The sequence below is a fragment of the Molothrus ater genome, chromosome 2 (assembly GCF_012460135.2).
Source record: "Molothrus ater isolate BHLD 08-10-18 breed brown headed cowbird chromosome 2, BPBGC_Mater_1.1, whole genome shotgun sequence".
Classification (NCBI taxonomy): Eukaryota; Metazoa; Chordata; class Aves; order Passeriformes; family Icteridae; genus Molothrus; species Molothrus ater.
In genome coordinates, this window is record NC_050479.2 from 60,125,295 (window position 1) to 60,413,652 (window position 288,358).

The 288,358-nt window shown below is 38.6% G+C and overlaps 2 protein-coding genes across 2 annotated transcripts; both read left to right on the forward strand.

Moving 5' to 3' along the window:
* Window positions 1-20,537: 20,537 nt before the first annotated feature.
* Window positions 20,538-174,534, forward strand: DGKH (diacylglycerol kinase eta). The gene is made up of 31 exons (XM_036382627.2): window positions 20,538-20,673; window positions 26,966-27,151; window positions 101,280-101,390; window positions 103,587-103,667; window positions 119,723-119,827; window positions 120,135-120,267; window positions 127,163-127,269; window positions 128,370-128,495; window positions 129,634-129,736; window positions 131,436-131,598; window positions 134,014-134,122; window positions 134,427-134,566; window positions 136,116-136,200; window positions 138,575-138,660; window positions 140,073-140,172; window positions 141,410-141,683; window positions 142,248-142,376; window positions 145,779-145,913; window positions 147,707-147,824; window positions 148,258-148,368; window positions 148,516-148,612; window positions 151,097-151,204; window positions 154,104-154,217; window positions 154,506-154,640; window positions 155,729-155,895; window positions 157,010-157,115; window positions 157,940-158,032; window positions 162,190-162,309; window positions 162,712-162,820; window positions 164,208-164,338; window positions 170,092-174,534. The coding sequence occupies exons 1-31, from the start codon at window positions 20,617-20,619 to the stop codon at window positions 170,179-170,181; spliced, it is 3,729 nt and encodes a 1,242-aa protein (XP_036238520.1). The 5' UTR covers window positions 20,538-20,616; the 3' UTR covers window positions 170,182-174,534.
* Window positions 174,535-196,359: 21,825 nt separating this feature from the next.
* AKAP11 (A-kinase anchoring protein 11) lies at window positions 196,360-240,519 on the forward strand. Its single transcript, XM_054518262.1, is given in 13 exon segments — window positions 196,360-196,423; window positions 205,111-205,218; window positions 210,620-210,736; window positions 214,225-214,272; window positions 215,696-215,830; window positions 216,677-216,941; window positions 217,387-221,262; window positions 221,265-222,042; window positions 224,201-224,356; window positions 228,171-228,254; window positions 228,961-229,007; window positions 231,434-231,594; window positions 236,135-240,519. Coding segments are annotated over 12 exon segments (5,874 nt in total). The 5' UTR covers window positions 196,360-196,423; window positions 205,111-205,158; the 3' UTR covers window positions 236,282-240,519.
* The last annotated feature ends 47,839 nt before the right edge of the window (window positions 240,520-288,358 follow it).

Sequence of the window (288,358 nt, forward strand, 5' to 3'; positions counted from 1 at the left end):
TCTTACTGAAAACAGCAGACTACCTGCCTAAGACAATCTAACCCTAACCCACATTTGAGACTCACATTAGAGCACCGCAGTAGGTTCTGCAACTTTTAACCTGAAAGGCAGGAAGTTACTGGAAAACAAGCTCCTGTTTTGCAGTCCCAGTGGATAACACCCACTTGGATGAAATTGCCATCTGTTGTTTTCTTGGGTTATGTCAGAATATGTGAAATAATCTGGAAGATAGAGAAGCAAAATGACAGAAAAATGCAAGATGGAAATAATGTCTGGAAAATTACTGCTGGGGTTCTATAAAACGAGACAGGGACACAAAATATTCTGGTTTAGATGTGGAAAATACCTGCTGGAGCAGTAAATGTGATTGCACCAATCATCAAACTGTGGCTGGAGTATAAATAAAGCTCCCTGGATGCCGTAGATCCAACATTGTTATTCTTTATTTCTTTTTTGTATAAATTTCCTAGGCAAAAATGGACTGAATACTGTCAGTGGAAAATGGGACCACAATCATCAAGAAGGACAAGTAAAGAAGCAGCTAGAGTGAGCAGAATGTGGACCTAATGATGGGAACTAAAACTGTGACATTCCCATTAGCCTCTTCCTTCCAGCAAAACTGAATTGTAATAAAGAATCCAGCCTGCACCTTATAGCCTGTCTCTAGTAACAAGCCAGGAAAAGGGGACAATTTGAGGTATAGGGGTACTATCAGAAGTTTCATCAGTTTGGTGATACCACATGTATTTTCAGTTTAAATAAAATAAAATTTTAAATAAAGTGGTTTAGGATCTAAAACCAAATAACATGATCTCTGCTGGTGAAAATTAAATAATGCTGTTTATCCTCAGAAGGCTTGTTTTTCCTCCCCCCTGCTATCAAGGAATACACACCCATAATATATAAAGAACATACAGATACATTTTATGTGCAGTATTGCACAAGACCCAAAACTGCTGTATTGTACAGAACATACATGTCCTGAAAATATTTTCAGAAATGTTTAACAGCAAATGTTTCATCAAACTGTTACATCATGTTGTATATGGAAAGAAAAAGACTCACACAGAGATAGTTAATCTGCTAGCTTCTGAATTTAAGCGAACACTTAATGTACAACTAATATTTATTGTTTTTATAAATGTTAGGCATGTCTCTAAGTGGTATTTAAATCTGATTCTCTTAAGCTGAAACAGTTTTACTGACTCAATGATACAAGCATTTCCTGAAAAAGGAGGACATATTTCCTGTATATTGTTAATATTTGACAGCACTGATCCTAAACGAGTAGAAACATGACAGTGATTTGCAAGACAGCCTTTAAAGTACAGTTGAAATTCTGTATTATTGTATCCCACGTAAACTCATTAACTGAGCAACAATTACATAATAAATTACATTTAAACCCAAAAATAGACCCTGTTGTCCTTATTTCAGTGATAGAATTAAGCAGAGTTAAAAAGGAGAGACAATCCTGCAAATGAGCTCTCAGCTGACAATACTTTGTGTCCGTGCACTGAGGTTTCCTCAGTTTCAGAGCAGACCATCTGCAGAAGTCAGGTCCATGCTTTGGGTTCCGCAAAAGAGGAGAGTTTTGTCCTCAGTGCTTAGTTTAAAAATAAAACCCCCACAAAACCCCAAGAAAACTTCTGAACTAATCTTCACAGAAGGGACAAGGCTAACTTTGAGGTATTGTAAGCTTTTTAATGTTAATACCAGTATTTGCAACAGCATTCTAGGTTCTACAAAGAGACAATGGGAAGTCTTGGATCGAGGAACTGACAACTGGTTGGTGATACTCAGCAGGAAACTCTTGTCTCTGAATTTGCAGTGCATCAGATAAAATTTGTGCCAAAACCTTCACACGACAATCCTTAGTCTGAGGTTAGGTGTCTGCGAGTACACACACTAAAATAATTGGATTAATGAAAGTGGAAAGAAACACATAAATACTATTTTCAGGAACAAGCCCCAACTTTTTGTCACAGCTTTCGTCCTCACTGGGGACACAAGGAAATCCTTTTGCATTAACTGTAACCAAAATGCAAATATCAGAAAAGAGCCCCTTGGGCTTCTACCTCGCAGAAGAAAAAAAAAGCATATAGCAGGAACCTATATTGATCAAGAGAGAAAAAAACAGGCATTACTGTAAAATAATAACAACACAGCACGCTCAATCTTCTTAAAGTGTTGCCTAACAAAAAGTTTGATGTATCTTGATCCCAATTTCTAATTATCAGTACATGGAATAGTACTTGACATAATAGATTTAGTTGGAGAGGAGTCTTTCTTCTTACCAGAAATGTGCCAGGAATTCCAATGATCAGAAATTAAGGCTAACTTTGATGGTGGAACAAATAATTCCAATTGTTTTGTAACCTTTTGATTCTTTTTTTGTGAGTCTAGTGGACATTCAGTGTTCTGGCCAGTGTCAATGCTGGCTGCTATATTATAGTGATTGTTGCACCAATGTCAGAGATGATACAGCTTCCTATTTTACAGCAAAGATTGTGTCCACCCTTACTAAGAGGATCAGGCTGAGAGCATATGTTCAGTCTCTAGCTTCCATGACCTCAGATGCTTTGTGTCTCTCTTCAAAAGTACTGTTTAGCACATGACTGCCCTAAAACTTTCATAGTTAGCTTATCAAATAGCTGAGAGGGCTCACTCACCTGTATTCTGTAGTATTTGCTATTCCTGCAAAATTTATGTCATCTGAAAACAGTTATAACACATGCTTGCTTCCTTTGGAATTAGTGATGGTAGTTGAGAATAACAGCAAATCCCTTTAGGACCTGAAGCAATCTTTTAACAATATGGCATCTTTCAATCAGTGGAGTTTCAAACCACTGATTATTATCTTAATTTTTTATTGTTCTAAATTCTCAGTTACCTTGCCAAGAGGTACCAGATCAGATGCCTTATAGAATATGCACACATATCCACACTTGCTCTGTGAGCTTTTAGTTTAAAAATTTCATCCCACTATTTGCAGTTCACAGAATTCACAGAATTCATAGAAATCACAGAATGACTAGGTTAGAAGGGACCTTAAAGATCATTGAGTCCAACCTATGCCCTAACACCTCAACTAAACCATGGCACCAAGTGCCATATTCAGGCTTTTTTTAAATACATCCAAGGATGGTGACTCCATCACCTCTCTGGGCAGGCCATTCCAGAACTTTATGACTCTTTCCGTGATAATACCCAACCTATATTTCCCTTGACACAGCTTGAGACTGTGACCTCTCATTCTGTCATTTGCTGCCTTGAAAAAGAGACCAACCCCCACCTGGCTACAACCACCTTGCAGGGAGTTGTAGAGACTGATAACAGTCACCTCTGAGTCTCATTTTCTCCAGGCTAAACAACCCCAGCACCCTCAGTCATTCCTCAGAGGGCTTGTGTTCCAAGCCCCTCATCAGCACAAGAAACACACCTACCTGCTCAGTTATTGTCTTGTTTCCCATTCTAGTCTCCTTAGAGTGCTGGAGAGTTGGATTCATTCTGACCTTGTTCTTCCTAGGATCACACCTCTCAGCCCTAGGGGTGAGAGGATCTCTACTGCGGAAAGTAAAAACCAGTTTCCCATGACTCTACTGCTACAAAAGGGTTTTGAAAAAATCAATCCAGACTTTGTGCCCTGGAAACAAAATAGAATGTAAAACAAGAATAGAATTGTATCCCTAATCTTTGTAACTTTGACAACATTCAAGTAAATATATTGTGTATATCCAGTCTCTTTGAATCAGAGATTCACTATTATAAGGTTAAAAAGCCCCTACGTTTTACTCCAGTGCTATCCAGTAGTGTTAAAATAAATACTATATATTTTCACAGTAGTATGCTGTGTGTGCCCCAGATAACCAGTCTAGACTTTCTCAGGTTAAAAGCTTCCCTACTGCCAGAAGAGGATAATGTCTGCACATTTTGTTTTGTATAAAATATTCCCTTTATCCTCTATATAACTTGAACTTGCCATTTTCAGCAAGGCTCAATAGGTAAGGGCTTTGAAACTCTCTTGGCACCTCTTTAAATGCCACTTTATACTGTCATGTTGTAAGAATCCAGTCCTTTTTCTTGTACTGACAAAAAACTAAAACTACTTGCCTGCTCATGATCCTGGGCATTATTTTTTTTCTATTCAAATTTTCTCCCTGCTTCCTGTTTCCTTTTTTTAATCTCTTCCCAACATTTCATTTACAGCCAAGGTGAAGTTGTTGATCAGTTTCTTGGGTAACCAGAGCCCATATTGCTACACCAGTCGTGGAAGGACAAAGTTCCATGAGAGCTCTTTGCCTACTATTTTCTGGAGTAGATTGTAAAATGGCCAGTTCTGTGAATAATCTAATTTAAACCTCCAAATTCAGTTCTGTATTACTGCATGGGTTTTCTTTAAATCCTTGTTGCAAAGATTTGCAAACTCATTCTTTAGGATGTTAAAATAGAAACTTCTCTTTCTATCAGTGCCTATGAAACAAAACCTTGGAAATCCCATTTTATATACTTACATATACGTAAGTATATACATACACATATATGTAAGTATACAAATTTTGTAAAGATTAGTTAGTCCTATCCTCCTGCTGCTTCTATTGTTTTGAAATCTGGATTTGTTTTGCAGGAAAGTAAAAAGTGAAATCACCTTGTGTGTGAACACCATGCCAAGGACAGGGATAGTTTTTAAAAGTGTGGTGATAGACGAGTAGTGATGCAAGATAATGCCAAATTGCACCACCTACACTGAACCACTTGACACATGAAAGTTATTTTTGTAACATCCTGGTGAATAGTAGCTTGCAGTCTCTTCCCTTCTCTTCTCCCTTGAGATCCACAATTTCTTGTGGAAGATATTTCAGTTCTCACCAAAAATGCAAACAAAGAGACGAAACTTCAGTCATGCAGCACAAGTCTACCCAGACTGCCCTTTTACTTCAGATTGAGAAGACCACTTTTTCTCTTAAAAATATTCTCTCCACAGTCTGCTTCTGTGCCAAACAATCTGATATAAAACATAAGTTAGAAATTCAGCAAGTCAGGAGGGGAGTTGTGTGGGTGTCTTAGCAATAGCATTATTCTGAAAAAGAAATCATGCCCACTTCAAGTGATGAAAAGCAACCCTACTACATGTGGGAGCAATATTAAAGACCACTAATTCTGTTTAATTTTGGTCTTTAATGAGATGGGATGCTCTTTATTGACAACTGGTTGGCTTGAATTTCTTCAAAATTGGAATGAAATTCAAGTTTCTCTGAGAAAAAAAGGGAGAAAATATGATTTGTATCAAAAGAAAAATGCAAACAGGTAAGAATAAAAAATTGTTTAGTATGTTAAGACTGATTCAATGGAAGAGGTTTCTTCAGAATTTTTCCAAACAATATGTCAATTAATATCTCATAGTCATTGTTTTTAAAGGGAAAATTTGACAAGGCAAAGCAACAAAACGTACAAAATAGTTTATATGGAATTTTTCTTCTAGGTGAGCTGGGTGAAAACACAGTACTGTGTTACATCAAGGAGTGTTTTATTGTGTAGTGTGATGATGTTGAGTTTTAAAAAGTTAACATATTATGATGAAATGAAGGTGTTGCATTAATTTAATGGAAGGAGATGTATGTTGTTCTCCATATTTCCCTCAGTCTACAGAGGTGCTACCAAGAACTCTGAGAGAAGGCATCACAAAAAAGAATTTAAAATAGACTGCTCTTGTTGAAATTACCTGTTGTCTTTATTTATCATTTGTCAAATATTTTAAAATTGGATTTGACAACCTATAATGGCAAGAGAAGCACCTTAGGACTACTGCTGTTTGTGCTTCCCTTTCCTCCTGTACCTGGGAGAGACTGCAATATGCATACTTAAATTAATGGCTGAAATTCAAGGATATGAATTTGTTGTGCAGGTCATTTATTTATAGCAAGATGGCCAACAAACATGGCTCGAAGGGGAGGAAAATGCATTCTACATGCGTGAAAGGCAGCAGATGGATTTATTGACTTCAGATGCAGTCAGAGGACACAAAGTGACATTTATTCCTTAAGAACCAGGCAGCACAGAATTTATCAGTCTGTGTATCTACACGAACGCAACAGATTGTGACTGAAAGGTTTAGCCTCCTTACGCACTTGTGTTTAATTTAAATATGTTATTATTGTGTTCAATGTTTATGTTTCTATCCTGATAATCCGATGTTTTGCAATTTTTTTTTGTTTTGATTACTTTGTAAGAAACAACCTGAATGTGAAGCCTGTTCCATATTAAAGATTACTGACTTCCATTCGTCCTCCACCCCAGTGAACTTTTTTTATTCCTTCAGGAAGAAAATGTAAGAACTGAGTCCACGTAGGTGTGATGTACAGCAAAACCTAGCAGATGGATGTCAGACATAAGCTAAGAAAGAGCACAAGATAGCAAGTTTGGATTGCCCATTATCTATCAGAAAGTTGTCTGGCATGATGTCTCTTCTGCCTTTCATGTCTCTCTGATTTTCTCCTGTCTTGAAAAAATAAAAATGGGTATAATAACTTCTTTTGTTCTTCCTGTACTGCCTGGGCTTGCACAATTCTATGTATTTCTATACAATTTTTCCCATTTTCTTCAAATGGAGGTACTTTTAAACTTTCATTTTATCACTCTGCAAATATTTTCCACTTTTTTTTTTCAAAATAATTCCCTTATTTGTACTAAAATTTTCAATATGATATTTCCTTGAGTTTTCAGAATAGAAGTAAACAAACAAAGCACCTCACCCTTAGGACTGAGCATAAACTATTTACACTGCATTTTATGGATGCCGAAAAATCACTACGCAATACTGTAATCCATGCATGAAAAAGTAATTTCAGCTTCATTGCCTTCTATGGAGCTGCAGAAATGATACATTTAGTCTGATGATCCTAAGACTGTGAAAAAGTGTTTCTTTCTTATTTTCTCATTTATTTTGGTCTTCTTGTACTCTCTTGCTTACTTGAGGTGGAAAGGAATGGTATGGCTGAGTGAATTAGAAAGTTGTATGTGAAAAAGAAACCTACATACTGTTTTCAATTCTTTGTTGATGGGAAAGCTATGCAGAAGCACAGAGCACAGCACCACAGTACTCTCTCTGCTGGATACATACACTCCTTTTCTGTTCAGTCTTCCCTTCCCTTCCCTTCCCTTCCCTTCCCTTCCCTTCCCTTCCCTTCCCTTCCCTTCCCTTCCCTTCCCTTCCCTTCCCTTCCCTTCCCTTTAACTAGCCTTCAGTAAATTCTCATTTGCATTTTCCCTCCTTTGAAATGTCATGTCCTTCCTGCTGCTCAGTTCTGCCAACATACCTCTCCTCATTGCTCCTACTTCCCTTCCATCCAGATAAATATAGCTGAATAACTGCATGCCTCGGCCACTTCTACACTGCAGTACCAGTCCCCTGTGATAACGCTCAGCAGCTCAGTCATACGCTGTGCTCTGGAGAATTCAAAAGCACCAGCTACATGGAAGCAGGAGGAAGTGTGAAAGGAGATGCCACTCTCCCTGAGTACAGAAGGGGAAGAGTGCTGAAATCTTGCCTTTTTATGGCAAAACAAGGGTCAGAGTGATGGGACTGATCTTCCCATGCACACCTATGGTGTGAACCAGATTTGAATGGGTGATTGAGGTCTTGCACCTCTCCCCCTTCCACACCCAGCAGGAGAGTAGATTAGAAAATAAAAAAGGAGCCTGATGCACCCTTGAGGGAAAGTTAGCTGCTAAAATCAGTGATGAAGTACCTCTCTTGCTATTTGTCCTTATTTCATTTGCTAAGTGAGAATTTTCCTGGTTCTGTGTGGTGTCTTAATTTAAAAATGTTCCCTTTTTTTTGGCAGCTGCAGCTTCCTCAGCTTCAACGATTCAACGTGTAAAATTGCTATCAGCACTAGGCAGGCTCTGCATGCTTTTACCCTGTCTTTTTGGAGGGAGAATTATCAGGTGTCTTTTCCCTGTAACTGCAGATTACTCAGGCTCCTGAAGAAAGTGTAGGCTACAGGCTACTGTGGATAACCTTTGTAAACTGCTTCACTCCAGAGGAGTCGTAGCTGAGATAGTGTGACACAAACAACCAACATTTTTGATCTCATAGTAAACAACCAGCTTATGAAAATAGTGGTGGGGAGGGAAAACACCTTACAGCTTCTGCTGTAAGAAGACCCATTCAATATCATTAGGTAGAAAACATCAGCTCAGCGCAAAGCCTGCAGGTCTCCTTCCAAACTCCATAAAGTCTCCTCTCTCTCAAAGACACAGGACTTAAAATAGGCTGGTAGGGCTCGTCTTCTTCACACTCCCACAGAAGACGTGTGAAAGGGCTGCTTCACTCCTTCAAAGGCCAAAGAGAAAGATTGCAACAACCAGAGCAGAGTGTCTGACGCTTCTTGAAGCTATGGTGCTACTTTTTTTTTGCCATTAGCCTAGCAGGTTTGGGAGAGGGGGGAGGGGGAGGGTTGTTTTGCCTATTTTAATGCTAAGGAAGGTTCTGCAAAGTTCTGCATGTCAGTGCCTTGTTTGTCCCTGAATCTGTTGTAACCAAATGCAAAATAGGCTATTTGTGTGGCTTAGGAAGAAGTCAAATCATACAAGTTCTATTTATATGCCTAGATGAGTCTATGAAAAGGGTTAAGTGTATCCCAAATACTTGGAATCATTAATCATTGCATCGTTAATAGCAGCAGCACCGCTTTGCACCCATTTAGGCATCTGTTTTTCCATTGATTTCTCAAACAGAATGTCTTTTATGCCCTGTTCAAAGGGTTTGGGTGTTGGGATGTTTTTCTGCAGCCTGGTACTGATAGTTGCTGGCTCACAGAAAAAAACACAGACCTGGTATTTAGATGAAAGTCTGCTTCTCCCTAGGACCCGTACTATAGGATTCGGCTGTCTGAAGCCAAGAAGGATGATGGAAGGAGAGATATTCACTGAAGAGCTTTGGTGCATTGAGAAGCAGGATTTTGTGCTTCACCCAAGAAAATAACTCCACCTGGTAGTTTAAGCCATTCAGCTCTAGAACAGATACTGCTGATGTAAGGATCAAGTTTTCCTTCCTATGGCAGTTGTGAAGGGCATCTATGTGAGGCAGAAAAACAGCTGGTAGCATCTGTAGCTCGGGTTACATAGTGCTTTCCACTGTTAGGGATACCAGGAGCGTTTTTGAAGGGAGGTATTTAAAAACACAGCAGGGGAATTCCTTAAAGTGTAGATGATTGGAACACAACTTTGCCACACCAGTGAGGGAAAGTGTGCAGAGAAGACCAGAGCAAATTTTGTTTGTCAAGTGAGCCATGTTCATGCTGACTGACTTTCTTTTTTTTTTTGGATGGCAACTATAAGTTAATAAGCCACTAAGAAGAATGATGAAAATTATGAATATCAAGAAATACCAAGTGGTTTCTCATCCACTGAATAGCTGGATGTATCTGTAGCTGGAATGAATCAGGAGATAAAAACATGGGATGAGACACTGGCTCTGACTAGGCTTTTGCACAACAGGACCATATTGAGTTTGCAGACTGCCTTAATTTTGGCATTGCCTACCTCTATGACTGCTTCGTTTTGTAGCCTCAACATTCTTTTAAGGCAATTATTCTACTGTATGCAGTGCACAGCTCATACTAGGAACTTGTGCAGCTTATTTGTGGAGGCACAGTCTGTCACAGGAAATGTTGAATACCATGTGGGTTAAGGAACATTAAAGAAGAGTCTCTTGAGGGACACATGGGTGGTATTCCCTGGAAAGCATCCCGAAGTATTTTTAGCCATGTATTTTCTCAATGTAGGATGAAAATAAGCCAAAAAAAAATAGGCAAGATTTATCCTATGTACGAGTGTATGAGAGACTGCATTCAAAACTAAAAGAGAATGGAGCTCTTTAATCTCCAAGTAAAAGAAGAAAAAGGCCATCAAACTTCCTGCATATTTTTGTTAGGTGGTGCTTTCAATGGTCTTCAAAGATTATCTAGTAGCACTGAATTTTGTGCTTTGAGGAATTGGCATGCTACTCTTCTAACTACCTGGAGGTTAATGACTCTTCATAAAGACATCAACATTTGTTGATTCACATAATAAAAGATGTGTGAAATTCATCAGATCAGAGGTGAAGCTCCCCTTTCTGGGCTATTTCATGCCCTGAAACAGGTTTTTAAAATTAATTTTCAAAATGTAGAGCAATGACATAGAACCTGATCTGCCTATCATGGAGATATGTTCATCTGCCTCCATGAAGGTAAGTGGTCTCATTCCAGAATTACACCACAAAGACTCTGCTCATTATCTGTTCCAGTCTTTTTTAAGTCCTTGTTTCTCATGTTTCCTACATCATACATTCTGATACTGTAATGCCAGACTGGCCAAGGCATTCTTCCTTAAAAATCAGTCCACCAACATCCACTCCTACACTGACCACACTGATGTTTGTATTGCCTGGGTGTTATGGAACACTCCCTCCCAAGCTAATTTCAAAGCAGGTCTTTGTCACCACAGCTTCTTTTGGCTTTTAATAATAGCATAAACATTGTGACCCAACATCCAACCAACTCACCTTTATGGTTTCGGAAATTTTTCAGCCAGTTGACAAAGAAGATATTAATTCTTTTACATCATTGATTTACTAAGACTACTACCGTCCTTTAAATTAATTGGTGTGCCCAGCTCATACAGCACCCTCCCAAACCACAGAACTCAATGTAGGTCAAACTGGAGGGAATTTAACCTCTTCCAAATAATGCTCTACATCTAAAGACACCCAACTTTGAAAGAAAAAGTTCAAAGTAAACCATTCTTACTTCCAGCTCTTTTCCTGAAAGTGTTCCTGTTATGGCTGAAGAATTTCCTTTCTTTTTTTTTCTTTTCAGAAATCACTGGCAAATTCAAAGGTATCCCAGGGGTTGGCATTTGTTGTTGGAGAGAACGCACAATGAGATTGCTCTTTGGTATCTCTGTTTATACTCTCAGTTCAACTTAGCTCTCAAGATGTGGTTTAACAACACAGTGAATCCATTTTTTGAGAACCTAGTGTCAAATCTCAAAGCCACTGTAATCATAGGAATGCATTATGTGGATGCAGAGTCATTCCACTCATTTGTTAACAAAAAATTGAAGAGAGAATTTTGTCCTAGCAGATTAATGTAGATTTAATGTGGAGAAAGTAATTCTCTGTCTAGGCAACTTTAACTTCAGACTGTCTTCCTGAAGCCAGCATAAAATAAACATAAAATTGTAAAGTGGATGTAAACACTGTGCTGTGTGCTCTGGCTAAACCAATTGAAATGTAATCATATGCTCTTGCCTAATTTTTATCAAATTTGTACTGCCAAATGATGTACAACTGTGTAGAGCTGGTATTTAATGATCACAGAACCACTGTCTGAGTTGTCTACCAAAAAACACAACTCTGCAGTTAGAGAACTGAAGATATTTCATCTTAACATCTGCTCTTCACTGAGAATTACAAACACCCTCATCAGCGGAAGCTGTCATATCTAATAAAAAGACAGCTTCAATCATTGCTATCTAGGAGATCATCAGGAGAATAAGATGGAAGATGCAGAAAAAGTGCATCAGCTGTAGAATTCTTAGTACTCTGGTATTTATTGTGACCCAGACCTCCTTTAATGATAAAATGTATTGCTTTTGTGACAGGATAAGGATATTTGTACGCCCTTATTTGCTCTAATAAAATAGACTTTTTTCCTCTAACCTAGAGAAAATATATCATATTTCTGTGATTATAAACTCAAAAGATTCCCTGATGATTAGCTGGTCAGAAAAGATTATACACCATATATGCTACAGGACATTTTACTTGCTATGGTGAGTTGACCCTGGCTGGATGCCAGACACTCACCAATGCCACTCTGTCACTCTCCTCTGCAGTTTGGCAAGGGAGAGGAAATATAATGAAGGGTTCATGGTTTGATATAAGGATAGGGAGAGATTGCTCACCAAATACCATCATGGGCAAAACCAGACTTGAATTGAGAATATTAATTTAATTTATTACTAGCAAAATAAGAGCAAGATGATAAGAAGTAAAATAAACCTTAGAAACACCTTACCCCCACCCCTCCCTCTTTTCCAGCTCTATCTCCTCTCCCAATGGCTCATAGAGACAGGGAGAGGGGATTAGGGTCAGTTTATCACATGTTGCTCCGGCCACTGCTCAGGGAGAGGAGTCCTTCCCCTGCTCCAGTGTGAGGTCCCCTCCCCAGGAGACAGTTGTCCACAGACTTCTCCAACGTGAGTCCATCCATGGGCAACAGCTCTCTACAAACTGCTGAAATGTGGGTCACTCTTCCACAGAGAAAGATATATATTTTCTACAAAATTTTTATTTCAGTACAAAGTTTTGCATTTTTCTGTTTAGAAATTGCTTATGTTCACTTCACCAGCCAATCCAAATAATTTGTTTCAATGATTTGCCATTTTCATGGTTTGTTGTCCCTTTGGTCTTCATGACATCTACAAATATTATCATTTAAAGCCTGCCTGTCTCTAACTCCTCTGCTTGTTTCCATGGGATTCAGATGCTTTCATCTTAGAAACTGTTGCCTAATAAATCTGGTTGACCAGGAGCTGCTCAGTCTCTTCTAGGTTAATCAGATTGGTACTTTTCCATCCAAACTACAAACATTCCCACCTGGCATCGTTTCACCCACCGGGTCGCAAATATGAAACCCTCTCTAAGTTCCACAAGCCTCACACAGGAAGAAAAGTTGCTTGTAAATCATATCACTGTTCTGACATTGTAGTAGTACAGAAAAACATAAAGCATAAAGCATCTTAAAACTTAGTCCTTAATTTACCTTTTGCTATTCACCTGGTCAAAATGTATCTGCTAGTCCCCATTGCCTCACTCCACCATTCCTTACAGGGGAAGATTTAGCCCCTCAGATGTTTCACAGCCTGGTGGATCTGTTCACAGTGACATGAGCAAACAGATCTGTCTCCCAAGCCGCACAGCATCCCAGCAGGATGGACAAACCTGCCTTTCCCAGTACTCCACACCTCTGTGGACTGGGCTGGCAGAACCCAGCAGCAGTCACAATTCTTCCATCCAGTGACGAGAGATTTCCATGACTGTCAGAAAAATCTCACTGGTCTCATTTCACCACACTGTGAAGTAAGATTTTAGGACAAACAAGTTCTAGGGAATATGGTTGGTCCTAAAATATCAAGGAGGGAGTAGAAGTTTACATGCCTGAATATGCTTTTATTTGGCAGTAATGGAGATTGGTAAATTCTATTAATAAACTCCTTAGAGCTGCAAGTCCCTAATAGTAGCACATACTTGCTCATGACACCTCACTGTAGTACTAAGAATATAAAAATTTTACCTGTGCAAATTTTCACTAAGACAATAAAATATTTTTCCCTAAAAGCAAACATTATTCATATACAAAGTCTGTGGTAAGTGGCACAATGATGTCCATGTTCAGGACCCATTAACACCAGTCTTCTCCCCTGCACATTTCAGCTTTTCTAACCTAAAACATAAAGAAATGCCCTTTTTGGTTAGTTTTTCATTTATCTAAACTAGGCTTGGTTATATCTAACCCATGTTAATTTGCAGTTCTCCCATTCCCTATGGCTACTTTGTGGATTAAGTCTGTTTCTTTAAATTAGAAATATAAGTTATAAATAAGGCTAAAGTAACAAAAATTTGTTTTCTTTTCTGGTAGGTCATGTTACACCCTCTCTTTATTAGAAAGCAAAAATAGCTATACAAACTCTCTGATGGGATCCCTTGAAAGTAATGTGGGAAGACTATTAGAGCAATGCCAGAATTTCAAATCCACATTAAGTTAATAGAGTCTATGAAAAACTTTGTGGAGTGATTTGTCCCTGAGATAATTGAATTTAAATTACAGGATTTATAGTAAGAATTTCTTTAATCTTGTTATACTTGATTCAATTGCTAAAAGCATCTGTTTTACTTAATATTGGTCTTTGTGGAGTTACTAACATATTTTATTTGTTACTGTCAGAAAAATGTATCATTTTAGAAAAGTAAACAGGCACATCCTTCATTCTCTACTGTTTCTCATAGTCATCTTCCTTCCTTCCTTTCATACCTCCTTTATAGAGCAGATATTTCTCCTCTGAAATCTGTCAATTTGCAAGGCTCCCCACTGAGACTCTGTTCTTTCAGCATGTGCTAGAAGTGAAGGGACAAACTGCATCCTTAAAAGTAAACATGTACCTCACTGGCTTGGCCACAGAAATACTCTGGTTTCCAGCACTACATCCACCAACTCTTGGGGAAACTAGTTTTGTAGGTTTTTTCTTTTCTGCTAGGACAACAATATTTGTCTCAGTATCCCCTAGCTCATTTCCAAAGAAGACCAGGACCATGGATGTGAGTCCATCATGTTACTTATTCAGATGGGCCACATGAATTCATTCATACTCACCCACCACATTCACACATCTAGTTGCCTCTTCCTTTCATTTGTGCAAGCAATAAAACTCCTTTGGGAAAATTCTGTCTCTTTCCTTGATTAAGCAGAGGAGTTGGAGAAAAAAAAGATCTGTTTTAATTTTTATTTGTATACCTTGATACACTTAGAAAAGAAAAATTACCAAAGTAGGAATATTACATACTGATTTGCTGTAATTGGAAAGCAATACTGTGCTTATTAGAACACAATAAAATAAATGGCTCTATCTAAGTGCCAGCCCATTGGGTGAGATAAATTCATTCCTTTTTCCAAACAAATAATTTTGCCATCTCTTTTCTCCTTTTTCAGTGTTAGGAGCCAAACTCTTTTCTCCCATTCCTGCTTTTCTTTAGTTTTTCAGAGATTGTTTAACTAAAACCTCTACTTTAGTTCTGAGCATTTCAGAAGTACTATATTTATTAATTTTTCTGTGATTTTAAAGTATCACATCAGTAACCTTCATGACTTACTAGTAATTTCTTTTTCTCTTTTAGAATAAATGTTTGTCAAAAAGTTGTATCTGCAAGGTCTGAATGAGTTCAAAGTAACGGATACAAAAGTTTGTGCCAGGCATCCCAAAGTGGGCAACCACAAATGCAAAGTTCCATCAGAGGGGTTTGGCTCATATATAAAAACAAGGTTAGAACACATCCTGTGTTTAATCATTTCAGGTCTTGTATTAGGAAGTGAAACTTTAAAAAAGGATCAAAAGAAGGAACTTGGGAATTACTGATCCATCACATAAACTTATATTCTCCACAAAATAAAAATAAAATGTTTCTAATTACAAGATAACAGGGAGGGGTGTAACTAATACAGGCTTTTCAAGGAAAACTAATGTCAAACAAATCAGGACTGTGAATGGGATAGACTCATTGAAGCTTTTGAAACTGATGTGATATTTTCCTAGGAAACGCTGTTTCACCTGAAATATTCCCTGGTGCTCACAGATCTAAAAGGATGCCACCAGGAGGAAGTCCTGCTTTACACCCAAACAGGAAGGATGTCTGAATACAATCATATATGGTCAGGATGATAAATCAAGGAGTATGTCCATCACACCTGGGCAAACCCAGACTGACGTTATCTAAGGCGAGGCCTCAGCTGGAGCATGGTGTCCAATGGGCACTGCATTTCAAGCAAGCCACAAGCAACATCTCTGAAGCGGGAGCTGAGAGGTCAATGATGAGAATGAAACTAGGTTGGTTGCGAGTAGAAGTGTGTGAAAACTACCTTTAAACCCACCAAAAGTTATTAGTGAAGACCCATGGAATGGTTTCCACATGTTTATGGGGAATGAGATACAACCTTGCAGGCAGCAGGTTTAGGTCATTTACTAACTACATCCTCTAGGAAGGATCTAAAATCCTGGTTATCAGGGGTCTAAGAGATTGGAGTGAATTACTCTTTCCAAAGGTGTTTTTATGAAATGAAGCTATTGGTTCACCAGTATCCTTAAATAAATGAGTTAGTACATGGACACAGCCAGGAGCACTGGCAGAGGTGGTTAGTGAAGGTTAGCAGCAGTATGAGCAAGCACTACCTACAGCCATCTGTGCTTTCATGTCATTTTCCTTCTGACTTTCAGGGTATCTGTTGACTTCAGCAGAAAGTCAGAGCAGTCAGAGGGGTGGGGTGACAAAAACGCCCTCCCCGCTGCCCACCAGATGTCTCAGAATAAAGTCCATAAGGAAAATACCATTCCACGACGTTAGTCCCTGATGTTGGCACTCAGAAGGAGGTGTTGAGGTAGTTCTCCATGCCAGCAGAACAAGCAGGAGGTGCTGACACTGGTGGGGGGTGGGGAACTTAGAAGGGGAAATAAAAATGCTGCGAGGAAAATGAAGTGGACAGTGGATTGCCCTCCCACGGCTCTGCTGCTGCTCCAGTAAAACACTTTTTCCCAAGGCTTTTTTCTCAGTGACTTCTTTCTTTCTAAAGCACTTCATTTAGAAAGTAATTCTTCCAGCTGCATAAATAATTTCCCACTTGTAAAACCCAAAAATCGATGGAATTGTTTAAAACCATCCTGTTGATTAAAGGTAGTTATGTGCTGAAGCAGTTGTTAGATTAATGAGAGGACTAATAATAATGAAGAAGAATGCACACATTGTAGGAAGTCCTTGAAAGAAAACTGTAGGCTGAAAACATTTCTCAGGTGCCAATGTGAGTTCCAGGCAGTAGGCCCTGTAAACTGGGAGAAATGCAGAATTTGTTCAATAGTTTAGATGCTCTTACAAACAGAAAGTAGTGGATTTCAAGGCAACTATCAGGATGTTATTGAAAAAATGTACCTTTATTTTTTAAATGACCCATTTTGTAACTTCAGTTCTATCTGAAGGATTACCAGAGAGGTATGTACATTTTGCTCTGCTTTTAATACATTTTTCATTTTAATGACCCAGTGCAGGTTGTTACTACCTGTCTGGCTGGCAGGAACTACCCAACTACCATGTTGAGGAAATCATACCTTCAAATGTTATGCAAATTTATTTTTAAAAAAGGCCAACTGGCATGTTTACAGTGAAGAGAATGAAGAATACAATTTCCTTGAAGAATTTACTCAAACTAGGTTTGATACTATATGCCAAGTTAAGATGAAAGTTTCATGTTAGCATAAATTGATGAGAATTAGTGTATATTTGTTATGTTGTATATGCTAAATGCAATGCTGTGAAAAATACAGAAAAATATTAAAAAGCTCACTCTTTTAGTGTCTTTCTACCTCAACTTAGGAAAAAAAATTGAAAGCTCCTTTTTCCACCCCCAAAGAAAGAAAATACTTGAAGTGGTGGGGACCTTCTTGCGAATGTCCAACCACAGCACTGGAATCAAAGTTCTTATATTAAGGTGTGTCCAATATATCCAAAATATTTTGCTTAGAAAATGCAGGCTATTTTCAATTCACTTAATGTAAAAAAAAAGTCAATAATGAAACATTCGATTTGTTGCTCAAGTTTTCACTGAGTCATTGAGGGCAGGGAGGGAGATGAGGCAACTTCAAACATGGTAGATAGAGTAGGCTATTACCAAGAAACCTCTAATGTCTAGACTGAGTTGAAAAAATTGGAAAAGATTTTTAAAAAACCCCAAAATAATCCAAATAAACAACATGACTTGGAACAAGATAAAAAAATCAGAAGGAAATGAAATTCACCCTCAGGCTATGTTGGAGATGTTTTGATGCAGTTTGGTAGACCTGATAGGAGAGCCATTGCTCCTGCTCCAACTGCCTCAAATGGGTTCTTCTCCCAGTCCAAGGAGAAGGAAAGGAAATAGTTGGTCACTCCTTGTTCTAGCAGGCAGCTCCTCTACCCCTCACTAACATATCTTAGGTGTTTTATTCCCCATAAGGATTAGTTGTCACATCCTTGCCTTGGACCCGACTTCAGTTCCCTTGGCCCTCTGTAAATGCAGCAGTGTGCCCCCAAACAAAAATACCCCAATAATCCTGTGATTCTGACACCTGTCTTTAAATTCTTTGCTAGCTTTGACAGAATTACATTTTCCAACAAAATCCTTGGCCTGTGATTTTCAACCAGTTCAGTCAAGCAGCAGAGAGACCTCGGTCTCATCAGGAACTGTGCTCTTCGACTCAGTGAGCAAAGGGAAATCACGCAGGGCAGGGCTCCTTAGCAAAGACAGCAATCTGTCACCCTGACAGAAAGAACTGAAAAATCAGATTTGGCATTCAGGAGCCCAAAAGGGCAGGGCTGAGCTGAATTGCATCGCATAGGTTGCTCTTAGACCCAGCAGGATCTGTGCAGCAACTGATGCCTGTCTGTATTCAACAAGACCTTGAAATACACCCCCAACCTAAGTAGGTTGTTATAATCTTCTGGGGCCCATACTAGCTTTCCACTTATGGAAACCAAGGTCTGAACTCCAGGGAATGAAATGAGGTGAGCACAATTGCATATCTAGTCACAGATATAAGATTCAGGGCAGAAGAAACAGAAAAGGGGACTGGAGGCAAAGTGAGAATCTGAATTTCAGGGCAAAAGGGGATGTACAATATGTGAACTGAAGAAGTAACTTCAAGACTCGTAGAGTTTTAAGAGACTCAATTTTTTTGTGGTTCAGTAAGCAAGGGAATGTGAGAGACTATATATGATATATATTTCATGGCAGGTGACTTTGGCCACAAAGCTCCAGCATGACCAAGGCTAAAGAGGCCAGATGTGTAGAGGTATAAAAAACCATCATGTGAGATCCTCCGGTGCATCATGAGGAAAGGAGGGGAGCTGACTAATCTTACTCTGACACTCCTTCTTAGTGTAAAGCCCTTTATAACATGACATTCCTCAGCAGTCTCTCACACTCAGGGAACAAACATCCTTGGGCAACTGTTGTTGCTACATTAGCTACAGAAAGCTGCCTTCCAAAAACCAAAATGCTCTAAGTCGTCTTGTTTTCTTCCTTTTGAGGTTACACTCTTACCATCAAGGCAGTTCATCAACTCACTACTGATAAACTTATTATCAACAAAAATAGTTCCTTTTTCTGCATCTGGAAGAAGTGCAGCAGTTTTGGTTCCTCAAATGAGGTGAGCTGCTGTGGCAACTCTTTGGGCCCGGCTTAGTGGCACTATCTCAACTTCATGGGAGTACTTTATAGCCTCAGTTAAATGAGTAGATAAGCAGATGAGTAGATTCATCTTTTTGCACCAATAGTACTCCTACATCTTTGTAAATAGACGGATTTTGCAAAAGCTAAAGCTCAGATGTCAGTGTGCTTTTCTTTGTATGAAAAAGCTTTAAAACACAAAGAAAATGTAAATACATTAAAAAAATATTACAAATTTCTTTTTTTTTTTTTGTGAAATACAATTTCTTGTCCATGTTTACACTTACCAAGTAGATGATCTGAAGATAACTTGTTGTAATCAAGTAATCAAACATGATAGCTGCAAATTCAAAAGGGCAGGCTGAAAGTAGAGTGAAGAACACCATTATTTTGGATGGTGATTAAGCTTAATTTTTTTCTCTCTCCTCCAGTTCTACTTTTTCACATATCCCACTATTCCACAACAACAGGGAGGAAAACAAAAGAGTGAAAGTGTTGAGTTCAAAGGAGATACAACATCCACTTGAAGGGCTGTAATGCTTTGGCTGGTTTTCAAGGGGATGCTGGTATCTAGTAAACCAAGAAGGCTGAAGTAAACACACTGTGTATTAATAAAAGGTGTAATGGAGGGCAGAGAAATACTTCTGCTCCATCAGGTTGGCACGGTGGCCCTGGAAATAAGCACCCCACTGTGTCAGACATGGCCTACACATCCGTGCTGTCTGTTCCACAGTGGCTATGCCGTGTCCCAGCTCCTGGGAGTTTGTTTTAACGTGCCCGTGGGACCACCCGCAGCCACTGAGGAGGAACGAGGTGCCGTTTCACCCTCAATTTAACATCCAAAGGGTGTCAAAAGCCCAGTACTGCGCTCTCGGAGCCTTTGCGGAGGAGTGGGGCCAGAGGGCTGTCCCAGCACCCGGGCCTTGCCCCTGGTCCCCTCCTGTCTCGGCTCGGGGCAGGGTGATGCGGGAACAGCGATGCTCCCTCCGGGGCGCCCCCCAACACGCAGCCGGGCCCGTCGGGGCCGCAGACCCCGCGCCCCAGGCCCGCACCGAGGCCAGCGGGGCCGGCCCGGGGGCCGGGGAGGCGGCGTGTCCCGCGGGGCAGGAGCGGCTCCCGGCGCACCGAGGAGCTTTCTGCCCTCGCCGCGGGGCGCAGCCTCGCCCGCCGGCCCCGCCGCGACGCCGGCAGCGGGAGCGGCCCTAAACCGGCTTACGCCCAAGGCGATTTGCCCGTGATCCGCCGGGCTTCCCGGGCGGGAGGGGGCCGGGCGTGCGGGCGGCTGGGACAGCGCGGCGGGCGGGCGGGGGGCGGCGATGATGTGAGCGGCGCGGCAGCTGCAGGCCGGCTCCCCCGGGAGCCGGGGCTGAGCCCGGTGGCCGTGGGAGGGAAAGGAGCCGGGCGGGGAGGGAGGAGGGGGCCTGGACATAGCCGGGGGAGAAAAGGGAGGAGCGGGGCCGGGGTGGGGGGAGGACGAGCGGCGCCGGGGAAGCGCTGCCAGCCGGAGCAGCGGCAGCGGCGTGAGGGAGGCGAAGCCCGGCGGACCCAGCTCCGCTGCCCGTCGGCGCTCTCCCCGCGGAGGTTGGGGACCTGCTGCGGGGTGATGGAGGAGCATGAGTACCCTTCCTATAGCGCCCGCAGCCCCGCCTGGGAGGAGCTGGTAGGTACATGCGTGCCATGCCGTTGCACAGGCGTTTCCTACCCTTTTTCCTGCCTGTATTGTTCAGCCGGGGGGTCGGGCTATCATCCTTATCTGTGCCCTCCAGCCCCCCCCTTCCCTTCTTCCGACCCCGCTCCACGCCAGAGCCCTGCCGCCGGCGCTCGTCCCCTCCCCGCGGGGAGCGGGGGGGTGGGAGCCTTTCGCCCCCGCCGTGTCTGGCCATTTGCTGACGAGCTCGTCCCTCTGGGAGACGGGGAGTTCGTTGCCCTTTCTGAGTTTCACTGCCCGGGTGGAAAGCCTGGGATTAGCACCGAGAGCCTTGCCTTCAACTTTGCCGGGGGGGGTGGGTTGGATGTTGACACCGTTAAACTCCTCTTAGCACAGCAAAAGCAGCGTTGGGAGGCAGCTTTCAGAAAGAGACGCACACTTTCCCTCCCTTCTTCTACTGGAGCTAGGCTGGGAATTGTTCCCATCGCAGCGGCAAGCGGGACGGGGCTGGGGGTACCCTGCTGTCACCCCGCTGTGTGGGGAAAGTGCGTGCCTTTGGGCAGCTAGGAAGGCAGGGGAGTGCTCAAACTGGCCAGGAGGAAAGCTGCTGTGAGGTGCCTTTGCGGTTTGTTTAAGGAACTGGAAGACCCTCCTTCCAACCAAAGGAAATCATGTCACCGGCATCCTCAGCAGGCGATAAAATCAGATTTCCCTTTTCAGGGCAGTCTCGTCCCGCTCCTGGGCTTTTCTCCATTGTGCAAGCACACACACATCAGGCAGGGAGGGCCAAAAATAGGCTTTGGGTAGTTGCTTGGGAGATTTCAGGCTATCTAAGAGGTCAAGGCTAGGCTGCCTCTGGCCCTGAACTTGGTGAGGCAACATGAAGAATGGACCTGTGCCACTGCCAAGCTCCCCTTTAGATGGCTGTACCATGTTTTGCTAACTCGTTTTGTTGGTCCAGTTTTTACTCGTAAACCCAGTTTTAAAGAGAAAATGGGGGAGACCCATTCTCTGCGTGGCTTGGTGTGTGCACCCTCAGGAAAGCAGCAGCGGAACCCTGGAGATACCCACAATGAACTAAGTTCACTCCCTTCCTTGTTAGGATTTGCAGCCCTTACAAATATATTTTTACTGTCCTAGTATTTGTTATTAAGTTGAACATCCCCCTTCGCTGCCCTCTGCAGTCCTCAAGCCCTGAAACTGTTGCCGGAGATGCAGCTGTGATAGGGAAAACAGCTGTATGTGTGTTCCGGTAACATGGGGCTGACATTGAAAGGATCAGGCAAGGGAAACCCGAGATTTTTGCCTGGAGAGATGAAGACATCGTGGGAGGAAGGCAGCGAAGTCAATTCCTGCGAATGCGTTATCCTATTAAACAGTGACATTTAAATTGCTGCCGTCATCCAAAACTCAGCTGAAACTCGGGAGGCAGATGGATTGCAGCCCCTCTCCGCTTGGAAATGCAGAGTCCTGGCTGAAGCATCCAAGCCCGTTTCCTTCTGTGCGCATGGCTTAGATAAACAAGGAGCACATCTTTTTTTTTCTCCATTTCCCCCTCCCCCAGTAAGGGCCAGGATTTGGGTCATGTTTATCTTTTCATTGCTGCATTTGTTAGAGAGTACATCCATAAATGCAGTTTTAAGGTTAACCACTGCACTGATTTCCGTTACAAGACTCTAATTTCAGCTAATCCACTCAATCCTTTACCTGGTAACCTGCTGGTAAAATACATGGTCTTTGTGGCAAGAGCCACATTGTTCTTTCCATCTGCTCATAAGCAGGCTTTTTATGATAATGGGGGCAAAGGGAGATTCAGGTGAAGACCTGAATGATGAAAGGGAAAACATAGTATACTCTCTCCCCTGCTCTTAAAACATGAAACAAAGAGTAGTAAGATAGGGAAAACTATTTTTTGCAGGTTTTGAATCTGTGCAAGTTAATAACCTATGCAAATTTCTGATTATTGGGAAATGCTCTTCCTGTAGCTATTCTGAGAAATAAGTTATAGACATTAAATGAAGCGAGAAGTCCTTTTACCAGTCAGGGTTGGACTTGTCTGTGTACTACTTCAAATTTCTATAAAGACCTTTTCTTAACTCGCACCTACACTTTTTAATTGAAAAGCTCTTCCTGAATCCAGTAAGAGTTGTAAGACCCCATGATGGAGCTAAGCAGACGTGACTTAAAATGTAAGGCGCACCCTGCATTCTTGCAAGGGAGGTTTGGTGGCTTTGTAGTTAAAATGTGCGTAACACATGACTCACAAAGCTCTGGACACAATTTTCATATGTTATATGAGACCTGAGTCTTGGCTTTACCTTACTTTTGAAATGCATATATAAGTCCTAACACATTCAAAAAGCATCTGTTTACTTTTATTACCTGCCCTGGTTTGGACCTTTTTATTTTGAAGCATACAACACAGTTTAGTAGTTTCCTTAATTTTGTAACCTACAGGTTACGGAATTCCCTTGTCTAATCCCAAACCAGCCACAAGTGATGCAGTTACTTTCTTTAACAGTGGTATGGATACATGTTGTTATATTTTGGCTTCCTCTTTTCTAAGTAAGGAAGTCAAGAAAGAATAGTATCACTAATTTGATCTGCAGAGGGAGTTCAGACAGGCAGGTCTGAAATAAACTTGTTCAGAGTGGGAAGCCCAGTTAAAAACCGTGGCTACCACTAACCACCAAAATTAGGAAAGATTCAATAAAATCTTTTCAACATGGTGAATAATGAATTGTTAACCTGACACACTATTGATTCAAATTCCCTCAGAAAAACTTTCTGAGATGAAGAATAGAAAAGCATTACCCTTTAGTTTATAGATGCCAAAGTGACTTGGAAAAAAAGAATGTGAAAATGCTTGTTACAAAGGGGGTTTAGGGCTGAAATCAAATAGTGCAGTAATCTGTATTATAAACTATAATCTTCAGTGCAGCTAGAATGCAATGTGTATTTAGATTTTTTCTATATTGCATATGCATTTTATGACACACGTCCTATTAGGACTCAATGTGGTTGAGTCAAAATGTTCTCACAGTGTATATATGTATATTAAATGTATACAATATCACAGTGTAAATATGTATGTATTACATAAAGGGCAGTTTATCAGCTGATATTAATTGCTGTAGCACAAATGATGTCAGCAGAGCTATTTTTTGTTGTTTGAGTATCTTCCTTTAAACACCAACCTTTATGCTTTTTACTCCCTTGCTTCAGTTAGGAAATTTAAAGTCATTGCTAAGAAGTGTGAAACTGTTAAGTGAAAGACAGAGCATGTGCAAATACTGTATGTGTTTTTAATGGCTGCATAGAGTCCCACATTGTTCAAGAGCCCAACTTGCAGAAGTCCAGTGGTACCATTTGTGCCAGAGTATTTGTAGTTGTGGTCACGGGGCTGAAAGGTGCTATCCAATATTTCACATATTGAGTCTGACATGGACCACCTGGGAGAAAGCCAGCTGTGACATGAAGGAAAAGAAGTCAAATTGCAAGTCCTTTTTGAGGCGAACTTCATTGCCACCTTAGGCAGCTTTATCTGGATAAAGGCTGGAACTGGACCCTGATTATCTATTAACACCTTTGAAAAGAAGAACAAGCAGAAATAGTGATATCTTTAAAACTGTCTTTGTGCCTCAGCAACGTGTATATTTGTAGAAAAAAACCTCTATGCTAATGTGAGTAACTTTTATATTTTCAACAATGCTTAACACTTGGTTTCTCATTTTGGAGAACTCTGTACGCATTAAACAACTGGAGACGTTAGAGCCTGTAACTTCACAGAATCCACTATGTGCTTCACAGAAACCATGTTCTCATATTCTTGTTGAAGTGTTCTCGTGGGACATTTCCTATCATTTGCAGACTTAGGTTATTGCTACTAAAGTCTTCACATTAAGTAACCTGAGAGAACATTCCTAGTACTTTTTGTTTCTTTCATAGCACTCTGAAGTTTACCAAGACATGATGAAAGAGACTTGCTTGGAAGTGAAAGGCTAAATGCTTTCTTTCCTGGTAACCACACTTCTCTGTTTGGATAGTCAGGAGTGAGGAAGAGCACACTGAGGTAGCCCAGGTGAAGATGCATGGTGCCCTCTGCATGGTGCAGCTACTAGTGCTCATAGTTAAGCTCTAAAAATGAACAGAAGTTGAAGACATGTATTTATTCTTACAGTAACTACTATTGTTCAGCCAGCACTATTTAATTCAGTTGAATTAAATGTAGCCAGTCTTGCTTGTATTCTGTCAGCACCAAATGTTTCTCAAATCACAGTTACTATTATGTGCAATATGTTAGGAAACTATATCTTGTTGTCCCCTTGCAATATTCAAGTGACATTTACCTTCAAAAGAATTAAGGAATTGCAGTGAGACATGTTCTGGCATAATCTGCTATTCCCAAAATTCAGATGGTGAAGAGGAAGAAAGGACGGTGGAAAGACACAGTGTCCATAAACATTGCTTTTACTATCTTTCTTCCTAGCTGTGCCCTAAACTTATCTACTGAGAGCAATGCATACTTGCATCTGGTCAAGTTTGATCCCATGTTTTGAAAAAATGGAGAACTCCTTCTCCGGTGAAGAGTGAGATAAGACAGAATTAATCCTTATTTTCACAATCATTTTGAGATGAGGTATTAATGATAGGATTTAGGCCTTATTAATACTTTGATAGGGCATGTAGGTAAATTGATCAAAATGCCTTTAAAATAGAACTTCTGAATCCTTAAAATAGATATTTTGAATTTTTAAATGTTACTTTTGTTATTTTTTAAAATATAACCTCCACAATTGGTCCTATGTGGAGGTGGGTAGTAGAATTGCATTTGAAGTACCTGCTGCCAGTAACACAGAACTAAGCCACAAGAACTCCAAGGCTTCATGGAAATATTGCTTTCCCCTACACTACTAGAAATAAAAACCCCAATAAAAGAAATGGGCTGGACTATAAAAACTCTGGACTCTTTGAAATTCAGACTGTGGCAAGGTGTCTGCAGTGTAGAATAGGTTGTACAGTTGTTTACTTTTCCTCATTAAATGCTTTGTATTTAGGTACTGCGGCATTATATTAGCATGTTAAGAGATGTTAGTTCCCTTTCTGGAAATATAAATAGAATTGTGGGAATATAGAAACCACAAACATTGATTGCTTTCTTATGCTTAATCCGGCCCATGCAGCTAGGATTTGTGTGTTTTATTTAGTATTGCTGTGATTTAAACACTTATTTTGAACACTGACTACATACAAGCCACAATAATTTCAAAGTCCCACAATTCAGAACATGTGGTGACATTTCGAGATTGTGCGAGCTGCCAGATCTGAGATGAAAAAGGAAAACTGACCCTTTCTTTCCCCAGAAGTAAGGGCTGCTCTTTCACAAAGACAAAAATGAACAGAATAACAAGAAAATTAAGCTATTATGAGAAAATCACTGGAAAGCAATAGATGCATTTACTAAAACTGTCCAAGGCTTTGGCGCTGATGGATAGTTACCACGGGGTTGACTGGCTGGAGGAATAGCATACAGATAAGGAGCCCATCGCATCAGATGCCGTCCGTCCAAGTCCCGAAGAGACATCCTGCGCTCCCAAGGGAGAGCGGCACAGCCTTCGGCCGGGACGGGGCAAGGGCTTGGCACGGCACCCGCCCGCTTTCGCCCTCATTGCGCTCGGAACTCGGCACTGCCGCCCTCCGAGTGTCACCGGGCGGCACAGAGCGCACGGGGGTGCCCGGCGGGGCGGGCGGTGCTCGCTCCGGTGCCGGCCCCACCTCCCGGGCAGCCGGGACACTCCAGGAAACCCGGGCAGGTGCGGGAGCGCCGGGCGCCCTTCCCGCTCTCCGTCGCTTGTTTCTCCGGCCGGATTGGCCCCGGCTCTCACCTGCGGGCGGGCACCGTCCTGCCGGGAGCGGCCCGCCCGGCACCGGCACCGGCGCCCCCTGCAGCCGGCGGCCGCCCCGGGCCGCTCCCGGTCGGCAGGGGCGCAGGGGGCCGGGCCCGTCCTCCCAGCTCCGCCCGCCGGCGGGTGGCCGTGCCCCGGTCGCTAGGAGCGGGAGGGGGCGGGCGGCGCGGCCCGCGGCCCCTGCCTGTGGGAGGGGGCGGCGGAAGATGGCGGCCGGGCGGGCGGCCCCGCTCCGCTCCGCTCCGCCAGAGCCGCGGCCGCCACCTCCCCTGTCCCGCCCCCCCGCACCGCCTCTTTCCCCACCCTCCCGCGCCGCCTCCTCCTCCTCCTCCTCCCCGGGGAGGGGAGCGGCAGCGGCTGCCCTGGCTGAGCCGGGCTCGTGTGCTTTCTCTCGGTAGGAGTCCGGGAAGATGGCCGGGGCCGAGTCGGGGATGAGCGGCGCCGGGATCCCGCTGCAGCCCCAGCCCCAAGCCCCGGCGGCGGCGGCGGGGCCGGCGGACGAGTCGTCGGACAGCGAAGGGGAGCACGAGGGCCCCCAGAAACTCATCCGGAAAGTGTCCACCTCGGGCCAGATCCGCAGCAAGGTAAGGGGGGCAGGAGCCGGCCAGCCCCGCCGCTTTCACGGCCGGTTCGTCCATCCCTATCGCCAAGCGGGGCTAACCCGGAGCTGGGGACGGCCGCTGCATCCCGCCCGCATCCCCAGGAGCGGCGGCGGGGGCTTGGCGGGGGGGGAGGTTTGTGAGACAACCGTGCCTCTTCCTTCCTTTCCTCTCCCCTCCTCCCCGTCCAGCTGTTGCGTCCACATCTGTCCCCGGCTGGCAGGAAGAGCCCCCCGGGGCTGCGGCGCTCCGCTTGGCCGGAGGGGAAGCTGCCTGCCCCGGCAGCCGCCCTGCCCTGCCGGGCGTCCTGGGTGTGGGGGAAGCGGCGGGCTGCCTCCCTCCTTCCCTCCCTCCCTCCTTCCCTCCGGCTCCTCTTCCTCGGCGGCGGGCACCGCTGCCGCGGGGATCCCGCCCTGCCACCCTGCGGCGCGGGTGGGCTGGCTCAGCGAGCCCTTCCCCGCCACTTTCCATACCCGCCGCCCACCCTTTTTAGTTCACCGCCGGTCCCGGGGACCGCTGCCGTGCGCCCCGCCAGAGCGGCAGGCACCGAGCCCGCGGTGGCACGTCGGGCTCCTCTTCGGGAGTGCCGCCAAGGAGGGAAAGGCGGCTTCCACTTTGAAAGGCACCTCGCGGAAAGAGAAGTAAACTTCTATACATCCTCGCTCGTGACACTGGATGCGTATAGCGGCTGTCAAAATTTTAGGTTAATGCAGTTTTTTTGGCTGTCTCGGGCTGCCGAAGTTGTCCCAGTGGAATTAACTTTTTTCATGGATGGTGTGTTTATTTAGTTTTTTCCCCCCTTGTAAAATCAACAAGCAGGCATTTGAAAGCATAAACATCATGAAACAGACTTGCTGTGTAGAAGGATCCCATGACTTTCTACAAAGCGTGGTCCACAGTCAGTGATGGGATCTGCACAAAACCCACCTTGGGGAGAGCTTATTGATGCAATAACATGAAGATCAGGGCTTTTCTGGGAAGTGTCTGTTTTGAGGGGCAAAGTGACTCCATGCAGGCCTGAACTGATCACACTTAGGGTTTGATTTCTACACAATAGGTCACGTGGTGTTGTTTCCTCTACAGAGCACCCATTAAAGTTAGTAGTTAGTGAAGTCCGGTCCGGTTGGCGCTGTTCTTCCCTTGGGCTTTTGCTCCATGCACTATGTGCAAAAGGCAGCCACCTTTAAACAGTGATTGTTAAACAGTAATGTTGCTCTGTTATGTGAGGTGGAAGGCAGTTTTTTCCTGAAACCTCCTAAACAAGATGTGTCGTTCCATTTTGTTGCTAAATGTTAATTTTGCATTTACAGATGTTAGGCCTGGCTGAAAGGTTACTATAGTAAATAATATGCAACTGTTGCATTGTGTTGGAAACGTAGTTCTACACAAACTTTCAGCTTTAACACCCTTTTGTGTCTTCAGAACATTTTAAAAGTTACAGAGTACGATGCCTTTATTACCTGTAGTGGTATTAAATGCATTTGAGTGTTTGCTCTCAAAGAGGTTGATACTTGCATAAGGAAAACGTGCCTATTATGAATGTTGTCAACACAGATTGGTGAGATTGAGATCCCAGCCAATTCTTGCCAACTGTTACAGATGGGTGGGATATTCTGTGTCTGAAGGTTGTGAATGAATGCTGAGCTGAGATCGTCTGAAGATCTAAGACAGCTCTGCAAGTCTTGCCTTTGCTTATCTTAGCTTGAGTCCCAGTTCTATTTCTGTGAATCAGATATATATAGGAAAAACTGACTGCTGACATAATTGGAGTTAAAACGTTGCTTTACTGGTTGCAATTTACAATAATATGCAACTCCACATATAAACATCTTCCTTTCAATTTAATTAAAAGTGATATGTCATTGTTAAAGATGAGACCCATGTTAAATAATTCAGTAGCACTTTATTTTATAACTCACAATGCATTATTTAAAAGTAGCTATATTTAGACAGACAACTCCCATTTAGTTTAAGGGTGTTGTATGTTTGCTGTTGTAGTAGTTGGTGATCAGTGGTTACATGAAACCACTAGAGCAAGGAACATCAGGGAGCTGCTCTTTTACCCAGCTAGTCCCTTTCATTCAAATTAGATTTGTTAAGCTTCACTTACTTGGTGAATGTGTTTGTAAGCTAAGGTTTTAATTAAATGGATTGGGTTTGTCTTACATCTAAGAATAGACTTTTGAAAGAACCCAAAGCATGTATATTACATTTATCATTGATGCTTGTGGGCCATTTAGGACTGTGCTATTTTTCTCCAGAGGTTGCTTATTTACTTACTTGAAGCATTTCAGTGATGTGGTATCGATTCCTTAGCTCAGAACTATACCCAAAAGTCTCCACTGGTAATTGTTTTTGTTTTACTTAAGGAAGATGTTATTTTTAGATGTTTTGGTACAGTTGATCATTTGTGAAAGCTACCATATGGTGATACTTTGCAGACAGAATCACTCAGGAGTGGATTTTTTTAATGTGTGTATAACAAGATTTAGGAAATATACGTACAAGAACAAACCCCTTTCACTAGCACAAACAGAAGCCTAAAAACTTCTAACATCTGTAGTTCTCAAAGACAATTTTTACTCTTTGCTCTTTTCTTCCTAAATAAAACCAATTAATTATTTAACTGAGGGCAGAGGGTGTATAAGAGAATGAGAAGATGAAAAGCAGGAGTACTGTATTGGCAGATGTAATTACACCAAAGTTTATTGCTTGGTTGTGATACGCTAATGATTGGTTCACAGTCCTATTTAGAAGACTGTTGTCCAGTTTTGCCATAGCTTACCTGCACTGGAGAGCAACTTCCTTGGCAAGCTGTTAGCTTGATTTCAGTGGAACTACTTTTACAGTCAGTTGCTAAGAAAAACAGTTTGGTGATGCGGCTGGACATCATTGTAACTTCTGCTATGGGTGCAATTTTAGTTTATGCATATCTATCTCTTAAATTTTTACAAAACTTTAAAGCATATCTGTGTCAAAATGTGGCCATTATTAATTACCCCAAACAGAAAACTTGAAGATCAACATGTGTTTGTGTCTGCCAACTTGAGGAGGAGGGAACAAGTAGTGGTGTAAAGGACTAAAGGACTATTCTTTAGGCCAACATGTTGTTTGTCACTAGGAGCTGTTTGCTAAAGCCCCATACTTGGCTGTAGAGTGACACTGTAGCAGTAGGTACCTTTAGGGAAATCAGGACCAAAACTGATTAGGACTTCTGTGAGATTAAAGCCAGTATCTTTAAATGTCATCCTGGAACCTTTTGCATCTGTGGAGTTTGTATGTGTTCCATGGAGGAAGCACTAGTTAATAATAAGTGACAGGTACATTGTGAAGTTTGAGCACTTTTGAGCCAAAATCCCTAATGGAAACAGGTTTTGGTTTTGTAATGTCTACTTATCCCTCCCCCCCATTTTGAATGACTTGAATATTTAGCTCATAAAACATGTCTTGGTAAAAAAAAACAACAAAACCAACAAACATTTTAAGAATATACATTTTGGATTTTTGGTAACTTTGGAAAACTGTAGTCAGACAGTTTGGAAGTAGTATATATGATGATGCTGGGTTACAAGCAGGGGTTACATTGGAGATTGAAGTAATGGAAAGTTCTCCATGTGTGTGTTAAATTTGGCTTCTTCATTTTAAGATGTTGGTTAAGACAGGCAGAGTCAGTGCCTTCCTTAAACAGATGACTTCAGTTCTTGGGGCTACAGCCTGAAAACTGCCTGTCATCAGCTGGCTTCTAGTTGCTTTAAAGTTAATTGCTGTAGTGCAAAGCACATTCCTTAAAAAGATGGCCTTTCTTCTGTTCTTTATAGCAGAAATGTGTTGAGAAGGGGAAGTTCAAATTAGAGCTCACACTTTTTCTCTTTGAATTCTCCTCACCTTGAGGATCAGCAGAAGATTAATAAATGAAACGATCCCTGGGTACTTGGAAGTATAGTTGTTAGATGAGCACAGTTACAGCTCCCACTCTTGTCTTGAGTACTCTATAAAAAACTGCATATGAAGAGTAGCACTTTTATCACTGACCTAGCTTTCTATTTTAATGGCTCCACATCCAGTTAATGCAAAACCTCTGTTGGATATGTGGTTTGCTCTCAAATCTGCATTAAGTTTCTGGCCTGTGTTTATTTTTGTGTGAAGCAGACATTCTGGAGCAGAAAGTACAATTTAGGAAATGCAAGAAAATGTGGTGTATTGAGTAAGATAAATACACTTGTAAGGTATGTGGGATAAAGCTTTCTTCCTCTCCTTCACCCCCAGTGGTTTTTGTTAGTAATGAAATTGCTCTAACATGGCAGATATTGTGAAGCAAGACTGCGTTATAATTAGTGGAGATAATACAGTGTTGTTTAGTTAAATGGCAAGAGTTATTACTTGAATTTTCTTATCTGAGTTATTAACATATATTTTTTGAGATCTTAAATCATTATGGAGTAATAAAAGTAAATTAATTAAATTCTCCAATGTGGTTTTATTTGCCTTCACACCATCCATTTAGGAACTGAGCCTTCAAAAAGTTTCTAACCTTTTCCATATGGTGACATTTGACAGTGCCAAGTCCCAGCAGTCACTTCCTGTTTGTTTCTGGTATACATTTCTCTCAGTTTGCGATAGCTTGTTAATTCACCTAAATGTAAAGTGCTGTGAGTGATACCAGTGTTGAAATGCATGAGCATCATTCTTTGCAATGTGATCTGTTTTTCCTTGTTTCAATGGTTCCCAATTTACTCAACTAAGTAGTAGTTCATTCCTTTCTGGTTAAGGAAACATGATTTTTTTAATGCACCAGAAGTTCTCAGGAAAATGCCATGGTAGCAAAGTTTAGCCCAGTGGAGATCCTTTATATACATTAGGATTGTGTGACTCTGCACAGCTTCAAAATGCGCTGTAGTTTGTAATGTAGTCTGCAACTGCAGTGATATGAATAGTGTCACTAGCGAGGAAGTGCACAGCAATCGTCCTCAAGTTCTTGGCACCTGGTAGTGTTCACAGAACAGACTGAAGGGTGCTACAGGATATCTGTCTTCAGTATTCGTGTTTTCCATTATTTTCATTCTGCAATTAAATTTATGTACTGTATGTCCATCTTTAGTAAAATATCTCAGCAATTTTTTTTTCCCGCAACTGTTGTAAAATCTGGCAAATTTGTTTCTCTCACCACATCCTGGGGACTTAAACCTATTTTTAAAGTGAACTATTCATTAATGTATATTCCTGATATGTGCAACACACATATGTATGCACAGGGCAATATATTTAAGTTTTGATATGGATATCAATATAAATATATTATTCTGTTTTAGAGTATGCCTGGACAAAGCAAACCAGTTTCTATCATTAAATGTGTGCAATATTTGTTGCTTCTCATAATTGCTGTGTGTCTACATAAGCTTTCAAAATAGAGTCCATTAAAGGAAATTTTCAGGCAAAGACATGATAGTTTGGGGAAGTTAAAAATGACTGAACACACTATGTAGAAGTAAGCAGGGTTAGAATGGAAAGAGTTACACTATTTAGGGCACAGTGGTCATTACCACTCCAAATTCTGACACATGTTTGTATAAAACTGAAATGAAATCTGCTAAGGCATTTTAGTGATGCATGCATTGGCAAAGCTTAAATTGCTAGCTAAGTACAAGAAACGAGGAGCTTGTAACATTTTACTGTAGGTATTTGCAAGCAGGTCTTCAAAGAATGTTGCTTTTGTGGGTTTTTTTGGTGTTTGTTTCTGTAGTGTGTTTTGTTTTGTGTTTTTTTTTTTTTTCTGGAATCTTTAAAGTATTAATGTTATTTTGTACTGTGAGATAACATGAATTACCCTTTTTTTCCTCCCAGCCAGCTGGGTGAGCTGTGAAGGTGGAAAAAAGATAATCACACTTTCATCTTTAATACAAGATTTTGATTATTTTCTGCTTTGTTCTAAGGAGCTGGAGAATGCTTTTCTGTGAAAAAGATTGGGTGAAACACTTTGAGTTTATTTTGTACTTTAAGGAGAATTTCTGTTTTTTAAGAAGTAAAAAAAAGAGACTTATTCAAGAATAAATGATAACTGGCAATCCCTTTCAGAGATGCCTTATCTTGTGGACTTCATGTGCAGAGTCCTGGAGACACAGAGCAGCCATGCCAGAGCTCAAGAAAGGACTATTCTATAGCTGGGTCTTTATCCATGTAAGGCTATATAGATCATTTGCAAACATCTTGAATTGTTTCCAGCAGCAACGTCAGAATGCAGGATGCAACACTGTTGTATGACTGCTGTATGACTACTGGATGACTAGCTGGACTAGCCAAATTACTTTGGATATCTAAAGCAGAATACCTAGAATTACAGTGGTTTTGTATTTGAAGTAGTGATTAAAAGAGAAGTCTGTTTGGCTATCACAAAGCCTTTTTCTGGAGGGAACTGTTGAAATTCTCTTGACTAGCTGAAGACAATAAAAGGCAGCTTAGACCAATGTTCTTGCTCTGGAACACTCCAAAAGACTATATATATATATTTCTTTTAAAACAATGTTCCTCTCATTTTCTTTGAACTCTGACCAGCCATGCTTCTGGTAAGGGATCTACAGAAGAACATACATCTATTTTGTAGACCTCAAAATCTTAGCAAAGCAATAAGGTAATGTGTGGATTCATTGATGCTTAGAATATGGAGTTTTGGGTATAAAAGAATGCTCTGTAGTCATGCTGTTTTGGCTGTTTTCCTCTGACGGGATAATTAAGACATAGTTTGATGTCTTGTGAGAGCACTTTGGTAGCTTACTTGAAAGGGAACCGCAAGGCCAGTATTTTGTTCTGGTCGGCCATTACATTTTTGAGATTTTTTTATTATTTGTAAAGTAGGGGGAAATGATGTCAACAATTGCTTGAAGTTGTTGACAGCATGGCTAGTTTTGTTTGGTGTTTTTGTTTGGTCTGATACTTTGGTATCTGAACTTTGCCTTTATTAAGTGAGAGAGCTCTTTCTTTCACCTTTGCATTTGCTACCTTTTACATTGCTGTTCTATCCTTTCCCCTCTGGCCTTGAAAAAATCAGTTGCATTTTCCAAAATCTTCTTTTAAAAACCTAAGAACAGGGTACTAAATACATGCAGTGACCATAGCTGTATAATACTAAATTCAAGACATGATTCTCAATTTGCTAGCAATGGCACAAAAAAAAAACCAAAAGAAAAAAAAAGTCTGGCTTGGGGACATCCATGAATTATATTCTTTATATCATACTGAAAAGAAGCTTCTTTCTTTCTTAATGTAAACACTGCATTTATCACTGCAAACAAGCTTAATGGTGACCCAAAATAAATATTGCATTGATATGCTAAAAATAAGATAACCACATTAGATGCTATTTAAAATGAATTAAGAGATTTATTCTAGTACAGAATTTGTGCACATACTGAAACACTTCAGTCACCCTGTACAATTCTATGTGACTAATTACTTCTTAAAGTTAATCTGGTGCTTAAGTGCTCGTCAGATGTGGGTCATAAAAATTTTGTATATAAAGTCAGATCACAGTTGACTTTAAAAACTTTTACCATGTAGGAATTATCATGATATATTGCACAATTAAGAAGAAAGAGTAAAAAAAATATTTTTCTAGCTAAGTTTTTTGTTTGAATAGTATCCCTGTTTAGGAATATTTCACCACTTAGATACTGAAAGCACATTAACAAAACCTGAGCTTGTACTCTTGGGAGAGTTAGCATTATTGTAATGAATTCAGCAAGCTTTTACATTTGATGAGAATTTACTTGTTTATTAGATGGGCAGCATGAGATTTATGATGATCTGGACAATTCATTTCCTTGCCTTTAAGCGCTTGGGGTTTGCAAATTGTGTGAGATTGCACTATTTTATTGTCACTTAGCAACCTGAATAGGGTTTTAAAAGTGAGTAGTAGCTTGTGGGTGGCAAATCTCCCTATATATTTCCCAGGTGGCAAGCAAGAGGAGCCCCTCTGTGGGCAGCAGGAGGATGTGTGTCCTGCTCTTGCCAGGGTCTTTCTAGACGTGCTCGCCGAGGAGAGCTGGCTGTGCCCTCAGTGTCATTTTGCACTTCTGGCATAGTTCCATGCTGGGAAGATCTGCTGAGGTTTTTCATGCCTGCAGAGATTTAAGTGGTTCTAAAGGACTGTCATGCTGCTCTGGTCAGTTATGTCCTGTTGTGTGGTTGCTTAAATTTAGTAACTGAGCTTGAATGACTTCAGTTTGACTGCTGGTAGTCCTTACTGTTGCTGTGATCCTCTGGAGTGAGAGGAAGGTCAGTGGTGTCTCTGCTTGTAAGAAGGGTGGCTTGCTCTGGTTCAGCTAAGGATGTTGGAGAGGACCAGCATGGCTATCCAGCCAGCCCAGCTGCCCATCAGGCAGAGACTTCTTTCCTCCCTGTGCATACTCTCTGTTGACCATGAGGACAGGCACATACTTCTGTGTTTGTTTTAACGCTCCCATAGAGACATCTTGCTTTGTGTTCTCTCCCTCCTTTCTTGCCTGCTGCTGTCATGGTTTCTTCAGGAATTTGAACAGAGAAGGAGTGACATCCCTTTTCCTTTTAGTCTATGCCTCTGCAAGATTTCTCCCAGTAGTTCCCATAAGGGGAGTAACTGCCAAAGACCATAAAGTTTGTTGGGTGTGGAGTCTTGCAGAGGCAGATATATGAGTTTGCTTCTTTTAATAGTTTCACCCTTCACTGCCTCCTCCTTCAGTGGCACTGATCAATCCTGGGAGCAGATGGTTCACTGTGGAGCTATTGACTTGAAAATTAATGCAGCCCTTTTTGCTGATTTTTCAGCTATTGTCATTTTTTGCCTGAAGCGTCAGGGAGCTTCACATGAGTTACTCTCTAGACAAACATTGATTGGCCTCAGTCTCAGAGATCTATTAAAGTGAATAAAAGAGAGCACAAAGGGTAAAAGGGGGTTTGTGAGTCAAGAATCTGAAAGGATATAGTGGTGTTCATGGTGTAAACAGTATTTTTTTTATTATTGTATATAATGATGCATTTATAATACGTGGATTCTGCCTGGGATGAATGCAGAGAGGATATAGATCTGTCATGGGGAGCTAGTGTGATTTACTTGGGTGTGAGATGAAGAACCAATGTTTCTGATTAAATCTGAACTTTCAAGGAAGTAAAAAATATTTTCCCCATTTGCACAGCTTCTCATTACAGACAAAACCAGGAATAACATTCAGAACCATCTATCTGATATTAAACTTGATTTTCTTTCCCCTGAGTGAAGTTGTTCAAGCAAACCTTCATATAACCTAGAAGTTTGCATTATGAGGGTTTTATAGGGGGAAACCAGAATTTAGGAAAACCTCTTCGTGTGGTTCAGTGGACTCCTGGATTTTTTTGTAGGTTTGTTTGTTTGTTTTTTAAAATTTGGTTATAAATCAATGTTGGGCTAATAAACATGATTCTGTGGTGCTTCTGGAAGCAAAGAAAGAACTTTTACCTGTACAGAGTCCACTGGTTAACATTTTGTAGAGAGAACATTGACCAAAATGTGCCTCAAAACTATGTGCAGGTAAGATAAAATTTATACCTGAGATGGTTTGCTGCTTAGGCTGGTCGTCTCCCCGATCCACTGGCAAATAATCTTTCAGAAATTTAAAAGCAGGTTGCACAAGTTAGGGTCTGTGTGTGTATCCTGTCTACTAGATGACAAGTTTTTCCCTTGCCCAGCTTGGTAATTCTATAAAAGGCATTAAAAAAATCCTTCAGGCTTCAGAGGGTTGTCAGCTTTCTATCTGTGCTGCTCATGCTGCATTGCAAGACTCTGTTCTGCTGCTTCTTCAGCATTTGAAAGGAACTGAAGATACTACTAAAGTACAGAACTTCTGACGAGCTCCTGTCAAAAGCAAGCTATTAAATGTGCTGGAAATGTCAAGCTGTATGTTTAAAGACCTGTCTTTAAAAGTGCTTTTGTATATTATCTCATGTTACCTGCTGTTGCCAGGTAAATGCAACTGCCGTGAATAGCTTTTTTGTAAAAAAAAAAATACATAATTTTTATTCTAGCTTCCTAAGCTTTGCATTTTTCCACAGTTGTGATCATGTGTGTGCTTCAGATGATCTTACTTCTTGCATAGAGAACTGTATTTAGAGCCCAGTAGTTACTGTGTGTATGTGTGCATGCAAACCAATTCTTTATATTTTTGTTTGCTTACACTGTTTAGGGTAAAAAAAGATTTTTTTTTCCATATTTGAAATATTTGGTTGCTGTGTGCACCACTGGGGAGGAGATAAAAAGAGTTAACATCATGGGTTCTACTCCTTCATCAACCAGGGATCTGCTGCCAACAGGTTTACAAAGGGCTCATATTTCAAATTACCCTTTGAAATTTTGATAAATCTGTGTCCCTGAGAGGTTGTCTCACAGTGAGGTGTTGGAAATGACAGGGCAATCTTGTATTTTTCTATTTGAGTAAAAAGAAATAAACATAAATCATAGCCAGGGCAAGAGGCATATGAGCTTCTGCTGAATTTTCTTAAAAAGGATTATACCTTTTCTTTGAAGTATATCCCAAGGTTATTTGTAGCTGATCTACAGTTTAAATTACTGTGTGTAGTGTGAGAGGTTATAGAGAGGGACTTCTTATAGAAAAAAGTTTACGAATGTTACAGGATCACAAAGGTAATCTGGGTTGGAGGACACTTTGAGAGGTCATCTGTCCCACCCCCATGCTCAGAGCAGGGAGGTGTTCAAGGCAACATTTGGTTGCCCAGAGCTGTGTCTCTCTGAATGTCTTACAGATCAATATTCTGTGGTTCCTGATTTATTACAAATTAGGTATTCTCTCTTCCTTTTACACAATTGATGAGGATAACCTGTGTCTGCTGGGGAAGATTTGTCAGTATTTAAAGGCCTGATTAAATACCTTGAGGAGCAAAAAAAACCCCAAAACCCAACAAACACCCCTCTCCCGCCAAAAAACCCCACCACTAAAACAAATTTAAGAAAGGTCTTATACAAGGAAAGTACCTTTCTTTTTCCCTCCTATACCTCATAACATGTGGCAGGAGTGAGATGATGTGGCTGCTGTCTATTTATAGATTCAGTAATGTGCCAGTGTACACTTATTACACCTAATTAAGAGCATTCTAAATTACTTGTTGTTTGCATTACAGATACAGCTATATGATTGCAGATCAATGGCATGGAATTATGTCATGCCTTATCGAGGTCTAAAGTCTTTCTCCTCTCTCTAAATTAAACCTCCCAGTCCTGATTGCTTTTTTTGAAACGTCTCCCTACTATGGCTGTGATTTATTTGCTGTGAGACTGTTTGTACGCTGATTTAGTTAATATTTGAAAGCTAGATTTTGAAGAGGGACTCAGGGCTTGGGAAAGCTGGGATATGCTGTAAGAGGAAATCGTAAGAATTTAAAGAATTGCCCCCTTTTATTTTTTTATTTGTTTGTTTCTGGTTTAATTCTGTATCACATTTGATGACCTAGGATTTGACAAAGGTACAGTTGAGGGAGCCTGGACAGTCCTACATCATTTTCACCATTCTTCCAACATCACTGTGTCTGGCCATGGAGGTTGATATTCACCTCTTAGAGGTGGTGACAAATGACTCAGAAGTCGAGTATGGCACAGAAAAAGACCCAAATAAATGCAGCAACAAAATGCATGGCACTAGGACTTGATAAAATGTAGACTTCTTGGTCATTCATGTTCTGGTTACACTTTAATGCTTTCCCTCTGGTAAGTTTTTTATCATGGAAATGGTTATCAAGCTTTTCAAGCTGTGCAGTTTTAGTTGATAGACTGTCTTTTGCTTGACCCCAAGCTTCATCTTTCATTTTATTTGACCTTCACTGCATAAACTTTGTCGGTTGTTGCTAATACCACTCATCAGTTTTACCACAGCATATGATGATGGAGAAATAGTGATTTCAGCTCTTCTCCCCAAGGAGTTAAGCAATACTAAACCTCTGATTCTTGGTGTGTGCAGAATTTTGTCATGTATGGAAAAGCACTTCAGTGTTTTTCTTTCATTGGAGAGATATGCAGTGTAATTTAAACAAAAATAAATTTATAGTAATATGACAAAAAATATGCAGTATCCACAGGGACAAAAAGGTTAGCTGGTAGCACTGAATTTTCCTTGAAAAATTTGATCAATGATTAGGGCCTAAGAATTTATGCAATGTTGTATTAGAAACACATCTAAAAGAGCTTTTGTTCTTTAAGTAGTACACAGTGTATAAAATTATTATTCATCTTGATAGTTGCAAATAAGGAAAAATGTTCTGACACCTAAGGTTTAATGGTGGCTTTTGTTTTAATTTCTAATTGCCCTATTCTTTGATGGAAAGGTTGACAATGACTAGCAGTATCTTATAATAGACTTAGTTTTTCTGTTCTTTAGAGCCTCCTAAATTTCATTGAATCTGCGCTTAATTTTTACTCTAGGGAACAGCTTTCAGGGGGGATTTCTATACATGCTATCTGAAAATTGCTTATTCTCAGTTTTAACAGAGATACTATGATGTTCCTAATTGATAAAAATAAAATTGTCCTTTTATATATTGGCAATAAAAAGAATTCTAAACTGAAACAAGAATGTGGTCTTGCATGTTTTATTGCTCAGAGATGATATATACTGAAAGTTTATTTGAGAGTATTCAGGAAAAAACACTGCTCATCATTGCAGTCTCTTGGCAACCTGTACTGGGTTCATTGCATATAGGCAAGCAGCTGCCTGAGCATTGGTGGGAGGTTATCTTTGTTATTTTCACAAGTTGCATAGAGGAAAGTTTGATTTGAAATGTCAGCATCCTGGGTTTGAACAATGGGGAAAGATCTGCTTAACGTTCCTAAAAGCTTCAATGTAAAAGAGTGCAGGATGCGAGGGGCACTCTGCACATTTCATCAGTGCAGGTGAAATGGAATTTAATGTGTGGAACAGCTTCATTTTGAAGGTAGATCAAAGCAGAGGCAGAGGATTGTTTGCAAACAAGAAAGTAATTTAAGAACACATTTTTTGGGGCAATGTTTTGGAGTCCTGGAAGTACACATCCCAATGAATGCTCAACCTAACTGTCTGTCTCAGTGACCTCTAAGTCTTTTGGGCATAATGTTGCCAATGAACAGGACTGCTCTTACAGCTTCTAAGGGTGTCTTCATGTGTCATCACAGCCAACAGAAGCTTAAGTGTAGGCTTAGTGAAAGAGAGGGTGTTCAGTGCGTCAGCAAGGAGAGATGTAGTACTTGCATCACTCATATGTAAGCCCCTGCTTCAGACAGACAACCAGACACACAGAAATAAAAAGTATCTCTGGTGTAGAAATAAGGGGTGAGAAGTGTGATTTTTGTGCTTTGTGCAGAGTTCTTGGTATGCACCTAGCCTGCGCTCAAAATTTTATAGCAAATTAAAAATTTGCAAATTTTTATTTGCTATAAAAATTTCGCAAAATTTTATAGCAAATAAGCAGCAGGATTTACGTGCCTGTAGATTTTTCTGGCCACTGCACATGTGTACCCAGAAATACCATGGGGCAGCTTGCTCAGGAAAATGACCTGTGGGAGTTCCATGTACAGCTCCATATCAGGTATTGCCTGTTGTAATGGCTTTGTGACAGCTTTTCTCCAGGAAGAGAGGTGTTTACAGGAAAGGCTTTATTCTGTGGGTGGGTCTTAAAAGGGACATTATTGCCTTGAGGGCAGTGTTTGTTCTCTGAAATTTTTCATTCTTTTTCTGCAATCTATAGCTTCTGAGACACTCCTTGTTTGTTTTCCTTGTTTTCTTCAGGTAGGTCACTTCCATTAATTTAGTGTATTTCTAATTACTACTGTTGGAGGACAAATAGAAAAACATGACTGCTTATCTTAAAAATCCAGCTACCCCTTTCCATCTTTCAGGAGTGAAATGATGATGTCCTAAGCTTTATATGTTTTTGAGGATAAGAACATGTTTTGATTTTAAAACATTTATTACCCTAATCATTTGCTACGCAAACAGGGAAGGAGTAGTAGTCTCGTGGGACCTGCCATGAGTGGGCTGTTTGAAGTTGTTTTCTGTTCTTGTGGCTTTTCTTTTCTGAAAAAACTGGATAGCTTCAAAGGGCCTGTGTTGCAATGAACACCAGGTTAGGGTGCTGGGCCACAGTGATGATTTTCAGATATGGCAGAACACTGATCAACAGCTACTTTCTTGGCTGGGATGAATGTCATGATCTCTGGTGAAAGGAGCAGTGTAGGAATCTGTGCTCGGGCAGGATCTGTGCTCTGCCTGCTCATCAAAAGGAGGCACTCCAACTTTGGTGAAACAACCAGCCTTTCTGGGGTGTAAGTGGATGCTCTCACCTTTCTTTTTACAGCATGTACTTCGCAACTACTTTTCCAGTAAAACTGTGCCTCTACGTGTGGTGGTGGGGATGATGATGATGATGATTTTTATTGCATCATGCTTTACCACTTCAGCTGATAATGTCTAGTAGGTGTCTCTGAGGAGGAGAGCAGTGCCACAGTGAGGTGCCCTTGGTAGCCCTAAATGAACCGCTTGCCTTCTGGATCCAGCGCAGCCCTCCTGGGCTCTGTTCCTAACAGAGCTAATTAGTTGGGGTATTACGTCATGCTAAAGCAGTTATCTTGCTTCCAGTTCCAACGTGCTTCATTTAGCAATAGCTCACATATCTCTTCAAAATACAGCATTGTATTGTTTAGGCCAGTCCCAAAATACTTAATAGGAGAGATTTATAACAGGGTGGTCAGTTCTGCTTCCTTATTTCTTTGGCCTTTGCACAGTGCTGAATTAGCTCCTCATTTTGAGGGGACTTCTATACTGCTTGCAGGCCTGTTTTCTACTCCTCCTCTTTTTTTTGCTTGTCTTTGTTTGTGTCATAACCAAACTCACCTTTCTTCATCCTAACCAGCCCTTGGTGTTTTGCTCCCTCACTCAAAGTTATGATTGCTGGAAGGGAAGGGATTGCCTTCCCTTCTCTCTGTACTTATTTAGGAGTGTGTTAACTGAAAGATTACATGAGGAGGGATTTGTGTACCTCCACTTTACCAGGAGAGGAGAATCCAAAGCTTAATGTATTCTGTTTAGGAATAGTATTTGCCTTTTACTGCCTGCATGGTACAATGAAATACCACTAAGCATTGTGCAGCAACACTCCAGAAGCACCTTACTTCATTCAGGATCTGAGATCACTGGAAGTGGAAAATGGCAGGGGGGTTGGACCTAGATAATCCGTAAGGTCTCTTCCAACCCAAGCTGTTCTAGGAGTCTACAATTCAATGAAGAACTCCTGTTTTCAACCTCTTCATGTTTTTGTAACCTATGTCCCCATAATGATTTAGTGTAAAGCTCAAGCAGAAGTAGATTCAAAGTGCCCTAGTCCAAGTAGAAATGCTGACACTTTGAGGTGGTCTAATCAGAATCAGAACTTCCTTGATACAGAATTTTCCAATGTGTGTTTGTTGCCTTTTTAATTTGTTTGTTTTGTTTTTAATTGTCCCTTGACCTAAGAAATACAGTTATTGTCGCTAACAACACTGTTATAACACACAGTGACAAAATCCAGATAACCCGAAATTGGGCTGACACTTGATCCTTTACTCATACTATTGTTCCGTAATATTTTTTCCTCCATGACATCATGAACTATGAAAGTGCCAACATTTTTTTTAACTGCTTAGCCTTTTCTTCCTTCATGCTATAACCTTCATGTTTAAAAATAAACTTTTTTTCCTTTTTTCTTTAATTTTTAAAAAAAAAATCAGTGTACATTTCAAGAGGAGTCTGGTGGCCATGTGAGAATGTTTAACATCTTTGATGCTTTACCACCAAATATTCCAAGCAGTTGTCACATACATTTATCTGCAGGGGTACAATGACATTTTTCTCAGCAGCTGTATCCATGACAACAACTGGGAAGGTCCATGTCTCCTCTTTAGTTTTCAGAAGAAAGTGAATTCTTACCTTCCTAATGAAAGGCCCAGAAGCAAAAGATGTGCTATTTTAATTGTAGCATATTCTCTTCAGTCATTCAATAATGACCACTCCCAAGTGTTTTAGTATCAAAAGTACAGAGAGAAGAACAAGTGTCTGTTTCATGACCTGCTATAACCAAGGAAGAATTGTGGAAGTATTTGAAAAATGAGGGTACTCAGGAAGTTTATTTTATTTTCAGTATGGAAGTCTGCACAAGGTATGTAACACTTATGATCAGAGATATGCAGAAGAGTGTATAATTTCAAAAGGCATTTTTGTACCACAACAGAACCACTCTCCCTGTGTACCTAACAATCAAAGTTGCTTCCGAGTTGTGCACAATCTTTAAATCCAGTGAACAGTATGTCAAGTGGTACAGAAGCAGTAGTTGGGTCAGCTCTTCAAGATCTCTCAGCATCCAGCACATCCAAAGTGACTTATTTGCATGCCTTAATGGGACTTGTTTGTGCTGAATGCTCTTGAAAATTTGAGTGTTTAAAGCAGTTTGTTATCATGAACAGAGCAGAAGATGGAGAATAAAACAAGTAACTTAATTTTGCCTTTAACAGAAATTTGAGTTCAAGGACAAGGCTAATATTCACATCCTGCTAATCTATGGGCTGCCAAAAAGCAGTAATTTCTTCAGAGATGAGATTTTTGATTGCTATGAAAATGAAGGTATGAGACTTATTGCTTTGGGAGACTTAACATCCATTTTGACACCTCTTCATGGTGTCAAATAACAGCATACTTTGTAGGCTGTTCTCACAAGTAGTTTCTGGACCTCCAAGAAGAGCCAACTTACATCAGATTTTCAGATCACTTATTGCTTTAGGAAACAAGAAACACTATGACAGATGGTAGAAGTATTTAAATTGATTTATTCATAGTTACCTGTACAAATACTGCCTATTTTTTCCTCAGATGAATGAGAATGTGGGAAACAGGAGAGGAGACAGTTTGCTTACTGTTTTCTGTGTCTTGCTTCCTGGTGAGGAGTGGGGAGGAGAAGGGCAATTGGTACCTTTAGTTTTTGTTATATTGCAGGAGAACAGGGAGGCCGCAGAAATGATGGAAGGAGATAGAAGGGCTTCTGAAGAACATGTTCAGTAGAGGAAAGCCCTAAGCATTGCCAAACTACAAAGAGATTTACCCTTACCTCTTTTTAGGTGGCTAGGGAGAGGTTTGCATTTTAAATGTTTTACTTGGTAGTTCTGAATTTTCACTATTTAAAGTTTTTTTATACATTATAGTGAAGTATTATTTCCAGGGTTCAGAGTTGTTTTTTGCCTTTTGCTATGCTCACCTGGAGGAAAAGGAGGTGGAGGCTGGCTGGCTAATGGTTCTGTTATGCTACCAAACATCAGTTTGTGACTGTTTAGGCTAAGATCAAAAGCTTTTCCGTTCCCAGGCAAGAAGGAGGAGAGGCAGCTATGACAAACTTAGGAATCCCAAAGGACAACCTGGATCCTCCTCCTGAGAGAAATCATTCCCCAAAAGAGAGAACAGCATGTCTGGAGAGTCTGTTGCAAAGTCATCACATGGAAAATCTCTCTGTTTACCCACCAGGGCATACACAACCCTGGCTTATCTGATGATTTGTGAGAGAAGTTGGAGGCAAGATAGAAGCCCTTGGGAAGGGGAGAGAGAGCCAGATTTATATAGGTTTTGGAGTGGAATAAAGAGAGGTCTTTTCTACATCATTATGAAGCTTCTGAACTGTTCCATGACAGGAAGATCAAAAGACTTCTTGCTGGAAAGGATGTTGGGATGATGTCTGTTTTGTTTTGAGCTCCCAGACTACCAGCAAAAGACCGCTGTAGATCTGTCCCAGTGATTCAGACCCCAAACCTTTAATCTTTCCTTGTGAACAGCTTCTTGTGAATTTTAGTGAATGAAGTAAATGGAAGTTCTTAATCTTGGCAAATTCATGGGTATGATAGAGAGTATGACCCTCTTATCCTTGCAGAAAATGAAGAAAACCAATTAATTGGAAAAGCAATTAAAAAGAGATCAGTTCGGTTGCATGAGCATAGTTGCCTTTAAGAAAACTTTGATTTTGATTTTGCAAACAAAAGGGGCAGGGTAAGAACTGGCTGCCCTTTTTGAAATCTCAGTTTCTTGAGGGACTTGTGAAATGTCCTTAGTCCTGGTTTTGTGTCCGCAAACACCTTCTATTGGAATTGTTTAACCAGAAGAAATGTATGTACAGTAAGTGTCCATGAGTTTTCAATAAGATGACTCCAGAGAATGACCTTTGGATGCAGCACGTTGGCTGGGCATCTGCCAGGCATTTAAGGTTCCTCTCTGTTTCTCAGCTATGAGTGGCATGGTTGGAGAGGTCAGCTTCCCTTTTCTGGGGGAACTGATGGGCAGCACCTGTCACAGTGAGTCAGCAGGGCTGGACTGGCATTGGCTGTGGCATTCCTGCACCTGTCAGGAGCGGGTGCCAGCCAACCTTTGACAGTGTCAAAGGAAGTAATGATTCAAGAACAGTGGCGCACTCGGCACTCGGTATTTTACTGCTGTGTCCTGAGTTAGTGCCCTAGGAATCTCCTCCCATCCCTGTTATTGGGAGCGCTGTGCTTGCTTCTGTTCCACAGCTTGGTTTTCTTTTAGCTTCTACATTTGTTACATCATTTCATTGCGAATGATGTTTGGTTTATGCTGAATGCATACCTGATGGAACTACTCATTTGAGTTCTTGGTCTCTGTGCCAATAAACAATATACCTTGGCAGCACCCAGCATTTTTTCCCAGTGAACATGTCAATGGCTTCAGGGACTGGATGGCAGTAAAAACTCACGGATGACCTTGAAATAGGTGTATTTTTAATAATCGCTCCACTTGGTTGGGATTTTTTTTTTCACTTTGTAGCTTTTTGTCCAACAAGTTTATCAAAGCCAGAAACATAAGTTTTCTGAGAAAAAGCTGTATGGAGCCATAATTCAGCAGTTCAATGGACTCCTTAGTTTCAAACCTTAATATTACTTCAGTGAATCAATTTATCAAGAGAACAGGCTATTTCACTAGAAAGATCTGAAAGAGGGATAATTAACTCTATAGCTGGTTCTGTCTGTCTGTCTTTTGTACAATGGAGTCTGGAAGCAACTTAATAGAATATAAAGTATTTAAAATTTCATTATCTAAAATTGCTTTCCTTAATTCCATTCACTTTACATGTTGTAACACTGAATTAGTATATATTCTGTTCAGAACTGCTAATGAACTGCATTCTCTTTACCTGGTTACTCCTAGGCTTCTCTAATAAAGTAATGAACTAATAACCTTCAGAGTTGAGGTACAGCAGATGTATCTGGAAAGGTGTCTGGTAATAATGGTGATAATAAACAAAACAGATCGTCATCTGTTTTGTTACAGATAGCAAACAGTGTAACAGTGGAAAAAAGTCTAAATTATGGGGTTTTTTAGGGGGTTTTCTTTGAGACAAAGGAGTCTATTTTTTGATATATATAATTTTCCAGCTAAACCTTCTGCCACTTAGGTTCACATTGTACACATATCATGTCCATGAAACATTTATTAAGAAGGTTTTTTTGAATAATTGCTTCATAAATGCAAATATTAATACATTTTTCATTATCTTTTATAATGCTTTGCCTTCAAGAAATTGCTTTATGATGCAAATAAATATAGATAATATCTGTCACCTGAAATGCTTTTAACCATCTGTCTGAATATAAAACCATAGTGCTTTTTGAGGTGAAAATAGATTGTCAGAAAAGCTATATGAAAGATTAATTAAAAAGCTATTTTGCTAAACCAAATAGTTTTATGTAAAAGTAGTGCAATACATACAGCTAACATAAAGTAATACAGGCAAATGCAGCTTTTGTGTTGCGAATGGGATTATCTCTTCTTTGATGTCTAGGAAGAGTGGTTAAGATGGGATTCATGTCTCTTCATTTCACTGATACCAGGTTAGTCTTCTACCTTGTTACCCACACTCCCTCTGTAGCTAGTGGAAAAACAAAGGTGCTTCTCCAAAGCAATTACTCTCATTTGCAGGCCCCATATTTTGGGCTTCCCTTTTATTTTTCATCACTTCCTATTACCTGGCCAGATTTTACTTTTTTTAGTCAGCAATGGGTCTTGATAACATGGAGCCTGATGGATGTCGGGGATTTCTGTAGGATATATCTCCTTCCCTCATCCCTCTTCATAGTAACTTAGTTTGGGTGTGTAACAGCCATTCATTCTCTTCTGCTGTAATCTACATATCTGCTCCAAGTAGTTGGAGATATCTATTCCACTTCCAAAAAGGTGACAGGTTTGGTGCTCAGTAGGAAGGGAGTTACCAAATCCCACCTAGCATTTAGGTCACCTCCTAAAATGCTGTATTAATTACCTTAGAAGAGCTGGTTAAATAAGAACCTACACAAGGTAGTTGTGTATTTGGATAGCAAGAGCAATTCAATCACAAATAACTTTCTGAATGCTCACAGTCAGGTTTTCACTCCCTGTTCAAGGCAAATCTCACAGATCTAATCTTTTTCGTGCCCTTTCCCACTACATGAAAATGACTTCTAGTTGGGTAGTTCTACCAGTTTAAGACTGATGTGTAGAAGTACAGTGTCAAGTGTTTTGTGATTTATTTTGTTAATATCTTCATGGAAGGTATGAATCAAAATAACATGGGAAAGGCAATTGCATTTTCATTTACTAAGTATATCAATTAATTGAATTTACACAAGACTTCGGAGCTCAGAGGACTTCTGCAGAGGCAAGCACTGTATATTAGGCTTTAAAATTGTTATTTGCAAAACAGGGAAAATATATCTTGTAAGGAACACCTGAGGAATTTTACTTTCCTTATGTATAAGCAAATAGGTAATATGTGTAGAAGAGGCACATTTAATGAGAACAAAGGCAAGTGCCATTACTTGGTGCTGGAATATAAATAATTGTTTTTTCTTTATTAGAAGGTTGCTTTAATCAACTCCTGGTTTAGATGAGAAAAGATATTTTTTTTCTTAATACAGGCACTAGTTAAAGATGTTAACAGAAGCTTTTAGGATGTGTAGACAAGTTGAGGTGTTGTGTCAAGTGGTTGAGGTGACCTGGGAAGGCAGAGGGCTTTTGTTCAGTAAATATTACAGTATTTTCACTTCTTCATATTGCTTCTATGCTTTTTCATACCCATCCTTCACGCCAGTGCATTTGGACTTCAGTCACTTGTGTCATTGCATCCACCCTCCTTTTTTCTTCCTGTGTGTCATTATCCTCCCTTTTCTATATTTTGGATTCCTACCTGTGTCACTTGTGCTTTTCATATTTCAGTCCTTAAATTACCCATGGGATAGAGGTCATTGCAAGGAGGCTTTTGTGGGAACCTGAAAGCTGCTGGGAGATGAGCAGAAATGCTTTATTTTCTGTGTTTCATTTATTTTCTTCATGACCCCCCTAATCTCTTAACCTGACCCCCTGGGCAGGCAGTGAGGATGAGCAGGAGTGGCTGCTCCCTCCTTCAAACTCCTGGATGGCTCTATCTCATGTTTCCCTCCAGTCTGAGCCATGCCAATGCTGATAAGAAATGCAGATGTTTTAAAATATCTCAAATAGCTGAAAATATTTGGAGTGTAGCTTTTTATTTACTTGTAGATGGAAATTCTCTTTTCCTTCAAAGTGTTGTGCTCATGGAACATCCCAAACTGGAAGCTCAAAATATTGCTTTATATAGCAGCATTTTGCTCTGCAGTTTAACCAATCGGGTGAATTCTTTCTATATTAGATTATGTGGCGAGTAATAGAGCTGACTGAGGGCAGTGGCATATAAAAACCTTGAGAGGCAGAATAGCCACAGTACATACTTGAAATCTTCTATTTTGCAGATTTGTGGGAAAACTCCTGGGAAATAATGTTAGACTAGACTTTTAGTTTTGTCGAAGACATAGCTCTAGAGAATCGGGGAAGCAGTAAGTATCGTAAGAATATTTAGCTTGTTAACTCTTAGGTGTGTATCTGTAAAATCAGACTTTTCTATAAAGGCAAATGTGTCGTAGAATGATGGATTTTAACTGAGCTAATATGAGCAGTAAAATAAATTCAGTAAACTTGTGCAGTGAGCATAATTTATTTTAAAACAGATGTGGTTTATAATCAGATGTGTTTTATATGTTGGAAGAAATCACACTGGTTTCAGTATTTCTCAGCTCTTCTGGTTTTATGTCTATTAATGCTTTATGTTTTGTTTCATTGTCATTTTTATTATATTTTTCTATTAATCTACAGCTGTCTGTCTTTCTCTGTGTAATGTATGCCATTATCTGTACCTTATTTACCTTAGTAATATGAAGTGGATATTTTGTTATTTGTGTAGCATCTGTCTTCTTATATTTTCTTTAATTGGAGGTATATAAATGTCACTTACCTGAAACTATTTTAATCTCTTGCTCATACTGTTTTCTTCTCAAAATTTTCATACTCACCAATAATAGCAAAGATCCAGAATATTGCTGTGCAGGAATCAAACTTACATCTTTGTGTTGCTGCTGGAGGTACAAAAATATTATCCTAGTTTTATTTTGATCCCAATTTTTATGACGATGAAAATGATTAGTGATGAATGTTTAGTGTAAAACATTGCATAATGAGTTATTACAAGAGAAATGCTCCATGGTTTGTGGCTGCCTTCATACTAATTTTCTTAATTATTATGTCAATTAAAAAATACGTTTTGGCAACAGCTAGATCATCAGCTTTCTCTTGAATCTTTTTGCACAAAAGTCAGATACTTTAAATCTTATGTTACTGAAATAGCTATTGACGTTGTTGGAACAGATATTTAGAACCTGTCAAGGAGAGTATTATACTCTGTTGCTGAATACTTACTGATGTGTGCTAGTAGATAAATTGGTAGTTTAAAATACTTTATTTTCAAAGCACAAAGAAGCAAGATAAGTTGCCTGTTGAACACACAGCTGCATTCTTCTTTTACCTTCGTTACTCTTAAATGTGACTATTAAATGTCAACTCTTAGTATTATATAGTATTAAACAATTAAATAGGTTTGGTTTATTGATGTCTATTATTATGCAGATTCTGTTTGCATTGCTATGAAGCAGGCATGTCCTCTCAATATCATCATCGTCATCATCAAAAACATCTTCTTTAAATTGTTAATTTCATTAAAGATTTCTAGTAAAAAAACTGTAAAATACTAAACATAAAATTAAATCAAAGAAAAAAATTCCCATCTCAGTCTTGACTAAGTTTCCCATATGAGTACTACAAGAAATACTGTAAAAATGGGAAATCCATTTGGAATCAATGAAGTATCCCCACAGGAGGAGGGGAAGGTTTATATTATCATAGCTTATGTACTATCATATAGATGAAGAGACAGACTTCCCAAAGATTAAGGCAGATTAAGCACATGGGTTGTCTCTGTGATGCTTATGTGGTTATGGAAGATCCGCTTGCTAGGATGTAGAGTGAAAATGCTGGATAAGGAAACAAAGGGAAAACCTGAAATAAATCCATCAAAAAAGTGCACAAGTAAATGCATTGCATTGTTTGCAGGAGATTTTGGTTAGTTCAAACTTGTATCAAAGCCACGAAGACTAATAAGTCCATTATACAATGGAGCTTTTCCTGGTCCTGTGTTTGATATGTCTGCCTTGCTGAAGAAGTTACTCCAGTCTACTTAACTAATGAGGTTGCATGACTTGCTAATATGTTTGAAAATTCCATCTGTTTTTTCCTCATCTCAGCTTCACTGAAGAGCATATTTTATCAGACAGCTTACCATTTTTCCATGGTTTGGGCAGAGTTTTGCAAAGCCATTAGGAATTGCACTTTCCTCTGATTTCAAGTGAGGTTTTGCAAGTTCTTTTTCTTTTCTTTTCTTTCAATTCCTTCATTGCAATGTTTTTCACTCAAATTACTGGGGTGGTGAAACCATACTGATTCTATTAATTATTGGTATCTGCATTCAGAGATGAATCATAGAATCATACAATATTCTGAGTGGGAAGGGACTTACAAATTAATGCCTCCCATGGTGCTTTGCTTTGAGGTTTTTTGGTTTGTTTTCTTTAAATTCTATTTTATTTTGGTGTTGCCATTTGCTTCTCTTAATTATGCTGGTGCAGTTTTATGCTCTTCTCTGTAAATGAGATCTTTGATATGATCTGGGATGAAAATAACTTAAAATTTATTATTTTTTTTTAAACTCAGTTATTTCATTGATCCAGGCTGAATCATCATAGCTGACAGAGGGGTGGAATACAGGTCAGTGTATGGGTGATGGAAAATAGGAAGGAGAGGGTGAACATCTTTAGGCTGATGAGTTTGCATGCAGAAGCCCACCTGTTGTGCAACCAAGTTCCCTACCTTGTCAAGAGAGAGAGGGACATGCCTCTGAAGGCCTCCAGAGGGAGATCCTGTCCACCTCAGCTGAAGTGCCTCAAGTTTAAAGGGGATTCAGAGTAAAGCTTATAGTATAATTAGGATTACAAATAAATTCCATACCAGCTGCTGCAGCTCTATCATTAAAAATGTCTAAAATTAAGTGGATTCATTTCCCATGAAAAAAATCTATTTAAATTTCCAAGTTAAAAAAATTTTATTTTAACGTTATGATGCTAAATTTCACTCCTTATATTCAGATATTCCTATTTATAAACATAAAACTGCCTGTCCCTAAATATATGTGAAACAGGGAATATGCTTTATTTTTCATCTGTGCTCTATGTTGATATCCAGATTGCTATTTAAGGAGATACACTGTAAAGTAAGGCAAAACAGCTAAAAATAGGACCCACTAACTAATACACACTCATCCAAATAGAACATGTGGAAAACTTCCGTTGAGCATGCTGGAGATTAATTTTACCAAAAAAAAAAAAAGTTAAACTGGGGATAAACAAAGCCTTTTAACAGAGGAGGGGAGCTATGCCGGTCTATTAGTTTAAAACTAGCAAGGAAATGGGGAAAGGAAGAGAGAGGTTTATGCAGCCTGTGTGGTGAACTTGGTCTGGCTCATAAATAATTGGGGAAAAAAATTGGGAAGCAGAACCAAGTGGGAGGAAAGCTGGGATGTTCTCTTAGGGTGTGTCTGTATATCTGTTGTTTTCATGTCATATCAGTCCAGTGGTGAACTTAGAGAATCTCCAGTTGAGTGATTGGAATTTAGGAAATAAATTAGAGATTTCATGATGCCTTCAACTGCACTATCAGAACAAATACTTTATTTCTGATTTTTATATTTTTTTTTAATCCTTTTTTTTTTCCTGTCAAAGCAAATGTTTTCATTTAGGTAGAGCATTTTCTGCTCACTGGTGTTAAGTATTTTATTGGATTATTAAGTCTAATTAAAAAGGTCAGATAAAGAAGAAACAATCTGTTTTGAAATGAGACGGGAAAAAAGATATTAGCAAAAAAAGTAAATACATTTTGTTGAAAAGGCGGAAGATTAGAAGGAATGAGTAAGAGAGAAAGGCATGATCTGTGCTACCAGTGTTGGTTGCTATAACCGAGCAAGTTGGAACAGACTTGCAGTGTACCAGGAAGTGAAGACCAATTATTTGTAGAGCATGAATTATGTGGGAAGGAGAATAAAGTCCAATCTTTCTGCTTCATTTAACCCAAGTGCTGAAATTGGTACAAAGGCCTAGTTACACTGCCATTTTGGTCTATCACTAGAATAAGGATGAGGTTAAAATATCCATCAAAATAAGGTAGTATTTTGGCAATAGGTAGGTTCCATTCTTTTGGATTGTGTTGTTAATTTAAATCACAGTTTAAAGCATACCTCCTTATTTTGGGCCTCTTGGTAGTGTAATGTGTCTCCATCACTAGGGTCAGTTCTGCTTTTAGGAATATGAACACTTTCTGCGATACAGAAGCACAGAATGGTTTGAATCAAAGGCACATTAAAGATCATACAGTCCCAACCCCCCCACTGGATTCAATAGACCAGGTTGGCCAGAGCTCCATCCAGCCTTGCCTTGGCACTTCCAGGGATGGGGCATCCACAGCTGCTCTGGGCAGAGGTATGAGTCCAGAGGACGGCCAGCAGGTTGATGTGTGTCCTGTATTGGGGAGCCCAGAGCTGGATGCAGTATGAACAAAGGGAAGAATTTTTTTTCCAGAAAACTACTTTTGAAGAAGCTTTCATTTATACATTTTTATAGGATATTCAAGGGAACAATTTTAGCTTGTATGGAACATAAAACAGAAAATAAATTCTCCAACTGAGAAAAAAAATGGCAGATTAGATGACTGTTGCACATTGAGTAGATGATGTTTGGGGACTGGGATGTTTTATTTCCTATGAGATTTTTTTTTTTAATTTAAAGCCTGTCCTAACCAGATTACCAAGCAATGTTTCCTTATTCATCCAAAGGAGAACAACTGCATGCATGGGACTATATATAAGTAACAGTACCTTCATATTGCACTGAGACATTTTATGGTGTATGAAATTCTGATGTGCAGAGCTGAGCCAGTTGACTGTGCTGATCAATAAAAAGATGAAACATGAATTGCTTGAGAAATAATTGAGTGTTTACAATTTGTAGAAAAGAAAGTGATGAATGCAAGCAAAAAGCATTAACTTGTAGGAAATAGAGTCGATCACTCTGGAGACAGGCAGCTCTTGCTATTTGTTGTGAATACTCTGGTTTAATAGTTATAACTCATGTTAATTCAGAAAACAGGTGTTAAGCTGATGAGAACAAATCCATTGTCGTGTTTTGCCAGTTCTGTTGTGAATTTTTAGTTCAACTTCAGTAAATAAAGTCCCAGTACAGTTAGTGGAAACCCTGGTGTAAGAGTCAAATGAAGCCCCCAGACTCTGCTCAACCTCCCTTTGTGTGTTACACAGCTGATGAAACTCTGCATCAGTGAAATGGTGGTGTTAACCCTTCCAGGTCCCCACAGAATAGGAGCACAGCTCGAGTACATCAGATAGGATGGTCCAGTGAATTGGAGATAAATTGATACTGCTCCCAAATCTACTGCTTGGTTTCAATTTTTAAAAATTGTTTATTTATACTGTTCTTTGACTCATCTGCTTCACCTACTGTCAGTAGTGGATGATGAAAAGTAGGGGGTCAGCACCTGACATATGGAGTAAAAAGCCTGTGTTGTCAAGGAAAAGGAAATTTAGAAATATGGGGTGAGGAGTGACATGTAAGGGTAGAATATGAGAGCTTAATTATTTGAGGTGTAAGTAACAGTTAAAACTGATGTTCCTTATTTTGAAAGCACTTTCATTTTTGACATTTTTCTTATATGTTTTGATAGCTTTAAAAAATTTAAGCATTGAATCAAATAATAAAGCAGTTGAGTTAGAGATGTAAAGAGGCCAGTGAGTAATCCCTGTAAGTAAAAAAGGGTAGAGTTTTTTCTTTGCTTCAATTGACTTGCAGATATTCACTTTCATAAATTTCTAAGCTATGGCCTATGAGTTAATTAGTGCTTTTGGGGACTTTGGAGACAGGAATACAGCGTAGTAGCTCTCCTAATTTCCATGCTTGTCAGTATTGAACAGCAGTGTGAAAAAGAGGACTAGAAAGAAGAGTGGTTAATGTGCTCTGCTGTGGAAGCAGGCCACAGTCCAAATTAAATTAATCACATTTTGTTTATCTATGTATGTTTGTATTTATTTATTTATTTATCTGGTTCTGTTCATCCAAAATTTGCCTTATTCTTGGGATGCAAATTTTGAGAAAGAGATGTAACTGAGATTTTGTCTGTGTGTGCGTGTATGTAAATGCATTTATATGCATATTCACATATACAGAAGTATATACCAAACAAGCATAGCTGTGCTGCTTTTGGCTGGGATAGAGTGTTTTTTGGTGCTGTGTGGAGCTTGAAGGGTTGGAGATGACAACAGATTTGATAGGAGAGTGCTACATTGAATTTATAGCTGTTATTACTGTTGAGCTATTAATTGGTTTCTATGTTTGCTATGGGGCTTGCTGGCCTGTTGAGAGTCTAGTGCTCCTTAGGGGCTGCTTTTTGCAGTGACTGTCATGGTTTACCCCCAGCCAACAACTGAGCACCATGCAGCCACCAGCTCACTCCTCTTCAATGTTTAAAAAAAACTGGATGTGGCACTCGGTGCCGTGGTCTAGTTGAGGTGTTAGGGCATGGGTTGGACTCTGATCTTGAAGGTCTCTTCCAACCTAGTGATTCTGTGAGAAAACCCATGGGTTGAGACAAAAACAGTTTAATAGGTAAAGCAAAAGGCACACACAAACAAAACAGAACAAGGAATTCATTCACCACTTCCCATGGGCAGGCAGATTTTCAGCCATCTCCAGGAAAGTGGTGTTCCATGACATGTAAAGGTCACTTAACACCATCATTCTGAATTTCTGCCCCTTCCTCCTTCTTCCCCAGGTTTCTGTGCAGAGGGTGACACTGTAGAGAGCATCCAAAGGATGGCAACAAAGATGGTGGAGGGCCTTGAGGAGTGGCTCAGGTCACTTCATCTGTTCAGCCTGGAGAAGAGGAGACTGAGGGGAGACCTCATTGCAGTTACAACTTCCTCGGGAGGGGCAGGCACTGGAACAGCCTCCCCAGGGAAGTGGTCATAGCCCCAAGATTGACAGAGCTCAGGAAGTGTTTGGACACTGCTCTCAGGCACATGGTGTGATTCTTGGAGATGGTCCTGTGCAGGGCTGGGAGTTGGACTTGGTGATTCTTGAGGGTCTCTTCCAGCTCAGCATATTTCTGTGATTTTGTTACGTGTTATGGGATATTCCTTTGGCTGGCACGGCTCAGCTGTCCAGGCTGTGTCCCCTCCCAGCTCCTCGTGTGCCCTCAGCTCACTCATTCTTGGGGTGGCATGAGCAGCAGAAAAGGCCTTTATGCCGTGTCAGCACTGCTCAACTGTAACAAAAACATACCTGTGGTAATACTCTTTTCAGCAAAAAACTAAGGCTTAGCACCTTCCTAGCTACTGTGAAGAACATAAACTTTATCTCAGCCCAAACCAGCACATTAGTTTTTATAGATATTATATTTTGTGATTTTTTTTGGTATTATATGTGTACATGGAGCCTTCTATACCCATATAGACTGTATACCAACATACATACATGTGTCTGTGTGTAAATATATCTGTGCATGCTAAATGTGTACATTAGACATGCATGGAAATTTTTAGGGAATTTAGGTGTGTTAGGGGTTTTTGACATATTTTGCCAGGAGAGGAGCATGTGAGGATTTTTTTGTTCTTTGTTTTCACCCCAAAAAAAGTCATTGAGATGAATCAACATGTAGTGGCATCCCTGCTTTATCTCAAATAGGAGAAGATTGTTTGGACATGATTGTTGGTTAGAAAGGCCATGTCTTCATTACAGCTTTTAAACAGATGTGTAATTGGTAGATGGGGTTGACTGCTTTCTGTCAGTATTCTGTGAGTCACTACAGATGAAAGTTGACAGCATCTTCTGGATCATGGTTGTTTTCTAATTATCCATTTCCAGTGTCTTGCCTTTAATTTCATTAGCCTTTTTTTTTTTTTTTTGGTATGTGTATGTGTGTTTAAGACTGAGTTATTAGAAGTATAACTGTCCCCTTAGTTACTGAATTTTCCTTGTAGATGTTTGTGTGTGTGTGTGTCTATATATATAAGAATCTGCTTGAATCTGCTTAGCTACTATTCAGTAATAAACAATTTTCCATCTGTGTTGGAGGCTGAATAGCTAGTTAGACATGAGAACTGAGGCTAACTTTTCCTTTGAGTCTGGAAGGGAGAGAGTAAACAGAGTCATGGCTTTAAGTGATCTTACTGCATTAACTGTGATCCTGTCAGTTCACTGTAAGAAAATATTAAAACTATTAAAGTGGGTCTGAGGGCAAATGCATTTTCTTAAACAAACTGCTGATGAATACTGATATGAGATCCAGTGATGGAGTCAGCTAAGTAGGATAATCAGACTGATAAATGGAAATTTCCTTTTCATGTATCAACTTGATTGGTTAGCTCAAATAATTTTAAGACATATGTTTTAGAGACAAATCTTTACTGGAGGATTTTTGTGACGTCATTAGTGCAATGCTCCTCACAGTCCAAGATTAGTCCATACTAATCTTCGTAGTTCAGCATTGTGCCTGCTTTCCATCTAAAACACCTTTACCTCCATCCAGCCCACAATCCTTTTCAAAGCCAGTTGTATGCTGAATTAAAAGATATATAAACCATGGTCGGATCTCTGGTTCAGATTTAATCTTAAATTCATTGTGCAGTATATTCTGGGTGGTGTGAGAAGTTAATTGGTTTTGCATATTGTTGATCATCTCCATTTTATTTTGCTCATAGTCTACTGAATGATACTATTCATATTCTACTTTGACTTTGCTTCTTTATTTTGCTCCTAATCTACTTTGGTAACTATTATAGGGGAAAAACCCCAAACCTTTAAAAACTTGATTTTATCTTTGCCTGTTTTAGTTTGCTGAGTTAAGAACTGTAAGGCAGTATGTACACTTCAAGCATTGGTCAGAGATATCAAACACAAGTTTCATAAGCGATCTGTTTCTCTGTAACCTGCTTTATTAATTTTGTCTTCCGTGTTACATTTGTATGTATACAGCAGCAGACACTTTCACCTAACAACTGGTAGCATCTGGAGGAGTCATCTGTGTAATATTAATGTTTCTTTTTTTTTCTAAGAAAAAATACCTGTTTAAATAGCTAGAATATTCAAACAGACTTATTTTTAAAATTGATTTCTGCTCACTGCTGCCCAGTGATCATTCTGTACATCATTCCTTTGATCTGAATGTTTTTTTAATGTCAAATTGATGTTTTGGTAGAAAAGCTGCATGTAAATACAGAATGACATAAAAATGTAAATTCTTGAATGTTAGCAAAAGCTATTTTTAAAACTCTGCTTTAATGTTCCAGTGGTTTACTCTAAGGAACAAACAGTTCATTTTTAAACATCCTGCTAGATGCAACTGGGATTTTTTTTACATGTGTCTCTTCATTGCTCTCATGCTGGATGTCCTCATACCTTCCCTTTTGGGCATACAACTGTATTTCCAGCCTGTGAGGCTGTGTGAAGGCTGACAGATTTCTTAAGCTTGCCTGAAGTGATCTGGAGCATGAGATTAAAGGTTGGCTGTCCCCAGCAGAAGGAGTACTTGACATTCTTGGCTTTATTAGACATATGACTGTATGTTTTGAAAAGAGTTTAAAATCACATAGATTTAAATAGTCAATCCATCAGTGCATTTGCTTGGCCCAGGTAATCTTTCTAATGATGAGAGAGTGCAAAAAATCAGGGAATTTATTTTCAGCCAAGTTAATCTTAGATTTCCAGCTCTTCAGAATTATTGTTATTGAGATTCTTAGAGCAGGTATTTTTTTTTCCCTGAAAAATAAAAATTTTTCAGAAAAAAAATTAATAAAATAAAGTTTTATATAATTTATATAATTTATATAAATTATATATATATAAATTTTATATATTTTAATATAATTTATATAATAAAATTAATAAAAATAAATTTTTTATTTTATGAAAAATAAAAATCTAAAAAACCTGAAAAATTCAGATCTATTTGTGTTGGAGTTTTAGGGGTTGTCTTTTTTTTAACATATTTGTAAAGAACTATTATTCCTATTCTTATATCTTTGCCTGAGAGCTCCTTAATTTCAAAATTATGATAACTCAAAGGGAAGGGGTTTACATATTCCATTCCAAGGGAGGCTCCTGCCTTCCTTAGCAGACACCTGTCTTTCAAACCAAGACATTTGATTTAATCATTGAAGCATTTAATCACTGAAGCATATATAAAACACCATAAAGTAATTTTTTCTTCAGGGAGGTCTAATGTAGTTCTGTTAATTCTGTGTATGTATTTTTGTGGATGACCATTATATTCTCCCCTTCCTGTTTTCACTTTAACCATCAAATGTGGGAATTGGTAAAGTCACTCCCTTCTGAAAGTGTAGAGACCTCAGATAAAAACAACTTACAGTGGTTGTTAGCAATCTGCTGAGGCATGACCACTAAGATACCTACAAATGCTATTTTCAGCTGCTTCAATCCCAGTCTTAATATACTTTATTGAAGAGGAAGAATGTAAGAAATAAGTGGTTTGAGTCTGATATTTCCTATGGGCCATTTCCCTTATTCATCTTCAAAGGGAGGAAGTAGCCAGGCAATGTAGGAGAAAAGCAGAAATGAACACGTAAAATGTATATGCAAAAATCCCAGGAGTTGGAAATGTAATGATGAATACCTACAGTGGGAGTAATAAATAAAGCCTAGATATTTTTATTTATCACTGTTGTGCAGTGACTCTAATCCCTGCACTGGGTGCATCATCAATCTTTCTGGCAATTTGTATGCAGACAGAATTCTGCAAAAACAAGTGATCTGCTTGGATTTTCACTGTCAGGACTGACTTTCACTTGCCTTGATCAAAATAAATCTTGAAGTTTACTGTAACCTAACCTCTTGATCTAAATGTTACATTTATAATTAGCTTTGTGAGTTGGTTTGGAGGTGGTGATGAGGGTGGCTTGTGTTTGGTTGTTTATTGTTTGCTTGTTTTATTTAATTTAACTAAGATATGGTATTTTTCATGTAGAGAATCCCACTAGCATTTAAGCACGAATATCAGATATTGGAGTTTGTAACTCAGAGAGAGAATTGGCAAAGTAAAGCAAACAATAAAAAAGGCAAAGCAGAAATGAGTCTAGACCAGCAAAAATGACAGTCACAGCTAATATTCATCTTTCCTAATATTGAGCCAGTCACTTCCACTTTATAATCAGCAGAGAGAAATGGGCATCACTAGGGTGATGTCTGGTCTGGTTTAGGCACTTCAGGATAAAGCACATCAGGTATTTCTATGATATAAATATATCAAAGAGTAGATATATTTTATATATATATGTGAGATATATAAACATATTAAAAAAAAAGAGTTTTCTAACCTTTTCTCCACTGTCTGCTGAGGCAGGCTAGGGGGAGTGGTTGGGACAGATCCAATGGTGCTGCCTCCTACCTGCATCAGCTTTTGCAGAGAGAACAAAAGGGTATGAAGAAAGGTGCTTTGTCCACCCAGTCCAAGTGCAAGGTCCTGCACCTGTGCTGGGGCAACCCCAGATACTAGTGAAGACTGGGAGAAGAAGCCACTGGGAGGGGCCCTGCAGAGAAGGACTTGGAGATTCCTGTGGGTGAAAAACTGGACATGAGATGCTGGACATGAGCTAACAGTGTGCACTTGCAGCCCAGAAGGCCAACCACATCCTGGCCAGCATCAAAAGCAGTGTGGCCAGCAGTTTGAGAGAGGTGCTTCTCCTTCTCTCTGCCCTTATGAGACCGTACCTGGAAAGCTGCATCCACCTCTGGGGTCCTCAGCACAAAGTTGTGCACCTTGTAGAGTGGGTCCAGAAGAGGGCCATGAAGATGGAAAACCTCCCTTACAACAGAGCAGGCTGTGAGAGCTGAGGTTGTTCAGCCTGGAGAAGACGCCAGGGAGACTTTATTGCAGCTTTACAGTACCTTAAGGGGGCTTATAAAATGGAGAGAGAGGGACTTTTTATAGAGGCAGAGAGTGACAGGACAAGATGCAATGGTTTTAAATGGTAGGAGGGCAGGTTTGGATTAGATGTTAGAAAGAAAAGTGGGTGGTGAAGCATTGGTGCAGGTTGTCTAGAAAAATTGTGGATGCTCCATCACTGTAAGTATTCAAGGCCAGATAGGATGGGACTTGGAACAACCTGATCTAGTGGAAGGTGTTCCTGCCCATAGCAGTGGGATTATAACTTTAAATGGTCTTTCAAGTCCCCTCTAACCCACTCCAGTCTATGATCTTTATCATATTCCTTCAAGTCAGGCCTGTGGTACAACTAGTAGGTAGGATTCTGAGTTGCAAAGGAAGCAGCCCCATGACTCACAAAATAAAACTCATTAGAGGAAAAAGTTTTATATCTTTCAACAATAGGGAGAAATCTAATGAAGTGATGACAGTGGGTGAAATAACATTTTCCATCTTTGTTGTGCTAGTAGAGTTCATCCCATCCTTCCAAAAGAGGATTCAGCTGTACTCTTCAGTATATGTTGAAAGCACAGTTAAATATCAGCTACTTTTTTTTCTTGGGTGTATTAGTCTAGAGAAAGAGACCGTGTCTTTTGTGACTGAATATTATATTGACTAAAATATTTCTGTGCTTGGTGTGAAAAATGAGAGGTGATTTCCTCTTGCATAGTGTTTGATAGATTTTCTTTGCCATACCACTGCTGGAGAATATTTATGAGAGAGATAATGGACATACTAGTCCCCTTTTATTGTCCCTGTCATTACATGTGGGCCACTGATTGCCACAGGGGGAACAGCTATGTAGCATTTCTCCATATCCACATTGTGTCTGTGTCCAGCTGTGTCACTTCTGTGCTCTCCAATTCCTGTTGCATGGAATCATAGAATGGTGTGTGTTCAAAGGGACATTAGAGATCATCTGATTCCAACCCTCCTGCTATGGGCAGGGACCTCTTTCACTAGACCAGGTTGTCTAAGGCCCCATCCAGCTTCCAGGAATGGGATATCAGCAGCTTCTCTGAGCAACCTGTTCCAGTGCTCACCACCATCCCAGTAAAGAATATCTTCCTCATATCTAATCTCAACCTATTCTCTTCCTTTTTAAAGCCATTCTCCCTTGTCCTATTCAATTGGATAGTCAACATCCCAAACTTAATTTTAGGGACAGCTGAGACCTTGGATTGTAGTTCTCAAAGACTTTAATAGACCAAATCATGGCTATATCAGAGACTGCTTTCTGTCTATGCTTAGCAAAATAAGTTTAATTCTAGTAGCTGATCTGACATTGGGGGGAAAGTGCTTGAATTTCAAGAGTAGTTTCTAGGCTAAAGATGTGCATTTTGTCCCTGCCCCATGATATGACTAGATGTGCAGAGGAACACAAATCCCTCTTGAGTTATCAGAGTTGACAGCAACAGTGCTGTCTCTTAGGACAGTCTAATGGTATATTGACATTTCAGAGTCATGAATTCCCTACGATTCAGAGCCAAATCAAACCTGTTGAAAACATTTAAATAATGAAAGTTTTGAAGAAAGATGGCTCTGTGTGGATGTTTTGTAATGTTAAGAGGATGATTTGATAGGATTACTGAAAAGTCAGTCATAAGCATTTTTGAAACAATTAATCATCATCTTCTATAGTCCACATTTTCTGGTGAAGAAAGGGTGCTGCTTTCTCACTGTGTTTAATATTTTGGGCACAAGAACAAGAAGATTTCAGTGTCACATGTTACATAAAGTTTGGAGTCTTTGACTGTGTGACACCTCCCTGCCTTCCCCCTCTCCCTCCCTCTGCTCCCCCTGCCAAGCTGTTTGAAGCTGCATTGTAGAATATTTTCCATAGAAGCCTCCATGGAGATGTCTTTGTGCAGTTTTCTTTGCAGTTCAACACTTGGGATCAACATTTTGCTGATTCTTGGTGGCAGTGTGTGCACTTTCCGCTACCAGTGCCGAGATTGTCTCTCTCTCGTAGCTGGCTCCCTCTGCTTTCCCTGCCGTATCTTTGGGCACACAGGAAAAATCAACCATGTACAAGAAATTATACAGCCTCAGACAACTTTATTTTAATTGCATGTGCTTGATAGACCAGGAACAGTATGAGATGGGAAAGGAAGAAATGAGGTCAACATCGCTCAGGTGTGGAAGTATCATTTCACTGAGGTGAATTTGGGATTTGTACATTATCTGGCCCACAGCTACTGCTTGAATTCAGACTGCTGCTGTCTGATGAACTACACTTTTAATTATTTTTTAAGGGCATCAAAAGTCTGCAGTTCATGTCCTTTTATTCTTGTGTAGGTTGTCTAACACTTTTCATTAAAGAAGATTTTTGTACCTCTATTAAGTCTATTATTTACTGCAAGCCTTTGGAAATCAGCAGAGATAATTGCAAAGCCAAAAAAGTGCTTTTTCTTTGTTGCTTGAAATCCTAGAGTGTTTTTTAAGGTAAGTTACAAAAGATTGAAAACGGATACTCTTTTTCTCTTGTTGCTTTTGTTGTCTGCAGAATTTTGGCAGCTTGTCAAAACACTGCTTGAGCACAAATATTCTTATCAAAATCTGGTCCCACACCTTCTGTCAGCAGTGTACGGTGCTTCACTGGGAAGGAGGGAGGAAATGGTATCACTTGGAAAAAGAAAGTTGTATCACTTCTTCGAGAAGGGCAGGGCTTTTTATTTATTTTATTTTACAATACATGGTTAACAGATAGACAGGACTCCAAAGGTTTGGTAAGAGTGAAAGCAAGGTGCTGGGGCTGTAGTCTGAAAATGCCATGTCTCACCATGTGTGTAGGGAAGCCAGAGATTACAAGGATAGGAAAGCTGATCTTGTGAATGAGATGAGTGATATACAAAGGAAGCTGTGATGAGCCTCGCTTCCTCTTTAGAGGATTAATTTAAACAGCTTCAGCATGGATGGCCACTAAAATTGCAAGTTGTCTGCATTTTATTTATGTTATTTATGGCAAAATTGGACTCTCACCATTTCTCCTGAGGTACATGGGAACTTTACATGATAAGTCCATCTGTGAACTACAGGAATGAGTAGTCTGTAAAATTGTGACTGGAGACAAGTTTTGAAGTTCTGTCCCCAGCTTCATCAGTGATTCACTGCCCTTACTTATATGAGGGGGAAATTACGTTCTTATTCCACAGGGCAGATAAGAAGATAATATGCACTGATGCTTGAATGATGTGATGATGAAAACTGTCTTCTTAAAAGGAAATTAACAGTTCTGAAGCCAATAGGAAGACTGGGTAGTGTAGCATCCCCAAATGATCAGGATAAAAATAAATAATAATTTTCTTGCTCTTTGAGCAACTTATATTCTTCTCACTGTCTCACCTGCCAGGACCTGAGGCTTCAGTGGAAAGAAATAGTGTATCATTTTGTAATTGCAGATCTGTAAAAATACTTTTGGCATTTACAGAGCTAAGTAACAACTGCTCAGAAAAACTCTTCTGGTTTAGTTAATTTCTTAGTGCTTGACTTTGTCACTTAAAAAATTGTTCAGAGATTGTAATGTGATAATACTTTTGAAATAAAGATAGAGCCAGTATAGGTACTTGTTTCTTTGCTTCTCTTTCCCTTATAATTGCAAAATGCTTCTCATGGTCCAAATAGTAACATTTGTGTTGCTACTGCTGATTGTATAATCGGGGCTTTTAATTTCCTGTAAGAAAAGTGGGAGTGGATTTTTTTAAAATTGTTTTGTGTAAATAGTAACGTGCTACAGAGTATAATTAAATGTCTCTGCTGGCCTGTCTTACTTCAGGAGATAGCTTCTCTATTTGTTTTTGGTGCTGTGGATAGAAGTAGATATTTTGCAGGCTGCAAGGGGATTGTATCAAAATTTCTCTCAGGATTCTTTCAGCTAAAGCTCTTTACCAAGAAATTCTAGTAATGATTTTAGTAGGAAAAAATTCTATTTATAGATCAAGTCTCTCCACTCACATGTTTTGGTTTTTTTTTTTTTTTTTTTTTTTTTTTTTTTTTTTTTTGTTGTTGTTGTTGTTAAGTTCCTAGAGAGCTCTAGGAATGAAGGGAAAGTACATCTACCAAAGTCTTCCTCAAACAGACTTTTTATCTTCTGCTTATTCTGCAAAGAGCGCATTACCTGTTTTTAGGCAGTCTTCTCCTAATAGGGATAAGCAGCTTCTTGTTATAAACTCATGACCTCACTCTGTTTCATGGAGAATGAGGCTGGTAATCAGGATTTTCCAGAGTGTACACTGTATTGTAGAATTGATCCTCCTCTTCTCTGTATTTAGTTAACTCTTAGAAAAGAAGTCTTTTGCTTAGCGAAAGAAAATTTCTGTGGAAGAGAGAAGATAATAAATTATTTGATTCAATCACTTTCTGGTCTCCCAGTGAAATGTCTGTGCTTGGGACAATGCACTCTGAAGAATTGTTTTGTGAGGCAGTTCTCCAAGCTGCACATGACCTGTTCAGTTGCTGAACCACCATTTATTGTTTGACTAGACTAAATTTGTTTATAAACCTCTTGAATTTGGTTACTTACTGTATAATAAGAATTACCCTATGCCTGAAGATGCAGAGGGGGGAGAACATTAACTTCATGTCTCTTTATTTCCTTGGTGAATTTTCTTTTTCTTTTTCTTTTTCTTTTTCTTTTTCTTTTTCTTTTTCTTTTTCTTTTTCTTTTTCTTTTTCTTTTTCTTTTTCTTTTTCTTTTTCTTTTTCTTTTTCTTTTTCTTTTTCTTTTTCTTTTTCTTTTTCTTTTTCTTTTTCTTTTTTTCTTTTTTTTTTGGAAAGGGTAAATAAACTTTAATCTGAATTAAAACAGAATTTGATTCTTTAGATATGTCCTTGTCTGTGGCACCCCAACTGAACATTAGAAGACATGTTCATTATAAAAGGAAGTGAAAGAGCAATTAATGTCTCTCCCTTTAATGGTTGTCATATAATGACCTCTGAGGCATTCAAATTCGTTCAGTTTTTGGCTGAGTTAGAACTTTCTTTCAGTAGAAATTTGGGCACTGAAGGGTAGTAGGGTACTTGACAAACTACAGAGTGTGGATATGGGAAAGGAAAATGAAAGATGGGATAGAAAAGTTTTAATTTTGTTGTTTGGTAACCAAGGGAAATAGCCCTTTGGAATGAAACCTTTGATAGAATCACTGAGCCACAGAAAAAAACCTAAAAGTGTACTAATGATACATGTTTGTGATTAGGATGATATCTTAAAGCCTAATTTTGTTTAGCAATATTGTGCATTTTCTTCCTTTCCTTAAACACTTGACCCCCTTGTGCAGATGTCTTAATCAGCAAAATTTAAGTACTGTAATCTATTGGGTAGACTTTATTCTAATTTCTCAGGTCTTTCAGAAGAAAATTATTTGGTTTTCTGACCAAAGAGGTCAGGAAGATCTGCTTCATGAGAACAGAAGATTCTTTTGGTACGTAATGTGATCTAGGGTACAGGCTTTAGACTTCTTTAGATCTCAGTCACGTGTGTTAAATTGGTTATACATGACATACATACGTGAAACTTTGTCAATAAACTGAAGCACAACTTTCCAAAGATGTACCCTACTCTGGCAAAATTGTAGGACCAGGCACTAAGTGCAAAGTGACACTACTTCTATTTCTGACTTGAGTAACTACTCGAACTATAATTCATTTTAAAATCTTGCTGCATTGTGGCTTTGCTTGTTATCTGCCAATAGGAGGACTCCAAGGAAAATCATTTAGATCACAGGTGAGATACCAAATTTTGCTGATGTAATGCAATAAGTTTCTGGCTCTTAACAATCAGTTGTACATAGGAGGTAAAGAGGATCATGCCAGCTCTTCAGTTCCTTCTTTTAGTGCTTAAAATCCTTAAAATTTTTTGCAGTCTCTGCAGGCACAGCTTATACCTTGTGTTCTTAGGCAAACACCCTATAGTGCATTTTGCTTATATGTGCTGCTGACATTTCAAAATTTAATTGAAATATCTGTTCAGATACCTGCTGATACTGGCTATTGTGAGAGCCCATTTTTCAGTTATGACCTTCAAATTCTTAGAATCTGTAAGTAGCCCATATTGCTTTTTTAAAAGTCACGTTTCCATTTATATTTTTCCCAAGCAAAGTTTCCCAGACACTTTTACAACCATGTAAGACAAACTTCTTGTCTTGTGATGAGCATGTCATGAGAGATTGTCAAAATGTTTTAGAACATGTTGCTTTTCTGTACTCATGGGTATTATATTTTTCTGTATTTTAGTAAGAAAAATAATTTGACTATTATTCTTTGGCTCTTTCTTTACCCCTCTTTTTAACAACGAGGATGATGTTTTTCTCCTTGGTCTCCCTGAGAAGCATTTCCCTGACTTTTCAAGGTTATTGCTGATGTTCTGTCATGAATTGTGTCATATTGCAAGCAAACATGAAGAACTGATGTCTTTAGCCACTTACTTTTGGGAAGGTGAGTGAAGTGGTTTGGAGTCTTCTGCAGCCACTGCTTGGCAGCTTTAATTTTCCCTTCTCTCCCTTCTCTAGCATGAGAAATCTTTATCTCCCTGAAGCAAAATAAGTTCTACAGGGTTGGGGCTTTTTTTTTCCTTCACTGCAGTTTTTTTTACCATGTATTAATTTTGTTTTAATGACTTGCTGCAAATAGGGAAAAAAAAATCCAGTGGAAAAGCTTTACATTTGAAGCAGAGTCTTGGTTAGAATTAGATTAAATGATGAAATGATTGTTGTTTAATGGCCAAACAATTTCAGGAATAAATGTCATGCTGCAAAAAATAACCTCTTTGGTGTCCTTTGGTTATGTTAAGGTTATAAGCTCATTTGCCTATGTCTCTGTAGTCTGCAAGTCAGTGTCAGCAGAGACAGCAAGTACAGGCCGTAATTACTGGTTCGTGGCAGGATGTTGAGTGTGAAAATAACTGGGTGTCATTGAAGAGGTTAGATTAACTGTTAGAGCTGACAAGATATAATTGCTTATGAACCACTTTCTTTAACAATGAACATTGTGTTACTTGAGGCTGTTTCTTCTCAGAATAGTGCCTGTGTCTGGCTGTGGAACTGGTTTTAATTAGAGCTTGAAACAGCTGAGAATTAAGTGCTCATTTATTTTTAGCCAGGATAAATATTAACTATAAGAGATTTTTCCTCAGAATAATATGAATAAAGGGCAATGTCAGACAAATATTTGAAAAGGGAGATACTGGTAGCTTAATTGAGTTTGAAACAAAGGACTTAAAGCTCATAGTGTGTGTATATATATATATATATATATATATATGGTCTTAATTGATTTCACCTTGATAGTGCTGACCACAGAAATTATCACAGTTCAACATGATTTTCTTGATTGCATCAGTGTGTGGACTCTCAGTAGGCCGTTTCAGTTGTCTACCCTTGCATGGCAAGGTGGAGCTGTTAGTAGTAAAGTTTAGGCCTCACTTTGTCATAGCTGCCTTACGAAGTGCAGGTTTGGGAATGAAGGTTTGTTATATCAGGGATGCTGGTGGATTCTAACAAAGTTTTGAGATTTTAAAGTTTTGACAAATCACATACGAAAGGGGCCCCAGTTAATTTCTTATATTATTCTGGACTAGATTTTATATTTAACTAGTAATGCCAATTTCTTCTTTGTTTTTCCCTTTTGTGGGTCAGTACTCAACTTGCTGCACTTCATAGGAGCTTGATTTCTTCTGAGACATCAGTCTCTGTGATGGTTCTCTTTGGGCATCCAGAATCTGTGATGGTTTTGTGACCATCTTGTACTTGTGTCTTTGTATCAAAACTTGTGCAATGGGAAAGAACCGCTGAAAGACTGTAAAAGCCCTTCCCATATTAAGAGTGGTGACCAGCAATGGCTCACAACATAGAATTGATCTGGGTGCTATGTGAATTCTTCTGGAAGGTTGTTATGCCTTTTTCGTAGACCTGGGATGACTATGCCTGGTCTACAACATGAAAGCTTCACCACATAGCCACATCCTATTTTGTATTCAGCATTAATGTGGTGGTTGTACAATGCTTGAAACATTTCATGTGACAGTCTGTAGTATGTAAGAAATGTGGTGATGTCCAGTCCATACTCCATGTTCCAAATGCAAATAAGCTTTGTGTTTTGATTAAAATGTAGTATGGAAAGAAGTTTTGTCACTCCTTGAGTTGATAGATTTTTTATATGATATTTTACAGATTGGTCAGCTAATGGTAAATATTCTTATGTTGTTTGCATTAATGTTTTATTCTATGGAATCCATTTATTTTGTTGAAAAGTAGCTCAACTTTCTACTTGAAGAAATTTGTCAATGCTTTTAAGAGGAAAACATAAATTTTTGACTTATTCCTCTTTTCCTCAGTCTTTGAAGCAACCAGTGAATGCAGAAACATTTTACAAAAAAATTTTTGGGGACCTTTGGAATGGGTTTTCAAATGCAATCATTTTACCTCTTCTTTCTCACTCTGATTGATGTCTTCATCTCTCTCTATGTAGTCTGTACCTTCCATTGTATGTGTCAAGTTAGTTAGGTCTTGAACCAGTTTTAGGAGAATTGTATAGCCACAGAGTTTGGTTTGAATTGGAAGGGACCTTCTAAAGATCACCTAGTTCCAACCCCCTTGCAAAAAGCAGGGACACCTCTCACTAGAGCAGGTTGCTAAAGTCCCATCCAACCTGACCTCAAGTGCTTACAGGGATGGGGCATCCACAGCTCCTCTGGGAAACCTGTGGCAGTGTCTCATTGCCCTCATTGTAAAAAATACCTTCTTTATGTCTAATCTAAATCTATCCTTTTGTAATTTAAAATCATTATCCCATGACTCATAATTTTTTTCCATATAGCTTCAGTGAAGCTAAATCTGATCCCAAATTTTTTTTAGCTTTTGGGCTCGAATTAAAAAAAAATAAAAATAAAAGAAATCACAAAAGTCTAAAGTCCCAATGTCTGGACTTGTAGACAACTTGTACAGATTAATACAAAGCAGCATTTCAAAACAGTATAGTTGAACTTGAGTAATCCTGTGTTAAATTAAGTTTAAATTTGGTTAATTTCAGTATATTTTATCTTAGTAAAAATACTGGTCTGAACAGAATATCTGCATTTGAAACTAGCACGCATCCTTGGCAAGATCCAGATTAGGGTTTACTTTGCACTTTAAATGAGACTTCACCATTTAAAAATTTCAATCTATGCTCAAGACATCATAGGTTGGCTGGTAGAGGAAGACCCTAGAGTGGGTAAAAAGCCATCAGGGCTGAAAAGTTGCCAGAAGTCTCCTCAGTCCTGATTTTAACTGGGCTGCTGTGAGATTTGTGCAGTCAGAACCAGAGCAGCAGGGGACTGGCAGAAAATTTGCAGTTCATCAGTGGATGCTGCTTTGGAGTTCTACTCTTAGTGAGTAGGTAGTCCTGAAAATGTGAGATGACTTTCTCAGATACAAGAAACGCTTTCCCAGAAACCTGATCGTCCTTAGAAATACAGGAACAGGCTACCCATTAGTGCTTTGAGGCACAAGGAGCATGAAACTTTTCACCTTGACATGTCTAATTTACTTTCCGTGTGCTTCTGATGAATAGCTGACCTGAATTTCCACCTAATGTTGATAGGTGGAAATTCAGAGCTACTGTATTGAGGAAGTCTGCATTGTTATCAAAGGATACTTTTCTTTCCTGGTCACAAGCTGGAGTACCACATGGAAAGTTTAACTGTTAGGATATTAAAGCTGAGCTTTCCAATTCTGTTGGCACCATCAGCATGTCTTCCTGGGAGGGAATCTCATGGTGAAATTTTTGAATGGTTTGTATTTCCTTTGAAATGACAAAACTGTACTTCTGTAGCCTTTTGGTGAGGACACATGGGTGAGAGAAAGGTGCTGCAGCTTTGTTGAGGAATAGGAATGTGCATCTGCAAAACTGAAAAGTGAATTAAGGTTATTTGATGGCCACACCCTAATCTGCCTTTCCCTGTATGCATTCTGTTTTTTGTTTTTTCTTTTGTTCTTTTTGTTAAGATTTTTCTGAGAGCAAGGAATCCAAGGCTGAAAGATGGGTAGCATAATAAGCTGTTTAATGAACATTTTGAGAGTGAAAGGGACTCTTTCTTAGGATCCTTTGCCAGGAAATATCTTGCTTTGCTTGTGTGTGAAGCCTTATGGCAACACTGCCTACACTGGTGTGTGCATTGTGCAATGCTAGAAAGCTTGATATGAATTTACCGAGTTCCTCAGAACTTCTCCAGCTTGGGTGGCTTGCACAGGAGACAGTCCTTTAGGAAGAGAGTGCTCCAGCATAGGTCTTCCATGGGGTCACAAGTGTTGCCAGGAAACCTGCTCCACCATAGGCTCCTCTCTCCATGAGGCCACAGGTCCTGCCTGGAGCCTGCACCAGGGTGGGTTTCTCACTGAATCACAGGGCATCCACCTGCTCTGGTGTGGGGTCCTCTGCGGGCTGCAGGTGGATCTGTGCTCCCCCTGGGACCCCCATGGGCTGCAGGGGCACCGCTGCCTCACCATGGGCTGCACCAGGGGCTCAGGGGAATCTCTGCTCTGGTGCCTGGGGCACCTCCTCCTTCTGCTTCTTCACTGAGCTGGGTGTGTTTGCAGGACTGTTTCCCCCACATTATCAGTCCTCTCTTCTGGAGAATTCTAGCTGATGTTGGGTTCATGGTGACCTAATACAGTGCATAAACTCTCTAGCTTTTATAATACTCATATTCAGTTAAAAAGCTGGGCTGTCCAGCTAGTGAGAAAAACATCAAACCTAATAGTTGGAGGACTTGACAAATAACCAATCATTTCTTGAGGACAGGTAGACGTAAATACTTGCTTTACTGAAGTTGTTGGTGAAGGTGCTTCTGTGCAAAAATACACTCTCAAAATCATTATAATAACATGTAAAAATACAAGTATTTAATAGTAAAACCCCTGTAAATTCAGATGACTGCATTGTAAGTTAACTTGAGTGATTGCACTTTTGAAGTGTAGGCAGCCCTTTAATTTAAGATGTAGGTACTACTGGGAACATCCCTAAATCAGGTACTGGATTTGATGCTTTGCTTTGGATTAAAACTCTGAGATTCTGTGTATCTGAGCTTTGTTCCATATGTTACCTATGTTAGATTGTCTATCCTTTTTATAATTTTTAATTTCTATTTAGATTTGAACAACTTTGCAGGTATTAATCTAAACAGTCTTAAAACATTCTTTCTGGGGGTCCTGCAGCTAAAATTGTACTCTTCATCTAAACAGTTCAGGTGAAAATTGTCTGCTTTGTGTAAAATTTTTTAAACACAAACAGAAAGGTTCTGTATTTAGAAAGAAACTGTGTTTTGTACTCTTGAAAGTCTCTCTTTACAGTTATACTTTCTCCCTTGTGTGAAGCAAAGCAATGCTCCCACATGGGTAGGCTATGTAGTAAATTAAGAAGCTGTTGTCATATGTGCAGGCTGAACTGATTTCCAGAACACAGAAGTATAAAACAACCTTCTTAAATGATTTAGGAAGATATATTAAAAACATTTAATAGGACAAGATACTATTTAACGCTGTGTTAAATTCATCATGCTATGCAGTCTTTTCACTTCTCATCTGGTGTGAATGCTCTTAAAAAAATAGATGGTTCCCTTCTAAATGTGCAATAGACTGCAGTATATATTTGTAATGCATAAAAATTATTTGAAGCTTCTGCCAATAACAGCTGCCTGTCTTAAATTCTGGATATCAGAATGTTTCTCATGGCTACTGTATCTGAATGAATCATCAAAATAACTAAATTTATCTTTTCCGTGTTCTATGAATAAAAAAGTATTTTTGTTATTTTTAACTCTGAATTGAAGGTATAAAAGAGAAGTGAGAAGTTACTTAAGGCAATCATCAAGAAGCCTATTGCAGATGGGACCTGAGTTCCTGTTCCTGAATCACAAGTCATGCCTTTGCCACCCTGGTTTTTCCAGGCTCCTTACACAGTTTTGTAAAATTCTTAATTTTCAGTACTATTTATACTCCATAAGAAGGCTGTAGTCACTAATTTACTTTCAGTTTTGACATAAAATTGGGCAGTGTATAAATGGTTTCCATCCACTCTTTGTTTCAGGTTCCTCGTTTGTGAGGTGACATTATCAAAGAGCCAGTGAAGCCTCTAAATTGACTCAAACACAGTTGTACATGTGAGCATTCGGAAGAAATGCGAGGTGTTATTTTTAGAAATATTGTGACAAAGGCAAGCTAAGAAAAACAGGTGCAGAATAAAGGCATCATTTGCAGTCTCTTTTTGAAATTTTTTTTCCTTAAGACCAAATGCCACAGAATAACAACTTTTGACATTATGTTCTTGGATCAGACCTGATTCTACTGAGAATAACTTTTAATAAATATATGAGCATTTTATTATCTACAACACAAGTGAAAGCCAAGATGTCACAGTCCTAAATGGTATCACTGACAGAAATGTTAATGAAATAAAAATATAACAGTAATTTTGTTTCCTAATTATTTATCATTGACATTTTGTCCTTGATTGCTTGTCATTTGGAAGAAAGTTTGAAAAACATATTTAAGAAGATAGATATTATTTTAAGAGTTTATACATGTAAGCTGCTATTAAATATGCAGTGTACTAGGTCTATTGTCTCCATCTCTATTTAAAGAAAGAATTATAAAAGAAGGGATTTTTTGAAATACAATTACTTTTATGTTTATTTATTTGTCTAGTGTGTAAAACTTCCTTTTTATTTGATTCTTTCAGACTACAAACAATTTAACAAACACTATTTGCCAACCAGTAACTTGCCAAAGAAAATCTGTTTGCAGCATTGTCTGAAACAGCTGTTCCTAACACAGAAAACCATATGATTTTAGTCTGTTGCATTGTTTTTTGTAAGCAAAAACCCCAACATTTTGAGTTTAGGTCACAAGAAAGTGAGATGTGATAAGCTGTTCTGGACTAGTCTAAAGTACAGTCTGCAACAGATGGAGTAACACAGATGGTTAATTCTTCATGTGTGTCTGAGTTAACATGAGGTTCTGGAGTGCTCCCAGATTTGCATCTAAGTGGGTAATGCAGAAATGGAGATTTTTCTGTTCATACACTTGAGCTCAGAGTAGGAATGTGGGAAGATGAAATAGGATGTTGTGAATAGCTATGTATGTCCTGGGATAAAAAGGTACTTAAAAGGGAAGCTGAACTGTGAATTCTTTGGGAACCCAGCCTTCCTCCTCCCATTAAAAACAAAGGAATTTTTGCTGTTAACTTGGAGAGGACCTTGAATAAAATCTGGGCATAACAGATTGCTCTGTCTGCCTTTGGGAGTGCTGTGTCAATGCAGAAAAGGAAGAAGTTGTGTTTCCAGTTAGGAGTTCCTGCTGGAAAAAAGAGGAGTTTGGCAGCTATACTTAGAATTGCTTCCCTGTTCATGACAGTAGTATCCGGATGCATAACACAGGGTGTCATGTGCTTTTGTTGTGCCTTAAGCAGATGTAATCCTCTCATTGGCATTAAATAGCTCAGTTACTCAGGGCAGCATCTATTTGGGATTGTCTGCAGCCTAGACATTGGAGTGTTAAACTGGTAAAAGGGGGTTACGGAGTTTTTTTGCCATAGTTCATTTTAAATAAAGAAAGATTTCAGCACCCAAAGTAGAGATTAAAAGAGACTTGAGGAGTCATAAACTCATGTGCTAAAACCAGATTATTAATTGACGAATGAGTGTCAAATATAGCATTACACATTCAAAACTAAGTTATTTTTGGGTACTGGTGGTTATTTTAAGGTAAGTGGCATGTTGACAGTGTAAGAACAATAGCGACAGGAAACTCAAAATGTACAGATGTAAAGCTGGTATGGTAATTCACAAGGTTTTGTGGTTTCAATACATCTATAAAACTATATTTTTTATTTAATTCTGGAAGTAAAACTGTGGGGTTTGGTTTTTTTTTTTTTTGATAGATTCCTTTCTGGGAAAGTGTTGATTCATGGAGTCATGCTGATTTTTCACAAGCCCTTTGGACATTGCTAAGTATTTTATGCTAATTGGTGCACCTTCAGCTTTGCTGTAGGCAGCTGCTTCATGACTAAACAGTTTCTAGTGAAGTTCCTCCCTTCAAAAGGGACATGCAGCTGAAGGATGGAGTGCAATCACGGGTTTCTTGCATCATGGGACACATTAAACTGTGACCTATTAGACCATCAGTGCTTCTATATGTCCCTCAATGTAAGTGATTGTGATGGCTCTTCTGTGCTTTCCTGGGGGTATGGTTGTAGGTTTTGTGCATGTTCATGCTGACAACACCTGCCAGATCCGACACTTCTGGGATATTTTGGGAATCCCAAGCCTGTTTTTATGTGTGTATCTGGACCAGGCAGATGTGGCCCAGTGTGGGCACTTGTAGAATCAGAGCTTTAGCCTCCTATACAGTACTTTACTATTTGGAAGCTGGGTAGTCTGAAGAACCAGGTGGTGAGGGGTTTTATTCAGTCATGTTTTGGGACCTTAAATAGAACTTATTTTGTCCCAAGCCAGAAAAATTGGCTTTTTATTCCACTAGGTGAAATGTCTATGGAGGATATTTGTCAGCTATCAGGATCATGCTCTTGTTTGGTTTTGGTTTCCTTGAGAGAAAATCTTTCACTTTTTGAGTACTTTTTCACCCAAAGGCACAGTATATGTAAGAAAGTTTGTTTCTCTATGTCCCCCTTCATGCTTGGTGGACATGAGGAGAGCAGACTCTTAAACTTCTTAAAACTTGTGTTGGACAATGTGTTTTCATGAACATAGATTTTAGAAGTGTTTGGTACACAGGATAAGAAGATTTGAAAGCTATAAGGGTGTGCTCCTTGTTTATCTTCAGTGCTGATTGGTGTGGTTGTACTTTCAAAAGTGCAAAACCAGTACCTGCATCAATTGTGGTACTTAGAGATATTTTAAAGTAGCAGGTATACTTTCAATTACTGTAGAAGTCTATTCTTTTTACCTCTTTTGCTTCTGTAGAAGCATAAAGCATTGTAGAAAAGCACAATAAACAAATAACTTTGGAACATAGCCTCCACTGTGATTCCCTGATTTGTTAGGTAGCCCTTAATTTCACTTGTCCCCATTAATTGCTGTTGTGCTGTGATGAACAATCAGACATCATTTGGATGGGTGGCAGTGCAAACATTTGCATCCTTCTGTATTATTTATTTTAATTTTGATAACATATTTGAGGCTGTGTAGGGTGAAATCTTGTATAAAATTCAGCTTCTCTTGCTTATATTTTCTGTGGTTTTACTACATAGAAAATTATTACAAGGATGTCTCAAAGTTATGTTCATGGCTGAAAGTCAGCAGTTTTACTCAAATGTTTCATATTTAGGAAGCATATGTACATGAGGTTTGTCTTACTGTGTGTTCTAGCCTTGGACTGTCAGTAGTGTTATTGTATGAACATTGCTTTAGGGCCTTTTTTGGAGAGTTTATTAATTTTCCTTCTTTCTCTATGTCCCCATGTTTTTTAGTTGTTCACTTACCTTCCAGACCTATGATGAAATCCACTATCATGCCTGTTGCTATTTTCCTCCCCCTTAGAGAGATTTATGCATGTAAGGTATGTAACCTGAATACTGCTGCTAATATGTAGTTTCTAATGAACAAAAGCTAGCTTTTCTTATGATTATTTTTGACATTTATCCCCATCTTCGAACTTTGCTGAATGGGATTGTGCTTCTTGCAAAATGCTGCGGCTGTTCACTGCATTAATATTTCCAGATATTTCTGTATGGGACAACTAGAATGTCTGGAAGAAGTGTCCTCAGTGATGTGCTTGATTGTTAAGCTCTGTTTTTAAATATGACTTTTATATGTATATGTTTTTATTGAAGAAATTTGTGTAAAAAATTCAACTCCTTTTTTGCTGCTTTCATTTTTATTGAAGAATAAAAAGTCCATATTAAACACTGAATTTTTTACAATAGATCCTGTTGTACCTTTTTTCATGCTTGAATTTTCCAGGACAGCGTAAGAGGGACCAATAACTTCTCTAGTTTATCACTTGAGAATGGAAACCTTAGCACATCAGTGTAATCAGAAACGTGACTATGTGAATCATGAGCATTAAATAGACTTGAGATGTGCTTAGGCATTTGAGAGTGAGATCAATTTTTTTAAAATTTTGCCTTTTTTCGCTTTACCTTTGGCATTTTGCCCGTTTGACTCTTAGCAGTGTCAGAATTTTGCCCACTAGGAAACCTCTCTATAACACTAGTGACAGATAGGTTTTGTTTTGGAGTATTTACACATGCTGTGCATTCTTTGGGAGCACAGTATTTATGATTCACTTTACAGAGCCGCGTTCTGTTCGTGCTTACCCGCCCGTGCACCTTCGGTTAACAGGGAGGTGGGAGTGGCACAGCTGCAGAGAGGGAATGGTTTTTGTAAAGTGGAGAAGTGGAGGTTTTGGCAGCTGCCTTGGTTCTTGCCTGTCAGCCTTCATCTTTAACTCTACGCTAGGCATGAGCTCTGCTCTTTCTCCTACCTGTGCACGGGGGTTCTTACTCTCTGTGTCCTGTGTTAATTGAATTTGTAAATGCGTATAAGCAAACAACACTTCCGGGTCCTCTATTGAAAAGCTTGCTATTATGCTTTAAGCATTACTAATGCAGCTGTTAAAATGCTAGCTGTCCATCAGCAGTGGGTGTTTTCATGGGAATGAAAGAATCCTTCTTCTAAGAGATGTACAGTAGAGTCTTTACAATTCGACTGTGTTTTTTGGTGATGTTTGCTCCTCTTGAGTAATGAAGTTTAAGGCTTTGTCTCACTTCCGACTGATCACTTGAGGGAATATATGCATGAGACATGCACATTGTCCCCCTTGTGGAAATGTGACAGAGATTAGGAGTGGCTATTTTATGGATACTAAACAAATGTAGTATGACCTGTGCACTTCACTACTGGTGTTTTGTTTTGTTTTGGGGTTTTTTGGAGAAAGAAATTGCTCCACTTAAACTCAGAGCTTAACTAAATCCTCCCACAACGGGTCACATTTTAGCCTTGGCCTCTGTTTCCTGTGACCATGATGCTTAGAGATGTAAGGTTGAGTTATTCCATCATCTTGACATAGCCCTGTGCTGCTGGCTATTATCCAGAAACCTTAAAGAAATATTTTTTCCCCTAAAAATAACAGCTTTTGATATTTTCATTTTTTTTTTCCATGCAGAGATGTGATAATACAATCTGGTTGAGGCTGGATTGCATGTTGCCTGAATAAATTAGGTCTGGTATAGCACTGCTTAGCCCCATTTTTCTTATACTGTGAGCTAATACTTCTTTGTTGTATATGTCAGAGGTTCACTTACTAAACACTCCTGAAAGTACTCCTTCTAACTTAGCGTTTTATGCCGTGAAAGAAATTGGAATTTTACTTTTGATTGCAATTTTAATTGTGTTCAACATTTATAGCAGCTATTGAATGTGTTGGCTGGCCAATTAGAAGTGTTCTGAGGTGCCTGTTCTCTCTACAAATGCTCACCTCCCACCACCGAACCGAGTAGGTTATGGAATCTTGCCAGCGGGAAATCTTAAGGGAAAAACACTGTGTTCAGAAAATGCTGCTGTATTCGGAATCCTAGGACTCGTTCTAAAAATAAACTTAATTGAAAAGATTTGTTTTCTTTTCTAATGTGGTTTGCATCACTGTTTTATTAATATTTAAATAACAGAATGTCGTAACCCGGAGTACAGAAATACTTCTGTACAGAGCTCCCACCAGAATCTTGGAAACCTTACATGAAGCATTATGATGTTTATTTTGCCACTGGCAATTTTCTTGGTTTAATGTTGCACTACAAAGGAAGATGAAACTCTGGGCTTTCTCCAGAATGAAAACCAGATGATTAATGGGTTAAAAAGGAAAGTAATTAATTTTGCTAGGTCAATGTGCATAGTCCTGAGGAAGGCTTTATTTGCCAGGGTAAACTTGTGCGAATCTTTGGAAATTACTTGGAAATTTTTTTTTGCTTGAACCACACCTTACAACCTGACAAGAAGCTGAATATAGATCATGTAAATTTTGATAAATTACTTTTTTTTATTTGCAATTATTTTACTATATTAGACAAAAATTGCCTAGCTTCCTATCTATTTCCAAATAATTATTGTTTTTCAGTATTTTGAAGAGAAATAATTGGATTGATGCAAAGCTCAATGACTGGCTTGTAAATGAAAATCAATTTTTCCAAAGGAAAATATTATTTTTAGTAACTTTGAAGTTGCAGCTTCAACTGAAAGCTCTGAGCAGGCTGGCCTCTCTGCCAGTGGCTACCTATATTAATGTCTATCTGTTTAGTGTATTGATTTATTTTTCCTTTTTCCCCTCCTGTATTATCCTCCCATAACCTGCTATGCTTATTATAAATGTAGTCATGATAAAAATAGGTGCTTGATAAATTCAGATGCAATGAATCTAAGGTCAGTTTGACATTATCAGGAGCTTGCTTATGAACAGGTTTATGACAGAGGTTTTATCTTAGAAAGCTTGAGTGGGAGTAAAGAGCAATTTGGGGACCAGCCAGGGATTTCTATTTGTCTCTTGAGTACTAAAGTAACAGTAAAGCGGTGAGCAATGGTGCTTTATAGTCATTCTTCAAACAGTTATTTTGTATGTGTGTATAGAAGTTTCAGTTTTGTTATTATTTGGTAATTCAGTGTATAAACTTGAGGATTTTCTCTGAATCATTTTTAGCTATATGAGAAAATAAGAGCAGACCAAAAATGATGGCAAAAGTGAAAGCTTTTCTTAAGGTCAAAAAAATAATGTTAATTACTCTTCCTAAAGTAAATCATTACTTGAATGTGATAAAAATGAGCCATTTGGAGACTGTGTATTTTTTTCAGCTCCAGGCATCCACCAATTACTGTTCTATTTGAAGCAATGTTGGATGAAGTTGAAGGCACAAAACTTCTAATGGGCTTTTCCCCCCCCTAAACTTTCAGCTGTAATCTGCTGATTTTAATGTAAGTTATATCACCTTTTTATATTCTAAAGACGTTTTATCAGTGTTTTAAAATACTGAATTGTGTTACTTGGCAGCATGACTTACCAGCAGATGGAGACAGAAAGTAAACCAGACTGCAGTCACCTCCACTTAAAAGAACAGTATATTTTCATTTTCAGTTGTTCAGTGCTTCAGATCAGCTGCTATTTTTAGCAAAATGTAGTAAAATTTAGCTGTTTGCCAGAGATCCTATCTCTTCCTGTGCAAGATCACTTAGGTGAAATCAATGAGATGATGTCCTTTCTTTTTCTTTTTATGTTCCCTGTCTTATGCTGTGCAGAAAATTCCCTGTCCTCTCCTGTTCATCTGCCTATTTTGAAGAGAGATCAATATGTATAATATATAATGAGGAATGTTCTTGCTCTGATTTTTCCTCTCATCCCCTCCCAAAACCAGAGTTTCCTTGCTTTTTACAGCAGTAGGATGTATGTGGTGTGCAGTTCCTTAACCTTGCCATGAAATTGTCCATGACTTTTCAAATTTCTGGGAGGTTCCTCAAGCTTCCCTTGAAGTTGTCTACAGGTGGTGATTTTTGTCCCAGTTGCGACGTAGGATTTTTTGTTGAGTGGTTTGAACCTACTGATTCCAGATGAAGACAGGTGCCACAAGGGGAAGATATCCCTTTGTTGTTGGAAAAAAACCCTGTCTTATCTCCCAGTGTCACTTACAGACGAGATGTGGTTTTGCTGTGTGCAGATACACACTTGCAGCATAGAGGATTTTTGTAAGAATTAAACATTATTACCTGTGATCACCAGCTCACACTCACGTGTCCATATGAAAACTTCTTTTTCCATAGTTCAGCAACATTGTAAATGACTTGCCATGTTTACCATATATGAATTTTACTTTAAGTCTGGATGTAAATGTTCGAAAAGTCTCTATTTCCTTAGGAAGCTATTATTACATGAATTTTTAAATGGTCTTCTGATGAAGGATATAGTTGAGTTGAAGTAAAAATAATTAAATACAATTTCTGAAGATCTATTGAAGTAATAATCTGTCATAAAGCATCCGATTACTGCAAGCATGAGGTGAAAGTTTAATTTGAAGTTGTGACAGAAATGCACACATTGCATCCAAACTTTTCCATTTTTTAAAAGGTTATAATGTGCTCTAATCCAAGGCAAAGGTTCTAATATGCTCTAATTCACAATTGGAAAGGAGCAATTAACTGAATTGAAACACTTTTGTGTATTTGAATGAAAAACAGAAGGAAGTGTGAGACCCTTCAGAATTTTCAGTGTGTTTTGTACTCATTTTCTAAATAACTTTTTCTTGCTGATTCTAAATTAGGGGTCGGTTATTTGTTTTTAATTTAAAATGGCCTGATGGGCTGAAATTAGCCAAGTTACACAGAGTTGCTATTGGTTTCCTGGTTGCATAAGCCTACCAGGAAGGTTGTAAGAGGTCATGCTGCTGGGGAGAGCGTGGCTGCAGTTTGGGTGTGCTCTGGCTGAACTAATCAGAAAAAAAATGTTTGTAAAGCAGGGAGTGGTTCTGTGTTAGTTTTTGCATGAGGAGAGGAACTACTTGCATCTATATTTCTGTTTTCTAAGGCAATGAGAGAAGGCTGAGTGAATCAGGTTATTTAGTGCCTTTTGCATTGCAATATGACTTTCATGTATAGGGACCTCTTATATCAGTCTTTAGGTTCCTGTAGTCCCATAGGCACAGAGTTTTATGAAATTTGCAGAAGCAGTTTTAGGTACCTGCTGTTCCACATATTTTGTTATAAGTAACGTAGCAATTTGAGGAAGTGATAATTCTTCAAATGTAGTTAAATCCTATTCTTGTCTTTGCTGTAATACTTTCAGCAAACTTCATGCAAGTCCTCTGCAAGAGGGGATGTACTTGGAGTTGTCTTCTGCCTTTCCCCTGGAATCAGCATTCCTTTTGAAGAGTGGGAAGATGGATAACTTATATATTCTTTCAGCTCTGAAAGGTGGATCTAGCTCTCTTGTGGATCAAACAGAAATGGAGGAAGTGATTTAGCAAAGCAGCTATCAAACCCCTAGTTTTACTGTGTAGATAGAGATGCAAATTTCTGATGACAATAAATAGAATATACTGATTTTTTTATTCCACACTTAGGCACATGACAGATCAGTGGAAAAAAAACCCTGTTCTCTACATGTTTGAAGGCTTTTATTAACTACTGCAGGAGTCTATGTTATTGGGGTAACTAAGAAAAAAGAAGCAGAAAAATTGCACAAACCCCTGTTTCGTTAGATGCCCCAGAATATGGAAACTATGCACAAACAAGAACTGAAATTACACATTGATGGCTTTATCACACCTCTACTTCCTCTTGAAATTATGATGTTTCTGTTACAAACCTCACACACTTCTCATGTTTTCAGATATTTTTTGGTAACAAAATTTATCTTCCATTTAGTTTGTCAAACACGATTGTCTTGTGATATGAATAGTCCCTTTTTTAGAACAATTGATCATAAAATATTTTGAACCAGCAATGAAAAATAATTTATTTTGGTAAACTGTGGGTCTTTAAACTTTCCTTTTTAAATACATGGTAGTGTTCTGTGTTAAAAAAACACGGAGGGGTAAGAATAATACATCTGCTGGAAATCATGACTATGAAGCTGTGTCTTCTAATAAGCAAAAAGTAGTGCTTTCTCTATGAGTTATGATAATTTGGTTTATATCCATTACAGGATGCATTGAAAATAACCTGGCACACTGTAAAGCACAAGGAGATCAAAGGCTGTGTACAAAGGCTAAATAATGACTTCCTTGCCTTCTCTGATGGTGGAGGCATTGTCTTCTCCTCAACGTCTACAATACAAGTCATGGGAAACGGGTGCTGGAAGATGTTAAAGACATTCCAGGATTACTAAATGAATCTGTTGGGAGGATTTTTGATTTTGGAAAGTTGATCCCAGTAGCTGTTTTCTAAAGAAAATCCCCAACATTTCTATACACTGAGATACATGATTGCAAATGCCTAAGTTTTTTAGACTTGTTTCAAAATCACGACTGCCCAAGCAGTGAATAGTATCAAACATGTAGAGAACAGGATTTTTTTCCACTGATGTGTCATATGTCTAAGTGTGAAATAAAAAACCCAGTATATTCTATTTACTGCCATTAGAAATTTGCATTTCTATCTACACAGTAAAATTAGAGGTTTGATAGCTGCTTTGCTAAATCACATCCTCCATTTCTGTTTGATCCACAAGAGAGACAGATCTACCTTTCACAGCTGAAGGAATATATTCCTAGGTTATCCATCAGTGCTCAATTTGCTGGTCTAGGGTACTCTGTGCTCTGAGTCAGTTTATTTTTTAAAATAGGTATATTATTTCTGAGCAAAAGGATTGCTTTTACTGCTATATTTAATAATGTAGTCTTTAATTCAGAAATATATTTTGTGGAAGAGTACAGTCAGCACTAGCATTTTATGGGGCTTATTTCAGTGTTCTCACATTCAATGCATTGCATTTCTTAAAGATTCGTGGACAGTTGATATTGGAGTTTTTCTCCCGGAAATGGAACATGAAGGTCTTTAAATTGGATACTGGCTCAAACTAATTGAAAGCATTTCAGGCTATTTATAACTGAAACCATTTATAATTATCAAGTGCATGGAGTATACAGTCTCATAATTCTTTGCCATTGATTTGACTTTAATTTGTCAAATTTGACTGTTCAAAAAGCCATTTTGGACTTGATTCCTTCAAGGGAAAGATTAGAATTAGACAAGTGCTCTTAGGGAAATCTTCAGCTAGTGTCTGTACATCTGCATAGATGTTTGGGGTCCGTGAAACCCATGAGAAACTTCTTGTTTGTGAGGAAGGAGTCAGAGTGTGATTAATGTTTTCATCAGGAACCTAAACAAACTATCAACTATCACCAAAAGCTTTCTAGTACAGTTTGTTAAAATTATTTCCTAGTACGGTTTATAATTCTTCAGACAACTGATGTAGCTTACACTGGCAAAAATTCAGTTTGCTAGTATATGTGTGAATTTCACAGCATCTGTGAAAGTCTGTTGTCATACAGACACATGTCATTACAGCTCTACCTCTTTCCAGTGCAACTAAAGTTGAGTGGTTTTAAAAGTGCTATTTAAAAAACTTTGGGGGAAGCTGTCAGTAGATTTTTCTTCTGTCTCTTTTCTTTCTTCTGGGTTTTGAACGTTTCCTGCTGTAGCACCTACGAGTTCACAGCCCTCATATGCTCCCAACTGGCAGCTAATTTTCAGCTCTTGAGCAATTGGTAACACAAAGTTTCAGACCGGTATCTTTAGAAGAGTGAAGAGGTGATGTGGCCCCATAACCACTGCCTGTTCTCTTCTGTTCTGAATTTTGTTATCTTTATCTTTCCTTGGTTTTATAAATATTTATTTCCTCACACACTAGGTTTTTAAAAAATATTTTAAAATATGTAAATATATCTATTAATTATTTCATTATAGTCTTTCAGGTACTTTAACAGGGCTTCAAATTCATGAGGATGTTGTTTGAACAGTACAGTAACCATTTAATAGTCTCCAGAGTGCTTAGCACAACCAGTTGTATCCTGCTTCTGATTTTTGCTCTAGCAATGTAACATACAGCTTAAGAAGCCTTTGTGTGATGACTATGTTCAGCAGAATTTCACTTCTTTCCTACTTCTCATAATGTGGCTGATAGTCTATGCTGCTGTAGCCTTGGAGGTACGAGGAAATTGCAACAGAAAGATAAGAAATTCAACTGTTCCCCACATGCAGCAGTTAAATATTTTAACAAGGGAGTATGTTGTCCCTTCCATTTGGTTCATTTGTGAATGAACCAATGGAAGAGAATTTGGTAATTGGAGCAAGGCTGGTAAACACCTGCATTTAAGGCAATGCCAGAAAAGGTTGTGATTCCCTAGTGCCCTTAAGAGTCAAATTGAGTTCTTTCTTGATCTGGCTGGGCATGTCCTTGGTTATTTACCAACCAAACAGAATTGCCTTCTCCCAGCCTAGTCGCTTCTGCTGCGCAGGGATGGCTTTGCTGCATTTATGCAGGGAAGCAACTCTTACCACTCTCAGTGAGGTTTGAAGAGTGAAGATTGACAGATTTAGAGATAGCGTAGAAGGGGAGCCCTTGGCATTTATGTAATCTCTTGATCTGAGTTGTCTATAACAGTTGGAGGCAGAGTACGACACTATCCTACTTTCAGCAGATAACACTGGAACTTCCAGTGATCAGATTCAGGCTAGGATAGTTATTTGTTCCAAACTTAAGTGTTTGTTTTTGGTTTTTTTTGCAAGAGACCTCTCATGAAGTTGGGAGAATGAACAGGATCTGTGGCATGATTTATTGGGATATTTTGGGATTTGAAATGATCATTTTGCATGAAGAAAACAAGATACCTTATTGTTTTTCCCTGAGCCAGAACAGATGATACCTGAACAATATCGTGTATTGATTTACAGATGTAATGGTACCTCTGTTTTAGCGTATGTATTTTGTGATCTGGGTCTTTTCTGTAGAAATAGATTCCAAAGAATATGCATTAAAACGATTTCATATCAGTCATCAGGAATGCCCAACCTGACTCATTGATCTAGCATTAAGCAAGGATATCCAATATGACATGGGAAGTGAGATCACAGAAGTTCATTAAAAAGTAATGAAATATCTCCTTGGTTGATTTACACAAGTGGGCTGTAACATGAAAAATTCCACTTACAAAAGCAGCTTCGTGATTTGAGTGGATTATTGCATAAAATACCAGCAGAGTAACTGGTTGTGGGAAGTGAGTCAATTGAGTAGTTTGAGAATGGGATTTGGATTTTGATCGACTGTTCTGTTGGTGCTGACTCACTGTGACCTTACGCAAGTCAGTGAAGTTTTCTACATATCAGCAACTCAGCCTAAAAATATGCTATTCCTCTCACCTTTGCCTGCAGGCTTTCACCGTTGCAAGTAAAAGGGCAGAAGTACCTAAAATTATAAGACATTTTAGAATCTTGTTCTTAAAACATTCTCTAGTTTCTCTAAGCTGCATTTTCCTATTTTATTACTGTTTTGCAATATCTTTCTGTGCTGCACTGTGGAGAGTTTTCTAAGGGAAGGAATTGTCTCTTTGCCTTATTTTGCAATTAAAGCAACTGTTTTGTAAAATAATTAGCAAACACACAAACTAAAAACATTAATAGCTTTTCTAATCCCCTTTAATAATGTTTAACAGTGGCATTTTAGTTACTATGTTATTTGTGCCAGAACAAACTGCTCAGCCTCCACTGGCTTAAATGGAGGTTATTAACAACAAATTAGCTCCTAAGTGATAATATGATATTATTTAATATTAATTAATATTTTATTATTAAAACAAGTAAAGTCATTCAGATAAAGTGAGATAACATTGTATTGATTAACCAGGCAGTTGAAATTCTTGATTAAAAATCTCTCCTTTTTCAGAGAGGTTAATGTGGCAAAAAAGTTTTGTGCTGTTGAATTTTGTTGGTAACTGCTGCTACCCTCACTTGTCTGCTCCATCATTTTTTGTCATGAGATACCTTGCCTCATTCTGAGCTTTTTTATTTCTTCCAATGTTGATTTAATGAGTCATCCTGACAGCAAAAAAGTTTTTTAGCTGGGGATTAAGGCAAACAGGAAGGTGATGCTTTCGCTTGAGGGTAAGAGTGACTGCACATTGGGTTACTGCTCGGCTGTTATGCTTTTGTGTCAAACACTCCCATCATGTGCACCAACTTTCAAGCCTGGGCAAGCCCTTAACAATACTTCTTTTGGTTTTAGTACTGTTCCCAGATTGTAGGAAGGCAGGAGTTTGACTTGGTAACGTATTACTTGCGAAAGCACTGAGGGGAAAAAGGGTTGGAGAGGAACAAGTCAGTGGGTTAGAGTTCAGCTTGGCTTGGCAACTTCAAGACTCCTTTCTTTTCCTGGCTGTATTCTCTTGGCAAGCTCTGACTGCATAACAGTGCTATCAAATACCTTTGGGATCACTATATGTGTAAAAATAATTCATATTTGCAATGTATTCTATTATATATCAAAAATAGAATATATCAGAGTAAAACAATAGAAAGTCTGTGAATCAATGTAGCTGAATAACAACAAAAGATATGGCACAATCAGTTTGTTATAATGCTTAGCTGAGCTGTATCTTCTATGTACTTAGAGCTATTTATACAGCAAGGAACTACTTTCACCTTTTTTTCTCCTCTATTATGTTGTGTACAGTACAAATCTAATAAATATTTATATACTTATCCTAAAAAAGGCAAGTGACTTTCATAAGACCAACTTTTTTGAGTTATGATACTGGCTGATGTAACTAAGGGAAAAAAAGATTGACCATAATTTGCACTAAAAAAAAAGGACTTATCTTACTCACTTTAATAACAGTAAAGCCTGAGCATCCTCTTTCACGTAGAGAAAATTCAAAAATGTATGTACGAGCAGAAGCTATTAATCATATATAACTTAGCAACTTGCCTGAGCAAAAATCTTTACACTTCTGTAATTTAGCAATTGAAAATGTCAACTTTCAGTAAATGACTGCCAAAGCTCTTCTATGTATGTTCTCACTAAACATTAATTTGAGGCTATTCTGATTTTCTATAACAAAATCTGTGTAGAATGAAAGGATAACTTATCACTTCCTTGAGTCTCAAAAATGTCAGATTTTGATACTGCAGTTGTCCACGTGTATGTATGTTCTATAGTTAAAGTATTTATGCTATAAAGACTCATAAACCTACTGCAGAAATGCACTTACTTCTCACAGCCTGAGTGCTTGCACTGCTGTGTGCTGCTGAGCTGCATTTGAGCATTGCATCACACTACTACCCCCACGTGGTCATTTGCTATAGAACAATTTTTATGAAAAATGAAAGTTCTTGTCAATTACTTTAACTTAAAAGGTGGGGCTAATTTTTAGAGGAACACTACGTTTGTGTTTTATCTTAATATTTGTTTAAGACATTAGATGGAGAGTGTTGGGAAACTGCAAAACTCAGCATGTGTTCTCCTTGTCACATAATAGTGTGACAAAATATTGCTTAGGAAGTTGCTGGAAGAACTGCCTTTTACAACAGGTTTTATGGCTTCATTAGAGAAACAACACCTAGAAATTTCTGGCATAGATTCTAAAGCAATTTTAATAAGTTATAAAATATAAACCAGAATGTATTCAAATAACATATACATGAGATTTTCATTGGTATCAGCCATTCTGTATTATACTATTCCTATAATACTAGGCACAATATTTATTCTCAAAGTAGTTTTTATGTGCAGAAACAGTGTATGCATTGGAAATGTCCATGACATTTTGCTATGTAAGAGAGTGGAGTAAAAAACAAGAGTACTCAAAAAAGAAACTTCAAAAATGTTAATTGTTTCTTAGTAATTTCTTAGTGCGATAATAGAAGGTACTTTCTAGGATTAATTATAGTATTTGACAACCATTGAGACCTGGACTGAACCTGATGCATTTTTCATGTAGAAATTAGCATTGTGTACTATGCCAGGGCAGTTTGTGGAGAGGGATTTTTTCTTCTGTCAGTTTCAAAATCCTGTCTCAATCTTCATTAAATACAAAAAGATGGTTAGTGGTCATAATTTCTTATTTAAATCGTGATTTTTAGATAAGAATGCATGAATCATTCGTAAGAAGTATGAAAAAACAAGTCTGTACTAATATTATCCAACAATTGTTCTGAAATAAACACTGCATTTTGCTTTTTCATTTTTGCCCCCAGGTTTTACTGTTCATGTATCCCATTTATACTCTAATTGGTCTCAGTTCTCACATTCTTATTTTTCATACTAGAGGAATGTTGGTGGAATTTTAAAATTGGTTGTATTTTTACTTCTTTGTGGAACTTCTTCAGACAACTGCTTACAACCAGCTTCCAGCTACCCTTAGAACTGGAATGTTCTACTTTGGTATAAATTGTATCTCCTCATTACTGGTAAGCAGTCTCTTGTTTAATAATGGTGAGGTTTGCGTATCCAGAAAGATGTCCCTACTCTTGATAGTGCACCTTCTCTCTGTGGTTCAATACTGGTCCTGTTTGCTTATTGAAAATGTTTCTAGGTGGGTGAGTTAAACAGCTCAACTGGATTGTATGGTATCAGGGACACCATGTGTCCAATAATAAATTCATGCAGAGACTCCAAAGTATAGTTTTTCTCAATGATTGATTATTCATAATGAACACTGTTGTTCACATGAATAGCTGTTGATTGTTCATAGCATATCTGAATGGCTGCTGTAAATTGGAGGATGTAGTCTCACACTGCAAGAGACCCTTTTTGATCTGTGTGTGACTTTTCCCATCATTATCAATGATGTTCAACTTAATAATCTTTTTATTCCTTGCCCTTCTTTTGTGCCAGTTCTGCCTCAACAATCCTCTTTCTCATTTCACACATATCACACCACCTTTCTGTCTCCTCTTAACTGTCTATGTCTACTTTTGGCCTACAGATGGTAATATAACTTTCTTTGGGCCCTAGGTTAAAACTGACAAATTCCTTCCTCAGGGTGTTTTACTAAATCTTTTTCATATCTGGATTATTTAAAGCTGCTCTTTGGGGGGATGGTAATTCCTTGTTTCGTGCCCTGGACCAGAGTCAGCCCATTTTTGGGCTAAATATAAATGTCATCAAAAGGATGCTCCAAGTCACAGCAGGAGCATCTTGCCTTCATCTTTGGTGTTTAAGGCAGCAGAAAGTAAAACTACTATGTTCTTTTAAAAAACCTACTAACATGCAAAGAAACAGTTCCCTGCCTTCAGTCACTATGCTTTATGCATCAGAATATTAAGTTTTAGATATGTTTTTCATTAACCTGTTAAAATTGAGTCTTTAGTAGAGGATTATAAGTAATAACTATTTAAAAAATTATCTATATTGGAACTGTAAAAATTACAACAATAACTAGCCTAACTAGAAAGTTACAAAGTGTACAGATGGCTTAATTGTTTGAGAAGCATCTCTGGTGAGATGAATAAAAAAAGGGGGAAAGGAAAAAAAAAAGTAGTATTAATCACATTTATTCCCAGACTTCTTGCTGGTATAAGATCATATCAGAAATCTGGTTGGAAGAATTGAGTAATAAGTTCAGGTGATTACTCAGATGACTCAGAAATTGATTCTTGATACGGGTGCTTTGACTTTGTTGTCACAGTCTCTTTCATCCAGGTCTCTGTGATCAGCACCTCTGTCTACTGTCTGAAACCAATTAATAAACTCACAGTACCTCTGTCAAAGGGCATTTTCAACTAGTCTTTTTGTCTTAAAATATTCCACTTCAAGGGGTTTTCTAACAAGAAAAGTGCTATAAAAAGTAGCTTGAATTACTTTTCTTGCAATTAAGATAGTATAAGACCACAATTACCTAGCCTCGTCTTTGGAACCTGTCTAATTTACAGGAGAGTGAGGATCATCCTGCAGTTTTAAAATTTTTGTCATACAGCTTCGATCTGATTAATATATTTTTGATTATTTTTTAGCTGGTTTTCTGTGGCTTTCTCTGCATGTGGAGAAAGTTCTAATGAATCTCAGCCTCCAGTGCAAAGATAATGGGATGCTCTGGCTCAGAAGTTTTAGTGGGTTTAGTGCTCAGACCTGGCCTGCCTTTCTGCTCCAAATTACTGGTCCCAAGGCATGCATGCTGTGCATCAGTCATTGCAGCATCTAAGGGTATTGTCACAGCTCAGACTTAACTATTGGCTGCTTGACCTGAAACACTTCACAGTGGCTGCACCCTCCCTTCCATGACTGTAACAGCATAGGAGAAAGCAAATTTTTCTAGGGTGTATCTTGCAAAGCCCTTCAGCTCTTGTTGAAGGGAAATGATAACAATCCCAGATGTCCCTTAAGTACTTAATGCTTAGAAATGGGATGAATCAGAACTTTTTTGTACCTGTCTTAAACACAAGTAAGCAATTACGAGGATGAAAGTATTTTAAGCAGAATAGAGTAGATACCAAAGAAACATGATCAGAAATTCTTAGAGGAAATCTGATTAACCATATATATTTAAAAAAAATATTTTCCATGCTTTTCACATTTATAATAAATAGGACACTTGATCTGCATTCCAGAAGAGAGTAGAGCTTCTCACTCATAAATGCTGTTAAAGATGGTGTGAGAAACTTCATTGAGAAGTTTCAGAGCATAATCATGTTTACCTCTAGAGCTGTATATTCAGCTTAATCTTAGTACATAACAGGATAGAAGACTTCCATAACATATATCCACTGTGGAAAACAATTTTCCATCTTTGTTCTGTTTAAAAATACTTGTAGATGTAAATTTGGTTTGGGCATTGACGGGTTGATTGTGAATTACTTTGGTCAAAAAGTAATAACCTTATTACTCATTTAAAAGCTGTGTGTTCGTATTATTTTCTCCTGCTGAAAAGTTAGTGTGATTTAACAAAAGAAAAGAAAGTTGGAGTGTACCAAGTAAAGAACCGTAACCGGTGTCCCATCGAGTGCTTTGTCATTAAAAAGTACTGTGAGTTAGTAACAACCTTTGAGTTAATTTGGTGATGTTTTACATCTGCATCATTGTCCTACCGAAGCACTTTATGAGTTAAAGGGCAACAAGAAAAGTTTACACAAGGGAATCAGTTTTAGTGGTAAAGAATTGCTGTAACTGAAAGCTTTGGTATCATCTTAGGAAAAGGTCTTCTGGGAATAGTTCAAGGATGGATGACAAAGACAGATGAAGACTTCATTCAAATAGAAAGAAAAGAAGGGTGGTGTGTTTTTGTAATGACAGATCATGTGAAAACTCAGATTTTAAAACCCCCATTATTCTGTCTAGGGATTCTATGATTGGAGACTGAACATGTGAAGATTATCTTTCACAGTGAATGCAGAAAGTGAATGCAGGCTTATGAGATGCTGTGTCCAGCTGTGTCACTTCTGTGCTCTCTAATTCCTGTTGCATGAAATGGTGGGGTGTGTTCTAAGGGACCTTAAAGATCTTCTGGTTCCAACCCCCATGCCATGGGCAGGGACACCTTTCACTAGACCAGGTTGCTCAAAGCCCCATCCAACCTGGCCTTCAACACTGCCAGGGTTTGGAATCTACAACTTCTTTGGGCAACCTGTTCCAGTGTCTCAGGACCCTCACAGTAAAGAATTTCTTCCTTCTATCTAATCTAAATCTACCCTGTTTCAGTTTCATTCCCCCTTGTCTGCCGTGTCCTGACACTACATGCCCTTGTAAAAGATCCCTCTTTCATAAGCTTTCTTTAATGACTGAAACTCATCAGCACAGGTAATAAGTTGTTTCCTAAATTTATAATGGTTCAGTAAGTACACGTGTAATATTTATATGTAGCTGCATAAACAAGTGAATGTACCAGCATGATGTCTCTGATTACAGAAGGCTGTTAGTGGCCTGGAAGTAAACTTCAGATCTGTTTGGCACTTACTCAGTACTACATCACGAACTTTAATTTTCTCCAGAATATACCAAGCTATAAAATACTCACCTACTAAATTTAATAACTCTGAAATAATTAAAATACAGCAACTGGGACTGGAATTTCTGGTGCCAATTTGGCCTCCAGACATTGTCTAGAACTTGTAGATTTTCATAGAAGAAAATCTGCATTGGGAAAAAATTGTGCAAGATGTAGGTTCCTCAGTAATATGTGTAAGGAATTCTAGGAAAAGAAATCTTTGAAAAAAAGTGCAGTTTTGCTCCAAGGGCTTTCACATTTAGAACTGACAGAAATTAAAGACAGAGAGAATGAGTTTGTCATTGTCCCAGTCTTAAGAGCCGCGTACTGCATGGGTGAACAGGACACTTATGAAAAAACTTACATTAAAAGGAAGCGTACAAAAACTGGAAGCAATGACAAGTGATCCAGAAGGAATTTAGAGAAGCAGTCATGCGTGGGTGGGATTAGGAATGCCAAAGCCCATCTGCACTAGAGTCTAGCAAGGGATGTGAAGGCCAACAAGCAGGTCTTCTACAGGTACATTGGTAGAAGTAGGAAGAGTGGGGCAAACTCATGGCTGCTGCTAAATGAGGCATGGGACCAGGTAACAAAGACATGAAAGAAGCCAAGTTACTCAATGCCTACTTTACCTTGTTCACAGTAGCCCTCTGAAATCCCAGGTGCCCGTGACCAGTTGGAAAGTGGTGGAAGGGGAAGGAACATCAAGTTTGGGAACACTTAAACTTCATGAACACAAGTCCAGTGGTCCTTCTGGGATACACATCTCAGTGCTGAGGGAGCTGCTTGATGACATTGCAAGGCCATTCTCCATTACCTTTCCAAGGTTGTAGCCACTAAGGGAAGTTCCTGAGCACTGGAAAAAAGCAAATGTCACTCATATTCAAGAAAAGGAAGAAGGAGGATCTGGGGAAGTACAAACCAGCTGCCCCATCTCTATTCCTTGGAAGGTGATGGAGCAAATGTGTGGTGATTAGTGACACAAAGTCCATTTAGAGATCAGTCACTACTGGTTTACCCCTTGGGCTGTTACTGGGGTCAGTGCTGTGCAACAGTCATCCATTAAGGCCTGGATGATAATGCAGGGTGTATCTGCAGAGTGTATGGACAATACAAAATGAGGAGAAATGTCTGATGTGCCAGATGTGCTCCCATTCAGAGAGGGACAGACGGCAGGAATGGGCCAAAAGAAACCCCATGAAGTTCAACAGAGGCAATGTCTTACATTTGAGGAGGATGAATAGTATCCCACTGTAGCAGTGGACAGGCTAGGGCCTGACTGATTGGAAAGCAGAGTGGCAGAGGAAGGTCATGGGACAATGAAGACCCAGCAGGATGCTGGGCTGTGCTTGGGAGAATTGCCAGCAGGTCAAGGAAGATGATCTTGTACTTGTCCCTGGTGAGAACACATCCAGAGTGCTGTGCCCAGTTCTGGGCTGCTCAGTGCAAGTCAGACATGGCCATGCTGGAGAGAGTCCAGTGGCAGGCCACAACAATGGTTAAGAGGCTGGAGCATCTTTGATATGACAAGAGATCTGTGACTGTTTATCTTGAAGAAGAGAAGGCTGAAAGGGATCATATGAATAAATACAAATATCTGAGGAGTGTAAGGAAAACAGTCAGGCTCAGTGGTACCCAGTGGCAGGACAAGAGGCATTGGGCACAGATTGAAATACAGAAACCACAACATTTAAACAGAAGAAAAAAAACTATTTTTGACTTTTTGTTTTACCCTCCCTCTTTTGAGGGACACTTAATTGAACACTAAGACAGGTTAAACATTTGCCTGGGAAAGTTGTGGAATCTCTGTCCTTGTAGAGACTCAGATATGTGTATGGAGATACATAGATATCCTTGGGTGAACTGCTCCAAGTGACTGCTTTGTGACGTGGGCTGGACTATATAGAGCTCCAAAGATCCTCTCCAACCTCAACTGTTCTGTGATTCTGCAACAGCCATGCTCCTTAATTGTAAATATATTGAACCTGAACCTAAGTACCAGAATTAGTTAGAGAACAAGTAATTAGAAAGTCTGTGCTACGTCATGTCTCAAAATGCAGGTTTTTGTCCTGCAGCTTTGTTTACAAGTCTGTGTTTTTCAACATTCTTTCCTATAATTCTCATCTGTAAGAATAGAAATTGTTAATGACTTTATAGTTTCGCTTTTATTACTTCTGAAGTCCCAATCTTCAAAAAAGCCATTTATGAAGCTTTTTGATTAAAATGAAATGCCACCTCTGCAGTTGAGAGTCTAGATTATTCTGTAAAGGAAGAAAATATCTTCAGCTGAATGCTTTGATTCTTTGAGTTTTATGTTTTATATTTTTTATTCGTGAAATATGTACCATCTAAATTCTTCTGTCTCAAAACCAGTTAGACTTAGTTGGTTTAAATCTCTCTGCTCAGAGCATGTGCAATTTAAAAGGATCAACTACATATACTCCAAATGGTAGCTGTGAAATACTGCTCAAAGTTAACTGAGTTGTGTTCCACCACCAAAACTCTTAAATCTTTGGCACCAAGTTGCTGTCCTATGAAGTGTTTTATCCTTTTTCAGTGGATTGCAGCTGTTTCATGCCCTGATTAATGAGAACAGAGAGTGAGAGCAACATGCTGTACGTGAGTTGAAATTAGGAGTTTAAATACTTGAGCTGCAGATAAAGTTTCTTCTCCATTCTCAATCTAGTATCAACTTTATATCTAAAATAGGGTATTCATTTCTTTTCTATTTTTTTTAAATTCCAAGTGTAACGTTTTATCCTAATATGGCAATATCTTACTCATATTTGTTACGTGCTACAACCTCTATTTTTAAATCAGTCTGCTAATTGCATTTCACATTGCTACTAAGATATTTTTATTATGGCAATTTCTCTGTAATTTCATATTTAATTCATGTCTTACTGCATTACCATGTGTTCCAATTAGAGGAAGTTGAAAGCTATTTAAAATTATTATTTATTTTAACAATAGTAGTGCAAAAATCTATTTCCTTAGCATAGACTGGAAGGGATCATGAAGGGAAAAGAAGGTTGAGGAAGAAGGACACTGCACAGCTGTATAATGGCATTTATTTGTATTAGAGTTTTACTTAGGCTAGAGTCCATCCACATAAATGACCCCAAAATATGGAGTATAAGAATAACTTTGAAGAAACAGTGTTTATTGTTATACAGAAATGGTGGTGCTTAATGACAAGTTAGTGTTTTTGGTGGGGTGTGTGGCTGGCTTTCATTCTGAGATTTTGGAAAGCTGTTTTCTCACAGCTAGCTGGTCTGGTTTTTTCCTTTATAGGACAGGGATAACTGTCATCAACAGTGACAGACCGAGCACGTGCAACTTGCTGCAATTTGTGATTTCTGCCACTGATGTAACCTGGAGGATGTGTTAGCAGCAACAGCCTGGGGCATCTCAGTTGAGGCAGATGTTGTGCTTTAGGCACCCCATGATACAGCTCCATTTGCTCCACTGAGCTACCAGTTCTTGGTGGTACTTGTTTTATTAAGATTTTCTTGATATTAAAACAATGTTAGTTCATAAACATACTGATTTTCAAATTTATTTTGATGCTTTTTAGCTGTATAAATTCATAGATTCATTGTTTGGTTTTAATTTTCGAATGTTAGGCTCCTTTCACTGTGAACAGGAATCTTCAATAAAAATGTAACCTTGCAGTAAGCTGCTGCTGAAGTTTTTATTCTTGGTAGATAAAATCTATTTTTATTTTGACATAACTAATGAAAAACCTGTCAGCCTAAGTGACAGTAATGGAAGCTGCTATAAAGAGATTGTCAAGAAAATCACAGGCTTGGAGTTCCCGAGTCATAATTTTAATATAAATCAAGTATTTGATTGTCACATTTTTAATAATAAAAATAATTTTCAATCCAATGAACACATGGAATATTTTAAGGGGCTCTGAGTTACTATGAGCTGTGAGATTTTACCTTGTAAAGTAATGAAGGCACTGTCTGCCTAAAGCCTTATCTATGCAGATGGTAAAAATGTTCCAATACTGAAAAGAAGGGGGTTGGTTTTATCCTGGTACTCAACTTGGAAAAATCACAGGAATAGGAAGTATTACAGGAGAGAGTTAATATCAAAGAGTATCATCATATCATCTCTTCCTCTTTTTTTTTTTCCTTTAATTGCCTGTCTGTCAAGAATCCAAATATTCATTGTTATAGTAAATGAAGGCCTAGGCCCAGTTGCAAATACAAACATCAGACTTGAAAGCAAAAGAGATGCTGTCTACATAGCAGTAGAAACTCAACCTGTGACATTTTTTGCTTGGTTGCACAATGATCCACTTTCAGCAGTGGAATAGAAAAGACTGTTCAGGAGCAGCATGTGAGTCTGGTGGCTGTGCATTCCCATGGTACTTCCTCATGGCAAATTAAAGGGACTACTTACAGATACACTGTCCTAGAATTTGTCTATTCTCTTCTTTTTTGTGCTTCTGATGCTGTCTGCCTGTACAATCTCTTGTGACAGCAAGCTTCATAAAATCACTACCTGCTATGTAGAGATGTGCTACTTTTTATCTTTGCTAAGCTGATCTCAATGTAGTTTTGTCACATTCTCCTTGTTATAATGTTGTGGGCTTTGGTGAGCTATAGTTCTGCAGTCACCTTACTTTTCCTTAATGCTTTTTTAAACATTCTTCGTATCACCCCCTTGGTCTTCTGCTCTTCAATCTGTTGTTGTGAGGCAGCTACTGTTCTGTGAATCGTTTGTGTTGTCCTTCTCTGTACCTTCTCTTAACCCCATTTCATGAGTTAGAGAGAGCAGAACTGTCTGACACAACAGTGTTATAGAGCAGCAAAATTATATTCTGTCTTGGGTTTGTTGCTTTTCTTAGTGATAGGCAAAATTGCATGGCATTTCTGGCTGTGGTTTAGCTTAGAGAACTGTGAACTGTGACTCACAGATCTCTTCTTTACTTTTATGTGAGAATGTTAATGAGGTTTAGCTTTTTCCTTGAAACAGCTTTCAGTTCACATCCTGCTCCTTTTCCTAGTTTAGCTCTAATCACATTTCTTCCATATTCTTTGGTGGGAAGCCTTGTCAAAGGCTTTCTAAAAATCCAGGTCTACATTTATCTGCTTGCTTTCCTCTACACCTCCTAAACACATGGTAGGTAGCAGGGCAGTATTTTCCTTCACAAAACCTCTGTTGACTGTTTCCAATTGGATAAGTATGGGCTCAGCAATATTCTTTTGTATGGACTCTACTGTCCTACCAGGAGTGAATGTTAGTATCAGTGGCCCTTTTGGGACCTTCGAGGCTCCCAGGTCAATGCCACCTGGCCCACATGACTTAGTGATTTTTCTGGTCTTGTACTTCCCTACATGCCCTCCACGTCGATGCAGCTGTTCTAATATTTGAAGAACATGGTGTGTGAGATACCACCTCATCATCTTCATTGGTAAAGACAGATGCTGAGGATTTGGTGAGCTTCTTTCTTGTGGCCTTCTTATCCTTGGGTATCCTTTTCACACTTCTGTTGGAAAATGATCCTGCCAACCTGCTAGGTGTGTTTCATCTTTCAAAGTTTTATGAACATTTTAGTCTCAGCATGAGCATCTGTTGCAAGGTTATCTTAAAATTCTTCTTCACACTCCTAATTTCCTATTTGCATCTGACTTCCCTGTTCCATGGCCTTTCATGTTCTCATTTTCATCCTCCTCACTTTCAGAAATTTCCTCATGTTCTCTTATTCACTCTCCTGACACATTTTGAGCAGCATGTCCACTTATTTACCTGAAAAGAAGTAGAGGGTAGACTTTAATCATTTAGTGGTTTGGTTTGTAGTTGCCAATAATGGGTTCACAATTAGTTTATTATTTTCTAAATTCAGAATATTTTCTCCTTTCTTTCTGTCTTTCTGGCAGCAGTGGAAGTAAAAAATTTACCTTTGCAGAAATGTGGGGCTTTACAAACATGAGTGAATGAGGAGTAAGGCAATGTGGTTGGTTTTCTATTCTTTTAAATAAAAGAATATTTTTTCTATTCTAAAAAGAATTCTTTTTCTATTCTTTTAAATAAAAACTGTTGGCTTGACTTTTCAGGTGTTATATCCTGGACATTTAAAAATCTGCTGATACAAAACAGGATGTTTCTCATTTTTAGTGACCCGAATACCCACAAATACAGTTTGGTTTTTGTCATTTTTTTGGAGATTTTGGAGATGCAGAGTTGCGTTTGACATTCTTGGATAATTGGACATATGTATTCCTTAATTTTATGAAATATGGCTGTGATTTTTATAATTAGATTTCTTCTGGAAGATATACCACAGTGGAACACTGTGATGTTGTAATTGTAATATTTTCAATAATTTTCTTTACTAATGGCTAAAATAGTAAAGATTGTTAGGTATTCTATTCTATTCTGTTCTAATTATAGTCCTATTCTTCTGGAGGGACATTGTATTACTAGATGACACAAGATGCAGGATGGGGAGGTTTTGGCAAGTTCAGAGGTTTTGGCAAGCTGATGAGATCTAGTTCTGTAAAAGGGAGAAGTAGTGTGGGATTGTGGGACCTGTACTTCTTGTTTCTCCTAAATTACAGTAGGAAAGAAGTTAATGTAATTGGAGTGATTATTGCTTATGCTTCAGATTTAATGTCCAGCTGGGATTAATTATAAAAAGGCTTCTCAGAACAGTGAGATCTTGGAGCACTGTCTTAATTGCCATGGGGAGAAGAAAAAGAATTACTTTCTTAAGGTGTAGTTATAGCCTGATCATTGCTTTTGAAAAACTTAACATGACCTGTGCATAGGAAATAATGAGGACCCAAATTCAACAACCTGGGAGGTCCCTTCCAATCTGAAATTACTGGAAATGCTCTTACTTGGTATAGACTCAGGAAAGCATTATTAGCGGATTACTTAATGACTCATTGGCAGATGGAATTTTAAACATTTTAGAGTCTAAATAAAGTTAATTAAGGGTATTGGGCTAAAGCTTTGTGCTCAGTTTTGATGCCTGCAGCCATGAATTTTTCTATTTAAGATGGTCAGACCTCAGCTCAAATAGTTATTTGTGGTAAAATGTAAATTTCATGTGTGTACTTCATTAAGTACTTCTACTTCTTGGGTAAATGTTTACCAGATTTAAAAAAAAAAATTATGCAAAAATAAATTATGTAGACCTTGCAAGGTTATTTACTGCCAGCTTTAGGAAGCTATTCAAATGGCTGACTTGCAAAATAAATTTAATTTTGAAGGTTTGTTATTAGGGATACTGGTGTTTAAGGAGTAAGTAGAAATAGGAGACAATGGTTTAGTAGGGATAAAAATGACAAGATAGAGTTAACTAATTCTTTAGTGAGTAATACATCAAGGTTTAAGGAATTTTATGGGTTTTTTTTTAACACAGTTTAAAAGTCCCAAAAGTATTAAGCATAATGTATGTTCTGTGTCTCCTAGTAAAACTAGTGCACTTTAGGAAGTGTGGATTTCCTTCCATTTTGGAAATTTTCCCAGAAAGTCAGTGTCTGTCATTAATGTGGAGTACCTTGGAACTTCTCTAATCTTAACATCCTCTGACCTTTGAGAAACACACAAGTCATCTGCTCCCGTCCTTGTGATGAGCTTCCAAAATCTCAGAGTGTGATATGAAGCACAGGTGCTGCATGGCTACAACAGACAGCTTTGAAGAAGTGCTTGTATTTGCTAACTGATTAAATCTATTTATATAATGGAAAGCTAGCTTATCTTGGGGTCTGATCAGAAAATTGCAAAGTGTTTTAAAATAGTGTGTGGTGAGCAGACCCTTTCCACTGGGAATTGCTATCCCTTTGCTAGAACTGGAGGGCTGAGACTGAATCCACTCGTCCAGGCTGTTGGCATGTGAAGCAAACTGTGACAAATCTAGACTTTCAGCTACAATGTTTGATTGGAGAAGGTTGCTTTTCTGAGGGCATTAATTCAATTGCTTTGTGATCATTGGAGCGCATTTTTGGTTTGTGACATTAGGACTATCTAAATGAAGGGTGGGATCTCTGTATGTAGCAGCAATGATTCTCATTTCGAGGAAATGGTAGGAACAGTAAAGTGCTTTCTGCTTTTTCTGTGTTTTTATTACTTGCATTAAAGTTCAAGAGAATTTCACATCTGATAATAGAAGATGTTTATAAACTTTAGGTCAGGTCTTGGTTAATTTTCCAGAAGCTCTAGAATAACTTTGAATGATGTTTGTCCCACATTATCTAGAAATTGTATTATAAGATTCTTATCACATTATTATGTTACAAATGGGAAATAATTTAGAAATAGTAATTTTGCAATATAATATCCAGACATACTCCCTTTTTCTCCTACCTCTTGTGTGCTTCACCACTGAAGAAAATATGAGATTCATGCAATTATTATTCGGTGTTCATGTCGTTTTGTCTGATTAAGTGGAGAATTTCTCTAATTGAATGAATCCCATACACACTGGTGCAAACGGCATACACCTTTAAAATATACTAGTTTGCCTCTTAGTCATTTCAAAAAATGGTATTTATATAGACAGGATTCAGTATGCAGTGGAAAGGTTTGGATCAGTGAGTCATATTTTGCCTAAAAAGATTTGCATGGTAAAAATATCCCTATCTTTTACTGTTCTCACACTTTCCAGATAATAATTATCTCTAATGGTTAGCTGATTTCATGCTGAAGGCTTCAGTTCAGCAACACACTCAAAGTCTTGCATGACTTGCATCAAACTAGATTATTCCCTCTATTTTAAAGTAATTCTTGTGCTTGAATCAGATACATTTAAGTACCCTGTTGAATTAGTATCTGTGTGGAAATTGTTTTTCTTCTCAACATAATCAGTTTTGGAACTGGAAATTATCTTCTGTTGATGGTTTTAGTATTTTTTTCCCATGTTGTGCCACCATCAGTTGTTGTTCAGTTTAATATTTGTGGCTTTGCAGCTATCCAGACAATTGAATTATTTGCAGTTTAAATGTAAAATTAGCATTTTGCAACATTGTCATTCTTTAAAAAGTAGCAATGCAAAATCTGGTAGTCCAAATAATTAGTCTCTATTTAATGTGAATAAATAAAGTTTCAATTTACAGTTATATTGAGGTGTAACATAAATTTTAAAAAGTGTAACTTTAATCGATATGTGCAGCTGTTTCTACATGTTTCTATATTTTAATATTTTTCAGACAAGCATAAAAGAAGGATTACTACTGAAGCAAACCAGCTCTTTTCAGAGGTGGAAAAAGCGTTATTTCAAACTTCGAGGTCGTACCCTTTACTATGCTAAGGATTCAAAGGTAATTCTGTGCTATTAGTGTCTAATGCCTTTTACTTGTGACTTCAGTTTTGTTTAGTTTTATAAGTTTAATACACTTAATAAGTTTAATAATAATAATTTAATGATTTGTTTACAGTTGTATTATGTAAAAACTGCTGTATATAGATGTAATGGGTTAGATTAGCTTCAAGAAAGATTGGTAATTTGTCTTGATTTTTTTCATATGGAGTTTATCACAGTTATTTGAACCTTTTTGTCTATTCAGACAAATAATAAAGTCATTTTAAGGGGTTGTGGGTTTTTTTGTGGCTCTCAGACAGTCAAAAAAAGTAATAAATGGATAATGCTTAAAAGTTATCACTAAGGCTGCATTCGATTAAAACTCTTCTGCTCTGATGCCCATAGAAATAGTTATGTGAAATCAAGATAGGCTGATTTTCTGCCAAAACTGATATATAAGGGAAAAAGCTGTTTCCCATCTATTGAATTTTTTTGGTGGGAGAATTGGGGGTGGGCAGAGGGGAATACTTATCTTCTCTTTGAAAGGCATTTCCTTCCTCCCTCCCAAGGCTGGGGCCAAGAGCATTTTGGCTGACTCAGATTGTGCTGTTTTATAGCTGTGAGTGTTACTCTCCTTTACCCTGTGGGGTTGCAGCATCTCATGGGATCTGTAGGTGAGGTTCCTCAGGTCTCCATCATCTTCTATAGCCTTGTTTTCTCCACAAAACTCTTAGTAAAGGCACAGAGATTTCTCCTTGTGGGACTGTAGGACTGCAGCTGGATGGTGCACTGTTGTGTGGCTATAATGAATCAAAGAAAGCACCATTGCTTCAGGGAGCCCAGCACTGCAGGACCTCTGTTGTCAAACCTCTCAGCAATTGGTGAGACCATGAGCAGTTTATATAAAACATAAGCATGGCAGATAAGAGCTCTGAGATGGGCAACCTCAAATCACAGCATAATGCTGAGATATTTTGAAAATGTGAGCCTGCCATGTTAGCTGAGGAATATGGAATATTTTGGGTCTCTGTTGGTCTCACTCCAGGAGGTCTGTGCCCTTGCTATCTTGGGAACCATGGAACTGTTGTAGTGTGTCCAGAGAAGAGATCCAAAGATGAGCAGAGGGCTGGAGCACCTCCCTTATGAAGACAGGCTGTCAGATCTGGGACCTTGTAGCAGCCTTCTAGTACCTAGGAGGGGTACAAGGGAGCTGGAGAGGAGCTTTTTACAAGGACATGTGGTCATAGGACAAGGGGGAATGACTTTAAACTGAAAGGGGATCCATAATATCCATATGTGGATATTGGGTAGGAAGATGCTTTTTACTGTGGGGGTGGTGAGACAGGCTGCTCAGAACAGCTGTGGATGCCCCGTCCCTGGAAGTGTTCAAGGCCAGGCTGAATGGGGCTTTGAGCAACCTGGACCATGGCAGGGGGTTTGATCTTTAAGGTCCCTTCCAACTAAAACCATTCTGTGATAAAGATGAGAAAAGAAGGTCTTACGAGTAGGCAGCTGTGCCATTACTCAAAGGCATGCTGAATCCAGACATGCTGAAATTCCCCCAATATTGATTCTCTTCCCTGTGGCACGTAAGAGGAAAAACATGCTAGGGCTAAAAAAATAGGCATTTTTGTTGGTCTGCTCTTCTGTGCTACAAAACCCATCATGAGCATAACAGAACCTAATTGATCCTTTGCCAGAGGCTGGAGTGTTTAGAGTAGACATAAATTTCTCTTGTTTGAACAGACAAAGGAGTGGAGGGGATCAGTTCAGCACTTTGAGATGCATCTTTTCATATGGATACTATATCATAGCTTCCTACATGACTTTAGAGTTCCATCCTAAAACGAAATACATTTTACTGTGTGGGAATCTCTTGCCTCTGACACCACATTTATGCTGCACAGTAGACACTCTAAAGCTTCATCCGTGTAAGAAACCCCCCTTCTTTTAAAAGAGATTTTAAAGCAATATAATTATTGAGCCCTTTTTTTATGCTCTCATGTACCATTCAGAATAGCAAGTAGGACTGTGTTTAGGGCCAGTTATGAAATTTTGTCACATCATCAGTGTGTTTATTTTTTTCACTACTTTTATTTTCCAGTTTTATTTTCTAATTTGAATAGACACAATAAAATTAAAACACATTTTGTAAGCATAGTTGAAAGTGGACTCAGACTTAATTTAATGCTTCTATGTTCTTTTCCCTTCACAGTCTCTAATATTTGATGAAGTTGACCTGTCAGATGCCAGTGTAGCTGAATCAAGCACAAAAAATGTCAACAACAGCTTCACGGTATGGAACAATTTTAACACTGTTTTTGAAAGCTGTGGATAGACTGTTACTAAGAAAATTGAGGATCCTCTCAATTGCTCATTTTCCTCTGTTTGGAAATAAAATTTCTTTTTTTGGAAATGGTTTAATGTATGAGAACAATATCACGTCAGCTACAGGGCATTTTATTTCAGTGAGCAGAAATGTGAGAATAGATGATGATAGAAGGCCTTAAAAATACAAGATATTCAGTACTTAGTGCTTATTATGGGTTTGTGCTATAATTTCTCTTAGAGGTGACATGCTGAATTAAATCAAATGTAATTGTGTTTTTGCTTTAATTTTCTTAACATTTTTGGTTTTTTCCTATATTGAAATGTATTTTATTTTTTTCACTGCCAATCATAGCTGTATATGTTCTGTCACATGGAAAAGCTGTCCCTACAGTCTCACCTTGATTCTGATACTGCTGTAAGAACATATAGTATAGATAAATCCCTATTTCTGTAAGTTCACATGTGTTATTTACACAAATGATTTGTCATTTATTGTTCAACTGTCTGTTAGAACTAAGTGCTAATGTCTGACACAATTCCTCTGCTGATTCTTAACCTCTGGAGAAAAAGATTTTGAACATGAGCTACTTATGAGGAATACCATTGGTGAAGTTGTCCTTTTGAAGGACATTTTGAGATGTCCCACTGACTGTAATGGCTTCATTTTCCTTAACTACATGTCTCTATTAAAAGGTTAATTTTTAATTTTCCTGACATTTTTAATTCCCCAGGTGACCCATATTCGTTCATATTACCAGTCTTGGTTTTTCTTCTCGAAAGCAGTCAAATGCAAGCCTCATGAGAGTTCATAGTTTCTTCTTGCTGTGGGATCTCCCAGGCAGCTGCTGAAGCAGTCAGAGCACGTCAAAGACATGCTCGTGTTGGCCTTGACAGCCCAGTGTGTTGTGTCAGTCTAAGCTGCTTTACTGACTAGGAATGCAATTAAAAAGACTACTTTGACAGAAGGTCTCAGGTGAGGTGGTGCCTGTGTAAGGTACTAGCCTGTCTTTTGGAAAGGTTCTTTCTGTTGCCTGAAAGTTCTACTTCTTCAGAAAAGTGGGATGCTTGGGCTTTTTACTTGGTGTTTTGGTATCCTTTGTAATCTTTTAGGCCCATTCAGCATCTCATTCTTCACCAAAAGCATGTTTTCCTTCTAGTATCATGACTTTTGGGGAAGGCAGTAGTGAAAAAAGAAATCTCTGGCTACAGCTTTAACAGCTTCAGAGACACTGTTTATTTTCATGTCCTGGGTACTTTAGGGCAAACAGTCCTCAAATTAATTTTGAAAAATTATCTGGATGTAAAGCTCTCCTGGATTGAAGAATTGTCTGATTTGACTGTGAAATATGGTAATAGTCGTCATCTTGCTTAATCTTTTGGCTTCTTTCTTTGTGTTTGCCTAACCCAGTCTCCCAGCAACACAGCTCCGTGAGTGAGACATCTCTGACCTCGCCTGCACTGGGCTGGACTCAGGGGCTAGGGGTGGAGTGGGTGGTTAGCTATCCAGCAATACTCCTTATAAATAAAAAGAAACTTTTCTTTTTTGCCTTTTTATTTTCTTCCATCTTAAAAAGGTAATTCTGTCTTTCTTAAAATTATGGGTCTTTTTATTTATGTTCTAAGGGATCTGTTAGCATTCTATTTGTTAAAAAAACGCCAAAAATTAAATCATTAACATTAGCATTCTCCATTTAATGCACTCTTGTTTCTTTGTCCCAATAGATAATATTTTTAACACAAACTGATGTAGATGGAATATACACCAAGGGACAGATTTTCCAGGAAAACACACCTCTACAAATTTATATTAACAAAAAAGATTTTAATTTTTTGTTTAAAAAACATTTTGTCATTTCACTTACATTCCCCCCTCTCCCCTCAATTTCCCACCCCCAGCTTGTAGAAATTACTGTTTTGCCTTCTTTTCCCTTGTCTAGTTTGTCTGTTTGAAGGCAGAGGTGTGTGTCAAGTTTTTCCATGCTCTTATTTTGGATAAAACTCAAGTCCTAAAATTAGTCATAACACACAGATTTAAGGTTGAGTTTATTTGTAATGCACAAGCTTGCAGAATATTTTATGTAACTAAATACCAGTGTTTGTTCACCAGAATTACTTTTGCTATCTCTCTGCAAACAAGTTGAGCTTAAAGGGAAATTTGAGGTACATAATATCTGCTAATTAAAATACAGGGCTGATAAACTTTAATCAGCTAATTTGTTTCATTATTTTCCTTACTGCTGATGATATTACCTTTCAGTGAATGATCAACTCACTTCTAGCAATAAGTTTCTAGTGTACAACCTTGCTTTTTAAGAGTTTATAAGTGCTTTGTAGTTCTAAACATCCTTACCTAGAGGTTAATAGGTAACCTAGAAGGAAGGGTGTCCCTTGACTTCAGAACCTTTACCTAAGACACTCAAGGCTGGATTCTTCTTATGCCCTTGTTAGGTACCAGTGTCCCAGGTCTATGGGAAGAGGGTGAAGAGGTTCCAGCATCCAGTGAGAAATTTGGATCACCCTCTCCGTCAGCCTCATCAGGAACCCAGGGGGGATTTTGCTCAGCCCATGGCCAGTTCAGTGGCGTGCTGAGTCCTCATAGTGATATTGAGCACTCTGCAGAACATGTTTTGATCCAGAACTCTGCTTCTGCCTCGGGGAGTGGTTTGTGTTGTCTCAGCACAGCCAGAGGAGTGTAGTTGCTCAGCATGTTACTCCTCTGGGGAGGCTCCTGGGATGAATCAGTCTCCCAACCTTATTGCACAGAAGCAGATGGGGGAGTGAGCAATTCTGCTGAGAGCTGAAATTCCTTCTGCATTTTGGTTTGCAGGGATGGAGTTTGGCTTGTTGGTACCTTGAGTGCATTTAGAAAAACCCTCTGTATTGTTCTCAAAATGAGATTCGAGACCAAATGGGGCTGAAGAGTGTTCTCTGGTGTGTAAGTGTGGGCTTGTAGAGCAGTGGTGGCGTGCTTTTGTTCTAACAGGTATAAGGGATGGGATTTTAAAATGCTAAAAGGATTCTTGAACAAGCATATTCAGACAATGAAGTTCCTCAAGGCAACAAAGGTGACTATGGATTGTGATTTAAAAGGAAATTATCTTAGCTGAAATTTGGGCTTAAGTTTCTACCTCTGCCTTGCTTTTGATGCTGAAGAACTGATGAACATTGCTGAGGAAAAAAATCTGTAGATGTTATGCATGCTGCCCCTCAGTAGTTGAGCCACATGGTTGTATAAAATACTCTGGGTACTCTAAATCTGTGTTAGAGTCTCATATAATGCACAGGCTTCATGTGGCAGCATCTGTATTTTAATCCATCCAAACTTCTATTTGAAACTCTTAAATCAGTTATGGGTTTTTTGATGACAAATGTGATGGAAAATAATAATATGGAAAAATACTGGTTTTGAGGCACTACTTTGTATAGCTGGCTCAATCTAATTGCATCTAAGAGTGACAGAGGAAATAATTTCACTGTCATTCTGGAAAGTTCTCTCCAGGAATATGAGAGTTAACAAACAATGTGATACTCAGGATGGGGATTCAGCTTGTCCTAACTTCTGGGTGGGACTTGATGATGGGTTTATAGGCCCCTAAATTTAGGTATCTAAAATAAAATTAATAGGTCTTTAAAGCAATTTCTGTAATTGCTCAGTTCAGTTTAGACTCCAGTGATTTATTACCTGACTCTCCCTTAGCTACAATAGCAGCTTTGTCATCCAGGGCACCTAAAATGTAGGCGCTTGCTTTCAGCTTTCTGAATCAGGTGCTGAATCAAGTGCTTTTTGTTGAATATGCATCTTCTGAAAGTTGTCATCTTCAGCAGGAGGAAGCTGCAGTAGGCAGATCTGCTATCCTGGAAAGCCTACTGTGATTTTTAGTAATTAGAGACTGGCTGGAAAGGAGACTATATGTTCCAGCTAATAATGCTGATTACTAGGATTCTGGATATGCTTGCAGAAATGTCTAGAATAGTATATTTTTGCTGATGTATTGGTTTTAGCAATACTTTAGACCATATAGACCATAGAGTCCTGATTATTTATTCTATGAAAAAAATTCTTCTTTGGAGAACTTCTAAAGTGCTGGGCTTTAATAAATTTTCTCACCTGGTGTTATGATGCAAAGGCAGTAGAAACTTATAAACTATTTCAGTTTTATATTTTAAATTTTTATATTACCTCCATTTGATTTAACTATTTTCCAAGATAAATAATATTTGTCAACATTCTTCTATACTCTTACTTATTCTTGCTGTTCTCCTGATTGTTACTCTGCAGCATTATCTTGTAAGTGATGTTACATGCTTGACACTCAAGGAAGCCCAAGTCACAGACATCTGGGATTATTTTATAAATTAATTTACATTCCTTATGGATTCCAAGTTTTGTCTGTTTTCTGCAGTGGCATAGTGTGAATTTTTTTGTCCCCTATTTTGGTACTAACATCCTTCCTCTGTTAATTTGGAGCTGTAACTCATATATATTTAATCTGTGCTTCTGTGGTGTGTATTTCTTTGTTTTTACTAACGCTGAAATTTTTCAGGTCACTGTACTCTCTACTTAATACATTGCTTGGCTCACTTTGAAGTGCCTTGGAGATCAAGAGGGTGAACTTAGTAATCAAAATTTTGTGCTGTCTGCAAATATTCCTGTATTGCTACTTTACACTTCTTCCAGTTTAAGAATCATGCCACAAAATTTTGTTGGAGAATAACAAGCTGCTTATTATCTATTAATCTTTTTTCTTATTAAAAATTCTTTTTATTCCTTCTTACTTTTTTTTATCCCCTAGCTTTTCATCTCATTGCATGATGGTCTTTTTAGTTTTATAATTGGTCTTTTCAGTTCAATGATTGATTAAACATGATTATAGATCAGCCTGATTTAACTTTTCTGAACAGTACTTAATGTTTTTCAATTTAATTGCTTTAATTAATTAATTCCTTTATGGGTTAATTTTTAAAATGTATTTTTTCTTATTATATTTAAAAAGACCCAAACAAAACATGAATGGCATTTCATTAAACTTAGTCCCTGAATGTAACTTTGTTACAAAATTTTTTTTTTTCTCCGATTTCCGCTTTTTTTGGTCAGACATATGAGTTCACTTGGACTGAAAAGTAGGGAATGCGGCTTAATATGTTTTAAACAACAACAACAACAAAATCTTTTTGCAGCTGTCTATGGTTTTCTTGGTACTCTGTAAATTTGGATAGATTTTGAAAAATCTAAATATTTATATATGCTGATTATCCTTGGATATATTATTTTTAGAAGATTAGGGTTTTTCTGTAAGTTAGTGAAACCAAATATTCTATTGGAGCAACTGCACTTCAAGTGTGGTTAAAATTTATATTGTCTTCTTCTAGTTTCTATTGTTTTCTTACAGACCTCTGATTACCTTATTTCTTATCTATATTTCTGAATGTAGCATATCCTCTGTCTTGGTTGGGGATGTAAAGTTTATTGGCATATGACTTATGTGGAACCAGCTTAAAGGATAAAGTAATTCTTTTAATCTTTGTGCAGTTGCTATTTTCAATGGGAGGTGACCCAGTTGTACTGGGATCTCAATTCTTGGGATTTGTCATGATTTCAAGTTGAATATTGCAACTAGTCCCGAAAGGCAGATTGCTTTTAGCACTTTATTTATTTATATCCTGTTGCTTCTGACATCAGTCAGCTCTGTTTGCATCATGGAGATTAGCTACTTCTAATTGATTTTAGAGAAGTAGCTTATAATATTCACTCTGGGCTTGGGAGGCAGAACGTGTTGCCAAAGTTTTGCAGCATGTTTCAGAGATAGTGTTAATTTCTCTGGACTTGGACATATTTTGCTTCTTTCTTGCCACTGAGATCTTTTCAGAGTTGTTGTTGAGATTTTTCTTCACGGACTACAAAAACTTCAGGGAATGTGAGAATTGCTTAACCTCCCCCAACCACATCAGAAAGAAATAAGACAAGCCTTTTCTCAAGAAGTTTAAAACTTTTCATCTTTGGGTTTGGACACTCCTTCTGCCTTTTTAAATATTAAGAGACAAACAGAGATATTCCTAAAGTTGGGAAAAATTATCCTAAAACTTTTTTTTTCTTTTTTTTAAATTTAAATAAGCTGACATCAGTTCAGTTTTATACTGACTCTTGATTTGCCCAGAGTTCAGGCTCTTAAGCTTTATTTAAGTGCAGAAAGCTTATGGATTCTAGTGGAGGTATTCCTCTGCCGCTGTTCTGCCTGTTTACAAAATCCAGTTTACTGCAGCTGTATCTAAGTAACATCAGGAGATGATTTCTTTACTGATAGCCTCAAGCCTATTTCAGATGCTCTTCTATCTCAGTCTAGTTTGGTTTTTTTCAAAGGGCTGCTCACCTGAAGGTTACACAGGTCTTTCTCTTCTCTGGCCTTTCTGCTGCTTTTCTTTCACTGTCTTTCTTACTTCTTTAATTTGGTGAAATCATCTTGCTACTCCTGTGTTGGCAGGCTCATAAGATCCTGGGGTCAGCAACTATCCTTGAAGTTCCAAACGTGATGTGGACTCCCTTGATTTCAGCTATTGCTAAGCAAACATTACCTTGTTTGTATCCTGGATTGATTAATCTTTCTGGTTTGCTCTGTAAGAATGCTCTGTAAGAATATGCTGAAGCACAGCTGTCCATATTCTTTTTTTCTTTGTAAAAATCTATTTTGAGTAAATGTCTATATATAGTCTGTGTTGACGTTCCCTTGAAGGGAGACGCTCTTGCTTGACTTCTCCCTTTAATAAACCACAGGGACATGCAAGGAATGGATTTGTGTTTGGAAACATGTTTCTGGTTTTTATCCTTTAGATCAGCAATAATCTCCTGGATTTGGGAATGTTTTGAAATTTCCTGTGCATTCCAGTTGTGTGTTGATGTTAGCAGTGTATACTGATAATGCTGGGAGTTCAAACCCATTTGCAGAAGTCTGCTTTAAGTACTGTCCTCTGGTGAGCTGAATCCTAGTCTCAGAGGCACTGTATTTTAAATTTTGCCCCTGGGATTATCAGAGGGGTAAGTGCATGGCGCTGTGTGTAGAGGGGGTAATGGCATATCCAGATGTTCCCCATGCCCTGTTGGTAGTGTAGAGCAGGGCTGACAGGTCCTGCAGTGACATCTGCAAAGGTGCTGGGGCCTCTTCTTGTCTCCAGGAGGTGGAACATGGCTGGAAAAGGCTCAAGTTCCTCTGCTGGCTTCACCAGCATGACTCAGCTTTGTGCCAGTAGCTGACTCTTGGATGGATTTAGCTTTTCCCTGGTTGTGAACTATCTGCTGTTTCATACAGATGGTGATTATCTTCTAAGTGATGAAGGCTTTTTGATGTTCCCAGCCTGAGCAACACCCAAACCACAGAAAGAGAGGGGAAGTGCTTTGGATTCCATTTTGTTCCATTTTCTACTCAGGGTTGGGATTTTTCTTTTCTATATTCAGGCAGTTTAGAAGTAAGACAAAAACTGAAATAGCAAATTAATATGCTTAGGAAAAGAAAAATTAGACAAAAGCCATTAGTGTGCACTTGTGATGCATTTAGGGTTTTTTCTTCCATTTAGCACTTGCTCATTTTCCCCTCCCCTCCCATCCTCTGACAGTGACAAAAAAATGTAATGAAGCTGAGAGCTCTTTCAAGTTCTAAGCTCCTTATCTCCGACTTGATGCACTGTCCTTTTCCCTAGAGTGTCTGGAGATGTTGAAGCTTTAAGTTTCGTTATGAAAAAGCAATAAAGCATTTTAGCTGCGGTGCTAAAAGTCCATAGATGAGTTGCTTGAGACTGATCTGTTACAAGGAAGCTGAACACTTTTCAGAGGGAAAAAAGGAGATACTTAAAAATGTGACCATTCTGGTCTGTATTGTACATTTTGATTTAAGTTGCATTTGCCTGGAGCCTGTTTTCCAAACATTTCATGCTTGACAGAAATTTTTCAAACATAGCTTGCAGAAAATTTCCCTATTTCCCTTTTTTACTGGTGAAGCATTTGGGATGTGTGAAGAATTAAGCCAGATTTCATTCTTCCTGCACTTTTACACATAACCCATTCTCTGATGTTTCTTTCTATTCATGCTTTAAAAGTGGTTAAAATACCTGGATAAACCTCAGAAAGTATCCCTCACTGCAGTTCCTGTTTACCAGATAATTTTATAAATTAAGTCACTGGTGTAAACTTTGAAAAAATGTCCTGTTTCTTGTGAACAAGGATCCCTGGCTTTAGGCAGCTGAACGATGTTTAAACAGGAATCTGTTATTACAGCCAGGAAAAAAATAGTCCTTTGCTGGTTTATTTTATATAAATTTGCACCTAGTGCCATTAAATATATAACTACATGTTTTCCCTAAAGCTGAGAAGCCATCCCATCTCATAGATGTGTAGTGAGCTGGTGAAACCAAAGCTGAGGGCACAGTAGTGTGCAACTAATCTGCTGAATAAAACTTTATGTAAGGACTTTAAAGAAACATGCAGGCCTTGAACTAACTATATATAGAAGATTCCAGTTTACATTTACAAGAATGGTTTATTGGTTTTGCTGTATTTAAATGCTGATTTAAAATAAATTTCTAATTCCAAATCCATGGAACTTTCCTACTCTGCTTCTTGTAACTGTCTCTTTATAAAGTTATACTTCTGCCGGAAAAGGTTCTTCTGTTAGCAGTTGGTTGAAGTTGAATACATGAGGTTGATTTGGGGATCTGGATTTCTGACAAAGTGATCTTTGCTGGATACTTTTGCAGTTCATGGCTGGACACATAACTGGATGACTTGATTTACCTGGATTCTGTTTTCACAGAATCATGGGGTGACTTGTGGGTTGGAAGTGGCCTCTGAAGGCCATCTGGTCCACCCCCTTTGCTGAAGCAGGGCTACTTAGTCCGGGCTGTGTCTAGGTGGCTTTTTAGTATCTCCAAGGGTCGAGACTTCACAACTACCTTGAGCAACCAGTGCCAGTGCTCAGTCACCCTCACTGTAAAACATTGTTTCCTGATATTCACAGAGAGCCTCTCATGTCTCAGTTTGTGCCTATAACCCCTATCTTTTCACTGGGCACCACTGGAAAGAGCCTAGCTCTGTCCTCTTTGCATCTTCCTTTCAGGGATTTACATATGTAAGATGCCTCTGAACCTTCTCCAGGCTGAACAGTTGTAGGTCCCCCAGGCTCTCCTCACATATCCCATGCTCCAGCCCCTTCACTGGAATGTCTGCAGTATGTCCATGTCTCTCTTGTACTGAGCAGCCCAGAACTGGACACAGTGCTCCAGGTGAGGCCTCACCAGGGCTGAGGAGAGGGGCAGGTTCACTCCCTGGACCAGCATCTTAGCATACCCCTGGCCTATTTTGCAGCAAGGGCATGTAACTGCTTTATGCTCCATTTGTTGTGCAAGAGTACTCTAGGTCCTTTTCTGCCAAGTTGCTTTCCAGCTGGGCGGCCCCCAGGGTACATTGATGCCTGGGGTTGTTCCTTCCCAGGTGCAGGACTTGGGACATCTCATTGAACCTAATGAGTTACTGCCAGCTCATTTCTCTAGCCTGTTGAAGTCCCTCTGGATGGCAGTGTGACCCTTGGGGTATCAGCTACTCCTTCCCAGTTTTCTGTCATCAGTAAACCTGCAGAGGATACAGTCTACCACATCATCCAGATCGTTAATGAAGATGTTAAACAGGCCTGGACCCAGTATTGTCCCATGAGGTACACTGCTAATTATTGGCCTCCCTCCAGCCATACTCTGTGCTGCTGATCACCACCCTTTGGGCCTGGCCATGCAGCCAGTTTTCAACACACCTCAGTCTGCTCATCCAGCCTATCCTTCATCAGCTTCTCTAGGAGGGTCTTAGGGGATAGTGCTGAAAGCTTTACTGAAGGCAAGGTGAACAATATCCACCTTTGTCTCCTTATCTACCAGGCCAGTTGTTTCATCACAGGTTACAAAAACATGACTTCCCCTTGGTGAATGAATCCATGCTGACTATTCCCAACTGCTTTCTTGTCCATGTGCCTGATTGTATTCTGGGTGATGCTCCTTCATTTTTGCTCAGTGTTGTCTAAGATAAGCCACCTATGTTACCCAGGCTGGATTCTATTGCAGAATGAAGTCCCTTTACTTTTTTCAATGATGTAACCATTTTTGTCCTGTCTTTTAGCTAAGCTTGCTTGTTCTGGTGTTGTGTTGGTGTAAGACATGCTGTGTGGGACTAAGCCTTTTCTTTTTACTCCTAAGACTTTTTACTGTGGGAGCCAAAACCATACATTACATCAATATTTGTGAGCTTGGGAACAGTGAAATAGGAGAAGGCCAGGAAAAAGAGGGAAGCAACATTTTAGTGGAGAAGACTGAGATAATTGTTCTGATTATAAATTCTGTATTGTAGTCAGGCAAATGTAATAACCATTTATTACCCACCTTGCTTTTAACTCCTCCCCTGTCTTTGTAATTTATACTTTTGCCTGGCTTGACTCATCCTGAAAAATAACAGTGACAATTCACCATAAAGCACCAACTAACTACACCTTTGACAGTGACAGTACTGTTATAATTTATTTAGTATCCAGAAACCAAGAAATTATGAGTACTCTAGAAGGATGTCCAACTGTTATCACTGTGATTTTTGCAGACAAGTTCTGGAAGGTGTGGGAGCATCAATGACCCCAGCAGTCAACTTCTGCCATTGGTAGAAGTGCCTTCACCTGCCACACTCATACAGACCCACCTGCACAAGAACAGGGGAATGGAAAAGCAAGAGAGGCAGAGCATGTTGCCCTAGTATTTGCCTGTACTGACTCGCCAACATCTGTAAGCACAGAGAAGTTAGGAAGCGTTTAATGTTACACTCCTGCCCCAGGCATTGAATATAGACCCTAAGAAGAGAGTTGGGGCGCTTTCTCTGTATCATCCTCTCTTCATTATTTCCAAAAGAGATTTTAAAAGTATCTGTCCAGAGAACAGGAAAACCATTTCCCCACCCCTTTCAGATTCGATGTGACATTTCTACATTAGTAATTTAATTCAAGATCAGCCATACAAAGTGCTATTAGTGTAATGTCTGATAATAGTTCAGAGTGGCAGAAGGTGCCTTAATGCAAATATCATGTTGCAGGAAGCAGAATGCTTTACAGGAGCTGCTTTGTAGCTACTTAGGTATAGAGCACTGTTCTCTTGATTAGCAAACACTGTGTCTTCATTTTGAATTAGTAAAAGAAGCCAGAACTGGAGCCAACAAGCTTTGGGAACTCTATTTTCTTATATATTGCTGATAGTAAAAAAAAATAGAATAAAAATTAGGCAATAGGCTTTAATTAAACTCTCTGTGATTTTATTTTATAGATTGTAAGTCTAAACCCACTGGGCTGAAGGCCTGTACAATGTTACTGGTTAGGTTATGCCTACTGAAAGAAGAAAGGACTTTCAAATTTGCTCTGAATTTGATGACAATTTTATTTCCTTTCAAGATGTTAAACTTGTTGCTAATAAGTGGTGTCTGAAAGAAAAGTTGTAGGAGTGGTCCCAAACCTGACTGTAGAAATGTCATCCAAGTAATTTCAAGATGTGTATGTACATATATATGAGTATGTGTATATTTTTAGAAGCCAAATTATGGTAGTGTTTGTGTGAAAATCCCAACTTAAGGCAAGACTTCTGCAGCAGCAGAGTGAACAGTGATCTCTTTTTCTCTCCCTCATTTCCCATTCAAAAAAATCCCCCTACTTTTCTGAACAGAACAAGAACATTATTGCAGTAATGGGTAGTTTTACTTCCCATTCAGACATTGTTTATTTCCTGGGATTTTTTAGGGTTTGTGTTGATTGTCTTCAACTTTTAAGACTGTATATGCTCACTCTTCTCAATGCCTACTGCATTAAAAGTGTTTTTTATTCCAACTACCTCTATTTTATTACTTGCCAATATACTGCAGTATCTGCTCTTGGTAATTGTCTTTTCCAAAATCAGCAGTGACTTCTTGGCTACTTGACAATGGTGAAAAGTTTCAAAGGAAGGTAATCTTATTTATTTTTTAAGACCTTTTGACTGTCTTCATCTTTTGTGATTTGTCTCCTGCTTTGTCAGCAGGTGAACTGTTGGCACCTTATTCTTATGTTACCTCAGTGGTCTCCCGGTGGTTCCTGTAACACTTCCTTTGCATTGTGTTATAGAGCTCTTTCTTTTCTCTTTCTTTCTTTCTTTCTTTCTTTCTTTCTTTCTTTCTTTCTTTCTTTCTTTCTTTCTTTCTTTCTTTCTTTCTTTCTTTCTTTCTTTCTTTCTTTCTTTCTTTCTTTCTTTCTTTCTTTCTTTCTTTCTTTCTTTCTTTCTTTCTTTCTTTCTCTTTCTTTCTTTCTTTCTTTCTTTCTTTCTTTCTTTCTTTCTTTCTTTCTTTCTTTCTTTCTTTCTTTCTTTCTTTCTTTCTTTTCTTTCTTTCTTTCTTTCTTTCTTTCTTTCTTTCTTTCTTTCTTTCTTTCTTTCTTTCTTTCTTTCTTTCTTTCTTTCTTTCTTTCTTTCTTTCTTTCTTTCTTTCTTTCTTTCTTTCTTTCTTTCTTTCTCTCTCTCTCTCTTCTCTCTCTCTTCTCTCTCTTCTCCCTCTCTCTCTTCTTCCTTCCTTCCTTCCTTCCTTCCTTCCTTCCTTCCTTCCTTCCTTCCTCTCTTCCTTCTCTCCTCTCTTTCTTTCTGTTAAGAGTTCAGCATATTCAGAGCTATATACAAATAGTAATATTTGGAGCAGTGAAGATCAAAAAGATAGTATGTAATTGAAGAAAAGGTGCTGACTTAGGTCAGTAGAAGAGAATATACAGGACTCTGAATATGAATACAGGCAATGAGATAAAATTACTAGTTAAATTCAAATATACAAAGCAGGAAAATTGTTTTGAGCTCAGTTACGTCCATTTAATTTTGATTATGTCTTTATACAGGTTCAGTTGTTTTTAGTGAATGAACTTCAAACATCCCACTTAGTTAATCATTGCATTGTGTAAGCATTCAGAAGAAAGCATGCCATCTGTATAAATGCAAATAAGAAGGTTTAGGAAGTCAATCTCAATTTAGGATAAACAAGAAAAGCTATACTGAGTTAGTGTAAAGTTCATAAAACGAAGTAGAATTAAAGTATAATAATAATAGTAGCAGATACTAAAGAATGAAGTAGAAACAGCAGAGCACATACAGTGATTCTTACCCTTGAGTCACTTCCCAACATTGACTCATGGCTGGACTTTTGAAGACCTGATAAGTTGAAGATTTCAGATATTGTCCTTTATAGTATATGATGTGTTTATTTGTGATGAATTTTTCAAATGCCTTTTTGGGCATTTTTACTTTTTGTCTCCTCAGCATCCTTTAGAAATACTTTTCAAGTCTAAAGAATGCTTTGCATTTAGGGAAAAACACTTGTTGCTTGCTAACAGTTTCCTTGACTCCCTGAGTTCCTATGTTACATGAAATATCTAAAAAATAATGAGAGTACATTTTCTCCATGATTTTGTAGACTGAAATAGATGAGAAGCTAAGCGGGCTTCTTAGTTCCTATTTTATTTTGTTTTATTTTATTTTATTTTATTTTATTTGAAAAATTTCAAGCACTGTTGTTACTTCTTGCATATAGTGCATTTTGTCTTTTTTCATGTTACTATCTACCTTCTTAGAGTTTGTTGTTTGATATGTAAATCAAAGAGAATATGTAGTTTATTGTATTTAAAAATATGTACATCTTCCCACAAATATGTAAACTTCCCACTTCATTTTTGTAGCAATAATAATTGATGCTATATTCATGCTATTGACAGTATCCTATTGAGCTGTTAGACTGCTGAAATGCTGTGAACTTCATTAAGTTTTTCCTACTCTGATTTTAGTAAGAAGCTGGAATATATGAATTTCTGATGTGTTTACATGCATTGGTTAGCAGTGTTTGGTGATGTGGTTTGATTGCCAATAAATGGCTGTGCAGGGCATTTTGAGAGGAAGTTTGGTGTCCCACCTCGGTGATTTATAGCTACTGTTCTGGTCCTCTATCATACTTACCCCTCCCCTGCCAAAGCCTTTGGTACCAAAGGGTGTCTTCATTGGCACTGGGTAACTAGGTGTGAACAACTGAACCAGGGCCTTAATTTCAGAGTGGGGGAAGGGTGGAGGGATGCACAGTGGATTGTGACCAGTACTATTGAAGATAGGAGTGATATATATCTAAGTATTATTTGAAAAGACCAAGATTAGTCAGGGGTTTTCAGCAATAAATGCAGCTGTTGTTGCTTGATGGCATTTCACGTCTGGTTACCGGCTAGAATCAGTAATAACTGTGGCAGCAGGGTGGACATAATGTGCTGAGTCTTGGGTGGATTTATCATTATTTAATCTGTGTTATAATCTCATGCCATATAATAGGAAATAATCTGTGGCTTGTATTTGCCCAAATAAGATTTCTGTGTCCACTGAAACCTGGAAATTTCAGCAGAATGCTGATTGTTGTTGGAGCCAGGGTTATATTATGATTTAATGACTTTTCTTGGCTTCATTGGATGACCTGGCCTAGAAAAACATTTTGAAGCAATAAAGCGTCTGTTTGGCTCCAAACTAATGAGAGAAGCATTGCTCTTTGCATAAACTGTTCTTTAGGAAAAGCCATGGAGACCTACTAATAAACCTTATTAAATAGCTTAAGCAAGATTGAAGGAAACAGAAAACAAAGAAACTATTCCATTCCATGTGAAGTGAGTACATTAAAAAAAAAAAAAAAAAAAGGCAAGCCCAAAGTGGTTTTGCCTCCCCTCCATGTGACTTGCAGCCTGCTGCACTTCAGTTACGTCGCCTCTGAGAGATGTTAAAGTGCAGCTCAGTTTAATGAAGGAGTGGATAGGACAAATCAAGGCTAGAGACAATTTACGGCAGGGACTGGGTAAGTAACTGCAGCTGCAGATTAATGCTTACTGATATTGTGCAAATGTTGTCATGTCTAGTTTGTAGCATTTAAAAGAATACTCAGAATTCCCATTTTTTGTGGTTCCTTCTCTGTTTTATTTAATTTGCAAGTGTTGGTGGTACATACTATGAAATAGATTAATGCATAATACTGATAAAGAATTTAATTTTATTTTTCAGACTTTCTACAACAAAACAAATAACTTTCCTTATTTTCTTGTACTTGTTTTAAATTCTTTGCCATGTAAGTAACTGCTTTGTCTATTTTAATGCAGTGCTCAAAATAATTTCAGTGGGAGTTAGCTGATAGTTTCTGCTGCCTTCCTATTATTTTGATTACTTTTTCTACTGTTTAGGGAGAGGGGAGAGCAGCTTGTACTCTGAACCTCCTTGGTACAGTATTTTCAGATTTCCAGAATCCAACTCTGAAAAATTCCCAGCATCAACTTGTTCCAGGAATTCATTCAATTGTCCTAGTAGGATATGATTTCAACTGTTTGCTTTTGTTCTTTGTGCCTTTTTATAAAGATTTGTATGTTTTCTTATACTGAGTTGATATAGTTGGATATAAAAAGTGCTGTTTTAAATTTTTGTATGTATAAATTTGTGTAAATATATTGTCAATATACAAGATAGTGAAATATGATGACAGCTTTTGTGGTTGTTTAAGACTTCCAGGCATTTGATTTTGATATGTTTTTGTCTCTAGCAATTGGAATGGACCTTGCAGTTGCTATGATGCAGTTATGAAATAGGATTGCAGTCTTAGTCAAATGGTAATTTACAGAATGGCTGTTTTAGCATTTCAGTGCCTGCCATTTGGGCATTTGAAACTCAGTGCATAGACAAAGAGCTGAGAATGGGTAATGATCAATGTAGATTACAGAGACCTGTACCAAAGCCCGATTTGAAACTTGGGAACTGTACAAGGAAAAGCAAACTCTTTTGTTGCTGGTAGTGCATTAAAGAAAATATTTTTAAGTGTTTAGGATCTTGCCTTGTAGGGCGTGTCATCCTTTTGCATCATCTCACGGGGAAGAGTACTTTAGATATCATAGCCTGTCATGATATTTACTACCTGGATTAATCAGGATGTGTTATCTTTTGCAGATAATCACTCCATTTAGGAGGCTAATATTGTGTGCTGAGAACAGAAAAGAAATGGAGGACTGGATAAGCTCTCTGAAGTCCGTTCAGTCCAGAGAACACTATGAGGTAAGCTGACATCCCTCTTGTTGCAACCTGTTCTGGCTCAACAGATCAAGCAGGATACAGAACTGGAGTAGTGTGAAAAGCGTGTCTAATGTCAGAGTGAAGCTTCACCTTAAGAACTTCACAAAATGAGAGCTTATTATCACACTTGGATTTAGAATTTTGGAGGGAGAGCAGGCTAAATACCCTTTGGAAAATCCTTTTGGGGAGCATTTCACTGTCGTCCCCTATAATGTGGAACCGTGCGTAATGTCAGTCACCGTAGCTGTGTTCTGTACTTGCAAATTTGTCTTAACTTCTCCTTTACTAGACCGCACAGTTTAATGTGGAACATTTCTCAGGGATGCATAACTGGTACGCCTGCTCCCACGCCCGACCCACCTTCTGTAACGTGTGCAGAGAGAGCCTCTCTGGAGTCACTTCTCACGGCCTGTCTTGTGAAGGTAAAATAATGATTGCTTCCCTTGGTTATCATGCTATGTGTGTAGACAGATGGCTGCAAGTTCAGCATGAGTAATGATCCTGAAAATGAGTAACAAAAGAGCCTGAAGGGAGAAAACTCTACATGAGAGTGACCCTCTTCTAGGTAGAGGGACTGCTAATGATCTGCCTCACCTTCCTGTTGCTCCAGGTGCCTTTTTCAGTGTTCAGAATAGAACACTTCTCTCTGTTGCAGCAACTGGAGTGTACAGGGTGGAGGATTCACAAGAAAAGATAGGATTTATTTGATTTGCGCATCAAAAATGTGGAGCCAAATACTCTTACTGGTTTGCAGAATCAGCATTTCTCTGGGAAAAAGAAAAATTGTGATGGTATTTTCTGCCCCAAGTCTAAAAGCATTCTTAACACTGAACGAAGTGTTATGACCCTTTGCCCTCCAGTTCTTGTTTTCTCTGTTGCTGCTGCCTGATCCTGCAGTACACACTGATTTACTGCTTTAAAAATTCTCTCATGCTGTGAGGGGGTAGAGATGTAGATGACTGCATTTGATGGTTCAACAGGGGAAATCCAGCATAAAGAAAAAGGAAGTGTGGCTAAAACTTCAGCATTTACCTAGAAATTATATTTAATTAACAAATGATTACAATATGCCTGAAACAGCTTATTTTTTAATTCGTGCAAGTTCTGTGGAAAAGTGTAACAAGTCTGCTTGTGTAGGAGACAGGAGAAAATAAAGCATCTGTGTGACCCTATGAGATATATGAGATGTAGAGATATTTAATTACTAAAATAGCTGACTACCCAGAAAAGAGTTATAGTTACACCATTCATAATTTGATTTCTTTGGATGTATGTAACCCAACAGCAAGTGCATTTCTGTTATTGATGCTGTTATAATACTTGAGGATAATAATATGTATTAAGGAAACCTTACAAAGGAAACATTAACCCATTGTCCTAAATTGTCCATGCTTTTAATGTAACTAATGGTGCAGTTGCCAAGGAACAGGACAAACGCGTTTGTAGAAATTAGAAGTATCATGGTTACTTCCAGCCTCTCTGGTGTATGTTTTCCACTGTGAATAAGTCCTTTGGACAGTTTAAAGGCAATTATGGTATTCTCAATGTCTGATATTGACAGATGGAAGTATCATGTGCTTAACTAAAATGCAGTTGTATTGCCTCTGTGTAGAAATGCAGTTATGTTTGCTCAGGCAAAGGAAAGGAATGACTTTCATAAAGAATTTATCCATTCCTAAGTTAATATTATAGGTACTTTAAAAGGGTAATTTATTGAAAATTGTCAATGTTAATGTATGTAGTTCACCATTTTATGTTTTTTCAGTGTCTAATTTTGCATCTAAATATGTTTTTAATATACAGGGTGTTGGCATTAACTTTACATTAGGGAAGTTCCCATAATTTCCAGATTTGGAGCTTGCCACCTTTCTGTATAACTAATGACAAACTAATGCTACATTTATCCACATTTATGATGCCAGTTTTTAAAAGTAGCTTGTGAAAGTGACTTGGATTTCCTTTCACTGTTCCACAGTTTCATAATCAAGTATGATCTGGAATGTGTTATATGTAGATACTGTGATATTCTTTTGTCTATTAATAAGTTTACCTCCTCTAACTTCTTAGCTTTTATTTTATATCTATTTTCTTCTTTTTTACATAAAATAAGATCTTTAGTTATATATCTAATCTAAATCATTTGACATTTGAGTCTTTTACTGCAATACTTTATACTTTCTCTGCAATTATATATACATGTTAAAACCCATCATCCTTAATTTCTTCATCTGAAAATGTATTTTTGTTTGATACTTGCTTCTGCTGTGTGCACTTCTAATGCATTTAATCATCTACTTTTTTCTGTATCTTACCTGTATTAGCAGTCTATAGTTTGAGAGGACAATCTGGAAAGTTTGGAGTCTTAACATTCCCCAGACTTGTTCTGTGCTGCTTTTCCCCATTACATAATTTAAAAAAACCTGTTTAAATATTCATGCCCTGCTTTTCAAACCTTCAGCACTGCTTTATACTGGGAATCCATTTATATCTGTACAAAATTCAATTATTTGTGTGGTCATTGATCCCAGGCTACTCTATTATGCCTTGTATTGAAAAGCATGAGAGGCCTTTCAAGAGATAATTGAGCTCTTCCTCCTGTTAGTGGGTTGGGTTACTGGCACACCAAGTTGTCTTGAAAGTAGCTTAGAGTCTTTCGGGTCTGATTCTTAACTATAGGTAAAAATAAACCCCATTGGTGATATCTTGCAGCTTTTGATAGTTTATTTGTCCTGTAATATTTTATTCTCTTAAAATTGCTGTTTTCCTGCACAACTGCTTTTTTTAAAGTCTGACCACAAATCAAGCTGCATTTCTTTTGGAGGTGATGGGTGACTTTTTCTTCCAGCTCACTTTCCATCCCAGCAGCAAAGGTTGGCCAAATTAGTTGCAGGCCACCCCAAAAACGCTCTAAGACTTGTGGAAACCAGTGTAGAAAAAGATGGTAGGTTAATACCTTTGCTAGGTAAAAGACTAGTGTGAATTTGCACCTTTTTAGAAGTCAAAGAATGGACATGTATATCAATCTGAAGATGTCAGTTATAACAAACCAGGCTTCATTCTTGCTACTGCTCAACAAGCAATTGACTTCTAAAAAAATTAATTAGACTCTCCTTTGAGATGCAATGCTGTTCTTCCAACACGTTCTTTCTTTTGTCTTCTCGAAAGATAATCTACTTTTCCAATGTTGTCTCTGTGTTGTGTTGCTCTGGCTAAAGGACTGATCTCTGCAATGTTCATCCAGTCTTTACTAGGACACAGTAATTACGGTCTCTATGCCGTACTTTAGGAATTATTCCAAATCAGCTGAATCAAGAAAGGGTTTTGGTTTTTATACTCCTCAGAGTTTAGCTTCAATATGGAATGTTTAGGCAAAGAAGCTTAAAGGATGATATATCATTATCTACAGAAACTCTTCCAGAGCTCTGTAACCTCAGTTACTCTGCATCAGTACTGCATTTCTATCTAAGTCATTGCCAGTGGAATACTGCATTTATGATTGTTCTCAGAAATTTATTTTTTCATGTAGCATTTTGTTTATCATGACAGGATCTTGATTGTTGAATATCAAGTATAGCTAATAAGTGGGAGAAACCTCTCTCTTAAACTGCATTCTTCTGTGATGAATCGCAAAATGTTGTAAGAACACTTTAGGATGATGAAGTCAATCAGTAAGAAAATACTGGGATTAAATTACCTCTGCAAATGCACTTTGTGCACTTTGTCTCTTTCCATTATGATTGTGGGGTTTTACCCACAAAACCCTGTTGTTCTTACCCATTGCCCAGGGAATTGTTTGGGCACTACTTGCACAGTCATTGCCTCTGATACTTTTACTGTATTTTCTGCACAGTCTGGAGAGTGAATAGTGAATGAAGTGGCAAGAAAGGGAAGGGATGTTTGTTGTTAAAGAATGAAGGAGTAGTAGAAAACAGTTCTGTGACTTTATATCACATGTATATATGTGATCTGTGATGCCAGAGAAAACATTTAAATAAGATTTTTGATCAAATCAGTAGTTGTGCATTCTTTATAACCAGCAACCTGTATCAGGAAATGCTGTTTTCTATCGCTGCAAAAATCAGTTGAAGCTGTTCTGAAGTCCCTGATGCTTTGAAGATATACAATGTTGAAAAAAGGTGTTAACTGTAGTAGTAGTAGTACTGGGCACAACAACAGCAGCATCAACCACAACAACAACAACAACACCAACTTCTTCTTCTTCTTCTTCTTCTTCTTCTTCTTCTTCTTCTTCTTCTTCTTCTTCTGCTTCTTCTGCTTCTTCTGCTTCTTCAGCTTCTTCAGCTTCTGCTTCTTCTTCTTCTTCTGCTTCTTCTTCTTCTTCTGCTTCTTCTTCTTCTTCTTCTTCTGCTTCTTCTTCTGCTTCTTCTTCTTCTTCTTCTTCTGCTTCTTCTTCTGCTTCTTCCTCTGCTTCTTCTGCTTCTTCTTCTGCTTCTGCTTCTTCTGCTGCTTCTTCTGCTTCTTCTGCTTCTGCTTCTTCTGCTTCTTCTTCTTCTTCTTCTTTATTATTATTATTATTATTATTACTATTTTTTTTAATTTTTTTTTTAAGGCCAGGAAGAAATTAATATTGATGGCTGAAAAGCAGTATTGCATTAGCTTTCGGTCAGTAAGGCAAGTACCTGTTGAAAATTATGAAGCAGAGTATGGCACAACTCTATACCTATTGAGAACCATCCATTGCATGCAGTGACTGAAGGTCCTGTTCTCTAAAAGTGTGTGGTCGTACAACCAACAACTGCACACCTGCATTCAGAAACTATATTGCAATGCTAAGCTTCCTGAGTAACTTAACTTTTCTTGTATTTTAGCTTTCATTGGCAAAATATTGGCAGTTGATGTCTAGCCATATGTCTGCATATTTTCCAAAAGATTTCAGGTATCAGACTGATTCATGAATGGGATTCAGTGTAATCTGAGACAAAAGAAGTTAGGTCATAGCGGTAACTAATATTGAGGTTGGATTCAAAGTTTTCCTTTCTTTGCTTGCAAGTTGCATCTGTGTCTTAAGTTTATTGTTGTTGGTAATATTTAATGTTTAGACTAACATAAATTGTTTTTCATGATACTGAGGTTGCAGGGGGTGTGACCTAAAGAGTCTGATCTGAAATTTGGTTGGTAGGTTATTTGTAGTACTTACAAAGCAAGCATAACCTGTCACTTGCCATGTATAGGGTGGCTTGCTGCAGCTCTTCAGAGCCTGGGATTGATTTTGGCCTTGCCTTGTTGAGAAAGAAGCTGAATTCCTATGATCAAGTTCAATCATAGCTCAGTAGGGTTTGAACATTCTATTACTTTGTAATTTGTAATTTTCTATTCCCCCTCATCCCTGATTTGTTATATTTTGATCTGTGTGACACAGCAAGTGCTTATCATTTATGAGTAGGGAGCTGAATTCAGTGGCATACCTTCTCTGAAACATGCAAATGGTGAAAACTGCTCATGGTCCATCACTTCAAAATACAGCCTTTATATCTGTTCTTCTGTGGGAGCTGGCTTAATTAGATGTTTGGAACCAGCTCAGGTTGGCAAACACACAATGTGATGCTGAGCTGTTTAGAAAAAGTGAGTCAACCCTGTTAGTTAACAGTTATGGGGTACTTGCATGCTTTGAGTCTGTGTTGGTCTTGCTCCAACAAATCCATACCTTTCTTAGGTTGGGGACCATTGAACTATTTGAGTGAGTCCATAGGAGTACCGTGGAGATGATCAGAGGGCTGGAGTACCTCTCCAGTGAGGAAAGGCTGAGAGAGTTGGGATTGTTCAGCCTGGAAAAAAGAAGGCTTTAGAGTGATGTAATTGTAGCCTTCCAGTACTTGGAGGGAGCCTGCAAGAAAGATGGAGAGAGACTTTCTACAATGACATGTAGGGACAGGACAAGGGGAAATGGCTTCAAACTGAGAGTAGGTTGAGATTAGATAGTAGGAAAAATTCTTTACTGTGATGATGGTGAGACACTGATTGTCCAGAGAAGTCATGAGCACTCTATCCCTGGAAATGTTCAAGACCAGGCTGGATGGAGCTCTGAGCAACCTGGTCTAGTAAAAGATGTCACAGTCTACAGCAGGAACTAACTGATCTTTAAATGTCTCTTTCAACCCAAATATTTCTATGACTATATGAATGCTGCTTTTTGAAATGACTGGGAGAGTTACTATACAAGCAATGAAACTTCTTTGTTTTCTTTCCTTCTTTTTCTTTCTAGAAAGTAAGAAAGTGAGAGCTGAGCACTTACTTTCACACATCTCCCAGAACAGTGAGGATTGCTGTCATACTCAGATGTTGCTTACATAGTCTCAATTCACTTTTTAAATTGATCTGGCAATGGATCAGTGGAATTAAAATGGAAAATTTATTATTCACAAGACATTTTGTAACATGGCTTAATGTTTTTTAATGGTAGATAAGCGATGGGCCAAAGCCTTGATAATTTCCTGTCAAATATTTGTTTGAAAAGAGACTACTACTTCTGATCTACTGGCTAGTTCTCATAAACCTTTAATGGTCTTTGCCAAAATAATTTATATAATGCACTCTAAATAGAATTACATCATGCACTTCCAGTAGAAGAAATACCAATGGTTTGGGTGCGTCAGTCTGTTTGGTCTAATATGGTGTCATTAGCTAGGCATATTAATTGAGTTGAACAAAATTCAAATAGTTGTTAGGGTGTCAGAATGTCTGCCTAACTACACACTTGTGCTGGATATTCCAATTAGCAGACTTTTAATAAAGAATGTAGTAAAAAGTAAGGTTCTTCCTGATGTGATACAAGCTCTTGGAAAATTTTGTAATCCCCAGTATCCTGAATAAAAATATCACCACATAAACCCTTCATTTTCTCATGTTCTGAGAAAAATAGGCCCAGCATGGTGCCCCAAATGCATCTTTTGAGCAAAGAAACAGAGCTCCTGATTCAAAATACTTTTGTAAAACAGTCTCCCATGACTTCCTGCAAATTTAAGTCAGATATCTGAGTCATGTTGCTGGAGAAATGAAAAAGGCAAACCCATCGTTAAAGATATATTGTACCTTGTACCTGAAAAGATGGGGACCAATGTGGGCTTCAGGGCACATTTAGCATGGGCTACAGCTAAGCAGTTAAGCCCGGTTTAGAGAGTTAAAGCTGGAGTGATTATGAACTGAATTTTCTTTGAGTTGTTTTGTGTCATGTGTGCAATGCTGAGTGATACGTACTTGGCTATTTTATCAGATATCCATGTTTAATTTTTTAAAAGGTGTGTATCACAGAAATACAGCAAATAACACAGGATATATATGTTTATCTGTGTCTTGCAGTGTGTAAGTTTAAAGCACATAAAAGATGTGCTGTCCGAGCAACAAATAACTGCAAATGGACTACATTAGCCTCAATTGGAAAAGACATCATTGAAGATGAAGATGGTGTAAGTACTATTCATATTTATAGTATTTTCCAAAGCTGTTTCTTCTTTAGGAAAAACAAAAAAAGCCCAGCCACAGAAATACTCCCATGTGACCCATTTAAGTAAATGGTAGGTGGCTATTTTCCTGAACACTGTTCAAAGATTAACATGGTATTTGGAGCAAAAGTTGCATTCCTATCTCACAAGACAAGTCTAGCAACTGTGGGCACTAGATTGCAGATGTATTGCAAGGTTTTAAAGGCCACATGTGGAGAAACTCTGCAGCTGGAGAATTGCTCCCAGAAGTTCCTACTGTTCTTAAGCAAAAGGTGGTATTTTGCACTGTTACCATGCTGTTTTGGCAATGTATTTTTTGTCCTCTTTCCCTGGAGCAGTTCCCCAGGAGACCCATTTGGAATTCACTGAATTGGGAGGGGATTTTGGTGATGAAAGCAGGAATTTTAAAATTAGCAGGAGAAACAACAAAAGCCTTTAAGAGGTTGATTGTGATAAATGGACTATTTTTACAAACACAGCTGTGTATGGACCACTGGTGTGAAGCTTCTTCTTAGAAGGCTGATACTAAGTTGAACACCTGAGTGTCCTGAGTTACCCATGGTATTAATGGGACAAAGAGTGCACTGAGTAAAGCTTTGCACTGCATTTGGGACTGCTTTAGAGAGCCGTGACTTACCAGCCATGGTGAGTGGGTAAGTGAAGCGACAGAAGAATTCTGCTGTCCTGCCTATTTTTATGAATTTTAGGTACTTTAATTGGTTTGTGTCATGTAGTCAACATAACCGAGTGGGAACTTGTTTGTATGACAGAGTCTCTGGACTTAACTGCCCCGTTGTGTTATGCTTTATTGCTACCATGAGTGAGACAGGTCTCCCTTCTTCAGGTGTCATGTTTTCTGCCTAGCATGTGGAACACCAGAGTGGTCCATTCATTGCAGTTGCCTTCTGAACATCAGTGTCCCTTATCCTGGCTGACCAGCATACCTGCTTCTTTGATGAAAGGATACAGCTTTGAGAAGTAGTTTAAATCCACCTGTATTTGAGAGACAAAAGCCTTTAATTTCTCTTTCTGGGTCCTTAACTCTAATGCCTCCTTCTCCACAGATAGCAATGCCTCACCAGTGGTTAGAAGGAAACCTGCCCGTCAGTGCCAAATGCGCCGTCTGTGACAAGACTTGTGGCAGTGTTCTACGCCTGCAGGATTGGAAGTGCCTTTGGTGTAAAGCTATGGTAGGTGTGCTGAGCCACATCCAAGCATCTCACCGTTCGACAGCTTTACTGCTTGCCATTATTTTTGTTCTGTCATTCCACAACCTGCTTTTGGATTAAGTAGTAACAGGAAGCTTCTGCAAATTCAGATCTCTGTAGCATTCAGAATTTCTGATGACTGTCCTACTTGCACAATCAATTTTAAATACACCCACAGATGCATCTTTTCTTTAATAGGTGTTGTCATCTCCAATGTGTTTGCTTTCTTCTAGCTGCTAACTGAATGTTCAGGTGCCTGTTCCTTATGGCTAATATTATATGTTACTTCCTTGTATTTTTTATTGTAGATATTGCTCTATTTGTATTTTAATAATATGTTATATTAATATTTATTAATGTAGTAACGTATTTATTAGTGCAAAATCTTGATTTTCTCTTCTTTAGGGCAATCTGTAGGTTGCTGATTGAAATTCTCTAACTCACTACTGCTGTTTCCCTAATATATAGTTTTCTCTTAATTGTATCAACTTGTCTAAAATGATGGGTTTCTTATGCAAGTTAGCAGTTTATTTATTGATGAGGCTTCTGGCATATAGTTATCCAAGGCTCTGTGAATGAGCCATAGAAAATGATTGGCATCTCCAGAGGCGACTTGATATTTAGGTGAAATGCAGCCGCCTCTGCATGTGCCTCTCTTTCCAGTATCTGTGGAAAAGACCTTTGCAATATGGAGTTTATGCAACCCAGCTTTGGGAGATGGGTGTGGCTTGGTAGGTGTGCTAGCTTTAATGCAGATATGTCTTCCAGAACGGCCCCAATGGACCAGGCAGGTTCAGAGCTATTGTTTAGCCTGCAGCCATCAGCACAGATGCTGGGAGCTTGCTTCTTCCTTCCTTGTGGATGGGGGCAAATGATTCCTTAGAAAGGATGATTCTTATCTCCTATAGGGGTAGCTGAAGATGAAATTCTCCAAAATAATGTTTTGTTGAATTAGTAACAAGGCTCTGTGGTTGAACATTGGGATTTTTTTCCTAGTCTCACTCCTTTTCCCTCTACACCTAAATGTTAAATATGAGTCCATTTTTGTTACATAGATAACATAGTAGCAGTTAGTATCAAAATTATACTGCAGGAAAATAATTTTTTGTTTCTTCTGTAGGTTCACACGGCCTGTAAAGATCTGTACCCTCGTAAATGTCCACTTGGCCAATGTAAGGTATCGATCATCCCTCCAACAGCACTAAACAGTATAGACTCTGATGGTACGTACTACTGTGGTGTGTTCAGTGGTACCTGTGGAATTCCAGTGCCTGTTGAGATCCATGCAAATATTCAAGGCTAAAATCCTTCTGCTGAGCAGGTGAATGCAGTCTGCAAATTTAGAGAGAAGTATAATTTTCTGTGTAGGTTTTAGAGAGTTATTAAACTGGCATGTTTTTAAAGCTGCCCCAGCAGAAATTTTCTTCCATTTTATTTACGACCCTTAGAGACATTTCAAGTGAATGATCAGAATCCTCAGATGAAGTGGGCTGGTGCCAGCCTAGCATACACCGCTCCTTCTGTGAGTTCTCAAATTTTGGATAATTTTGCATTATGCAGAGATAAGTTAGCTGAACAGCTCAACAACTACTTTACCAGGCTTCAGAGAGGAATTGCTTCCATAGCTTCTCTGATTTTCAATTTTTTTTAAAGATAAGCAGTGCAAAAATCCTGCAACACACAGATAAAACCTAGCAAATGCTCAAAACTCAGAGCTGCTTTTTGGTGGTCCAGGATACAGACACATCAACAGTGGGAGACTGCACTTCAAGGCAGAGAGTGGATTTTTAAAAAAAGTGTCACAAAATCTTAAATACTTTAATTTTATAGTTTGTGTCAATGGTAAAGTAGACCAACCCCCTGAATGCAATTAAATGAATTTTGCTACATGAAGTTAGTAAAAGTGATTGTATATGCTGCATATATTCACTCTATTTATTTGCTTTGTGGTGTCTTAGACATCATGCTGTCATTTATTGCTCATGCTAGGAAGATCGTTCAATATGTGAAATTAATTTTCTTGGCATTTAAATTAATTAATCAAACCTTATTTGAAATTAGACATTATAATAATGTGGAATTAAATTACCATCCCTTAATGAAATTTTTTAATTTGTAGCTTTAGTATTTTTTTAGTAATTCAAAACAACATAATCATTTTAATAATGCTGGAGACAAATGTCAAAACCTATACATGTGATGTCTGATTTTGGAGTGTTGCTGGGAAACCATTACCTCCATGGACTGGTCATGTTAGTGACAACAGTGTCCATTAGTCCTTCTGACTGACTAAGGGCCTTGTAGAGAGCCTGCTGTAATTAGTTTAGATACACTGGCTTTAATAAGCTTTGTATCACAGCTGAAGGTCTTCTGTTGTTCAGTGATTCTGTTATACTGAATAGTATAACCTCAGTCTGAAAAAAAGGCTCTTAGGTGAAGTCTCACCTGGGAGGAACTGAGTACAAGTAACTTTTAAAAATCTGTGAGTACTCTTAAAAAGCTCATACAGACATGAATGATCCTATTCAACCCAGCAAAGCTAAAGCAAAATAAGATTGAAAACCAAACACTTGTAACTGAAACATATATTCAATTATGTGATAATAATCTGTGAAGATGAGACTTAAGAAGTATTCTAAAAGGTTAATGGCAGTTGAAAAACAGTAAAGCTATTGTCTTCAGGATTTTACTAAATCTAGGCACTGAAAATACCAGAAACAAATAAACAGAAAAAGAACTGGTAAATCTTGCGTAATTATGTTTTCCTTGCAGGACTAATACTCAGTTTAGCATTTACATTATGCATGAAAAAATGTACTCCTTTTGTCCTTCATCCTTATCTTCCTCTTTCCCGTGATTTGTTTTTGTGTTGTTCATATTAGGAAACCTTACTTATTTCATTCTTTCTAACTATGTTTACAGGTTTCTGGAAAGCCACATGCCCGCCATCCTGTGCCAGTCCTCTTTTAGTTTTTGTTAACTCAAAGAGTGGAGACAATCAGGGAGTAAAGTTTCTTCGTCGATTCAAACAGTCGTTAAATCCAGCTCAGGTCTTCGATTTAATGAATGGAGGACCTCACTTAGGGTAATGACCTTGGAAACCTTGAGCAAGCCTTTCCACAAGGGAATTAGGTGCAAAGTATGGCGTTGTGTTCCCCTTGCTTTATAGTGTTATATCCCCTTGTTGCTGTAATTCCAGCACCAATATCTACTCTGACTTCCTAATTAAAATCTAAGAGGCAACAGAATTTCAAGATAAATTCCATTGTGTTTATAGGATAACATTTTCTTTCTAGAAAAGCTTGAAAATTCAAAACCAAAAGCTCTTGGCTAGCTTTGGCTTCTGTTAACTGGTAAGGCTCAAAACTGATATAAATGTGCGGATGTTTTCCTGTATCACAGGAACTTTGATTTTGCCTTTATGCACAGTTGCCCAGGTGCTTATCTTCCATTTCACATGCATAATTCTGATATTCCTCTGACCTTTTTGTGTGTAGCTATGGAATAAGACTATCATCTAAATGTGCTCTGTACCTTTTAAAATTCTGAACACAAATGTCAGCGGGGGGGTCTGCGCTTAATGGTTAATGGCCAAGTACGTGAAAAATTTTTCACCTGAGAAGTATGTCCAAAATATGGTTTATGCAACATATGGAAATAGTCACGAAAATGACCATCCCAAAGAATTTGGAGCAAGAACACAATTAAAACCACCAGGTATTTCTCCCCAGAATCTAAGTGTTGATTGTTGGAGAGATAGTGACGAAATTTGCATAGTGGTGACCACAACGCAATCATCTTTGCACATTAATGAAGATTAAATTCATGCCCATATTTCTGTTGCCTAACTCAATTCCACTCAGATGTAGTGATATGGTTAAATGGCCTAATGCTATCAGTTATAGCAACTAGAAGCACTAATTTTTGTATCTTAAATATCTTAAATGTGCACAACTATACTTAATGATAAAAGGTAGATGGAGCAAATCCACAAAAATTCAGTTCAAGCAGTGTGTAAATAATACAATTGATTACATCTGTGGATTATAATAATTAGTACTGTGTTATGGACACATCATAATAACTCTGAGTTGTAATATTCTTTTCATTATAACCCTGATAATCTGAGCTGAATCCAAGTCACTTTTAGCTAGAATTTTGTACATGTAATTATAATGACATATGACATTGGTCTTAATTGATTAGACAGTGTTTGAAAGGAGGCAGTATGAAAAATATGTTTGCAAGTTCTCTTCCTTCATATAGTTCTGCCATGGCTGAGGTGGCTCACTTTGATTTTGCACAGAAACTGCAGTTCATGTCAGGTGCTTTTAAGTACTTCTCCTAAACAGTTTCCAAGGAGAGATCCTTAGCAGGTATTCCATCAGGTTGCACTGATGTCTTCTTTTTTCTAGTTGATCTAAAAAGCAGAGGTGCATGCTATGAGACAGTGTATTGCTAGGGGTTTTCTCCTTTTTCTCAGGATAGGATAAATTGCTCTGGCATCAATATTTTTCCCTCTTAAATATCTGCTTCTTTTGTTCTGACTAGGTATGTGCCCATGGTATTCAAGTGACATTATTTTCTCTAGAAAAAATATAAATGCTTCAAAAATTTGTGATCTTGATATGTTACTTTTTAAAAATGGTTCAGAAATTATACATATTCTGGAAAATAACATGCATTAAAAACAAATATCTTTGTTGTTAGTATTTTAAGAGTTTATACTTTCCAATTTTTTTCTCTTTTTCTTTTTTTTTTCAGTTTAAGTCTCTGTTATTTTTTACCTTTTGCCTGCTTCTTCACATCTCATTCCCTTTTCCTCTGTTTTACCTTTCTGCATTTTCTGTCTCTCTTGTCCTCCTTTTCTATACTGTCCGAGTGTTGTATTATGTAGGTGTTAAAAGTCAGAAAACAGGAGGAAGAGCAATAGGAAGTGAAAGCAGTATATGGCTTTAAGGATATAGTATTAAATACTTGTATTATTTGTCTTATATTGTTGTGATTACCTTCTGTTTAAGAATTGCTTAAATGTTCCTTACATTTAGTTAGCCCTGTGCCCACAAAAGCCCACTCATATTGTGGAGCACATCCTGTCATTGTGTCTTACCCTCTTCTTGTGAAAAATCCCCAGTGGTGCATTATGCTTCTGGCTGAAGTGAGAAGCATGGAGCAATTGTGATTTTATCACTTAAATTTGTTTTTTAAAAATATTAATAAAATCAATAAAATCAGACTTATAAAATCCTGAAAACAATATCAAGGGATTTTTTCAAAGAATAACTTGGCATGTTATTTATCAGAAATGTCAGTATAAGGGGAATATACAGCGACAGATGGGCTGCAGATAGGTTAATTAAATAGATGGTTGTATCCCCATGCCTCACAACAATAAAAGGAATATAAAGATGCTGTGCACAATATTTTCTTGTAACAATTGCTAATGAATGTCACTGCTGTCTTGCTAATGGATGTAACTAGCTCTGCATTTTCTCTACAGTTTGCGGTTATTTCAGAAGTTTGACAACTTCAGGATTCTTGTGTGTGGTGGCGATGGAAGTGTGGGTTGGGTCTTGTCAGAAATTGATAAGCTCAGCTTGCACAAGCAGGCAAGTGTGCATATTTACTTTCCTTGCCTAGACTGACTAGGCTTAATTTTGTGTGCTTACCTTTTCCTTGACTTGGTTCTTTGCTGTATTTCTGTGTATGGCGCAAACTCAATAGTTACTGTTTAATGAAAGTTTTCACTGTTATAAACAGGATGAGTTGTAGCAGAGTAGTACAACTTGACTTACAGGCTTTAGACATCAGCTATGAAATTAACATTTGTTCATTGAGATAACATGCATTTGTAACCACTTATATTTTCTTTCTAGTTTTCAATAGTAGATTTGTTCCTGTATTGTGTTTCAGTGTCAGTTAGGAGTGTTACCCCTTGGTACTGGAAATGACCTTGCTCGTGTCCTTGGCTGGGGAGGATCCTGTGATGATGATACGCAACTTCCTCAGATTTTGGAAAAACTAGAACGAGCCAGCACGAAAATGTTAGACAGGTAAACCTAAATGTGCATATGCATCACTTACTGTGAGATTTAAATTGTATTTTTTTGGGGTTTCTGATGGCCTAAAATCCATCTTAGAGACTTGGTGTTCAATGGATTTGTTTTTTGAGTGCAGGCCTTAATCATGAAGGAAGCTGCAGTTGTGATGGGGACAGCTCTTTGGCCTGCTTTTTAAACTAAAGAGTCAGAGGGATGAGTGGTTGATGGAACTGGGAAGTGTGCTGTCCAAACATGTTCAAAAGTTGACAGCTTCTTGCCTGGCTGAAGGACCTGCATAACTGCCTGTTACAAGAAGTTGTGAGCATTAAGAAATTGTATAGATTGAAAACTGATTTGAGCAATTTTATGGACTCCATACATGCTCATTAAACACCATTAATTGTAGCTTCTTTATTTAGAAAACACCTGAGCTCTCTGTCCTTGGATGCGGGGAAAACTCACCTTGTGTACTTTCACTCTTTCCTGAGGCATCAGCTGTTGGCAAGATGCTGGGCTAATTGGATCCATGACTAATATTTCAGTTCGAGGCAGTTTCTTAGTAAAAAAAATGAGCTCTTCCCACTCCTTGTTTCATGTAGTTTTCATCCATAAAGGAAGGCAGCAACCCCTTTAAAACAAAAAAAATCAGAGATGATGGTGATCATGTTGTTCCAATGGAAGTCTAGCACTGCTTTTGAGAGGAGTATTTCTTATGTTATTCCCATCTCTCATGAGTGTTTCTTTTCTTGTTCGTGTTACAAACACTTGAATGTCATCATAAGGGATTTTACTATAAGTTATTTTTATGAAATAGAGAAAAAAGCCTTTTTTTATTTTAAGCTTTTCTGCAGACTACTTGATTGCTTTAGAGCAAAATATGTAGAGAAATGCTTGTTACTGATCCTCAGATTCTGAAAAACTTGTAGATTAAATCATATTTCCCCTTTTCTGTTGTGAAAACATACTCTGTTTCATTTTTTGGTCTAATTTCAGTAGACTTGCTCCCAAGACCCATCTGCAGTGATTACTTGCTCTTTTCAGCAGGCTTTGAAGGATGTTGTTGCTATCAGTGCTTTCATACTATCTGTGCTGTCAAGTGCTGTCCTGCTCCAAACATAAAAATATATATACATCAAGGAAGACACTTCATCCTTTGCTTTGTTGTCATGCCTGCCTCCTCTAGTTGGGATGGAAAGCTAATGTCAACTTAAAGATTTTTCTTTAGGAAGATGTTTAGTTTCCTTTGACTTCTGCAGTATGTTTGCACAAATTCTTTTATAATCTGAATGTTTTCTTCCAGAAAATCTTTATGCCCTATATTGAATGTCCCATGAGTTTTTCACAGATGAGACTGATAATCAAATCACTACAAAATAATCTGAATAATAAAACAAATTATTACCTTTAATCTCTCTAATTATTTTACCCATATAGTTTACAGCTACAAATTAAGCTGCTTTTTTATACATAGATATTCTGTGGTGTGACAGTGAACTTTCTTTTTGTTAATATAGTGGAGAGAGTGTAAAACTAACAGTCTGGAAACTTATGTTTCTTTCAGGTGGAGTATAATGTCATATGAACTGAAATTACCAGCAAAGCCTTCTATTCTTCCTGTGACTGCAGAAGAGTCAGAGGAGTGCCAGGTGCACTTTAACTTTTGTTTTGTTGTTTCTTGTACTTAACTTGGAGCTTCTGGGGTGACAATAGCCATAATTGAAGCATTTGTGTGAAAAATTGATGTTTTATGATCTGCTAACTGAACTGAATTAAGGCTTTTCCTTGCTGTGTATCTCAAGTAAGTAAGGTTTCCAGTTCTATATTATTTACCTAGAAAGAATGAAAGTAAGGAGTTTCCAGCAAAGCTGTCTGAAAAATTTCTTCCTGAATATATATGTATATTTTAATATGTATTAGAAAATGTATTTATATAGCATGTTAAACAAGAATGTAATCTAGTGTAATATTATTATGTAACATAATATAACTATGTATTTTACATAACTCTTATAAATGACTATAGTTTTTATATAATTTTGTATATAGTAGCATAATTTAGTGCTATGTTATGGTATAACATTCTATATACTATGATAATATACACAAATATTTAAAATACATTTTTTTAATATATAAAAGCAAATGTCTGTGAGTTTGGATTAAGCATTGAGAAAAAGCCCCCAGCATTTTGGAGGCAAGAGTTGTATTTCTAAAGAGAGACGGAAGTGTTTTGCAGCTTGAGTTTGATCAGGTGATATCACGACTTTCTCTTTGTTCATTGGGAGAGCTCAAAATCCTAAGTATCATCAAAGAAAAACTCAGCCTGTCTTCCAGACTAGATTTGTGCTTGTACTAGCTGATGAGGTTTCAATTTTGAGAGAGGGAGATGCTTTAATCAAATTAATTGGCATGAAAAGTCTGGCTGAAAATGAGAAAATAATATATTCCCAAGAAAGTTAATGCATATCAACTGTAGCTCAAAAGTACTTGAGAAGCCATAATTAATCAGCAGTCTCTTGAACAATTTAATAATTCAGGCTCTTTTAATTGGCAAGGAGGTTATAACCTTTGATGGATTGCTGGATATAGAGATGCAAAAAGGCTGGGATTTCAAGGGGGTTGCTTTGCACACAGTTCTGTTTTTGGTGTCAGCAATGCAGATCAAGGCTTTATCGCCTCTAATTTTTCAAGAGAGTTAAAATTTTCAAGTGTGTCTTCATCATAATTTTGTTCTAGTTATTTCTGGCTTTGAAACTTTTTTTTAGCCCCTTCTGAAAATGGAAGGAACTGCTTGCTCATATAAAACTTCTTTTTTAGCAAATGTATTCTGTAGGCTATATTACCTGTCATTACTTGACTTGGACAAAACCGTTTGCTTTTGAGTACCCCGTTCAATCTCTATTTTAATGGGATTTTTTACATTGCTTACTGAGTTAGGCTATTTCATAAAAAATAATAATTACCCTTACAGTAGGGTGTTGAATTATGACACTGTTTGAAAAGCAAATGGAAGTACATATTTGATTATTTTCTTTTTCCCTTTCATTCTTCCTGCAGTTTCAGGAGACTAATTCCACTTGGTTTCAAGAAATCTTGTACTGATGTTTGAAAAGCAGTAGTTCATTCTTACAGATTAGATGTTTATGTTTTGTTTTCTCCTTTGAAATGAAAACTGATTCAATGTCAGAGGAGTCCTATGATGAAGGGTGGGTTTTAGGAGAAAAAACTGAAGTGGTATATCTGCCTGCTCAAAATCAAAGACAAAAGCATGCTGAGGGATTTCAAGAGATTCTTAAATGGAGCTGTCAGAACTGTATTTGGTTTTAGCTTTGGATTTGGAATTTTGTTAAAATTTTCTTTTAAAATTGAAGTCTGGATCCAGAGCCATTTTGAGATAGGATACAGTGTGTGAGGATACATTTTTGATCCTGTCCAAATATTTTCCTGAGTATTTTGTAATTTGTAATTTTTAATGTTCTTGTAAAGACTAAGCCCTGAATAGTTTGCTCCTTGAAGATTGGTTTTGATAACATTCTACCATTTTGGCAGTCTTTGTCAGTTGTGGCTCTTGGGAAGTGAGAACCCACCTGACAGTAAAGTGAGAATTCCAGATAACAGCTGCAAACCTTAGACTTGTCCTTATTGAGAAATTTGTTTGAGGAAGGCATTGTTTATTTTAGAATTAAAAGATATTGGATCATAATAATGTAGGTTTTTATAAATCTGAGAAGGTAGATTCTTTTCTGCCTCACAGACTGATTTTAGCCTAGAAATAACTTACTGTTTTCTCTACAAGAGGAAAAGAACTGTGGATCAAGTTCCCAGATGCAGTTTAACTTTGCATATTAAACATCTGATACATAAAATACAGTATGCACGTAGAATCTTCATTACCAGACACTTGGCCTTGTATTAGATCTGAAATGGAAATCCTGCTATTTTGTGGTGTTTAAACTCGCTACATGGTGTTAAACTGCTGGAATGTGTGGAAATTGAAGTCTCCTTACTCTCTATTTTCAGATATCTGCTTATGAGGATTCAGTTGCTGCTCATCTTGCAAAAATTCTCAATTCTGATCAGCATTCAGTTGTCATATCATCTGCCAAGTGAGTCAATCAGTTTTATGTACAATGTGGGGGATAAATTTCTTGTGTAACATCATCACCATAATAGCATTCTGTCTAAGCCTGATTTTCTTATGGATGGCCAACTGGCTTGGCTTAATATATCTTGATTTATATATTTTAGAGTGGATGTTCTTTTCTGTGAAATTTTTAGATGGTACAGTTGTAATGGATGGCTTAATACTAAATTTAAAAAATAATCACACATTATCTATATAAAATCATGTTAAATCATTCCAAATCAGTGCGTGGCTTAAATACAAAACTTACTGTTACTAATGCATAGATGTGGTCTCTTTCACACTGCATTTCTTCTGGCTATTTTTTGTAATGTGCATGTTTAGAGGAGAAACAATTTCACCAGCGTGAAGCAGAACTTTAGCTTAGGTAGCTTTGTTGTAGCCCTGTCTATATCAGTTCAATCAATACTGATCTAGGACATTAATGAGATTTTTTTCCCCAAACTGAAACATTTTGAAATGAGAGAAATTTGGCAAATCATGGACATATCTGAAATCAGAACTGTTCTGTATATACCTTCTCTATGAAAAAAATCCTATGTTTTGCAATATGCAAAAGATCAGTCATAGAATTTTTTTTAAAATGCATCTGAATATCATCACATCTTTTTTTACCTCGTAAAAGCAAGTTAACAAAATTTCATTTTTCAACTATACATAGCACACATAGAAGATTAAACTGCAGGATATTATTAACTCCAGATTCTAAATTGGTTCTGTACCTTGTTAAATTTGTTTAATTTGTCAGAAAAATGTCAACCAAATGAACAGTACTAAGCAATTATCCCCACTTCATTAGTAAGTTTGCTGTCTCTCTGCAGTGCAGGAACCAAGTAATTTTCTGATTTACACACTGAAAATTCATTGCAGCCACTGTAGTTTGCACAGATATGCTTCAAAAGCACGAGCTGTGCAATGGGATGTGTGTGGCCATATGCTTTCATCTAAGAAGTGCTTCCTTAAAGTCAGTACATTTTCTCCATGGTTTTTAAGCTCCAACTTTGCATGTGAATTTGCATGACTGTGTTTGAAGTTACTAAAGGGAATGCAAGTTTGCAAAGTCCTCTCCTAAGGAAGGTGTACAAGCAAGGGAGTGGATAAAATCAGTCATGTTTATTTCATGTAAGAATCTGAGATACAAAGTATGCCAAGGCTTAAATGAAAGAGTTTTTATTTTAAAACTTATCAGTTCAGTTTTGGAAGCTATGGAAAAGAGTGTCATCTGGTTTGCAAGTATGAGCATGGAGTTCAGTTTCCAATAAGAATGATTCATAGCAGTGTACATAAAAATAAATTGCCGTAAGAATTTAATATTCAAAACATATCTATTTAATTTCATTTGATTTCTTCCCTCTCCTTTTTTTTTACCTGAAGAATATTATGTGAAACTGTAAAGGACTTTGTTGCCAAAATAGGGAAGACTTACGAAAAACCAATGGAAAATGCAGAGGAAGCGGATGCCATGGCCATTAAAGTAAGATTATGACTACGTTCAGGTTTAAAGTCGTTGGGTTCTTAAAGTTTATAGCTCATGGATGTTTAATTTTCACATTGCTCTAGAATGCCCAGCTTGGCTTTCATTTCAACCAGTGAGTTCAAAATTCTTCTCTTCCTATTGCATAGAGTTAATTATTTCCAAACTGTCTTTAAAGTCTGAGATCTCGTTAAACTGTTTACACTTTCTTTCTTCATAAAGGATAAAGTTCATGGTAGCATACATAGAGATAAAAGGATTTCTTTTTGCATTAGTTATACTTCTAGGGATTAAGTTAGCTACAGGAAAACAATGGGGTAATGAAGAGTATGCTGTGAGAATGAAGGGGAGACAGACCACAATGTTAAAAATAGTAGTGTAAGCTGCAAAATACAGAGATCATGTTGCAAAAACATTGGGAAAGAAAACAACAGAAGGATTTGGTACGAGACACAAAATTTACATGAGCTGAAAAGAAAAGAAGAAAACAAAATCTTTGGCAATCCCAGAGTCAGAAAATGTACTTGCTAAGTGGCAATTTGTGGTTCACGTTTCCATCCGGTGCACGTTTTAGAAAATTAGTTTTTCTTTTTAACTGTTCCAAGGCTAGAGAGTGTTTTCTTTCTCTTAGGTGCAGAAAATCCTTTCTTTTCCTGTGTACCTAGAGACAGCAATTACTTAGTGTTGGGGAGAGGCATTTGACAGTGTCTGATTCTGGCATTTCACAGTGTCTGATCTGGCTTGAGCCACTTGCTCTGTGACAACTCACTTGCTATACAGTATACAACTGTATTGCAGAAAAACCCCCATGCGTCTCAGTCTAACAGCTGATAGATACCTCTCAAAACTGAGGTACTGAAAAACCATGTATGGGCAAACTTCTGGTGGTTTTCTGTGCTGCAAGTCATTGGGAGGGGGTAGGATGCAATCCATACAATTATGGGGCAGGCTGAGTTTATCATGGAGTATTATTTGAATCTAAGTGTAGAGGTTTTGCATTATAATTGATCTAATCTGGTTTACTGTCACAGAGTCTGCAAAAAGCCCTTGCAGGCCTACTCATAATCTGATATTCTGAAACACTGAACCTCTTTTTGGATTTCACCTAAGAAATTACATAGACACTAAAGACACCTGCAGTTTCATATATAATCTGGTACCATATTTCCTGAAAATATTCACATGTTCACTGTTGAATTTTTTTTAACATGTGTGTGTCTTTTCCACTTTGTCTTAGTGCTCAGAGTTAAATGAAAAGCTGGACCTATTGCTCCAGGCTCTTCACACAGAAGCCCAGGCTGCTCCCATTCTCCCAGGCATTGCTCCCCCCATCGTGGAAGAAGAACCAGAGGAGTTCTCAAGTGAAGAATCCTTGTCTGAAAGTAAAGAGCAGTTAGCAGAGTGTGTCTCAAAGTCTTCCCAGAAGCTCTTCAAACCAAGGCAACAGTTAATGCTCCGAGCAAACAGCTTGAAGAAGGCTGTGAGGCAGATCATTGAACAAGCAGAAAAAGGTGCACATCAGCAATATTTTGATCCAGACTGGTAGAATAGGATAGGATAATTGTTGCGGGGTGATGTAATAGCCTGTCTCAATATCCTGGTCCTTTCCCCAGGTGTGCCAATAACCTCTCCCTTCCCCTCCCATGCTCCCAGCAATATTGGTATGTTTGCTTGTTTGTTTGTCTAACTGGAATAAGTTTTCATTATAAAATTTGATTTCTATATTCTTACACAGATAAAATTATGTGATGCATAATTTTATCTGTGTAAGCTGCAAGGAAAAGAAATGCAGCTTGTTTGAATGTTGATGACTCTGCAGGTGTAACTACTTATGTACATATGTGTGTGCACATATAAAAGTGCATTTCTTTTAACTATTAGCCTCCACTAAATGAAAATTTTTGACAGCAAATCTTTATCAGCTGGTAAAGAATTGACTGACTCTTTCACTGAATTGATGATGGAACTCTTTTGTTGATATTTTAAAGCTAAAAGCTACCAAAGAAAGTGCTTATTTCAATATATGCAGTTTTTCTTTAGAATCCTTGAGACTTTGTCTTTTCTCTTAATAACAGTTGTGGATGAGCAGAATGCTCATAGTGAAGAACAAGTGAACCAGTCTCCAGTGGAATACAGCAAAGAATTGGATGAATCCAAAGAAGAGGAAAAAGAGGAAGATACAAAGGAACTTGAGTCTCCATCAAGTGAGTAAATTAGGAATAAAATAGAAATATTCCATCTCCTTATAGTTGTGTTTGGAGCATGATTGGTTCCATAATTAAAAATACTAGCATTCTGTTTAACTGGAAGCTACTCACAAATTCTAATAGATTTGAATAAATAGAAGGTAAGTGAAAAGTGTGGGAAATAATAGATGAACAGTCTTTTGGAATGTATTTACAAAGCTGAGGAGGCACTTGTTGGGGAGAGGAGTGCCTGAATTTAATCCCTGTTTAATCAGTGTTTACACTCATCTTTCTACATGAACCTGAGCAAAGCCTAGAGCCTAGGTGATGGTGGCAATAGCATGTCTCAGTTGTAGACTGAGATTCTCAAGCTACATAGAAATTTTAGGAAAGCTGCGTCTTAGCAGTGGAAATTTCAGTCTTTTCCATGTTATCAAAATGGACAGTGATGTCCTGCTGGTGAGGCCACAAAATGATCTGTGAGTCATAGAGAAACAGTGGTAGCTGGTGGAATCAAAGCCCATCCTCTAGATACTTGGTGAGCAACTTTTTGGGGCAAAATGAGAAAAGTATTTTGTGATTTGCATCTCCTTTTTTCACCCTAACCCACACTAAAATCCTCAAAAGTTGTCCTCACAGGCACCAGCTTCAGAGCAGAGCCTGTGTCTGTAGCTTCTACTTTGGAAATGAGACACTGGGCTGTTGGGGCTTCTCTTGATCCAGGATCTCATGTTTTCTGCAGAAACATGTCAGGCTTTCTCCAGTGATTGTCTCTTCACTGGTCTCTTCATTTTCTCTTGGTTATGGGAATCAATGCCTGTTGGTTGCCCCTTTTCAATAGTAGCTGAGAGAGGATGCTGGCCCTACAGATGACCCAGTCCTACTGCCATAACTGTATAATAAAGATATTCAGGTCTAGAAATTTACTGAATTCCTTATTTCTTGATGGTATAATTTCTGCATCTAATGGGGAGCTGTATTATTCTTCTGTGTGTGGAATAGAGTGCATATTAATGCTGTCACTGGACGATAGATGTTTAGGGACAAAGCATGGAACATGAATTCAGTTATCTGCACTGAAACATCAGTTTTACTCATTAGGGCTCTGTTGTTTTTATCAGAGCATTCACAGAAAAAGTTTATCTTTATTGCAGTTATTCCCATGAGTCTCATCTGTCAAATAAAGAGCAGCTGCTCTGCTGATTTTCCTATTTAATACAACTGCCTTGTTTGCAAGTGCAGAGAGAACAGACTGTGTGAACAGTGTTGTGAATTTTTCAGTAGTATTATGAAAAATGAATGCTAATTTGTTCTGAGTATTATATTTTACCCTCCAAGGATCTTCCTGGTCATTTGATGATGTTTTTCCGTGTGTTAATAACTTCATCTAAATATTTAATGACTTTTGCTAGCTATTACTTGCCATTTTTATTTCTTTTTATTTTTTGACATTATTCCAGTGTTTTGTCATGCATCAATACAAATCAATGTGTTGTATTGCTACCATGCACTGTTGTAGCATTTTGTGATAACTGCTATGGCTGTTATGCAGGTGTTAAAGTCAGACGGTGATGACTTTTAGTCCACTTGGTCAGTCCTTTCATATAAAACAATCCAGAAAAATTTACCCACTTTTCCTTGTCCTGTGTATAATAATTTCTGTTTGACTTCAGCAAGTCATTCAGAAAGGTGTGTCATCTAACTCATGGATACAAGAAAGTGAAGAGTTTGCCATTCCACTTACAGTTCTATGTAGATTATCATCACTTAAAAAAATCCCCATGAATGGGCAAAGCCTGACCTGAAGTGATGTGAACACAATGTCTAAACCCTTGTTCTACTTAATCCTTTTGTCTTTAGATTTTCCCACTCAACATTTTCTTTCCATAAGTGTCTTCATACAGTACACCCATTACTCTCTGGCTAAGTTATGATTGACATGACCTGATTTGTCTCACTCCTGCCATTGAAAAGGATGCATTGCATGCTTCCCACCACATTCCTGGTGCTGTTTCCCTGCTGTTGTCTTGGTGCTAGTCCTACTAATTCTATTTTTGACAGATTAGTTTTCATCTTTTGAGAGGAAAAATCACATTATCTTGAAATGATTTCATTTTTTTGTTCTGAGCTTCTTCAGATGGTAAAGTTTGGTGTTGCCCTAAGCTGAAGTTTTAACATGTGAGATAATTTGGAGCAGAGATAGCCAAGAAGTGTCTGTCTGTGACCATCTGTTGTGCGAGAGTTTTCTACATGCACATGGAAATGCTATAACAAAGCATTTGGTAATACCCAAACTTTTTTCCTTGGGGCACTGGTTTCTGGGTATGTCTGACAGGGCTGAATTGCACAAAGATTGACTTTCCCAGGCTGAAGCAGGCACTGGCATATTCTCTGAGGCTGCATGAAACCAGTCCTGCCAGGAAAGTAAATTACAGCACCCAAGGTCAGCCCTCTGCAAAGCCAATCCTTCTTCATTGCCTCCAGAGGCAGCCAGAGGATAACTGGCCTCACGGAGCTTCCAGTTACTCTTTGTGAATATCTTCTCTTTCCCCTTGATTTTCTTCCCTTTCCTTTTCCTGAGCCTTTGTCAATAACAGCTACTAAACATTGATATCTGTCAAGGTTTCACTGATCCAACTTGCGAAGAAATTTAATAAATAAGTTTATTATTTGGGAAATTGCTGGTTTGTTGTTTCTGAGTTTTTCTGTGGAAAAAGATGATGGAAAACTGATGCCTCCCACAATCTCTCTAAATGCAGAAGGCAAAGATGGACATGGCTTTTTCCCTTCCCTTGCAGTTTTCAGTTTGGCTGTAAATAAAGATGTTTTCTCTGATTTTTTCAGCATCTGATGCAGGCATGGGCCCATTTTAGCTGCTTGAAGAAAATCTTGTAGGTGTTGATAAGACAGATATTCTAACCTACAGGCCATGGAACTACCTATATTAAAATTGTTATAAATGACAATATATTGTATGATATGTGTATATTTATAAATAAACATAGATGAAATTTAAGTTTAAATTTAATTATTTCAGTAGTATGTTTATCAGAAGCCTACTGCAGTGTTAAATACTGCAGTTGCATTTAAGGTGAATATAATACCTTTTATGAACATATTTCCATTTAATACATATAATACTTTTGCTGGTAGCTTGAAGTATAAGCTGGGAATTTGTCATGTGGACTGCCATGCACACTTGCTCATTCTAATTTGTGTTTGTCCCTTGATATATTTCTGAGTTTTCTTACTGTATTTAGAAGAAAAACTGTGGTATGAGGGGGAAGGACTTTTGTCATGGAGTGAGTGGTAACAGAATAAATTAATGCTTCTGATATATTTTCAGGGCTGTAAAAATTATGTATTGATAATGTCATAATAGGTCTAATTAGTGTTCTTACTTCTGTTTTTTCTGTACAGCTAAAACGGCACCAAGATCTCCTGATAGACGTACAAGCCGAGGTATCCATTCTCAGACAGGTTCTTTCTCTGCTCCAGCTTTGGCAGCAAGCAAGGAAAACCTCCCAGTACTTAACACGAGGATTATCTGTCCAGGTAAGCTTGCTGTCAAATAATGACTTTTACTTTATGCATGAATGCGTTTGATCTGACATACACATACACCATACATTGTGTGGTACTGTATAGGAGAAAATGCATAATAATGTAGCATATTTCTGATCCTTTGGCACAACACCAGAAGTAGCAGAAGTGCCTTATTTGATCCTGGAGGATGAAAAGTAAAATTCAGGATCATAGAAATGCCGAGTCGTTTGGGTTGGAAGACACCTCTAAAGATGCTCTAGTACAGCCTTCTGTCCTGGGCATTGACATCTTTCACTAGATCAGGTTTCTCAGAAAATCATCCAGCCTGACCTTGGTCACTTCAGTGGTGGGGCTTGTACAGCTTCTCTTTACAGGGCAACCTCTTCCCATGTCTCACTACCCTCATCCCAAACATTTTTCTCCTTTTGTCCCATCTAAACCTACCCAATTTGAATTTAAAACCACTGCCCTTTCTCCTGTCACTTCAGGCCCTGGTGAAAAGTCTCTCAATCATTCTTATAAATCTGCTCTGTATTTTGAAAGGGCACAATAAATTCTCCCTGGAGCCTTCTCCTCTCCAGGCTGAATAACCCTACCTTTCTCGGCCTGTCTTCACAGGAGAGGTGCTCCAGCCCTTTCATCATCTTTAGGGCCCTCTGTGGACTTGTTCCAGCAGGTCCATGTCCTTCTTATATTGGGGACCCCAGAGCTGGATGCAGCACTGCAGGTGGGGTCTCCCCAGAGCAGAGCAGAGGGGCAGAATCCCCTCCCTCACCCTGCTGTCCACACTGCTTTGGATGCAGCCCAGGACACGTTTGGTTTCCTGGGCCACAAGCTCACATTGCCAGGTCACATCCAATTTTTCATCCACAGGTACCCCCAAATCCTTCTATCATTTATCCTAATCAATGGATTAGGATGAAGAGGCTGAGGGACAAAGCTATGTAAAGTTCAACCCTCTGAGTAAGAACTGTCTGTGGATATCTCTCTGGAAGTGGATAACTGAAACCACACAAAGCTGCTCTGTAAAATAGTTGGAAAAAAAAATCTGTTCTTACCTAAATTCAATTGATAAATGAAAAACTATCTGTTCTGCTCCAAATGGAATTAATACTAGAGAGCACTAGTAAAACTCTGTTTTAATTAACTTAATTAACAGTATAGCTAAAACACAGTGGAACCAAGCTTATGTTTTTTTCTTTAGGCAAATTTAAGTGAAAGCTGTTAGTATTTTGCTTTGTTTACATGCATTACAGAGTATTTTGTGGAATGAAGTTGATATTAGTCGAAGCAGGCATGTTGAACCCATGAGCTTTCACAAATTACGTTAAATGATGGCTCTGCCAGTTGTAAAAATGGTGAGAATATTCCTTATGTATGCTTCCCAAGGATAGGACAAAAGAAAAATCATGGACATTTAGGAGATGAAGAGAAAACTGAATGAAAAGCTCTAGCAGTCTTTTTGGATGTTAGGTCACCCATCTGGTTGGTATACCAGGCAGTGAGTGTGGGCCTGAAACCCTAAATTTTCTTTGTTTTTTTCTTTCTCCATGGTGTTACCTGTGAGAGCCACCCCAATGCAGCATAGCTGCCTTTCTGCTTAAGAGAGCCAGAGACCTGAAAAGATAACCAGTAAAAATTGAGATAGAATCACAACCTTTCCCTGTACAGATTTAATGAATTTTGTTTCTCAGTATGTGGCTTATATTATATGTTTGTCTATTTATCAAATACAATTTTTTTTTTATTATTTTCTTTCTGTTTTGTTCTGTTGTTTTTTTATTTTTTTCTTTTTTAATCAGGTTTAAGGGCTGGTCTAGCTGCTTCCATTGCAGGAAGTTCAATTATTAGCAAAATGTTGCTAGCAAACATCGACCCATTTGGTGCTACGCCGTTTATTGACCCGGATCCAGATTCCTTGTAAGAAATATTTTTTTTCTAAATGTACTATTTTGTTTTCCCTAAGGGCATCCTTCTCACATTTTTGTAGTCTCTTATTTTTTGCATTATGAAGTTCTTGTTTGCCATCATTTGGCAGTAGACTTCAATGTCTGAAAACAAGCTGGATTGTACTGGGTTAGTTATGAGCATTGCAAATTCTTTTGCAGCAGCTGAAAATAAGGGGAGACATTTGCTTACTTATACCTTGCTCAGGTGGAGGAGGAGGACAGTAATCTTTCAGAGCTGGGTTTTTCAGCCCAAACCAGTTTACTTAGGAAGATTCAGAGGAAAGATCTCTTGAAGTATCTTAGTTCATATTCTGTTCTGTGACCAATCACAGTTTTGGTCAAAGATGTTTGCGTGTCCAGGTTCTGTACTAATGTAAACCCGATTTTCTCTTTTCCTCTAACAGGGAGGGATATTCAGAAAAATGTGTCATGAACAACTACTTTGGAATTGGGTTAGATGCAAAAATTTCCCTAGAATTTAATAACAAGCGAGAAGAGCACCCTGAAAAATGCAGGTAATATATACTCTGCCAGTAACTGAGCCAAGATGTTTCCATTCTTTTCTTTTCCTTATCTCTTTATATGAATTTCTTAATTTTACAAATGCAAGACACAATAATGTGTGTATGTCAATATGTGAATCTTGTTTTGCCTGCTTTCAGAAGTCGGACGAAAAACATGATGTGGTATGGAGTTCTTGGCACAAAAGAGCTATTGCAGAGAACTTACAAGAACTTAGAACAAAAAGTTCAACTTGAGGTAAATTTTATTTATGGAGAAAGTTGCTGGCACAATGTGTAGTGAAGAATTAGTGCTTATTTTTGAAACCTGTTATTGTACTTACATCAACCCAAGCTGACCTCAAAGGCCCTGTGTAAAGATGTGCTGTGTAAAAGTTGGTCCTCCAAGTCATGTTTTTGAGTAAAATGTCAGTATTTTAAGATCAAAAAATGCCCAGTATTATTTAAGATCAAAAACTACTCAGTTTGTTGTAATTACTGGGTTGAAAAAAGAGAATAAATTGTGTAGGTAGGATATATTTCTTAATGTTCACTGTATAAAAAGACAGACCAGGTTTTAATGGCAACCACAGAAATGACCATAAAATTAAGAGAAGAAAAGAGACAAGTAGTCTTAATCCTTCAGGTTCAATTGAAAGTATATGAAAGCTACACATATAGGAAGAGCATGTAAATAGTAGAACATTCCTGACAAAAGGGAGGAGATTCTGAATATGCATTGCAAGAAGCCCAGCTATAGCAGTAGAGACTTTCTCTAATATTCACATGAAAAAGCAAGATATTATCAAAGCAACAACAAATTCCATGTCTAAACATAGTTCTCATTTGGCTTTTAAGTTCTAACATAAAATCTAAGTCTTCCACATGGTACTGGGAACTTAAAGGAGATATAAATGATTCCCAAATGCAGAAAAAGACTATAGGATGGTTATTGTTCTTTTCACCCAAAGAATATCTACGGTGGACTTTGACAAAATTATATATAACATATATAATTTCTCTTTGTATTTCATACTAACTATTTCATATGGAAGTTTATGATATTTATATGAGGTTAACTTTTTAAGTTGAAAGAATAATTTTAGGTTACTGGAGCTCTTTCTCACTCTGAGATTTAGGAGGATTTTGTCTGGTAGCAGCAGATTGCTGTTAGCTAAGGATTGAGTAATTATCAAGGAATTATGCAGTAGTTAGCAAAAATAAAGCCAGGAGAGAACGTTATGTATACTGGAGATAGAAGTCTAATTTAAAGATCTTTTGAATTGGATTCAAATAAGATTCAATAATACTGTTGACCTTTCCATATTTTTTCCTAATATTCCTGTAAGTAAGTCAGCAAGTAAAAATTGCACATTTACTGTTGTCTTGCATATTATTGGATATATTATGCCTGCATATTCAGGCACTAGAAGCAGACTTCTACTGTAATACAAATGGCTGTGCAGCATCTATTAATATCACACCATATTTTGGATACTGACACATCTTGATTAAAATGTTACATTCTGTCTTGCTGCTAAGATTAAATCACAAAAAGGGAGCACTAAGCACATTCTGGAAATAATTTGCATCTCTTTCTCCTCCTGATAAAGATGCTACAGATTTTGTCCTTATTTCTTTAGATTTTTTTTTCATTTGTATAATTTTAAGATCCTTCTGAGGACTGGTAACATGCAGTCATCTAGCAATCTTCATTAAAGGCAGCTTGACTGGCAACTTCATGATCCATAAAGTGACACCTGTGTATAACTTGCTTCAATTGCATGCCTGTGGCACTGCTGCAGGACTGCACTTTTGACTCCCAGTGGAATGGTTTGAGATCATTGGGCTTCCCCCTGCAGGCAGTTGTACTGCTGTAAGTCAACAGTGGTTTCACTGGTGCCTGTAAACTTACTCTTGGCCCAAAGTGAGATTGATGCCCTCCCATGATCATGTTGAGCAGGACATGGAGTTGCTTTTGTGTTTTGGGGGATAAAGCAGTAAGAAGGAAGGACTAGATGGTTGGAAATAAGGGCGACCTCTTACCTGCAAAATCAACAACTCCCATCTACAGCCAGTGTGACACCTATGGGGTCAGTCCTAGATTTATCTTTGCATTTCTGGGAGGAGAGTGAAGTTATTTTTGCAGGAAGTCAACAATACATGTAAACACTGACAGCTAACCACATGTTTGTGGTTATGCCAGAAATATTATTGGATATTCTTGACACCCACCCTCCAGCCCCTGGTTTAAATGGATTTGACTAAATAACAAGTTGCAATTGCAATTTTGGGAATGCTGGTATAGGATGGAAGACTAGTTCCTAAATGTATAAATGAATCTTTTTGTAATGTCCTTGGCAATCTTACTGTGCGCACTCAGGGAGATTGATTTTCTTACTGCAAAAGATTTTTAATCCTTGATGGACAGACCATGGTCAAAGTGCATGAGAAATTTCATAACAAGGGATGTGAAAATGTTTCTTTCAAGATTCATGGAGCACCACTACTGTAGATACTACAGCATGTAGATCTACATATTTTTCCCCTCTGCTAAGATTGGAAAGAAGAGGTTTGTTTTAGAGGTGCTGCATTGCATGGAGGGACTAGTCTTGTACCAGACCTCTTAAAGACTCTGTTGTCCCCTGCCAGCTGTGTTGAAACTTCATGTGCTAAAACTTACTCTTTACTGATTTCTTTTATCATATTATTTATGTACTGAAGGAGCATTTATCCCTTACAGTGTGATGGACAATACATCCCCCTTCCAAGCCTGCAGGGCATAGCTGTGCTAAACATTCCCAGCTATGCTGGTGGGACTAATTTCTGGGGTGGAACCAAAGAAGATGATGTAAGTAGCATTAAAGAGACTTAACCTTCTGGGCAAAACCAGCAATAAATATAATGAACTGCTCTTCTCACTTGATTTTAAAAGTAGTAGCATGTAGTTTGGATAACAACTCTTATTTCAGGAGGATGTTTCAGTTCTTGTATTGTCTTGCTGGTTTTTTAAACTGAAAATATGTTCCATGATTTTTTACTGTCCATTTTCTTCTGTCATGTCCATTCCAGCAAAATATTCATAATAAAGCATAATGATTTTGTTTTTTAAATGGCTCTATGAGTATTTTTAGAAATTAATTTTATAAACAGAGGCACAAGTAATTTTTCTCTATATTGTTTTACAGATGCCTGTAAATAAGGTTTCTCAAAGCATAGATTCTTCTGTTTGATATAGTCTAACAACAAGCAAGGTAGACAGGATAATTAGTCAAAGTTTATACCTTAATTTTCCTCCTGTTCTTCAAACAGCTTTGCTGTGAGGGATGGTGATTCAGAAAATGAAGACTGATGCATTTAGTGTCCGATAATTTAGTCAGGGTTGTAAACTGGTTTTTGAAAATTATTTTAAATGAGCCTTTAAAATACTTTAAGGTACCTTTTCCCCCTTCTTTCTTTCAACTCCTAAGAAACATTTCATCACATGGATCCCTACATGCCTTACAACCTGGAACAGTGTTACTGCCCCTACCCACTTCACTCACAGCTCACCAACTGTAATTACTAGCAGATTGTCCTAATCTGCATGTCCTGATTTAATGTGTGATGCCTGAATCACCTAAAATTGTAGTTGCAAGCTGGCTTGTGATTTTGATGTAGACAATCCAGGACTCTTTTGCCAAAACATTTTATGTTTCTTGTGAGTTTTTATCCTTTCATTTTTAATGCATACGTAAAAACATATCTACATATAACATGTAATTGAATATCATATCTATTGTATGTAATTGCATGTTTATATTATATAATACATATAGAATTGCATATGAATATATATGTTTTATATATGTGTATATATATATACACATATGTAAAAGTGAAAAAAGAAATTTAGACAGGTTTTAGTTCCTTTTCTTATTTTTGGTATATGCGAGAGGATGTAAATTCTATTTATATTTGGCAATGGATATCTAAAGCTTTTATATATAGTCCATGTTCATAGTCAGAACTTGAAAGCTGCTCTAACATCTGCTCAGCCCCTGTTCAGGAGGGTTTTTTTCTCCCTGGACTGCTTCAGTGAGAGAGAAGATTTGCCTCAGCTTTCATACTGGTATACAGCAAATGTGTGTGTCCTGGAGCAGTTTTACTGATATTATTAGTCTTCTAGTGAGCAGATGTGCCAGCAGAGTGACATGTTTGTTCTGGCCAAAGTTAGGAGCATAATTCACTGCTTTAGTGCAGTCTTGAATGACTCTACATCAAGAGGTAATGGTGGTCTGAAGTGCTGCTGGTTCTGCTTGTCTGGACAAATGAAAGATGTTACCTTGACAGCTCTGATGATTGCTGAAACATTAACAGTGAGCAAAGCAGGGCATCTGCACCCTGACTGGCCTGAGCACGGCATGTAATTTTGGTGTCCAGAAGACAGGCTGGAAACTTGACCTGCAACAGGAAAGGAGTCAATTTGAATGTTGATCCACAGAGATTGGTTTGCCTTTAAAAGGAAAAAAAGGAGAAAAAAGAGATTGGTTTTCGGTACAGATATTGCTGGTGGAGAGACACAGCAGAAGACTTAGTTGAGTGTTTCCTGTCCTTTTGCTGAAATGGCAACACAAAATAAATGAAATTTTACAGCTGTTTTTTCTTAACACGTGTCAGAGCTAGCCCTGTAAACATCAGTTACTGGATCAAGAACTCTCCACACTTTTTCTCGTAGAACTGCAGAATCATGATCTTGGTTCTTTTCAAGATGTTAATACATTCCTGTGAAAAATAGAAAAAATCCATGGAAACTGGAAAAAAGAAATCAGAGGGATTTCAGAGAAATCTGAAAAACAGAGAACTGTTTTTCTTCAGTCTGGTCTCAGGTGATACTGATGCAGCTTACTCTCCCTAAGTTGCCAACTAAGGGAGTCCAAGTACTGCTCAGAGAGGTGATCTCCCTACCCACTAAACTCTTACTGGAGTGATGTCTCCTGCTGATTTTTCTCCCTCATTGCTCCTTATTGCATATCAAGATGAAATAGCCAAGCTTCAAGTGACCTTAGCGTGCTATCACCCACCAGACCCAGCTGAAGTGCAGCCTGAGATCTGCCCTGAGGCTGAATTCCCCAGCAGCACACCAGGTGGCCAGAGTTCCTGTGCTTTGTGTGAGCCTGAGGAAATTCTGCACCTTGGCTGCACAGAGGACATCTGTTCCATACAGAAGTGGTTTTCTTGTTTACAGTGGATAATTATAGACAGCACAAACAAGATTGTCTTCAGTATCAAAGCCCTGTTAAGCCAAGCAGAGCATGGACTCGGATGTTGGTTTCCAGAGAATTCAGAATATAAACAGATAAGCACTTCTGAGAAGAAAAGGAAAGCATTTATTTCTCTTACCTTCTCCTACCTTCAAGAACCTCTTAGATATTAAGTACATTACCCAAGCAGAGATTTTAATTGGCCTTTCATCTTGCCTTGAAAAACAATTTTAATCTGCATTCTGAAGCATGCCATCTTTTCTATATAAGGATATGCTTTGTCATCCAGATATTTCAAATGGTATCAGCATTGCTTTTTTAAACGATATTTGCCTGTTGTCTGTGGTATCTTACTCCTATGACTTTGGAGAAACAGTGTAGTTATTCTACAGTAAAGAATTTAGAGCATTTAAATGTTGAAAACAAATCTGTAAATGAATCTGTGTTTCATAGTAATCTAAGCACTGGATTTGCAATCAAAAATGGAATACTTTCTTTTCCTCACAGATATTTGGAGCTCCATCATTTGATGATAAAATCTTAGAAGTTGTTGCTGTATTTGGCAGCATGCAGATGGCAGTGTCCAGAGTCATCAAACTGCAGCACCACAGGATAGCTCAGGTTTGTTGCTTACTTGCAAGCATGCAAGATGGTTGGCAGCAGTTTGGGATTCTGGCAATAGCAGGACTCTCAATGACCACCACCCTATACATTAATAAAGCACTGACATTGTTTTGCTTTTAGCGGGTAACAAATTGTCTTCAATGATGAATGATGTATAGGAGAGCTTAATTCCTGAGACAGTTCTGGAGAGAAGCCACAGCTCCTCGTAATCAACAGATTACAGGTGGCCTGTCAGTCTCAGCAGTGTTTATTGCCCTGTAAAATAATGTGTTTGTTCTTTTCCAGTGTCGGTCAGTAAAGATCACCATACTTGGTGATGAAGGGGTTCCAGTGCAAGTCGATGGAGAGGCATGGATCCAGCCCCCGGGAGTTATTAAGATCATACATAAAAACAGAGCTCAGATGCTAACACGAGACAGAGTATGTTGCAGAAAGAGCTACCATTGCTAACATTGGTTTCTGTAATAATTTGTTTCAGTTATAACGTGAACAAAACAGTACTTACAAAAATGTTTTATAACTATTTATATAATTCATAGACTTACTTACAGTGATATAATTTCTATAATGAGCTAGATAGAGAACTGTTATTTTGTATAAGTGGCAAAATTTTGTTAACTTTTGTTTGTTTCATTAGTGCTAATCCTATATTCTTATTAATATATAGTAAGAATGGTCAACATTTTATCTATTCCTCCCTCCCTCCCCTTTTACTGCTTCTTTCTTTTTCTCTAGGTGTGTTATACCAGTCACAAACTGGAAATTTTAGCACACTTGCATAAATAGCAGAGCTCTATACTGTCCATTTTCCAGAATAGCTTTCTGCAGGTTTCTCTCTGTGTCCTACAATCCTCCCTCTCCCCCATGAGCCAGTCTCAGACAGAAGAGACACAAGTACAACCTAGTCACAAAGCCACTGGAGAGCTGATGCTTGTTTAGGATTATTGTGTGAAAGGTACAAGTGCCCCTCAGTTCTCCATCCACTAGCTGGATCCTGAATTTGGGGTGGAGTTCAGGTGGAATTTGAACTCTATTTTAGTAAATTTGGTTTTTTTCTCCACCATTTTTAATATTTGAATTCTGTATCAGAATAATATTTGAATTTCTATCTTGATATCCACACAAAATGTGCTTGCGTTAGAGAATCACAGAATTGTAAAATTATTTAGGTTGAAAAATACCTCTGAGATCATTGAGTCCAACCATTATTACTGTCTTTGTGTTCTTATTGGTTTGGAAGACACAGTTTGAAGACTATGGGGAGGAGACAGAAGCAAGCTTTCAGAAGTGGCTTACTCACTATACTAAGTTTTAAAAACTTTAGGTGTAAAATTATTATTTAATTGGGTAGTATTTTTTATATAAAATTAAATCAAGCACCTGTTTATTTGTTAATTTTAACTAAAATAATATATAATTTAAATTATGTAAAATGTAAAATTAAGTTTTTTAATGAGAAAGAATACTCCCAAGTGCTGTCAATTGAATGTATAATTCATTTTGATTAGGCCTTTGAAAACACCCTGAAGTCTTGGGAGGACAAACAGAAGTATGATTCCTGCAAGCCTGTCATTCGATCTCCCTTGTACCCTCAGCAAGCTGTTGAGTTGGCTACAGAAGAAGAAGTTGCACAGATCCAGTTGTGCTCACAAGCTGCAGAAGAACTTATTACCAGGTAAAGTAAAATTAATAAGTTGGATTGACAACCTAGACATCAAGACTGAATTATTAATGCAAATTCATCCAGAGACTTAGACATGTACATTTTCCCTTTTTTAAAGTTTTGTTGCCACTATATCAGTTGTTTTTTTCTAATTTAAAAATGTTATTTTATTTTTGAGGCTCAACTTCTTTTTGTGTCCTTTTCCTATGTATTTTTAAAAATTTTATTTATTTGTTTTTGTGTTGGTTTCTTTTCCTTGTAAAAACCAACTTTCTGAAGTAGCAACTGAAATGGAAAACTGTAAAGCTTCTTTGCAAAAATTGAAGCTTCTCTTTTTATGACAAAGCAAAAATATAATTGGGAATTATTGGAAAAACCCTTTAGAAGTCAACTCTAGAAGTCAGCAGGATGGAAACTTCAGCCATTCATATAGGCTGAGATAAATAAAAACTTTTTTTTTTAAATCAGAACATTTTATAAAGCTGCTATTCATTTTATCATAGCAACTAATTATCTTTAGCATCAAAATCACCAGTAATATAAGAAAGGAAGGGCTACATACTCTCTTTACACTGCAGTCATAGACAAATAATTTAGTTTATCAATTACCCAAAGTGAAGTTTAGCCAAGACATCTTAAAAACTTCACCATTCTAGAGATGGTCTGGAGGTTGTAGTTATAGTTGGACCTCCCATAATCTTAAATGACTGCAGCCAATTTTCACGTCACATCTGTAGGATATGCCTTGTGAAATAGGTGTAAGGGTTTTTAAGATAATTTCAAGTAAGTTATTGCAATGTGCTAGAGTCTTCCTCTGTAGTTTACTTGAATTAATAGGACCAACATTTTTTGTTCCATTTTTTGTATAGCATTAGTGTTCTAAGACAAATAAATGCATCTCAGTATTTTGTAGCATCATAAATAATCTGTGTGATGGATATAATTTCTGTGAGGTGCTATATTGCTTGAAGAAATACTTGCCTTTCAACTTTTGTTATAAAGGACTATAATTTTATGAGTGTTTTTTGAAACATGTTCTTGTGCATTTTCTCGTTGTTGTGTACTCAAGAATTATTCTTTAAAGCAATTAAGAAACATTATTCTCCTTTTTAAATGTTTTTTTTAGGATCTGTGAAGCAGCGAAAGTACATGGCCTCTTGGAGCAGGAGCTTGCTCATGCTGTTAATGCATGTTCACATGCATTAAATAAAGCCAACCCAAGGTTTCCTGAGGTAAAGAAGAACTGAGATTTATATAAATAAGCTATAACATCTGGGTGCACAAACTTGTGGCATAGGGACTGTCCCCGGTCCCCATTTGAAAACAAGTTGGATGAGAAGGCAGAAGATGCAGTTTCTGCATTCCCCACTGTCCTCCCCAGCTGGTACTGTGCAGGCATATCCTCAGAGAGGGTGGAGGCATGACAGAGGCTGAACCAGATCTGTTACTACATAAAGGTCATTTTCTGTGGATGCTTTCACAGAAATGTTCATGCTTAATTGCTATCCGAGTGCTATACAGAGAAGGCAAAGGGGCTGATGTGAAATGAGTTTCCTGGTTTCTCTCTTCACACTAGATAATCTGGGTGTTTTCTGGGATTGGACCCAGGACTGATTCATTAGGTAGAGGCTGTCCATATCTAACCTAAATGGACACAGGGTAAATATGTTAGTTGACCTTGCTTCTTGAAGTGTGGTTGGTATCTTGCTTCTGCTGAGGATAAGGTGAAAAATTGGAGTCAATAGTCATTGTTAAATGAAATTCACAACTTCTCTACTGGTCTTTGTCATGTGTGGATTGATATGGTGTGGTGGCTGATCACCTGATGATCTTCAGGATTGTATTAATGCCACACTAAATGAAGTTGAGGAAAAGACAGCAAATAGATACTACATTTTTGGTTTCTATTCTCAGTGCTGGACAGGTTGTCCGTGAGAACTAAACTGATGTATTTCTCCAGGAGAAGGTACTTAATATCTGTGCTGTAAGGTGAAAGTACTTATTCTCAGTCTGACTTGCATCACTTCAAAGAATGTTTATGCTTCTTATTCCCCAGAGCCTTACCAGAAACACTGCCATGGAAATAGCTGTCAATGTGAAGGCCCTACACAATGAAACAGAATCTCTGCTAGTAGGAAGAGTTCCTTTGGTAAGGTCGCAAAGCACATGATTTTATTCTTCATTCAGGTCATCTGTGATTTGTTCTTTGCTGATTTTTGGTAAATTGGTGCCAAAGTGAGGACACATTGCAAGAAGTTCTGCAAGGTCAATAGGAGAAGATTACACTGCATTTGTGGTTGGATCAGAATGAGTTTTGAAATCTTCTCTTAGGCTAGCATCCATCTTACCTCACTTGAGATAGCTGAGTCATTGCTTGGACTCTTGTTAAAAGTCAGAGGTGAGAAATAGGTATCCTTGGGAGGCTGATTCACACTCAGCTGTCTTGGAGGCCTATGTTAGAAAAAGATTATTTATCTTCTGGAGACATAGCATTTAAGAGAACCTCTGGAGAACTATTATGTGACCATCTTCAGAGTTTAAGGGGAGCCTGGGGTGAGAGATGTTTAGGCTTATATAGTCAACTTCTAATCTGGGCAAGGAAATATCACTCCTGTTCTAATACCTGTCAGGAGTTATTTTATAATCTTTAACTGGTAAGTATTCAGTAAACTCCTAATGGTACTTGGCATCTTCTTTGGCAAGTGTTTGTGTCTAAAATGATAAGGATTTCTCAACAATTGTATCTGGGTGTATAATTAGAAAATTTCTCTACTGACATTGTGAGGAGAGAAAAGATGTCAGGTTTTGTATACTGGTCCAGTTTTACATTAAGAAGATACTCAAATTACATTTTCTTTAGATTCAAAAGAATTCATTACTAGCTCTTTTATATGTGTTGTAATTAAAATGGGTATTAATAGGAATATTTTCATTTAGCTGAGTTAGGATGTAATACTTACTGCAGGTTCGCATACCATACAAACAAGTGATAAATCTGTTTTAGAGTAACCAAAAGTAAACTTAGTCTAAAGGCTAATAATTGTTTAAGTTATAGAAATAGTCAAAGATTAGGTTCACATGTTTTATTTTACAGTGTTTTTGAAAGGAAAGTTATTTCATTAGATGTTTTTGTCCAAGAAAAGGGAAAAAACACCTGCTGATTTTTTTTTTCAAATTGCTATTGCTAATCCCATATATTTTAGATTTAGCTGGGAATTAAAATAGCAGATTTAAAAAAATTAAATATTTTTACAAAAGTAATTAGAAGAAAACATTTAAGTTGGTGATACCATACTAGGACTGGTGAAATTTATCAAGACAGTTTGGAAATAATGTTATTATGGAAACCTTCCCATTGAAACATTACCTTTTCTGCAGCAGATTGTGATCTCATTGTGTTGTTGGACTGGGCCCTTCAGGCTCCAAAGCTTTGATTCATTTTTCTGCTTCTGAATTTTTACATGTTGTACTTCTGCTTCTCATTAAGGTTGTGCAAATGTCTTCATGAGGCTACATCAGGCCCTTTTTTTAGTAAAAAGGCTGTTTGGAAGGTACCAAGACAATATTCCAGAGGTGTCCATTACGCTCATTTGACATTGTGCTCATTTAGACGAGTATTTCACAGTCACAGTAACAAGGCACTCTGGTTAACCTTATTGCCATGTATTTTATAAATGCTGCAGTTGCCTCTGTGTTGGTCCCTCATTCTATTAAGAGAGAGAGAGAGATGAAGTGTAAGATGTTGCTTGATGCATCAGCACTCCCATCATAAACTGTTGTAAGGATCTTTCTTCTCCGATAACAACAGACTTTCTTTCTTTCATATCTTCCTCTAAATTTTTGGCGTCTTCACTTCTCCCACATCCCTCTTTCCTGTGGTCAAAGCTCTTGAGAGCAGTAAACTCATATCTTTGGTGCTTATACTATTTGGTTTAACCCCAGCCAGCAACTAAACTAGGATGCTTGGTAAGCTGCTTCTTTGGTTGCCATTTACTAGCTATTGAGTTTTGCTCTTACAGCAACTGAGAAAGAGAAAAAAAACCTGTACAATAACAGTAAAACAAGTCTGTGGTTCCTTCCACCTCCTGCAAGAACTATGATTAACAAATTCATACAACAGTAGGAACATTAAATCACAACAAATGGTAAAATGCAATCTTTAGTGAGATGATAATAACATAGGATCACAGAATGTTTTGAGGTGGATGTGACTAAAGATTTTCCAGTTCCAACTTCCCTTCCATGAGCAAGGACACCTTTTATGAGACCAGGCTGCTCAAGATGGGACAATGAAGCTGATTGTGGAATCTCTCAGATGCTTATGGCTTGAATACAGTTTGGAAAAAATTACAAATACTATATTTTGTCTATATGGCCCTGTATCCAATTTTTAATTTTAAAAGGCATTTCCAGTCTGGAACCAAGCCCAGTTTTCAAATGCATTAGGAAAAAGTATGACAGACTTTTTGTTGCAACAGAATAAAATTGTCTAAAATCACTGAAATAAAATATTTTGATATCAAAAAATTAAATAGAGAAGGAAATAAAATATCCTTTATTTTTATTTCTTCATTCATAGTGTGAATTTTTATCTTGGAAATAAGATATTCCAAGATGTTGTAGGAGGAGAATTTGCCCTGAATTGCTGATTCTTTCTATACCAGAATTATTATTTTGGATTTATTTCAAGAGCCCCATCAGATGAGCATTTTTTTGTCCCCAGGCAAAATGTTTTCCTCTGAGAATCAAGCAATTAGATCAGTACTTGTTGAGAAAGACAGAATTCCTTGCTTCATTCTTTTATAGAAAAGAGATGACTTGAGTAATTTCTCAGAAATGAAAACACAAGAAAAGTTGTAACTTCTTCAAAGACAAGTGGCTTTTTCCCCATGCTCCAAATTAACTGAGCTGTTCAAATGGAAGGTAAAAAAAAAAAAAAAGGTCAAAGTAAAGATCAAAATCTGCTTATGGACACACAGAGAAAATAACAGAATAACAAAGGGACCTTATATTTCCAGTATCACTATATTAGACAGTACGATCTTACTATAGATGGTCTTTCCTTTGAAAGATGGGAACATAGGCAGGCTACTGAAGCAAAGGAAAGACATTTTTGTTAGGCAGGATAAATTAATGGGGTTTTTAATTTATCACTAAACTCCAACAATATCAAAATATTTTTCCAGCACTGGAGATCCAAGATTTTCTTATAATTCCATTTAAAAAATGCATTCACTAGGATGTAACTGAATTAGATCTTTTCAGAAGGATATTCTGCACTGCTTTTAGACTACTTTTACTTGAAAGAGAGAAATAGATGTTCAGATTGCTTTATTAATGATTCCAAGCAACTTGGTCTAGGATTCAACTCTTTACCTCAAAATGGTGTTTCAGCAATCCCAGATGAGCTCAAAACAGCTTTTCAAGGGATCAGCTGCCTTCCTTACCTCTTCCACATGTGTTTACTCACACAACAGCTTCAGAACACTTTTCAGACTGGAGTTTTAAAGGAAACAGGCATCTCTGTGGGGTCCTCAAAGTCTGAAGAGAGCCAAATTCACATGCATCATCAAGTCCCAATGTTTTTACACAGCCACCACTTTCTTTTTCCCTTTGGCCTTTACTGATGTTTTTGTCTTTTTGTCTCTGCCAAGGAGTACTTTCCACCCTTATCCAGAAGCAGTGCCTATTGCTCCCTGTCTCACCTATTTAGAATGGGTAGTGCAGGTATCATATCACCACTGGAAGGCCTTTGGGAATGGAAATCTTCAGCATGATCCATTTCTTCATACTTGAACATGAGATAGTGATCAACCATCTGAACACATTTGCAAAAAATAACAGAGGCTTATTACCATCTACTCAATTTTTGTACACCACGTTTCATACAAAGATTTTTCAGCTGCTTACTCTTCTCATCAGGTTTTCTCTTCCTTCAGTTGGTAGTGTCCATTGCTAGTGTGTCCTTGCAGTGGTGTTACCAGATAACTCTTGCTCTGTGTAAAGACTCAGGAGTGCAGTGAAGGATGACAAGGATTGACAACTATGCCCAACTGCTCTGCACCAAAAGTCTCAGCTGTCTCAGTCATGCCTTTGTGATTGGGACTGTACTAAATGTAGTATGAGGGTGGTCTCACACATCTCTTGAGGAAAGTCTAACTTTGGAATATTATTTCTCTTCACCATTTGTTGACACTCACCATGAAGTAGTCATCTGTCTGTGTGTGGTAACAAGATGGTATCTAGACTTAGATGTTAAACCTCATGAAACTGAAAGTCCTATTTTTCTGGCCTGTTTATAAACAGCAGTTAGAAGCTCCCCATGAAGAACTGTTGTCTGATGCTTTGCACAGTGTGGAAACAGAGTTGAGAAAACTTGCTGAGATTCCTTGGCTTTATTATGTTTTTCAACCAAATGATGATGAGGTGAGTTCGAGTAACACATTCTGATTTTAACTGAACTTAATTTTCTTTTGATAGGGAAAAGTAAATTACAATTTTTCATGATCTCTTGAGGAACTTTCAATAGTGTTGCTGGATCATTTCTGTCTGCTGTGAACAACCTTCTAAGCTTGGTGCCTTTTTTTGGTGTTTTATTCCCATCTGTGAATGTAAAGGTTTTGATTGATAAATAAATACATGAAACATATATTTTTAATTTATATTTATTAATACAAACATGTATAGAGTTACATCCTAACATTATTCTTTACAGAAGTAAATTTGGGTCTTACTTTTTGAGATTAGCTATAAATTACCATCACAAGCATCTAATTTAACAGTTGTTTTCTCTCAATTAAAGGTAACTATGCCTCTTTTCTCATGCAGGATCCCCCTCTGGATTATGCTAAAAGAAACAATAGAAGTACAGTGTTTCGTATAGTGCCAAAGTTTAAAAAAGAAAAAATTCAGAAGCATAAGACCAGCCCTCAGCCTGGTATGTGTTTTGAAATTGCAAGAAGAGTAGTAGCATTTGCAGGAAATGTGATTTTATGGGATTTTTTTGGTAAGAGGTGACAAGACTTACCTAAGACTAAAGTCAAAGTGGAAAGCACCTGAGCTAACTGGCATCTTCATTAGGATAAATATTTCTTTCAGTGCATTTGGAAAACATTCAGTAGGACCCCCATACTACCAAGTGAACCAAAGAACTTCTGTGAAAATACTTTGAAAGTTTTATCATGCAACAGGATCTGTGTCTTTGCTGGTGGTTACATTTGGTTTACTCATAGTCATACAAGCCATGGGTGAACACATTGTTTCCCTGTGATACTTCAATTCAGGTTTTTCAGTTTAGTTTTAGGTGTGACATAACTTTTATCACACTGGTTTAATTAACCAGTTATTCTTAATTTTTGGGTGGGTTATAGGTTCAGTAAGTGAGACAGCTCAAACAAAAAATCATGATAGGCAATACTGATTTTTTAATTAGAAGTTGAACAAACTCCACCCTCCTCTCTTCCCATTTTTATTCGTGAGCTCACTTCCTTAAGATTATGTCCAGGACGTAATCAGTGATTAGATGGTCCTAAAACTGTTTCTATGTCTTTATTCTTTCAATGAACAGTTGATCACAATCTACAAAATCTTGCAGTTGTTGATCAGATCTAAGTTTCAGATTAGATATCAGATTTCTCTTCATTATAAAGTGAAGCAATCAGCATTGAATGAAGTTGCAAAATTATAGCAATAAGTAGCATAACTATTTTTTTTAATATATGTGGTCTTAATGGGACTAATGTGGGCAACTAACCTTAGAGAACAATGTTTTACAGAGAGCTGCTTAATGGCCTGTGTAACACAGTAGCTTAAAGAGTACCTTTTGTCTTAAGAATTAAGAATACTAGAATCTGTTAATTAAAACTGGACTTGCTTGCTGCCATTGCTATATTTGAGGTACGGTTGCTATTTTAATTTTACATGTTAATTAGTTTTTGAAGGCTTCTCCTCTCCCTGGATGACTACTAATAAATTAATGACATACAGCAGAACAACATTAGACTTTGCATCACTGATCCTTAGCTGGTTTAATGTGAATTTGTTGAGGTTTTAAAGGCTTTACTGAAGAAACTGGAGTAAAGCTGAAAGCATGGCTGCAAAGCAAAGAACCCCAACTTTGTTTAGATACTTTCTTGTGTTAACTGCTAACCTGTAACCTGCATGTAAAAAGGAAATTGTCAGTTTTTGTGGAAAAGACACCTCTAACCTTTCCCTTTGCTAGCACGGCAATTCTACTCTGTTTTCCACTCTCTTTGGCCTAACCTTTGCTTGTGATGCATTTGAGCATGTAGAAATTAAGGGGGTTTTGCTCTTAACTTTGGTAGTTCAAAAATGGGGCACAGATGAAGTTGCTGCTTGGCTGGATCTGCTCAGTTTGGGAGAGTACAAAGAAATCTTCATCAGCCATGACATCCGAGGCTCTGAGCTTTTACATCTGGAAAGGCGAGACCTTAAGGTATTTCCTTTGTGCTACTTTTCTGCTATTGACCATTTTCTTTGACAAAACAACAACCAACTTTTCTTCTTTCCCTGCACTTGTCATTGCTTGTAGCTTGGCTTACACTGTGCAAATATGCAATAAACTAATATGCGCTGTCCTTGGGCCTGACTTTCTGAAGTACTGACTTGAACTCACAACTAAAAATATCTGTTTTATCCAAAATTTCTTTTTTTTTCCCCCCACTTTATGCAGAATGATACAATGCAGTAGATGCAGTTTATGTCAGAAGGCATAGGAGAAGCACATTTGATATCTTACTAGCATCTGTGTAATATAATGTTTTCTTCAAGAGTTCACTGTTTCCATTAAACATGATCAGTACAGATCAGTTGATGGTGGTTATAATTATTTTGAGTCTATCTCCTGCAGGGGCTGATCCACTCCACATGATTTATTGTGTATATATTGGACATAGTGGGTGTGAGAGAGATAAGCAGCTTAATAAATTGCAGTATTTGGCTTACATGGTGTTGGTGTTTGTGTGTCAAAATAGGTTTTCCCATCAGTGACAGACCTCTGATTTTGGCTGTATAGATTTTTTAAAAAGAGTATTTTATTTCAAAATTGTAAAACCTTTTTCCTCTGAGGTCAGATAGATAAATTTTGCAGGGAGAAATGTTATCCAGCAGTTTGAGGCTGTTATATGAGCTTGCTGGTCTTTTTCAGGAATGACTTAAGTGCATCCATTATATGTAATAATAGTGGTTATATCTTTGGGGATTCATTAAATGACTTTTTCCAGGAACTTGGTAGTAATGAGTTCTTGGTAATGGGTTTTGCAACTGCTTTTAGCACATAAGAGAGGAAATAGGATATTGTATAAATTGCAAATATTTACATTTAGAGTGCAAGTCATTGTTCTAGCCACAGTGCAATAGTCTCCAGGTAGAGACAATATTTTCATACAAGTGTGTTATTTTATGTAAAGTTTTTTATGTCATGTGCAATCCTGATCTTATAAGGGTAGTGCTTGCATTGTGTGACTGTTGCAATAGAAAGCAGCTGCTGAAAATAGCTGTGTTTCAGATAATCTGTTTGGCTGTTGTGTATCATTTTACTCTTTGGTATTAAATTGCCTAAGCTTCTTTCCATGGAAGTTAAATGCCTTTCTTTCAGGACACTTTCTGACAGAAAGGGACAGTTTTAGGACAGTCCCTCCCTGCAAAACTTTAGAAATAGAAGACTGTCCAAGCAATCCACCACAGTGTTCCAGTGATGGATGTTGCAACTCCCTGTTCTGAATGAGTGCTGAACAAACTTAAAATTCCGCTGAGAAACTCAGCATCACACAATACATAGGTTTGTTAAAATGTTAAGAAAATTTAAAGTTGGAATAAATTATGGTGGGTAAGATCAGTGTTAAACTGGACATGGCTTCTGGCCATGCCTTATTTCTCATGAGTACCAATTTGACTGCGTGCCCAGTGGACTGGCACTCAAACCAAGTAAATGTCTGCAGCAGGGTAACTACCAACCCGTATCCCTGTTGCTAAGGCTCATGTTGCTTCGGTGTATATAAAAGCCCATCACAAATGTCTGTGCCATAAAAAATCTAAAGGCTTGTCTTAGAGGGCCTGCAGAGAGCCAACTCCTCTATGCAGTGCTGCCTGGAGACATGTGGGATGAGGAGCTGGTCTACACAAGTTGCCAAAGGCATGCCCTGAGCCAACCAAAACCTCGCTCCAGAATCGCCCCATGTGCTTGTTAGCAGATGCCGAGAGCTTCCAAATCAGTGCCCTTCATAAGCTAGGCCAGGTTTTTGGCTGGGCATGGCTTGCACTCTAACAGCACTGAACTTAAATAGCAGAGTTTAGTGCTCATCCTGCTGATTACAGGGCAGGGTCTCTGCAGGGAGCCAATTAAGGATGTCTCAGGCAGCCTGCAGTTTTCTCCAGTGACCTGAATTGGTGTCAAGATGTGTAATGTGCTACTTGGGAAATGAGGAACACGTCACAAGCTGCCCTGTGAATATTTCCTCCCTTTGGCTATCGAGGTGTGCAATGAGCCTTCAGTGCTCTTGCAAGCAATAATCTGTCTGCAGCCTCTCCTCCACTGCAAGGCCTGTGCTTCCTGACAAGCTAAACAAGATCACCATTGATTCATGAGTTCCTAACTCATGTGCAATACATTTACCTCTATTACCTTTCATGTCTGCAGCAGGAAAAAATGCTGCCTGTTTTAATTTAATCCTCTGAGCCCACCTTTCTTTTTGTGGTCAAAAGTAGAGATAAAAAGCGGTATGGAGAAGGATTTGATGAAACACTCTTCCTTTGCATGCATCACTGGAACAGATTGATATGCTGACAGAAGAATTGGGCACCTCTAATTGTATTTCTGCATAGTTTGTGGATCCATTCTCAGGGAGCTCTGTGTGGCAACTGGCAAATGAAAAACCAGGCTATCTCTTTCTACCCAGTCCTTGCAGTAATGATCTTTCTTCAGCCTCTTATGCCTGATTTCATTTAGGGGGATCTTAGAAATTTACACTCATTGATTTTCTTTTGCTTGATGAATAGCCTGGGCAGTAAATTGTGTGCTATTCTGCAGAAACTGTAGAAAGAAGGTGTAGTTGTGACTTTTTTTTTTTAACCTTATTTAACCGTTTATTTTAACCTTTTTTAAACCTTATTTATTTTTTTAACCATGTTCCTATTCAGGCAGCTTAGTCATAATCAGAACTGCAACACATTTAGTAGGACGAGGGGATGATGTCTCTTTAAAGTTCCAAAGCAATGTTGGTTTCCTTGGAGAAAGGCTTTCATGCCACAGATCACCTTGATAAGCAGTGCCAGTCAAACTAAAATCTGTGACAAGGACTGTGACACTTCATCCCTGTCTTTTGCAGTAGCATGTTTTGAAAATTTTTTTTATGGAAAAAGTTTTGTAAGATTTGTTAGATTTCAGACATGCTTTTAACACTGGGGATACAAGTAGGGTAGATTTCACATTTAGAAGATGTTATTATTAAGGATTTCTTACATAAATTGTTAGTGGTGGTACATTTGGCCAAAAACTGTCCAAGAAATGGCACAGTGGTTAGGGAGAGCAAGAGGAGAGGTGATACTGTAGTTCTAAGGCCATATCTGGGAAAAAAGAAAGTCTATTTTTTTCTTCAGATTCTGGATACAGTTTCTTCTTCAAAACTATAGTTTAGTCAAATTGAATTTTTGTTAACTAGGTATCAATTAGATATGAACAGATTTTGTCTCATGCACCATTCCAGAGATATTTGAGGCTCTTGTTCTTTGAATGATGCATGATGTGCTGCTGTAGCAGATCCTTTTAGTCAGAGATGAGAAAATTTCAGCAAACTTTTCTGCATAAGCAGTAAACTGAGAATACCAAATAGCATCTGGTGTCATGACTGTATAAATTCTAGTTTCCACCAAACTGAAAACTATTATAAAAGCATAAAAAATGAGGGGTTTTGTTGGGGTTTTTTTGCCTTGGAAGTGTAGCAGAAAGGGGTCCCCAAAATTTTTGATGAGGCACTTGAGACTTGCTGTTGTGATAAGCATTACAGCAACTTCAGCTAGAAAAGAAATAAACCCAAAATCTCTTGCTTCTGAATCAAAGGTGTTGTGAAATGCTTTACAAAGGCTGGTGGGAAGAGTGGCTGAGTTTTTTTGGAATTTCATAATATGTTTCTTTCTTCTGATTTTAAACTCTGGCAGCACCTCACTGTATTGCTTATCCAACAGAAGTTCTACTCATGAAAATATATTTGTTCTGAAGAATATCTAAGTTCTTAACCTTTAAATTGTGTTGTTTGTTGTGGTTTGGAAAGTATCCTTATGGGTTTTCCCTTATGTAGAGTTTCTTCCACATAGCAACTAGGCTATTTCATTAGTTTCAGTAGTCATGTGCAGCTTTTTTTGATTCACTTGAGAATTAAGTTTAACATAAAAAGGACAATATTACAGAAATGTAAAATTATAAATATTACTGTCATTTTAGGATGAATTTGACTACTACCTACATTAACTATTCTTAAATTAAAAATGAGTACTACATTTGTTTATAAGTGAGATGACTATTAGTGAAAATAAAATAAATTTATGTGATGTGGAAAATCATAAGGTTTTTTCCAGGTAGTTTGTGAACAGCACTTGCTTTGGGAACTTTTATGAATAAACTGAGCTCCTTAATGCTGACACCTTTGTGCCAAAGTCCTGTAAAGGATGACTATCTATTTATAGTGCTGATAGTTTTCAACTGAAAAAACAGCCAAGTATTTTTTCTCTCTAACATAACCAGAATTCAGTCTTGACTCTCTGAAAATTAAACCATCTTTTTAATCTTGGCTGTGCTACCTTTATAATAAAATAATTAATTCATGCCCATTTTACCACCCCTTTCTTCCAAAATTAAATGCATGCTAACATTTTAAAGTAATATAGAATACAGATTTTTCTGAGGTCTCTGTGGCTGTAGAAATGTAGATACAGTCTTTGTGTAGAGTACATATGGAATAATATATATGCTTTCATTTTCCACTGTTTATGAGAAAAATTTTTTCAAGCTGCCTAATTACAGTCCCTTCTTTTTAATGTCTCTATATTATTTTTTAAAAGAAAAATCTTTCTTTTTAAATGAAATTATTTCTCTTTCAGAAAAATTGTGAAACTTTTCTAATTTTTTTTTAGTTATTTAACCATAATGTATTTATGTAAGGTTTATTCTACTAATAACTAGTGTTTGACTCTCCTGATTGCTCAACACCCCTAAAACGTGGTTTTTGAAGACTTTTTCATAGCTGAGTTTTACAGATAAGGGAAGCAGATTTCCACCAGACTGAGCTGAAAATTCATTAGAGTGGTGGGAGATCATTAGCACAGCTGGGCATCCCATTCTGTTTCTCTGATCATTGGACCAGCCAAAATTGAAAAAGGATGCTGCTAAAGCTATTACTAATACTGGAAGAAGTTTGCTACAAAAAATTCTTGTCTGTTGTTGTGTGCAGAGACCGGTCTGGAAACCAATAATAGAAACATTTCAGCTGATGTGAATGATTTAGTGGCTACAAGGAGATTTGTGCTTTTTACATTTCCTTTGGGATATGACTATCATGTTTCTGAGAATTTTTCTTCCAGCTCTCTAATCAGGAGCATCTATGCTAGGAGATGTAACCTTTTTGGAATGAAAAACAAAGGCTTACTCTTTCTATTGCTCTCTAAAGGGAAGTTGTCCTACATGCCTGTAGCCATTACACCCACTTTCCCTTGAGAAACTGGGGATATGTGTGTTTGCTGATTAAAGCAGACATCATAGGGCCTCAGATCAAGTAACATTGCTGGACAGAAGTTTCAATCCATCACATTCTACCAAGCATTTTGTTGCTGTGTTAGAGAGGAGGGGGAGATTGTTCTCTTATTTTGCCAGAAATTGTGAAAGGTGTTTGTATTTATAAGTCAAGCCAAAGATGGTTTTGATGTATATTGAAGTGCCCTGGGTTGTTGCTGTTGCAGGTAAGTAATGTTTTGTCTGCCAGACAGAGAGGGATTTATTGTATGCTCTTAGCAGTCTTTTTGTAAAGCAACTCTTGCTAACGCTTCCTGGTTACTGTTGATTGCAATGAGCACATTTCTAGACATCTGTTGCATGGATAGGTCATAATCAATGGGGTTTCTTTTTCCCATTTTTAAAGTAAACTTCCTTCTTTTTTTTCTTCTCTTTTTTTTCTTTTTCTATTTTTAAATTTTCTGTAGGACCTGGGGATAACGAAAGTGGGTCATATGAAGCGAATTCTCCAGGGAATTAAAGAGCTCAGCAAGAACACCCCTTTGTCTGAAGTGTAATTATGCTGGTGCTTTTCTTAAAGAGAGAAGAGAAAGTTGCTGGAGAAGCAAAGCTGTTGCAGGCACTTGGCTGTCCTTGTAGTTTATGGAAGAATAAGCACTGGTGTTTGTACAGGCTAGCATCTCTGAATTCTTGTGTGGTGGAGAACTTGCAGCAAGAGTACAAAAGGATTTGTGCCAAAACAAAAAGGAAAAGGTGATATGTTCTGTGAAGATGTTTTCTTGGTGTGCAAATTGGCCAGTTTGGATAAGCCCACTTTGGTAAATCGGTCGGTTGATGGTGAACTGCAGTGACTGGAAAATATAATCAAGGAATGATTGCTTTGCTTACATGCAGCTCAGTATGCCTCTCTTTATGCTGCAGCAAGATGCCACTGTACAGCATGAGGTCATCTGGTTTTCCTTCCGAGGCGTAGCTCTGTAAAACCTCGTGTGCAGGAGACCAGGAAATCTGGAAGGTTCAACACGTGAGCCTGGCAGTGCCGCAGGTATCCAGCACTCGCTGGCCATGCAGAAGAGGGGAGAGATACCTCATGATACCATGAATGCAAACTATAATGCATGGTGTGCCTGCCTGAATTGTCTGTTGTTCTGTTGCATGACACATCTGATACTTTAAACACTTGAACAACTTTTTTATCGGTTTGAATGAGATTTAATTTATTGCTACTTGAGTGTCTTTTTTTTTTCCTCCAGTTTCAGGCACTTTTCTATTCTTCAGTGTTGTGTTATGCCTAAAATGTGTTCTATGGCAAAGGGTGTGTGGGTGTGGAAACTTAGCATTTGTGCCATATTCAGCAGATTATATATGATTGAAACACTGTACAGTTAGATTTTTAAATATATCATGTACAGAAGGTTTATCAGGTAACTAACTTATGAGAATTTTTGAAAGACCGGTACCTCACAAAAACATCAATTGGCTTCCTGCATGGAAAATGATAAAGAATCTTCTCAATGGTGCATTTTAATGTAGTTATTCAGTTATCTTAAACAGCTGTAGCATATTTGAACTTGTAGGCACTAATGGTTTTATTTATTCTATTGTTCAAAAGCAGGTTTAAATATTAATGAAATTTTCTTAAAGAAAAATTTAATTTTATTTATCATACATAAGAAGATATTTAAAATGTAGCAGCTGGTTTGATTTTTGTGGGGTAAACTTTTACTTGTTGCTAATTAACTATTAATTTAAAAATGCATCTGTATGCATTTCTTTACAAAGGTATCCATTTGTTTCTTGACAGCACTCCACCATCAGTAGACCATAAAAATGAAAAAACGCAGACTATAAGGTTTTAGGCTATGCATGCTAAGATGAATCACATGCAAGACAGTAATCCATGAGTGTAAACAGGTTAAAAAAATTAAAACCATCTTTGTTTAGATATTGCTCTAGACCAGAGTTTGTAAGGTTATTTACACTTTACTTAAATGAAACAGGTTCATTATTTAATTTCCTGGTAAACTTTTCACAAAAGAATTAATCTAGACAGAAAATAAATTTTAGATATCTACAAAAAAATCCTACCTAAATGTTTGAGATGAGATGACTTTGCACCACCTGCCAGAAAACTTGCACAGAATTGCTCTCTCCTTGCTGTTTCTAGCAATGTGTCATTGCAGCTCAAGGAACACTTGACTTTCATTAATCAAGTAGCTTTGATGTTTCCTAAACATTAGAGTATGTTAATATCTATGTATGTTTTCCTCATGGGCAGCAGAGTAAGGTTTCATTTGGTTTTTACCAAAACTTATTTTCTTGGATAGAGGGGCCAATGTCAAGTACTGCATCCTAGTTTTGCCCTCCATTTCTCATGCATATGACCAGAGTTGTTCCATGGCAAGTAGATGGGACTCATCCCTTGGAAAGTAAAATCTATTATACTCGTTGTTTTATTAGAGAAAAAAAAAAATCAAAATAATCAAACAGGCTTAGTTTTTATCTTATTGTAGTTCTTTGTCTTCCTGCTGCTGTAAGTTCAACAGGCACCATTCTGGGAGTTCTGTGGACATATGATTATTCTGGTAAGCAAACAAAAGTAAAAGGCTATTTTCTATTAGGTTTTGCATACAAAATAAACCAAAATGCATTTGCCAAATGATATCACTTTCAGGCTGTTGTATGAAAAGCATATGAAAAAAATGAAAAGTTAGGCAAACAATGGAAAGTTTGTTGGTTCTGGTTTTATTTTAATGTACTTGACATTCACCCCTTTCATGACATTCAGGGGACATCTGCAAAGTCTTTGTAAGCTTTATTTCCTTTTCCCTTTGGTTCTCCATGAGCTACACTGTATTTTAACATGTGGCAGCATTTTAGCATATTGACATTATACTAGACAACATAGGTAATCTTCTGATCTGTTCAAGGACATAATACATAGCAGAACTTTCTTTGCTTTCCTGATTGTGAGATACAATCTCTTTACAACTCTCAGCCTTGCTGTATGTAATGCATTAAGATGGGCTATGGATCCAGATCTCTTCAAGTCACTGTAGAGGTCTATGCTGAGTATATTAAAAAATGGGAGCTGCTTTTGGGCAGGGAAAATGGGAAAATTTTGTTTGTAACAGCTTTCTTATGGCACTCCTCAAATTACCTCAGTATAGTACAACTGATCAATGTTCATTTTTCTAAATGACCACCAAAGAATTTAACTTTGATTGTCCTAAGCAGTTTTTTTAAACATGTGAATAAGAAAAAACAAAACTGTATGTATCATTAATGCTGTATTTATTAGATGCCCAGGAGAGCAAATTTTATGCAACTCTATGCCTTAGACTAGTGTTGGCTATGAAGTGCAAATGATCTGACAAGGAGGCTCAAAATATTTTTACAGGGGTTCTCTCTGGAGGTTGTGGGTTGTAGCTGTGTTTAAGTGATGTGGCTTTTTTGAAGACCTGAACAGTGTTACTCTCTCATGGTTATTCTAAATATTGGGGCTTTTTCCTTACTGCTGTAAAAGTCCCAGCTCCTAGAACTAAATACATTTTTTAAATGTACTGTATTCTCCCTAATTTAATCCTGCTGTAAAAAGTGCTTCAAAGCACACATCCCAATATCTCAACAAAACCAAGGTAAACACATCCCTAAAAGCAGTTAGCTTTTTAGAAAACAAGATCCTGTGGAGCCTGATTCAACATGCTAGATTTATCAAGACAATCCCTATACAAAGTTTAGTGGATTAAAATTTTCCTCCCCAGTCAAATACATGCGATTTTTGTGGTCAGTATACATTAAAGCCTGAAGGGAGAACAGAGTAATCTGCATTTTTTTGTAGTGGCTGGTATTTGTATAGTTGAAAAGCTCTACACCTCAGAGAGAGGAACACAAGAGCTGCATGTTTTGAAATTGCAGCAGGTTGCTAAATATAAGTTGCTGTTTTGTCATTTTCAAGTAGGATTTTCTAAGTGCACTGTATTTGATTGCTGTAGCAACCTCTGATTTAGATCATGCAAGTTTTGCCTTTATAAAGCCTCATGACTTCTTTTTAGAAACTGAATGAAATCAAGCCAACTCATAGTTTTAGGTGTTGGGGATGTTTTGCAATAATTCAAAGAAAAGAAGACTCAAAAATCAATATTTTTTATAAGATGGCAAGGGAAAATTTTCTTTGATACATTTTTATGTCTCTCCCCTTAAACACTATTCTTTTCTCCTGAGTGTCTCTTTCAATCAAAGAAAAATGCTTTGAACTTGGAAGAACAGTAAAGTGTAAAGCATATGATCAAAAACCCTCCCAGACTATTTCATTCCAGTATTTCTTGTTTTGGGACTGGAATTAACATGCTTGGTCCTGTAAATAATAAATAGAAATCATCTTTATCTCTCTATCCCTGGCGAAAATAATTAATACTGCAATCCTGCATCGCTGTAATTCAAAGGAGAGGTGTTGATTTTTTTTTCATAAATGTTCATTTTATATTTTCCTATGCTTTTTGTAGAGAAATAGATAACCTGCCAATTTTACTTTTTAATTGAACTTGCTCATGCTATTAATTCAAATTTCATGAAGCCTTGATAATGAACATTACTTTAAGGGTAAAATTATCAGTGTTTTTCAATGCATGTGGTTTCATTTCAGGAACACTGGCAGGAGACCTTTTCCACATGTAATGGAAAAATAATATATAAAGCAAATATGAGAGGATGTTCCATAGTCCTACTTTAAAAACAGTTGTAATAATGTACTTGCAAGACAAAACCCCCTATAGTGATTCCATTTTGCTTGATGCTTCCTGCTAATGATTGCATTAGTAGTGTTTACAGCTATTTCTGCAGTGCTCTCTGTGTGCCCCTAAATATTAAGTTCTTGGCTATGAGTTCAACAGTTCAGTTGCAAAGTTCAGTTGCACATGCTAATATGTTCAGTTGCACATATTAGCAGTGCAAAAAGTCCTTGTGAAAGGTAAAGTCACAAGGAATGTATCTCATTGAGGATAACGGAGCTGGAGCAATTTGTTTAGCTTACAACCAGAAAATCATCTTGTCACTTGTATGAGGAAGTGAGAGCCACAGAAAATAAAATTAAAGAAGTAATTTTAAATTTATTTTTTCACCCCAATAACTTAAGTACCTCTCAACTGCAGCATCCTGTATACATTTATAACACAGGCTGTCCTGTATTTTTTATTCTGTTTTCATGGATTGTATGTTTTGTGGTATGATTTTCATATCATCTAGGTTTGATGCTGCTTATTCTAACTGCGAGGATTTAATGTTTGCAAGAACTGTACATGACTGTATTGCTGTCTTAAGGAACAGGTTTTTGATGACTTGAGGAAGCTGAGGAGTTTGGACAGGATTTAAGCTTTGGACAGGACTTAAAATATCTCTACTTTCTCTTCAGAGATGAATAGTAGCATCAGCAGGATTGATAAAGCATCATTTGGTAATTATCAATATAAATTCTTTACTGGTTGTATAAATTTCTGTATTTATATCTAGAGTATAATGTGGAATTGATCTTTTTTACAAAAAACAAAAAAAAATTTTCTAGTTGTTTTCTACTACTGTTGCATTAGTAGAATTTGCATTTTATAGCTCTGTTAAGTGTTAGCTTACGTACTTGAAATGTTTGTTTCTGCCATACAGAAGACCGGTGTGTTTCTCAGAAATTATAATCCATTTGGAAGCCATCTGGAGACCTTGAGAGGACTATTTCTGTAGCCATTTGGAGCTAATACCAAAATTCATAGCAACTTCTTTAGGCTTAATAGTGATCACCCTCAATACTTTACCTGAAAAAAAAAATTTGAAAGGTTTGTGGTTTTTTTCAGTGCATAGAATTAATCTTAAAACATCATCCCCTTGTTATATGTAAATTAAAAAATATTAGCGTTGTTAACACTTTTGCAAAGAAGTAAAATGCTGATGAATACATACTCAAGAGTATTCCTGGACAAATTTTAATCAATTTAGCTGTAGTGGTTAAAGACTTATCACCTTCAGAGCACTCAACAGAAAATTCATATGTGCACATGATAGAATTACAAGCATCTGTTTTAAATAATTAAAGACTTGTTTCCCAGTTGACAAAACTTGATGAGCGCTCTGATGGGATTTTGAGTTCCTATAACCTATTGCTTGTATTAGTGAGGCAGAAGAAGTTGGTGCCTCATTTATGTTTAACACCAGTCATACCTTTATTAATGTTTCTATGTTGCTTCCCAGCTCCTGTGTCTGGATGAGCTCCCAGCTTCTGGCAAGATGAGACCCTTGCATGTCTCTCCATGGTTTCTGTTCAGAAGAGCTGGACAGGCAGGCCAGGAAAAAGTTATAGGGTGCTTGAGGAGAGAAAGATACACCAAGGCTTCAGTCTCCAAAGCCTAGCATAGCCATGGTGGACTAAAATCTTTTAAGCTATGTTTTTACAGTCCCTGCTGGAAGCTCTATCTAACAATTAGCATGACCTACTAGAGTGCCCTTGGAAAGAGAAGTGTTTTGGCTAACTCTACCAGCTGTGTAAGACATTGAAGATACTGAACATTATGGTAGCTATTAGTAGGACAATATCCAAATGGCCAGTGAATATTTTATTCTGTGGAACAAATACTTTGGGAAAATATAGTTTGTAGTATTATTCAAAGACTAGTATTAGGAAGAAGCTACTGAATATAAATGCAGTGTGGTATAAAATTTTAAGTCATTTGCAACTATCTTTTTCCAAATTCATTGGAAGCAACTATTTTAGGGAGCTGTGTTTGATCCAGGTAGACAAGAGCGTGTGAACTGGAAGTGGGAACAGGAAGAAATGAACTAAAAGTAAAATTGGATGGTTTGTTTTCATTATGGAAACTGTGTGTAAAGCCAAAAAAAAAATCTCCAGAGTGCCCCAAATCCCTTCTATGACTTTTTAAAGGGAGTAGCATTTTAAGCATTTTTTAAACTAAAGCATTAATTGGATAAAAACCAACTTAATTAATAACCTGACAGTGTCACTAAGAGGGAAAGAGTTAGAGACACCACTGTTTTTCTTCTGGTGTTAGTTGAAGCTCTGTTTGGGACTAATTCTCTTTTCAGTCATGGTCAATTATTTTGTGAATGGGGAGACTGAGGAAAGCCATTCAAAGCTGCTTGGTCTTGCTTTTCAGGGATGGGGGGAGAGCACGTGTGTTGAACAGTAGGGCCTGGAGGCTTTTAATGAGAATTTCAAGGATACAAGATTTTCTAGTTTAATAGTTTAGGAAGGTTTACAAGGAGCACACAGGCATACAGATTCTCACTGTGAAGGTTCCTAGTAGCACTGTCCTCTCACAAGATGCCATGTCTACACATTGAAACAGGCATTTGGACTGTGTGCCTAGCCACATTCCAGAGGATTTTTTACAGGCATCTGTCACTTGTACTTTCTGTCTTGGTTTTATCTCTCCTTAAATCAGGTACCTTGAAAAATGTGGTTGACCATATTCAACAAAAATTACCATTTTTCCCACTCAAGGAGCACAGCTTGTGAACCTGTCCTGAAAGAATAAGTTTCATTAGCCACCTTTTTACATCACATCCTTTGAATCCTAAAAGAGCTGAAACTCTTTTAGGCACCTCCCTAGAGCTGCCAGTTACCTTAGGAATTTAATATGCTTGTGTGTCGATGGGATCATCAAAGGGCAAGGTGATATTCACAGTGGCAGATGAGACATGGAATAGATGGGATTTGTACATAAGGAGTACAAGCTGTTGAGATGCTCCTGGAAGGTGAAGGGGGCCTGATCTCTGCACCTTCCCTCTGGCTCTTCTTTGTTGCTGTCATCACACACAGTCATATAATATTAGCAGCTTCTTGTCTTAATTCATGGTGATAGCAAACCTATCAGTCACGACTAACAAAACTTCTCACTGTCACATCTGTCTATCTAGAGCAGGTATCTTCAAATATTGAGCACTATGGAATTGCATTATTGTATTTTTAAGGTATATTCTGGGATTTAAGAAAGGTAAATTTCATCTAAAGGTATTTCAAAGGTTCTGAGAGGATCCCAGCCCAGCATGTGTGGTTTCTGTCATTAGCCAGACTTGTGACTTACACTAGTATTCCAGTCAAGTACATCTGTTCATTAATTCTGTAGTTACATCCACATACATGCATGAGTGGATGCATGAACTACACATGGAAGCATTGCAGTGATGGGACACTGTCTTGTTCCCTGCATAACTCAGATATTTGTGTCTAAATGGCAGTTTGCAGCAAAGAGCTGAAATACGTGATTTCCACTCAATCCAAACCTATATTCAGTTGAAAATGAAAACATCTAAAATGGTTTGCAAGGGTTTAGGTAAAATCGATGTGTACTCAGTAGTTTCTGCCCTTTGTTTCCCCTTCTTCCTGTTCATTCCACAAGAAAGTCCATCATCTTTGCAGTCATATAAATCTTTTGGGACTTAGGCATATGCTGTGCTTTAAACCATACTTCAGGCCCCTTGGAGATTATTCTTGTATTTCACTTACAGCATTTACATGTAAGCCTTCAGATGATTTTCTTGGAGAGAAAATGGTCCTCACATAAAAGCGATCCTCAAATTGATCATGGGTAGGCTTTTGTATGCCATGCCTATGAATGTCATTCTCTTGCCAGTATTTGTGTGGATGTGTGTAGATATGTAGTACCTAGTTCACAGTGTTTATGTGAGAGCACACCTGTACATAGAGATGTATATACATACCCTGGTTTTGCCCAATATAACAATGCCAACTTGTGTGTAGAGCCAAAAAACTTAAAACTATACAGTGCTTGAGATGCTGCATTGTTTTTATTATAGTATTTTTTATATCAGATAAATTGCAGGATGTTTACAGATGCTTATTAATATTTAACTTATACAATGGGGTGGCAGGATCTTTATGATTGTTGTCAGCTAAAGAATTGTACATGATTCTGGGTGAAATTTTGGCTTTTTTGAAATCCTTGGCAAAACTCCCATTGATCTCACTGGGGCCAAGATTAAACCCCTCTGAATCTATTGTTTACTGTCTATTTTCCTACTGTGATAGTTTTTTTAATGAGTGAAATGTATTTATTTTTTTCCCAATGTGAAATCTGCAGTTTCTATTTGGATTTTTCTACAGAACCTGCAAACTACAACACAGGTGGGAGTATATGCCTCAGACACTGTACAGAATTTTTCATTGATCTGGTCCTTGAATATGTCTAAGAAAATACCTTCTAAAATAACTTTTGTAAGATTTAATACAGAATCATCTAAAAAGAGATCACCTTTCATGCCTCTCTCACAAAGAGGGAATGCAATGTGGCAGGTGAATGTGAAGAAGTATTCATTGATAAATAAAAAGTAGTCCTGTCTGTTTTCTGTACCTACTGATCTCATGCAGCTCACCTGTCTCTGCAGATCTGGTATGAGACACTTGAAGTACCTTATCCAAAAGTACCTTATTGAGGAAAAAAAAATGTTACATAGTAAGTATTTGGCTTTAAGCTTCTCATCGAGACTTGGAAGTATCTTCAGAGCCAGTGTGTTGAATGACTTTGTATATTCCATGGATCAATTAAAATTATGAAAATGTTAAGTGGTAAGGCAAGTCAGACAACTGGTTGACATTAGAGAAATCACTTGTCTAGAGGCAGAAGGAACAGTTCTTTAATAGCACAAGGAGGAAATGTACCATAATGCAGCGCTTCCTAAATCCCTTTCCAGGGTATCTTTTAATTACATATGCTCAAAGTGTATTCTTCCTGTAAAAAAACCATATGGCTGTGAAACAGCTAAGTAGATGCATCCTAATTTCTTCATCTAAGGCTAAAATACCATTTTCAAATAAGAGCTGTCATGCACTTTGAAATACATATGTTGGGAACAGGTAAGTTTATATTTATCATAGATAGTCATCCCAGGGATAGTCGGACTTGTAAAATGAGGTAATTATGTCAAGGTTATCAAAAGCTGAGGAAATAACATAGCAGACACCTTCCTTCACAGGGCTCTTTCTGAAAACATCTGTGCAAATGCCCACCACTTCCAGGAGTCTTTTCCTATAATTTCGTTTAAGAAAGGATCATATTCAGATTTCTATCCTTCCCCTTGCTAATAAGGCAGGAAGTTTGCACCTTGGTTGAACTTTCTAGGAGTTTGTTGGCTGTAGAAATGGACCTCAAAAGAATAGACATTTGAGGCAATCAGTAGCCTTGTGAAGGATACACAAGGCTCTGTCTGGGCTTGTTAGTTAGTCTGCTAATGTGGTTCTGATCACAAATTAGTGGGGGAAAAGCTCCTGTGGTGTTCCTGCTTCACTTGGTGACAAGGCTCCATGGTTGTCAGTGGGGGCAGAGGGGCGCCCAAGTGAGCAGACACCTTTCCTTTTGCGTGTTGGTTGGCTTTCTGCAATTCTAATCAGGGCTGGAGTTCAGGACACACCTTTGTTTGTCTGCAAGGCAATGTGACAGCTTAGGAAATGAGGAGGAAGTGGCTGAAAGTCTGGATTCTGCCTTTGGTTTCCTGCCAGTGGAGCTGGTGTAAGACTGGGGGCAGTGTAGTTAGCCTTTGAGTGCCTCACTTTCTCCACCCAAGGGAATAGGGATGCTCACCACCTCTGTACAGCCCCCTCGAGTCCTGTAGGAGAGCAGTGTTATGTAAACTGCTGACTTTTACCCACACTATTACATGTAGTAAAAATAAATTACTTCTGTCCATAACACTGCAAGAATTGCTTTTCCTAGTTCCAGTTCTCTTTGATGACCTACCATGTCCTGGGCAGTCAGTTTTAAAGCTTAGCAATTGCTCTAATACTTAGAATTACACACATAGCAGGCTCTGTTTGCTGCAGAAAAGAGTAAAACTTTAAACTGCCTGACAAAACTTGCCAATGAAGTATATCTAACAGAGCAGGGGTGTAACTTTTGGCTTTATTTACTTGTAATAATGGTAAGGAACAGTGAATTTTGTTTGTTTACATACTGTTTACAATGGCACAGTTTTATTTTTAATATATAAAAACAATTGAGGTATTTATTGCATATACTATTTTAAAGATGTTTTATGTGTTTTCACCTTTGGAATATATTGTTACATTTCCTTGTACAGATAATTTGGGTGGCTTTGTTAATATAGTTAGTAATTTTTATGACTACTAAGTGACCAGTTTTCTGTGCCTTTTTATTGTTGGATGCATGATTACATATTTATTATTGTATGGAAGTCACTGAGATGTGTATTTTTGTATTCTGCTGGAAGCAATGGTTGATTTTATTGTACATGATAAGAGATGCCTTCCATAGCAGGCACTCGTATGAGATCTTCCTTCTCAAATAAACAGAATGCATTCAATGTATATAAGTCCTTGAATTTATTTTGTGTCTAGAAATCACTGGAAATGTTTGAACATCATAGCACTGAATTTTAGATGTTATCCACTCAAAATGTGGGCTGCTACCAATGTCCTCAAATCTAAACCAGCATTCCCCGTTGAAATCAATGCAATGGCAACTCCTTGGCACAATCTAAGACTTGGGAACTTAAATGAAAACTCAAAACTACATAAAATTGGGATGAATGAATACCAAGCATCACTTCTACTCAGTCTGCCTGGGACTGCCTGAAATTGTTTTAAATTAAGGGCTTTGAATACAGCTTTTATCCATGCTCTACACAGCTACGTGCAAACCCAGACATAAGTAGGTCACTGTGCATGTAGGTGTTTACATTTGCAGGGATCTTCCGCTGGATCTTGCTGCCACACAGCGTATTAAGTGGAAAAACAGATTTGCACTTGCATCCATGGTAACAACAGCCATTAAAACAGAGCATTCAGTAGCACACGTTTTTTCAGGGTAAGTGGCAGTGAAGCAAACACGTTTTCCTCAGCAGTAAGGGCTGTGCTCCACTGGCACCAGCCCTGACAAACACTCACGGGGGTGACTCCAGAGGGCCATTCTGCAGGCCAGCATCAGCTGCTGTGTTGCAGGTCAGTGGGCTGCTAGGCTGGTACCTAGCACACAACGTGATGTGAAAGTAACCACAGTCAGTGGCATAGACAGAAGGAAAATTATAGTGTGTAGGAAGCTAAGTCAGTTCATGAAGGCTGTAATCTTGTGATCTATGAAGTTGTCTTGTGGTTGGGATCCCACTGTCCTGAATGATCATACATTGGAGAGGCAATTTTGTGGATAACCCAGAAGGCTTACAGGTCAGTGCTGGGGGGTTCAATGCACCATGAATTCCAGGTCCTTACATTTCTCTTAGGATTGAAGCTGTACTTTAATTTTAGATGTGTTTTGGGAGAATTCAATTTTTTTAACCAAACTGAAAAGGCTGGTTTCAATAATCAAAGCTGTGGTATAAATGAGAGACTGTAGTAGGAGAAATAACTCATGGGGTAAAGTAGGTGGCACCACTAGGGATGGCACTCTGCAGTACATGAAGAGATGGGGTGTGATGGTATTTGGACATTGGGAACTCTCCAGAATTTCTTCTAGAAGTTAGACTGCACAGTAAGGTAGGCTTCCCACAGTTCATCTTGACCATAAATCAGTTTTCTGTGAATAAGAAGTAAAAAAATGTTAAAGAAGTAGTTGGATTATAAGCCTTAACCTAGAAGATGCACCGAGGGAAGTTTTAAATAATTTTGAGAAAAGTTTGGTAAATGAATGAACTGCTCATACCACAAGTTAATACTTGTGGCATATAATCAATCCGTTCATCTCAGTGGCACCAAATAGCTGATGATGAACTCTGAAACTGTGTTAACTTTTGATTCCTATCACTAAATTAATGAAAATCTGAAAAAAAGAAGCTTGTAGACAGGTCAGCAGTGAAATTGGAAGTGCTGAAGCAAATCTAACAGAGTTACTGCCCAGAGTTATTTTATCAAAAAGGGCTGCATGGATGTCTTGTCGAAAACAAAATATAGTAGCAAATTATTTAAAGAGGTTTAGTGGGGATGGCATGATAAACTACAAGGGCAAAAATGAAACTGGTGCAGTATTAACATTTCATGTTAATATTAAAATATTGGAACAATGAGCATGGTAAAAAGTGAGAAATATTTTTTTTTTAATTATGCCATTCAGGCCACTAAAAGTTTGTGTTTAGATTAAAATCTGCCCATTCTGGAGGCAGATAGAGGAGTATGGCATTAGCCTGAATTGGCCCTCTATTTAACTAGTTGTTTGCCCCATTTCCTTTGGAGTTATTGCAGACTTTTTCCTAATTACAGAAATGCCATTTCGATCATATTTATAATTACACTTTTTCAAAATGAAATATGTCAATGGAGTCACAACGTCAATCATCCCCAGCCATCCAATAGTAAGATGTCATGGATTGAATCTGTCTTGAAAGCACGACAAAACACAAGGCAGGTGCAATAGCTTCTGTCCTGGCCAAATGCTTGCAGATGAGTGAAAGCAGCATCTGGCCCATGCCCTCCTCCTTCAGATGAGAACTGAGGGGATCTACACGGAAGTGCATCTTTCTTTTTATAGAGGGAGAGATGAGAGATGTCATGGGGATGAAATGGGACATCCTGGGATGTGGCAGATGCCTCACTGAGGCAGCAGGATTTATTCTCCAGCTTTAGTTTCCATTTCCTTTCCCTGACAGCAGTGCACAGCTGTGCCTGCACTTGCCACTCTGAACTCATTCCTCCCCTCTGCCCTTTTGCTGCTATTTGCATCTCCCATGGCTCAAAGGCTTCAGCCCTTCTCAGGTGCCTACCGTCATTTCCCAATTACACTTTGCCAAGTTCAATTTCCTTTCTTCAATTTCATTACCAAAAAAAAAAAAAAAAATCATCCATCTGCTGCCTAGTGACATTAATGTAACAGCAGATACATGTTCTCCTGGCAGTCAGGCTATCCTCTGAGTAGAGCAGTTCATTAATTAGAATCAGACATGTAATACCCCTGAATCCCTAACACATGGCCCTTGTAACAATAATAATAATCATCATCTGCTAATGGTGTCACAATTCAACCTGGTGTGTTTTCCCTCCCTCTGAGGGAGCACAGCTTTGCTCAGACTTCCTGGGCACAGTGTTTCCAACCCATTGTTGAAGCCCATCAGTACTCTGAAGGTCAAATCACACAGGAGCCTGCAAGTGGTATAAGAGTTTGTTCTTCTGATTTATGCCTGATGACTTGTTTTCCAACTAACCCGCTTCAAAGCATTAATACAGTCAATCAGAAATCTTAGGGGGCTTAGGGGAATAAAAAGGATAAAATTTCAAGAAGTTGAAGATGCCATGGAGCTGTTCCCAAAACATGGTTTTTTTTGGAGTGAGGGGAAGCTGCTTTTTTAAGATAGGTTCAGGGGTCACTTCAGAGTACCTGCACTAAAAGTTTGATAGTAAGGTTTTCATATTCTTTCTCCTTCACCAGCTTCTGTAAACTGTGAGAGGAGCAGGTGGAGCCAACTCCTCATCCAAGGCAGAGTAACAGTTTAGAGGAGAGTGCCTTACCTGGAGTGTATGGAGGCACCCCCTTCCTGAAATTAAAACCCACGCACTTGAATAGAACAGGAAGTTATAAAGTGAGTTTTCTTTTTCAAGCATTGACTTTCTACGAAGATGAGCCTCACATAATTCTGCTCTGGCATTCCATCTCTCACTTCCTCTCTTTTGGGCCTTCACCTTCCACATCATTGTGTTTTGAGCATCTTCTGTACTCCACAGACCGTAAACCTGAGGAAATGTAGGGACGGGGGTGATGCTCTGGATCAAGAGGAGGGAGAGCATCAAACAGCATTGACTGCCTTGTAAAATATTTTTCCAGATGCCAGTTGAATTCACATCTTTCATTTATTATCTTACCTCATCAAAAGAAAATAATTGAATGAATTTATATATGAATAAAAATCAAATATGTTCCTTAAAGAATTTATAAAGGAACTGGGCAGCTACACAGGGAGAGATGGAGGGGACAATACCTGTGCCATCTCTGCTCCATTGAAACATAATGAACAACATAAATTTGACAGTTGTAGTGTAAAACCTTCACAGAGTTGTCTTAGGAAGGTATATACTGCTTTTCAAATCAAATGTTCTCTGAATTAAAACTTCAATATATCTCTCTGTGACCACTCGGCCATAAAAATGATTACTCTGTAATTCCCAGAATCTTAAGCCTATTTAAATTATTGACAGCAGTATTAATTAAATCTTTCAAACATTGTGGAAAGGGTAGCCTGGGCAAATGAGCTTAAATTGTTGAAAACTACAATAACAATTAATTATGTCAGGCCAATCAATCACCATTTATTTCTCAGTCAATAAAAACTACTGTTAATAGCTGATTAAGCTCAATTAAGGTTTGATGGAAGCACTAGTTTTTAAACTGAAATTAAATTATTGTATCATTTACTAGCAGGATCAAAAATATATAATGGCTTATTTTTTCAATATAAATCACCTCTCAAAACATATATATTTTGAAAATAAGATTCAATGTCCTTGGTTTTCTTAGCTGGCTGGGCAATCTGGGCTTTTATTAAAGACTTTTTCCCTTGCTGGATTAAATGGAGAAAAACTTGAATCATAAACCCTTGTGGTTCTTTTCCATCTGTTTAGCTAATACCCAGTTTAAATGCTTCTGATATCCAGGCTAATCCCTGGGGGAGTGAAAAGAAATAATACTTTTTCTTAGAGAGGACTACTATCCTCTGTAGACCTACTTGCTTTGTTATTTGTGGGAATCTGACCATCAGGTTGCCTTTGGGTTGGTAGAGGGGGTTTGCCTGGAGGAATCACAGTGCTGAAAAGATGTTACATGACATTTTATCCATCCATTAATGTTCCCATTCTAGCTTCCAGGCTCACTTGTTGCTGCCATCAGTTTCCCACCTCCCAAATTAAACAGAGAAAAATGAGGCTTTTAGGGTGCATGCCATGTTGAAATTCTATTGCATCTTAGTTTTTGGCACTGAGTGACTCTGATGTGTAAGGTATCAGTGAGCATATGATACGTGTAATGATGCTGTTGAAATTTGTTAATTCACTTACTATTTCACCAAAGCTTTGTTTGCTTTCAATATTAACTGATTTTTTTCTTTTTGTTTATTTAGCGGTCAAGGCCTGTGGTAAAGCAAAGTTTTCCTTTTGCACTGACTCTTTTTACTGGCCCAGAATTGAAGTCATTCTTTGAGAGATACACAAATTACAACTGTTAGAAGGACTTTCCCAGAAGACATTAAATACCACAGCCAAAATGTAGTTTCTATGTCTGAATCCCACACTTTGCAGGTCAGATGCATCTTACCTTCCATTCTCCTCTGGCCTCGCTGTCCTTGAGGGTACCCAACACCAGCACTGATGGTGTCTGTTCCTTCCAACACAGGATTAGTGTTTTACAGAGGTGATGAAGTTTTAGCATGACTAGCACGATGTATAAAATAGATGCACAACTTGTGCAAATTGTACTTTTCATCCTCTCTTTCACACAGAAATGGATGGGATTGCCCATTTCCTTTAAAAGCAGGCCACCTAGTGCTTGCAGAGGTTCAGCACAGAGAGAAGCCCACTGCCAGCACGTTGCTTTGCTCCCTCCCTCATTTGCACTCCCTTCAAACTATGGAGCTGCTCACCTACTTTTCAAAACACACTGTGCCACCATGCAACTTAAAATAACAGAAACTTTAGGCTCTTGATTTCACAGGCCTGTTTTCTGTCTGGCTCTCTGCTGCTTGCTTTGCTCCAGCACTGGGTTTTGTCAGACCCCTCTGCCAACCAGCATTAATGCCCTAATATGGCCAAGAAGCATTGAGGAACGTGACAATGTGGTTGGGATCAGCTGGATTAATGAACGAAGCCAAGGGTAGAAGGATCTAGCACCAGGAGTGGCCCAGTGAGGAGGCAGAACTGGGAGAACAGAGGAAAGACAAAAGAGAAAGAGAGAACAATATTCCCCTTTCACCACCACCAGCAAGCTGGCAGAAACTGCATCCTCAGGCTGACCAGAGAAGAAGAGAATGAAGGTAGAAACACTGACAGCTTCTCATCCTCCAGAGTGACACCAGGGCACTGTAAGAGGAAAAAAACGTGCCCCAGTCCTTTATATGGACTATTAAAAATGATGAGCCAGTAGTAGCCATACTGGAATGTGACATCTCCAAAAAAGCAGGAAGGCACAGCCTGGAATGGTGTTACTAATTCTGTAGCTGTATGACCTAGACATGTAACCAGTGTCCCAGGAAGATACTTTATCGCAGCATTTTGCTGGAGCTTCCTTTCCTCCTCCCAGTGAGACAAGGAGAAGACCCAGACACCTGCTGTTATTAATGGTCCTGTGGCACTTCTTATAGAATGTCTAAATTCTGGTGAAGGTAAATCCTGTCTGAATTTTGCTTTGGAAAAATTGGATAAATCTCTCTGTGATAGGTGAGTTTGGGGTGTTTTGTGCACGTGTAAGAAGTGTAAATACTGAGCTATGCCACCCTGGATATTGTATAGTACAGCTAAATTCAGTCCTGCATGGCTGCCAATATATTTGGCAATATTCTCCTTTTATTGTAGGTGTTTAGCCTTTTAATTAGAATGAAAAATCAGTAATTTTTCATTCTAATCTGTTTTTAAAGACGTGTAGAACTCTTATTTTTATTAAAAATGAAGAAAAAAGGAAATGTAACACTATCTGGAGGATCAATCTTTATCACTGACAAGAACATTTCTGGACAAGCTATGTCTTAGACTGTAAAGCTTGAGAAAATTATTAAATGACAGAAGTTATAAATAAATGTTTTCTATATTTGGTCTGCATTGGATAGTGGGCACCTTCATACATGTTTTGTTGACTACAGCCAAGAATACAGGCTGGACTGTTGGATCTGGGACGGAAATCCTGACATTCTATAGTGGTAGGAAATTTAATAGAAGAAGAGTTCTAAACAAACTTCTTTCAAAACAAAAAAAAAGCTGCAATCTTGCTTCTCAGTGCTTTGTCTTGTTGGCAGAACTTTACTTTTGACTTAGGATCATTTCACATTAGCTCTGTATCATCCTGACAAGTCTTCTTCACCTGCAGTGTGCATCATTATCTTTCCTGAAAAGAACTGGAGAACACCCACACTAAAAAGCCTCCGCAGAACATTTTATTTTAATGAATATAATGTATTTTCTCTAGCACCATGTGTATTTTTCATATAAAAAACTCAAATACACCATATAGCTATGCTGTTGCAATTTATTATTCATATTAATTATAAATATTCATTTCAAATTTTCAAATATCTTAAAACTCATCACCTATAAAGCTGTAATTAAGTTTACTTGGAAATCCAGCCTCGTAATCAATCATCAATATCTATCAGGTTTCTGAAATCTCACCAAATGAATTTACATTTAAAAAAATTATCCTCCCCTGGCACACCTGAGACAGAAGGGGACCAAAAACACCAGCCTTGAATTAAAAACAAGCCAAAAGGCAGGAAGCTATAATTTGTACTCTGGATCCTGGCACATTTCTCATTTCACATACCAGCTATCAGGAGTGGCCTTGTGTGTTCTAAAACCGTCCCTCATAAAAAACCCCAAACTTCTATTTTTGTGATAGGGAAAAAGGAGCCCTAAAGCTGCAAAGCTGCAAAAGGCTCCTCCTCCCTGGATAATGAAGGAGACAGGAGGAGAAAGGGTGCCTTGGAGCAAACCTGTCTTGCCAGAGCCTGAGGGAACCAAGATGGGAAAACAAAACATTGGATTGTTTCCTAGCAGGAGCCACATGCAAAGTCCTCCATGATTCTTCTGAAACCCTGGAGTTCTTCCCCACACAGATCCTTCATATCCATCAGCTCCCAACCACAAAAAACTCCTTTCATTGGCCTGAAAAATGAACACATTTTGCCAATGAATAAGCAAATCAGATCAATGTAACTTCATTTTCTGGTACAAAAATAGCAAAGGTGGGCTCGTAGGGGAAGGAAATCCATTTCCACTTTTCTCATTTGGTATAATGTGTTTTAAAGGGTATATTACTAAAGAATCCATCATCAATATGTTATTGATGTTATTGTAACTTACCCTTCAGTGACTTTATTATACTCATACAGAATTGGGTGGTTCAACATTTATGACTATCACAGACCTTTTAGCATAAGGTAAAGAGATATAAATATTATCAATGCTTCACCCACTAATTTCTTTTCTGTATCCCTTCCTCATTGCCCCTGGGGAACTGAAAATCACAGCTGATCAGTCTTTATGTAACTTTTAGCTGCAGGAAAATTTTTCAATAAACCATTTGACTGCAATGTGTCAAGATAACCAACTTGCAGGACAAGCCTCAACACTTTCATGTATTCAAAGCTGATGAAATTTAAAGCTACTGGTAATTCTGGAAACTTTTGGCAGACAAGGAAAAAAAAATTAATACTTTTCCAACCCAGCTTTCAGGATCAAATTCTGATTTATCTATAGTACATCTGTTTTATTATGTAATGCATGACCCAGGCAGTTGTCTGAAAGCAAATATTAATTCTTGCTTTCCATTAATTTAGAGGCAGAACAATGTCTTATCAGCTGTAAATGATGACACATTGTTGAAGTTCAAACAATTTGATTTTAAAACTCTTTTATTATGTTTTCAAATATTCCTAATGCAGTTTCTTGCAACTGAGCAGAGGCAATGGATTAGTCCCCTTTTGACTGATGAACAAGATTTTGACTTTATAAACTAAAATAGATACTTTTTTTTTTATATATATACATCCACAGCTTTAAAGCATAAACGACCGCAAAGAAGATACTTTCTTTTCAAAAAAGTTAAAAATTAACTTCCTTAATTAGAAGAATAACTAATACTTCAATGGTACATGGCCCAAAAGGTTGGACCATGGACTGTAGTTCAACGGTAGTAGGTCCAAAATACCCAGTAAAATACAATGTTACCAGGATGTATAATTTTAAGCTACACTTTGATTCTTGGAAAACTCAATTTACTGTCACAATCAAGTGAGCTTCAATTTAAAAGCAGTTTAAAAATTAAATTTATCTGGTTCTCAGTAGGCCATGTAAATGTAACATTTCTGAGCTGAGAAATGTACCTAGAAAAATTTAATTGGGAAAATGAAATTGCCTTCAGTGAAGATAGATCAGAAACAGAAACTCAGACATCTTAAAGTGGTAGGGAAGACCTCACAGCATCTCTTTCAGGTATTTCTGTTCTGTGTTTCATTTTGGCCAAGATTTTGTGTCTTCAAACAGTAATTTACAAAGAACTCCTTGGAAAGGATTGTACAGTGACTTTTTCATAATGGCAACCCTTACATGATAAAAATTCCCTCTCTCTGATATGAGGTTTTCAGGATACTTTGTATTACAGCAATATTTTATACAACCATGTGGATGGAGGAATGAGGCACTTCTAGTTTGTTTTAGGTGATGGGGTGATGGTTTCCTTTCCTTCCTTTCCACTCCTAGTTTTTTCTTTTTCTTCCTTTTTTTTTTTTTTTTTTTTTTTGAGGGAGAGAGAACTGAAAACAAAGTTTGGGAGAAGCTATCAATACTCCTATTTTGCTGAAAGGTCCATCCAAGACATGTAAGGACTTGGGAGTTTCCAGTCAATATTTTGATGGAAAAAGACAATAACACTATAATTAAAGTGTGCTCATGTTTAAAGAGCATTTCTATTATAGACGGAATCAGAAGGGAAATGAAATAATCTCTGAGTATGTGGCAACACTGAGGAAACTGAGAATCAGAAGGACTTAAATGGCACACAGCAGTAGTTATTCATGTGCGGAATATAAACAAGACAAGCCAAATGGTCATATTGAGACTGACTTAAACCTTAAACACATGCTCAAGTTATTTCATCTGAGATGAAGAGCACATTTCAGGATATATTGCAGCAGCACACAGCAAACTGTGTAAGAACTCCAGCAGAAATGAAGGAGAAAGTACATCATAAACATGACACTGAACTATTTTCATTGTGGGAAAATTTCACTATGAAAATGATTTCCAGTTCAAGAATAAACTCTGTAAAACCAGTAATAAACGGGCCATGCTTAGAAAATATAAAGGTCACTGAAAACTGACATTGAATTAATTTGGAATCCAGATGCTGTAGCATCTCCACAGTAGTTGAATTCGAGAGAGAAAATGAGTCACATTTGTTTATACGGGGAAGGCACAAGATTTGAAATGTGTCTCAGTACAGCATCTGGTTTTCCTCTAATTTCACAGCAGGAATATTAGAGACTACTTACATAGATGAAGTTGCAGAAAATTTAATTACCACTGAACATTTACAAGGAAATTCATTGTTCCCTGGAGTTACCACAGTTGTGCTAAGGATGGTATATGACATCTCTGGGCTTTAAAGAGGAAGTATAGGCAGCAACTATAAACAAACAAGGATGCGTATAGTGTGTACAATGTCTGCAGATCTAAGGAATTATAACATTTATCTTATAATAGAAATTATCTCAACATTTGAAAAAAGCATTTGAAAAAAAACTTTTATGATGATGTCATAATCGTGAACTACAGGAGGGCAAAGATGTAGGTTTTTTTTTACAAACTGATCTGATACCTTTCCAGAATACATCAAAAGGGAAAAATAACTGGACCATTACAAGAATCCAGCAATAATGTTTAGGTTTAGGGTTACATTGAGCAAACAGCTCAGTACCTGAGCACAGCTAGTTCTGACAGAGAAGGGTGCTCTCCATATCGGTGTTGACCTCCACATCATCAACTTCCCAATAAAGATCAGTATCACTTCCCTAGTTCAGAAGATGTTTTTGCCTCATTATTGCATTTTGGCAAGTTTACCTTAAAACTTTGCAAATATGGGCTGAAGACAAGGAGACAGTTTGTTATTTGATAGCAGACAAGTGTTTATTCCAATCTCACACTGCACTGCCTGCAGTAACTGTATAACTCTTGTTAGCAGGGCATACACAGGCAGATGCCATGAGATATTGCTGGCACGCAAGGTTATTTGAATGACAGTCATAAAACTAGCAATGAAGGACACTCTGAAAACCCTCTCATGGACTTGGGTATCATCATTAATCCTTAAGGAAAATTATTGGATTTAATCTGCTCATACATGAAATAGATATATGCCTAAGTCACAAGGCAAAAGCTGAAGAAAGAAACACACAAGAACAAAAACTAGAGTAGAGCTACATCCTCTCCTGACAGGAGTCAATTATTGAGAGGGTGTTTGGCCATCTTCTAATTGAACAGATTGGCACTGGAAATTCTGGATTGCCCTGGTTCCATCAAAACTTTCTACAGAAGCTGCAGCCATGATCTGGCTGTGGCTGCTGGCCAGGCTGGCTCCTTACCATAGTTCAGCTGACTGGCTATACAGCTCCCTGGCATCAGGCCGACTGCTCAGTTGGTTTCTTGGCTTCCCAGGCTTGTCAGCTGGCAAAGAAATAGATTGTTCCATTTTTGCCAGAAAGGCTGCAGAGCCAACGTGTTTTGCTCCAGCACTCAACAAAACAAAATATTGACAAGCTGGAATTTCCTGTAGAATGAAAATTTCACTTCCCAGCCAGCTCCAATTATTATTGTATGGTCTTGTGTAACACAGTGATGGCGTTTATCACATCCTCTAATAAACACAATGCACAGAAAGGATGTGAATTCAGGGAGCTTTCCAAAGCTCTGGATAATAATCTCATAGCATCTGCAAGCATCTCTATGGAGTATACAATGCATCTTTTGATAAGGTTAGTGTGTGATGCTTTCCATTCTGCAATGAAAGGCCTCCTAAGCTGGCTCTCAGAACTTGTCTGTCAGCAGGACATGACTGGCCAGTTCAGTATGGAACTGTGGATGACATCCTTTATGCATATTGTTTTGGAAACTTACATACATTACAGATCAAACTCCAGGGAAAGAGGAACCACTAATAACTGCAACATAGTTACATATATTAAGTTTATTGGGTTTTCACTGTTGAAAAAATAATGAGTTAAAATACCCACAAACATGCAAATAAAAATGACTCCTCAAACATGTTACTGGAAACAATGGATTTGAGAAGGATTTGGTAAAGAGAAACCAAAATATGCTGTTACATTATACCATAATGCCATAAACCCAACCCTTTCTGGAGACAAACATCATGGCCAGCCCAGGTTTATGACAAGATGACTCATAGAATTACCCACTGAGACGCAGAGTTCCAGTTTTGGAGGTGTCAGGGGTGTCAGGAGTGTTTTCAAGGAGACACTGAACAGGCACTAAATGGCAAAGCAAGTCAATGCCTGGGTGTGCACTTGCAGCAGAACAAGACCATTTAAGCTGTGTCTGCTCTCAGCTGTGTCTGTGCTGTCCTCAGTGCCATGCTGACACATTTATTATGTTGGTGAACTGGATCAGCAAAACGGAAGGAAAGCAGGTTGTTCTCTGGTCCTCTCAGTTCAAATCTCATTTATCGCTTGATTTCACAAATGCTCACGCTGGCACAGGCCAGAAGCAGAGCAGACACAGGAGCAGGGAGCTGGGCTGCAGAGCTGAAGGGTATGTTACAAACAGATAAGCCTCTAGAAGTCATTCATGAAATTATTACATTGTGAGCTGTGAGTTTTAGATTTTTATTTTGAGGCGGTGGGGAGGAAAGAAGGAGGGTGGAATATTTTCAAGCAGGGCAGATCCTTCCCAGCTTGCTGCAAGGGCATCAAGGGAAAAGGCTTACACAGGTTTTAAGACTGGAAGAATATGTTAAAGGCAGGAACAATACTATAAATTACTCATCTGCCTTTGTGAAGGCAATCCTTATTATAATAAGTGTAGCTTTAAGGATATAATTTCAGGTCTTGCCTGAACTTAATAAAGCTTTAGTTATAGAGGAACATTTTCCAGAGGTAGTATCATCAAAAAACCCCAACAAAACAACACTGACACAATCATACAGCTGTGTAGTTTTCGTGTACTGAGGGGGAAAATATAAGAAAGTGACTAGTAAAAAAATGGACAAAAAAAAGTCAAACAAAGCAACAGACTATTTCTTCAACATCTTCCATAGATCTTCAACACATTTTATAGAACTGGCATTCAATACCTGAGAGACATGATATATAACTCACTCTGAGACAGCCTCTGAATAAGTTGTTCCAAGCCAGTGATCCTGAAATACCAAACGTAATAGACAGGTGCAGCCAGTGAGTCAGGATAGCACCAGGGACGTGACAGTAGTTTTGACAAAAATATTCTAAAGATGCCAATTTCTCATACCAAATGAGCAGGCAGAAAACATCTGAGATGCTGATTCCCTTCATGGGGTCTGATCCTGACCCCCACATGTGGACTGGTGTTCCAGCCTGGACTAGACCCATCCCTGTCCCCACAGGTGTCTGATGCCCCAGGGCTGGGGCTGTCCCGAACTTGCCCTCCTCCCAGGCTGGGCTCAGTGGGATGGGCTCTGACTGGTCAGACCCTTCCTTGAAAAATACAAAATTCACAGGATACAAAATACCAGAGCCCAGAAACCAACATTGTATTTCTTCATAATTAATATAAATTTTAAGAAGTGTTGGCTGACTAGACAAGTTTCCTGCGCTTTACCATAGGCAGTATTTAAATCAATTGCAAAAAAAATAGTTTAAAAAATCATTTTTTCAAAGCTATCCCCATTTTTATTATTGTATAAAAAATGAACATTTTTATTTTTGTAACCAACAATGGCATGCCATGGGTTATGTTTCATGGTTTCCTGATGAGGGTAAACTTTGATTTTTCTCAAGGTTTTGGCAGGGAGCCATAGGAACTCATTATTCTGAACAGTCTAAGGGGAATTCCTAAACAAAGGGAATAAAAGGCCTGAATTTATTTTTAAAGCATGCTTTTTCATGTTTACATTGCTTCCATAGCTATTTTGTTTTGTAATTTTTTACTTAATGTTGATACATAAAAAAAAAGATATATTAAAAACAAATCCCTCTTACAGAATTTTTATCTTTCTTGAAAACTAAGACATGTATTTAATGATGGAGTTGGTCAAAAGGAGATATTTTGTTGTTAAGCTGAAGATGAACAAACTGTTAAAATGTCTTTATTCAAAACACTGTGTATTTCCAAATCAGGCTGGTCTCAATGGGCACTGAAATGATGACTATCTTGAGTTAAATTTGAGGCTATTATTCATTTACTTTTTTCCATCCCATAGGGACCTGCAGGCCCTGGGAGTACGAGGAACATTATAACCCACTTGTGGCAAAGTGAGACAGTCTAGAACAAATCTTTTGTTTCTTATATCTGTGTAGTTTTTGCATGGCTTTGTTCCACAGCTTAGTAGATTTTAGGGTAAATGAAAACGTAGTTTAGCTACCTGTTGGCAAAAGTGAATATGGACCCCCTCACTTTTGAGGTGTCTAAAATGATTGTAGAATTCAAACAGCCCTTCAGGAAAGACAAAAGAGAAATAAAAGCCACAGCTCAAGTAAAAACAGCAGGTAGGCAGAAGCAGGAATTATCTTGAAGAGTAAGGGAAAGCCAGTAGCAAAAAAATTCTCATATATTTTTAATAGGTCTTAGTGGTGGAAGAAAAGTGCAATTTATGAGGGGGCTAGGGTAGTCTCTCTGTCTTTGTCTCTGTAAAATGGGGCAGGTTAGAGCTTGAAACCATCCAGCACAGAAAAAGCCACAAGGCTAGCATTCTTTGTTTTTTTTTCTTCCCTAACCCCTGCCCTAGTATACGAAGTTTGGGTGGGTTCGTTTTTTTGGTGTTTTGTTGGTTTTTTTTTGTGTCTGAATGTGGCTTTGGCGACTCTTTTTTTCCCTGCTTTGCAGAAGCTGCTGCAGGCAGACGCCGGCCCGTCTCACCTGCCGAACTCCCCTTCTGTGGTTCCTCCCCCGAGCTTCCCCCTCACATGCCGGGTCTCAGGAAGGCCTGGCCCGATTGCCGGAGTCTCTCCTTCGTGGGGGGACAGAGCTGTCAGCCCACACTGCTGTGCACTGCCCAACACCTCCTCGCTGTGTCCCTGCTGCCAGGCCGGTGCCTGGACGAGCTGCTGCTGCTGCTACTGTTTTATACTGGGAAGCTACACCAGATTACCGCTTCCATCCAAATGAAAGGAAATCCCTGCTGTGTGTGTAGGCCTACACCTACACACACAGCAGAACAACTCATGAGGAGGTGAAAATCAATTGCCTATCTGCTGGCTAAATGCACACCTGCCCTGCGGAATCCGGCAGCACTGAATTTAGGAAGGCAGTGTGAAAGGAAGGAGGGCACAGGATTTTCAAACAGGGTCTCAGAGTTTTGTCTGCGCCTCGTCCGATTAAACCCAGGCTGCCGCCTCCAGCCCGGCCCCGCGCTGAGGCCGCCGGCGGACCATGAGAGACGGCCCCGACGGAGCAGGCAGGAACAGCCCGGCCCCTGGCAGGCACACGGCTCCCGGGGGCTTTGCAAGGGCCGTGCCCGCGCCTGGGCACTCCCGCGTGGAGGGGCTGGGATAGGGCAGGAGCCGGGACAGGAACACGGACACGGAGAGGGATCGCAGGATCCCTCTGGGGACGTGACCGGCACGGGCCCAGCGCACGCTCCGCCGCCGCCTCGGCTGTTTCCGGGGCGGGGCCGCCGCTTTCCCGCCAATGGGAGCGCGCGGCGGCGGCGGCGGCGGCTGCGGGGGCGGGGCTGGGCGGGAAGCGTCGCGAGAGCGGGGGCGGGGCGGAGCGGGGCGGGGCCGGAGGGGGCGGGGCCCGCGGCGGCTGGGGCTGGGGCTGGGGCTGGGGCGGGGGCGGTGGCTCCGGTCGGGCGCTCCGGGGCCGCTGCGCTGCGGGGCCATGGCCGCGGGTGGCGGGCGCTGAGGAGGCGGCGGCGGTCACAGCCACAGCCACAGGTACGGAGCGCCCGCTCTTCTTCCCACCCCCTGCAGCCGCTCGCCCGCGGGCCGCCCTGCTGGGGAGCGCGGGCGCAGGGCGGGGCGCCGCCGGCGGCCTGTCACTCGGGGCTCGCTGCCACTCGTCGCCCGGGGGCTCCCGGGGAAGCGCATCCTGCGCCGCCCTTCCCGGGGAAGGATCCCCTGGGGCAGCGCAGCTCCCGCGGGCCCCGCCGGTCACCCGGGGCGAGGCCGGGGCCCCCTGGACGGCAGCGCGGGGTGACACGAGGGGCGCAGGGGGCAACGCAGCGCTTCGGCTCCAGGAGCGAGAGCGCGGGGTTCGCGATCGCACGGCCCTCGGTGTCCCCCTGGGCCGGGTCTGTCCGTCCGCATCTCCGGTGGGGACTGACTGACTCGTGCGGGTGCAGCCGTAGGGGGGCACGGAGGCTCCGTGAGTTTGCGTTCCCTCCTGCGTTGTTGGGGTTGTGGTCGGTGCGCACGGGTTAAGTAAGTTCAGCCTGTTCTGGACATTTCGCTGTAGAAGTGTCTCCTCGCCCTCCCTCCCTCCCGCCCTCCCGCCGCATGTCCTCCTCCCAGTTCCTCTTCTCCCTCAAGGGAGGAGGAACACGGAGCGTTCCTCCTTTGCTTTCTTGGCTCTTTTGAGGGGCTATCTTTGGCTCTCTTATTACAACCGAAGTACTTTTCTCTGGTTTCCAAAAGAAATCCAATATGCAAAAGGGAAAAAAATGGATGAACTGTAGATCCGAACTGTATTTAAAGATACAGCCTTCTCCTCTCTGATGTATTGCCAGAGTGAGATGGGGAGGTAAAAAATCCCACTTACGTTGTATCTGGAAAAGATCAGTGATACTGAAATAAATGGTAACAATGCTCGAAATTTATCCAGGTTACATTTGGAAGAGTCTTACATGGCTTCATGTTTGTGAGATTATTTCAGAATCGTACAGTTAGACTTTAGTGGTAGATACCACCTATATTTAATTAATCCTTGAGAACTAAACAAGGTATTCTCTGGTGAAATTTTCTCTAGGTGGGAATAAGTTTTCTTGAGAAAGTGCTGTAGCTTAGAAAATAACAGCCCCTCTTGGTGTGCTTCTGTTATGTACAAAATACACAACAGACTGAAGTAGAGAAACTTAAAGTTGATTTCATAAGCCACAGAATCCAGACCAGTGGATATGTCTAATACATGAAGTAACATTTTTTTCCCAGGAAGTGTTTGAGAGTCGAGACCCGGGACTGGGGGGAAGCTCTGGGTGATGACTAGCTAGTAGTGATCTAGGAGAAGAAAATGATTGAGTCTTTTGAAATTGCTGCTTCTGTATGACAGAGATACAATGAAAGAGAATTAAAACTAAGCAAGAAAAAGGGGACCCAGCCTGTCATTATTGTTTACCATAAATGATGTATTTTGCTTTTGATGTGTTGTGCTCCTGTGGGTGGCTGTGGTTAAGACAACTTGTGTTTCATTCCTGGACTTTTTCAAGACTGCTGACCTGATCAGTGAAACTGATAAATCATTAGAAATGAGAAATGGAGGAGGATCCATTAGACTATTCTGCCTGTGTTGTCAGTGTAGTCTTGCTTAATTTGATTTTTAGTAGCAATTGTTTTGCACGGTTATAAATACACATGCAGGAAAACCAGGGAATTAGGCCGAACCAATATGGATTTTAAAAAGGAAGGTTCTGCTTGACCAGTGTGATCTTCTATGACAAAGTAACCCACTTAGATGAGGGAAAGGCTGTGGATGGTGTCTGTCTTGACTTCAGTAAAGAGTTTGACACCATCTCCCACAGCATCCTGGTAGGAAACCTGTCTGCTCATGGCTTGGATAAAAAGTTTATCCACTCTTCTGTGGATAAAAAAACTGGCTGGATGTCTGGGCCCAGGGAGTGGTGGTGAATGGAGCTAAACCCTGCTAGAGGCCAGTCACTAGTGGTGTCCCCAGGGGTCTGTTCTGGGACAAGTCCTGTTTAACATCTTTACTGATGATCTGGACGTGGGGATTGGGTGCACCCTCAGTAAATTTGGTGACAGCACCAAGTTGGATGGGAGTGTTGATCTGATTGAGAGTAGGAGGGCTCTACATGGAGACCTGGACAGGCTGGATCAGTGGGCTGAGGTCAGTGTATGAGGTTCAGCAAGGCTGAGTGCTGGGTTTGCACTTGGGTCACAGCAACCCCACTCCATGCTGCAGGCTGGGGAAAGAGTGGCTGTAAAGCTGTTTGGTAGAAAGGGGCTTGAGTTCTGGTTGACAGCCGCTGAACATGAGCCAGGGTGTGCCCAGGGGCCCAAGAAGACCAGTGGCATTCTGGCCTGTATCAGCAATAGTGTGGCCAAAAGGAGCAGGGCAGGGATTGTGCCCCTGTACTCAGCACTGGTGCAGCCACATTTTGCATCCTGTGTTTGGCTTTTGGGCCCCTCAGTTCCAAAAGGACATTGAGACACTGGAGCACATCTAGAGAAGGGCAACAAGGCTTGTAAAAGGTGTAGAACACATCTTATGAGGCATGTCTCAGGGTGCTTAGCCTGGATTAGAGGAGGCATGGGGGAAATCTCATCACTCTCTGTAACCACCTCAAACAAGGGTGTAGAGAGGTGCGGGCCAGACTCTTCTGCCATGCCTGCAGTGAGAGGACCAGAGGGAATGGATGGTTGGACTAGATAATCATGCAGGCCTCTTCCAACCTTGATGATTTTGTGATTCTAAAAGAGTGTTTTCTTAAGGATTTTTAAATTTCATATTTTGAATGAATCATTCAAAGCTCAGTGTTTCACTAAGCCTGGCTTTTGCAAATCGTCATCAGAGTTCTCTAGGCTGACTCAGGTCTGTGTGCTGAAGACAAAAAAAAGTAGTACTTTTTCTTTAAAAGAAAGATGTCTATTTTTGCTCTAGTACTACTAAAAACCCCTCATTTTAAAAACATAATATAGATTTACTATTGTCATTGGCTAGAACTTTTATTTGAAATTTAATTTTAATAATGCCATATTACATATATTTTAAGTTTATTCAAGTTTGTCATAACCTATATGTGTTTAACATAGGTGTGCACGTCCACATATGCCTCTGTAGCAATTTAAGAGATTTACTCAGCATATTTACAGAAAAAAGATAACGTTTTTTTTTTCTGCCAGCTAAGGTTTGTCAATACACATTGACTTAAAGTAAATTTAGGCATGGGATAGACTTACACAAAGAGATTAAATCCATGGCAAATTTCCTGTTGGATTCTCTTAAGCTGATTATTTAATTTTGCTTCTTACATATATTCAAACAAGGATACATGCACATGGAAAAGCTAGCTAAATGCTTATTACATGCTCTGATGAGAAGAGTGTTCTTCAGCACATCTCTGGAAAACTGGGTTTATACATTTATAGAGTTCTTTGGGCTAGAAGGGGCCTTTAAAGCCCATCTTGTCCAAATACCCTGCAGAGAGCAGGGACATCTACAGCTAGATCAGGTTGCTCAGAGCTCTGCCCAGCCTCACCTTGAATGTTTCCAGGGATGGGGCACCGACAGTCAGTGGCTCACCACCTTCATTGCAGAAGATTTCTTGTATCTAATCTAAATCTACCCTCTTCTAATTTAAAGCTATTCCTCCTTGTTCTATTACAACAGGTGTTGCTAAAAAGTTCGTCCCTGTCATTCTTATAAGCCCCAGTTAAACATTGAAAGGCTTCTGTAAGGTCTTCCCAGAGCTTTCTCTTGGCTGAACTACTCCCACTCTTCCATCCTGTCTTCATAGCAGAGGTGCTCCATCCCTCTGATCGTTTTTGTGACCCTGCTTTGGACCTGCTCCAGCAGGTCCATGTGTTTCCTGTGCTGAGGACCCCAGAGCTGGATGCAGCACTGCAGGTGGGGTTTCACCAGAGCAGAGCATCACCCTGCTGGCTCCTCCTGCAGCCCAGGATGCGGCTGGCTTTTTGGGTTGCACTCGCATGTTGCTGGGTCATGTTCATCTTCTTGTCCACCACCACCCCCAAGTCATTCTTCTCAGGGCTGTTCTTAATCTGTTCATTCTACAGCTTGTATTGACACTGGAAATTTTCCTAGCCCAGGTACAGGACCTTGAGTGTTGTCTTGTTGAACTTGATGAATTTCATATAGATCCACTGCTTGAGCTTATCCACGTCCTTCTGGATAATATCCCATCCCCCAGGCACGTCAACCACACCACTCAGCTTGGTGTCGTCTGCAAGTTTGCTGAGGGTGCCCTCGGTTCACTTGGTCTGTGTCATTAATGAAGATACTAAATAACACTGGTCCTGCTGTGACCTGCTGCAGGACACCACTTGGCACCAGTGTCCATCTGGACACTGAATTGTTGACTACTCTTTTCTGGATGGGTCCATCCAACCAGCTTCTTATCCACTGAACATTCCACCCGTCAAATCCATATCTCTCCTATTTGGAGAGAAGGATGGAGGATTGTGCCAAAAGCCTTATGGATGTCCAGATAGAGGACATCTGCAGCTCATTCCTTGTCCCCTGATGCAATCACCCCATCACAGAAGGCCGCCAGGCTGGTCAGGCAGGACTTGCCCTTAGTGACACTGTGCTGGCTGTCCTGAATCACCTCCCTGTCTCCACGTGTCTTAGCACAGCTTCTAGGAGCATCCGTTCCATGATCTTCTCAGGCACAGAGAAGATCTGAGGTGACACCAACAGGTCAGTAGTTCCCAGGATCTGCCTTTCTACCCTTTGTTAAGGTGGATACAATGTTTCCCATTTTCCAGCCATGACTTTTCAGATATAATGGAGTGACTTGGTAACTAGATCAGCCAATTCTCTTAGAACTCTAGGATGTGTCTCCACAGGTCATATAGACTTATGTATGTTCAGGTTCCTCAGGGGGTTGCAAACCCGATCTTCTCTTTGCTCCTCCAGTCCATCCTCTGGAGAGGTGTGGGAAGAAAGGTTGCCAGTGAAGACTGAGGCAAAAAAGTTGCAGAGCACCTCAGTCATCTCATCTGTTGTTACTAGTTTGCCAGTTGTGTTCATTGGTGGGAGTGCATTTTCTTTGACCTTCCATTTCTCTCTGACATACCTGTAGAAGCCCTTCTTATTCTTTGCATCCCTTGCCAAGTTCAGCCTCAGCCTCACCTTGGCCTTCTAACCTCATCCCTGCAAAACTAGGCAGTGTCCTTGTACTCTTCCCAGAATACCTGTCCCTGCTTCCGCTGCCTGTTCATCTCCTTCTTGCCCTTTAGTTCGAGCTCTGCTGCTCTTAGTTTGGTCTCAACTCAGCAGTGCCAGTCCCATGCCTTCCTTTCCTGATTTCTTACACCCAGGGATTGGTATCTCTTCAGCTTTATGGAAAGTGTTCTTAAAGACCTGCCAGCTCTGTCCTTCTCTCACATCCCTGAGGACAGTTTCCTGGGAAGCCTATGGATTTAGCTCCTTGAGCAGCCAGAAGTGTGCTGTTCCAAAATTTAGGATCCTGAATGGACTCTTTGCCTGTTCCATGTCCCTCAGAGCTGCAAACACCACCAATGTGTGACTCCTGTGGCCCAGGCTTTCACCAATCTGGTTGCCACGGATTAGATCACTTAGGTTAGTGACTAACAGGTCCAGTGTTGCATCCCTTCTGGTCAAGATTGTCTTATTATGTGTCTTAAGAAGCTATCCTCCATGCATTCCAGGAGTCTCCTCCTAAAATAGCTTTCTGTGCTACTTTTTCAGTAGAATTTAGGGTGGTTGAAGGCCTCTGTCAGGAGAAGAGTCTTTGAGCATGATACCTCCTGTAGCTGGATCAGGAAGGCTTCCCTGGATCAACCACCAGGTTGACTTAATACTTTGTTTTGTTTCTTTTGCCAATATGCTTTCAGCCTGCTTGTGGCTGTTGTTCAGAGACAGCTCTTCACACTCTTTCCATTTCTTACTGTAGAGAGCAACATTCAGCCACTCCTTCCTAGCCTGTGCCTTCTTTATTAACAGCCTGTAGCCGTCCACAGCCACACTCCAGCAGTGGGATTTTTCCCTCCAAGTTTCAGTAATGGCACCTAAGTTGTACCTTCCTAGCAGCACAGAGGCTTCCAGCTCCTCTTGTGTATTGCCCATGCTGTGTGCATTTAAGGTGATGCAACTTGCTAAAAAGTGAAAGATAGTGTGGGTGTTCAGTAATTAGTTGTGTGATCAATTTTTCCCTTTTTTTTGGTGTCTGACAATAGTTACTCAGTAACAGGAAAGTCCTGTTCCTCTTGTATCTGATGCTTTTGCCATTGATTCCCCTTTTTTGAGTAAACAATAGGCGGAAGTTAAATTTAATAGTCAAATTCAATATCCAGAAGTAAAAGCAATTTTAAACAGTAGGTTTTATTTATACAAATGAGCTACTTCCAGGCTGCTTTATTGTCAGTGCTTTCACTTCCTTTTCAGTTAGTGCTAATGTTTGTGTACTTCTCACATGATTGAACCATTGTTGTATTGAAAATGGATAATGATTTTACTTATTAAAAAGAATATGGTTTTGCTGCATTGTTGGACAAGTGGGACTCTTCAGATTTCTCTGAAGTGCATGACAGAGAGCAGAAATGCTGTAGGTGGTGTAATATAGGTGTATATATTAGGACCTGTATTATTCAAGTACTGAAGGTAAGGTTGCAGAGAAGATAAAACATTGTGGTGTTATGGTGATAAACCTTTATGTTTTCTGCCCAGGATTTTTCAGTCTTCATACTGTGATTTACAAGTCTGTTCATTTCATAGGTAGGGGACCCTACAGGTTGATGTTCAGGTCTCCAGAGCTTAGTAGCAGATGACACAGGAAAATACTTAACCTGAAGGCAGTTTACAGTGTAACTGTGAACTGCCGTACCTGAGTAAACACTGCAGCCCCCAGCAAGGTTAAAAGGTCATCTCCATGGCTTGCTATGTTGGGCTTTGTTAAAATTGCTGCAAGGAGGGATCCATCCAAAAATGTCGAGCTGAAGTATCTGTGTGAAAACCCATCTTTTTCTGTAGATGGCTTTTTCTTAGATAAAGGAGTGTCTAAGAGTATTTCCCCAATATGCTTTGGATTTTTACTGGACTAGCCACTTAAGATAGAGCAATTGGGACAGGTGAAGTGGATATCTTTTTATTGCCCGATACTGTTGTGTGGATTTTTTTATTTTAGACACGTGAGTTTTAGCAGAATCATTGTTGTGTTTAGTCTTCTATCCATAGTTTACTGTGAAATTAATTTTTATTTGTATTTATTATACTTACATATTATATCTGTAATCTGTGGATCATGCACCTGACTGCTTCATGTAATTGTCTGAATTTTCCAAACTTTAAATATCCAGTGGAGAGAAGCTGTGTTTAGAGATGAAAATGTTTCAGTTTATTTGCCTAAGTGTAACTTCTTTTCTAAGATTCTAGCAAGTTCATCTTTATAAAGGAAAGCAGAAATCAAAGTGAAATGTATTCACATTGTACCTAATAATAATCTCGTAGCTACAGATGTACCTAATAATAATCTCTTGCTATTTTATTCTTGAAGAAGTTTTACTTTTAGAGGTGCTGGTGTGGAGAAAGGTAGTTACTCGTTGACACTACTGATCTTCATATTTAAGTGACTTATGCTCAAGACCAAACCCATATAAAACTTTATTTCCCATATAAAGGTTAAATACGTGCTTGAGATGAGATTGACAAAACCAGTCTGGTCAGTTGTGTGAAGACCCATACTCTGATGTCGTGGTGTTTACTTTCTTTATCTTTGCAGTAATTTTTACATGCACTTGCTCCTTGCCTCATTTATTTTATATAGTGTAGGAGTTCTTTTTCCTGTTTGAAATGTGTGACCATGGGAAAAGATGAAGTATTAAAACTTCCATAGAACTTAAAAGCTCACCACATGCTTTCTGTCCTTAACGCTCTATATTTATTGCCTATTTTGGTGGATGCAAAGATGAATGAAACAAACTGGATCCATTGCTGCTGGTTAAAGAGGGAAACTTGAAAAAATACCTTCATAGCTGGTTTTTTATTTTCTTCTTGTTAGAATTAGACTTAGGATAAATAAGGGCAGCTGATTAGAGCAGAAACTCCTGTGACCTAGTCAGTTGAGAGTGCTGGTAAATGCATGTAGTCTGCTGTGTTTTGCCATCAGAGCCTGGGCTGCCCAGAGCAGAACCAGGGAAGGAGAGTGATGATCCATGTTAGCCTGTAGTAGCCCAGGGTGACAGACATGGCTGGACCCGTTGGCTGCCACAGTGGGTGAGTTGTGCATTTGCCTCCCGAGACTGTTAAAGGGTGGTTGCAGTGCGTTGTATTGTACAGGAACCCACTGAAAAACCTTCCAGCATATGAGCGACAGTGAATCAAAATTTAATGTAGTGTTCCTCCCCACCCCCAGTGCAGCCTTGAAATTCCAGTTAAAGGAAAACAGTGAACCTTACTGCTAAGTGTCTGCATTCTGCATTTCATGCCTGATTTTGAAGGTCATTAAGGCAGTGCTTTTTTAAAGGTAGCTGTCAGTATGGATGGTGTGCTGTTTAATCTTCAAATGCTTTTAAATTGTTTTTATTGGGTCTTGTTTTGTCTACTTGCATTTTTAGAGTGGATGTGAGCTAAATGGATATATTTATCCATTAGTATATATATCAAGTATAAATTTAGTATAAATATTAATATTTAGTATAAATATTAGCGTATATATAAAGTAATCAAATATAAATGTTTTTTGCAGTGTTTTTTGAGCTGACGTCTGTCATTGAATACCAAGATTGGTAAGAACATGGACACGTACGCCAGGGCTCAGGGCAATCACATGAAATCAAGAATATCTGTTGAAAAGGTAATTATCTGTATTTAAATGAAAAAAGTATTTCTGAGCTTTTCCATGTAATAATGAAGCAAGTGAACTGGTTTATTTGGGTTTTTTTCGGTGTTTTTTTTTAATATGTTAATATGTTTTAATTTTGGTTGTTTGATGTTTCAAGGAGACAAAGAAATTGCTTTTGCTCTGCATTCTGGTGGATTTAGTGTAATTGAACTGAGAGATAGCATCATTTAAGGAAATGCTTTTGTCTTTCAAGATGATGTGATAAAATTTTGATGTATTAATTTCCTAGAATTCATCTTGTTTATTAGAATATAGCTTTTATTTTAGAGCAGATTTTTTTGAGTTTATATGTAATAATTTAAAATACGACTGCATAGTCTTATTGAATTCTATGAAGCCTGTTTTAGGGCTTACTTGTAATATCCTTAGATCTTGGTTCCTGTCTGGTTTCTCCTTGTTTTTGCATGAACATTTAGGAAATGCCTTGGTGAAAAAGAAAATATATCTAGCACTTACAAAGAATATTAGGGGGGATTTCTAATATTGAATTAAGTTTATTTATTGTTTTAAATTTTGTCACTTCAACTTGGAGAACATAAATACTGTTCCTAAAATTTTTTTGCAACCTCTATAAGCACTTAAAAAAGTGAAAGTTGCAGTTTATCCTGAAGGAAGAAATTTATTTATCTAATCATATTTCTCCAGGTAGTTGAACACAGATGAGTAATTTTCTAGGTCTTCTTTGGCTATTAATAACTTCCTTATTTGCAAGTTGCTGCAACAGTAAGAGGAGAAATTGAGCAAGGAAGCATCCTATCGCATGAAAATTACATTATTTTATTTCAGGAGCAGATTTTGTTGTTTTAAAGAAACAGTGTCTGTGGTATATGTCCTGTTTGTGATGGCAGAGGGAAGGTGCTGTGAGACAGCGAGGCTGGTAGTCAGTTGTTCCAGGTCCTGACATGGAATGTTAACTGCCATCTATTAAGCAGTTTCTAATTATGGGTGATAATCTTTCGCTTTAGGACATGTGGTATAAAACCTTGAATTTTAATGGTTTTTGAGGACTCTCCAGCTCAAATAGAGATCTTCAACTACAGTGAAGTAATTTTGCATCGTTAACCTTAACATAAACTTACTTTTAAAAGACTTTTAAAGTCTGCCCTTTATTTGTTTTTCTGTTTCAATTTACTAAACAAAACAAATACCACCCTCCCTGCCCCACCAGGTTCTTAGACCTGTGTGTTACAGAAGCATCTCTCTAATAATGACAGTGACCAGTGATTCCTCACTGATTCCAGTAGTTGCTTAAAATATTACTGCTGTGAAGTGCTTCATCAATTGCTATTAAGCATTCCGGACTGTGTGGTTCTAGAAATATTAATTCAACCCTTCCTGCAGAATTCTGCATCTTCCTGCAGTCAGACTCCATTGCTTTGATCTCTGGCTGCCTCCTCTTGATGTTTACCTGTGAGGTGTCTATTTAGATTATGGTGTGGAACTTTCATTCTCTTAGAGCCAGTCAGTAGGGTGGTCAGAACTGCACTGTGTTTCACCTTCTGTTGATTTACAGAAGACTGCACTCTGATTCCTGTCCTCTTCGTAATGCTTTGTCACAGCTAACAGGAATTGTTGCAGTAGTAGCTCTTAAAAGTCAATGCACAGTTATGGTGTGCATATTTAAAGCCTTAGTTTCTATTTTTACAAAATTACCTCAGAATATTCAGTCCCTTTAAATCTTAGAGCAGATGAAATCAGGAAGAGCTGCTTTGTTATTTAAGAGCAGAGGAAGTGTGGCTGTCCAGCACTGCACTTCATTTCTCTGGAGATTGTGGCATCGTAAAGGTTGTTTGAAATATTAGAAAGCAGTTGCTTTATGAAACATTTCATGAGACCAAATATCTTCTCCAGTGTACTGTGATGGATTTGTTGATAATGATTTCTCTATTTGCTGGAATAATGCAAATCTTTGAATTGCTTAGCTGAGCTCGAGGTGTGACAAGAATTTCCACTGTTCATGTCTGAACACCTTGACAGTATTTTTGGTTTTCCCCTGGCAAAACTTAGTGAATTTGAAATCTGTGCTTGTGAATAAAATAGGATTTCTGGCAAGAATTTATGTGAGGAAAGAATACTAAATCCTAGAGGCCTACCAAGTAGGGCTTTACAGATTGCTTGGGTTTTCTTTGCCCATATTTTGATGTACACTGGAAGTGTAGTATTTACAAAAAAATTATTGCATTGAAGATGACCTCTTGTCCTTACCTAAACTGAGCTGATAGTCTTGAGAGCTTGCTAGTTTTCAGTTTTTAATGTGGTTGTGTCTTCTAGTTCGGGATTGTGAGAGAACTTGCATCACTATCTGTTGGATAGAAGGATTTCTCTGAAATTCAGGGTCCAGTCCTCTGCTGTCACAAGCACAATTTTGATAATGATAAGAATATCAAAAGCTTACTAAATATAGCCTCTCAGTTAATGAGGGCTTTAAAACACCTTCCCCCAAACCTACTGCTTTTGTCTTTTTGAACCACACTGCAGTAATAACTAAGACTTTAAAATTTCAGGCTGAAGCTACTCACAGCAAATTTTTATCTGTTTGCTTATGGATATCCTTATTTTTCTGCTTGAATAATTTCTATTCCTATGCTGATGTTCACCTTTCTTATTTTTTTACAATTGGTGATCTTTTAGCCTTGGTTTTTGGAAACTGTGTAAACTAAGGTTTTAGTCTGCTTCTGTATGAAAGCCTCTGCATTCCAGTGATTATCCTCCATAGTCCTAGTTTCTCTGCTTGTTATGAGTTAATCTTCTTTTTACATGTGGATAATACTGTATGTGCAATTACACAGGATGTCCTTCTCAGTGACTCTGATGTCAGTTCTTTCACTAAAGGTTGCATGTTTGCTATTTTCAGTGCAGTATCATATAGACCATTCATTCATTGCTATGCCATGATCAGGAAATCAATTAAGGTATTTTATTTCCCAGCTTGTGAATTTTGAAGAAGTTGCTTACTGACCTATATCGACTCTTCTCAAAACCCTCCTTTTATTATCTCCATCCAGGCAAAGTCTTCATTTCCAAAACCAACTCTTTTAGGTAATTCTGTCTTTGTCTGGTTTTGTTAATGCTTCATATATTTAGGTGATCTACAGAAGTTGAGATAGATGGGATTTTTTCTTCTGTGTATGTACTGTGCTGTTAATTTCCATATGGTTATTATTTTCACATTCTGAGGTTTTTTTATATTCATTAATATGATCTGAAAAACATGTCACTTCACTCCTCCTCATTTTAGCTATGGATATTTTATCTCCTCAGTTGTATAGTTCCACCATGGGCTACCAGAACTGCATATAGTCTTGAATGCTGGTCCTTCCAGACCTTAGGGAGATTTTTCCAGTTGTTTCATCTTTCTTCTCCCACTTCAACTTTATATTCTCCAAAATGTTGAATTGTCCTTCACCTCAGTAGTTCCTCATACCATGCTCTGGTTCTTAGTTACCCATTCTGCCTTTCAGATGTTGAACTAGGGAAAGGTACTTGTATATAAATGAGGTGTGTGTAATAGTTTGCAGCTTTAGAAAAGCCAACGAGAGAATAACAATGATCCCTTCAGTGCTCAAACTGGAGCACTGTTGGCTTGCAGAAAATTAGCAAGTCATGTCATATGAATTTCTTTTTTCCCTAATTACTATTTTGAATGTTGTGACTGATTAAATTATTATAAAAGCTGAAAATGAGACATTTCAACATGCTTGTTTGGCTTCAAAAATTACTTTTGTACAAGATGAATGAAGGAATTACCAGGGAACAGTCTTTGAGCAACAATTGGTATTGCAGCCTCCTGTAAATTTGGAAGATCCAGAGAATCAGAGAAAGGCACTCACAGCATTCTTAGGAAAGTACAAAGTGGGAGCAAATTGTAGCTAAACATGTAGGGGCAAGGGAATAGATAAAAGTGGAAATTAGGTGAGCACTTCATTAATTTATTTCAAATGACCCAATAACTGCCTAAAATACTTTATGAAATAGTTCAGCTGTTACTTTTCTATAAAAGTTACTGTTTTGACTTCTTTGGTGTCACTTGACCTTGGCTGTCAGTGTGGCAGTCTGAGCCTTGTTGGCTAGTATTCTGAAAGGTATTTTGGCAGTTTCAAAGATCCTGAAGTTCTGTTTTGCTTTTGTCTGTTCATTCTAGAAGTGCTTTCCTAATTTTGTGTTGCCATGAGCATAACCACGATGACACTGGCCCCCTGAATTTGGCTTTTGACATAGTAGCATTTGGCTTTCAACACAGTAGCAGTTGATGCTGCTTTTTATACAGAGAAAAATTAAAATCTTTATTGAGGTTTACCCGTAATATGCAAAATCACTTTTTACTATAAAGGGATTGTTTTTGTTGTGGAAGTACCAGAAATGCGAAATTCTCTGTCTACATTTGGCTATCTAGCACTTCTGCTGTTGTTTGAGAAGCTAGGCGAATTTGAAATACTTTGTCGTAAGTTGCACATGCTGATTTCTCTTGTCATTTTTTAACAGGGCAGTCTTATAGAGAATAATTATAGGGTTAATAATTTTTAACCATCTGATGTTCTTATTTGTCTTCTTAACCTTCCAATTTGGTAGAGAAGATGAAAATTTTAAATTAAAATAAGAGATTGCTTCCTAAAAACTTCCTAAAAACAATTCAGATGATACTTTCTTTTTTACAAGCTGAGCGAACTAGTTTTAGTTGTTACATAGTCTTATTTGCCTTCCTAGTGTTGGTTCTTTTGTTCTGCTATGCTTTGTTACACTGGAATAAAGTCTTGGATTCTTCAGCCTTTTTTAGCCATCCCTGGGTGCTTGCATGTCACCATAAGCGTAATTACAAGAAATGTTACAAGAAGTTTTTACATGGGATTAAGTTACAGTTGTTTTATATTCTTCATGGAATGGGAAAGAGTGTATGTGGATTTTCTTGGGAGTTTAGTTAGTTTGTTTGTTTTCTTCTCCTCTGACTTCTGAAGCCACTCCACTACTTCTCTGGCTAAAATTGCTTTTCATCCTATTTACGGAAAAGATGATGGAAAAGTTCCATATAGAGGCTACAATGCAAGGAATAGATGGGATTTGAATTTCTTCTTAGATTCATCTGTTCTTTTTTTCCGTGTGTTCACATCTTTCCTTTTTTTTAACATACAGAATGTCAAACTCTTTTGGAATAAAAGTATTGCTTGAAGAAAATGTACCTGCTTCAGCTTCATGTCCTGAAGTAAATTCAAACTTCAAACCTGGTGATTTATGTACAAAATAATTTGAAATAGTAATCAGAATAGCAAAACTTGTGGGGAGCAGAGAACAGATGGATGGACCACTTACCTGAAACTGAACATTAATTTTTTCTTAAATTTTTTTTCTTTTTTTTCAGAGTTTTGGTGAAAGTATCCTGCAATCTATGAAGTCACTGCTACACAGCAGGAAAGAATTATGCAATGTATCGGCAGAGGAATGCTTAAATCAGGAAGAGCAAGATCATTTTATTGAGGTTTGCCATAATATTCCCACTTATATATATTTTGTGGCTGTGGTAGAAAGCAATGTCTCTTGAAGCAGTATGGAAAGCTGCAGGACAATAAATAGGAACAATGCTGCAAGTTACTGCCTTAAAATCTATTCTCCTATTGTCATTCTTGAATTTAGTCACTGAAGTCTTAAAAAGGCTGTAACATTTCAAGGTGACATTTCTCTGCTTCGGAGGATTTGTGAAACTAGAAAAACCAGGGTTTGTAAATGAATGATTTGGGTGTACTGCATTTGTGAGCACTGCTGTGATTAAGGTTGTGTAGATGATATCCTAACAAAGTAGCAGAACACTTTGATTGAGGTCTGAAGATTAAAGCTGAAGCCTTAGAATTGCAGGTCTAGACTTATTTTATGTGATTATGAATGGTCTGAAAGCTGGACAAGGTCTGGATGAAGTAGACCTGAGAGAATGTGGGACTATCTAGGTAAATCTGAAGCTGTAAGAGGAATTTCTAGAACTATTTGAGTTACGAGGCTAACAGCTACTTCCCCAAAAGGAAAGAAAAAGTAAAAGCAATGTATACCATGTATCTTGTGTTATGGGTTTTACAAGACTTCTAATTAGTAGTGGACAGATCTGACAAGGAGCTTAGAGAAGGAGAGGCTGACCTGAACAGGCCATGCAGAGAAGCTCAGATAGGGAGAGCTGAAGCAAAGACAACTGAGGAAGTGTTTAGGGGAGACTGATAATTGCATAAACAGTAGCAAGAGGCAGATTGATGAGTTAGGGTTGCTTGGATAACACCAGAGGTTGTGTAACTGAATGGATACAGTCAGGGGTTTAGACATTTGGGAAGCAGGCAAGAAACTGAATTTGTGAAGGATGAAAGCTGTGACAGATTAAGGTAAGGAGGAAGAGCTGTGCAGTGGAGGTGTGAGCAAAACCTTGTCTTTATCTGATCAAGCAGACCATGCTTTACAATCGATGAAGGTTTTTTTGTCTTGTAGAAAATACCTGACAAATAGCTGGGAACATGTTTTATATGCCTGCAGTGATGGTCCCTGTGGAGAAAGATAGTTGACTATATGTAGTTACCTTTTGCGATCAAGCAATTAGGAGTCCTCTGGTTGAAATGGAAGAGGGTCAATATCCTGTCACAGAACAGGTATTTTTTTTCTTATGAAAATACAGGAAAAAGATACTTATATGGAAGATGATGTTAGAAGAACTCAGACTTGAGAAAACCAGAATTTAGGTTTTCCTGTACCATTTCCTTTGTAGCCATGGCTTAAGATAGCCTTCGAATACAGTGTCTCATACACTTGTTTTTAGTTTAAAGACAGGACTTGTGTTACTGATGACCTTTTTGTTTCCTTGGCCTACTCAAACAACTTTTGAACTGATATATTCTGACATGTTCAAGGTATTAAAAGGTGATATTTTTTTTTCTTTGAAAGCTGTTGTTTGACCACAATAAAGAGATCCAGATTAGCCTTGTCATCAAGACAAAAATAGACAGATTCAGTAGTGGTCTCTTTGACAGCTGTCTGCTCATTTCACAGTGTAATGTTGCCCTTCATTTGTGTGAAGCTATGACTCCTGCTCACTGCCCTGTCTCTCACAATGAGTTATCCCATGGGAGAAGATAAGGGTTGGAATCATTATCTTGAGGAAGAGGAAGGGGCATGTAAGAAGACAAAAAACAAACACCCGTTAAAGAAAACAGAGCAAAACTGCCAAAATATCCCAAACAGCAACAAACTCTAGAGCTTCTCAAAATGTTCTTCAGAGAACTAGTTTTTTTTTCCCAGGTAGCTTAAATTGTTTGGTATTTTGCCCCTTCTGTGGAGTAATTCAGTTCATATTGTGCTGATAAAAGTTCATACTGTACAGATAAAAAATGTAGAAGTTGAAGAATGTCTTGCAGATGTTGTGCAGATGAATTGTGTAGGAGTTGAAGAGAAGGTGTAGGAGTTGAAGAGTAACGTTGCTCAAACAGGATTGTTTCACAGTTAACACAGTGAATTCAGTGCTGCAGATGTGTAATTTGTATGGAGCTATTTGGAATGCTGTGGTGAAGCATTATTTTCTTTATGACCTTGTCATACCTGACATAAGGATAAGTGGATTTAAGCAGGAAGATACTAACTGGAAGAATAAGATCTTTTTTCCAGCATGAAACCCTATGAAATAAATAAGACAGAATTTTTCATAGTATGATTTCAGTTGAAAATAAAATTTGGGGTTTCTTTTTTTACTCAGACTTTGAAAGGACAAATTCAAAGCACAAAAATAGTTCAAAATAGAACTCTGGCCGTTTCTTTTTTGTAGCTTTTACAGAGCTCTTTTTCCTCACTTACAGAATTTCTGTGTATGTACAAGCAGGTAGCTGAACCAGTAATAATATATCAATATAAGTATAGTGATGTTCTTTGGAGTAACTGGAGTAGCTGCTGCAAATTTCTGAGTTATGGTTTAAAAATCAGTCTATTGCATAGTGCTCTGAAAAAAATGGAAAGCATATAAAACTAAATTTCAAACATCAGTGGAAGAAGTATTTAGTCTTTGTGCTTTATTCTGTATCTACAAAATGGAAGCAAAGCTTATTTTCTGACAGCCTTGTTTTGAAAATAAATGTCTTGTTTTTTTTTTTTTTGAGTGTGCAGATGTCCTCTGGATTTGTTGTTAGGGAAATAATAAATGAGAACTAAGGAAATCTGATGTATGAAGCAGAGTTTGAGCAATGACTGACTCTCTTCAGTCTGTTTGTTTTGAATGGTACAAGACACCTGTAGACAGAAAAGAGGGACAAGATGTGGTAAAATATCTCACTTGTCCACAAGCACAAAAAACTGAGGTAAAACTGTTATTTCTGGCATACTTTAGGTTCCTGAGCCTGACAAGACCTTTTTTTTTTTTTTTTGATAGGTTGAATATTTTAATTCTTTTATCTTAGGGTTTGTTTACTTGGCAATGGCATGCAAACATGTGGCTTAAGTAATCTGTTGTGTTTTGGCCTCAGGCTCATCAATTTACATGGTAAATTGCATAATGGCATTATGCTTTATTCAGTATATCCAAATGTATAACAGTTTATCAGCATGGACAGATTTCAGACTGAAACTGTTTTATACGTGCCCAGCCTGAAGCAAGGACGGATGAGCACTGATCTTTGCAAAATCATCTTTATTTTAACAGATGTAATGAGGCATGTATGTGCTGCTCTGTATATACCAGCCACTAGAATAATTCCTGTGTAGTGAGTTTGAAATTTTGTGTATGCTCTTCAGTCTGATCTGACCTTTCTCAGTCAAATAGGATAGCATTACCATTCTTTATGTATGACTGTGTGCTGCTCTTTGAGTAAGCTGTGCTGCCCTAAGGTATTGGTTTTGTGGCAGTAGAATGAAGCTTTAACTTAAAGTCTGCTGAATTTTAAACTCTTAAATATCTGCAGGAAACAAAAAAAAAGTACTGTACTTCACTGTACTCTTGTATTTATTTTACAGATTACATTTATAGGTTTTGCAGAAGGGATGGGAACTGCTCACTTGCAGGTACAGTATCTATCTATCTATATTGGAAAATTTCTTCTCAGTAGCACCTAGATTTTTAGAGGGAGGAAATTTGGTGTTTAATAAATTGAATAGATGTATCTTAAGTATTTAGAAGCCTAAGTTTCAAATGTCATTGAAAGGTTGAAAATAATTATTTTAATATGATAATCAGTGGTTTATATATATTTACAATGTTACCTGGGCAGTCTTTGTATTAGGATGCTCTAGAACAACTTAAATACAGTGCAGGGGGATGTTTGGGTGGGAAGGGCCTCAGTTGCTTGTGGTTTTTGTGGGTGCTTTTTTTTGGTTTGGGTTTTGTTGTTGGTGTTAAAAATTGTGTGTATCAGTATTTTGGTTTGTTATCTTATCCTTAGTTGAGTTGTGCTTATTGATTGGTGCAGTTGCATGTGTGAAACTAAACTGAACTTTACTGATCTGACTTCTAGCTGTGAATTGCTGATGGGGGTTTAGAAGTCAGTATTGTGGTTATGCCTTAAGATGTAATTCTGGAGATTTAGATATATAGATATATATATAAAGGAAATATTATTTTAAAAGGTGGAGTGTAGCAAACTAAGAGAGTTATGATGTGCAATTTTCATAAATTACAGATTTAGCCTTCCTGTGCAATTTACATATCAGTATAATTCATAACATACATGTTCACAGTAAAATTCCATGTTTCTACTCTTCTAGATCTTAGTAGACGTTGCTTGTAATAGTTTCCTGATGTTTTAAAATGTAAAACAGAAACTTTAAATCCATTTGTGTTCCATATTAGATCAATGTTGCTAATTCTTCAAATTACAATACTAGACATTATTTCAAGTATGGGTAAGAACTGTTTGATCATTTAGAGTTAGATGGAATGTAGGGGAAGTTGAACAGAACAGGTTTATGGAGATTTGCTTTGAACCATAGGGATCAGTAGTGTTTGGACTGTTGGAAAAAAATTGGAACTCTTTCGTAGGCCTCTTCTGTATTAGATAAATCTACAGGTTGTCCAAAGTCATTTTAAAGAAGTGCCTTGCTCATGTTTTTGTGATAGGGAACTGGAATACTGTTCCAATGAAGCACACAAAGATCATGTAGGGAGAGATCCATTGAGAACCATCATTAGCTGAGGTCAGTGTAGTTGGGTATTTTGTAGGATGTGCAGCTGCTTTTCAGCACTTTCAAGATTCTGCTTCATGACTTTTAAGCATCCTCCAAGTATGAACTGAATTAAATCTTGTTTACACAAGCTTTACATCACAGTTTGAGAGAGTAAGTGAGGGACAGAGTAAGAAATAGGGAAGAAAAGAAAAACTACCAGAATTAGCCGCTGTTAGGATTTAGGGGAGGTATGAAATCAACCCCATTGTCATTTGCCTGCTCTTTTTTTGATTTTGTATTCTCAATGTTTTTTATTTAAATTCAGGAGATATCAACAGTTTCTGTAGAGCTTCCAGATGTTCTGAAATCTCTCCAGTTGCGCAAACTAAAAGAAAATGAGGCTGTGTTTCTAAAAGACGTAAAGAAAAGCTTGGCAAAACCTTATGTCATGAAACATCAGGTAAAATTTTTGTGTCTTCTTGCATGTCAGAAGCATTACATTTTGCTTTCTGAAGAGTTTAGCCTTATTACACCCTGTCTTGCTTTTGGTTTTGGGCCATCTTAAACACAGTAGTATTAATATTATATTTCTGTTGTTTCATGAAAATTAACTGTATTGTGTTGTTTACAGAAAATACTTAACAAATATTTAATTATGGTGCTGAACCTGTGCTTCTGGTAGGCTATAGTCCCTTTCACTGGCAATTTGGAAAGAATATGAAATTCGTCAACTTACCTATCTCTGCTCTGCTCAGATAGCTTTCATCTTCAGCAGACTTTTTTGTTGAAACAGAGGTGCCCAAAATTAAGAGAATGTCTGGTGTTCATAAAACTCAGTGATCGCTTTTCTTAAAAAAAATTATAAATGCTGTTAATGACAAAATTTCTATTATTTTTATTTCTATATTGTTGCTATTACTACCATGCTAATTAAATTCTTTCCAATTACAAGCATAGCATATAAGATTAGAGGTACCTCGAAGAAACAGATATCCTGTAAACTGAAATATTATATGGCATAAACATGCTCTGAAATACTGTGTTCCTCCACAAATTTTTATCATGAATTCTTTAATAGCTTCTTGGGTACATGTAATCATGGTTGTGTAACATTATTGCAGTGATTTATTCAGAATGCAGACCTTACAAAAATGAAAAGGTCATTCTAGCTGTCACTCTACACAAACTGTTGAATTCATTTCCTTGTATTTAAAATATTTTAAAATTATTTGCTCTTCATAAAAATGGATTGAATGAATCCCTTGAAGATTGCAGTGTTTGTTTTCTTGTTGCTCTCTTTTTCTAGAATCAGCTTCCTGAAGTGTTTTGTGTGATGAGACTGTCTCCTTCATTCCCAAGGATCAAAGCTGATTATATATTCACCTTGCTAAGCAAGTATACTGCAGGCATAAGGTATGCAGTGGAAATCAACTCTTCACAAAAACATCAAACAGAGACCACCCATGGAGAAGATGATGACACCAATCAGTCAGTTTCTTCAATTGAGGATGATTTTGTCACTGCTTTTGAACACTTAGAGGAAGACGAACCTTCAAAGATACCAAGTGCTGGTAAGTTCTTGCACACTTGTAGAAGTTGGTATTTGAAATTTGGGCTGTTAGGATTTAATAAAAAAGTAAATGTAAGTAAATTGTAATTTATTTTTACATTAATCATGCTTTGTAAAGGGATATTATGCAATTGAAAAATTATTTTTTTGCTCTTTTCGCAGCAGTTTTCCAACTCATGGACAAAAGCTCAGTGTCAGATGGATATCAAATAAAATCTTGTTCTACTTTATGTGCTAAAAGATACATTAATTTGTCAGTGATTAGATTTGTATAATAGGATTTAAAGAAAATGAAAGATTGCTTTAATCATGAAAGATGAGCTAGCATTTTGCAACAATAGTAAACCCAGAAGATGCCATTAAATAATCTGCTCAGTTTGCTGTAGTTCTGTGGAAATTCTTGGTTTTGAAGCAATCTCTTTTTACCTTTTTTATTTTTTGTTCAGGTACATGCAGCTTTTCTTCTCAAAACCATCGAGATGCTGCTTCACAGACTGTCCCTGCTCAATGTTTAGAAGCTATTGACTCAAAGATTGTTGTGGGTTCTGCACGTCGAAAATCATCTGCCAGATGTTCTACTTTGATAGATATTTTGGGACTTAAGGAGCGGTCCTCAGTAAAGAATTCAGTTACAACCTCAATTTCTGATCCCTGGATACAAAGGAGTTTCTATAAGCCATATAATCCTTCTGATCAAGGTGTTAATTTTTTACGTAAAACATTGTTTTCGTCCTCTCCAGCTGAATCGTCTGAATCAGATTGCTCCAGCCCAAGCCCCATCATCTTCTTAGATGAAGAAGGGTATCAAAAAAGCTTGAAGGCAAAACTTCAGCTGCCAAAAATTCCAGTAGTAAAAGATGGTATAGAGGATTCAGACTCAGAAGTGAGCGAATTTTTTGATAGTTTTGATCGGTTTGATGAGCTGGAACAAACCATGGAAAACTCCTGTAAAATTATTAGGGATCCCATCCTAGGGAATCCTGCCCAGAAAAGGAAGACTGCACATGAAAAATTGTCTTCTACAAGCATTGCAATGAACCCTCAGAAATTCAAGTTTGATCGTCCCACTCTGCCAGCCAATGTAAAGAAGCCAACTCCTCGTAAGCCGGAGTCACCGTACAGCAGCATCTTCGAGGTCCCGGATTCCCCTCGCCCCGTTAGAACATCAGGGGAGGAGAATGGAGGCTTCTTCAGCCCCATTAGAACATCAGCCTTCAGCCCCCTGGGGAGCTGCGGTTCCTCTGAATGCCTGTGTCGAATTAATTTTGGCAGAGAGGGGACAGGTCAAAGTCACCGTGGTGCAGCCTATAACAGCTACTCAGCATATGCTGACAGTGTTTCATGTGAAATACTGGGTTCTGTTCTTTTTTCTGAGTCCTCGTCAGAACAAATGTGTGCAGAGAATGATTCAAAACACAAAAGGGTGACTTTAAAAGAGAAGAGGCGGCAAGCTACAGATCTCAAAATGAAAACTAGTAAGGAACCAGAGAAGCAAACAAAATCTAAACATAAGTCACTAATGATAAGAGACAGCATTCAAAAGTTTGCAACTGAATTGGTTGAAAAAAGTTTTGGCAGTGCATTTAAGGACCTCCAAAAAGGTGTTTCTTCATGCACAAATGCACTTTGCCATTTGGCTGCTAGGTTGACTTCTTCAGTCTTTCAAATGGCTTTTTATGAGATTGGAAGACGTAGAGCAATCTCACTGAAGGAGCGTGCCATTAATGGCATAGCAAACTTTTTGGTGAGCGAAGCTATAACCGGTGCTTTGAAAGAATTGCGTCAGGTAAAGAAACAAATATTTAACAACACTGTTGCACGGTTTGCAGCAGATCTCGCTGAAGAACTTGTGTTTGAAGGAATCATGGAAGTATGCCAGTTTTCATATCCATCAACACCTACTGCACAGTCCTCATCATTTGATTATGAAAACAAAGTGGTAAGATCCTATGCCCGAGATTTGTCTGAATCTGTCATTCAGGAGGCATTTATTGAACTATCTCAGGTTGATGTGACCTTCACAACACAAGCAGCCATTAGTGTTTCCATGGACAATATCAAATATGTAAGTGCAGAAAGTATGTTAGAGTCAACACAGACTTCCACAGTTTCTCCTAATTTTAATGATAGGGTAGCACAAAAGCCAATCCAAGACTCCAAGAAGGAATATACAGTACAGCAGGCTCTATTTTGTACCTCTGGTGTTGTGAGTTCAATACCTGTGCCCTTAGCTGGAAGAGCCCTTTGTCAGCAGCAGGTTTCCTCTGATGCTTACAAAGTGAAAGTATCCACTGTTCCAAATGCTGAGGACAGTACAAAAATATTCAAAGACTCCACTCATCCATTTTTCTCAAGCAGAACGAGAGAGGAGGAAGTTGCTTCTTTCAGAAATATTTATCTAACTTCGGATCACGGTCAAAGTATGGAAAGTACTCCATCCCTCTTCTGTAACCAGAACGATACCAAACTAACAAACAACAGATCTGGAATGAACAATAATTCAGAATTAACAAGTGGGTCAAAAGGCATTAATACTTTCTCTGGAACTATGGTAGATATGATAGTAAATGAAGCTTATGAAGCCATAACCTCATCTAGGGTAACAAAAGCAGTAGAAGAGTATTCAGATTTTTTAACAAGAAGAGTAATAGATAAAAAACCTAATGTGCAAGGTACTGATGAAGACACTCCCAAGAGCATGTTTGCAGATCATTTGGCCAAATATGTCATAAAACAATCTGTGGAAGAAAGTAAAACTGTGTTATGCAACACCAGTGAGAATTTAACATGTAATGTGAGCTCACAGGCTTACAGAGATACCAATCGAAAAGAGCAATGTGTGATAAAGAAGCAAGAGGCTGAGAAACAAAGTAATGTTTCTATAATTGTGGAACAACAACAGTTGCCTTTGAATAATCCATGTAAATTTCTTACTCCAACTCATTCTGTTCAGTGTATTTTAGAATCTAAAGATTGTTGGCAAGAACAAAAAGGAAACAATTTTTCTTCAAAATCACCACCGCCTTGTTCCACTGTGACTTTTGCTAGGCATGTTCTAGAGGACTGTACTGACACAGGAAGCTGTTCAATAACATGCTTAAACAAGCCTTCCAAAAAAAGTGATACCCAGAAACTATCAGCAGGAGCTTTGAATTACAGGCAGACTGATTGTTTTCTGCATGCAAATAGCTTGCCTTCAGAGATGTTTGGCAGTGAAAGTGCTTTGCAGATGGAAGAAAAATCAAGCCTGAAACATGGGAATACCTGTTTAATGCCCGACACACCCCCACCAACTCCTCTAGTACCATGCCAAGGTAGTTCTGAAAGGAATCTAAGAAAACTGTCCAAGAAACTCAAGGGAGAATTAGCAAAGGAATTTGCACCTGCAACACCACCTTCTACACCCTACAATCCATCTACTGCTGATTCATCTGAAACTGAACATGACTCTTTGGAAAATGAGGAATTTATGCTGAAACTCATGTGGTCGCTTTCTGAAGAAGTGGAAAGTAGTGAAGATGAAGATCATTCTGAAGTGCCTGTTGAGAAAGGGGAGCATTCAGCCAAAACAATTCAGTATGCAGATAGCCTAGCTAGCCACATAATTTCAGTAGCGACTGAAATGGCTGCTTCCCATTTAGGTGGTAAAACTAATGAAAGAGAAGCTGGCAGGCAGGCTCAGTTAGGGATGCAAAAGAAAAGATGTAGATATACTGCATTTGTAAGTATCCCAGAAGAGACATGTAATTCCTTGTGGAATTATGCAGGTGATATGGCAGGAAAAGTCATCAATGAGGCCAAGAAAGTAGTGAAATCAAGGCATTGCAAGCTGTTGAGGTTGAAGCGGGTTAACTGCCAGGTGGATTGCTTTTATGTGAGTAAAGGCGATAAAGATGGTAATTCAAAAGAATGGTGTGGCCCAGTACAGGACCAGTGGCTGGGGGAGAGAGATTCATGTGGGCTTCCTTTACCACAGGGTTCAGGCACGACAGGTTTGACTTCCAAGTACCCAAGCTGTGAAAGTGTGACTGACGAGTACGCAGATCATGTTATCCGCATTCTGAAAAGAGAAGGAGGCAACACCGAGCTGCTGGTGGATCAGTACGCCAGCAGACTTGCTTACAGGTCTATCAAATCGGGCTTGCAGCAAGCTGCTAGAAAAACCAAACTCAGATACAGCAGAAAGACATTTCCTGGGCAAAATGCACAGGTAAATGGTAAGCTGGAGCTGGCCAAAGCAGGGAATAAAGATGCAGTACAGCAAGTGAAAAGCAGCATTCATCGCTGTGAAGGTCAAATGTTTGAGAGGAGTGTCTGCACACAGAGAACGAATGTACAGAGTTGTTACATTTTTCTGAATCCCTTGCTCACAGTATCACTTGTGATGTCAGGAAGAAACTGAAAATGTCGGGAACATGTTTGCCGAAGTCTCTCACAGATTCCTGTCTGTATAAAAAGACTGAATTTGATGAAGTCACAGGGGATCTCATTAAAACAAGGTTTTCTAGAACTTTTCTTCCTTTCTCCCCAGATCATAAACTCTATCATAGTACAGGTAATATAAATGAAAATGGCTACAGTGAAGGTATAATTCAAGCTATAGAACAATATGCTAGGAAAGTAGCAGATGATACTCTAGAAATGAGTTTAGAGTCAGCTGTTCTCCATGTGGCTGAAAGCAGAAAAAATGGGGATAAGCTCTCGCACACTGAGAAACTGTCTCCTTTTCCTGGAACTGTCTGTAGATGCTGCAGTATGAAGGAACATCGGTACTGTACAGAAAGTATGTCCCATCATCTACCTGCACAAGGATCCTGCATTCCAGTGAGACATTTTCTTCATTCTGGATTGGGTGGTGCCTGTCAAAATTCAAGAGTGTTTCAGCTCGATATTCCCAAAATTCACGTTGATGTAGAGCAGAGGACAGTGTTTTCTGACAAGGGGGCTACTGCAGCCGTAGAGAAAGCAGAAAGAGAGCTGAGTTACACAAGTCTGACAGCTGACAGTGGTATTGGACAAGATGGAGTCAGTTTTGCTGAAAGCCTTACTACTGAAATAATGACATCTGCTATGACTAATATTGGTCAGGCAGTTACCATAAGGTAATATTAATTTTCTCTTATTGTTGCATTTTTTACCAGAAAAAGGATTGTTAATACAAATATGTGCTCAGAAGGAATGTTAGATATATTTTCTTAGAAAGATACCCTTTATGTTCTGAATGCTTTCTTTTTGTTCTTCTGGTTATATTTAAATTACTCAGAACTAGGGAAAAAATGCTTTTTTCCATCTGTGTGAGCTTGAAACCAAGGATACTATGTATGTCAGCACATATGTTCTAGTAGGTTACTAATAAGTGGAACTTTTTGTTTCAACTTCAAAATAGTACCTATAGTTGTACATACTAATCCTTACAGGTTTTGTTATCTATGAGCCATGACAGAATCCAAGTTGGTTTCCCGTTCATACTTCCTCTTCAACATCTGATGCTGGTCAAATGAGCCATTGCTTTGCAGTATGAAGACTTCATTTTTTATTATGGCTATGTTGGGATAGTGTCTTTACTACTAGGAAAAAAAGCAAAAGAAAAATAACCTGTTACTTTAAGAAAAAGCAACTTACTAAACTACACTTTAGCTTATAATAGTAATACAATAACAAAGGAATTGACTTTGAAATTCTTGTGTATTTAGCAAAGAGTAACATACTGTTTCCTTTATTAGGCTTATAAATAGGAAATATTTTCCACAGTAAATCTGTTGCAAACAACTGTTTCCTCAAACTGATTGTGCTGTGATCATAGTGAAATCTTTTCAGGTTCAAGAGGAATCCGTACCCTTTTTTTTTCATTTTGAAGTAATATTTACAGTGGGACCTGAACTAAATTTTTCAAGGTTTGATATGAAACACATAAATACTAAGAGCATAAAAGTGCTCTTGAGTATATTGTTGGTCTTTACACAACAGGGTTGAGTCTTTACTTGATGTGTGACTAAAGAAAAGTCATGTGGTGATGTTTTTCTGTACCTATGGTATCAAAGATGACACTTTTATTTAAAAATTCTAATTAGAATATGCCAACAACAAAATGCAGAGTTCAAAGAGATACTGTTTATTATTAAATTTGGGGCAAGGAAGCGTTATTAGAATTTTTTCTGTGACAGAACTTATAAATGTTTCTTCTATTGTCATCTAGTGTGCGGTATGTAATGCATATGATCCTTGAGAAGCTGCCTGGTGTGATGTAGACAACTGGTGCTGGTATAACTGTAAATAAAAATGAGAAAAATGACCTTTTTTATTACCCTGATGGGTTCCAGTTCAAGAACATATTTGTGCAAATTCGTGCTCACTGGAGCAAAGTGTTAGGAATGATGTGGTTAAGGTTGCCTTTTTAAATAGTGAATGTTACTGTGGCTGCTTGCTATGTGGGAGTAGGCTGATCATTTTTCTTGAACTTCCTACTGCTTCATATATACATATATATAGATAATCACAGTGTGCACATGAAAGTTAGTTCATAACTGCATGTTCTCATTTTGTACGGTTTTTTTGTTTGGTTGGTTTTTTAAATAAGGAATTCAGACTTCTTTAAATGAATTTTTTAAAGTGTCTTCTAAAGATTAACTTCTATGGGTTATGGTTGCTTGATTGGTTTTTGGATAAAAAAATTAAACTTACTTCCTGAGGGGAAAAATTCTGTACAAGTCATGCATTGCTACACTTTCTTGAAGGAGAAAAACAAATCTTTTTTTGCAGAAAACTTTCTAAAAAATAGAATCCTAATATTTTAGTCACCAGTTTATACTTAAGCACTTTGCCCTCAGTAGCAGACTACTTGAGTGCTAGTACTGAAGGCAGGCCAGGGAAAATAGCCAAACTGTTCTAGGGTGAACAAGTTTAGAAATGGTAAGTCTTCTGCTTGACAGGTGTACCTCGATACACAGGCTGCAAGGCTACAGTGTCTTCTGTGCTTCATAGCAAATAATATTCCAAATGAGAGAATTCTTTGTACCACTCTCTTTGATTTCTAATGAAAGAATTCCACATAGCAATCCCTGATGTAAGCCTGTTGATGTTTCAGATTAATTTGGTTGCACTGTTTCTTGTGTTCAGAATAGGGCACAAATTAAGGGATTTCCCACCTTTTCTTTTCCAATGGAATTTAATGTCTTTGGAATGGGGTTAAATTGCTGTGAATGAACTAAACACAGATCAGCATGAAATGCAGTGATGTTTTTGTCTTAAATTTTTGTTTAGCTCTGTTGGAAGAGAAGGATTTCACTCTGTTGAATCTGTTGTTAGCCAGCAGATGAGTCTTAGTATTGGTGATGATAGCACTGGGAGTTGGTCCAATCTAAGTTTTGAAGATGAACATCCTGATGAGAGCAGCAGTTTTCTTCACCTAAGTGACAGGTAATTATAAAGATGTTAGTATAGTTAAACAGTTTCCTTGACATCAAATAACTTGTCATCAAGTGATATTTCTCCTGGGGTTTGGGGGAGAAGAGATTATTTTTGTTTTCAACACACAATGACTTTTTTTATTAAAAATGGCTCTAATATCATGATTTTGTTTTCTTACAAAATGTTGTTGGCCATGAATGTTCATACTCTGTAAAATATATGGAGAGTGCATTGTCATTGATGCCAGGGAATCACATCAAGTAAAACTGTACATATAAAATTTAAGTATTAGCAAAAGATGGAAGCATTTTAAAAACAACTACGTTGTGTAAAATAAAGCTTGAGAATACAGTTTATAAGGTGTGCTCTAAAATATTAAAACCTAATCCTTGAGAAAATGTTTTCTATAAATTCATTTATTTTTGAAAAAAAGTAATAGCTTAATTTGCATGCTGAGCTTTTACAGCTATTTTTGTCTTTTTTGGACCTGGAATTTATAAGCTGCTCTAACTGACATTGGTGGAGTATTTATATACTGCCAACCATAGAATTGCAGGTGTGTAATACTGGAACTTACCTGTTCAAGTTAGTAACGTTTTCTACAGAGCTTCTCACTGTACTGTTCCTGGCTGATTGATAGCTAACAAAGATTAGAATGGCAGTTCTAAAATTTGCAATGTCTCTGCCTCTTTCCAGGGAGAATTATACTGAGAGTTGTGGCCCCAGCTTCTATAGAAGGAATGTATGAGGAATGAATAAACTTAGTTTTTTGTGATTGATATGAAAAAGTTCAGCATTTCTGTTGAAGAATAGCAGAAATGGGAGAGAGATTTTTTTCTTTAGTTAGTACTTCCATCATTGCTGCGATTAAAGAAAGTATGTGACACATGCTTGCTTATGTAATATCCAACTAGGTTATTTGGTACCAATGTGAAACTACTCAGTTAAATGTTTGCAGTATTTTTCATGTTTTGCTTAACTAAATAATTTAATCAAACCACTACTACAATTTATCACTCATGCACCTTAATAATTTTGTAAAAGAATGCATCAACTCAGAGTTATTTTAGTAAAACATCATCTCTTATGAAAATGATGGTGCAAGTGAAAATGATGATGAAATCTGAGTATAAGGGAGAATATTCACTATGTTGGCAGTTACACAATAAAATATAGATAAGTTGATAAAGTGAAAAAGTATAAAAAAATTCTGGACCAGTAGTGCCTTTGTTGTATTTGTGACTTATCATTCCCAAAACAGATGTAAATGAAAAGAAGGTAATTTTTATAATTTGAAAGAAAATCTGTGGCTCATTAACATGTTAGTTACTAGAAGTTAACATGTTAGTTATAGAAGGGTAGGCATAATTTGGGTAGTAAAGTGTTGATGGAGGAAACAGGCATGTGCAAATTGATCAGCTGGTCTTACAGAACTAATTGTGGCTGGGTAACAGCACGTGTGTTTGTCTGTGTTGCTGAGCTTTATCAGGTGGAAGCAAGAATCTGGGGTTGTTGCCTTTTGTAAAAAAAGATAGCCAGGGGGAGACCTGTAACAAGCACAGATTCAGTAATAATACCCTGTTGTGGTTTAATCCCAGCTGACAACTAAGCCCCACCCAGCAGCCAGTCACTCCTGCCGAGGTGGGATGGGGGTGAGAATTGGAAGAGTGTAGGTGAGAACACTCATGGGTTAAGATAAAGACAGTTTAACAGGTAAAGCAAAAGCCAAGCACAAGCAAAGCAACACAAGAAATTAATTCACTGCATCCTGTGGGCAGCTCCATTAAGATGAAAAGTATTTAGGGAACTTGCTAGTTATGCAGGGAAGTGCTTGTGTCTTCAGCTTTTCATGCCTAAATCTGGTGACTTAAATTTAGAATTAAAAAGTTCTTAAGCTTTCTCTCTAGTTGATTTGTAGGTATAAGCACAGGCATAGACATAGGCTTTCCATCCAGCATCCAGGTTGGGTTATAACTCAGAGCAGAAGCCTCTTGCTTGTTTTGTTATTCTTCTGCTGGCTCTTGTTGAAGAGCTGCATGAACAATTACAGAGGCATTATAATGCCTTTGTCTGTTTATTGCTTGTTTTGTCGTTACAGGAGTTTATTTAATAGACTGCTAATTTGGCTGTTAATTAGGAAAAGGTCTCATCTCTTTCTCATACCTCACTGCAATCATATGGTTCAATATATATGATTATTTCAGACCAGGATTGACCTCTTTAAAGTGCATTGTCTCTTACCTAAGCACAACAGTAGTGTGCAGAGGTTGATCTCTTAGATGACAAATTCTTTATCCTTTAGTCTGCCGACCAGCAGAGCTTTTACTTCTATTTTTGTTTTGCTTTTGTAACTTCCAGTGAAGGAGACACTGTGAGTGTAAAGTATTGATACCAATAGGCTATATTAACTTTTTTTATACCTGTAATTTAATGATTTAAAGCCAAATTTAATATTTCATATAAAGTGTGATAGTCTCACACAGTAGCTCGAGAAATGTTTTTTAGACCAGGTTTGCATTCTCTGCAAATTGGTTTCTTCAGAAGCTTCTGCTCTTTAAGTTTCTTTTTTCTTGTTAGCATAACAAGAGAACTCTTTGAATTTTCTTTGGACATGTAGTCTAAATAAACAATAATGTACTGAATAAGGCACTTGCAACTTCTTAAACTTTTTTCATGTTATTTGAGTGTGTTTATTTTGTAGACTTGCTAACCTGCTGTTCATTGTTTGGAAATTGGGATCCAAGCAGGCATGCTGGAGAGCAAGAGACACTGATAGGTGATAATGTTACTGGCAAACACTTGAAAGAGATCAATGTCTGTCTCTTGAAATGTTTTCTTCTCCGATTCTGCTGTTTGCCATGAGTGGAAATGACCTTCAACAGTCACATAAAACTTAGGTGGAGAAAGCATCCTCCTGCAGCAGTTCTTCTCTGCAGTTACTCCACAGCTTCTCATGCCATCTCTAGTAGGCAGTCTGCTTTCTTGAGGAATGCTGGATATTTGGAAGTCCTGTTCTTGGAAGGCTTCCAGACATCCTCTGGGGGTGGTATGAAGTGGGGGAATGAAATTTAATCATATGAGTTGCTCAGTGTTGTACATATTGACAGGCTTAACAAACTGTGCTATTTATAATGACTGAAATTAACGAGTGTAAGAACATGCTCAGTTTTTTCAGTTCCTTGCAGTGGGTTGAATGTAGTCATAGAATAAGTGCAGAATTTTTGTGAACTGTAAGTGAAGTAATCTCTTCAGTATTGTTTTCATAGATTTAAAAACCTACCTTTTTAAAAAGATCAACTTACAGAACAATATTAAAAATGAAAAAAAACAATGCTTTACTCTAGGAATTCCTTCTCATCAAGTTGATGGAGATCGTTACTGGGTTTTTGGAGTGAGATGGAAGGATTTTATATGTGAAGTTGTCTTCACAATGCATAATTTTATTAACTGTTAGCTGCTCCTTAAGCAAATAATACAGATGTAATCTATTTTCTTCTGAGTAATCCTTTTGAAATTGTTAGCTTTTAGAAATTACAAGTGATGTGCTTAGACGTGAGGACAGAATTGCTGCTAGCACTGATCTGAAAAATTAATGAGTACAAATTAATACTTTCACCAGTGTACTGAAACCTGCTAGTTTTGCATTATTGTGCACATTGCTGCTCTGGATGGCACTGAGAGTCATGTTTGTTGCAGTAAACCTAGAAAGTTTCAGTGCTCTTGCGTTAAATGTCTTGACAAAAGAGTTGTAAGGAAAATGAAGGTTCTAGTTTGAGCTATTGTTCTTTTCTAGTTCAGCTGTCTTCTCTTCTTCTCCTGGCAGTAATGGTAACAGCAGTAGCTGGAGCAGTCTTGGTTTAGAAGGGGATATGTATGAGGAGAATTTATCCTTTCCAACATCAGACAGGTTGGTTGAGTTGAGAAATATAAACCAGATGGATTCCTCATAATTTATGCATGAAATCATCATTTTTGAAAATAAAAATACAGTACATTTTTTATGCTGATACATTATTCACACTCTTCTCACTTAATCACAGTATGATTTTTTCATTAATTAATCCACCCTGAATGATTAAATTTTTCTGTGCTAAAACTGATTAATGTATTTTGCTTGCAAAAGGGTCCCTTTTTTGCATGTTCTTGCCTGCAGTTTTATAAGTCTTTAGATTTACTTTTTATTTCATGCAGACTAGAGCTTGCTTCCTACAGGATTTCTGGGGTTTTTTTCCCTTTAGCTTGTGTAAACTTTCAGAATTGCATAGTAATTGGTTTTTATAGACCACTTAGGCTTACCTATAGCTATTCATATCTGTGACATAAGGTGGCTGAACCTTTTCACATATGAAGCAAAACTATTAAAATCAATAAGTAGCACCTTTAACACCTTTCTCATTTCTCTCTTCTTTTCCTAAGAGAAAATCTTGTGAGGTTGATGATAAGTCTGTTTACAACATGAAATGGTGTGAGAAGCAAAGCTGCTTTTCATGATCACTCCTTAATTCTTTTATGATTTTGTTGTTATTTAACCTTCAATACAGTCTTAGAATTTACTACATTTACTGCATATATTGGATTGTATTCATATTTTTGTTTTCTTAATTAAAATACAGTGATGGAACAGAAGATAAAGATGAAGATTCTAAGGATGCTGTAGAAGGTAACGTCAGTTCCTGCATATGCTGGTGTTCTTGTCCTGTGCACTCTACATTAATTTTTGTTAATTCTTTGCCTTTGTAGTCTGCAAAATAAGGTGACAACTCTATTATCTCTATTCATCATAATCAATGACAGTCAAGCGTCAGAATTTTCAATTAATGCCGTACATAGTCCTCTTAGTACACTGAAATTTGCAGCCTTTGGGAAGTGCTAGTTACTTACTGATGCTTACATAAATTTAATAACATAAGGTAGGGAACTTTGATCAGCTTGTTGAAAGTGTGAATTTATATGCAGAGCTTAACTTTTTAGAAAAATATTTGTTAAGGAGCCATGGTAATGCATCTGCATGGCTGCCTTCAAAATGCTGAAGAAGTTACTCAAACTGGGCACTTTAATCTTGGAAGAGAGTCATAAAAAATAATAAAAATCTTGGATTTGATGCATTTGCTACTTTCCCTTTCTTCTTAGTGAAGTATAACATAAGGTCTATCCAAAATCTTGTACAACTTTGTGGTTTGTTAGAAGATCTCTGTGGTCTGGTTCCAGTGTGATTGATGTGCCAGAGTTTGTTAACTGAAATGAGAACAGCCAATACACAGTGTGTGAAGATGGTTTTAAGATGAGCTGATGTTGTAACAGAGGTCTTCTTTGTGTTGGGTGTGTTCTGAAGATAAAATAATTGTTTCCAGGAACCTCTGCTACTTCCTTATAGAGGATACTCTGCCTTGTTGCACATCTTCAAGTAGTCTTAGTGTAAGCAGAAAGATGTATTGGTTGGTTTGGAGTTTTTTTCTCTCCTTTTAAGCTCCTGGAAAATGTATCTAAGTAACCAACATCTCTTAATTGTATTAAATGAGATGTGACTCTAAGGATGTAAGAAAATAAAGCTATATAAGCTATATTAATGAGTATTTTTTCCTTAGAATAATTGTTATTAAAATATTTTCTACTCTGTAGGTTTTAATTTGCTTTCTTTTGGTCTCAACTTTAAAAGTTCTGGCATCTCAAATATTCAAATTTCTCAATTAGGATAGTGATGGGATTTTTTCTTTACATGGTTTAGGTGTCACCTACTGTCTGTAGTGCAACAGCCTGCTTTATACTGTATTAAGGATTTTCTAGTGAAATTTTTCCAGTGTAAGTTCCTCACCTTCTCACTATTGTTTTGAAAAGGCTCTTTCTGTTGTGTAATTGTAGGACTCTTTAAACAGTGTCCTAGGTAGAACACTTTGTACCTGGTGTTGTACATTTGGAAGTTCTGTTCATGTCATACCTGGAAATGTCTGACATTTTTCTAAGCTGACTGTGCCTTGATCACCAAAGAATTTGAATCAAAGCCTTATTATCAAAGGTACATCTATTTTATAATACTGAAAAATGTACCAACATTTCCCAGCAATGTTACCACAATGCTTTCCACCCACTGTCATAATCTTTTAAAAAATTCTTCTTTCTCTTATAAAGAAGTTAAATTTCGGGGCTCCTCGACAAATAATCTGTTATCCACTGAAAGGACTGTTTGTCAGTTTTGCTAGTTAATTTTCTCTTGCTTTTACTTCTGGGGGAATCTGTTTCAACTTGCTTGACTTTGCCACTTGGGAATGAATACCTTATGTACCTCAATTTTCATAACCTTAGTTGGAAGAGTAGTCGGAAGAGTATTGAGATTGAGCTAAACTCAATGTGAATAAATGTTTTTGTTGTTGATATATTCCATGTTTCTAGAGTCAAGTTCAGTAGTCTGGAAGCAGTGACTCCAGCTTGGAGAGCACTACATACGTGCCTAGTTGTTTCTGGGATTGTGATAAAGGATCTCTGTGGTAGCTGGATACAGAAACTCAGCTTGGGAACAGAAGTTGACAATACTCTAGTTCCTAAGTGTTATTAACACAACTACTCTTCCAATCCTGTACAAATTTTTGGAGCTTATGCTGTAAAAGAAATGTTGAAAAACTGGATATGCCTCAGTAAACCAGCGGTGTATTTTGGAAAAGTTCAAGAGGCCATCTGATCAGTGCAGGAAAGAATTCAGAAATACATACTTCTTAAAATGAGTTAGATGAAAGCATAGTAAAATTAGCAGCTTGAAATGGAAGGAGCTGATGGACCATGTGAGAGCCATTGCTGTTCAATGAACAGCAATGAAAGTCCATGCTAAATTTCTTGTCATTTGGAATATACATTATAGTTTATGGATCTTTTAATATGTAGCTATGTTTGCACACAGTTGTAAATGGGATAAACAGTACTTCCTAATGGAAAAGTTCTGAAACACTTGAGACCAATCTATTTTTTTCCTTTCATGTTATCTGTGTACACTAAATTGAGGGCTTTTTAAGATAATACAGTCTATAAAGAGTGAACTACAGAGATTTTTTTGAAAATTTGAAGCTATAGATTTGCTTATTTTATATTTAATGTTAGGTTTGGAGCAAGTGCGAAAGACTTTATCAATAATGAATATTGATCTGGAACCAAATCTAGTGGACCCACAGCTCAGAGCAGCCCTCCAGTGGCTGGCAGCTTCTGAAACAGAGGTGTCTGACCTTCACTTCCGCGACACCACTGCAAGGGAATTCGTCTTTGTAAGTACTCGGGCCTGATGGGTGGTGGGAAAGGGGAAGGATTCCCTTGGCTTCCATTTGCTGTGATTTACCAGCTGCTATTACTTCATTTGCTGTTCACTGCTGAGGAAAATCATTATTTAAATCCTGAGAGGTCAAAGTAGAACAGCATGTTTCGCCTCTGTATATACCATACATAAATCAGTATGCATCAAAGCTGATTTTTTCATTTCTCCACTTAAAAGTATTTTACTCCAAAAAGGATGCAATTACATAATTTCTGTTTGGTGAAAATTAGATTTCTTCAAGCATTTTTTACTTAGTATTTAATTGTTTATAAATTGAATCTTTACAAGAACTTGGTCATGCAAATTTTTTCCTAACTTAATGTGTTCTGCTTAGGGTTGTTTTGTTTTGGTTTGTGGGGTCTTTTTGTTTGTTTATGTTTTGTTGGGTTTTTTTCATAGCAAAGATGCATTTTCTTGTGAGAAAGAAGTTTAGTTTTGAAGTAAATGTTATGTCTTTATTCTGTAAGCTACTAAAACCAAAACTACTAAAAAGAACTCTCAATAAGATTGTTTTATTCTTAGGTGCCTTTGCTTTCATTTTATTAATCAAACTTTCAAAGAACTGGGCATTAGCAATTTGTGTATCTTTGGAAAGGCTCAGTATTTTGGTAAGCATGCTGTCCTGAGTATTTCCGTCAGAAACACATGAGAGAAACTTACTATTCCAATAAAATCATAAAACCTATTCTTTCATGGCCGCACACAAAACTACACATGTTAATCTGGATTTTCTTACATTAAACTTATATTTTTTAATCAACTGAGAAATTACTTTAACATTATCTTGTTATGGAAAGGCTAACTTAATACAAATACAGGTATTGTCTCTAATGATGAGGTTCATAGGAATAATAATTATAAAATATTTGTAGTCTGTGACCCGATAATGTGAAAAAATGCTAGCCTGATGCCATTAATAGCATTTTAACAATTAAGATCTTGGCAAAAATGACTTACTGTACTTACCCGTATATTAAAAAGCTTGCTCTCAGTTCTGAAATTTAATATTGACTCTTCAGCTCGGGGCTTTCCAAAGCTTACATCATCATGTCAGGAGAAAAGTGGAGTTAGTGGGAGGTAAAGGTCAGTATGACAAAGCAGACTCCCAGAGCTGGATGGATGTGTGCACTGATGGTGCTTAGTTACTGGAGACTTGTGAAAGGTGCCTAGAGGCCAGTCCAGATTGTACCTGGTCTGCATTCTCCTAACAGAGAGGCTCTGCCTTCCTCACACACAAAGAGAATGATAATTTTGGAGTGTTTTTCTGCCTATGTAACTGTATGGAATGTGTATATTGGATTTTGAGAATAGGAAGTTTTGCATTCTTATTTTAAATAACTCAGAAAGTTTGGAAACATTGTTTTGGCTTATAGAAATATATGCCCTATGTTCCTTTTCTGTAGCTTGGTATGTTTGCTTTAGAATTATTTCAAGAATATATTTGGCTGTACATTAGTTCTGACAGGGTGGACTTTGTGCTTCAGGTAAACTGGAAGGCAGTTTGAGAATACTTTTCTCCATTTCTGTGCTATTTGAAATTATTTGGTTTAGTCTTTATATTAATATGTTTCTTCTTTGTTACCGTTTATAAGTGCCTTAACACAAAGAAGAAAATACATCACTTTTTCTGTTCTCACATGCTTGGCTGAGCATTTTCTGGAGGTTTTTGAAGGTTTTTTCAATGAGTTTGGGTTAGGGATAACAGTCATTCTGACCTCATTAAATCTTCTGCCTTCTCTTGAAGATCTGTTCATCTGTTTCAAGCTTGCTGCAAATACTCAGGTAGAATAGTGGTAGGACCCACAAGTGTTAATAATAATTTATTTTCTGTGTACCCGAGACACGTGTATCTAGCAATAAGACACAAAAGAGATGGCAGGCGCCTCTTTTTAAAATTTTTCCATGAGTCCCTTGTTCTTTAGCCAGCTCTGAGTAAAGAGACTGCAGAGCTGTGGTGCTGAGATTTGAGCCAATGCTCCAGGACACACAGGAAAGATGCTGCTAGCTGGCTGTGTATCTGACGACGACTCCAGCTGCCTTAATAAGACGACATTAATAAGAGAAGAGCACTCTGGAAAATAGCAGTGCCTGTTATGTGTGCCCTCTTAAAAAAATATGATATTTTTCTACTTGACACTTCAGTTATAAATTGATACTGAGTTGGCACCTGAAGGTAAGACCTTCTGGCAGGCAGTAGTCATGCAGTCCTGAAAATGCTACAGTAGTTAATTGTTTCAATTAGTTTTATAGATTATTTTTAGTTGTCCAGATGCAGTTATGTTAAAATAAATTGAAATTTTGTTTCCCTCCCCGGAGGCAGAGAATGATTACCTGTTTTTTATTCCATCCCACTTCCCGATGGGAATGTTCTCCGTTCCCGACGGAGTGAGATTGGAAGCTGTCATTCCCGGCTGTTGCAGAGCCGAGCGCGGCCCTGCAGAGGGCGCTGCAGCCCAGAGGACGCCGTGGCCGCGCTGCTGGTCCCGCGGCAGCCGCGGGGCTGCGGCATCTCCCGGGGACCCTCGGGAGTCACCCAGCCCGGCTTCCGTGCAACCCGCCGGGCCTTAGAGCTCGTCGGAAACAGCCATTTGCTCTATAAGCAGTGGGTGAGTCCTGGAAGGGAGCAAAGGCTTGCGTTATAGCTGATCGCAGCAGGGTGATGAGCCGCCGATGTGATGTGGCTGCAGAAAAGGCAGACGGGCTCCTAGCGTGTATCAGGCAGGGTATTTGTTACTTGCAGCAGCTGGGTATGAACTCTTACTTAAGGGTGCTTGTTATGCTCAGCAAGGCAAAAAGACGTTAAATACCTATGTGTGTAACAAAATACATTTGTTAGGAGGATAACAAGAAATCAGCAAATTAGAATAGGTCTTGACTTCTGTGAGATGCCTGACAATGTGGATATGCAAGTGCCTGGATTAAAAAATCATATGTATTCCATTTTTAATGAGACCTTACCTACCTGTTTAAGAGTCTTATTTTGAGTAAACACTAATATTTCACTTGTCTGGCAGGAAGAAACAGATTGGTCATCTAAAGAAATAGTGAGATTAAACATAAAATTAAAATTTAGGTGCCAGTTCTGTAGTTTTACTGTAGTGGAAAACTTATTTGGACCGAAGTTTTATATTTTATTTGCTGAAGTAGGTATTTGGACATTAGCCACACTTTCCTCTGGCAGAGGAAAGAAAAATGACCATTCTTTTATAAACCAACAAACATCATTTACAAAATTGCATGTTGTAGACTGTAAAACTCCTACTTCCTGTGCTCTGCTTTAAAATTCACAGAAATAACTACAGATTTCAGTCTCTTCTTACATAGAAAAGATGTCCTTAATTTCTACTGAGAAAAGTTGCCAGTGTTCAGAATAAATTATGTTCAGGATTAGAGAGAATTTTTTGCTTGTTCAAGTTAATGTTTTTCTCAAGAAGTTAACTTTTTGATACATGTTTTTATAACCACGTTCTTTCTGTCAGTCCTATCACCTGCCTTGTTGCAGTTGGAACATCAGCTAGGTAAAGAAGGGGGGAAAGATTGTCTTCCTTTTTATTTTTTTAGAACTTTATATTGCAATCTGACAGGTTCCCAGTAGAAACTCTATGAATTTTTAATTTTGTAGCTGTGAAAAATATTTCCCTGAACACTTTTTTTAAACTTAATATATGGAATGTCTTGGTAGGGACTATAAAGGGGGTTAAAAATTTACAGCTCCAAAGAATAAGTAGGGTGTCTAAACTGTGTTTACAAAATTCAGCATTGACAGGTGTCCAGAAAGCTACAGAGAATACTTTGTTTGTGTGGGTATTTGTTTATTTATTTAAACTAAAAATTGTTAGGTTTTTACTCCTGGGCAAGCTGTCAAATTCATTCTTTCCTTAGGGTAGGCTTTCTTACACATATAGCTGAGCTTGACACATCAGCAATGGAAGATTTTTTCCTTTTGATCCCGGGGGAAAAGAAATGTTTTCAACTACACTGATCTCTGCTCCTGAGTGGTAGTTTAACTTAATCATCACCTTTTCCTTCTCCCCAAGATGTTATAATTTCCCAATACTGAAGAAACTGTTTTCATTGAGGGTAGTGTCTGTGCCACCCCAACCACACTATATGTTGTGAAAGGAAAATCCACATCCTTTTATTAAGACAGAGTTTTGTCTTTTTATACATGCATTATTGGCATGGGAGGGGTGGCAAATGTCTTAATCTTGTGTTCAGAATTTCCTGTTTTCTGCAGTCTTGATGAACCACAGTACTCATACCTGTGGCACCACATAATTTGAAAATGGTCCTCCCTCCAGAAGAAAGTTTTGTGAAGACTGCCCTAAAAAAAGTGCTCAATTCTTGCGGAAGTTTTTGTTTTTTTAGATGTGGGAATAATGATTAACTCATTACAACTGATCTCTTATGACCTAATGTTTCAAGAATAACTTCTGTAACTTAATCAGGATGTCCTAGTCAAAATATTTTATGTTCCCCTGTTTTCCCTTTAGCTTTCTAGAAGACTGAGAGAAAGAGATTGGAAAGTTGGAGATCTCTTGCAAGCAGTGCTGAAATATTGTGAAATGATAGAGACAGCATCTGATGGAGAGCAAGCTCCGAGTAAATCTCTGGTCAGTTGGCTTCTGGAAAATGTCTGAAAAATCCAAAGATGCTACACTCTTCACTTCATTCCTCTTCTGAAAGGAGATAGAAGGAACACAGATGTGTAAAGTAAAATTCAGCTAGTGAATGTTTAAGTTATAGTCGGCGTTAAAAGACTTTGAGGTGAAAGTCAAAATAGCTGTGCTGTGCTTTGTGATACTGTGCACATGGTATGTTTATTCAGTCCATAATCGGTGTTGTCCGCCCACGCATAAATTGTATTTACTGCTGTGTTCATACCACTGAGATATTTATGAACAACCCTTGTCTATGATCATAGTCTACAGGAGACAGTCTCAGACATGATATTCAGGATTCCCTTGTGCCAGGACAGCTCTTTCTCCCACTCCTTTGTGTGCTATATTCACAGCAGAACTAGGAGCACTGATTTCAGCAACAATCTGCTCTGGAATACCTTGCTGCAGACAGTGGAAGAAATACTCATTTTGGCCAGGTGTTACATGCCCAAGAGCATTGCCAGGAAGAAAATTGTGACCTGCCCAAGCAGCCCCTTAATATAGTCTGGCTTCATAGCCACCTTTATCAGTTTTAAATTTATGTGAAGATGGGATAGTCTGCTCTGAAATTGCAGAGGTGCAAATGCATGAATTTGTTGACTCCTGCAGAGCTGGTAACTTCTGGTAGAAGGGCAGAGTGAGAAGTTGAGCATAATTTCGTATGTAATTCTTTAACAAGGTTTCCTGAAGCTTGCCAGTCAGATTTAAATTGCTAAATTTTTTCCTGAGGCTTTTTGTATGCAGATACTTCTGTGACACTAGTTCTGTGTCAAAGACTTTGTACATTAGTCTCTCACACAGATGTTTAAAAGTAGAAGATAGAAATTTCTGAGGATTTTGGCCATCTTTTTGAATAGTTTTAATTCCTTTCCAAGAACCACATATGAATTTTCTTTTTATGAATAAGACAATGTTGTTACTCAGTGAGCATGGAAGTGTTTAGCAAAGAAAGCTAATAAAAATGTAAAGGGGAAATTTCTTGCAAATTGATTTTTCATTTTTGTTAACTACCTTCACTGAATTTTTTTAAAGGCACTTTTAATTGAATATTTTTAGCAGTCTTGTCAGGTTTCTCACCAATGCTGCTGATCTGCCTTTCTGTCTGAAGGGAAATCTGAACCTTCACTTATCCTGTGGTTTGAAAATGTTTTTTGGGATTTGTTTTTTTATATATCCTTTGAGAGAAAAAGGCACGTGCTGGTGATTACCAGGTTGCCACCTAAAACTTGGTAAATAATCATAGAGCATTACTGATTTAGGATGAACAAAAAAATCTTAATAGCTTTTTCACAGAAAAATATACTGTTGTTATAGTGCACAGTTTTGTGATCCCAAACAAGGAGAGCTATGGTCTCCAAATCTATTCCAGATTTTTAGTGGCATATGTTCACTTCTGATTACCCCTACCCCATGAGTTGCTACAAAGTGTCACATGGTAAATTCAAGAGCACTGTTCTTGCAGTGTCGTTGTGTTTCAGGAAAGCATTCCACTGGCCTCTTTGCAGAGGCATGGTGGGTTTTAGTCCTCTTTTGTCATCTGGATTTCTGCCTTGGATCTCAGAAGTTCACCTTTCTCACAGAGCCAAAGATTTTTCGTGTTTTTCTATGTGCACATACGTGTGTTCACTCATGTGAATGCACACAGGTTTGTTTATACGTGTGTGTATGAGATCTCACCGCTGTGAACTCCTGGTGCAAACTTCTACCACTAAATTCAAATTCTGTTATGCTCAGTTTATTTCCTCACTTCATATATCATTTCACTGATTGCAAAGTCAATGTGTGTGGCAAAAAGACCAAAAGCCACTTCAAGGTCTTTTGTATTGTTATAGGTAATACAATCCAGACATCAGGAATTCTTTTTCTCTGGAGCCCAAAGCATGGCAGAGGAAGTTATTTAATTCCTATATTTGGAAGATAGTTCTGGTAGCAAATATTTTTTAAGAATTGTACAAAGGTTGTCTGGATTTTTTCTTCCTCTCCCAAACCCCCTGTATTCCTTTTTCCTCCCTTTTTTTTTCTTTTTCAGTTTGATTTTCAATATTGTTTTAGACAAAAATTTGAAATAATTCCTTGGCTATAACACCTTCCCCTTAACTCAGCAATTATATACTTGTACAAATTTACCTATAAAATTGAAATGTCAAGGAAATAAAATGTTAAAAGCAGTGCCTCATGACTAAATTTTTCTCACCAAGTGGAATTTCAGGACATGAGGATACAGTAGAGTATAGTAAAGTGTTTCTGTACAGTGAGGAAGATATTGAAGGTATTCCAAATATACAAAACCATACATTTAAAAAACCTACAACACAAAACAACCAACACAAAACACAACCAACAAAAAACACTGCAGGAACAGCTATTTTTTAACTAATTTATTCAAAATGATGGATTTTGTAAACTTAGTGAAGTGCTTTTTCATTTCATTTACTTTCTTGTAGAAAGGCAGAAGATCATGCCATTCACAACGCTTACAACTATTCACAAAGTTAAGTGGATAACAGTTGCACTGAAAAATATTTTTTTAAATGGAATCCTGTTTTCCGACTGGATCAAATGTGTTGTGTAACTGTTGATTGGTATTACATTAAGGAAGAAATGGTTTTATTATCCTCTGAGGAAAGTAGCATAGTTTCCAAATTTTCATGGGAAAAATGGTATAAAATACTTCATTTTTACTGAAAACAAGCCAAAAAAAACCAAACCAGTTTGCTACACAAATTGTTTTAAATTTCTTCAGAATGACTTGACTTTCCTCCTTCTGTAAAAAGTTAAAAAGCTTTACTCTAGCCTGGCAAAATTATTGCAATTGAATAATTTTAATAATCCTTGAAAACCATACTGTGACTGTATCTAACTGGTGCTCTCTGCCATATTAGTGAGAAAGCTGTTCCTTGCTAATGCAAGTCTTAAATTACACTTTTACTGAGTTTGTTTAAAACTCCTGACCACAAATACAGAAATGTAAGTGAAAACTCTAAAAACATGAAGGGCCACATTCTGGTCCCTTTAAAACATACAACTCTGCTTTATAAACAAACATAATAAGGTAGAGTTTGATTCATCTTGCATTTTTTCTGTATGGGAACCCTGGTAATTTAATTTTTATTTTGAGGAAAATATATCCTCTGATGTTATTGTTTCAGAAATCACCCAGATACTTCATAAATACATTTGGTATTCTAAAAAATGGAAGTGTTTTGGTGTTTTGTAAGATTCTGTAGAAAAAGCACTTTGAGAAACAGTCCCTCTGTAAAGCAAGTTAGCAGTGGCCATATTTAAAACTAGTTTAAGCATTCAGAACAGGGTGCATAAATAATACAAAGAATGCATAAAGCCTTAAAATAAAAACTGAACAAAACTCAAACAAAACTCAATACTCGAAAATTAAAGAGGATTTGCTGTCTCAAAACAAGGATGTGAAAAGGCAGCTCAGATAATGTATGTGAATGCAATTTCTGTAGTATCTTTGTTCTTGAGTTTTAGAAGATTGTGTAAGCTTTTTAGGAAAAAGCCAACCAAAACCCAGAAACCCACATTCCGAGACTAATTAGGTCTCTCAAAAATGGTATCAGATTTTAAGTGTTACATTTTCTAATGTAACTTTGTCTGGGACCTTTTCTATGAAGAGAGACAAATTGTTGGAGATGGGAACACAGTGAGTAGTAAACACCAGCGCAAACCCCTGTAGTTCTAGACAGTTAATTTGCAAAAAAAAGTACAAGATTCAGGAATGATTTTTATTGTAAGAAATTTGGCTTTTCAGCAGAGCCACTGCTGTCAAGCATTTACTGTACTTGAGTCTGAAGAGGCAGGTACAGAGCCCAGCCACTGTTGTCACTTTATTTTGTATCATCTTTGTACATTCCTGTTGTATAGCTGGTGTTGTAGTTTTAGAGGGCCTTTGTTCTAATGTCTGAACAGTATTTAATAATAAAATTTATTATAATTTGCTGGAACTGCTGCTTATTTGTGCAGTGTTACAGTAATTCACAGCCCAGTTAGTGATGCAATTGTATACCAAAAGCAGTTTGAATAACTAAATGTTTATGTAACTGTACTCAATGAATATGAAGGTCTTGTACTGTATAATGGTGACAAGTTTTACCATTTTAGTAACTTAACTATATTCAGTTTTCAGATTATGAACTCCAGGTTGCACTAAATTTGTCCTTGTTTTAGCAGTGGCTTAAAATAAAACACATTTCACTGGCTTCGAGAGTGCTGTCATTTCTTGTAAATTCATAGAATATTATTTTTCTTTTCAGCAACCACAGCTAAGAGTGGTCTTGGTCGGTGGCTGTGTGAGGAAGGGTGTAGTAAGCAGTGCATCAGTAGATGGCATACTTCTTACAGAGTTAAATTGGAGTCCTGCTAGGGGTGAGGACCCTGCTTTACTGTCTTTGGGTTGAAAGGTGAGCCCACAGTTCCACTGACATGCAGTAAAGTGTCACATGGACTCTACTCACAACACAAGGGGCATGTAAGAACCAGTCAGCTCCATCTTGCCTGGAAGCTGGGTTAGTAAGGTTGCCTTGGTATTTCTGTGTGGACTGAGGTTGCTTTGTCCAGTATTTGGGAAACTAGCTTAGAACTCAGCTTTAGTCTTCTGGACAAATCCAAGAATACTCTGCTAGTGAAAATGTATGAAGCAGGACATTTCGCAGGTTTCTTCACTCTCCTGAAGTGTTTTGGAATCTTGTGAAATCCCCCAAACAGCATATTGACAAGTACCCTAAAATAGTAATGCTGAGCAGAGGTGATGTGCACAGGACCCTTTCTAAGATTTGGAAGTACTGCTGTTGCAGGTAGCTGTCTTTTGATGTATAAGTTGTGAGTCTGCTATTCTCAGCTGGGTTTCATTTCAAGAATTAGGAATTTTTTGCTGAAGTTACATTAAAACCAGTAAGCGTGAGTAACTCTCCTTGATTATTTTTGCAATGGTTGTTTAAAGGAGGTTTCTTTAGTATTTTGAGATTGCTTCCAAAAGGAGCATTCTTGTGTTTCATTACCATATCTGTTTCAAAGATTTTTTGTTTGGGTAATGCCTCATGGTCAATCACATGGAAAATAAATGTTAACTAAAGTGAATAAATAACTTACTCTTCAAATACTGTATGTTCAAAAAAAGGCAAGTAGTGAGTTGGAAACGAGGAAAAGATTTTCATAAAGGGAAAGAAGATATTCATGTGGAAGATAAATCTAAGCTTTTTTCTTCCTGCCCGGACTTTATTTTTCTTTCATTCAGCAGTCTGGTTCTGGCTGGCTTCATTCAACCACAGAACAGTATCCATGCACTTTGTTTAACCTTGGTGTATGAAATTGAGAGTTAAGTCTCCAGCTAGTCCATAGTCTTCGCCCAACATGTGTGCTACTCCATCTCTTGCTGCTGTTGGTCAGACCTTCCTCTCAGTCCCTAGCCTGAGCTTCTGGTGTGACTGAATTCCATGCTGGCGATTGCTCTGAGCCTCCGACTGGAAGGTGGCTACGGAAAGTGAGTCATGCCAAGGCTGCAGAAATGTACCCAGATCACTGACCTTACTGGTTATTGAGCACCATATTAATCAAACCCTGTCTCTTTCCCCTGCTGTTGAGGCAAACCATGAAGAAACGTGTGACTGCTAGGGGCAAGGGAACCAACAGTGACAAGCATGAGGCCGTGTCTGTGGTCAGGGTACTGGCTATCTAGTCCGTGACCACACAGCACCTTTCCAAAGAAATGGCAAAAACTGAAATTAGGACCTTTATGTAGTCAGAACATATAGTCTGCATTGTCTTTGTCCCTCTGAAAATTGCTGCTGCTTCTAGGACCGTGAGGGAGCTTTGTGTGCATTTACTTGGGTTGGTTTGTTTGTTTTTAATTAAGAAAGGGCAAAAGAGAACACTTGTGCAACTCATTTGACTTAGGTTTTTGGAATTCCGGTGCTTCAAGCAGAAATCAGATGAATATTGAGAAAAGAAAGTGTGTGATAATGTGGTACTTCTTTCTGCTATTTGTTCCTGTAGCCCACTCAATTCCAATCTCTTATTTTGTACAGCCTCCACCTCATTTAACTTCTAAGTTAAATCAGAGGCTCTTCCTACACTTTCCTTGTGGCTGTTGCTGGTTTCTACCTTTTTCCTGTCCCTTGTCAAGTCTTGTAGTGCAGCTGTCATCTTCAGCTTCTCTTTTGACCCTTCTCTGTTGTCCTGATGTGACTTCTGGCCTTCTTATTCTTGTCTGGTGGAAGTGGTTAAAAACCAGCAAGGGGAGTCTTAGCTGTGAGGCTATGGAACAAGGCTTGCCTACCAGAAATCATCAAGCAGTGAAGAAGAGCTAAACTTGCTTTTGGCTGAGTTTTTAACTCCTGTAGGAAAGTAATCTGTGGTTGCTTTGGTTTGGAACCCAATTTACTGCTTGCAAAACCCTTGGATTTTATGCTGATCTAAAAGCAACTTTTAAGTTGATACTGAAGTATAATGTAACTCAAACATACTCCATAATTCGTGCTGCTGTCTGTGCAGTGTGCTGCTGGTTGGCTTCCAGACACAGGGCAGAACTCAGTCCTTTGGAAAGCTGGCAAAATCCCAGTTGTCTCACCCAGCTGCATCAGGTCTCAATTTGGATAAACAGTAACCTTTAATAGCAAGTAGTCAAGACCTTAGAAGGTCGTATTTTCAGATTATTGCCCCATAGTATTGTGCTGTGAACAGATGCTGCAACTGGATTGATAAGCACACAAAATCAGACACGATGCTGTGAAAATGCTATCAATATGGACAGAAATATAACAAAGAACCATCTGCTTCTGCTGGAAGTTGTAGTTCAGAGGAGACGCATGATGTTTCTGTGGGAAATTATAAAATGGCTCGGTGGAAACCAAGTTGTAAAAGCAGAGAAATTATGTCAAGAGAAATGGCAATACTCGGGTGTCCTGTTGAACTCTTCACAGTATGTTGTGCAGTATGTATGAGAGAGTTGGAGTTCACAGCTAAATCCATTGGAGTTAAAAGGCACTGGGAAGAGGAGACCATCCAAGCTAACTGTTACAGGACTCTGAGATGCTTAATTAATATTTCTGTGGCAACAGATCATACACATTTTTCATTCTTTTAGCTTAGGAGGTTCAGAACTTTGCTTGTGTCCTAATTTATTGCTGTAAACCACTATGTGAATATTTTATCTTCAGGGCAATCAGAGTCTTCAAAGGGTTAAGCTTGAAACATCCTGACAAGCTTAGTACATGCTGGCATCTTCAACAAAACCTCTTTTCTTGTGCCTGCCTGAGAAAATAAAGAGGTGGGTGCTGGAAATTCCCCAAGGAGTCCTCATCAGTATGATCAAAGTGCTTGTGAGAGGCTGCTAGAGACATGGTTTTAGAGAATTTGATAATTTTTGTTTAAAATTATCTTGTGAGATTTTTTTTGTCTTCTGCAAGTGTTGGAATGGCATTGCTTATGGTATATGCCCATCTTGTGTCTGTGTCTTAAAAATATGACTTAATTTATTTTTCTCCATGTATTAGCTTACCACAACTGTTAAGAAAAAATTTAGGTACACAAGAAGTCATCCTTCCTGCTGCCATCCAAATTGCACTGGATGAATGATTTAGATTAATTTGGGAAATAACCATTAATCTGAATACATGGCAGCAATGAGAAGGTTAGTTTTTTCCATCGTTCATTTTCAATTTTCTTTCCTAAAATGTAGAGATTTTCCAGTAATTAGATTGGAAGTGCAGTAAAGCTAAAGCTCATGAAATCGTTCTAATTAACAAGGAGAAAATGAAAGAGAATGAACTGTGGTCACAACACAGTCTTGACCCTGGACCTCACTTAATTTGAACTTAAATTCATTTCCTATCAACTGTCAAAAGACAGTTTGCAAGTTTGTTTGCAAGTCAAAAGTTCAAACGCTGTTGTGTCCTATATTTCATATCTGTTTTTAAATGTGCACTTTCTACAGTCTTGGGTTGTTGAGAAGAGTAAAGGCTGCAAAGGTTTTCTTTCTGTTTGGTTATAGTGTCCTTGCTGGGTGGGGCTTTTTAACTACTCCACCTTCTCAGTCTAACTAGTACCTTTCAGCAGGGGTTATGGATTGCATTGACCCCACATGGCTTCCTTGGCACCTATTCCATGTAATTTCCATGCATTTTGCTTCCCTGACTTGATTTTCATACTGCTCTCTGTTCCTAAAAGGTCTCCCAATCTCAGGTCCTATGCTGCAGCCACTTCATTGACCCTGAAGAAGGTTTGATACCCTCAAAGAAGGTGAAATATGTTGGAAGGAGTCAGTCTGTAAAATGGAACAATGATCCTGGGCTCTTCTGAAGAGTTTTGGACATTCACAATGACTTCTTGTATTTACCAAATCCCACAATAGTTAGCATTTTTATTGCTCTCCCAAATATGATCAAACTAATATTTTACAATTTCAGATACTTTTCTGTAATAACACTTGCAAACTGTGGGCCTTTTCAGGCAAATCTGAAAATCACTCAGGGACTGTCCCAAACTGGTTGCATGTAGAAAAATCCTCATCATTTGGAAGGTAATAACTTTATAAGTTCTGCTCTGGGCCCCCCAGCATAACGACATGGACCTGCTGGAGTAGGTGCAGAAGAGGCTACTAACATGATCAGATGGCTGGAGCACCTCTCCTGTGAAGACAGGGACCTGTGGCTGTTCAGCCTAGAGAAGAGAAGGCTCTGGGGAGGCCTTTACAGCATCTTCCAGTACTTAACGGGGTCTGCAAGAGAGCTGGGAGGGGGGCTTTTTACAAGGTCATGTAGTAATAGGAAAAAGAGAATGGCTTTAAACTAAGAGAGATTTAATCAGATATCTGGAAGAAATTTTTCACTCTGAGGGTGGCGAGGTGCTGGACGAGCTTGCCCAGAGAATTTGTGGATGTCCTATCCCTGGAATTGTTCAAGACTGGGTTGAGCAACCTGGTATAGTGGAAGGTGTTCCTATCCGCAACAGAGGGGTCAAAACTGGATGAATTTAAAGGTCCCTTCTGACCCAAACCATCCTATCCTAAGTACCTGACTGGGTTTTTTTACCTTTCTGTGGGGAGTCAAAAGGATGAAAATTCTCACCCTGTTCTAAATGATGACTCACCTTCAAGGCAGTAGCAAAACCATACCTACATGAAAGTCTAGGAATTCCCAAAGATAACACTAGAAATAAAAGAATCTAACATTTCACATGATATTATCTCTCTTGGTTTTGTTTTCCCAAGGGAATGACTTTTTAATAAAAATCACAACAGTCTGCACAAAGACTGCATTAAGATGTATGATGTTCATAACGCTGTAATTGCCTGGAATAAGGGAATTCTCTGCTCAGCTCTGACACGGGGCTTCTGGAAGATCTTTTGGGTAGGTCTTACTTTTCTTTGTTTCTCATTTTGTGAAGCTGACTGATGCCTCATGCCCTTTGCTCAGGGAGGTGGTGGGAATTATCTCCTTCTTTCCTCTACGCGAACAAGAAGTCTCCTGCCAAGCTGAATTTGATTGATGAGGCTCCAGGGAAAGAGGTCATTGGCAAAGGATGGTGTGTGGCAGATGGATGTTAACAGGCATGTTAGGTGGTCATGTGTTAATTTAGGTGCAGAGAGATAATTTAACAGCTAATTAACCACCCCTTGAGAAGACCTGAAATAACCATTTCAGAATTGCAGTCCTCTCCCATTAAGAATGTATTGGTCAGGGGTTGACATGATTGAAAATTGCAGCATAAAAGGTAAAAATGTTCTTTGTGTTATGTTTGAAAGATATAAAAAATACTTTAGGTAGAGTTACATAAATAACTGGGTATTTCCTCTTGGCATATGGGAGTTCAGACTGAAGATTCTCCTTGTTAGCCTTAAAATGTGTTCTGCTGCCTGCAGCCCCTCCAGAGAATGGTTCTTCGTGCACTCTATTTACAGCTGAGCAGAGGAGAGGCCTCTGGGATGGTACTGGAGCACATATAATGGCAACAAGGAGATAAAACCATCCTGACTGCACTACTCACCTGACAAATACCGTGCTCTCAAGAAAGCCACAAAAATGTTTTGAAGAAAGCAGCATAACCACTCTCCTGCTGGTGGTTTGGTGAACCTCACAGGGCGGCCCACAATCGGATGTTGGCCATACTTTCCAAGCAGCAGCAAGGCTGGTCAGTGGTTTGACATAAAATGCAACCAGGCTTGTGCTTTGGCTCCAGGTAACGCCACCACAACCTGTTTAGAATGTTTGCTGTGTTTATGGTCAGTGATGGATGTTTTGGCTGGACTGGAGCATCACAAGCACCTTCACGATGAACTACTTTGCGCAAGTTGCCCCGGTCGTCGTCCTGCTGGCTGAATCTCATGTAAATGCTAAATACTTGAATTTTCACCCTCATAGAAATACAGAGCTTTGATGCTATAGGCTTGCATGGTAGCAGACTTTGCCAGGTTTTCAGGCAAGGACAGTATGTTAAGTTATACTAAATGTAGTGCATGCTTCTCTCTGTAGCTTGATAGCTGTAATTTGTTAGCTAGAAATGCACTATTACATACATGCTGAGGTTTTGTGGATTTCCTGTCTTCGTTGTTACAATGAGGACAAGTGATTAATCATGTAACATGTCTAGTGATGAGTGAGTACATCCGGTCCTGTTTTTATTGCTATTTTATTTTACTCCCTTTTTCTGTACCTCAACAGCCTTTTAAGGAAAAGAACGACACAAAAATAAGGCCTGTAAATGCTAAGAAAATTGTCTATACTCAGATCTATTTTTTTTCTTTGGAGATGTATTCTCCTAGTAGGTAAGAAGTTTTAATTATTCATGTCTTTTACATTAAGGATGAACATAGAACTCTGGATGCAGAAAGTAAAATTGTGGGTTTTGACATTTTCTGAAGTAAATCTTTCCTTTCAGGTCCTTATTGTGAACTGTATCTATGAGATAGATGTTTATTTTCAGCAGCCTTAAGTGATCTTCCACATTTTCCTGCCTCCCACCCTCACTTGACCAAAAACACTGTCAGAGAGACTCAGCATCTGCAATATCCCATAAGTAATGCCCTGGGACCCTTTAGAAGATATTGCCCCATTTTTAGTTCTTTACATTTTTCTGCCTCTTCTTTTAATAACTTTGCTCTGGAAATTGCAGTAAAACCTGGCTCATAACTAAATTTACTTTGAAAAATCTTTGCTTTGCTTTAAAACCCTGTCACCTTTCTCTTCACCACTGTAGGAGTGGCAATTTCCACACTGTAGGAATTTTTTTGTGATTTCAATGCTAGAATTAAAGAAAATGCAGATTTACCCAGCTGTGAAGATGACAGAGGTGGGTTTCTGCAAAGGGGATTTTCCCATTTGATAAGTGTTTCAAGAGAGTGAGAAGAGCCATTGGCCAAGAGGTGAATGAGGTTACCCACAGGGACCAGTGGTGCACCCAGTATGGCTCAGTTGCTGAACTGTGGGTATATGGGTCAGTGAAGAGGAAGAGATTACTGGAAAAACAAAGAGGTGTTGGAGCTGGGGAATTCTAAGAAGCAGCAAAAATAGGCAACATAACATGTCAGAGTTTTAATGCAAAAAATGAAACCAGACAACTTTGAGCTTTGAGTGCTCAATAACAAATATTTGGAGAAAGGCATGATCTCTTAGCTTGTGCACATGGACCTCCAGCCAGTGTGCAACCAAAGAAGAAAACCTCACACTTTGCAGAACCAGAAATAAAAGTCCAGATAGAGGTAAAACTACAGGCCTGGTGAAGCCCAATATCAGTAACAGATTTTCAAAGATGGGTGTGCTTACTACTTATGTAATCAAATTTGGCATTGTCTACTTTGTGCCTGTCTGCTTGCTCCTCAAACTGTCTATAAGCATAAGCTCACATTTAGCTGAACACCTGAACTGCCATGAATGTGTGAACAGACAGGTTTAAGCCCAGCTGAAGATGGGTACATGGTAAAACAGAGTTCTGCATATCTAGCTCTAGATTATGAACTCTGCCACTGGAAGCTTGTCAGTCCACAGTTTTTAGCTCTTTAGAGGATGTGTGCAGTGTCACCAATCCCAGCTTTTGTCAGGATGTTTTAGGTGGAGAGATAAACATTGTTCTCAAGTTTGCAGTTTCACAAAGCTTTTGGAGAGATGCATGTGTGTAGGCATCAGAGATGGCTGCAGTCTAAGGATTTTAATGATGAAAATCCTGGTCCTAATTTCCAATTGGGCAATTACTTAAAAGTGGAATTTATAGTTATTGGAAAGCCTTTTAAGACTGATGGCATTATGTAAATACAGGAAAATTTCTGGAAGAATCATGTGGGAGGATGACACCTTTGCTATTGACTGCTGCTAGAAACATAAAATGAAGCTGACAAGGCTTGTTATTCCCATGGATGTTCTTACCTTGAGCTTTTTAAAAGCCAATGCATCTGACAAATCAAGATGACTTATGGATGGCTGAGATGGAGATATCTGGCAGCCTTACTACTTAACAGTGAGGTCATTTTCTACAGAAACTTCTACATATCCTCCAAGGTCTGCCCTCTGTAAAAGGGGTCAGTAAAATGCATTTGTCAAAATGAGTGCCTGTTTGGAAAATTGCCACTTTCATACACTAATGGGTATGAATCAAGAGGAAAATAAATAGCTAGGACTCCTTACTGGGTTATTGGCTACTTTTAGGTTTCAGAATCAGAAATAAACACACAGTGGTGTGTTTATTATGAGACCAAAAAATTACTACCAGAATTTAAAATCAGTGTGTTTGTGTAGACAAAATCTATTTCTTCTATTAGGGTCTAATTTTACAGCACTTAACTTTAACTTCACAGAAACATGCAGGACAATGTCCTTGGCCTGTGTATAAAAACCAGTATTTGACAATATAGTAGCATGTACTGCTTCATGCAGAAAATGGTTCTATCAGCCCGTTAGAGGAATGCAGACATCTCTCAGCCCAAAGCCCACTGCTCTCTACCTCTCTTGGTTTGCCTGTCCTCAGGTATGCAGGCAGTTTGAGACCACTAATAGACAGGCTGAGGACCTGCCATGAGTCCCGTTGTGTGCAAACCTTCTGAATGGCTGAGAGGATGAATACCTGATCTGCTGCTGGATATCTTTATTTGCTAATAACATCTCCCCTCCATTCCTTTCAGCATGGCTGACAGCATAGAAAGCTCCAGCCAAAGAATAGTCAGGCCAAGATCTATATGCTAAGGTGGTCCTGAAAAGACATTTTCCAAAGCATTTAATGCTTCATTTCAGGAATGGGCCTGGGACCCCCTTTTGGCAGCTCTAACACAACTATTTATGCATTTTCTCCAAAGCAGCTCTAATGAGACATGTGAAATACATAAGCAGGCCTAGAAGGGAGGCCAAGACATTCTCTGCCTTCAGGGAAGAAGCCAATTTATAGTGCTACAGTCAGAACACTCCTCTTATTTCTGCTGCTCACTCTGACATTCACAGGGTATTTTGCAGCAAGGCTTGGTTAGAACTGTAAAGTCAAATTTTGCTGTGGCAGTGCAAGTGCCTTGGTGGTTTAAACCCCTCTTAGAAGAGACAGGCATAGAATAAAGTGCATTCTTTCTGGGAGCAATGTTCCTACCAAGAAGCGTTCCCTGTAGGACTCAAGGGAAACCAAACCTCCTTCTTGAGCATGATTTGTCTCATTTCTTGGAGTCATATGAAAACAGAGTAAATGTTCGTATTTCTTTTAACAACCACAGAAACAAAGAATCATAGAATTGTTAAGATTGAAAAAGACCTCTAACATCACAGAGTCCAAACATTAATCCAGTACTGTCAAGTCCAGCACTAAATCATGTCCGTACGTGCCAGATCCACATATTTTTGAATGCTTCCAACGATGGAGATTCCACTACTTCCCTGGGCGGCCTCTTCCAATGCTTGATCATCCTTCCAGTAAAGAGAATTATCCAATCTAAACCTTTCCAGGCACAACCTCAGGCCATTTATTCTTGTCCTGTCACTTGTTACCTGGGAGAAGAGACCGACTTCCACCTTCATACAGCCTCCTTTAAGGTGGTTTTAGAGAGTGATAAGGTCATCCTTGAGCCTCCTCTTCTCCAAGTTAAACAACCCCAACTCCCTCAGTCACTCCCCATAAAACTTGTTTTTCACGCCTTACACCAGCTTAAAACCATAGAGTCTGGATTAGTAGTTAATGTGTTGATATGTATCACAGAATCATGGAATAGTCCAGGTTGAAAGGGAACTCAAAAGATCATCTAGTCCAATATGCTGGGGGAAAGGGAGCCTAAATGAAGTTATCTAGTTATGACCCTGTCTGGTCATAACTGGAAAGCCTCCAGTGATGGGAACACCATCACTGAATGCCCTTGTTCAGGTTGTTCCAATGAATGATGACACTCACTGTAAAATTTTTCTTTCTTGTACTGAGATGATTATATATAGTAGTAGTTTGATGTTAGTCGAGCCCAGTCCCACTCTGGGCATCTGACCCTTTGGATTAAGTGCTCAGTCCCATAAGATATTTGCATTAAATTTCTGTCTAAATGATGTGCTTGAAGGACTTTTTTTGGGGTAGTTATGAGATTACCATATTCCTGGAAGAAACTGGGAGCAGGGAATGGACGTCAGCTGTAGTCAGTGCTTGAAGTGGAATTGCTTGTTTGTGCAGAGGTACTGCCAGGCAGAAAATGGACTGGAATATTTTCTTATGGGAGTTTCTTCTTAGAAAGGCTGCTATAAAAGAACTCTGCATTGCCTTCTCTGGGGCAGGTGGTATTTGTGGACTGCCTGAATCTGCCTGTAAGAGGCAATATAGAAAACCAAATGACTAATCCTGAGATTGTTCTATCAGCATAGAGAATGAAAACACATTAGAAAATGCAATTTACCTGGGTACTTCTGAAGAACGTTCCTTTGCTTACCAGACAACTCAATACAACTCTAAACTCACCCTGTGTTACTTTTTCCCCAAGCCTTATGACTCAGCTAAGTATTTTGATAGAAAAGCCCAACTGCCTAACTTTATTTCCACAAAGAGGATAATTCCAGAAGTCTCTAGCCATGGCAGAGAAAGTAATTAAAACCAAACAAACAGCAAGCTGCATGTACTTGTGTTCTTTTCCATCCTGGTCAGTTATCAGTGGTCTTGAAACATTGCAAAAGTTCTGTGGCTAACAAAGTTAATCTTAAAAAAAATAAAAATCAAAATGTCTATCAAGGGAAAGACCCATTTGTTTTACAGTTGATGCTTAAAAAAATAAAATATTCTGATAATGCGGAAGAACATGTCTTGGAGCTGGGAGAGGCTGTCTCACCAAGGAACCTCAGCCCCTAGCATTGGAGGCCTGGCATGAGACAGTAAACCACATGTTCCCTGGGATGAGTGATTATTAGTGACAAACAAAAGCAGTTTCGGCAACCCCAAACTTTCAACACTCATGAGTCAGGACCCCAACAGTCAAAACTGAGAGATGTGCAAAGAATGTGTTCTGTGTTGTTTTTATTTTCTTGCTGGTGGTTGAGCATTCAGGGCTCACATTCTTGTTTCCTTTGTGAGATTTGAGACAGTGAACAAATTCTTGCTGTTGGGTGTTAGGGGTAAAAGGGCTGGTTATCGTGATACCTACAGTGAAACCTCAAAAGGTTGCAAACCCACATTGTTTGTTTTGAACCTGAGCTTTCTTTCCATTTGCTAACCAATGATTCCTGACAGTTGTGGATATGTTTTTTAGCCATACTTAAGAGTTGCTTGGAAATTGTATCTTAAAAATGGAAAATGTGGTTCTCATAAAAATCAAAATTTACCACAGGAAAATGGTTTAGTTTTTTTTTTTCTGACATGTTTCCATCAACATGTAACATTAGTTGCCTCAGGTTGGGAGGATCCAGGGTGCTTGGTGAGTCGCTTGACAGAATCCCAATGAAAAAAAAGAGATCAATTTAGTATTAATATTAACCCATATCCTCTGAAGTTCTAAAGGATTCTTTAGTTCTAGAGCCTCATTTTTTTTCAAAGAATAGAGCTCTCCAGTTGCAATTCCAGGCTTTTGACATGCATCTTTTCTCTGAGATGCATCACAGATATCTGTGGCTGTCATACAGCATGCAGGTATGGTCTGACCTGGTAGCCTGGATAGCTGCCTGAGCTATAACTTCCCTAAAATACAGAATTCACACTTCCTGTATTAGGAAGTGTGATGAGATTTGTATCTAATCCATTTCTCATTAGAGACCAATTCTTTTTTTTCATTAGCTGTGTTCATAGGTATTATTGAATCTGTTTCCAAAAAGCACTTATGCATATAGATTGTTGAGAAAAGGTTCATTCTGCCTCTTCACAATGAAGTTTTGTTGTACAAAATAGGGTGGTTGCAGTGACTGATGTGTCCCCCTTGGCTCCACACCCACTCCACAGTCAGACCAGGTTTCCTCACCTTTTTGACCTCAAGTTTCCCACAGCAGAGTCTCAATCCTCTGGTTCCTTTAAAAAATTTTATCATGATGCAGCAATAACTCGAGCTGCTGCCTTCAAGGAGGGATCCTGAACAAAAGAAATCCTGGGTTTTTACACCATAGCTTTGATGTGCTTCAATCTTCAAATATTTTGGAAAGAAAAATATTGAAGTCCCACAAGAACCTCAGTTTGTTTCTTTCTTTTTTAAGTGGCAAGATTTACAAGAAGATTTAGTTGCCGAATTGCCTTGGCTCTCACTATATGCAATGGAGTGATAGAGGCATATCCAAAAGAAGATAAGGCAGCTCTCCCAAACTTTGAATTGGCTTCTGGATGTACTTGCCCAGTTGCAGAGAGAGTGGAAGGATTCTAAGGGTATGTCTACATTGACAAATAAAGGGCTGGGAGGTGAGCCCCAGTTATCCACAGTGCTGAAGAGCTGGTTTGCTCTCCATCATGGTTTCAGAATTCCCCCAGAGGTTGTCTCCAGGGTAAGCCTTCTATAAAGAGGGGTTAGATTTGTGCAGTGAGGAAAAAGGCCCATCTGGATCCCAATTCAGGTGTTCACCTTCTTTCATTTATCTCTTAAAACACCAAATTGTGCAGAAGAGGCAAAAATCTAACACAGAACTATTGCAAAAATCAATGCTCTTTGAAAATCCAGCCCCACATACAAGTAAACCCCTATTTGTGTTGTATCAACAATTCACTTTTCTTCTTATCAAATTTTTCTGCACATTTGTCAAATTTGTCATGATGGATAGATTATTAATGAAAAACTCATCTGACAACAATGGCCTCTCATTTTCAGTGCCTCAGCTATTTAGACGATTGACTAGAGACCAAGAATTTAAAGGGATCTGTAATCAAAGTCAAGGGGAATTGCAAATATTTCTTACCTTTAAAACTTTGCTTGGGAAGTAGCATGTTAGATGAGCCTGAGGGGGAAGGCATGTGTATTAAAAATGCCCAGATTTTAAAAATCTTGTAAGACTTTGGCTACAAAAGCACAAAAGCAAAGAAGGATGAGAATGATGATCCAGAAACACGTTTCCACCTTAGTGGTTCCATTGGGAAGAGGCAAAGTGATACATAATCCTAATCTGCTAGATTTTCTATTGCCTGGCCATCCCTAGAGAAGAGCAGCAAGTGGTCTTTGACAGTATTTGAGACCAGACTCTTATTCTTGAGTCAATTAAATTAGTCACAGTTCTGCTTCAACATAACAAAATTGCTACATAGTTTCAACTTGAATTGTTTTGAATTTGTTGTTCTTTGGACTAGTCCCCTGAATCTTTGCGTTTATCACTTCCTTCTTATTCCCCCTTCTTTCTTGTTTTCATGTGCAATCATGGTATAGCAATTAGAATACACTGGCCTGGCAGTTATTATCAATTGCAAGTGCTTTTTATGCTTGGCAATTTCATGCTGGTTAAGCCAAACCAGGCAGGACTGTGTGACAAACCCATAACATCTGTGTCTTGCCCCATCATATCATTAGAATGTATATATTCACGGAGTATGGTGTGCTGTTGGCTGGGAGTCTGAACAACAAACCATAAATAGGATAATGGCTTTCCTCAGTACATTATCATTATTCAAAAAACAAAACCTCACTTGTTTTTGAGGACCTTTTTGGTTTGTCTAAGTTTCTCCATGGATATGGCTTGCTACTAGGGATTGGTGACAGAGGTGCACATTTGTTGTCATCTTAACCACTAAGAGCCCTGTGCCCTGTCTGCGGTGCAGGACATCCTCCCCGTGTCTCCTGCTGCGCTTCCCGCCCTGCGCTGCACAGTCCCTCTTGGCTCTCTGTCAGGGGGACAGGCAGTCGCCAGCAGGTCATCTCCTCTCTGCTCTGGCAAGCTGCTTCAGCTATAAGGGGGCTCTGTAAACAAGAGCAAACCCTGTTACCTTGAGGTATGAGGAATGACTGTTACTTATTAGTGTATTTTGACTCCGACAAATTTAACCTCCGATGCAAGCAGGCACCTGTTAATTCCAGGGCTAAATGAAGCATGATTTTTAAACTTTCTAAACAAGGAGATAATGAAGAGGTTTCTCAGCTTCTTGGGTGGAAGATGCTGGCTATGGAAGACTTGGTGCATATGCATTCCCATACTTCCATCTTCCATTGGTAGGAGGCATTTTAGACTGTGTATGTACAGGAAGAGATGGATACAACGACCTCAGTTTGGTAAGACAAATTAAAACAAAAGCTTTTCTATTAATTTCCTAGCTTTTAATGATAGTCAGCTTCTTTTGAGATTCATTTTATAGCAAGTAACTCAGTGTATCATGGGGGTCCACAAACTACTCCATAGACTTTAAATGCTGCAAATAATTACAGTAGCCAAACACCAATGCTCTGACTAGGATCTGCCATTCAGCTTTGGGCCTCACTCTGGCATGTGCATATGGCACATACAGCAGCAGCTGAAAATCAGAATAAAGCCTTTATATACTTTTTTTTCACTCAGACAATCCAAGGGAAGATTCATAAATGTGGGATTTTTCACTCAGGGAATCCAAGGCAAAATTTGCAAATGTGTGTTGCATCACTAAATTGTGACGATGACAGGCTCACTGTCTGATCCCTAGCATTTGAGTCCCAAACCTTCCCTCCTGTGAGCAGATGTCTTGCCCTTTGTCATCTCTTATTGACCTGGCATGAATAGCTGGAACCTTTATGCAGCTGAGCACACTTTATGTTATCATAAAAGCTGGGCACCTGGTTCCCTCAACAGAAATGGAAGACCTTGCTTCTGCCTCAAGCTTTGATTTCACAGCCTGTGGCTGAGTTTGTGCACTTAGCTGAGCCTCGATGCATTTTCTCTCCTTTCTCAGTGCCTGTTTGGATTTTGTCTTTGAGTCTCATACCTTTACTGAATAGAAGAGTAGTGGTATCACATAGTATATTGCCCGTGATTCCCACATGCAGTTAGTTACTTGAGTTAAACCCATAGGGAAAGATGCATTTCTTTTGGATGGAACTCTGTTGAGCCTTGTTGAGCCTTGTTTTCATCACTAGTTCTTGGCAATTTAGAAATCAAGAGAGAAAGGTTAAAAAATGCCGCCTGGGCTCTACCAACTAGCAACACTGGTACCAGTAATCAGCACGTACTGTGCAGGCACTGGAGGGTGGTGTGGCCAAGGGACCCTCCCAAATGGAGGATATTGAAGAAGCATTGCCATTGTGGGATGGAAGAATTCACATGTGCAGAGATTAACTGTGCTGTGCTTCCTGTCTTCAGGCTGACAGAACTAGTAGAAATGTACCTGGGCATACAGTAATTTAGAGAAATATTTAGTATCCTGTGCAACAAATGTTTCCTATCACAGCCCTTACACATCATTCAGATTTTGCCTTTCACCTTTACCTTCATCAGAACATTTTAGAGACTTCTCCAATCAGATGGTATGCTGGAAGTACTCTTGCCTGTAAGAAAAAAAGAACATATTCAGGAATGTTTTAGACAGCCTATTCTAAGGATGGTGTTTAGAGGAGAAGTGACACAGTTCTGACCTGCAGATTGGCTAAGTGCTTTTGTGGGAATTACATACTTGTATGCCTTGCTCTTATCACTGTGTTTCAGTAACAACAGTTAACTTGGTTCATCCTTGAAAACCCTTATACTCTTCCCTGCCACTAGCATTGCTGGCTCCCAGTAGTGGCCAGCCATCCCATTTGCTTGCTGATAAATATTGTGACAAAAGATGAGCCTAAAGTGCCAGATTTAAAAGAAAGCACATTTATTAATCTGCAAAGATGAAAGAAGTAAACTCTCGACACGAGCGAAATGAATCATGCACACGAATGATTGTTTTTTTAAACTGCAGTCTTTCACAGAGTTTAGTGCCACAGAAGAGAATTAAAAAGCACTTGGATGAGATGGAGAAAAGGCCATTTACTTACCTATAGACATCATCAGCTCACTGGGCATGGCGTGATGGCTGAACTAAAGAGATGTGGCTCACTGAACAAGGCTGAGCTGCCAGGACAAGAAGTACAATAGGCAGAGAGGGCTGAGAGCAGTTGAGAGCACTTGAGAGCAGTTCTCAGGTGGAAACTGGAGTGAAAAACTGGCTGTAGCAGAGGAGAGAGAAAAATAGAGAAAGATGTTCTCAACTCCAAAAATGATTGTTGGTGTGTGGCTATGGGGGCAGCTGATATCAAATGCAACAAATGCAGAAGCAAAGCTAGTTGTATGCCTCAGAGGTAGGACAATGAGATAGTTGCTCAGAACCTCATGCACAGAAAGCTGTGAGGACACTAGAAGGGATTGCAATGAGGTATAGGAACCCTGAGAGGAAAAAAGAAAGGATGAGGAGGCCTTTGTTTTGTCCTGTGTTGGTCTTCTGTAAGTAGAAAATAAGTTCACAAGCCTTGGCAAAGCCAGCAGTAATGTTGGCTGTGATAGCGTGCATGAGAAGCGATGACTGAGTGCCTTCAAGGGCTTGCACAGTGGGTGCATTCAGGTGGGATGTGCTGGCTGGACCAGGGAAGACGTAAAGTTGGGGTTCCATGCCAGTGTTTGCTCCTGGCCCACCACTGCCCCCCTGCCAGGCCCACCTTGGCCTCTCTGCACCCTCTGTCATGCTGGCATGACAGCTGTCTGGGTGGCATTGGGTCTTGCTGCCCCGTGGCTGCTCCCTTCCACTGCTTGGAAATGAATTCAGCAAACATAGTTTGAAAGAACCCAATTTGCTGTTGCAGAGCACTCTTTCATGCTGGCCTGGTGCCCTCACAGAGCTGGCTAGGGGTGTGCTACCAGGGGGGTGGAAGGCTAGTTGCTGGGGAGGAAATGAAGTTTCCAAAGAGAAACTTTTTGGCCCATCAGTTTGTTGAGTGACACAGCAAATGCAAAGTTACTGGTAGTGCAGCAAGAAAGCAAGCCACCAGCCAGGCAGACTTTAAAGCTTTTTTTCAGAAAACTTTCAAGTGGGTGTTTTTAAGGCCAGGCATGCACTCTTAGCCCTTTTGTAACACAGTGAGCTGCCAATAAAACATGGCTCTCAAGATGGATAGCCCATTTGAGACACTAAGGTCCTTTTGGAGCATGAAGTGATAAAATTTCAGGACAGGGTTCAAGGTTATTATTTTTCTTGAGGCTTTGAATGGCAAGCTGGGGATTTATTGTTCTGTATCTTCAGTTGGCACTTTTCAAAGCACTTTGGAGGCAGCTATCAGTAAACCAGATGGATGGAAGACACACTCTTCTTATGACACGTCCTGAGAGTGCCAGGATATTTTGGTGCCAAAACAGCTGTAGCCAGGCTCTAGCAGTTCAGGGGATCAAGATGCTGTATCTGGAAGCTGGGATGGACAAGATTTTTTTTTTGATAAGAACAAACACCAACCGTCTCATGCTCAGTTTCTAGCTATCTTAATTCCTACCCTATCTGCCCACCCCATCGCATTCTGCCTTCACCTGAAACCAGCCTAGTCACAGTATGAGTCAGATTTACTGAGATTGAAAGCAAGCAGTGGGGGGTGTGTATATTCCAAAAATGGCATATGCCCACCACCCAAGGCAATAGTGATGTGTGATCCCTCATGGCAGGAAACCTGGAAACTTTCTGTCCTTGATATGCCAGCTCCTTGACAGCACGAAGTTTGCTTGTAGCGATGCACATTGACACGCAAGAAGAGATGATGGGTCAGCACAAGAATCATTTTTGTTAAACATCTTCCAAACGGGTCTCAATGAAATGAATCATTTAGACTATCTGTGGAGATAAATTTTAAAGAAAAGTTGGCTAATATGGAAGAATATGTTTCTTAGGTGCACACCTTCATCATCTGAAGCCTGATTGAAGGCTGAAGATTACAAAAGTCCTCAGGACTTGAAGAACCAGTCAAATTAATAGTGACAAGCAATAGCCCAATTTGCTCAAAACCTGGGTCAGACTCCAGCAAATCAAGACACTTGCTTAAGAATCATCAGGCCCCCAGTATCATTACTACTGAACTACTTATTTTTTTCCTTTATACTCACATCATTTCCCCTCTGTTCCCTTGTGGCTTTTCTCCTGTGATGTCCCTGTGATTAAAGGGCTTTCAGATGAAAGGAGGTGGAATTCTCAGGTAATAAATAACCTGATTCTAGGGTCTAGGGCGTTAAGAAAACAAACAAGCATGCTCAGTCCCAACCATTAAACCACAAATACTGGCAACACTTCAAGAGTAATTTAGGAGTTTGGGTTTTCATTTCCAAGTTGTCAGAAAGTGATGTTGAAGCCCTCTGGGAAAGAACACTGTCCAAATGTCTCCTCAGAAGCTGCCATGAAAAGCCATTAGGAAAGTCTGGGGTTAGGCATACCTGAACTTTCTCTGATTCCACCATCCTCAAGATGGATAACCAAGAATTGATGCCATTGCACTTTTGAACAGAGACTTTCATCTCTTTGTGTAGATTTTGTGTTAGCCGATCTCAGTCATCTTCATCACCCTGACTGCTCAATGAAGAACTACTTCTATGGAGATATTAAACTCCATGATAGTTAAAAATAGGTCAGAAGAAGAGGATGGATGATAGTCATAGGAACCTTACTCAAAAGCTGACTACTGCATGGAACAGGTGTAAAGCTAGGTGAGATGCAAGGGACAGCCAGTAATGGTATTTCCATTACTGAGAGCAGGTGAGAAAGCACAGGATACTTTGTGAGGTGTTATAAGCACTGAATTGTTTCTTGGGTTCATTTCTCTTGTGCAGACATGGTCTGCTTGCAAAATGCCACTTAGCTTCTGAGTGGCAATATCTGGTTGATAGCTGTTGATGGAATTCGTGGATCTTGTTTCAAGAGCCCTGCAGACACTACACATCCCTTGCAGATGCTTTCAGTTAAATTGGTTGGCTCTTCTCCTGGCCAAATGAAACACACTAAGTGTCCTGACATTTTTATCTGCTGTTCTCTTAAATTTGAGTTCTTGTTTCTTGTAATAGGTTTGCAAAGCCTCCTTTGGACTTTCTTACAGAATTAAAACACTGCAAGTTAGCTGATCCTGGCCTGGCTTTCAGTAAAGTTCTAACTGATTTTGTAAACTTGGTGAGTACACCCTAGTTAAAACAAACTGTACAGGACTGTATGACAAACCCACAGAGGTGGCCCAACCTGTTACAGCATTACAACCTTTATTTCTCAATATGCAGCCCCATGTCCGCTCTGACCCTGAAAAACAAACCATAAATAAGATAATGGGCTTCCTCAGAGCAATATGATTACAGAGACAAAACCTCTGTTATTTTGAGGACCTTTTAGTTTCTCTAAATTACCTCACAGATACTTTGGTCTTTTGACTGTCATTTTCTGCTAAGAACTGATGAGAGAGGTGTGGATTTTAACCACCAAAAACTCCCCAGACTCTTTTTGGAACATCACATCCTCCCTAAGTTTCCTCTTAGCAAGTCTGCCCCATGATGCACACACAGTGCAGGAGGCATGACAAAATTACTTTCTTTGGCTTCTGCTTTATGCTTTTGGGAAATGGGCTACAAACCCATACCACATGGACAAAGAAGAACCTCATCTTTTCCTATCTATTTCACCAAGCCATTGCCTCTTTAGGTCCCTCCTTCACATCCATGGTTCACCAGCAGAAACCCCTGATTTCACCGTATCTGGAGATTGAGCCTTGGACAAAAAAGGATACCTCCATGTTGGGGAGGTATTAAAAAACAGAAATGGAAAGGGATACAAGTGCTTGTAAGCTTTTGGTTCTTAGGAGATGGGCCCAAAATCTAAAGTGATCATTCTGGACATTCTCGATTGTGGAGTTACAAGCCTGCTCTTATCATCAAGGATCAAACATGCTTTTGGGAAGCCACTTCCACCCTGTCAGGAGGAAGGACTAGGGAGTCAGGGGTGTCTTAGAATCCCCACTCATAGTAATCTTAATCTAGTTTTTTCCCAAATCTATGTTATTTCCATAACACAGACAGAGAGTTGTGGGATCAATAGCTAAGGCAACAGATCTTCAGTCAGGTGTGGCAGGGAGCTACATAGATAATGATCTTTGAACAGTGGGTTGGACAAATCATTAGTACCAGTATAATACAGGCTGTGGAATGAAGAGATTAGGAGTGGTCCTGAAGAGAGGGACTTGGGGATATTGCCGAATGAAAAATTGAACATAAGCCAGCAACATGGGCTTGCAGCCTGCAAAGCAACAGTGTCATGGGCTGCATCAAAAGCAGAGGCCAGCAGGGTGAGGGAGGCAATTCTGACCCTCTGCCTTGCTCTCATGAGTCCAGTGTGTCCAGTTCTGGTATTCCAGGCACAGGAAGGACATGGACCTGTTTGAGTGCAGAGAGGGTCACTAAGATGGTCTGAGGGATAGAACACTGCTTATGAGGAAGGGCTGAGACAATTGCATTTCTTCAACCAGGAGAAGAAAATACTCCAGGGAGACCTTACAGTAGTCTTTTAGTCCCTAAAGGGGGCTAATAAGAAAGACAGAGACAAATTTTTTAGCATGGCCTGTTGAGATGGGATAAGGGTTAATGGTTTTAATCAAAAAGAGGGTCAATTTAGGCTGCATATAAGGAAGAAATATTTTATGATGAAGGTGGAGAAATGTTGGAACATGTTGCCCAGAGAAATTGTGAATGCCCCATCACTGGAAATGAAAGGAATTAAATAGAAAAGAAAGGAATAAAATAGATTATTCAGTTGGAAGAGACCTACAATGATCATCTAGTCAACCGCCTGACCAGTTCAAGGCTGACCAAAAGTTAAAGCATACAATTAAGGGCATTGTCAAAATGCTTCTTAAACTAAGACAGGCTTGGGGTATTGACCACCTCCTTAGGAAGCCTGTTCGAGAATTTGATTACTCTTTTGGTAAAGAAATGCTTCCTGATGTCCAGTCTAAACCTCCCCTGATGCAGCTTTCAACCATTTCCACACATCCTATTAGTGGATCCCCGGCAGAAAAGCTCAAACCTCCCTCTCGCTTTCCTCTGGTCAGGAAGCTGTAGAGAGCATGAGGTCACAGCTCAGCATCCTTCTCTCCAATCCAGACAAGGCCAAAAATCTGTAGCTGCTCCTCATAGGACATTTTTTTCTAGCCCTTTCATCAGTTTTGTTGCCCTTCTCTTGGTGCATTTGAGTACCTTCACGTACTTAAGTTGTGGGGCCCAGAACTGTGTGCAGTACCCCAGGTGGGTCTGCACCAACACTAGCTACAGTGGAATAATCACCTCTCTTGCCTGGCTGGTGATGCTGTGTTTAATGAAGCCCCCAGGATGTGTTTTGGCCTCTTGGCTCCCAGGACACAGCTGTCTGACACTGCACCTGCTGCCAACCAGCATCCCCAGATTCTTTTCTGCAGGGCTGCTCCCCAGGTAAGTGTTCAAGGTCAGGTTAGATGGGACTTCAAACCAGACTGAGTGGAAGGTGTCCCTGCCCACGTGGGAGTGTTGGAATTAGATGGTTTTTAAAAGTCCCTACCGACTCAAACCATTCTGACTCCATGGTTCTAGGATCCCTGCCTGCAGTGCCCTAGTGCAGGAGAGAGTAGAGGACAAAAATCTAACTCTGTAGCTCCCTAAGGTATTGCTTTGTCTTCAGTGTGCTCTGAACACAGACCAGGGTGCTGCCTGTGCCCAAGGGATGACCCGCGTGCCCTGCTGGTGAAACAGCACCTCTTGTTGTGCCCCAGGTGGCCCCTAGTGAGCCACTCAGCAGCAGTTCTCTACCACAGCCTTGCTTGGCTGAGAGCTGGAAACCCCTCCTTTTGCCCATTTGGGACACGAGGCTGAGAGCAGTGCCTCGCTGGCTCAGCCTCCTCAGTCCGGGAAGAGGCATTCAGTCAGCCAGCCACTTGGGTCATGGAGTAAAGCTCTGGCAAAGGTTATAATGAGCAAAAACTCAACAAATTGCCATTGCAAACACTTGGGCTGACTCCCTTCTAGGCTGGAGTCATCTGCTGAAGGCGGCAAGAAGGGAAAGATTTTTCCCTTTTTATCATCAAGCTGCTGCCTGCAGAATGTGAGAGCTCTAACTAGTGTGCTGACTCTGGCAACAAGTCAGCCCCAGTGTCTGCATAGCTGTTGGCAGAGAACAATTGGACTCACAAGTTTTCAAAATATTTTCTTTTTCTCTCCTCCTCATGATTTTCTTTGTTTACCCAGGAGAAAGAGATTTGTTGGTAACCTCTGAAGATATAATAGTGTCCTATTTCAATTGAGATCAGAGCATGTAAGCCATTTACTCCATTTAAAGTTATTGTATTCCAAGATCTATGAAGTACTGTATAGATTATAATTGCTTTCAACAAATATGTTAGTGAAATTGCAGTGTTTCAGGGTGAACCATATAATCAGTCTTCTTGGAAGTTTTGGAGACAGGAGTTAATAATGGGTTATCTTCTCAGTTATGCTATGATAGACCATTTCCTATCTGGAAATAGGTCACGTCAAATAGTAGCAGCAGTTTATTTTTGCTATTATTTGCAACCATCAGTAGCTGCTATCAAAACAGGAACCTCATTTTGCTGTGCGGATTGAACACGTGAGAAGCAAAAGCACCCCTTAGCCTAGAAACTTTGCTAAAAGTAAAATGCAGTAAGTGGATGGACCAAATATTTTGTTGTGGATTAGATGTAGCAGAAATAATAGCAAGGAAAGTATTGGGTTGAATGCTGACTGCATGTGTAAAGCAGTTTTCCAGCTGCTTATCCACTTTCCAACAGCTAAGTGGTCTGGTGGTGCCAGAGTGGACATTTGGTTAGAGAACACCTGCATGGCTGGGTGATTTGGCCATGGCTGGCAGGAAACTCCACCATGCTTTGAAAACTTTGCCTGATGTGCTCTATTATCCTTTATATATGGAGGACTGGCTTGAAGTGACCTTTCAACTTCTGGTGTTAAAGGGGAAACAATTTATTGAAGTGATTTAAGGATTGGGTTGGTGCCATTTGGTGGTGTCTCCATAAGTATCCTTGCTGATCAGAGGGTATCAAGAGCTGTGGTACTCGACTCTATTTTCCAAGCCTATACTTCTGACACTGAGGCAGGGAATCTGTCACTCAACTAGGAAACATCACAATTCTTCCACATTTCTCAGAAATGTCACATCTCCTCCTGCCATAACCAGACAATCCATTGGCTTTCCTGATAAAAATGAACTTTGTTGCTGGGAAATGAGCTCAGGCTACCTAAAGATGTTAGGAATACTTTTTACAGCATGTGAAGATGGAAGTGCACTCCTCACACTACTATAACTGGGGGATACTTTTACTTATTTTCCCACTTCTATTTTTTTTCAATATTCTGAGAAAAAAAGATTTCAAGGGACTCAGAATTCTCAAATTAATGTGAAGTCGTTGTGCTTAAATTGTTCTTTGGCTTTGACAAATGATGCTATAAAACCAGTGATGTGCAGTCCCTTGTTAAAAGTGTCTTTCTGACTCAATGTCATTCACGCTTCTTGACAAACAGTTTTATATGTAATACAGGAAAGGACAAGCATGCACTCTTACAAAGTCATTCTTAGAGACACTATAAGCAGAAATCTTCTTCTCAGAAAATTTTGCCACCTCATCTTACTGTAACTATCTTGTAGAACAAGACAGTGGTGGAAGTGACATCTTCCTTGAAACACCTTGCTTAAGTAATTTCTAACGTTAGAAATAGCGAAGCATAAATCAAATTGCAATATAAAACCAAATGCTGATATAGTAAGGGAGGAAAAGTGCCACAACATCTAGGGATGAGTCACATTTCATTGTTTGCAAAAGCTTTGTGCACACCAGCATCTAACCACAGCCAGTCACAGCCAGTCACCTTTGCCAAGAGCATTTCCAGTCATCTACCCCTACCAACTTAGGTTAAACTGAATCCTCAGAAGGTTGCAAATGCCACAAAGAGCTGAAATGTCTGTGACATATCACCATAGAAACAGTGCTACAATTCCACATTGAGGACCTCCTTACTAAGTGCAGCCAAATGAAAAAGTAGAGCTGCTAGAGAATTGCAATGCTGCCTGACTTCATGCTCTGTGTTATTATTGCCCTTCAGATCCTGTAGAGTGTGATCATTCCCTCCAGTAATGTAAGCAAACAAGTGAGTAATTTTTTTAAAGACAATACTGAACAGGAAACAAATAGAGAAAACCACTATGTATTAATTCATCATAGTAAAAATATAATGCACAGTAGGCTACTTGTGGCTTTGTGCAATTCAGGGTTTCCTGATGTGCTCTGACATCTTGGTATTTGAATGAGGTTTTCTGATGCAAGTACGTGCAATTCCCTAGCTTGAGGTTAATCTGGTTTAACACAAAGTGGGGAATAGTAAAAAAGTCATTCAGAAGTCTCAGTGTTCACTCTCTCGACTTAAGGACAGTCCCATGTGGAATACAATAGACTTTTCCTGTACATATCAAAATTTTATCAAAACTCAATGTTTGGTTATGAAGGTAAGTTTTTTTTATTCAACAAAAATATGACCCTTTCCACTTTGTTGTATCAGATGTCCCCAGTTTTTCTTTTATAATGGATCTTTTCTGGACCCCAGGATCCAATAAAATCCTGGCCAAAATGACAGCTTATGGTTCTAAAACTCTGGAATATGTTTTTTTTCCCTATTAAGAGAAATTCCCTTTTCCCCAAGCACCTCAGTCCTTCCTAGATCAGAAACATTTCCAGCTGGAACACTTGAGGGCTCGTCTGAACAGCAGCTGGCACACAGGTGTTTTAATAATATAAACCTGAAATTGTCGTTTGGGCGTCCTCAGTCTTGTCATTACGCTGTTACCACCTTGAGATACTTGGAGCTCAGCCTTAAAATCCAGGATGTGAGAAGGAAATGAGCAAATGCATCCTGCTGTTGTTCTGCCCGCTCGAGGATTGCAAGGCAAATGTGTCCATGCAGGTCCAGCCATTTTGCTCGCTCTCTAGGAAAGAAGATCCTGTTCAGGGCTTGTAATTAGGACTGTAAATCTGTCATTTCTTCCCGCATTGCTCTTTCACTCAGCTGTCACTTTTCATCTGCTCTTGCAGTTTGGTCCTGCCCCCAGCAAATCCTTCTACTCACTTCTTGCTGAGCTCCATCCGCTTTCCCTTGTGCAATCTGTTCGCTTGCTCCACACATCCCCATATCCCTAAATCCTGCCCCAGCTGTTTCCTTGTCCCCTCTTGGTTCCTCCTTCCTTCCACCCAGTCAACACGTCTGGATCAAGCTAGCATCCAGCTGTGGTTTTCTGCTGACTTTTTTCATCCTTGGCGGGAATGGACATAGAAAAGGGGGAAGCGTCGTCCTAACTGAGACAGTGGGATAGGATTTCTTCTCGTTGGAAACAAGCAGAGACAGAAACCGTCCTCAGAGGCAGCTCTTTCATTTATTCCTTCAAAGGTTTGGGAAAGCAGGCAGTGATCTACCTCTGGACAGACTTACTCCTACACTGCAATTCATGGAAACTGTTGACCATTGCGGATGAAAATCACAAATTCATGGGAATATTTCTGGATTTAAGACTATTAAAGGCTCTTTGAAAATTCCCATGTGAACAGAGCTGCCAGAAAAATTTGCTGTGTGGCAGCTCCTGAGGTTTCAGTTGTTGTTTCCATTCTGCGCTCACAGGAAAATGCAAGTCTTGATTAAAAATGGGAGGTGGTGGGATATGGTCTAGAGACTGGCAGCTGATAAACAGCTTGGAATAAGGTGAGCACAAGCTCAAGAGATTAATCTGTTTTAGTAAAATCAGAACTGTATGGAGAAGGAACTACTAGACTGTGCCTCCCACAAGATGTTGGCTGTCACCTCCTCTCTCCCTCCACAGACGCAGGAAACTCCCAGGAAATTGTTTCTGCAGTAAACGTGAGTTTTGGAAATGCAGAGTAAAGTGCCAAGTTTATATGGCAGCAATCATAAACTCAGTCCTTGTATCTGCCAGAACAGCTGGGCAGTATTCCTAGATAAATCCTGAAATATTGGGGAAAATGCAGAAAAAAAGGGTAAGATACGTCCAGAACTTGTAAATATTTTGCAAATCTCAAGAATTCATACCTCTTTTTAGCTTTATAACTCTAATCTTTCTACTGAGTAAATGCACAAAATCAAAGCTTCCACTTAAAAACCTAATGAGAAATCCAAGCCCTTAGAGCTGCATAAAAAGCTATTTTAAACTGTGAACACAAAGAGCCTGAAATGTTGAATAAAGAGAATTCGACTGGATAACTTTTAAAAATTTTGGGTTTCTTCTAAAGCTGCTGTAATTTTGGGGTTACACCTTACTATTCGCAGATGTCTGGGGTTAACATGTTATGGATGCCTAGTGGAGGGTAGCTTTACACTACAGCCACATGTCACTGGGTGGGTGGAATATCAGAAAATGACGGAATAACTCAAGCTTGTGCACAAGGCATACACAAGGGAGTGAAACAGTGAGAGAAAATGCCATTGGTAGCTGGTAAGAGAACCTTCCTGGCAGTAAGAGCTGTTATTTTGTTGTTATTTTGTCTGACATTAGCAGTGAGATGAACTGAGTGATCTAGGAGTGTTTTGTTATCTCTTACTTCTAGGAACCCTGGAGCCACAATGCCACTTGGACAGGATTTATGGACAGCTTCTCAAAACAAGCAGGCGAAACATGAATGTGCATCCAAAGGAAGCTTGGGCAAAGATGGCTTAGTTTTCTTCTTTCTTTTTGTTTACTAGTGAAAAATTGAACTTTTAAATAAATGAATAATTAGGCATCAATTTAAATGCTTCATACACTACACTGTTAATGTTTCATATGCTACACACCCTTTTCAATTACTTAAAAACCCCACAAGGGTCTCTGTAACTTTTGAAAGAAAGATGCCATTTAAAAATAAGGAAAAAATATCCAATATGTTTTGAAAGTGGTGGACTTTCTGTCAGCTCTTTTGTCATGTATCCCAGAGGTCACTGATTTTTCAACTGCAGCTCTAAGTAATGAAGATATTTGATGTCTCTGCAATTGCATATTTGAAAAAAGCAGAGGTTTAAACATGCATGTGCCTCAACTGATCATTTTCTGTGCCCTTACATATTTGTGTGTGCACTTACGAACGGGATGTAACTATTTTCAGGTTTTGCAAATCCTCTTTGGGCATTTTTCTTTTGCTCCTATTGTTCTGTTGTTATGGTAAAGCTTGCAGTCTTACAGCTTAAGCCTCAGAGATTTAAATAGTTAATCAAAAAAGAGCTTCACTGGAATAGCATAGATGTATTTAACATCCATGATAAAACTTTAGTCCCACTGTCCATTGCTTGTAAGGCAAACATGTACCTATAAAATGACTCACCGCCTTGCTCCTTAATATTTCATTAAGCTAAAATTTGGACAATGAATAGCTAGAAATGCTTGAATGGAATTTATCCCTTTAGGCAACAAAGCCCCACTAGGAGTGCATATTTAATTACAATATTACATGCCAACAGACCAATTCCATGCTGCTCAATTTAAGCATGATGGACATTTTTCTTAGGCATACATTTATTAATTTTGAAAACCATAGTGACCTGGCATTTATAAGAAATAAACATATTATCATTCTACAGTATTTTCACTGCACTTAAAAATATTTACACGTTTGGAAATGGAAATCTTGCTTGTTTAGAGAATTCTCTTGCTTAGAGAATTCAGACTCTAGGGATTTTTGGGGCAGACTTTCCCGCATTTGATGGCAGTTTTCAGTGGCTTTCTTTCAAGCTCAGCAGTAAATATTTGCATGGGTTTCTTTACGTCTCTTGACTTCATGTTGTAGCTGTAGCTTGTTGCCTTTGTCTGTATTTTCTTTGGCTGAGGAAAAGTGGAGTATTGAGCACTTCTTTTCCTTTCTTATGATCATTGTCATTAAATCCTTGAAGCTTATCATGCTTTGTCAAAGCAATTTTCATTTCAATTTCGACTACAGATTTGATTCTTTTAAGCATTTACCTATAGTCTTGGGGGACTATATTTTAATTCCTTTTTAATGCATTAATACATCTGTTTTTTAATGCCATTCTAACAGAATGTATGGGTTTTGTGGTGATCTTGCATTGAGCACACATAAATGAGTGATTTTATATGAGCATGTAGGAATGGCTTAGCTCTTCTAACAGTGTTTATATAAGCTTCTTATTAAATATGTCTAGGAAATTCAAAGGCTGCAAACTACCCAGATTAATTGCTTTCCTTTTGCATTGACCGGTCATGCTCCTGCTGTATTCAGGATGAGCTTTATGGCACGTGGAGTATACTGCTAGGATACTGCTGTATGGAAAAGACATCTATCCTTTGGCAGATCCTTTGGCAGAGGAAAGCACATGCTGATCACATGGGTTGGGGTAATTACAGTGTATCTGGAGCTGTAGGCGTTCAAGATGGCCACAAGCAAAATTCGTGTGAGATGCTGCAGCATGTAATACCCTGTGCCATCTATAAATTTAGAATATTTAGAGTTGCTTGTTTTTTTCTTTTTTGAATTCAAAACCAGAACAGAACATTGTTTCCTGCATTTGGGGCCAAATCCCTCAAACCATTATGTAAGTCATTCCATAGGCTTGGAAAACTTCTGTTTTCTGCCTTTTTTTTTTTTCATTTCTTTTAACATATAACATTCACATAGTAAATACCAAAGGACAAAATACATCTTGTGCAGACTGTGTCTGTGCTGCTAAAGTAATTACAGGTATAGGCTGACCGCCTTGGTGGCCTTTTAGCTGTTTTAGGGGTTCTGCACACGCAGTCACCTGGTTCACACATGCCAAGGCAATTTTGTTAAATTAGCCACGCAATTTTGCTTGGTATTTAAACACATGGTTGGAAAAGCCATGGTGATTTGTGAGAAAAACATTGACTCTAAAAAGATCAGCATTGCAATTTGATGTATTTAATACTTCCCTGTCTGTAAACTAGCAAACTTTGCCTTTATGTTTCTTTTTAGAAAGCTCTGGGCTCCAATATTACCTCACCTGTACACTTGGGACATAATGGAGGAACACTAGAAATGATCAGTCTGCTGTGTTCCTGCACCTCTGACCATCATCTGCATCACACTTAATTCTGTAGCTTTTGGCAGTGTGGACTATTCCTGTTTTGGAACTACATGATTGTATCACCAATCTGAACGCCACAAATACATGGTTTACTGCCTCCCCTCTCTAGAGTAACCTCATGCTTCCTACCAAAATTAGGCAGTTGATGTTGGACTCAAAAATCTCCTTTTTAAAAAGAATTTAAACTCTGTGGACAGCTCTGCATTTATTTATTTTTCTGCCACTGATTGATCCCTTCATTTGGTATAATCTGGTAGAAGAAGCTGTCCAAGACAGGACCCAAAGGCTTGTCAGTAAAGGAAGTCAAGCCAAGAGAGGTGAGACTCATACCTGAAAGAAAATTGCCTCCCCAAACCTGTTCATCTAAATCCTGGAATAGAAGCTGGAAATGGCTGCATTCGCATCTGGAAAGGGGATGCAGAATACAACGGTGAATTATATCCCAGTCTTTCAAAATAAGTAAATTTTGTGGTATCCAAGGTCGTAGAGAAAAGCAAAACTGATGCTTCACGGTTTTGTTTCTAAGTTTAGTTCTGAGTAGGATGAGCTGCTTCAGTACTGATAAAAGGCTTCTTGTTTGGAAGGCATCCCTTCAATCATTTCTCTGGTCTTCTTGCAAAGCATGTGTCTGCACTTGGTTTGCATAACAAGGTTTTGGTAGTGGGGGGCTACAGGGGTGGTTTTTTGAGCAGCTGCCAGAAGCCCCTGCAGTGTCTGACAGAGTCTATGCCAAGGGGTCCAAGATGGACACACTCTGGCCCAGTCTGAGCCCATCAGTGATGGTGGCAGTGCCTCTGGGACAACAGAGTTATAAAGAGAACAAATTCCTGGGAGCTGGAATGAGAATGTGTGAGAGAAACAGCCCTGCAGACCCACACACAGGTCAGTGAAGAAGGAGGAGAAGGAGCTGCTCCAGGCACTGGAGCTGATTCCCCTGCACCCCATGGTGCAACCATGGTGAGGCAGCTGTGCCCCTGCAGTCCATGGGGGCTCCAGAGGGAGCACAGATCCACCTGCAGGTGGATGCAAGAAGGAATCTGTGAACTCATGGGAAGTCTATGCTGGAAGAGAAATCTGGAAGGCCCTGTGGCCCTGGAGAGGGGACCCCACACTGGGGCAGGTTTGCTGGGAGGACTTGTGATCCTATGGAGGACGACTTGTGATCTTATGGGGGACCCTCTCTGTACCCATGGGAGGGGCCTGTGCTGAAACAGTTCATGCAGAACTACAGCCAGAAGGATGTACATTGGAGAAAATTTTGGAGTACTGTCTTCTGTGGGAGGGAGCCATGCTGGAGGAGGGGCAGAGGAGTCCACCCATTTGAGGAAGAAAGAGTAGCAGAGAAAACATGATGAAATGACCACAACTCCCATTCCCCATATCCCTGTGCTGTGGGGCAAGAGGAGGGAGAGTATTTGCATGTGAAGTTAGCCTGGGAAGAAGGGAGGAGTGGGAGAGAGGTATTCTATTATTTGTTTTTATTTCTCATTATCCTCCTCTGATTTGATTGGTAATAAATTGTAATTTGGTAATAAATTGGTAATAAATACTCAATTTTCCGAAGTTGAGTCTGTTTTGCCCGTGATGGTAACTGGTGAATGATCTCTCCCTGGCCTTACCATGACCCATGAATTTTATATTTGTTAGGTTTTCTCTCCCCTGTCCAGCTGAAGAAGGGAGTGCCATCGCTTTAGTGGGCACCTGGCATCCAGCCAGGGTCAACCCACCACAGTCCATCAGCTGTGGAGATATTTCCCACCAGATCCATCTCCTCTTACCTTGGAACAACGTTATTTTTCTTGGCAAAGGCATTTGGAGCAGCTCCAGGAGAGAAGATTGTATCCTGAATGTCACTGCTACCTGACTGCATTCTAGTAAATGGAGAATATTTGTGTCTGGGGGTGGCTTACTCCATACTCACTCCAGGCTCTATGGATTTATGTGTCTATGTATGTAGACACTAAATCCTGAACAGAGACTCTGGGAGCACTTTGCAGTTCTCAGATCCAGCCACATCCTGACTACAATTTTGGGTGAGATTTTCTGCCTTTCCTGTGTCTCTTCCTCCTTCTCACTCCTCAGAAATGTTGGTTTCCCATTGGAAAAAGGAAATTTAGTGAGGTGAAGCCTTTGAGAGCTAATGGCATTCTTCATTTGGTCCTGTGTCTGGAGTAATCTGGAATATTTCTGCAAACAAAGATCATTCACTTGGGGGTTGGGAGGGAAACATAACACTTATCCTGTCTGGAAAAATAAAGAAAATATGTATTTTCTCTGAGTTTTTCTTGTATTATTATTACAAGAATCTGTGTGCCCCATTCTTGCTTTTTTGCCAATAATAATAATGCCATAGATATTACAAGTTTATTTTTCTTTGCTATAGATATTGCATATTATATCACTTTAAAATAAAACTAAAATGAAGAAATGGAGAGTAAAACCTCAAAGAAGTTTCTGAGGCCTTGTTTATGATTTTCTTTAATATCTTAGTACGTTTTCAAGAAAGAATAATGTTTCTTAAGTATATTACTTTTTGCCATAAAGATTAAAAACAGACTAAATGAGATAATTGTTTTATTTTTCTTTTCAAGTAAAAGATTTACAGAATGAGGTTGGAAAATTGTGTGTAGGCTGATATTTTATGTTGTAGCTGGTTATTACTCAGTGAGTCACTAAGTTTCCAGAGCTTGCCACACCTTAAGGTTAAACTGCCTCAAACCAGGCAGCAAACTGTTAGCTGAGGTGCTTTGAATGACTTTTTTTAATGTAAAAATATATGTATTTAAACAATGTACAAACTTTGCTGAGACTACTCAGACCCTCTTTCCTTAAAAAGTTTTCTCTGCATGCTCTCTGTTTTCTCTCATAGAATTAAGCATAACTAAAATAATTATTTAATTGTCATTAAATAATTATTTAATTGTCATAGTTACTGGTATTTCCTAGGAAGTTAGAGGCCTCTCTATTGCTAGGAAGGAAGCCAGTGGTCAACAGCACAGTCACACCAAGAAGTTTTTTGAGACTTCAGAAAGATATGTCAGAAATCCACAGTGAACATGTGCCTATGTCTGAGTTGTGAAAGAGAGGAAAGGAAATATACTGGAGCTGACATTCATCCTTTCAGTCTAATACTGATGCCTCACTGTCTGCCTGGCTGAAAACTGCATGTGGTATTCAGAATAAATACTGAAACAGCCAGTTCTGGAAACATTATTTTAAAAGAAATGTAGTATCAAAATAATTAATAAATATGGATTCAATATCATGTACTGTCATCCACCTATTTTCAGTAGTGTCTTCATTCTGAAAATTGGATGCTTCAGTAATCAGCCAAACACAGAATATGGATCAGCTTAAAGCATATGAAGCCACTCCCCTGGGCTCTGAGCAAGACCAGAATTGCACTTTGTTCTCCTTTGGGTGCTGTATTCTCCAATGTGAGGTGTATTTTGAAGGCATTTTCAAATGCAATAGAAGCTAACCAAAATTCCCTCTCCCCATTAAAAAAAAATTCATAGCCTTCCATTTAAACCTACCTTATTAAAAAAAATTAAAAGAGGAAAGAAAACAAGATTTAGTAAATAGCTGTTATGAATATTGCCAGAGTGAAAATAAAGTATTCACAAGACAAAACTCTGTCACAGTAAAGTGTCCACAAGAATGGGTAGCTAAGAAATAAAAAAAAAAAAATGTAGATAGGGAGAAAATTAAACACTTTCCTCCCTGTCCTTTAAAAAAAATGTTAGTTTGTTTCCTGGATATTGTCATGTTGAATTTCAGAAGACCTGCAGAAGCTTTATGTAAATTGTTTATTTTATTGTTGATATGCAGGTGTTGGATGTTGGTATTCACACTAGTTTCAAGTAGCTACAGAGACATATAAATCATGTGAACTAGTAAGTGAAAGAAGGAAAAAAAAATCTCCATTTTCTCCAGATATTTATCATGTTTCTTCTCTTTGCACATTTAATGGTAAGCACTGACTCTCTTTTAACACCCAATACTGCAAGTCTTTGCTCTTTACAGCAGGAGATGGCAACAGGAAGTGTTTTCTTTTTCTTTCCCCCTTTTTGTCCCAATGTGTTGCTGTCAATGCCTCTTGCTGCTCCTTGGAGTACTTCTTCTGAAAATGGGAGCATGGGTGATGGTTTTGAATTAGCTTTCAGTTAATGGTAAACATTTTTTACTTTGGGTCGTGGGTTAGCCCTTAATTTTCTGGTGTTTTTATATGTATCTCAAATTTTAAAAAATGATCCTCTTAGGCATAGAGCAGTAGGAGATTAATGAAGAGAAATCTTCATTATCTGGTCCTGTGGAAGAGCTGTTATATGCAAAGCACAGTAATCACTTTCTTTTGTAACTTGTTGCATCTTGTCCAAGGGTTTTCTTGGTGGTGTTACTAGAGCTAATACACTTTTTCACAGGGTCCCTGCAGGTGTGGTGCATTTCTCTAGATCAGTGGAAGGCTGAGAAAAGCAGTGATGTCTTTGAAGAACCCTGGAGAACAGATTGATTGAGTGGAAAACAGGTTTCAGCAGCTTTTCTCTCTGTGTGGATTAAAAGAATACTTTTAATAGCCCCTGCCAGGTCTGCAATCCTCTGTTAATGGCAGCTGAAGCCAGCCCTGGAGCTATTGTACCACGCGGTTGTCCAGGGTGCTTCCTCTCTGCTGGCCTTGCCATGTTTGACTTGAGAGTCCTTCACTGGAGGATGTATTAATGGGCATCTCGTGTCTTCAGAGCCCCTCTGCCTCTATTTCTGTGGCATCTTGCAGAGCCCACCAGGTATAATCTGTCAGTTAATACTTGCGGAGACCTCTTCAGGGGCTCAACGCATCCCACCGATGTCACTGAAATTCAGAAAAATCTGAGACTGTGTGGAACAAAGGTTTCAGCCTGGAACTTTCCTTCTCACCAAGAGCTTCTCACAGTGGATGATTGGATTTCAGGGCAGGGTTTAGTTCTTGGCTGTGAACACTTCCTAGGTCTAACACTGATCTTCCAGCCGTGCACAAGCTGCTGGCTGTGTAAAGTGAGCTAGTCAGCCCCATTCTCAGAGCCAGGGGGCTGTTCAACCAGACAGACACAGGTGTCTGCTTTAGGGAGAGCAGAACAGCTCTCTAGATTCCTCTGCTCCTATGGACTAGTCTCCACCTGCTATAATGGGAACTGGATCACATGAAGACACCCACAATTAGAAAGTATATTTATGTGTCTACAGTCTGGACCTGAATATCAAACATTTGTGGCTGAGGGATTAGGCTGCCTAAACATAGATGCTACGTGGTGTCTGAAACATCCAAGGTGTACTTAGGGGTAGGACACAAAGACTCTGAGGGAGCTGTGGGCCAGGAGATGGAGTCCAGGCAGGGCTCTACAGCGAAGATCAAGTGCCTCTAAATATCTGTGTGTGGGCAACAGACCTGAGCCTTTAGTGATAATTCACATTTACAGATACCTTCTTATCCTGTTTCTTCTGTTTAGTCTTCCATTCTTCCATTGGCTTTTTTTTTTAATTCCCAGTTTTCCATGTGAAGTGGCTATGTAGTCATCAGTAAAGCCAGGAATTTAGTGTCACCAACTACAAAGAGGAAGCTAGAATTTTAGAAAGCTTTATTTACCTGATGCACATTTATTAGAGCCTCCTTGAATGGTTGATTCATGCCCCTCAAAATAGAAGTCTCTTTCCTTGACCTTTACTGTCTTTCCCTCCCAGACAAATTAAGAGAGAAAAAGACAGCAGAGGAATGATATGGCTCCAAAGAGAGGCTGCGCTTTAATTTACACTGAACTGTAACTCTTTACTAAGTTTGTTGTTTTAAAATACTTTCCTGATACATCTGCATCAATACCAGTCGGATATTGAGAAACAGGATAACCCTTGCTTAAGTGGTTTAAGAATCCTCCCAGAACATCTGACATAAGTGAACGCATTGAACAAATAAACAGATGTGGAATTTCACCCTTCAACAGCCTTTCATCCAGGACCCTGCAGCTGGGGATGGAGGAAATGTTGAATGTCAATGTGGCAACACTCCTATGCTTCCTGATCTGCCATATGGCCAGTTGCATCCTATATGATTTTTCACATAGTGGGAGGAGCAGAGCAAACAGTCTGATAATTTGTGCTCATTTCAGATGTGCCAGAAGTGCCATAAAAAGTTGTGTAAGAGTGGTGTCGAAGGGGTGATGAGGTGTTAAGGCACAGGAACACCTGTAAACATCTTGCTTTGCCCTGAGAATTTGGAGTTTTTCTTTCCAAGCTTTAGAAAGTGCCTTTACCTTAAGTAAAGGTAGCTCCATGGCAAGCAGCCATAAAAAGAAGCAGAACCCAAAATTTAACAGTCTGCTATTGGGGTTAATGCATCTTCTGTTTGTGTAGTGGACAGAGTGCCAGACTTTGTGAAAGACTGAGACATGATTAGAAACATGACAGACCCATCAATGAGAACTCAAAAAGGTGGGTTAAATTTGCTGCTGTATGACTGTTACCAACAGAAAGAATAAAACCATTCTTTCTTTTCTTTCTTACAGTGTTTTTTTACTCCCCAGTGTTCTTGTTCTCTCACAGTTTAATATGCTGTTCACATAGAAAGGAGTAGGCGCAGCCTGAAATTTCCTTTCTGTAGCTGCCTTACAGAAAGCATTAGGACTGAAAGAAGGACAGGATTTCAATGTCCACAATAGACTTTAGAATGGAAACATGAAAATCTCACATCTCACACATAATAGGAGACTCTAAAGGCAATTTCTGAGACAAGATAACTCTGATTTTCCAAAGGATGTATTTTTTGTGTTGGTGCTCTCACCATGGGGTCCAGAGCTTCACAGCACTTGTCTCCAGGCCATGAGAGGGCTGAAGCTCAATGCCATAAATATGTAGTGCCTCACTGCTGAGGGTATTTCTTTGAATAAAAATGCATTCATTGTTTGTATAAGAGTGAAACTGAGCACCCCAGTAATGCCTTGATCCTTGATTTAATGCCACACAGGCAGATTGCAGTAGGACCAGTACTGGAGATGTTGGCTTGGTCCATTGACATTACATAGTTTACACACAGGTTTGCTCTTATGAGTGACTACAGAAAACAGATAAATAAGATAAATACCTGTATGAATGTTATTTTGCAGCTCAAAATGAAATCTCTTTTGCAATATCTGTGACAGTTCTAAAGTTAAAGATTGGTTACCAGGAAACAGAGGCTACTTCTTTTCAAGCTTGTGAAAGGCCTCAACAAAACATGGGCCAGCTAATTAGGATGATGAAGGTAAAAACCTTGTATGTGTTACAATCAGAGAGGTCAGACAATAAGTGGGTCTAAATCCAGCTCATTCCGTGACGCATGCCTGTGCCAGATTCTGTTGCAGTTTGGAGAAGCAATTATGTAAATATAGATTTGCAAACAATTCCACAAAGTGACAAAAAAAGTGTTAATTACCAAAAATGTTAGTGATCTGTTTAGCCAACCACAGAGTGATGAAATCATGGTCATGTTAAAAATGAAAGCCTGATGTAACCACCCTGGGTTGTTTGGTTTTTTTTTCAGGAACATTATCTTTCTTCATATCTTTGACTTTTAACTCTCAAAAGCATCTTGATTTATTTACTTTTGTAAACTAGGCCCAGGAAAATGACACAAATGCACACAGTGAAAATAGTGCCTACTCCTATGACAGATGGGAATGTCATGAGTAGTGCCACCACAAATCTTCACAGACCTAAAAATCAGTTAATTCGTGCTCAAATACTCATCCTGAACTAAATAAGATTTTTACTTTGCTTTTGATAGAAAAAATCTAGTCTATTTTCTTTCAATAAATGAAAAAGCAATATTGATAGTAACTTTTTCATGTTTTTGACTTGCATAGAGTTTCTTACATCACATTGTAATCAAAATATAATAAAGCTCTTCTTTAATGTTAATTTGATTCTTCATCTGTCTGCCTGTAAGCTCAGCAGTTCAGCATTACAATTTAAAAGGCTCATTTCTCAAGAAGGTAATCAGTGTCCTTATTGTACTCATTGGCTACTTGGGCAATATAAACATAACAGATAAATAGCAAGAGACAGAGTAGATCCTACTGGTACTAAATACTGGTATCCAGTTACTCTACTTTCCTCAGATTATGGCTATAGATGTCATGCAGAATTGACTAAAAACATTCTTTGGAAGGACTGTAGAAGTTCACATCAAGTTTAGAAAAGGTTCTGGATGCAGTTAACCATAAATAATGGTTATTTTGTAATATTCAGAAACATCTTATTTCCATGGATAAATTACTACCTTCTCTTTCTCTGGTGAAAATTTAAATAGTAGCTTCAAACAAAAGCTGCTTCTATTCCTGCCACAAGCTTATACAACAGAGTGTTGATACAATTTAAAGGAGCTGACATACTGCTTAAAATATGGATGCTGCATATGACTTAAATAATACGAATTATATGCTGAAGTCATTACTGAGTTGTTACCCAGGGAAAACATAGTGTTGCTTCAATAAATATTTCAGGATTCAACACTATAATTCTTAGGAGACATTTTACAGAAATACGATGGATAGTAACTTAAAAAATGCTGTGGGATTAGTATTTCAGTGTTTCAATATTTAGCCAGCACTTCACTAAAATAGGATTGTTTCTCCATGTATTTGTTAACCACACAGTAAATTTACGAAGGACTGATCATATCTCCTATCTTCTCCCTCCCCATTAAAAGAATGTATAATAGGAATTCATTCCCATTCTTCTAAAAGTCTGGGCAAATCAGTCTTGCTGCCTATGTCATAGCATAAGAGTGAAGTTTTGATGAGAACATGTCTGTGAACAAAGCCCTCCTTCTAATCCAGTCTGACCTTTAGAAATAAAGTTCTATCTTTTAATCAGAAATTATTTCTGTAAAGAACTTCTGAGAGACCTCACAGAACATTTAACACAACTTTTATTTCTGTCATACTCAGAAGAGGTTACATTTCTAGAGAAGTAGAAATTCAGATGCAGGGAGACAGTGTGTGTTTGATGATAGTCCAAACCTTTGAGCTCCTGCTTTTCAGTCTCTTTGCTAAGGGGGTCGAGTTTGAATTACAAGATATGCTGCAGATTTCCCAATGCTTCACAGTCAGTGAAGCACAAACCCCAGGAAAAACAGGTTTGGCATTTCTATGGCTTGTGATCTATAACTAATAAACTGACTGGGAAAGGATGTAACTGGCAGGCAATAGCAGTCTTAATGCATAGAGCAGATTTGTCATGCTACAGAGTGGTGTTACTCTTCAAAAGATTCTAGCATGCACATCTAAAATGCACATTTAACTCCTGCCTAAACTCCCATCTGCAACATCAGTATGAGTGCCAAAGGCATAACTTCCAATTGAAAATGGGCTAGTATTTGTAGAGGATCAGGCCCTTACCTTGTATCTATATATGGATTTCCCATAGTGACCAGGTTAATGGGATTTGCAATCTCCAATTATAAATATAACTGTTATAAAACATCTCCATACTTTGAGATGAGTAATGGAAGCAGGTGACTTTTAAACTTCACTGTTTAATGTATTAAAGAGTGGTGGCTCTGATCCAAATTCAGCAGAAAGGCTCCTACTGATTTCAATGGGCTATGAACCAGGGAATGGTTTTTAAAATGTTCTGTGCCTCCTGCTCAGATATGAGAAGCAAAAACTGAAGGGAGAGACTTTTTATTCCTTTAGTGTTTGGGATGACTCAGACACAGCAGACTGCTAGGAAATTGTATTTATACCACAAGAACAACACTTATTGCAACTCCTTAGTCATCAGAGAGTGGCAAAATTCAGTTGTAAAGTCTGGTACAGGGTCACAGTATGCAGCATTTGGATTATTAATTTACTTATTTAACATATGGATTTTTAAGATTAATCTTATCTAGGAATTGAAGATTAAGATGTTTCTAAAATTTATTTAATCCAGAGTGTTGTGGATTAGTAGGTTATTTCAGTAACATCCATTGATTCCAAAAGCAGGGGAAACAAATCACACGAATGAATCTGACATAACACTGTTGCCAGAGACATGAAATACCTATGGAGCATCAGAGATAAGAAACTTCCTCTGAAAATTTCCCAACAGAGAAACAATCCTCCTGTTTAATCATGATATTAATTCTGTTATTCAAAAACAAAATCTGCTACATTTTAACTGTCTTCAGCTCTTGTGCAGCTGCCCATCACTTTGGTGCCGCATTCACATCTCCCCAGATGGATGTGCTACAAATCTTTGCACATCTGAAACCTTTAATTTAGTGGAGTGAGCTCAGCCTTTGGACTGTGTGCAGACTCAAGGATTTCTTTAAACAGTCCCTCCTGATTTTAATATCTATTTGATATTGACAAAGAGCATTTTGGCTGTGTCATGCTGTGCTAATAGGCTGCAAGGTTTCTTGGTTGGTTTGACATTCTGCTGCCCCTAGGTAGCGAAATGCTGCGGTCTCCGAGGACAACCCTCAAAACTCAAAAGAGCTGGGTACTGACTCCCAGCAGGGCTTCCTTTATGTGAACTCAGCCAACCAACAACTCCATGACTCCAGCAGATGTTTTTGGCCTTCAGACCAGTGGGTGAATTTATCCATCTTCCCTCATTCCCTCAGCAATCTATCTGGCTGAAGCCAGCATGGTTAAATCTGGCTCTGTGCCGAGGGCAATCAGGAATGAAGGGCTGGCCCGGTGAGGTTTTCCAGCATGTATCAGGCAGATTGTATTCAGGGGCAAAGGGTCCATGCTATATGAGTGCCTTAGAGCCTGTACCAGTGTTCTTTTCTCCCCATTGGGCTCTCTTTGATTGCAGGTTTTAAATATGTCATGTATTTCCAGATGCATTATTTATGTTTGCTTGTGTTGTTGTGCAATTTGTGGCAGAGTGAGGGGGTCTACTGGAAAGCAGCCCTTGGTTTAGTGGGCAGCCCTGTAGCAAAATATTAGTAGTACAGAAATCTGCTGCTCTAAGTGAAATTTGATTTAAACATAGATGACAGAAAGTATTCAAATAAATTTTTTTTAATGTTGGCTACATTCAAAAGGGGTTAACTAGAATTACAGCTATTTCTAGTTTTTATCTTCTGTTTCTTGTTCTATCTTGCCTCTTCTTTTTTCCCTTTCCCTTTCCCTTTCCCTTTCCCTTTCCCTTTCCCTTTCCCTTTCCCTTTCCCCTTCCTTTTCATTATGCTTCATGATAGGAATGAGGACACAAGCTGTGGCTTGATCTGGTGGTGCCTGAGCACTACCAAATGGGGAGAAGTGGGTGGTGGCTGCTCATCCCTGTGGCAGTGGCTCAAATAAATAACTTTTTTCCAGCCAGTCTGGGTAGGAGGCTGTGTCTGCTTGTGAGTCTAGACTCAGATACCAAGACCTGTGTACACACCAGCTGGAGTTTAGGCAGTACCCCTGCCATAAACCTGTATCTTCCCTCTTTCTAGAAAATGAAGCAAAGCACAGTTATCACATGGTGTAATTTAGTGCCAGCTCGTGACACTGGTGTTTCACAGTCAGTCATCCCAGAGTTTATGGTTTCCAGCATAGCTAACTCTACTTGCATTCTGGTTTGATTGCTCTGTTAAAAAATGGATTCTAGATTCATGCCATACGGCCTTGCAATCAGAGGAAGCATTTAACCAGGACTATCCTGACTTTAAAGAAATGTAGCTTCCAGAAGTGCATCCTTCATGTTGTATTCTAAATTGGAGTTTTTCCTTTCCCAGACCAAATAGTTTTAGGGTAAATGCTTATTTATACATTTGTGTATAAGTTCCAGGAGTTTAGAAGCAAATGTGTACTTTAGGCCAGATAATTTGTGGTAGAACATGGTAGCTAGGCTTGAACTTAATATTTGTGTGGCTATGTCCAAGAATGATTTCATTATTTGTGCAATTTAAGTTTTGGGATACCCTAAAGTGCTTTTTTTAGGAATTGGAACAATCTTTGAAGTTACAGGAGTGATAAGTGATCATTGCATGATCATGACAATCTTTTTTTTACTTGGCTGACCATTAATTTGCCTTAACTACCACCTTTGTGATCATCCTTTTCTGAGTGTTATGTATTGTATACTGAAATTTACCCCACTCATCTGTGTGACCACAAAAGGAATCCCCAGGGCCATCTTTAATTTCACAGTCAAATGCTCTACTTGACTGGCAGCCTTGAAACCAGTGTGTATCCTACATTTTGGATCTCCTCTGGGAACAGTATTGAACAGCTAATTTAGCTATTTTCCTTCGTGCATGAATCCCAGCAGGAAGATTTGGGAGAGGTGGTGCTGGAGGAAGGACAGGGATTGGGAAAAGTATATGTTCAAGTTTAAAAAAAAAAGAAGATAGAGCAGGACCCTTAATATTTTTTTGAACAAGATGTAATCAGTTGCCATAATACTGTACTGTTTGTTTGACTTTTTCTCAATGTGGTTACTGTTACTTCATCCCTGAAATGTTTCCAAGAGAAACAAGGGATTGTCCACAAGATAATCACCACTGTGTCTGACTTCTCTGCATGTAGTATGGTGTGTCACTAAGAGAGTTATTATCTACATGCAGCCTGTGAACAAAAATCAAGAATACTCACTGGGGATAAAACTTTAGGTGCAAATTGTTCTGCAAATGGATGGTTTCTCCAAAAAGAGTTCCTTGCTGCTTGTAAAATAAGCACTCTATCTTCTCCAGTTTTAGTATTCCAGTGCCTGCTCTGTTGAACGTGATGAAACCTTCAACACCTTCAATCTTCTATCTAGTTTAGGAGAGGGCCAGCTCATGATTTCTGAACTGATACACCTGCACAGTGGGCACCAAGTACCCTTGTGAGGCTGAGCATGGTGAGCCTTGCCCCTGTGCTCTCAGAGGCAGCCAGATCCAGCCAGGGTCCCTGCAGGGAGCTGGGCTGTCCCCATGGCTCATTTAATTGTATGAGCCAGCAGTAACTGGCATGAGTGAATCTCCCATCCTATAAAACAAAAGGCAAAGTTCATCAAGGCAGCATTTGCATTCTGAAATACAACCTTCTTCTCCTCAGGTATAAATCCACACTATGAAAATGGATGTTCTGAAACTGTCAGCCTTGAGATGGGGACAGTCCCCCAGCTTGGGGTGTAATCTGGCAGGGATTTTAATCTCTAAGAAATACCAAGGATCTCACACAAAGCTACAAAAGTCATCAGAGCCAGCTTTTGGGCAGGCGTGTTCACTCGGCACAGCACCCAGAGTAAACTTACATGAGCTTATTTTTATGTTCAATTTGTATATTTACATTGGATCTATGCAGCCCAGCTTAGCGGGGAACCTAAATTTGGCCTGCTTCATGAAACATTCTTTCCTAACAGAGTTTTAAAATTCTCTCTACAGTCACCAAGAAGAGGAAAGCATCTCTGGAGGCATTCAGAAGATCGAGCCATCACCCAAAGTAATTTCAAAAAGGCAGGCTGGGTCTAGCATGTATTAATACATCATCACTAGTTTAGGGGAATTTTTTAAATTTTGATTCTCATTAACTAAATAAAATGGAATCATGCTAGTCAGGTTATGCTTAAAAGTCCTTCCCTTCACATCAACAGTTTACTTGACTGTCAAATAATATACTTCCAGAACTAGATCTATTAGACAGCTTGTGGGTTTTGTTATCATTTTGCCAAGAATTATTTATTTTTCAGCATCATGGAGGAGTTTGCTTTTATAATTGTAATAGAAATCGGTGTAATGGAGATGAGTAGCTGATGGGTCTGCTAGTAAAATCTACAGCTATTCAATTTTAGAGTGATTATTTTTTCAAATACTGTGATGCTGGTATTCGAAAAAAAAGGGTACATTTTTGATATTTTTAGTATTTATTGAATGGACATTACCTTAAGTCCAACTTGTAACAAGATGCCATTTGCACCCAGTGCCAGGTCTTTGTATCTTTACCTTTTTGAGTAGGTTTTTGCTTCCCAGCTGATCTCATCAGAACAAATTTCTGCTTTTTGTGCATCAGCTGGCAAGGTCTGAAGAGTGATGGCTGTTGGCCACTAATGTAAAATCAGACAAGAGTTAGTTGTAATCAATTCATAGATAATCAACTGCTTTAATAAATCCATATAAACCATGAAACCCAGTCTTCCAGGGTCAGAACACCTTGCAAAAATTTTCTGTGCCCCTTGATTTTATTAGATTTTCTATGGACCAGTGAAGAGGGTAATATGTTTGATGCATTTTATGCATGTCAGCACTTTTTGGATAGAATTGAATAATTACATACTCTCATAGAGAAAATTTGCTTCTGTGCTATGAAAACGTCCTCACAAGCTGTTAATTCTGTGCAAAAATTGAGTGATGATAATTAGCAGAAGTGAGTAAAAAATAGCAAAAAGCAATTATGCAAATTAGCAAAAAAGCTTGTCAAAATGTTGCGTAGGTGCAGCAGCTTGGAAAGAAAGCCTTGACTTTGTTATTCCTTTTCTGTCCCATGACTTAAAATACAAGCCCTCTCTCCTACGTTGATGGGAAAAGCCAAAACATATGCTTTTCAGCTAGCACAAAAACAACACACAAGGCACAATGTTATTGCAAGTGTAAAACTAAATGGAACTTTTCCATAAGCCATATTCAGAGCAGCGTCAATGGCCACAAGGTCAGCTTCAGCTTGCTTCTGGGGGTGTTGGAGCCCACATGGGCCAGCATCCAAACACAGGAGAAATACAATACAACAATGTTTTCGCCTCCCGATGCTTTTCATGAAACCACCAGAAGTCCTGCACCAGGAGCACAATGTATCAGTCTAGCTCAGGAGTTCAGGCCTGGGAAAAGAGCTGGTAAAACAGCTTCATGCATCATGCTTTACGGAACTCGACTGCTTTGCATTTGAAGAGGCATAATTACCTGTGTTAAATAATATGGTTAGAAGCTGCACTGAAAAAGAACTGACATTCTGATGGGTTGTTAAGGCAGGGAAAAGATGAATAATTTTCAGCATTTTGACAAAAAATAATTGTGTGATTTGGTACCTCAAATTGCATTCTTTAGAGTGACTGTGTGAAAATGGTGTTCCTCATCCAATGTACTTATCCTTGATGTGAGTTTAGTCATTGTTGCCTTTATTAATCAAAATAAATGTTTGACAGTTTTACATGTAGAAACTCTGCTGAGCCAGAACTGAACGAGGAGGGAGAGCTGAAGGCTTTTGGATTAATTGTCTGTCAGAAGCACTGTTAAATAAGCAATGACTGACAGTGTCTCAGCCCTTCACCTACAGGCAGAATACTCACATCCTCAGGTGAAATCCTGTGGAATAGGAGCAAGGAGCATTTCCCCTGTAACATTGCTGCTAGTGGTGTTAATCAGCAAGCCAGGAAAAACATGGCTTGGCTTTTGACTCCTCAGATGTGTTGACAGAGCTGACAGTTAAGAATTCTCTCTTTTTTTAACTTGTGAAACACGTGTGTTTTACCTGGAATTACTGAGTCACGACAAATATGGAAAAACCGCTCCCATGCCATTTCCCAGAGATGAGCGGTCATTTAATAACAGCATGTTTATACAATATTTGTTTCCACTGTCCATGTTAGAGTCTCAAAGCACTTTGCAAATGTTAATACAACTATTCAGAATCCTTTCTAGCTAAGCAATTTATTTCTGCTTTATTGGCCGGAGCCATGAAGGCACCGTTAATAGCATTTATCTGTTACATGAATGACTTCTGAGCTGTGGCTTTCCATGTTCTCTGAAAAAGAAAAAACAAACAAACCCCAGAGCTTTTTTTTATTAAGCCTGTTTTACAGATGAAGATATAAGGCTTTCAAAAGAACCAGGACTGACTGATGGATGTATAACCAATGATATATGATATGTATGCCTTGTACATGCAGCATGTTCATTGTGCAAATTGCTTTCACTGGTCATGGGGGATTTCTGGGGTAGTGACAAGAACTGGATGGCCAGTGGAGGAGAAGCAGCCCTCCTGTGCTTATGTCAGTGTAGTTTTTTCAGGCTGCCTCCACTGTTTGTTCAGCGAGCACATCCCAAAGTAGACAGTAGCCAGTCCCATGTATGTCCTCATGGTGGGCTGTTGCACACATTCTCATTGCAGCAAAAGCCCACATGCACTGCACATTTGTGCTATAGGGCCTCTGGTACTGACAAAGCCTTGCACCAATTTCTTCAGGACTGATTTGCTTCCAAAATATACATACATACAGATAAATATATATATATATATACACATGTATGCACACACACACATATATCTATATACTTAGAAAAATAATATATGCATGTACTTCTTTCTCCTAAGGCTTTGGGAGTAGGATTGCTTGGTGGACATGGGAAGCTCCCTCCAACTTTCCATCTTTTGGCTCTAGTTGGAGCGCCTTCCCTTTGGGGATGGTCCATAGAGCTGGTTTGGGATCTGTAGCATTCACCACAAGCCCAAGCACAGCCCAAAAACCCGCAGAAGACAGGTGTGGGGGCACTGTTCTTGGACTGAGGGATTGTAAGCAGGGGACTTTGGTCACTGAAGATTTTACCTCAGGCATTGAGTCAGAGGAAAAGTCCCTCACCATCAAATGACACAGACTTTATTCCTGGCAGGAGGCAAGAAATATTGTTGTCTTGAACAACATCATTGTTATTCTAGGCTGTAGGCAATGACCAGGTTTTTGAGCCAATGTCTTTGGTGCCCTGTTGTGGGCTAGACAGCACCTGAAGCACCAGTCAGAGATGGCTTTGCCTCCCCATTTTGAACTGCTCTCAGCAATCTTTGTGATACGTGACTGAATTATCTATTTTTTTTACAATTATAATATGTAGAAGTGAGTTCTCACCAATACCCATTCTTGCTATACTTTTGCCTACATTGACATAGATTGTCAATGCCTTTTGGAGAAAATAAACTCTAATGAGTGTGTATGGTTCATTTTCTTGACCCTCTGTAAGGTATTTTGACTTCTCGAGTATCACTGTGTAGGTATGCTTTGATCCTCTTACACTGACAATTCTCCCTCAAGTGTTTCTCTAAACTCATAGAATCACAGAATGGTTTGGGTTGGAGGGCATCTTAAATATCACCTGGTTCCAACTTCCCTGCCATGGACAGGGACACCTTCCAAAGACCAGGTTGCTCAGGGTCCCATCCAACCTGCCTTGGACCACTTCCAGGGATGGGGCAACTACAGCTTCTCTGGGAAACCTATGCCAGTGCCTCACCACCCTCTGGGTAACATTTTTTATTCCTAATAGATAATATAAATCACTTCTCCCTCCTTTTAAAATGGTTCTCCCTTGTCCCATCACTGCCTGCATAAAAAATAATTCATTAGACACCAGGAGAAATTCTCTTTTAAAATTTAAGCTCTACTCAATGATTTTCATAAAGGGAGGCTGTATTAGCATCTCTCCATGTGCTGGAGAACCATGCCAAGCAGTCTTGAGACTGAAATACCTCAGGCTCCTGGTTTCACCTTAGAGTGTTTCAAATAGCACTGTCTCTCAGCTGTTGCCTAAAAGAGAATTCTAAGAATGGCCCTTCAATTCTTACCTGTCAGAAGGAGCTGATAGGTTTGGATCCAGGATATCTTCACAGAATCAGCCCCCCACCATGAATCCATGAGTCAATAAACTTTAAATACAATTACTGGATTTTGAGCTCGTGGTCTGTGAAAATGGTATCAGAAATGTGCAGAGAAATACCAAGGCTCCTCATTGCAAAGTTCACATGATACTGGTAAATCTCCAGTCAAAAAAAAACCAACCCCAAAATGTAGGAAGAGATCCAGATCAGTTTTTAAAATTATGATACAATTTTAATATAGATTTATTAATTGCAGTTTTAGGATTATAGAGCCAAAGTCTACAGATGTAAACAGAGGCATCATAATAGAGGTGGAAAGGAATCCATTGGCAAGATCTTCAAGATGGACAGCTTTTATTCCTGCCCTCAGCAGGTTTTCAAGAATATTTTCACTTGCTAAAAATTCCCACAAGATGGCAGTGCTCAGTTCATTAACAAGCGAAAGCAAAATAACTATTTTGCTGTACAGCAAAAATGAAATATAGAAAAAAATATCACACACAAGATCAGTGGCTTCTTAACCCTTTCTGCCCATCCCACACCAAGACAGTTTCCCTGTAAAGAGCACAAGAAAGTGCACGTAAAATCCACAGTGAATATCCACAACCCTGAAGAACAGCCAAATCTTGCTTTGTTACCCAGATACACAGAAGTGTTTTGCTTAGCAAGCTAATCTTCCGTACAGCGAGAGAAAATGAAAATGACACCTGAATTCATCCCAATTTTTAATATATATTTTACATATCTATATATTTCCTATCTGTGCCTGAGGCTCAGAGCTTCTGAGATTACATGTACCCAAACTGCAGGATTTTTTTTCTGTTTCCAAACAGTGTGTAAGATAACAAATAGACGGGCTTAGCCTCCTCTAAGGTTCTACTTCTGCTTGTTTGGTAATACAGCAAATGCAAGGATTTCCTGCATCATTGCAGTGCAGTATTGTATTATGGCACTTTTAAAGAGACTGGTTTTTTCTTAATGAATTTTCCCAGTGAGTGCACAACATCTCTACTTGAAAACATCTTCATTATTTAGCTTGAGAGCCATTCTGAGCATGCCAAGTTAAACATCTAAAA

Excerpts from the sequence above, each read along its gene's own strand:
- DGKH (XM_036382627.2), top strand. The coding sequence starts at position 20,617 with ATGGAGGAGCATGAGTACCCTTCCTATAGCGCCCGCAGCCCCGCCTGG. Across the intron at positions 134,567-136,115 it reads AGCACGAAAATGTTAGACAG|GTGGAGTATAATGTCATATG; the intron begins GTAAACCTAAAT and ends TGTTTCTTTCAG. Across the intron at positions 145,914-147,706 it reads CACGAGGATTATCTGTCCAG|GTTTAAGGGCTGGTCTAGCT; the intron begins GTAAGCTTGCTG and ends TTTTTTAATCAG.